The following is a 288,358-nucleotide window of genomic DNA, read 5'->3' as shown; positions in this document are numbered from 1 at the left end:
GTAGGATCATATGCCGCACTTCCCCTTTTCGCGCCTGCGCCTCTTTCGCCTACCCATCTAGTGGCTGAAATAAATTTATCAGAACGAAAAAACACTTCACGTACTACAAATGACAGCCCACCTCCTCCGGGGATATAATGAATGAATAAAAACAAGAGAGTAAAGTGGACCCAATAGAGCTGACTCTTCTAGTTTCGCAACTTCAAAAGTTCACTAAAAGGAAACTGATATGTTTCAAATGTTATTCAATAGTGTTTCAAAACTCATACTGTTGTATTTGAATTAAAGTAAATTTGTGATTGACGTTTGAGCGAGCGGCCAGACAATTGCAGCTTTTTCTGGTGCGCTTCGTGCTGTGTTGCCTGTTTTGGTGATACATGCAGAGCCAAATCAAATCCAAGCATGGCCGGCTGCACTGCCGCCCCCCCCCCCCTCCCTCCCCTCTCACTGCAATTTGTCAGTCACTATCGGAGAGTCGCAGTTTGTTTGAAATTCAGCCAGCAGGCCGAGAATAGTGTTTATAAAATGACTCCGTAAGTTTCAAACTATAAAGGCAAATTTTCGAGATTTAGTAGCCGCTTGCCATCAGGATATTGTCACTAAGCGGACATTTAGCGTTGCATACTCTTGAGATAATGTGCGATGATACACCTATTTTGGCCCCACATTGAATTGTTAGTTTCCTAGAGTTAAATGTTTCGGAAATCAAAGTAGGGCAATATAATCATTACCAGTTAAAGCTGTGTGGTGCGTTAACACACTTTAGTTTTAATTACTCTTTTACTTTTCTCCTATCCATGCTTGTGGTGTTAAGTGACTTTAGCTACAGCTGCTGTCAAGTCTACACGCACTGCTCCAAAACAACATACCGAACGAGGAACTTGGGCTGGACTCTCATTCGGGACAAACGCGGTTCAGATCCCCCCTATGCAATCCGCATTTAGTTCTTTCGGGATTTCCCTAAATCTCTGCAGGAGAATGCAGGGGTGTTCCCATTGCCTACAGCAAGGCTACAACGCCAGAAGACAGTAACGAAATGGTCAACGTGAGAGTAATCGAAGAAATTAAGAGTTCGTATTAATGGCGACCGTCAGTCATTCTTCCCACGCATCTGTCACGAAAGGAATTCTGAAAGGAGGTGGGCGGAAGTAAGATAATATCAGATGTAGCCTCCGGCAGACAACCCAAGTTGACGTATGGAGCACTGACGTAAATGAGAATGCCGAGGAACATTTCTTTTTCTGTCCTGGCCTAATCTGAACTTATGCTCCGACTCTAATACGCAGTCGTCGACGAGACCATAACCTTACTTCCTCCAAAAACCACGGATGTGATTAGAAGTGAATAGTGGGAGACAGGCATGGTACAGGAAACAGGCCAGTAGCTGAACAACGAAGCGTGTACACTGTCACATACTCCGGGTTTGAGATGAAGTGTGCTCTTACTCGCAGATTGGTACAACTGGGGGCAATAGAGCTGTTTACGCCGCGTCATCTCGACATAACCACCACTTCTACCAGCATCACAAGCTCCGGTCAGCGGCGCTGATACCCCGACCTTCCCCGCTGTAAGACAGCGCCTACCCGCACGTTGCCTCTGTCTTTCCGCGCCGTGCAGTAGTTAGTTTAGTATTATTCTTGGCCATCAGTAAGAGCACTTGCTTAATATTAATAATAATAAGAATAATAATAAAGAATGAAGTTTCGCTGAAATGAAATGGAGTTAATGCGTGTGAAACTAAAGAAAAAAACAGGACGAAAGATTTTGTTTTAATGTCCTATCAACGGAAAATTCATTAGACACGGCGTACTAACTTGGATTGGAAAAATATGGAGTAGGAAATCGTCAGTGTCTTTTTCAAAGGAACCATCCCTGTATTTGTCGTAGGACAGGAAGAAAAACCGCGTAAACATGAATGGCCGCCCTCTCGAATGCGGGCCCAATGTCTTACCGAAATAGATGAACACAATATTACGAAATTTCTGAACTACTCATGTTCTTCACAGTAGAATCCAACAGCTCTGATCGTTACTTCACCGGTATCATTTTACGTCGCTGCATCTTTATACGCACTTTTCACATGACAGTACGAGTAATTCACTGTTCTCTGAGAATACTCAACTGTGTAACCTATACCATACATGGTGCATTAGGAATTGAAAAGTCTGTGTATTGGTTGGAAGTTACACAACACGGCTCGAGTATTTTTGACAAGGCTTCAATCAAATTAACCATTTACGCTGAAAATTTGAAATGATTCCCGTTTTATCAAACAGTTAATTACAGGTGATTTGCCAGAGTTCATTATTTATCATTGAATATTGAACACTCTGAATAGTAGTTTCGAGATTTACACCGAAATCCATTTCTTAAGTACTGAAGGTGTACTGTCAGTTTACCATAATTGTACACCAGTGGCTCCGTTCAAAGTGGAAATATTGCTAAAGTTTCTCGATAGCATCGTTATGTATCTCTCGATAACTATACGCGACCGCGCACATGTCATTCCAGGCGACAGCATTCGTCAAATATTATAGAATACGACAGCCTTCTGTAAAAATGCTACCATGCAGTTACTCATTGTATTCAAATTATGTAGCAACTAGACTTACAGGGTGTTTCAGAAAGAATCACCCGACTGCCCACTGAAAGCAGCAGACGGCTTTAGCTATATTTTAGCAAAATAACTGACGATTGCTGAATTGGGGATGATATAAAATGCGGACGGACTTTAGCTAGTAAAACGTTTCCTAGAAAAATGATAAATTTGTTAACATTGAACATAAATGTGGTAGGAAGTCCTTTCTTACGATATTTGTCTCGTGTGTAGCCTTACAGGGAAGTGAAACTTGAACGATAAGTTGTACAGAGAAAGAAAGAACACAAGCTTTTAAAACGTCGTGCTGCAGAAGAATGCTGAGAGTTATCGGGTAGAGTGGATAACAAGTGAAAAGGTAATGTATCGAATTGGGGAGGAAAGAAATTTGTGTCACAACTTGATAAAGATGAGATTGGGTGACAGAAGACATCTAGGAATAGTCAGTTTGGTAATGTAGCGTAATTGCTGGGAGGAAGAGGAGGGGGGGGGGGGGGGAGAGGAGAAATTGAGGGAGACCTCCTCTTGAAAGCAGTAAACAGTTTCAAATGAGTGTAGTTAGCATTAATTACGCTGAGATGAAGAGGCCTGCACAAGACTATAGTCTGTCTGATTAAAAGTACTTGATAGTTGACACTTCACACAATGGAGCTGGTTTCCTCCATCAGAGCTCTCAACTCACGTCCGAACCGTTCGCCATTGCCAACCTGCACAACAATTGGTCGGGTCACTACCACTTCCTTTTCCAGGTTTCTTCCTCGAGTGTTCGGATCCTGGATCATGGATCTGGCTGGCACTTTTATTTCGTACTTCATCCTATGTAATAAATGCACCACAAACAACACACACACAGATTACGATGCTAATGAAGTAAACACGTTTCATACACAAAACTAACTTAACACTAATGGATACTTCCAAGCAAGACGCGATACAGCATCACATATCGGCTATCGTAATCATACATATCGGGTTACATTAGATAAGCTCCGCACGACATTCCGTGAAACTTAATTTTTTCCATCCTGCAGTTCATCATTGCTTCGCAGTCAAAAATGTAAATGCTGTGTCCTGTGTACTACTTTAACGCAATGGTTAGTGTGTCAACCTGCCATGGTGGAAGTTCTAAGTTCGAAACCCGTGATAATCTAATCAAGAGAGTTTGAATATTATTTTATTCAATTAATTGGTCTAAATGTATTTTTTTTATTTTCAATTTTTTATCACTTCATTTCAATCACCGTACTGGCTTTATTGTTTGCTCTATTTTTCTACCTGCCATTCTTTTGTCGTCTGAAACCTGCCTGTGTCGTCTATAATTTGCAACCAGGTATCAACGAGAGCTGCTCATCTGCTGGTAACACGGCGGTTCGAGTAGACAGAGAGAAGATGGTTTCTGGCGCTTATACTAGAATACACGGTAGGGTCACGCTCAGGCGGGATGTGAGCTGTGACGTCACCGTAAAGCCTCCCGCCACATAGCACTGCTTTGAAGCTTTTTAGGCAAACGGCACAAGCATGTTTAACTCGTATGGAGGTATGAACGTATTCGAGATTTTCAGGGTTTTAGTGTATTATTACCGTTATTAGCATTATTGTTGTTATTAAGCTTTATATTAGTTGGGCTATTTTTTTCTAAGGTCGGTGAAACGCTTGCCTAAAGCTTCCGAACTACGTCTGTTTCAAATTTTGTTTGTAACTTGATTGAATTTTCAAAATACTAATTCTTAAATCAATGAAACCTGGTGGATAGCTAAATTACCTGAGTCTTATTTTTAATAGTGACTTCGCAGGAAGAGCATATTTCAGTGCATCTCTTACCAAAGATAACGCTTTGTCACGTACGCAACGTAAAGTCGCAGCCTTTGCAACATGTTCAAATGACCAGTTAGTACACCGCCCTTTCATAACCACTTGCTGTTACTAGAAAAGGAGCCCTGAATCACTTTTTGAACATTTTTAATTTCAGTAACTCACCGCTACGAAAGAGACGATGCTGTAAATTTGCATTATTTTGGCAAAGGTCTTTTATTTCTGTTCCCATAATACCTAATTGGTGGCGTATGCACGCATTGTTGGATTTACAGTTGTTAGTGTTTACGGTTAATGATTTTTCTAGTAGTCATTTCTTCGTTATCTGGTAATGTATTTACCTTTTAAATATCTTGTAATTCTTTACTGTAACTTCGTTTTTGTTCAAGAATATTTCTCTCATTATTAAGCTCATGACTACGACCGAAATCAGCACCAGACGAAGGTAGATTTACACTCGGAACAGCATAAGTTTATAGCTTGCTTTTCTAAGTAATATTGGATAGTTAACTCTTTAAATCCCTTTCTTAATGGGGATCAGTAAAATTTATTGACCAGAAACGAGCATTTTCAGCTGAAAAGGAATCTGCACGTTTACGAGCATTTATTTTCCTTTCATCTCATTGTTTTCAGGAAATACGTGAGACTCGTTTCCTAACGTACTTCGTAGCCTGCTGTGATTAGGACAACTGGCAATCACGCAGCAAACCAGTAAAAACTTAATGTGAAAATACTTCAATTCGCTGATAATTACGGCGTAACTCTGAACGCAATCGCCAGTCACTAGTAAAACTTCGCACTGCCGTAAACGACGTTGTTTTCGCCCGTAGAGGCAGTTACGGCACAATACGTTATGGTAGTTGCGGCTGAGCACTGGTTCGGTTCACTCTGACGTCAACTGCGTCTACATCTACATCCATACTCCGCAAGCCACCTGACGGTGTGTGGCGGAGGGTACCTTGAGTACCTCTATCGGTTCTCCCTTCTATTCCAGTCTCGTATTGTTCGTGGAAAGAAGGATTGTCGTTATGCCTCTGTGTGGGCTCTAATCTCTCTGATTTTATCCTCATGGTCTCTTCGCGAGATATATGTAGGAGGGAGTAATATATTGCTTGACTCCTCGCTGAAGGTATGTTCTCGAAACTTCGACAAAAGCCCGTACCGAGCTACTGAGCGTCTCTCCTGCAGAGTCTTCCACTGGAGTTTATCATCTCCGTAACGCTTTCGTGATTACTAAATGATCCTGTAATGAAGCGCGCTGCTCTCCGTTGGATCTTCTCTATCTCTTCTATCAACTCTATCTGGTACGGATTCCACACTGCTGAGCAGTATTCAAGCAGTGGGCGAACAAGCGTACTGTAACGTACTTCCATTTTTTTTTTTTCCGGATTGCCATTTCCTTAAGATTCTTCCAATGAATCTCAGTCTGGCATCTGCTTTACCGACGATCAACTTTATATGATCATTCCATTTTAAATCACTCCTAATGCCTACTCCCAGATAGTTTATGGAATTAACTGCTTCCAGTTGCTGACCTGCTATATTGTATCTAAATGATAAGGGATCTTTCTTTCTATGTATTCGCAGCACATTACACTTGTCTACATTGAGAGTCAATTGCCATTCCCTGCACCATGCGTCAATTCGTTGCAGATCCTCCTGCTTTTTAGTACAATTTTCCATTGTTACAACCTCTCGATATACCACAGCATCATCCGCAAAAAGCCTCAGTGAACTTCCGATGTCATCCACAAGGTCATTTATGTATATTATGAATAGCAACGGTCCTACGACACTCCCCTGCGGCACACCTGAAATCACTCTTACTTCAGAAGACTACTCTCCATTGAGAATGACATGCTGCGTTCTGTCACCGACATCGCTTGCTACCGCGCATACACCGCGTGATCCTTACCGTGTATTCTAGCATCCGTAGTCTCAGGTAATCAATGATAGCAAGAAATAAGTTTCCTTTTAGCGCTGAAACTGAAATTATCCTGTCTTGAGTTTCCTCGTAGAGGTTTGCTTTAATCGCCACGAACAAAGCGATTGTTATTTTAGTACTGATACAGATTGTTGACCTCAGCTTTCTCGGATTCATTGCACATGACTAGGTTAGGTTAGGATAGGATACGAGTTTGAATTCAGGGTTACAAAACGCGTCGTCTGCCGCAGTTCAGTCATTATCAACACACAACAAAGATTTGCATCGCCTCGGTTCCGAGAGTTCCCTAACCTGTACAGAAAATTGGAAAAGGGATCAACATAAACATCATTTCCACCCTTTTCACTGCTCATGTAAACCACACAGTGCATGCTGTACCACCATACAGCGAGACCTTCAGAGGTGGTGGTCCAGATTGCTGTACACACCGGTACTTCTGTTACCCGGTATCACGTCCTCTTGCATTGATGCATGCCTGTATTCGTCGTGGCATACTATCCAAAAGTTCATCAAGGCACTGTTGGTCCAGATTGTCTCACTCCTCAACGGCGATACGGCGTAGATTATTCAAGGTGGTTGGTGGGTCACGTCGTCCATGAACAGCTCTTTTCAATCTATCCCAGGCATGTTCGATAGGGCTCATGTCTGGAGAACATGCTGGCCACTCTAGCCGCGCGATGCCGTTATCCTGAAGGAAGTCATTCACAATTTGTGCACGATGGGGGCGCGAATTGTCTTCCATGAAGACGAATGCCTCGCCAATATGCTGCCGATATGGTTGCAGTGTTCCATGATCACTAGTGGCGTACGTCGGCCCTACATAATGCCACCCCAGAACAGCATGGAATCTCCACCTTGGAGTGCTTGCTGAACAGTGTGTCTAAAGCGTTCAGCCTGACCGGGTTGCCTCCAAACACGTCTCCGACGATTGTCTGGTCGATGGCATATGCGACACTTATCGGAGAAGAGAACGTGATGCCAATCCTGAGCGATCCATTTGGGATGTTGTTGGGCCCATCTGTACCGCGCTGCATGGTGTCGTGGTTTGCAAAGATGGACGTAGCCTGGGACGTCTGAAGTGAAGTTGCGCATCATGCTGCCTTTTGCGACAGTTTGAGTCGTAACACAACGTCCTGTGGCTGACCGAAAAGCAGTATTGAACATGGTGGCGATGCTGTGAGGGTTCCTCTGAACCATAATCCGTAGGTAGCGGTCATCCACTGCAGTAGCAGTCATCCACTGCAGAAGGAGCGCTTGGACGGCCTGAGCGAGGCATGGCATCGACAGTTCCTGTCTCTCTGTATCTCCTCCATGTCTGAACATCATCGCTTTGGTTCACTCCGATACGCCTGGACACTTCTCTTGTTGAGAGCCCTTCCTGGCACAAAATAACAATGCGGACGCCATCGAATCGCGGTATTGACCGTCTAGGCGTGGTTGAAAACCAGACAACACGAGCCGTGTACTTCATTCCTGGTGGAATGACTATAACTGATCGGCTGTCGGACCCGCTCCGTCTAATAGGTGCTGCTCATGCATGGTTGTTTATATCTTTGGGCGGGTTTAGTGACATCTCTGAACAGTCAAAGGGACTGTGTCTGTGATACAATATCCACAGTCGACGTCTATCTTCAGGAGTTCGGGGAACCGGGATGATGCAGAACTTTTATTGAGATGTGTATTAACCGAGCGGTAGCTGGCGGCCGCTATGGCAGTTGACAGATGTCAACTATCAAGTAATTTTAAACGGACTATAATGCAGAAAGCTCCATCAAACCAGAGTAACGCGGTGGTAACTCCAGGAGTAACGATAGCTTTGGTGCAGCATTTGATTCATTCACGACATCAGGTTTTTAACAAGTATTTTTAGGAACATCAATGTAAGCTTTTGCTACAATATGTGCATCATTTTATAACTTAAAGGGGACTTAGGTTCTTCAGCTTACTGTTACGAACGCGTAGGAAGCATCGGGATCAATGATGAGTTGGAGATAAAGTGGGGGTGGACGCACAGTAGTTACGATAGACGGTCAGGGTCAGCAGCCTAGCATATCCAAAGACAACCAAACTTTACAACAATAAGCAAACTATGTGGCATATAGACAGTTCGGACAGCGCATAAACAATGTAGCATGTAACAGAACAGTCGACAGCAAACACAGCAAAATCAATTTTACATTGCTGGAATATGTAAACCGACGGACCTCTTTTTGCCCAGCGCAGTGCAGCAACTCGACATGGCATGGACTCAACAAGTCCTGTGCAGAAATATTGAGCTCTACCGACCCTATAGTCTATCATAATTGCGAAAGTGTTGATGGTACAGGATTTTATGTACGAACTGGCGTCTCGATTATGTCCCATAAATGTTCAATGGGATTCGTGTCGTATGATCTGGGTGTTCAGACCATTGGCGCGAATTGTCATCCATAAAAATTCCATTGTTAACATGAAGTTGATGAATCGCTGCTACTGGTTTTCAAGTAGCCGAACGTAACCACTTCCAGTGGAGGATTGGTTCAGTTTGACCAGAGGACTCGGCCCATTCCATTTAAACACAGGCGACACCGTTATGGAGCCACCACCAGCGTGCACTGTACGTTGTTGACAATTTGGGTTCACGGCTCCGTGGCGTCTAGGCCACACTCGAACCTTGCCATCGGGTCTTACCGACCGAAATCGGGACCCATGTGATCAGGCCACAGCTTTCCAGTCGTCAAAAGTCCAACCGGTGTAGTCACGAGGCCAGGAGAGAGAATGCAGGGAATGTCGTGCTGCGCTTAGCAAAGGCACTCGCGTCGGACGTCTGCTGTCCTCGCCCATTAATGCCAAATTTCGCCGCACTGTCCTAACGGATACATTCGTTATATGTCCGTCAATGATTTCTGCGGTCATTTCAGGCAGTGTTGCTTGTCTGATAGTACTGACAACTCTACACAAACGCCGCTGCTAATTCTCTAACGATTTTCGAAATGGAATTTAACTCCAATTTTCATTCCGCGTTCAGAGTCTGTTAATTCCCTTTGTGCAGCCACAGTGGCACCGGAAACATTTTCACATGAATCACCTGAGTTCAAATGACAGCTCTGCCAATAGATTACACATTTATATCTTGTGTAAGCGATATGTGCATATCGCTATCCTATGGCTTTTATCACCTCAGTGTATAATGACGCATTGTAAAAGGAAAGTAACTTTCCTCAGAATGATAGTGCACAAGAGGATAAAGCTAGTTCTTCTTCTTCTTCTTCTTCTCTCTCTCTCTCTCTCTCTCTCTCTCTCTCTCTCTCTCTCTCTCTCTCTCTCTCTCTCTCTCTTTCAGGGGTGGTATTTAGTTGTACGATCACAGTCTGTGGCTGACAATGTCTATCAGCGATGAATTGTCACAGTTTTTCTTACTTCTCAGTAATCTGATTATAAGCGATTGTACAATCTGCTTATTCCATAAAAAAATTATCTACATCTACATGATTACTCCGCAATTCACATTTAGGTGCTTGGCAGAGGGTTCATCGAACCACAATCATACTATCTCTCTACCATTCCACTCCCGAACAGCGCGCGGGAAAAACGAACACCTAAACCTTTCTGTTCGAGCTCTGATTTCTCTTATTTTATTTTGATGATCATTCCTACCTATGTAGGTTGGGCTCAACAAAATATTTTCGCATTCGCAAGAGAAAGTTGGTGACTGAAATTTCGTAAATAGATCTCGCCGCGACGAAAAACGTATTTGCTTTAATGACTTCCATCCCAACTCGCGTATCATATCTGCCACAATCTCTCCCCTATTACGTGATAATACAAAACGAGCTGCCATTTTTTGCACCCTTTCGATGTCCTCCGTCAATCCCACCTGGTAAGGATCCCACACCGCGCAGCAATATTCTAACAGAGGACGAACGAGTGTAGTGTAAGCTGTCTCTTTAGTGGACTTGTTGCATCTTCTAAGTGTCCTGCCAATGAAACGCAACCTTTGGCTCGCCTTCCCCACAATATTATCTATGCGGTCTTTCCAACTGAAGTTGTTCGTAATTTTAACACCCAGTTACTTAGTTGAATTGACAGCCTTGAGAATTGTACTATTTATCGAGTAATCGAATTCCAACGGATTTCTTTTGGAACTCATGTGGATCACCTCACATTTTTCGTTATTTAGCTTCAACTGCCACCTGCCACACCATACAGCAATCTTTTCTAAATCGCTTTGCAACTGATACTGGTCTTCGGATGACCTTACTAGACGGTAAATTACAGCATCATCTGCGAACAACCTAAGAGAACTGCTCAGATTGTCACCCAGGTCCTTTATATAGGTCAGGAACAGCAGAGGGTATCACTTCAGTTTTACTCGATGATTTGCCGTCTATTACTACGAACTGCGACCTTCCTGACAGGAAATCACGAATCCAGTCGCACACCTGAGACGATACCCCATTGGCCCGCAACTTGATTAGAAGTCGCTTGTGAGGAACGGTGTCAAAAGTTTTCCGGAAAATACGGAATCAACTTGAGATCACCTGTCGATAGCGGCCATTACTTCGTGCGAATAGAGAGCTAGCTGCGTTGCACAAGAACGATGTTTTTTGAAACCATGCTGATTACGTATCAATAGATGGTTCCCTTCGAGGTGATTCATAATGTTTGAATACAATATATGCTCCAAAACCCTACTGCAAACCGACGTCAATAATATAGGTCTGTAGTTCGATGGATTACTCCTACTACCCTTCTTAAACACTGGTGCGACCTGCGCAATTTTCCAATCTGTAGGTACAGAGGGAGTGTTACTGTGAACAGTTCAGTGACCGGGTTGTTCTAATCAGAATCGACAGCAGACCAACACCGACAACGATCGTTCAGGTATACATGCCGACGTCGCAAGCTGAAGATGAACAGATAGAGAAAGTGTATGAGGATATTGAAAGGGTAATGCAGTATGTAAAGGGGGACGAAAATCTAATAGTCATGGGCGACTGGAATGCAGTGGTAGGGGAAGGAGTAGAATAAAGGTTACAGGAGAATATGGGCTTGGGACGAGGAGAAAGACTAATTGAGTTCTGTAACAAGTTTCAGCTAGTAAGAGCGAATACCCTGTTCAAGAATCACAAGAGGAGGAGGTATACTTGGAGAAGGCCGGGAAGATGTCAATTAGATTACATCATGGTCAGACAGAAATTCTGAAATCAGATACTGGATTGTAAGGCGTACCCAGGAGTAGATATAGACTCAGATCACAATATAGTAGTGATGAAGAGTAGGCTGAAGTTCAAGACATTAGTCAGGAAGAATCAATACGCAAAGAAGTGGGATACGGAAGTACTAAGGAATGACGAGGTACAGCAATAAGGAATAGCGCAGCAGGCAGTACAGTTGAAGAGGAATGGACATCTCTAAAAAGGGCCATCACAGAAGTTGGGAAGGAAAACATAGGTACAAAGAAGGTAGCTGCGAAGAAACCATGGGTAACAGAAGAAATACTTCAGTTGATTGATGAAAGGAGAAAGTACAAACATGTTCCGGGAAAATCAGGAATACAGAAATACAAGTCGCTGAGGAATGAAATAAATAGGAAGTGCAGGGAAGCTAAGACGAAATGGCTGCAGGAAAAATGTGAAGACATGGAAAAAGATATGATTGTCGGAAGGACAGACTCAGCATACAGGAAAGTCAAAACAACCTTTGCTGACATTAAAATCAACGGTGGTAACATTAAGAGTGCAACGGGAATTCCACTGTTAAACGCAGAGGAGAGAGCAGATAGGTGGAAAGAATACATTGAAAGCCTCCATGAGGGTGAAGATTTGTCGGATGTGATAGAAGAAGAAACAGGAGTCGATTTAGAAGAGATAGGGGATCCAGTATTAGAATCGGAATTTAAAAGAGCTTTGGAGGACTTACTATCAAATAAGGCAGAAGGGATAGATAACATTCCATCAGAATTTCTAAAATCATTGGGGGAAGTGGCAACAAAACGACTATTCACGTTGGTGTGTAGAATATATGAGTCTGGCGATATACAATCTGACTTTCGGAAAAGCATCATCCACACAATTCCGAAGACGGCAAGAGCTGACAAGTGCGAGAATTATCGCACAATCAGCTTAACAGCTCATGCATCGAAGCTGCTTACACGAATAAGGTATACAGAAGAATGGAAAAGAAAATTGAGAATGCGCTAGGTGACGATCAGTTTGGCTTTAGGAAAAGTAAAGGGACGAGAGAGGCAATTCTGACGTTACGGCTAGTAATGGAAGCAAGGTTAAATAAAAATCAAGACACTTTCATAGGATTCGTCGACCTGTAAGAAGCGTTCGACAATATAAAATGGTGCAAGCTGTTCGAGATTCTGAAAAAAGTAGGGGTAAGCTATAGGGAGAGACGGGTCATATACAATACGTACAACAACCAAGAGGGAATAATAAGAGTGGACGGTCAAGAACGAAGTGCTCATATTAAGAAGGGTGTAAGACAAGGCTGTAACCTTTCGCCCCTACTCTTCAATCTGTACATCGAGGAAGCAATGATGGAAATAAAAGAAAGGTTCAAGAGTGGAATTAAAATACAAGGTGAAAGGATATCAATGATACGATTCGCTGATGACATTGCTATCCTGAGTGAAAGTGAAGAAGAATTAAATGATCTGCTGAACGGAATGAACAGTCTAATGAGTACACAGTATGGTTTGAGAGTAAATCGGAGAAAGACGAAGGTAATGAGAAGTAGTAGAAATGAGAACAGCGAGAAACTTAACATCAGGATTGATGGTCACGAAGTCAATGAAGTTAAGGGATTCTGCTACCTAGGCAGTAAAATAACCAATGACGGACGGAGCAAGGAGGACATCAAAAGCAGACTCGCTATGGCAAAAAAGGCATTTCTGGCCAAGAGAAATCTACTATATCAAATACCGACCTTAATTTGAGGAAGAAATTTCTGAGGATGTACGTCTGGAGTACAGCATTGTATGGTAGTGAAACATGGACTGTGGGAAAACCGGAACAGAAGAGAATCGAAGCATTTGAGATGTGGTGCTATAGACGAATGTTGAAAATTAGGTGGACTGATATGGTAAGGAATGAGGAGGTTCTACGCAGAATCGGAGAGGAAAGGAATATGTGGAAAACACTGATAAGGAGAAAGGGACAGGATGATAGGACATCTGCTAAGACATGAGGGAATGACTTCCATGGTACTAGAGGGAGCTGTAGAGGGCAAAAACTGTAGAGGAAGACAGAGATTGGAATACGTCAAGCAAATAATTGAGGACGTAGGTTGCAAGTGCTACTCTGAGATGAAGAGGTTAGCACAGGAAAGGAATTCGTGGCGCGCCGCATCAAACCAGTCAGTAGTCTGATGATAAAAAAAAAAAATGTACAGATCTATCGGTGAGCGAGCGTTTGTGTATGATTGTTAAGTAGGGAGCTATTGTATCAGCGTAATCTGAAAGGAACCTAATCGGTATACGATCTGGACCTGAAGACTTGCCCGTATCAAGCGATTTGAGTTGCTTTGCAACCCCTAAGGTATCTACTTCTAAGAAACTCGTGCTAGCAGCTGTTCGTGTTGCAAATTCTGGAATATTCCATTCGTCTTCCGTGGTGAAGGACTTTCGGAAAACTGCGTTTAATAACTCCGCTTTAGCGGCACAGTCGTCGGTAACAGTACCATCGGCACTGCGCAGCGAAGGTATTGACTGCGTCATGCCGCTTGTGTACTTCACATACGACCAGAATTTCTTCGGATTTTCTACCAAATTTCGAGACAATGTTTCGTTGTGGAACCTATTAAAGGCATCTCGCATTGAAGTCCGTGCCAAATTTCGCGCGTCTATAAATTTTAGCCAATCTTCGGGATTTCGCATTCTTCTGAACTTCGCATGCTTTTTCTGTTGCCTCTGCAACAGCGTTCGGACCTGTTTTGTGTACCACGGGGGATCAGTTCCATCTCTTACCAATTTATGAGGTATGAATATCTCAATTGCTGTTGCTACTATATCTTTGAATTTGAGCCACATCTCGTCTACATTTGCATAGTCAGTTCGGAAGGAATGGAGATTGTCTCTTAGGAAGGCTTCTAGTGACACATTATCGGCTTTTTTAAATAAAATTATTTTGCGTTTGTTTCTGGTGGATTTGGAAGAAACGGTATTGAGCCTACCTACAACGACCTTGTGATCACTAATCCCTGTATCAGTCATGATGCTCTCTATCAGCTCTGGATTGTTTGTGGCTAAGAGGTCAAGTGTGTTTTCGCAACCATTTACAATTCGCGTGGGTTCGTGGACTAACTGCTCGAAATAATTTTCGGAGAAAGCATTTAGGACAATCTCGGAAGATGTTTTCTGCCTACCACCGGTTTTGAACAAGTATTTTTGCCAACATATCGAGGGAAGGTTGAAGTCCCGACCAATTATAACCGTATGAGTGGGGTATTTATTTGTTACGAGACTCAAATTTTCTCTGAACTGTTCAGCAACTATATCATCGGAGTCTAGGGGTCGGTAGAAGGAGCCAATTATTAACTTAGTCCGGCTGTTAAGTATAACCTACACCCATACTAATTCGCACGGAGTATCTACTTCGACTTCACTACAAGATAAACCACTACTGACAGACACAAACACTCCACCACCAATTCTGCCTAATCTATCTTTCAAGACGAAGTACAGCGTACCTTCCTTTAGGAAGTTTCTTGAGTGACCTTACCAAGTTCGTTAGATTTTCTTTGCACGACGAAGCTGGGTTAAGGCATTTTTTATAGTTGGTGGCATGCATAAAATGGAAAGATCAAAAAAGGAGGATTCTGTGCCTCTCATCAAGATCGCGAACAGTCCCGCAAATGACGTCACGGAATATATATGCCCACAGGCTGCATTCGGTTGGCAACGTAGTGGGCAGGATGAGAGGCACGCCCTCAGAAGTTCCTCTGATGACGCGTAAATGCGTGGCCGAATGAACGCAAAGTGAAGGCCGCGCTGAAGAAGCGGACGTGCCAGCCTCTCATTACACGGGACGGCGTCCCCTGCTTTCACATTCGCACGCTGCCTGCGCCGTCTCACGAGGCAGTGAGCGTGTGCAGTCTGTGCACAAGCTCTCACCAAGACAGCGCCTGCGGCTAAATGTGGATCTGCAAGCAACCTTAAAGCCATTTCTCTCCGATATGCTTCCTTCCAGAAGTGTCAGACCACGAATTTATTCAGGAGAGTCACTGTGAAGTTCGGAAAGTAGGAGAGGAGTGGCAAGACTGATGTTTTGGGGACAGGTCACGAGTCGAGCCTACATATGAGCACTGCCTGCGAAATACAGGGTTCTGGGTTCAACTCCCAGTGTAGCACACAGTTCAAATCTGTCAATTGTCTCTCTGTTCAGTGAAAGGTTGATTCATACCAAGTGCAGTGCTGGCGATAAGTTACACGCCGGCCCCGGTAGCCGAGCGGTTCTAGGTGCTTCAGTCCGGAACCACGCGGCTGCTACGGTCGCTGGATCGAATGCATGGGTGTGTGTGATGTCCTTAGGTTAGTTAGGTTTAAGTAGTTCTAAGTCTAGGGGACTGATGACCTCCAATGTTAAGTCCCATAGTGCTTAGAGCCATTTGAACCGTCAGTTCCACGTCTGTTGCAATTTGTCACCTTCAGGATTTCGTGACCGTCTTGTAAAGACTTCGAGCCTTCATAGTAAAGCATCGTGCATTCTATCCAAGTCACTGTTTCTAGTGTGCTCGAAAGTACCTCGGGCGTAACGTCGGATGTTGGTACAGAAGAAACGATCAACTTCGATATCCAGAATTACGACCCAGAACACTGTGAGCAGATGTTAAGTAGTAAACGCCTTAAACAGAGTAGTTCTGTTATCGGGTACCGTCCACCTGCTCTCTGTTACCCCAATTTGTGTTTTTAGAAAGTCCGTTTGAGTTGTCCAGCTCTGACGACTTTACACCACACATATAAATGGTTGTCAGATATCAGACACAGTGGCGAAGGAAGGGAGGATTGCAGGATCTTTTTCTAGTTTTCAGTCAAGCACCTGGTCTGGATTCCACTTGTGTGCATGTTCTGTGTGACGTCAAGCGTTTACGTTGCGAAGGGTGAAAGTGGTCTGTTACAGTACTGGGCTATGAAATCTTTCGTCATGGTGGTAGTTCAAAAATGCTCTACCTAAACTTCATTGTCTTCAATATTGCTGTCTCAGGATATGTGTAAGAGGAATGCGATATACATCAATAAATACATTGTTGGGTGAAGCAGTGGTAAAACCTCGTTCATAGAGAACATTTCATGCTGTGGCCGCCCACTTCATACATTGTAGCATCTGCAGTATGGGCATCCCACTTCACATCCAACCAACATCCTGCACCACAGGGCGTATATTCACAAGGAAAACTTACGTCGTATGTATTGTCGACACAAATATTTACGAGCGGGCACAACACAACACCAGGTCTCCACCAACGGCCGCCAGGTACCGCTACCTATTCAGAGCCTGCAGAACAGTTTCACCAGAGGTCGCAGTTAGCCCAACACCACGGGGCCCCAGCCTCTGCAGTATTTTTTCCCTTCGGTGCTGCATGTCTATCCTCTACCTGTTCTTTTCCCTCTCCCTCTCGGAACATATCTGGGCTGTTATTGGAATGTTCTGCATTGTCTGTCACTGTCACCATTGTTTTTTTCGCTCCTTTCTTTGTTTCCCTTCTCCTCTCGTTCCTCCTCTGGCGTTTGAGGTTCCTCTGGTGTGAACAATCACCTAAGGTGGGTGCACCCCTCGTGAAAGGGGCCCCCCAGTTGGAAAGAGCGCGACATTAGAGATGCTGGCAGTCATGAGGGATTTTCTCGCAATGAGTCAATCATCTTCCCAATCAACGTCTACGAAACGTAAATGTAATGAAGCTAATGATTCCAAAACACTTCCCGCTGCACCACTGTTCCTCCTGGTCTCACATACTGAAGGCGCTCAGTCCTTCGCCACAGTAAATCCTTTTATTATTCAGAAAGGTGTTGGATGCAATTGCTGGCCCTGTGAAATGCCATTTTGCTTTTGGAGACTAGATACTCAAGCACAAAAACTGCTAGCTGCCTCGCTGCTTCGTTGCTACCCTATTCGTGTCGAGGCCCATAGAACTTTGAATTTTTCTTGTGGTGTCATTTACACCAGGCTGCTCGACGGTCTAACCGTGGGCGAAATCTAATCTTACCTCTCTGACCAGGGTGTCATTGCCGTCGATCATATAATGAAAAAGGTAGATTCCTCCTTAGTGCCCACCCTAACTCTCTCTCTCTCTCTCTCTCTCTCTCTCTCTCTCACACACCTGTGTTAGTGATGCTTCCTTTCAAGATCCAAGTAGGGTATGAAATTATCACAGTCCGGCCATACATTCTGACCCTATGTGCTGCTACCAGTGTCATCGTTTCAACCACACTAGAACGTCTAGTCGACACCTAGCCAAATGTATAACCTGTGTTAGGCAGGCGCCCGAGGGCGATTGTCCGCCTCCTCCTCTCCGCTGTGCCAACTGCAGTGGCAGCCATACCGCTTCCTCACGGGATTGTTCCATGTATCTTGATGTGTGGGCTGTCCAAGAGACCTGGATAAAGGAAAAAGTGCCTTACCCAGTTGCTCTTAAGTTACCGGCTAGTCGCAGTCCTTGAGTTCTCCCGTCTGGCACCTAAAGTCCTGTTCTTGTTGCCCCTCGCTCCATGAAGGACATGGCCACACAGACATGCGACCTCCAATTCAGCTCTGAGGTAGTGAAATCGCCCAGTCTCAAGGTAGTATCGCCAACACCCCGTCCAGTTGTGCAACAAGCCATCAAACTCTTGTGTCAAGGGGCGCAGCCATCGGCTAAAGAACCGGTAGGTCAGAAAGTACAGAAAGAGTACTCCTGTGAAGACTTCCTTTGTCCCTCCAGCCAAACAACACCCAAGTCTTCCTCTAACTGAAAAGGCTCAGAGAAGTCCCCTTCTCCATCTCGAAGATCATCTTCGATGGTGTCGCCACTGGATACCTTAGCCAACATGGCAACCATTTCAGCGGTGCGCACCACCAACTGTTTTTCACCACAGACCGACTGCACAAGCCAGCTGATGCTTCTGTGAACCCCATGGAGCATGATCCTCCTCCTTCTGTGCCCTGTAGCAGTGACTCTTCACAGGCTGTCACTTGCAGCTGACAAGGTGACACTCCTACATCTCTTCCTCACCATGGCTCTCCTCCAATGGAACATTCACAGTCTTCGGTCCCACAAAGAGGATTTACGGTTGCTTTTAGCATCGCAGCGTCCCCTTGTATTCTGCCTGCAGGAAATGAAATTGCTCCCTCACAACCACTTTGAGCTTTCACATTTCTTACCGATTCGGTTTGACCTTCCCCCTGAGGTCGGCATTCCATCTCACAGGGGTGTCATGCTGCTCATATGGGGTGACATTCATAGTCAACCCATATTCCTGACTACCCATCTTCAAGGTGTTGCAGTTCGCCATTCCCTTCTGCATCTGACTTTTTCCCCTGTGTACTCTTTATGTCCCTCCATCATTCGATGTAACCACGGCAGACTTCCTTCAGTTTATTGGGCAGCTACCTCTCCCATTTTTGCTACTCGGTGACTTTAATGGGCATCATCCCCTTTGTGGTTCTCCCAGGACCTGTCGGAGAGGTGCTCTCTTGGCTGACCTTCTTATCGAACTTAATCTCTTCTGCCTTAACACTGGGGCATCCACTTTCGACTCTTCGCACACATGTTCCCGTTGGGACCTATCCTTTTTCACTGCCCAGCCTGCCCATCATCTTGAGTGGTCCGTTGTTTCTGACACCTACTCATGTGACAATTTCCTGTGTGCTATCCGTTTGCGGTCTCCTACCCCATCTGTGGGCACACGCAAATGGCAGCTTACTAGGGGTGACTGCCAGCTTCACTCCTCCCTGGCGATCTTCGAAGAACAATATTTCCCCAGTCCTGATGACCAGGTAGAATATCTCACAAACGTTAACCTTACTGCTGCAGAACATTCCTTTCCTCTTTAACACATAATGTCCCAATCCCTTGGTGGACTGCGGCATGCCGCGAGCAATTCGCGCACTGAGATGTGCTCTCCGCGTTTTTTACCATCACCCTGCGATGGCAAACTGCGTTCATTATTAACAGATGCGTGCACAGTGTCGTCGCGTTCTTCGGGATAGCTAAAGAGCTAGCTGGATTTATTCACTAGTCCTTTTAACAGTTCCACCCCGTCCTCTGCCGTTTGAGCCAACCTCCGACGGCTCTCTGGGACTAAGATCCATTCCCCAATTTCCGGCCTGGCGGTAGCATACGATGTCATCATGGACCCTGTTGCTATCTCCAACACCTTGGGCCCCTATTTTGCGGAAGTTTCGAGTTCTTCCATCACCCAGCCAGCGGAGAAGACACGGGCGATACCCTTCTTGTCTCAGTCATGAGTGCTACAATTGCACCTTTCCTATGATGCAGCTAGATCATGCTCTCAGTTCATCCGGATCCTCCGCCCCAGGGCCAGACGCCATCCACATTGAGATGTTGCAGCACCTTTCTCTTGCTGGCCAACACTCTGTGCTGAACACGTCCAACCACATCTGGGCAGAGGCCACATTTCCTGGACGCTGGCGTGAAGCCACCGTCATACACATACCTAAGCCCGGTAAGGACAAGAACTTTCCTTCCAGCTACCGCCCCATCTCTCTTACCAGCTGTTTTTCCAAGGTTGTGGAATGTATGACCCATGTCTGGCTGGTATGGTGGCTCGAGTCTCGCAATTTACTAACGAATGCACATTGCGGATTTCGAGCCCGGAGTTCTGCAGTTGACCATCTCGTTACTTTGTCCACCCATGTCATGATTGGTTTTCTGCGGAAATCCCAGACTGTGGCCGTGTTTTTCGATCGGGAGAAGGCCTACGACACCTGCTAGAGAACTGATATCCTCCGTATTCTTCACACCTTGGGCTTCCGTGCCCACCTGCCCTGTTTCCTTCCGGCATTTTTAAACGGCCGAAGTTCCAAGTAACATTTGGGTTCTGCCTTGTCGGACACCTTTATCCAGGAAAACGGTGAGCCAGAGGTCTCTGTCCTGAGCGTCGTCCTCTTTGCTATCGCCATTAACCCTATAATGGCCTGTCTCCCGCCGGACATCTCCAGCTCCCTTTTTGTTGACGATTTTTCTATCTATTGCAGTTCTCGCCCGACCTGTCTCACTGAGCGGCGACTCCGGCGATGTCTTGATCGTCTTTTCTCATGGAGCATCGACTATAGCTTTCGCCTTTCCACTGACAAAACCGTCTATATGAATATCTGTCTACGCAATTTGTTTCTCCCATCATCTTTACGTTTGGGCCTGTTCCCCCTCCGTTCGCTGGAACAACGAAATTCCTGGGACTCATGCTCGATAGGAAACACTCTTGGTCATCCCACGTGTCTTACCTGGCAGCCCGCTGTACGTGGTTCCTCAATGTCCTACATATCCTCAATGGTACTTCCTGAGGGTGCCGATCGAATCATCCTCCTCCGTTTGTACCGGTCCCTTGTCCGTTCGAAACTCGACTATGGGCGCTTTGTTTATGCATCTAAACGTCCAACTCTCTTACGCCGTCTTAACGCTGTCCACCATCGTGGTATCCGTTAGGCCATGGTTGCCTTTTACACTAGCCAGTTCAGAGCCTGTATGCTGAAGCTACTGAACTACCATTGTCCTAGCGCTGTGACTTTCTCCTCAGCAGCTATGCATTGTTTTTGCCTGCCATGCGTGGCCACCCATCCTATGCCAGTATGGGGCACGTGCCTCCTGGAGTCCGCTTTTGGCTCTTGTTATGGCGCCTTAACATCACATTACCTGTGTGAACCCTTCACCACCTTGGCTTGGTGAAGCGGCCCAAGTTAACCTTGGCCTTCATTCGCTTCCTAAGAACACTACTCCAACCTCGGTCTATCGCCTTCCGTTTCACGACCTTCGCATGGAACTTCGCGATAGGACCTTTGTATACATTGATGGCTCTCGAACTGACCGTGGGTTCGGGTGTGCCATCGTCATTGGCACCCGAGTCTTTAGATATCGGCTTCCGGCACACTCCTCAGTATTTAGAGCCTTGTATCAGGTCACGGAGTTCATCCGGCGACACAGCCTTTTCAATTGTGTCCTCTGCTCAGATTCACTCAGCGCCCTTCAAAGTCTATGTGCACTCTACACCGCCCATCCCTTAGTGCAGTAGGACCAGGAAACCTGTCACTTGCTCACTTTTGGTGAAGCCACTGTGATGTTTCTGTGGGTTCCTGGTTGTCAGTCTGCCAGGAAACGAGGCTGCTGACGCTGCTGCCAAGGCTGCAGTCCTCGTACCTCATCCCGCGAGTCCCTATATTCTCTCCGATGATCTCTGTGTTGCCGTGTGTCAGGAGGTGATGTCCCTTTGGCATCGCCAATGGTCCTCCCTTCTCGGGAATAAGTTCCGGCTTACCTCTCCCAGCGGCTTGGACGACCTCCTGTCGGCCCTACCGCCGGGAGGAGGTAATTTTGACTAGGTTGCTTATTGGGCATTGCCTTCTTAGCCATCGTCATTTGATAAGTGGCGCTACCCCACCTCTTTGTACACAGTGTGTGCCCAAGTTTTAACTGTCCGCCACTTCCTGGCGGAATCCCCATTTCTTAACCGTTTACGTTCCTGCTCGGGTTTGCTATCTGAGTTACGGCCGTTTTAGCAAATGACGCGCGGGCTGTCGACTGCGTTTTACTTTTTATCCGCCTAAGCAATACGGCGAAGGCCATTTGATTTTCAGCTGTGGACCTCCGTTTCAGTGTGGTATCTTTTTTAGCCTTTTTCCACGTGCCTGTTTTTAGCTGTCTTCTATTATGTCAATTGGGACTGACGTATAGTCGTTTTTTAACTCCTCTCTCTCTTCGTGTTCTGTAGTTTTGACTTGGGCGCGTATGACCCCAGTTGTTTTTTGTGCCCTAAACAAGGCTCGATCCTAATTGCGGATCGACACAAATATAAAATAACAAATAATAATACACTCCTGGAAATTGAAATAAGAACACCGTGAATTCATTGTCCCAGGAAGGGGAAACTTTATTGACACATTCCTGGGGTCAGATACATCACATGATCACACTGACAGAACCACAGGCACATAGACACAGGCAACAGAGCATGCACAATGTCGGCACTAGTACAGTGTATATCCATCTTTCGCAGCAATGCAGGCTGCTATTCTCCCATGGAGACGATCGTAGAGATGCTGGATGTAGTCCTGTGGAACGGCTTGCCATGCCATTTCCACCTGGCGCCTCAGTTGGACCAGCGTTCGTGCTGGACGTGCAGACCGCGTGAGACGCCGCTTCATCCAGTCCCAAACATGCTCAATGGGGGACAGATCCGGCGATCTTGCTGGCCAGGGTAGTTGACTTACACCTTCTAGAGCACGTTGGGTGGCACGGGATACATGCGGACGTGCCTTGTCCTGTTGGAACAGCAAGTTCCCTTGCCGGTCTAGGAATGGTAGAACGATGGGTTCGATGACAGTTTGGATGTACCGTGCACTATTCAGTGTCCCCTCGACGATCACCAGTGGTGTACGGCCAGTGTAGGAGATCGCTCCCCACACCATGATGCCGGGTGTTGGCCCTGTGTGCCTCGGTCGTATGCAGTCCTGATTGTGGACGACCATCATTGGCACCAAGGCAGAAGCGACTCTCATCGCTGAAGACGACACGTCTCCATTCGTCCCTCCATTCACGCTTGTCGCGACACCACTGGAGGCGGGCTGCACGATGTTGGGGCGTGAGCGGAAGACGGCCTAACGGTGTGCGGGACCGTAGCCCAGCTTCATGGAGACGGTTGCGAATGGTCCTCGCCGATACCCCAGGAGCAACAGTGTCCCTAATTTGCTGGGAAGTGGCGGTGCGGTCCCCTACGGCACTGCGTAGGATCCTACGGTCTTGGCGTGCATCCGTGCGTCGCTGCGGTCCGGTCCCAGGTCGACGGGCACGTGCACCTTCCGCCGACCACTGGCGACAACATCGATGTACTGTGGAGACCTCACGCCCCACGTGTTGAGCAATTCGGCGGTACGTCCACCCGGCCTCCCGCATGCCCACTATACGCCCTCGCTCAAAGTCCGTCAACTGCACATACGGTTCACGTCCACGCTGTCGCGGCATGCTACCAGTGTTAAAGACTGCGATGGAGCTCCGTATGCCACGGCAAACTGGCTGACACTGACGGCGGCGGTGCACAAATGCTGCGCAGCTAGCGCCATTCGACGGCCAACACCGCGGTTCCTGGTGTGTCCGCTGTGCCGTGCGTGTGATCATTGCTTGTACAGCCCTCTCGCAGTGTCCGGAGCAAGTATGGTGGGTCTGACACACCGGTGTCAATGTGTTCTTTTTTCCATTTCCAGGAGTGTAGAAAAGACTCGACTCTTCACGGGGAGCGATCACAATAAACAATTCTACGATGTCAACATGTTCGTCGACTATAAAAAGTCCATCTGCAAGAGATCGGCCAGCTAGAAGAGGCGTCCGGCCGTGACTGCCGGAATGGCAGCTCTGTATACGTTCAAGCGGTGCGTCTAACTGCCTTTTGCCGGCAGTGCGCCGCCCTATAAAGCCCGTTTGGCGGATGTATCTGCCGGAACTATTTGCGATCACGTGCCTGGCTTATCAAAGTAGTTCCTGGGCCAGCTGTGACCTCTGGTGAAACTGTTCTGCAGGCTCTGTGAATAGATAGCGGTCCCTGGCGGCCGTTGGTGGAGACCTGGTGTTGTGTTGTGGCCGCCGGTAAATATATGTGTTGTCAGTACAGACGACGTAGGTTTTCCTGGTGAATATACGCCCTGTGATGCAAGCATCCCGTGTTGGTCGGACGTGAAGTGGGATGTCAGTGCAGTAGGTACTACGATGTATGAAGTGGGCGGCCACAGGAGGCAACCCCCCCCCCCCCACACACACACACACACAAGGGTGTTGTTACCTGACCTAACATGGTGTACCAGGGGACGTTAACAACATCGGATGTTAAGTGATCACCGTGAAGGACACGACGATGGCGCGTACCGGGTGAGACAGCGTTATCAGCACTTGACAGAATTTTAATAGGGCCTCATTGTGAGTCCCTATTTGGATGATTAGTTGAAATCCAGATTTTGTAGGGCATTCAGGTGTTGCAGTGGCCCATTGTTCGACTGTATGCGAACGTAAAAGCAGGGATAGCCGTCAAGGTTGCGGCCGACCACCACAAGAAAGAACCGCTATATTGTGCAATAGGCACATCGTAACCGCTTCACGTTTGCGCCTACGATTCGAGAATAAGCAGTGGACTCCTTGCAACATTCTGTCGTCCAGTACCATTGGTCCGAGACTAACAGGAGTCGGACTAAGGATTTACTGTCGTGAGCAGGTTGCTGTTAACACCTCAACACAAACTGCGGTCGTGACCGAGAACCATGGTGTGTTAATGAATGGCGTCTCACTGTGTTCAGGAAAGAATCCCAGCTCTTACTGCCTGGACTGACCACAGTAGGCGAGTATGGCGGCGACCTAGGGAGAGCTTTCGCTTCTTCCGATGTCGTAATGCTGTGGGCAGCCGTCGGGCATGACTTCAGTTCACGGCTGGTAGCGATTGATGAATCTCTGATGGCACAACGGTACGTCGCGGACATACTACCGTGTTTCAACAGGGCAATGTTCGTCCACACATGGGACGTGTCTCTATGAACTGTCTGCGTGATGCTGAGGCACTGCCGTGGTCAGCAAGATCCCCGCATCTGTCCCCGATGGATCATGTGTGGGACCAGCTCAGACGTCAATTCCGTCGAGTAAACAGATTATCAAGGTCCAGCTTACCTCTGGAGAGGATACAATAGTCTTAACGGCATCATTCCCAAGCGATAACTGTATGCATCCAGACCAGATGGGTTGCAACGTCATACTGGTAAGTTGGATCGTACTGCCTAGTTCTTTGTAAATTTGATTGACTGCTGTAAGCACTGAAATAACATTAACCTCTCAAGTATCATGTCGTTTCTTTCTTCCCTTCTGGGCGCTTCCCTTTTTTGTCGGTATTTTAATAATCTATAACGGGAATTGCAATCGTAGGCGTAGAAATGAGACGACGCAAGGAAGTTAGCTTTATTTTCGAGGATCTTGATGTTCTGGCTAGCGAAGACTATATCTCGATATCCGTTTAACTCATTACATTAGGGTCACTGAGAAACAAACGAACCGGAGGCTGTAAAATGAAAACCGCGGAAGGGATCTTGATTATTGCCTACGGAACAAGGCTGTAACAGCGGTGAGGCCCCAAAGTCGCCGATAGAGGTACATAGACGCACACCCACGTGACGACAGAGCGAGCACGCCCACGCGTCGATCATCCACTGCACTCAGTCATACTGAAAACAGAGAAATGGAGATTTCAAAAGAAGAACAAAGCCGTGTGGTGCGTTTTCTGACAGCGGAGGAAGGAGCTCGGGGAACGGAAGTTCATCGAAGAATGGCACAAGTGTACTGTAATTCGGACGCTCAGTCTGACGTCTGCGGCAGTGGCTGCCACCGTAACGCACCGGTCCTCCACCATCCATCTGCCAGACAGTGGTATCGATAATGCGGTGTGGCGTTCCATATCGTGCGTCACCCGCCTATCCCTCGAATCGCGTGTGCCACGCCTTGACCCTTGCAACGGACATGCAGCGCTCTTCATACACTTGTACAATTTTCTTTCGCTTTTCATTTCTCTTCGTTCAGCACGACTAAGTGCAGTCGACGGGTGTTCGTGCTCGCCCTGTCGTCACGTGGTTCTGCGTCCAGGTGTCTGTAGCGGGAGTTTGGGGCCTCTGCACTCTTACAGGGACCACACCTTCTTCCATAGGTAATGGTATGACGATCCCGTCAGCGGTTTACAGTTTACAGCCTCCGGCTGCTTTCATTTTGAGTGACCCCAATACAAATAATTTGAAAGGGCTCGTTCCCTAATGTTTGTGCGGGCTCAGTGAACGTGCTAGTTTTAAACGTATCCAGGAGTCGCGACCTATCCACATTCATTTGTGAGCCCCATTTCTCACTTCTGACTGAACATAGGAGGGCATGAGACATGGTCATGATGTGCTTAACCGACCGGCGACGTAGAATCATGTTTCAGTTACTATCTTTCCCTGAAATTTAAAGAAAGCACTTAACTTCATGGCCTGTAGAAGTAGAAGAAGACGAAATAAGTAGCGTGCAGATTAAGAAAGCTTCAGCGCTTCATTTAAGGGGACCACACCCTGCCTATCTAACTCATGTTAATTTAGGCAAGTCTTTGACCCATATCTGAAAACACTATTTGATGCAGGACCTTAATATTTTTACTGTATGTTACATGATGCTAATAGTCAACTGTACTAAAATCTGCTTTATCCATTATATAGTTTTTAAGAAATACTTTTTTAAATTTATTAACAAAAATATTACGATTTTCTACAGAAAATATTTTTTGTGAACTTCCTAATGGGGAAATATTAATGAATGTAGTACCAGAGGTGGCTTTTTATGTTACGCAGAGTCTCTGAAAATTTCATTTATCTATGATGGGGCATATGTACTGAAAATTTAAGTTTGCAGGAAATTGACTTTAAAGAAAAATCTTTAGAAATTTGTTACTTACAGTTAATTAAAACTGTCCTGCTGCATATGATGGCCCGTCTTTGGCCTCTAGCAGGTCTTCCAGCTTCTTATTCACCTTCCTGGATGTTTGTCTTGCTTTCTTGGTCATATTAGATGCAGACCCTTCTGCATCGGCTGTCCTCATTTTATCGCAATGTTGCAGCCCAGTGATCATATTTTCGCCAGGATTAATTCCCAGCGTTTTCAGTACCCAACGCTTCCCAATATTACCACAACTGAATGTAATAACAGCATCATGAACTCCTTGTTTCACTGCAAACGTAAGTATAACAACTACTCGCAATCACACACACTTGAGCAAAACTAACTGCGTGTTTGAAAGCGTGTTGTTTACAAACAGCAGAAACAAAAAAATACCGACCCTTGCATTCCAAGGATAGCCAACACACTCGGCAGTAAAAAAAAATCCCTAACGTGCAATGTAGGGGATATAAAGATCTAAAATATATGCAGAAAAGTGGGTGACAGAAAAGTGGGCGTGGCACATAAACACACGTGGTAGGAAAATGCTCTTTAAATACTCGGAAAAAAATTTTTACAGCAAAATCCTTTTCAGAGTACTTAAATAAAACCTTAATCTATAGAAATATGATGAAAACCGAAAATCGACTGTTTTGACCTGAAGCAAGGTGTGGTCCCCTTAAGATCTACACTCCGTAACGTTATTTAGAAATTTATTGAAATACTTAAATGATTGACAGAACTGGGAGTGGATACAAAAGTGGAATTGTGTGCTTACTCTGTGTTATTGTTAGCAAAACTTTATACGAACTGATTGGGCAATGTAACTCCCAACACCAAAAAATAAATACAGTCACTGCAAAGTACATTCAGCCCCTTAGGTACTGAATCTTCTGGCCCCGTTCAAAGCCGATAACTTCGGTACCTGTGCACATAAATAAAAAATAAAATTGATTTACATGTAAAGCAGCAACGGTGGACCGCGTTATATTCTGCTCTCTCATGGAGACACGAAGAAGACAGGCTCAGCGGTGTAATACTTTGAAATAAACATGAAATTCCTTCATGTCATAAATGGAAACATTTAAGAAAAACTGAATGTCTTTAAAAGAACAATATGATCTGGACAGGGAGGCGTCCGTGATTTGGGTAAATTACTAACACTGACTTTCTCAATAGTGAAATTGTATTCGAAGTTAAGTTTGGCTTTTCAAAACATTTGACAATTGAAATTACTTTACTCATAAGAATTACATCCTTTTTACTAAACGCAAACCTATCTTTGCTGACACAGCCACAGACAATGACGTTCGTACAGCAAATATTATCTAACAGTAAAAAGCATGAAGACAAATTATCAAATTACTTATACCTGTGTTAACAAATCTTAGAAACATTACAAAAGGAAAATATCTAACTAGTCTATACATCAAAACTGTTTACGTACATTGTAGGGTTACTCTACTTAGAACTCACTGTTACCAATTATCAACCAACTCATATACACTAACGCGCTGGCAAAAGGAAAGTAATAAAAAATTAATTTCTTGACCTTAACTGCGAGAAGACTTCTGCTTCCACATTTATATTTCCAAAAATACATTCCAGTAATACATTTATATTTCCAATAATATATCCACTCGTAAAGCTTCTTTGTAATATCAATCCAGTAACCCTTTCTTGCCACAATTAAATTTAACTTTCAACATTTAACTTATCACGTATAATTTTTAACTACCTGTGTATTTTAACATTGGTATGAGAAAATTCGTATATTGTAATCTAACACTTGGTGGCTTTACAGAGCACACCACAAAAACTGCCTACTGCATCTCTTTCGCTCACAGACTGTTACACACTGACTGCTGTTCGCCAAGCGCTCTCTTACTGCAACATTACAATCTCAGGCCAGAAGCAGTAACTTGGGTCTGCGGTCGTGCAAAGTCAGTGATCCGCCTTATAGAGCCTATTTGAGACATACATCGTGTACATTATAATAGTTCCATTTTAGTTTACAATAGTATCATTACAATATTCGTGTGACAGACACAAATGTACCCCAGTAGACTTCTTTCAACTCGATAAGCGGAGGATACTTCTGGTACCACTGTAACACGCGTCCCCCACTATCCGCTTCCACCTCTCCATATTTTTTTGGTTGGTCCATTTGCGAATTGGTGAGAAAGCTCGGAAAACCTCTATATTACCTCGAATTTCTCTGGTCTGGTCATTTTGTGAGATATTAAAGCGAGCAAATAATATTTAGCCCGACGCTTCTTAGAACGTGCTATATCCGAACTTTGGCAGTGAACCTCTCGTGATGGACAGTGCCTCTCTTGTAACGTCTGCCGCCGGAGGCGATTTAGCATCCCTGTATCGCTTGCACTTACTAAACGAAACAGTGAAGAAAAGTGTCGCTCCTTTTTGAATCCTTGAATCCACTGAGGGCAAAATAGTTGAGCAATGGCCAAGAATCGTTTGGCGAGAGTTTTTTAAAGCCACTTCTTTTATGAATGAATTACATTTCCTCAGGTTTTTTTCAGCTACTCTAAGTCTAGCACCAGCTTTTTGTATTGCAATAGCGTACAGAACTGCGCATTTTGACGGCATTGTTTGATCGGCATAGACGTGAAAGTAAGAACAGTGTAGCTGTGCAGACAGTTCAGGATAGGAGTGACGTCCAGTTTTTATGCGTACAAGTTGGTGATAAGGCACAGTTGCGTATGGAGTGCGACAAGCGCCCTGGACATGGTCGCTGTGATTTCCGCAAGAGAAGATCCGGTGTTGCGCACCAGTGGCGGACGGAACGCCGCGCGTGCGTCACAGCACCGGCCGTAGAGGGCACGCTACGCCACCGTTACCTTTAGTTCTAATCTAGCACTAAAAGTATTAGCTCGAATATGTTGGCTTCTAGTGCAAGCGAGGAACAACGTTCAGTTTCAGTCAGTACGACTTAAGGCAGTCATTTCATGCGACTGCTGCACTGATTTTCCTTCAGCAATTATTTCTCCCTATGAGATTGGTACAAACGAAAATAGTCGTCAACCATTCGATACATTGCTTCTGGAAGGCAATCGAAACTTGGAAAAGAATCTTCAGTGGCGTAGTGGCACCCGTGTCCCAGACTTGTTGGTCATCACACCTTAATAAAGAAAAACCACAGTATCTACTAGCTGAGAAACCCAGCATTGCCTGGATATTCACTTTGCCATTTTTCTATTAGACATGAAAACAAAAAGATGAACTGTGTTTATAGTGTAATATCGCAAAAATTTCATTTCCATGAATTCGTGGAAACAACTATGAAATTGTGAAACCATTTCTGTACGTTGGGCACAGCTGCTTCGAGCATCTACAAAGCGATTTTGTAAATGTCTCTACAGGTGTTTGCGATTCGCAGTTCAAAGCTGTTATAAGCGCTACCAGGTGTCATTATTTCCTTAAATTTATAAGACTGTAGAAGTGTCTTAGTAGTAAAGAATAAATGTATTGGAAATTAATGCTTGAGGCGACATTTTTCTACGCGTTTCAGTGTTTGTAACGTCTTACATCTTGAACCTACTTGTCGTAAAGTGATACATTTGTATAGGTTCATTCAGGTTCTTAGAATTATAATTCTCTTGATTTATATATGATGCCTACGTAACAACGTTATGATTATCTATAGGTCATTATTTTATGTGCCTCTTCTATTCGCCTGAATAAGACAAGTACTATCATCTTTTTGTGTCCAAAAATGTGTAAGATGTTAAGTTACGTATCTCACGGAATATAATAAAGTCTGATAGCATGATTAATATATCGCAACTCAAACGTGTTAGTTTCCTCCCTCCTCTACTCCGCTCCCTCTACTCCGCTCCCTCCCCCTCCCCTCCATCCCCCTCCCCTCCCTCCCCCTCCCCTGCCACCCCCTCCCCCTTTCTCTCCCCCCTTCCCTCCCCCTCCCTTCTTCCTCCCCCCCCCCATGTCGTAGACGTATTTGTCAGATTAGAATGGCGAAAAACATTACTCTTTCCAGTTCCCGCTTTTCTGTGCGACTTCGATCCGTTTATAATCATATTTTCCCATTATGAAAGACCGACCTGGCTTGTCCTTCTGAACCTTATGAAATTTTTGAGCGTTACGCCGACGAATGATACGGAAATACAGTCAGAGGAAAGCGGCATTTGTGTGACATATACAATTCTTAAGCAGCTTTGTAATATTGTTTAGCATGCGGTAGATTTGAGGGGCACTGGAGATGATGGATGTTTTACTCGCTTCGTTCATGTAGCGAAGCGCAGTAATGCAGGGACAGCTAGTGTGTATTCCTGTGTAAGTGTTTGGCGCGTAAGATTGTGGCAGCCTCGATCCCACTTTGGCGGCCGTTGCTGACGTCACCTCGCCACCGGCCCTATTGCCGCGTCTTGGCCAGACAAGAGTCGCAGTTGCTTCAGTCTGTCGTGCCGATTCTTTGATAGATAATTCTTCACAGAACTGAAATTCATCCTATCTTTTAAACACACCATGAACGCCCTCTCGAATCAGTCCGGAAGGATACTTTCAGATGATCAACTATGTACACTACTGGCCATTAAAATTGCTAGACCACGAAGATGACATGCTACAGACGCGTAATTTATCCGACAGCAAGAAGATGCTGTGATATGCAAATGATTCGCTTTTCAGAGCATTCACACAAGGTTGGCGCCAGTGACAACACCTACAACGTGCTGACATGAGGAAAATTTCCAACCGAATCTCATACACAAACAGCAGTTGACCGGCGTTGCCTGGTGAAACGTTGTTGTGATGCCTCGTGTAAGGAGGATAAATAAGCACCACCCCGTTTCCGACTTTGATAATGGTCGGATTGTAGCCTATCGCGATTGCGGTTTATCGTATCGTGACATTGCTGCTCGCGTTGGTCGAGGTCCAATGACTGTTAGCAGAATATGGAATCGGTGGGTTCAGGAGGATAATACGGAACGCCGTGCTGGACCCCAACGGCCTCGTATCACTAGCAATCGAGATGACAGTCATCTTATCCGCATGGCTGTAACAGATCGTGCAGGCACGTCCCGATCCTTGAGTCAACAGATGGGGACGTTTGCAAGACAACAACCATCTGCACGAACAGTTCGACGACGTTTGCAGCAGCTCGGAGACGATGGCTGCGATTACCCTTGACGCTGCATCACAGACAGGAGCGCCTTCGATGGTCTACTCAACTACGAACCTGGGTGCACGTATGGCAAAACGTCAGTTTTTCGGATGAATCCAGGTTCTGTTTAGAGCACCATGATGATCGCATCCGTGTTTGGCGACATCGTGGTGAACGCACATTGGAAGCGTGTATTCGTCATCGCCATACTGGTGTATCACCCGGCATGATGGTATGGGGTGCCATTGGTTGCACGTCTCGGTCACCTCTTGTTCCCATTGACGGCACTTTGAACAGTGGACGTTACATTTCAGTTGTGTTACGACCCGTGGCTCTACCCTTCATTCGATCCCTGCGAAACGCTACATTTCAGTAGGATAATGCACGACCGCATGTTGCATGTCCTGTACGGGCCTTTCTGAATACAGAAAATGTTCGACTGTTGCCCTGGCCAGTACATTCTCCAGATCTCTCACCAATTGAAAACGTCTGGTCAATGGTGGCCGAACAACTGGCTCATCACAATACGCCAGTCACTACTCTCGATGAACTGTGGTATCGTGTTGTAGCTGCATGGGCAGCTGTACCTGTAGACGCCATTCAAGCTCTGTTTGACTCAATGCCCAGGCATATCAAGACCGTTATTACGGCCAGAGGTGGTTGTTGTGGGTACTGATTTCTCAGGATCTATGCACCCAAATTGCGTGAAAATGTAATTACATGTCAGTTCTAGTATAATATATTTGTCCAATGAATACGCGTTTATCATCTGCATTTCTTGTTAGTGCAGCAATTTTAATGGCCAGTAATGCAGTTAATTTCCTGTCATCGGTGGCTGATAGTCACGTCAAACAAAGTCTAATCTGTTTGTGTATTTACGTACATGTACTAAAGCACATTTATTTAGATGTCAGCTGCCATTCTATGGGCCAAATACTAAGTGTTTTCAAGCTTTCTTGCATTTCTTTACAATTCTCTGACATGACATCGCAACAGCGTCATCCGCCAACACCGTTAGAGAGTGAAAAATGCCAACTGACGTTAACTGCCGGGTAGTTTGTATGTATCATGTGCACTGCCATATCACATTGCCGCGAGGCTCACGAGGCGCTACTTTCGCTTCGGACAAAGTCTCCCCATTAAGAGCGACGTAGCGTTTTCATTTACAGAGGAAAAAGTATGTGGAGGGCGAGGGGAAGGGGGGAATAAGAAGATCAATGACAGAGATGATCAGCAAATTACAGTGGGAAACGCAATAAGAAAGATAGTCTGTATTGGAGAGAGACGAAATTGGAAGTTTCATTTCGAGTCAAGAAACGTAATACTTACTCCAGCTTATATCGCGAGTAATGACCCCGACTACAAAAATCAGCCATACGTAGTGCGGTGACTTGGAGAGTAGAAATGTACACAGGGCCAGTTTAAGCCCCGGACGACATAAGCCGCCTCTTGGGGTACCAAGCTGAGAGGGATTCAAGTGGCGCCCAAGTGCAAGTTTTGTATACAGTGCGTATCGCAATCTGACACTGGTGGAAGTGTAAGAGGGAAAAGGGGTGGGGAGAGGGAAGGGGGGGGGGGGGTGCCAAATGACGACTCGGTTATGTAAAAAAATGTTCTTGAATCGGCTCTGAATGTAGATACAGAACTTGCAGTACACTAGTTTTTGAGTTCAACCGCCGTGGAAATTAGTAGGTTGCTTCCATAAATATCTTCTGCTCGTCACGACATAAGAGAATTGTATAATATGCTCTTGCCAACAGAATTATTCTTGGATCTGGGAACAGTTTCTAGTGTGCGTGGCGTGCAAAACAACACGTGGCGCTGCATTCAAGTTGCTAATAGAAAGAGTGTGACGTGCACGAAACCATTTACATTTAGGAATTTGGTACGCAGTTACCAGCTGGCTAGGGCGCTGCTTAATGCCAGAGTTCACCCGTCGCTATCTCGGCGGCGGCATTCATTCCGTAAATATTTTCCATCGCGTCGACGCGTCAGACCAGAAAGGTTGCTGCGCTGTACCGCCAAGGGACGCTGCACCGCTGTGATGTAAATCTCTCCCAGCTGAACTCCGTCATCCCCGAGAATTGTACTGCGGCGTACGCGAGACTCTGCTCTTCAGAATGCAACGGTTACGTTACAGCAAACATCATAGCAAAATTGCCATGAAATTTGTCACGGACGGCGCGAATAATGGTGTGAGGGTGTTCTGTTGTGTTATCATTATCGTTATAAAACAATGGATCCTCGCCGGAAACAAGGGAACGACACCATTTGTGAAACGTGACTTCCACTGCTTGGAAAACAGATATAAATTATTTTAGTGTGCGAGGTTTTATTTGTGGGTCTTCTGTCGCAACAATGGACAAGCAAATTGAGGGGATTCTCCCTCATTTCGAATACCAACCCCCCACCCCCACCCCTTTCTCTCACTTTATAGCCGGACGCGGTGGTCTCGCGGTTCTAGGCGCTCAGTCCGGAGCCGCGCGACCGCTACGGTCGCAGGTTCGAATCCTGCCTCGGGCATGGATGTGTGTGATGTCCTTAGGTTAGTTAGGTTTAAGTAGTTCTAAGTTCTAGGGGACTGATGACCAAAGATGTTAAGTCCCATAGTGCTCAGAGCCAGCCCACTTTATATCGTGGAGCGGCACAAAGGTCACAACTCCTCCTCCCCCATTAACGCCCAAGTTGCGTTCATTATAAAAGTGGCTCCCCTCTACTTCGCGCTGTGAACTTTTATGCTGCTACTACTCGGACGGCAGCCGCCACACAAGCTCCAACAACACACTGGACACCTTGTAGCTTGTGTTCTCAGCCGCTGCGGTTACTATTATGTTGGCGACAAACACACACAAGCGTCATCGCCCGTTGCTTGACATAGACCACGGGAACATACTTTAATCGGTCAAGTGACAGACGGTTCATCGTTATCCTAGCACAGATTGGACAGACATCATTGATGATGGTTTGCCCAGTTGACGGAGGCTGAGAACTGAGCCACGCCAACTGTTGCTCTACGTCATACTGTAACTGCTCCTTATACTATATGACATAGCATTATATGCACCAGAAGATGCAACTTAAAAGCTGCGAAACCGGTTGTGTGTGTAATTGACTTCGATAAATACTGCTGTTGCGGACTGTTGGGCTTCTCATTCATTTTCAGTTTTTATTTCAGTTCTCCATTTTTAGAAGTTTTAACACCAGTATGTAAACTCTTGTGATACTGTATGATTGGTCGATCAATTATGCCTTCCAACACGTTTTACCCTCTACTTTGTGCTCCTCCACATAGAACAAAAGATAGGCTAAGCCTGCAATAAATCTGTTTCTTCAACTAGCGTTTATCACAGCGAAGATTATTTTTTTCTCTATAAATTTAGCGCCTGTTCCGAATTATCATCGTGAGCAACTCAAATTGTCAGTGTCTGAATGTGGTATACTGTTCCACAGAAACAGTTTACTTTCCCCTTTGGGTCCGAACATCACTTTTCGCGACTTAGACTTGTAGGTTTGAATCTATTGCTGCGACAACACGCAGTATTGTTGGTCCTGTACTGCAAAGTAATCCTCCAATGAGCATGAATTTAAACATCATTCTCCCTTCCACTGATTTAAAGCACAATGCCTTGCAGGTTCGTGGCACGGAGAGAAAATTTATGGAAAAGTACTAATTTATGAAATACAGCAAAATCGTAAAAAAATTGTATCTGGCTGCACTCTAAACTGTTCTTTATAATTCTGTAGCCGGAGAGGTTTCTCTCACGGAAGTGTTCATAATTCTGAAGACAAGTGCTGAAAAATTATTATAATCTCACATATACTATTTAATAATCCTTGCGTACACATAGTTTTGGTCACAGTCAAATCATCTTTGACTCCCGTATACTTAATTTCATATTTCTCGTGTCAAAAAATTTATTTCACTTACTTCGAAACATTCTCAAGCCTGGGATTCGAAACATTCTCAAGCCTGGGATACTTGACTTGCGTCCTAAACCTTGTTTCGTACTTCAAGGCAAATTTTGTTCAAGTTTTCTGTTTTATTTACCTTTTTTCCTTGACGTTCTGCAATCGACTTCGACCAATCAGATCAATCAATTTATATTCAACCCCTTAAAACTTCAAATTGGGGATTTGCGCTCGTGAAAACGGTGTATACTTTCCAATTCAGATGTAATACGGTGTTGTAAGATATTTCGACAATATATAATTTTAGCTTCAGTCATATACATTAACACTCGGTATCAGAGACTTAGGCGATTTCTCAGCACAAGTGCTTTACAAAACTATTCCGTATAAGCTGTTGTTAGGAATGGACGATATTAATTTTATTTTTAGTACAAACACGTAATCAAGGAATAAATACTGTATTTGGTTTATGGTACTGCGATCGACATGCGGTGCACAGTTCGGCGACGTTTCCTCGGTGCTGGCACCGGATGGACTACTCCCCTCCTCAACTTCGGACGATTCGCGCAGCTGATTGCTAATCGGTTGGCTCACCTATGTTCCGCCACTTCATGTAATTATTTCGCTTTGCAGGGATAATATTGTATAGTACCACTGCCGTATATCTACAGTCACCGTTGCTGTTATTTTCTATGTTTATCCTGCAAAATAACAGAGGCACGAATCGCCTCCTATGTGCTGTCTTCTTCTGCTTTCCAGAGTATAAGCATCTCATGCTATTTGTTCGTAGTATATTTCAAATAATAACTGGAAACTATAATTTAGTATATGCTTTATTTATCAAAAAATTATACTACCACCTTACACTGATGACACACAGATTTTGTTATGCTTCAGTGCGGGACAATCCATTTCAAATCACCCAGACAATGTTGCTAAACATTTCTTTATTTCTCTGATTTTTATCATATGTTCCCTATAGGTAGATAGTCACAAATTGTAAGCCATAGTTTGTTTTAGCAGTCATTTTTAACATGGCGGCAGGGAGAATTTTAATCGAAAACGTGGTTTGCGGAATGGTTAATTGCCAAGTCATTGTAAAAGATATCAGAACAGTTTGAAAACCAGTGTGTTCTGTACAAAATTAACTTCAGGCACGGATTTCTTTTTTTAGTTTTTCTATCAAGCAAGAGAGTCAGTCAGACTTTTTCTGTAAAGATTCGGAAAAAATTATCAATCGTTACTTTTTGAGACCATAAATTTTTATGAGGGAAGAGAGACTTCATAATAACAAGTTATTTCTGTGTTGAGAACTTACATACCCATCTGCTGTATAAGTTTTAGCCCTCAGAATGCACTCCTGTTCTTTCTAGAGCTTTTCAAAAATGGTCGAAGATCTTATAACTTTTTTCGCAGGTCATTATCTAAAAAGGGACTGAACGAAAACAAGTGAAAATTTTACAGATTGTTCTTTATGTGTGTACTCAACACAGAAATAACATTATTAGTGATTATCTCTTCCTTAAAAAAATTTATGGCCTTAAAAAGTAACGGTTGGTAAAGTTTTTCCGTATCTTTATAGAAAGTGTTTGAGTGACTCCTTTGCCTGAAAAGAAAATTTAAAAAATGTATGCCTGAAGTTCATCTCATACTGAACACACGGGTTTTTTAATTATTCTGATGTCTTTTAAAAGAACTTAGCAATTAAACTTTCCGCAAATCAGGTTTTCCATTAAAAATTGCCCAACCACCATTTTTAACTACATAACACATGAAATTATGACTTTATTATTTCAGCAAGAAAAATCTTTAAACTGAATATTCTGAATCTTCTCGCAGTAATAGGGCTTTAACTATACTTTCAAGAAAATCGCCTGGAACACTTCAAAAGTTACGCTCACTAAACACTGTACTTTGCAAATCCACAAAAGATTTCAGTTCAGTTAAGTTCAGATTTCAGTCAGGTAAAATAGGATACTCTGAAATATCGTACACTTCGGATAGGATCCTGTCTAGATAAGCAACTGACAATAAAATGCGCTCGGGCATGGATGTGTGTGATGTCCTTAGGTTAGTTAGGTTTAAGTAGTTCTAAGTTCTAGGGGACTGATGACCTTAGAAGTTAAGTCCCATAGTGCTCAGAGCCATTTGAACCAAATAAAATGCGGGGCTCAACACAAAGTTCACAGAACACAAACTTATTATTGACAGTTATGCTCTACTCAACAGATAATTTGAGATGAAGATGGTGGCAGTGTAGATCTCCTGTGGCTGTTAAAAAAATGGCGAAAGTATCCATGGCTTTTGCTGTGTAGCAAGCTCTGAAATGTGTCCTCTCAGTGTCGGATTTTCGTAGTACAGAGCCAACCAAAGTATGCAATGAATAATAACCAAATTACTTCCGCGTTCGAAGATACAAGTTCTACCATTTTCATTCTTTTACAGTATATTACTTTTGAAATTACATCCATAGGTCAATTATAATTACATGAATAATGAATCAAATATCTTCAGCGCAATTATAAGAAGAAGAAGAAGAAGAAGAAGAAGAAGAAGAAGAAGAAGAAGAGGAAGAACAAGAAAGGCACCAAAAATGGAACACAAACATAATAAGTAGAAAATAATCCACGCAACCTGCAAGTAGAATTTAAAATATTAGCACCTCATAACAAAACCAGCCACCAGAACAGTTTATAACCTATAGGTACATTGCCCCCAAATGTAAACTAGATAGTACACTACTGGCCATTAAAATTACTATACCAAGAAGAAATGTAGATGATTAACGGGTATTCATTGGACAAATATATTATACTAGAACGGACGTGTGTGATTACATTTTCACGCAATTTGGGTGCATAGATCCTGAGAAATCAGTACCCAGAACAACAACCTCTGGTCGTAATAACGGCCTTGATACGCCTGGGCATTGAGTCAAACAGAGCTTGGATGGCGAGTACAGGTACAGCTGCCCATGCAGCTTCAACACGATACCACAGTTCATCAATAGTAGAGACTGGCGTGTTGTGGCGAGCCAGTTGCTCGGCCACCATTGACCAGACGCTTTCAGTTGGTGAGAGATCTGGAGAATGTGCTGGCCAGGGCAGCAGTCGAACATGTTCTTTATCCAGAAAGGCCCGTATAGGACCTGCAACATGGGGTCGTTCATTATCCTGCTGAAATGTAGGGTTTTGCAGAGATCGAATGAAGGGTAAAGCCACTGGTCGTAACACATCTGAAATGTAACGTCCACTGTTCAGAGTGCTGTCAGCGCGAACAAGAGGTGACGGAGACGTGTAACCAATGGCACCTCATACCATCACGCCCGGTGATATGTCAGTATGGCGATGACGAATACACTCTTCCAACGTGCGTTGACCGCGATGTCGCCAAACACGGATGCGACCATCATGATACTGTAAACAGAATATGGATTAATCCGAAAAATGACGTTTTGCCATTCGTGCACCGAGGTTCGTCGTTGAGTACGGCATCGCAGGGGCTCCTATCTGTGATGCATCGTCAAGAGTACCTGCAGCCATGGTCTCCGAACCGCTAGACCATGCTGCTGCATACGTCGTCGAACTTTTGGTGCAGATGGTTGTTGTCTTGCAAACGTCCCCATCTGTTGACTCAGGGATCGAGACGTGGCTGCACGATCTGTTACAACCATGCGGATAAGATGCCTGTCATCTCGACTGCTAGTGATACGAGGCCGTTGGGATCGAGCATGGCGTTCCGTATTATCCTACTGAACCCACCGATTCTATATTCTGCTAACAGTCATTGGATCTCGACCAACGCGAGCAGCAATGTCGCGATACGATAAACTGCAATCGCGATAGGCTACAATCCGACCTTTATCAAAGTCGGAAACGTGATGGTACGCATTTCTCCTCCTCACACGAGGCATCACAACAACGTTTCACCACGCAACGCCGGTCAACTGCTGTTTGTGTATGAGAAATCGGTTGGAAATTTTGCTCATGTCAGCACGTTGTAGGCCTCGCCACCGGCGCCAACCTTGTGTGAATGCTCTGAAAAGCTAATCATTTGCATATCACAGCATCTTCTTCCTGTCGGTTAAATTTCGCGTCTGTAGCGCGTCATCTTCGTGGTGTAGCAATTTTAATGGTCAGTAGTGTAAAAATATATACATATTGCAGGCTACTGAAGATGTGGTGCAGAGAATAAAGGCGAAACGCGTATGGCACCACGAAAACTGTTTCATTCAGTTGTAGTCAGACGGCCCAAAAAGTAAAAATTACCAATATACCGTAATGAATAAAACATTTACACAGATACTACTTCAAGGAGCTTGGTGGTATAGAAATCACGTTAAGCAGAAACAGACAAATAAGTTAGATAAGACAGTTATAGGTAATATCGATAATAGTGTTACAGTAAGATAACGTAAAATGAACGGTACCTGAAGTCGCGAACACGGGAAAGGATCGTAGTGTAATGGGTGTGTTGATAAGTATCCCACATGCGGTACCGAATGGCGTGTGTGTGGCGCAAGGCGAGGACGGGTTACAATGTGGGAAAAGTGGTGGTTGCGGAAGCAGCAGCAGCCGCCGCCGCCACGCTGCGATGCCAGTCGACCGCAAGCAGGAAGCATCGCAGGGAGACGTGGGCGGCCTAGCGCTCCCCCCCTGTCCAGGCGGGCGCGGACACCGCCTCAGCGGCCGTATCGACTGCCGCACGTTTCAGACCTCACTGCGTGACCTCCTCAATGGGGAGGCAAGACGCATCCTCATAAGCGGAGGTAGCGTTTGGTGCAACTCAAGGTAGCTGTTGGCGACATCCGGCATGGACCCGCGCTTCATGGGCTGTTCAAGAATGTTGTCTGTGTGTATTGGTATAAGGTTTCAATGGTATTAGGCGGCTCATTGCAGAGTAATTGCATTTCGTTTGATTTATTAACTCCATTTATATCTTTGTACCTGTACTGCATTGAAAATATCGAGCCAAGTGGCACAATGGCTATCAACTTGGACTCGCATTCGGGAAGGGTGACTGTTCAAGTCAGCGTCCGACCACCCTGATATACGTTTTCCGTGCTTTACCTAAATGGCTCCATGAAAATGCCAGGATAGTTCCTTAGAAAGGGTACAACCGATTTACTTCCCCATCCCTTAATGATTATCAGCTTATGCTCCATCTGAAATGGCTTCAATGTTGACGGTTCAGTAAAACCTAATTCTTCCTATCTTGCACTGAAAATATCGTAGACGTTGTGGACTGAGTGTCCTGCTTGGCAACATATTTGAGAGGAATGGCGAACAGCTTTATACTTTCAGTTTCCCGGACGGCCGCTTTGACCGAGGGTTCTAGGCGCTTCAGTACGTAACCGCGCTGCTGCTACGGTCGCAGGTTCGAATCCTGTCTCGGGCATGGATGTGTGTGATGTCCTTAGGTTAGTTAGGTTTAAGTAGTTCTAAGTTCTAGGGGACTGATGACCTCAGATGTTAAGGCCCATAGGGCTCAGAGCCATTTGAACCATATTAGATGGTACATACTCCGCAAGCCAGTATACAGTGCGTAGCGGTGCAAACTTTGTACTGCTTGCACTCTTTGCTCATGGAGCGACGAAGAAACAACCGATACGCCATGGTATGTGGCTTGAGCCCTCTTATTCTTCCCGCGCGAGATTTACAATGGACGAAGCAGACACTCCGTCGCAAATGATCCACAAATACCTATTCTCTGTTTTCCCCATTCATTATTCCCAAGAACAATTTCGGCTTTCATCATCATGATCATCATCGCCGTGTGACTTTCTTGCGTTCCGATCTACTTCCTTGCATATTCCAAGAGTTTGCTGGTCGACCAGTGTTCTTTTCGTATCACGAATCGATGGATTGATTGTTTGCGCAGTTTAAATATCGCTTCTATGGCAGTTTTTCTCTACTTCTATAACAGTGGTATTCTGCCTAAAAAAACTTCAGAATATTGGGCCATTGTTCTTCGTTTTAAATGCAGCAGGAGAAAACGCCAGCTATTTTCACAGTACATATTAACAGCGCGACAATGACTGCACAACTGTCGGTTAACCGGCCACTGTGGCCGAACGGTTCTACGCACTTCAGTCCGGAACCGCACTGCTGCCACGGTCGCAGGTTCGAATCCTACCTCGGGCATGGATGTGTGTGAGGTCCTTACGTTAGTTAGGTTCAAGTAGTTCTAAGTCTAGGGGACTGATGACCTCAGATGTTAAGTCCCATACTGCTTCGAGCCTCTTTTTTTCCGCTTTTCTGTGTGGTATGATCCACGGGTCGTGTTAAGAATCACCGACCTAGCTTGTCCCTCTAAATTACACTTGAGTTTTTGGGCGTTTCGCTGACGAATGAGCTGCAGATACAGTCTAACTCCAAGTTTCTGTTTTCCTTTCGTCGATTGGGCTTAACGTGTAGTTGTTTCTTACCCCTTTTTCGTCTTCGTGTTCTACGATTCTGATATGGGCCGTACAACCCTAGTTGTGTTTGCGTCCTAAAACAAAACAAAGCAAAGATACAGTCTCAGAAAAGTGACGTTTCTGCTACGACATAGTTCTTACGGAGTGTCTTAACATTATTTAGATGGCGTAGAGGCGGTAGTGGAGAGATTTCGTGCGACAATGCTGAGGATGCCTCTTTTAGTCGTGTCGTTTTTGTAGCGAAGCACAAAAATGTGGGGTCAGTCAGTGGATACACAGCAATATGGATAGGCTTACTGGCGAAAGTTGGCCTCGTTTATGGATTCACCGAATGAATGCGATGGAAGAAAGGCACGACAACGCTGTGCTGTGCTGTGCTGTGCTGTGCTGTTCCCTCAGCGAAAATAACATCTGTGGGTTGTTGCATTACTCAGCGTTTTTATTTTTTATTTTGGTATGATTCATCTTCACCAGTGGAACCTTAGAGGCTGTGCTTCGTCAATATACTGGTTGCTCACAGAGCGACGCATTTGTGAGCAGAGAATTGACTTCCTTAGAAACTTGTCACGAAATGCAGTCACACATGCAGACAGTAAATGTTTAGTGTCAAATATTGACAGCTGTCCCTCAGCATAAATAAATATTATGTAATGAAGGTAAATACAAGGAAATATCATGAGCAAGTGTAATTAATGCGCGAAATAGGTGTACTCCAAGATCGTCGTCATGAATAATTGTACAAAATATCAACGTCTGTAATCTTTTCGCGTCTGTACTGTCCCTCTTGTAACCACATTGCGGACTGCGATGTACGATGCTGGCAGATCATCAGTGCTGATTTTGATTTTATCATTGACGTCGAAACGTAGACGGCCGACATTAAGCAGTTACAAAACACCGACGTTTTTAACTTCTATGATAAATGATGAATTTTTTAGACTGGAGAAAAAGCGGTACCCTATTACATCTAATATATTTATAAATATATATACACAGCTTTACTAACATTAGTTATCCTATAACTTTCTGCCTTCAGCCTGTAAAAATAACATTTCTGGGAGAAGTTTCTGCTGCCGTTTAATGCGTGGTTGACAATGTATCCTGATTTTTGAGAACAGTATTCCAGAAGCTGATGATGTGGGTGTACAGCTCAAAAACTGTAGTGCAGTTTTCTGCAGATTTGGATAGGTAGTACAGATGATGTGACTCCTTACTTCTAATATATGTTGTTTAAGATCTAGAAGGCAGTGTATCATATAATAATTTGTCACGGTAAGTCCGTTTCTGTTCCAATTAATAAATAACGCTGTTCTTGTCTTATTTTGTAATTTTCATGCTGTAAATCACATATGGCTCTTCTATTTTTCTGCTTGTCCATCCTCAATGACAAGCAAATTCTTGATGGTGAAAGTGGTGTTGCAAGTGTAGTTCTTGGATCGATGTGACTAATATAGTAACATGTTATGTTGCTTGTAACCAATTTTTGATCTGTGTTATGATGTTACTCATTAGACTCTCTCCAATAATCTGTATTGGTTGTGTGCCAGATATTTCGATATTCAACATAGTAGTTACTGAGCTTACTTCACTGCTTGCAAAGTAATTTTCTATATAGATTTCTCAAATAGCCGCTTCTGTAGGCTGCACAGTATCACAACCATCTGCCAGATCTAAAATTTCTGCAGCTATCAGCATCAGTGGCGTTGTGACTGTTGAAGAGAAGAAACAAAAAGCTCAGTTGTTCAGTCAAGTCTGAAGAAATAGGTATTTAATCACGGATAGTGTCAGTGATAAGCTTTCTAGTTGACTTAGTCGAAGTCCAACTGGAAGTTCACTGTCCGGTAGTAGCAGAGCCCAATGAGGCAGTGGTCAATGCAAGTACCGTGGATGGCGATGCTAGCGCCACGATTTGCGCGGAGTCTTCCGCAGGCCAGTTGGTACCAGAGGTGTACACTAGTCTGTTTTATTATTTACTGGTGGTTGACTCCTGCTGCTGCGGCAACCCATCAGCCTTTGGTGTGCTGTAGTGCAGCCGAAGTCCTAGGATATTGCAGGTGGTGCATTATAAAATGGTACTATTAATCACTGGATGCAGGTTCAACTTTTTTCAAATCAGATAGAATGTTGAATTCCATCTAATGGACATATCTCGAGTTGGTTTGACGTCTGATTGTTTTCTTAGCTGATCACATGCTCTACTCTTTATTTAGACCACGTTATAGTCATTTTCCCGACAATAAATAATTCAGTCCGCTTGTCAGTCTTCACAATAAATTTTTTTGCCAAACGCAAAGGATTGAAAATGCATTTAAAATGGGGATTTTTATGTTGTTGTTGCGGCAGGTTGAGTGGTGCACTGTCCGGAAGTTTATGCCACACTTAACGGAAGTACGCGTCGTTGAGATAAGAGATGGTTTGTTAGTTGCGTATCACTCTTCAGACATTTGGATGACGTACGCTATCCAGGCAGATCAAGTTTTTTGAGACCTATACTGGAATTCTTTCACAGTTTGCTCTCCACGCTGTTATTGCCCACTGACATTACCGTGCCCGAAATGATTAAAATTATTGCCGTGTGACTATTCATACAGTCATACGTGCAAAGAGTGATATTTGTTTATATGCAGAATACGCACAACACTTTTTCGACTTCTGTGCCAATTTCTACCTGCATTACTGCACAGCAGTTGCTTTGTTAGTTGAACGCCTGCTTCGAATATCATCGTTTCGCGGAGCTTTTTGACTGTATTGACGCAAATGGGATAAGTAGGAAAGAGTCTACGTGGAAATCGTTCTAATTTCACCACTGATATTCTTAATGCGTTTTTGACGACATTCTCGATGAGATAATATGGCGTCTAACAGTAGTCTGAAAAAATCCCTGTACACACAAAGATATTTTACGAATTAATAACAACTCGACAGTATAAATGTTACTAGAATTAGTCTTCGTCTCTGCAGCGAAGTGCCGGCGGGAGTGGCCGAGCGGTTCTAGGCGCTGATGACCTCAGAAGTAAAGTCCCATAGTGCTCAGAGCCATTTGAACCATTTTTTTGCAGCGAAGTTTTCACTGGTTTGGAACATCTTGGCTCATTAAAACAATGAGCCGTACCGGCACTCGAGCCTCCCCTACGTCGTTAATGCTCTTACCGTCTGAGCTATACAGGAAATGGGTTCTGATAGTGTTACAACTGTGAGTGCAAGTCGTGAACAGTAGCAGTCTGTAATAGTACGAGTAGGCCATGTCCTGGGATCGAAGGTGGTCCAGCACAGAGTCTTAACGTCGTAGGACATTTTAATCTAAATGTATTATGAAGAACGTGTTGTAAATGAGATGCAGCAAACTTTATTCCACTGCAGTTCATTCAAATCCTCTGGAAGGCTAAGCACAAACTGCCTGGTATCTTACTTCGGCGGCTAACATCTTCGTTTTGAGTGGCATAGATTTCCCTGTGTTACTTCACTGACTCCCCTTCACTCCTTTGTTAGTGGTATGGGTTTATCTCCTTTAATTCAATGTGCTCCCTGCCGCCGATGGATAAGCAGCTGCAGCAGTAAGTCGTATACCCCTAGCTTACTTATTTGTTACATAGTTTAGTTCTTAATTTCTTTGGGTGTTTTTGGGTACTTGCATTGTTTAATTCATAAATTTCAGGCGTATTATAGTATTCGAGAGTTGTAGCATCGCGCTTTAGTGTTTACTTCGTAGATTCTTAGTTAAATTGCGTGTGAGTTTCGTATAGGAGGTGTAACTTCGAGTTTTAGTTACTGTAATCGTAAATTCAGGCAGATTGTAGCGCAGTCGTTAGGCATTTGTACAGGTTAGTTAATACATTCTTTGCATGTTTCCCTTGCGTTATCTAGGCACGGACTCGTGTTTCAGTAACTGTTGTTCAACATCGATTAGAATGGACAGGGACTGTGATTGCTGTGTTCGGATGAGGGCTGAGTTGGCATCCCTTCGCTCACAGCTGCAAGCGGCGCTGACTTCGGTCGCGCAGATTGAAGCTGTTGCCAATGGGCACCACTGTGGGGAGCCGGACTTGGGTATCACGGGGATGTCAACCTCGTCCCGTTTGTCCCCAGATCGGTCTGCCGCTGTGGTTGCCCCGGTTGCTGCCCGCAGTGGGGCTGAGCCCTCGCCTGTGGTTGATTGGGAGGTCGTTCCAAGGCGTGGCAGGCAGCGAAAGACGTCCCCAGAGGCTGATCAGTAAGCCTCCCCGGTGCGTCTGACAAACAGGTTTCAGGTACTGTCTCTGGCTGAGCCAGATGCAGCTGTCTGCCCTGTTTCAGAGGATCATTCTCAGCCTTCAAGGTCCGGGCAATCACAGAGGGTGGGCTTATTGGTAGTTGGGAGCTCCAATGTTAGGCGCGTAATGGGGCCCCTTAGGGATATGGCGGCTGAGGAGGGGAAGAAATCCAGTGTGCACTCCGTGTGCATTCCGGGTGGAGTCATTCCTGATGTGGAAAGGGTCCTTCCGAATGCCAGCTGCAGGTGGTGGCACATGTCGGCACTAATGACGTGTGTCGCTTTGGATCTGAGGAAATTCTCTCTGGATTCCAGCGGCTATCTGATTTGGTGAAGGCTGCCGGTCTTGCTTAAGAGATGAAGGCAGAGCTCACCATCTGCAGCATCGTTGACAGAACCGACTGCGGACCTTTGGTGCAGAGCCGGGTGGAGGGTCTGAATCAGAGGCTCAGACGGTTTTGCGACCGTGTTGGCTGCAGATTCCTTGACTTGCGCCATAGGGTGATGGGGTTTCGGGTTCCGCAGAATAGGTCAGGAGTTCACTACACTCAGCTGGCGGCTACACGGGTAGCGGAGGCTGTGTGGCGCGGACTGGGCGTTTTTTTTTAGGTTAGAAGGCCTCGGGAAAGTACGGGGTGGGCTGCAATCTCAAAGGGTGCATGGCAAATACAGGACGTGCTTGGATCAAGGAACAGTCGGAACTTTTGTTGTAAATTGTTGTAGTTGTGCTGGGAAAGTCCCTGAGCTTCAAGCGCTAATAGAAAGCACAGAAGCTGAAATCGTTATAGGTACAGAAAGCTGGCTAAAGCCTGAAATAAGTTCTGCAGAAATTTTTACGAAGTCTCAGACGGTGTTCAGGAAAGATAGATTAGGCAGGATTGGTGGTGGAGTGTTTGTGTCTGTCAGTAGTGGTTTATCTTGTAGCGAAGTCGAAGTAGATACTCCGTGCGAATTGGTATGGGTGGAGGTTATACTTAACAGCCGAACTAAGTTAATAATTGGCTCCTTCTACCGACCCCCAGACTCCGATGATATAGTTGCGGAACAGTTCAGAGAAAATTTGAGTCTCGTAACAAATAAATACCCCACTCATACGGTTATAATTGGTGGGGACTTCAACCTTCCCTCGATATGTTGGCAAAAATACTTGTTCAAAACCGGTGGTAGGCAGAAAACATCTTCCGAGATTGTCCTAAATGCTTTCTCCGAAAATTATTTCGAGCAGTTAGTCCACGAACCCACGCGAATTGTAAATGGTTGCGAAAACACACTTGACCTCTTAGCCACAAACAATCCAGAGCTGATAGAGAGCATCATGACTGATACAGGGATTAGTGATCACAAGGTCGTTGTAGGTAGGCTCAATACCGTTTCTTCCAAATCCACCAGAAACAAACGCAAAATAATTTTATTTAAAAAAGCCGATAATGTGTCACTAGAAGCCTTCCTAAGAGACAATCTCCATTCCTTCCGAACTGACTATGCAAATGTAGACGAGATGTGGCTCAAATTCAAAGATATAGTAGCAACAGCAATTGAGATATTCATACCTCATAAATTGGTAAGAGATGGAACTGATCCCCCGTGGTACACAAAACAGGTCCGAACGCTGTTGCAGAGGCAACAGAAAAAGCATGCGAAGTTCAGAAGAATGCGAAATCCCGAAGATTGGCTAAAATTTATAGACGCGCGAAATTTGGCACGGACTTCAATGCGAGATGCCTTTAATAGGTTCCACAACGAAACATTGTCTCGAAATTTGGTAGAAAATCCGAAGAAATTCTGGTCGTATGTGAAGTACACAAGCGGCATGACGCAGTCAATACCTTCGCTGCGCAGTGCCGATGGTACTGTTACCGACGACTGTGCCGCTAAAGCGGAGTTATTAAACGCAGTTTTCCGAAAGTCCTTCACCAGGGAAGACGAATGGAATATTCCAGAATTTGCAACACGAACAGCTGCTAGCATGAGTTTCTTAGAAGTAGATACCTTAGGGGTTGCGAAGCAACTCAAATCGCTTGATACGGGCAAGTCTTCAGGTCCAGATTGTATACCGATTAGGTTCCTTTCAGATTACGCTGATACAATAGCTCCCTACTTAGCACTCATATACAACTGCTCGCTCACCGATAGATCTGTACCTGCAGATTGGAAAATTTGCGCAGGTCGCACCAGTGTTTAAGAAGGGTAGTAGGAGTAATCCATCTAACTACAGACCTATATCACTGACGTCGGTTTGCAGTAGGGTTTTGGAGCATATACTGTATTCAAACATTATGAATCACCTCGAAGGGAACGATCTGTTGATACGCAATCAGCATGGTTTCAGAAAACATCGTTCTTGTGCAACGCAACTAGCTCTTTATTCGCACGAAGTAATGGCGACTATCGACAGGGGATCTCAAGTTGATTCCGTATTTCTAGATTTCCGGAAAGCTTTTGACACCGTTCCTCACAAGCGACTTCTAATCAAGCTGCGGGCCAATGGGGTATCGTCTCAGTTGTGCGACTGGATTCGTGATTTCCTGTCAGGAAGCGCGCAGTTCGTAGTAATAGACGGCAAATCATCGAGTAAAACTGAAGTGATACCAGGAAGCGTCCTGGGACCTCTGCTGTTCCTCATCTATAAAAATGACCTGGGTGACAATCTGAGCAGTTCTCTTAGGTTGTTCGCAGATGATGCTGTAATTTACCGTCTAGTAAGGTCATCCGAAGACCAGTATCAGTTGCAAAGCGATTTAGAAAAGATTGCTGCATGGTGTGGCAGGTGGCAGTTGACGCTAAATAACGAAAACTGTGCGGTGATCTACATGAGTTCCAAAAGAAATCCGTTGGAATTCGATTACTCGATAAATAGTACAATTCTCAAGGCTGTCAATTCAACTAAGTACCTAGGTGTTAAAATTACGAACAACTTCAGTTGGAAAGACCACATAGATAATATTGTGGGGAAGGCGAGCCAAAGGTTGCGTTTCATTGGCAGGACACTTAGAAGATGCAACAAGTCCACTAAAGAGACAGCTTACACTACACTCGTTCGTCCTCTGTTAGAATATTGCTGCGCGGTGTGGGATCCTTACCAGGTGGGATTGACGGAGGACATCGAAAGGGTGCAAAAAATGGCAGCTCGTTTTGTATTATCACGTAATAGGGGAGAGATTGTGGCAGATATGATACGCGAGTTGGGATGGAAGTCTTTAAAGCAAATACGTTTTTCGTCGCGGCGAGATCTATTTACGAAATTTCAGTCACCAACTTTCTCTTGCGAATGCGAAAATATTTTGTTGAGCCCAACCTACATAGGTAGGAATGATCATCAAAATAAAATAAGAGAAATCAGAGCTCGAACAGAAAGGTTTAGGTGTTCGTTTTTCCCGCGCGCTGTTCGGGAGTGGAATGGTAGAGAGATAGTATGATTGTGGTTCGATGAACCTTCTGCCATGCACTTAAATGCGAATTGCAGAGTAGTCATGTAGATGTAGATTACTATTGATGATTCTCTGATGTTAATTTGCAATTTTATAGGATTAATTTTCAGATTATTATAGTATCTTTCATTAAGAGGATAAAGTTATGACACTCAGTTGGACGATCTGCACTAATCGTCTCACTAATCTTCTCTGAATTAATCAAAATAGTGGAGCACTTGATTCACTGAATAAAATTCACTTTCAAGCAACATAACAAATTTTGCAACCACTCTTCTTACGGCTTTTTACCAGCGTTAGTGATGGCATAGATACTGCGTGCGTGTGTTATCTGAGGTATTAATAACGATAAAATTTATTCAATCTGTATATTGAGCAAGCAGTAAAGGAAACAAAAGAAAAATTCGGAGTAGGTATTAAAATCCACGGAGAAGAAATAAAAACGTTGAGGTTCGCCGATGACATTGTAATTCTGTCAGAGACAGCAAAGGACTTCGAAGAGCAGTTGAACCGAATGGACAGTGTCTTGAAAGGAGGATATAAGATGAATATCAACAAAAGCAAAACGAGGATAATGGAATGTAGTCGAATTAAGTCGGGTGATGCCGAGGGAATTAGATTAGGAAATGAGACACTTAAAGTAGTAAAGGAGTTTTGTTATTTGGGGAGCAAAAAAACTGACGATGGTCGAAGTAGAGAGGATATAAAATGTAGACGGGCGATGGCAAGGAAAGCGTTTCTGAAGAAGAGAAATTTGTTAACATCGAGTATAGTTTTAAGTGTCAGGAAGTCGTTTCTGAAAGTATTTGTACGGAAGTGAAACGTGGACGATAAATAGTTTGGACAAGAAGAGAATAGGAGCTTTCGAAATGTGGTGCTACAGAAGAATGCGTAAGATTAGATGGGTAGATCACATAACTAATGAGGAGGTATTGAATAGAATTGGGGAGAAGAAAAGTTTGTGGCACAACTTGACTAGAAGAAGGGACCGGTTGGTAGGACATGTTCTGAGGCATCAAGGAATCACAAATTTAGCATTGGAGGGTAAAAGTCGTAGAGACCGAGGTGAATACACTAAGCAGATTCAGAAGGATGTAGGTTGCAGTAAGTACTGGGAGGTGAAGCAGCTTGCCCAGGATAGAGTAGCATGGAGAGCCGCGTCAAACCAATCTCAGGACTGAAGACCACAACAACAAAATTTATTTACGTAAGTAGTTCCAATTTTGCTTTTAATCAATTAGCCGGACAACATTACTACCAAATAAAATCAGGTTTGACTTGAATTAGAACACTTTTAATAATAGAGCTGCAATAACACTTGATCGTTTGGCCATCAGAAAATACACGTTACAATTCTGAAAAATTGTCTCGTAGATCTCTAGACAAAAGAAAAACATTTACATCATACGATGTGATCAATTGTTTCTACAAATAACATCAGTTCGATAGTTAACCGAGACGCTTACGGTGTAGCGTATTTATTTTATAGGAATTGCAATCGGCGCAGCAAAAACTCATATGAATTCCGATTAGTTAAAAATAATAAAAGGAAAAGGGGAAATGCAGCGCGTTCTTCGCTTATACCGGGTGTTCGAAAAAACGTGTTCAACACTTTGAGAGGTGGTAATACTGATCGAAACAAGAAAAATAAGTCCAATAAACATGGGCCCGGAACGCGTACTTTGCGAGATAAACACGTATTCATAGGAAGGGCTGCGCAACGCTTGGTTGCGGATATTAGGACAGTCGCTGCATTGGCGCTCCGTCAATTGCGCCTGGAGGTATTTTGATGTCTTACTCATAGTACTCAACCTATCATCCTGACCGGCAGACTTTTCCAGCATCCGAGGGACATAGGTACCCTTGCACCTCGGAAGACTGCCAGTAGAAGGTCCGTATAGTCCGCACCCCAGACGTGGAGGAGCCTGTGCTACGTTCGGTGGAAAAAACTCCTGGGACTAGTGTGCAACGATTAGTGTGTCACTCTCTTATCTGGGGGGCGGGGGGGGCGGGGGGTACTTCCTGAACAATAGCTGTACCCACATCACTTATAGCGCGTTCAGGCCCTAAGGCGACAGGATCATCACGGCAGACGATGATTCTGTCAATGGCTGTTGCAGAAGTGTGCCGCAGATCCACTGTTCACATCCTTTCTTTCAGGAGTGCTAGTTCTGTAAAGTTCGCAAGAGAGCTTCTGTTAAGTTTGGAAGGTAGGAGACGAGGTACTGGCAGAAATGAAGCTGTGAGGACGGGGTGTGAGTCGTGCTTGGGTAGCTCAGTTGGTAGAGCACTTGCCTGCGAATGGCAAAGGTCCCGAGTTCGAGTCTCGGTCCAGCATACAGTTTTAATCTGCCAGGAAGTTTCATGTCAGCGCACACTCCGCTGCAGAGTGAAAATCTAATTCTGGATCCTAGATTTTATTCTCTGATGAGACAGATTTCACAACAGATTATATTGTGAATTTTCATAACCGGCAAGTATGGGCAGATATAAATCCCCGAGCAGGAAAGAGAGCATCAACTCCGATTCTCAACCAACCTATGGGCAGGCGTACGTGGCGATAGATTACTAGGGCCATACGTGCTGTCACAAAAATTAACTGGGGCGCATTATCTGGACTTTCTCGTTAATGTGTTTCCTACCTTGCTGGAGGCTGTGCCATTGCAGCAACGAATACAATTGTGGTTCATGTATGATAGCGCAGAATGTGCCCAAACATCTGACGCAGACATTTTAGGACCTCTGATTTGGTCGAAGGGGTGGGGGGTGGATGTGGGGGGAGGGCACACCTTGGTCTGCTCGTTCCCCAGACCTCAATCCCCAATACTTTTGGTTATGGGGACCCTTGAAGGAATTGGTATGCGCCACGCCAATCAACGATGTGCGCCCACTACAGGGGGGGCGTCTTCAACGCGTGCCAACAGTTACAACAATAAGCGGGTATATATCAAACGGTGCGTCATTCCTTGCGCCGGATGGCAGAGGGGTGCATTGTTATGAATGTATGCCCCTGTAAACACTTGTTTATCGCAGAAAGTATGCATTTATGGACTCTTGTTTATTGCACTTATTTTTCTTGTTTCGATGAGTACTACCACCTCTCAAAATATTCGAAACTTTTCTTCGAACATTTCGCATAACAAAATCATCGATACAAATGTTTTATGTAATATAGGTAAAATGTTGATTTTTCAAACATATATTACACTATATTGCAAATCTATTATTCCAACCACAGGAATAAGACTTCAGTCCCAAAGCATATTTGTACAGTAATTTCTTGAAGCAATTACGAAATTTAATTTTAGGAAGCTGATTCAGAGACGAAAAGCAGAGGAGATCAATACAAAAAAAGGAAAAAGAAAAAAGGTGATGTACTCACATCGGTGGTTAAGTGATACGGGAAGATGTAGAATATTATTTCGCGAAACTCTTGTCACTATTTGTTTGTGTAAGGACATATCACATACATCTTGAGAATGGTAAAATATATTTAAAATGGAAAAAGTCAAGCAGAACAACGTGTGTAGCCCGATCAACCATATTATGATGTGCCTAGCGAAAAGTACTGAAGAACTGCGTCATATGTGCCTAGCAGTAAACAGATGGTAATACTAGCCCACTCTGAGCAAATGGGACACTGTGTGACATTTTTAGTATTATCTTCCTATATACTAAAAACAATAAAAAATAATGTTGCCAGAGTCCCTGCGCTTGAAGTAGTTCCACAATGCACCGTTAACGTTCCGGTCATAAACTTTGCTTGATAGAGGTATGTACTGATAAATCTTTTCCTGCATGTACGTTATATTTGGTTCCTTGTTAAATATGTAATTTTTCTCCTGGCTCATGTTCCATGAGATAAGATGTTAGAGTATCACTTAACAGGGGCGGATTGTAGCGGATATCGGAATGTGCGAAATTTTCGTTTTTATTCCTCGCTTGATGGCATGTGCTGCGTCGAATGATTGCCAAATCACTGTCGCATTGTCCTTGGTAGCCTGACGCGTAAAGCCTCCAGTCAGCGCGTTTCATTTTTCATTTCTGAAAGGCATACGCCGAGGCAAGCGAGAACAGAGAAAGTCTGCGAGCGAGGCAGTCAGCAGCACTAGCAGAACTCAACATGTTCCTGTGTCACATCGCGAGGGCTGGCAGTGATACCAACCAAGTGTCAGCAAGCTGGCGTCTATCGTGCGAAGCCTTTCCCTGTAACATCTGCATTACTAAACTCCATACAGGAACCCGGAGCACGGTACCTAGACCCATTTGCAGGTTGCCTATCTAACGGCTTCGAGCGGCAAGAAAAATTTGATCTCCAAAATTTCGCGTAATTATTGACCTTTCAAAAATTTAAAATTCTGTCATAATTACTCAGGAAGAGGTACCATCTTAATCCGGTAATATACGACACACTTATCGTATACAAGTCTGCACGAACGCCCCAAGCTTACAAGTCTGGAACTGCAAACGTTTTCGTTAGCCTTATTACCCGATACACGTAATGCGTAAATCTGCACCAGCACCCCAAGGGTACATATTCGGAATTTCAGAATTTTTTACGTCGTTGAGCGTGGTAGGTGATATTTTTCGTAAAGCTGCTATTAATTCAAATCGAAACTTCTGAGAGGTCTCTAGGTTCGTATTTATAAGCAATTATTGTTATCTTGTGCAACTAGAATGAAGTAATGTTACGATTATACTGAATAATGGACTAAGTATTTACTTTGTCATGCTGGTACGAGCAAATGATTATGTTTACGTTTCACAGCATTTTAGACGTGAAGGACGCAGTTACCCATATTCAGCGTTTGCTGTGACACTGTCCATCTCAGTCGTTAGGAGAAGGATAGAACGACGACGTAAGGCCAGTGGTAAGAATAGAGTTGCGCCCTGGCTTGGGAAGATGGGGTGAAAGCAGGGACATACAGTATATTCCATGTTAATAAAGAAGTTGAGGCTCGAAGATCCGCTTCAATTTAGGAACTTCGTCAGAATGGATGTGCCTTGTTTTGACATGCTGCAGTCGATAGAACATGACGGGATTCGCACAAGTGACAGGGTAATGAGGGAAACTGTATCTCAATAGTGCGACCGCAAACATGCTAAAACGGCTTTGGCAGTCATCACTGGTCGCGACCGGCACAATTGTTCTGTGACTCTTGTTGGTATTATCCTGGCAAGCTGAAATAATACAAAGTAAGCAATAAAATCAAACACGTGCGTTACTTTCACCAGTTACACAGCGAAAGTAAAATTACATGCATCTGCGCGTGATACATTTAAATTCAAAATTAAACGTTCCTAGACGTTTATTTTTATGGTACATTGTATTCAGAGGACCACACAGACACGTTTCGTTGCCGTATCCCTCAGTAAGCACGGTTATATTTTGTGTCATCCATCTCTACAATAAGAGGCAATCATTAGATAGACAGCTTTTCTTAACAGGAATGCAGTGACCAAAAGTTTCATTTGTTTTATTACTGTAGTTATAAAAAAAGAAAAATTTGTAGAATATTTTGCAGATAGCCAAAAAGAGTCCTCAAGAGCTCCCGTATTTCTCGCCTGTTGACCAAAAATGAAAATAATGAGCAGAAACGCTGTGTTGTGCGCATGCGCGCATACACCTCTTACTTTGCGCATGCGCGGACCCACAGCAGAATAGAACGATTTCTAGTTCTCTCCGGCCGATAAACAGTCTGCCGCTAGGCGGCAGCCCGTCAACAACTGATTAGTACGTGTTACTTGTGTCGTCTAATTCCACCTTAATGTTAAACGTTTAACACTGTAGGACAAGTATTACTTAAAAACTGTGTATCGTGGCAGCATAACTGACAGCGCGCAAATGCCCGCACATTATTCATCCAATATTTGAGAGTGAGGGCACTTTGCGACTTCTATATACAATTTCAGATCTTTTCGAAACTTATTCTTGCTAACACCCACTACAGAATGACGAAAGGAAATGAAATCAATCACTTACTATCTTTCCGCTGTTCATGTAATAAAATGGCAGCATCGGGCATGGCGTTTTAATTTATTGCTTCTTTGCTACTAATTTCATTCGCAACTCACTTCGGAGAAAGTGTCCACGTACACCACTGACTGTACCTGCAAAGTTACATTTTATGGTTCACAGTTCAGGAGACATGTCATAAACACTGAGATACCTGAAAAATCCAGCTTTTGCGTAGAATGCAACGGAAACTATCCCGTTTATATTCATCCAGTGTTTCATAATGGGAGCACATAGCGACATCCAACGAACTATAGGCGTAATGTCAAATCTTTCCTACATGTTTAAATGTCGTCATCTTGCTTTCAGCTGTTAGAATTTTATTTCGGCGTTAAGCCTTTTTCAAAGATCTGCAAAACATATTACAACGTAACGAGAACAACGTAAAGTAGGATTAACAGTAGGTACAACCAGTTTTCGTATAGAGGGTGTACATAAAGTCCGGGAACACTTTCAATTATTTATTGCACAAGAACAAAATATTGTACATATGTCATTTTGAAGAGAAACCCTAAAAGTTTTTTTTTTTTTTTTTTTTTTTTTTTTTTTTTTTCGTGTATACCGCTACAGTGTAGTTTGGTAATTTGCCGATAGTGAGCGCCAATCGCAAACATGGCGAGCTTTCTGTGTGTTGGAGCTCGACAGAAACAAGTGTGCTACAGCTGTTAAATGGATGTTTAGAACGAAGTACGGTAAGAAGCCACCAACAAGGAAGGCCATTTACCACTGGCCCAATAAATTCGCTACAATGGGCTGCTTGTGCCCGGCAAAGAGAAGCGGTCGTCCCAGGGTGAGTGAAGTAAATGTGGAGCGCGTACGATAGACATTCATAAGGAGTCTAAAGAAATCTGTGCGTCGTGCATCCCGTGAACTCGAAATGCCTTCAGTGACAGTGTGGAAATCCTGCGACAGAAGCTGTCTATGAAACCATTCAAATTGGAGCTAGTGCAGAAGCTCAATGACGCTGGGGATGGTATTGTTGATCGCTTACTTTTTAGCGACGAAGCCACTTTTCAGACTAATGGGAAAGTGAACAGGTATAATTGTCGAATCAGGGGTTCAAAGCATCCACACGAATGCATTGAATTCGAGCGTGATTACCCAACGGTAAATGTTTTTTTGTTCCTTATCACGTCGAAAACTGTACAGGCCATTCTCCTTCCCCGAGAGCACTGTCACTGGATACTCCTACTTGGACATGTTGCAGCAATGGGTGATGCCTCAAATGCAATCCGACTCTCCGTTCATCGTTTAGTAGGATGGAACTCCACCCCATTTTCATCGTGACGTACGTGGATACCTGAACATGGAGCAGCCGCATCGATGGATTGGCCGTGCTAATGAAGGGGACAGCTGCTTCAGGGGCAGATACCAACCACACAGCGCATAATCCAATGCAGCCTCTAAATGTGGTGCGGCCGAGTTGTAACGTCGCCTGTGTCACGGAACGAGAAGCTTCCTCGATGCGCTGTTAGACTGACGACTGCCGCCGCACAGGGCCGTACACCCGACAGTCCGAGACACACAAACGAATGGGGCTCAATATACCACAGTTACTGGCGTCGGATGAAGCTGGCATACACGAACAACGAGTACGTTGACATGTTGCTGATGCTCGGCGAGTGCCGGCACGATGCCACTGAAGCAGCCGTGGCGTACACCGTGAGATATCCTAGGGAGCCATTACGTTCTTACGTGTTGAACAACAGGCAGCTTGGTAATGCGCCGCTGTAACAGACGAAGAACTGCAAGAAGTTAGTGTTTTAGCTGCAGTACACCACGATCCTCATGTCAGCTTACGAGCTGTTGCTGCAGTCGCTGGTGTCAGTCTCACATCTGTGTGGCGTATAGTACACGGCCACAGGTTTCACCCGTAACGCCTGTCGCCGAACCAGGAGCTGCATGGGAACGATCTCCTTGCGAGAGTTACATTCTGTGAAAGGGCCATACGTAATTTCACGCTGGAGTCTTTACAAGGTGTTATGTTCTGTGATGATTCCACATTCACAACTTATGGTGCAGCGAATCACCATAACGTGCACTACTGGGCCGCAGACAATCCTCGATGGGTACGACCTATCGACCGTCAACGTAGGTCTGTTAATGTATGGTATGGAATCCTTGGGTGATGAAATCATCGGTGCACACTACATCCCAGGTACACTAACAGGAGTGTTATATCGCGCTTTTATAGTCGACAGTTTGGGTGGTCTCCTTGAACATCTGTGTCTACACACGAGAGTCCATATGTTGATGCAGCACGATGGTCGCCCAACCCATTGTGCGCGTGCTGTTGTGGAAGAACTAAAAAACTTGTTCGCTGGAAGGTAGCTGGGGCGCCATGGTCCTCATTCTTGCCTTCCAAGATCGCCCGATTTAACACCATTAGATTTCTTTTTGTGGGGATATCTAAATGATGGTGTTTATGTAACTGAGCCCACATCCCCAGATGATCCTAAACGGCGCATCGAAGACGCATGTTGCTCCGTGACACCAGCGATATTACATGTCGTCCGCAGATCCTTTAGAAGGCACATCGCATTGTGCATTCAGGAACATGGACACACATTTGAACATCTCATTTAAATCAACTTCTCGCCGCCAGAACACCCATCACCCACCACACAGCCATGTATTATGTACAGCATGTGGTATCTGCCCCCGCAACTTTGAAGGGTTGTAGCTCCCAAACTGAAAGTGATAAGAATGTAATTTAAATTGATGTTTGCACAGCTGGCGTCACTGATTCCAGTGCATGATAGAAACAACTATTGTTCCATTTAAAAAATTGTATCTTTTTGCTGTAGATCTTTGGATAATAACACAAACTATGTTCATAGCTCCGCAGACAGTTCAAATTGGCTCTGAGCACTATGGGACTTAACTTCTGAGGTCAGCAGTCCCCTAGAACTTACAACTACTTAAACCTAACCAACCTAAGGACATCACACACATCCATGCCCGAGGCAGGATTCGAACCTGCGACCGTAGCCGCAGACAGCGTAAAGTTTCTTATGGTGCCCTACGGCAAGAAATATTTCCGTCGCCTATTGCTTCGTAACTTACAGAGGCAAACACATTTAGTGAAACACCCTTTTAGATCTCGCGAAAAGACCATGAAGACAAAATTAGGGAGATTTGAATCCATCCGAAGATTTAGCAGCAATCGTTCTTCCCGCAAACTATTCGCGACTGGGACAGTGAAGCGGGGAAGCGACACTAATACTCGAAGCACTTTCTGCCGCACTCGGTAAGGTAGCTCGCGGAGTGTAGATGTAGGTTGTGGAAAACTTAAGGTGTGTCCTTTAACATGGTTACCGCGACTAAAGTACGGAAATAATGTCAAGGAATGCTGTCTGTGCATGAAGTGATTGGGATCGTCATGGCTTATGTAGACATATTTTCCCGTTCCAGGACCTCCACCATAAAATGTGTGCTAATTTTTCTCTCTCGCCGTGAATACTGAAGTTGGGTTCGACGGCAGTTCGAGTGACGTGCAGTGAGAACTGAGCTGGAGGCGTGTGCTCCCTGTCCCTGGGCTCGATCGGCAGCCGTGAGCTACAGGGCAGGCGCCAAGGTGCAGCCTAGCCGACTGCAGCCGCCACGTCGCCGTATTGATCTGAAGACGGCGTCGGCACGCCGCACCCAGTTCCGCGACCCGTTATCGCGTTGTCACGAGCTGCTCTCCGGTAACCCCCCCCCCCCCCCCCCCCCCCCTCAGTGCGTGCAGAATGTATGCCGGCACTGCGACCAGTATCCTCACGAGCTAGTTGCAGACACAAAAAAAGTGCCGTAATTGAGCAGAACATGACCTTACAGTGGAAATGTCGTGTGGCTAGGGCCTCCCGTCGGGTAGACCGTTCGCCTGGTGCAGGTCTTTCGATTTGACGCCACTTCGGCGACCTGCGCGTCGATGGGGATGAAATGATGATGATTAGGACAACACAACACCCAGTCCCTGAGCGGAGAAAATCTCCGACCCAGCCGGGAATCGAACCCGGGCCCGTAGGATTGACAGTGATACTGGTAGTTGTACTTAATTCTGAAATCATTTTGACAGTATGTTTACTATCCTAGGACTAGCTTGTTCCTGCAAGCTCTTCGTTTTTCACATTTTAAGAGGTGACAGTATCGATCAGTACAAGAAAAGTCTGGTAAACTTGCGTTCTAAAGTGCATGTCTTAAGAGCCATGAGCAGTAGCTCATCTTTGCTGCTATGGAACACATGTCTTCCACTGAACAAGTGATCATAGTCCCTGAGGCATGCACTGTAGAACCCATGTTTACTATGCTTCTTTGCTTCGAATGACCGCCCTGTCATAGCCCTGAATATTGATCATTGCTCCTGAGAGACCCTGTATACCAGACTTACAGTACACTATTGAAAACTACTCGCCACCTTTAGTCGCCAAAAAACTTTTTATTTTTATATTCGTAATATGGATACTGTCTATGCGACTGCTCTATTCAATTGCTGCATCTCGAACAACTGCCGCGTGAGATAGCGCAGTGGTTAGCACCCGCGACTGGCATTCGGGAGGATGACGGTTCAAACTTGCGTCAGACCATTCTGATGTAGGTTTTCCATTGTTTCCCTATTAAGGCAAATGTCGCGGTAGTGCCTTTGAAACGGAAACGCAGATTTTCTTATCCATCCTTCCCTAAGCTGAGCTTTTGTTCTGTCTCTGATGACCTTGTTGTCGACGGAAAGTTAAACACTAATATCATCCTCCTCCTCCTCCTCCTCCTCCTCTCCAGCAACAGAATGAAGTTAAATCATAAGTTTGCTCTTAACATACTTCTATACTTTTAAATTGCAACACCATGAAGGCGGCATGCAACAAACGTCAAATAGGCATGGAATGTATTGTATAGTGGGGATATGGAAATCATTAGCATTTCAGCGCAACAGCACAATGTCGCTCGAAGTAACACTTACGTCCCTAGAGTCCTACAAAGCCGTGGTTTACGAGGATACCGATCAACGATTTCAACCATCTTCGATTTTACTTCAACCGCTCCTGTTTTCTTCTCCATCTGCATCGAATCAGCATTTACAGTTCACCTGCATGTGAGAGTGACTGAGTCGGAGCCTGATGTAAACCACATCTTGTTTTCGTGTCCCAGATTTAACCATGGAAGTTTGGACTTTCCAGAAACATTTCTCATTGTGGGGTACCCTTTATATCATTCTTTTTGTAAAAGAATGATGTTTTCTCCCCCTTAAGGTCATACCAAACCAATTTTTGGCTAATGCTGAGAAAACATGTAAAGTTTTTCAAAATCATGAGAGACAGCCTTGAAGGAACGCACGAGCGTACGCACGCAACATTTCCAGCCTCGTTAGCGGTTGTGCTAATTCCATACATAAGGTGTGCGGTCCTTCCGCCGCAGTGTTCTGAGACAACAGTTGTACGCAGTCCATTTGGGAGTCCCATGTACAAAAAAAGCTGTGTAAATAGTTTATTTACGATTCACGGTTTTAAAATTTCCAGTCAGTGGTTCCACAACAAATTTTTTTGTCCGTCTGGATTGCGTATATGTCTTAAGTTATGAAAAGTTCGATTCCAACGAAGCATCTTCAAATCTAAGTATGTCATCTACAAGAGTAACTCTTCAAATTCTATAAACAGTATGCTTGCTGTGTCGTTGGAATCGGACGTGACTTTAGAATATGTGCAACCTAGGCGGACAATGAAATTTCTTGTTTGTTGTTGTCCTATAGCGCCGTAAAGAGGGGGAAATGGGAGTGTCACCAAGCGTCGAGTAAATTATACGTTCTGCCAGCTTTTCGTTCATCATACCGAGAGAGGTGGTGCAGCGGTTAGCTCACTGGATGTGCATTTTGGAGGAACGGGATTCAAATGCACCACTGACCATCCAGACTTAGGTTCCTCGTGGAATAGACGTTACGTATGTGCCAGGTGTCCTGTTTTTGTTCGAGTGCGAATGGCACAGCGAGGCATGGCAAAGCATTTTAAGTGTTCGATGTTTCTATTCGTTATTGCACTACATGTTTAACGTATATAGTTGTGTCACATAGTGTAAGTGTTCAGGGTTAATTCAAAGAACTGATACGAATGAGATGATCACGTAAAATCCGCACTGGGGAAGGTGAACGGAAGACCTAGATTGGTTGGAAGCGTTGTGTGGAAAGAGCAGTGCATCTGTAAAAGGAATCTTAGCTATACGAGGCGCTATTGTGAACAATTTTATAGTATTGTTCCCGTATTACCAAGCAGGCATCACAACACACAGAGTACCAGTTCAGACACACACTGTTAGGATCGTGAAACGACGGTATAGCCCATACGAAAATACACGGCCCAGTCACATTAATGTGGCAACCTGTCAAAAGCCTGACCAACAACCCTTTGCGGTGCGGCCTCGCGGGAAGTGTGTCACTTAGGTTCTGGAAAGTACCGTCAGGGATATGAAGTCAAGCCGACTCCAGTACCGTGAGCAGCTGCGCTACGTTTCACGATTGAGGACCCGTGGCGCGGACAGCCCGGTCGAGGTGGTCCCACTCACTCTCGTTTCGGTTTAAATCCCGGGGGTTAAGTGGCCAGGGAAGTGTGGTAAACTCACCCTGGTTGTTTTCGGACCACGCACGTACACTGAGAGGTGTGTGGCACGTTGCATTGTCCTGTTGATAGGTGCCATCGTGCCGAGGAAAAACAAACTGCATGTAGAGGTGGATATTGTCACCAAGGATAGATGCATGCTTATGTTTATCCATTGAGCCTTCCAGAATGACGAGGTCACCCAGGGAATGCCACGAAAACATGGCCCAGACTATAACGCTCCGTACTCCGGCCTGGACTCTTACGACGATTGTTGCTTTTAGACGTTTCACGGCGATAGAGCATAAAATAACATTCAGATGAAAAGCCTACATATCGCCACTCAGTGGACGTCCAGTTGCTGATTCCAGCCTTCGTCAGCAGTCAATGTTGGTCCAAGAATCAGGCGCCTGCTGCGGAGGCCTAAACGTAGCAATGTTTGCTCAACGGTCGTTGACGAGACACTATTCGTAGCCCCCTTGGTTTATGTGGGCGGTCAGTTGCTCAACAGTTGCACGTCTATTCGCCCGCAGTTGCCTCCGCGCCGGTTTTGGATAGCGCCATTTCGCCATGCGCGGTATATATTAACTACGGCGGCATGCGAACAGTTTACAAACTTTGCCGTTCCGGAAATGCTTCCAGGCTTCGCTCGAAAACCAATGAGAATGCCGATTTGGACGTGAGATAAATCACTCCGTTTCCGCGTTTCGACACCGACTGCACTCTTTTCCTGTGTCCCCCGACAGGCTTTGTATATCCTCCAGTGCTAGTGCTGCCACCTTCCGTCTTTGAGTGGTTGTTGCACGTTGACGTCGAACATAAGCGGTGTTCACACGAATGTGAGTGTACCGTGTGTAGCAGAAAAGCGTGGGAGCTTACAATCTTTGGAATAAAAACGACATTGTTCTAACAAAACCCTGTTGAGTTAATCGACAGAACCTCTATTAGAATAAGAGCGTGCGGCTGTTATGTTGTTACCACGTTATACCTCACGTAGGGATCGTGAGAATAAGGTAAGAGAGATTGGGGCGGCGTATAGACTCATTCCTGTCGTGCTCGGTGCATAAATGGAACAGGGAAAACATCGATATGTACACTACTGGCCATTAAAATTGTTACACCAGGAAGAATTACAGATGATAAACGGGTAATCTTTGGACAAATATATTATACTAGAACTGACATGTGATTGCATTTTCACTCAGTTTTGGTGCATAGATCCTGACAAATCAGTACCCAGAACAACCACCTCTGGTCGTAATAACGGCCTTGATACGTCTGGGCATTGAGTCAAACAGAGCTTGGATGGCGTGTACAGGTACAGCTGCCCATGCAGCTTCCATACGATGCCACAGTTCATCAAGAGTAGTGACTGGCGTATTGTGACGAGCCAGTTTCTCGACCACCATTGACCAGACGTTTTCAATCGGTGAGCGATCTGGAGCATGTGCTGGCCAGGGCAGCACTCGAACATTTTGTGTATCGAGAAAGGCCCGTACAGGACCTGCAACATGCGGTCGTGCATTATCCTGCTGAAATGTAGGGTTTCGCAGGGATCGAATGAAGGGTAGAGCCACGGGTCGTAACACATCTGAAATGTAACGTCCACTGTTCAAAGTGCCGCCAATGCGAACAAGAGGTAACCGAGACTTGTAACCAATGGCACCCCATTCCACCACGCCGGGCGATACGCCAGTATGGCGATGACGAGTACACGCTTCCATTGTGTGTTCACCGCGATGTCGCCAAACACGGTTGCGACCATCATGATGCTGTAAACAGAACCTGGATTGATCCGAAAAAAATGATGTTTTGCCATTCGTGCATCCAGGTTCGTCGTTGAGTACACCACTGCAGGGGCTCCTGTCTGTGATGCATCGTCAAGAGTAACCGCAGCCATTGTCTCCGAGCTGATAGTCCTTGCTGCTGCAAACATTGTCTAACTGCTCGTGCAGATGGTTGTTGTCTTGCAAACGTCCCCATCTGTTGACTCAGGGATCGAGACGTGGCTGCACGATCTGTTACAGCCATGCGGATAAGATGCCTGTCATCTCGACTACTAGTGATACGAGGCGGTTGGGATCCGGCATGGCGTTCCGTATTACCCTCCTGAACCCACCGATTCCATATTCTAACAGTCATTGGATCTCGACCAACGCGAGCAGCAATGTCGCGATACGATAAACCGCAATCGCGATAGGCTACAATCCGACCATTATCAAAGTCGGAAACGTGATGGTACACATTTCTTCTCCTTACACGAGGCATCCCAACAACGTTTCACCAGGCAACGCCGGTCAACTGCTGTTTGTGTATGAGAAATCGGTTGCAAACTTTTCTCATGTCAGCACGTTGTAGGTGTCGCCACCGGCGCCAACCTTGTGTGAATGCTCTGAAAAGCTAATCATTTGCATATCACAGCATCTTCTTCCTGTCAGTTAAATTTCTCGTCTGTAGCTCGTATCCCCGTGGTGTAGCAATTTTACTGGCCAGTAGTGTAGATACCCAAGCGCCCTACCTGTTCTACACACACACACACACACACACACACACACAGAGAGAGAGAGAGAGAGAGAGAGAGAGAGAGAGAGAGAGAGCTAAAATTTATTTCGGATTGCTTATTCAATGGAGAATGTACAGGGTGTTTCAAAAATGACCGGTATATTTGAAACGGCAATACAAACTAAACGAGCAACGATAGAAATACACCGTTTGTTGCAATATGCTTGGGACAACAGTACATTTTCAGGCAGACAAACTTTCGAAATTACAGTAGTTACAATTGTCAACAACAGATGGCGCTGCGGTCTGGGAAACTCTATAGTACGATATTTTCCACATATCCACCATGCGTAGCAATAATATGGCGTAGTCTCTGAATGAAATTACCCGAAACCTTTGACAACGTGTCTAGCGGAATGGCTTCACATGCAGATGAGATGTACTGCTTCAGCTGTTCAATTGTTTCTGGATTCTGGCGGTATACCTGGTCTTTCACGTGTCCCCACAGAAAGAAGTCACAGGGGTTCATGTCTGGCGAATAGGGAGGCCAATCCACGCCGCCTTCTGTATGTTTCGGATAGCCCAAAGCAATCACACGATCATCGAAATATTCATTCAGGAAATTAAAGACGTCGGCCGTGCGATGTGGCCGGGCACCATCTTGCATAAACCACGAGGTGTTCGCAGTGTCGTCTAAGGCAGTTTGTACCGCTACAAATTCACGAAGAATGTCCAGATAGCGAGATGCAGTAATCGTTTCGGATCTGAAAAATGGGCCAATGATTCCTTTGGAAGAAATGGCGGCCGAGACCAGTACTTTTTGAGGATGCAGGGACGATGGGACTGCAACATGGGGCTTTTCGGTTCCCCATATGCGCCAATTCTGTTTATTGACGAAGCCGTCCAGGTAAAAATAAGCTTCGTCAGTAAACCAAATGCTGCCCACGTGCATATCGCCGTCATCAATCCTGTGCACTATATCGTTAGCGAATGTCTCTCGTGCAGCAATGGTAGCGGCGCTGAGGGGTTGCCGCGTTTGAATTTTGTATGGATAGAGATGTAAACTCTGGCGCATGAGACGATACGTGGACGTTGGCGTCATTTGGACCGCAGCTGCAACACGGCGAACGGAAACCCGAGGCCGCTGTTGGATCACCTGCTGCACTAGCTGCGCGTTGCCCTCTGTGGTTGCCGTACGCGGTCGCCCTACCTTTCCAGCACGTTCATCCGTCACGTTCCCAGTCCGTTGAAATTTTTCAAACAGATCCTTTATTGTATCGCTTTTCGGTCCTTTGGTTACATTAAACCTCCGTTGAAAACTTCGTCTTGTTGCAACAACACTGTGTTCTAGGCGGTGGAATTCCAACACCAGAAAAATCCTCTGTTCTAAGGAATAAACCATGTTGTCCACAGCACACTTGCGCGTTGTGAACAGCACACGCTTACAGCAGAAAGACGACGTACAGAATGGCGCACCCACAGACTGCGTTGTCTTCTATATCTTTCACATCACTTGCAGCGCCATCTGTTGTTGAAAATTGTAACTACTGTAATTTCGAAAGTTTGTCCGCCTGAAAATGAAAATGTTCTGTTGTCCCAAGCATATTGCAACAAACGGTGTATTTCTATCGCTGCTCGTTTAGTTTTTATTGCCGTTTCAAATATACCGGTCATTTTTGAAACACCCTGTAAGTGAGCGCTTAAAACGCAGCCTTCTCCCGGTGGACTGGCTCACAATTTCCAGTAATAATCCTGGCTCACCCTTAACCCTCGCCGTCTGCATGTAAGTGTTGCCATCGCTCCTGCGCCGCGTTAGCGCGGGGCATTCAGCGGAGTTAAGCGCCGCCGCTATCAAGGCAGCTTGCGAGCACTGCGGTCCATTCGTTAAGCTTGCTTGTTTGGAGTTCTGTTTGCGTAAGTTATTACTGTGTACAGGCCGGAGGTTGAATGCCGTATAAAAATGCTGCAGATGGCGGGTAGAGAAGACGTTTTGAAAACTTGCTGCGTAAATAGATACCATTAAGAGCGGCGGCGTTTCCCGCTTCCTAGAGGTGTCAGAGTAAAGGAGGTTAGCCAACTGCAAAGGTTCTGTAATGTTTGGTAAACGGTGAAACTCAAACGTTTCCTTTTGGCTCGTGGGACAACGAGGCGAAAGCTTTTAACGTTCATAACAGCACACGTGTTCTGAAAAGACGAGTTACCAAGCTCTCCCGCAGTTGAATTCACGAATAAGTGCTCACACATTGAGTTTCGTAATTCTGTAATGATACGGATACACTAAGTGAAGAACCCGCGAATGTAGAAGAAACGAAAATTCACGGGTTGGAAAGTTCACGTGTTGAGAATGCGTTTGATGCCATTCCAGTGATTACAATATCAAGACACGTTTGCAAACCACATCGCAGTATGAGCCCACTTATCAGTATAATGTGCCCTGGATACATGCACTTATTCGGTTGGGAAGGGTTTCATAAAACCGTTGTTGCCTCTGCTGTGGCAAACTGCTGTAATTGGTCTTGTGATATCGTGCGTACTGGCACTGAGAGGTACTCGGCGTCCGAGCCGGTCCCACTCATGTTCTGTCGGGCACTGATGGGGATGTTGCTTGGCCTTGGGGATATCATTCAGAAAGTTGACAGAGGCACGTGCCATGTGTGGACGAACCTTGTCTTGTTAAAAATTGCACCACAATACTGTTTCATGGGAGGTAACTCAGGAAGTCCCTGATTTACTGTTGTGGCGGCAGTCAGAGCCATGCATCATCCACATTTACCCAGCAGAGTCCACCTGCGGCCGACCGCTCTGATCTGTTGCCCTGTAGTCGAGCTCAGGTGTACCGCGAGCCGCGATGCGCTGTTCGAGGCCCGCGGCATTTTCCGGTACCCGGCCGAGCCCGAATGCCAACAGGGCTCGGTGCAACAGGAAAACAGACAGCGCTGGGAACGGGGAAATGGAGCGCAAGACGCTGATCTTAAGCAGTTCGCAACTGCTTTGTTTTTTTTGGTAGCGCTTTTGGGGCGTCGTGCGTTGTTCTGAAATGCATATGGAACACTTAAGATCCTACCAAAGCCCAAGGATTAGAAAATTTGAGGAAGAGAAAAACGATATTTCCAGAACCTACACTAATCTGAAGAAATGGCATGGCAAAATTTTACACAAGTTTGTGGATAATGAAAAGAAATTTGTAGGTTATGCAGAGTCTACTGGCTGCCGTTATGTAATTAACCTTCCGTGATGGCAATACCAGAACCCCGTTGTAACACTGGAATGCCTACAAAACTTCCTCTAACAGTCATATCCTAATAGCAACCTTTCTGGCGTCAGCAAAACCATTGTCCCAGAGAAGCGTGTAAGAATGGGTGTAAGAAATATACGTCCGTTCTGTGCAGTTGCAGGAGAAGGCTTTCAAGATCTTGCGTACACACACTGTGAAAAATAGGAGCACGGCACCTCACTGCAAGAGCAAGAGACGTGCTTCCTCACCCATCAACAATTTTGAGAAGTATAAAAAAAAAGCGCACTAATACCGTGTCGGTATGGTCCCTCAAGTCTTGTAGCGTATGTAGGATGGTCCATGCGCATGTACAACGGACATATAGACAGACGCGTACACTAAAACGCTTTATTTGACTCTTAATATGCGTTCACGCTCGCGAGAGTTGCAGTAGAAAAATCGCGTCTTGTTTGTTATAGAGTTCCCGTCTGATATGGAGAAAAGTTCTGCAAGTATATGGAAGGAAACAAACTAACATGAGCAAATTCGGGATATTTGCAAAGCAACTGTCGAGGGTTACGTTCATTACTGATCAGGGGGCAAAAGTGAAAAAGACACTTGAGAACTATCGTCGTCTTCCGTGCAACGTTGCATTCCCTTAGCACTGCTCTGCGCCACTTCCTTCAGATAAACGGTTGCAGAATATTGTCGTAATGTTTACTCATCGTTGGAAGCAACGAAAATTGTAACTTATTTAAAAACGAGTGGCCATCTGAAACACCCGCGGTTGCAGTCTACGTTAAAGTAGCACGGAGATACCCTTTGGCGTACTTTGTGTATCATGCTTAAATCCGTGTTTATGCAGCATCGACAAATTGCCGAAGGTTTGCTTGACTTCGGGAAAATACACATGAAACAACCAGAACTGGATAAGAGATCTTACCTAAAACACAGTGTGCCTCAACACTCTCAATCATTTGCAGGAAGTAGCACTCCTGAAAGCACGCGCTCGGACTCTATTGAGCGTAAAACTGAGAATAAAGCCAATGCATTTGCTCGCACTATTTCTAGTACCACAGGCGCGTCATCTTAAGCAACTTTCAATAACTGAGAAAGAGGATGTTTATGCCTTAGCAAGTTCCAGATGTGTTGCATTTCAAGGTAAATGCGCTGTTATGTAGGTTCAGTAAGTTAATATTTTAATAAGAGAGACATTCTCAAATGTAGGGTAGCCGAGAGCGCCAATGCGCTGTTTCCTGGACTCGGGTAGGCGCTCCGGCCCCGGATCGAATCCACCCGGCGGATTACCGACGAGGGCCGGTAAGCCGGCCAGCCTGGACGTGGTTTTTAGGCGGTTTTCCGCATCCAACTATTTCATGGCTTACACTGGACGCAGACAGCTGGGGTACGCTACTTACGTCTCTGGGGATTCGGGGTGGCGGCAAGAAGGGCATCCGGCCACCCTCTGCAAGCATCACTACCATGTCCGTAGTAACAAGGCCCAAGGAAAGAAAGAGAGAGAGATTCTCAAATGTTGATTGTATAATAGCGAAAAGCCGTAAATTTATGTGAACAATTCACCAAATTTATTAGCAGCTACGCAACACAACATAGTTACCTTCCATGCAGCCATGATTTGTTATTTGCAGAACGTCGTGCAGAGTACGAAGCCTCGCATCGACGCCTTCAAAACTTGCAAATTGTGTCTTTGCATCTTGGGCAGAGGAGGAAACTGTCGATAAAGTTCCCATGCATCTGTTAATACGTTTTGCACCAAAAAGCTAATTTAGTGACTCTATCGGACAACTGTGATGTCATGTAGATATTTTTACAGATACCTAAGGACAGTGATTCCTAAACTTTTTCGACCTGTAACCTCCTTTCACAAAAAAATCTGATGTGTACGAATTCCCGCCTTATAAGAAAAAAAGTATGCATTGTAACATACAAGTAATTAAATTCCAAGAAAAAGATTTAGTGTCCCTAATGCTTTTATAAGGTTTACATTTCAGTTCCATCACATCAAAAGAGCTGATATAAAGGCTTTTGCACAATGAACGGGTTCATTACGGAATATTAAAGTATTTTACAATCTTCTGTTAACCTACAGATTTTAATTATGGAAGTAATTGGTTAAACATTTTCTTGGAATTCGTTGAGAAGGATCTGTCTGCTTTGCATGGTACATAAGTTGAAATCAGAAATCACTGAAGTTAAAGAGAGTCTCAGGTTATTTTCGCCAGATGTTTGTAGTATTTATTTTTTATATGCGTGTAAGAAGCAAAAGCTTTCTTGCGCAAAAATGTGAGCGATACAGGTAATAAAGCAGATACCGCTTTATTTGATACCGAGCGAGGCGGCGCAGTAGTTAGCACACTGGACTCGCATTCGGGAGGATGACGGTTCAAACCCGCGTCCATCCTGATTTAGATTTACCGTGATTTCCCAAAATCGCTTCAGGCAAATGCCGAGATGATTCCTTTGAAAAGACAAGGTCGTCTTCTGACCCATCCATCCTTAATCCGATGGGACCAATGACCTCGCTGTTTGGTCCCGTCCCCCAAATCAACCGACGAACCTACCTTCATTGATAGCATTGGGAATTCCGCTCTTAAGCTTAACAAGAAACTTATCCAAGACAAATATTTATAACTGAAAGTCACAGGAAGTTCCCAGAAACTGCTCGCTTTAATTTACAATTAATGTGGATTCCAAAGTTATTGTCTGTTCCGAGAGATTGCGAATCTGTTGCTTTTACTAGACGGAGCAAGGAAATAGCCTTTGAAAGTTTTTCCAAGTTCCTTCAAATGTTCTTTAATTATGTCCTTGGCAGTTTTGTGGAAAGAATTTCTACTCGGAAATCGTGAAGGGTATCGAAGCATCCAGTTTGATTCAAATATAGCCGGGCGGGGTAGCCGCGTGGTCTCAGGCATGTTTTCACAGCCCGCGCGGCTTCTCCCGTCGGAGGTTCGAGTCATCCCTCGGGCGTGTGTGTGTGTGTGTGTGTGTGTGTGTGTGTGTGTAGTCCATAGCGTAAGCTAGTTTTAGATTAAGTAGTGTGTAAGCTTAGGGACTGATGACGTAAGCAGTTTGGCCCAATAAGATCTTACCACAATTTTTTTTCAAATGTAACAAATTTTCCAAGTCGTAAACATTTTAATGAACTATTCGATACGGTCTGGCACAGTACGAAGGTTTGTATTCTCTGAAGTAATAAATTTAAACAGTTGATTCTTAAGAAAATGTGTGACAAGTAAGACACAGGTATTGTCTTGGGAAAGGTACAGCTGGTGGGAAAAGGTAAACTTCATACAAAATGAGCTGCCGCGAGGTAACCGTCCAACTTCCGTGTACAGTACATCAATAAAAACTTTTAAATAGTTGCCATTTCTTCATACAGTAAAAAAATTGATAATTAGTGGGACGACCTTCAATAAAATTAACTATTTTGACTGCATCTTAAGGTACAGGGTTTCTTATATGCACGTTACAATAAGTTGATTTAACAATTACTTGCAACGGTGGAGATTTAAGTAACCATCTTGTTCCAGATGTTACAGCCATCGGTTATTTTAATGTAATACAGGAGGTGAAGTACAGTGTCGGTAAATACAGTGCGACGTAAAACGCTGTTTGTAGTTGGGCACGGAGATTTCATAAGGCAGCCGCAACAGTATAGTCAGTCCTTTTTTTCTAAAAAAAAGTTTGAGGGTACTCCGACATTGGATATAATGCAGCGAAAATTACTTACAACTGAAGCATGGCACGAATTATTATTTGGGCAGCAGTTTGATGAGCAGAACTTCCTTTGTGTTTAAATATTTTTTTTACGCAAAGAAACCATTTCTTATTTTCTGGGACCACCTGAATATGACACAGCTACTGCCCAAGGCTATGCAATGTTCATGCCTTGTTTATTTATTTCTATGCCTAAGCTTACTACTTCTTTGCAAATTCTGCAGCCAAGTTTTTTGTTTGAAACGATCAACTAGTCATTTTTCTCACAAAAGGCGATTTCTTGTTCCAAAGTCCAACAATTTGGACGATCATTTAATTTTCTATCATGCACACGTTCGCTCACTGCATTTTCACACGTAGGTTCAGTGCTCAGGTTTACAGTTTCACTTTCGTCACCCACTGATGTTGATCTTCCTGTCTTTTCACTCGCACACGAATTATTGATAGTTTTTGGTTTTTTAGAGGCAGGAGAGCAAGTAAAATAAGTTTGTTAGTTTTCTAGTCTTCTCTCAGCTCCAACTTAAAAGTTGCAACGAAAGACGGGACACACTGTAAAACTTCGCACAAACGACAAGAACGGAACAGCAAACGAATGAAGAACAAAAAAACAAAGATGGCAATGAATCGCTAAGGTTCATGGTAGCGAGATCGTAAGAGACATCCATCGGTAGCTCGGCGTTTGAGCGTACGCATATCCGTTTAGCACTACCATCGGCCACTATTGGCGGGCGAGGGCACTACTTGCTTGTGGAACTGGCTGCCAACGATTCAGTTGCAGCTTCGAAATGCTTGAAACAGTCAATGACATCGCTTTTCCCACCAAAAACTGCACTGGTATCGTTCGTATTGCGATTACCAACACGAAAAAATGAAATAAAAAATTGACGTCCGTGAAATAAATCTTTGGCACTCTTCCAAGTTCTCAACATGGTAAAAAGAATTACTTTGTAGATGAAAAAGTTTAGGGTACGCATCCCCCAGCGTTCCCCCAGGAAAACAGCACTGAGTATAGTGCGTGGTGGGCGCCACTAGACGAGCAGCCGAGCCACACGGGCTTCCGGGCGAACTCGGGCTCTGGCGTGGCAGTACGGCCCGGCGGACCTCGGCCGCTTCTCGATCGGCTGACCGGGCAGCGCGAGTCGAGGCCCGCCCGTCAGTCACGGAACGGTCTCGTGCGGGACGTGCAGCCGCGATGCACGTCTCTAGCGCCAGAGTCGCCGTGACCTAAAGCCGTACTCGGTGGTTCCCCAGAACATGTCGCCAGGAGTAACGCCGCTGTGTCTCTCCGAAACATGGCAAAAATGGGACCTCTTACCAGATCGCCCGCATACTCGGTGAGGATGGTCACCTGGAGTAGTGCAAAACTGCAATTCATTGCTGAACAAAACGCGACGCTATTCCAGCAGTCAGTGCTTCTTGGTCACACCAGCATTGCAAATGCAGCCGTTATTCTTACGTTGCTGACGACGTACTATGCACGGGTCGGTAATTCCCTAGTCCAGCTGCTCTTAGTCTCCGACTAATGGCGCGGGATGTCATAAAATGTTGTACGGAGTCTATTACTTTGTAATGGATGGCAGGCGAAGATATGAATTGTTAGGGTACGCTTGGAGGACAATACGGCCATTCTCCCTTGGGGTGGTCAGACGTGCTCGATCGTTACCTTGACGACGAGTATGCCTTCCCTCACTTTCTCATGCAGCCCAACATCGGGCCATTGTCACATCCGAATTCCCCATAAATCTGCAGCCCCTATCAAACACTTGTCACACTGACATCTCCATGACCCTCACAGTAATCATTCGACGTCTGACGCTGTCCACTCGTCTTACATGCACTACTAGGCGTTGCAACAACATTAAACGCGAACAGCACTGATGCAGCTCGAAAGAGTTCTATGTGTGACACAGAATGGCACCTCTAACCATCTACGTACTCGCCGATGCTGTGTGGTCCTATGCATAATCGTTAAGGTGGTCTAAGGCTCCCATTCAGTCCCTTGTTGACCAGTCTGGTGTGGCAGTTGTAGGTAGCGAAACGAAAGACAAAGTTTTAAATTTCACGTTCAATAAATACACTCCTGGAAATGGAAAAAAGAACACATTGACACCGGTGTGTCAGACCCACCATACTTGCTCCGGACACTGCGAGAGGGCTGTACAAGCAATGATCACACGCACGGCACAGCGGACACACCAGGAACCGCGGTGTTGGCCGTCGAATGGCGCTAGCTGCGCAGCATTTGTGCACCGCCGCCCTCATTGTCAGCCAGTTTGCCGTGGCATTCGGAGCTCCATCGCAGTCTTTAACACTGGCAGCATGCCGCGACAGCGTGGACGTGAACCGTATGTGCAGTTGACGGACTTTGAGCGAGGGCGTATAGTGGGCATGCGGGAGGCCGGGTGGACGTACCACCGAATTGCTCAACACGTGGGGCGTGGGGTCTCCACAGTACATCGATGTTGTCGCCAGTGGTCGGCGGAAGGTGCACGTGCCCGTCAACCTGGGACCGGACCGCAGCGACGCACGGATGCACGCCAAGACCGTAGGATCCTACGCAGTGCCGTAGGGCACCGCACCGCCACTTCCCAGCAAATTAGGGACACTGTTGCTCCTGGGGTATCGGCGAGGACCATTCGCAACCGTCTCCATGAAGCTGGGCTACGGTCCCGCACACCATTAGGCCGTCTTCCGCTCACGCCCCAACATCGTGCAGCCCGCCTCCAGTGGTGTCGCGACAGGCGTGAATGGAGGGACGAATGGAGACGTGTCGTCTTCAGCGATGAGAGTCGCTTCTGCCTTGGTGCCAATGATGGTCGTATGCGTGTTTGGCGCCGTGCAGGTGAGCGCCACAATCAGGACTGCATACGACCGAGGCACACAGGGCCAACACCCGGCATCATGGTGTGGGGAGCGATCTCCTACACTGGCCGTACACCACTGGTGATCGTCGAGGGGACACTGAATAGTGCACGGTACATCCAAACCGTCATTGAACCCATCATTCTACCATTCCTAGACCAGCAAGGGAACTTGCTGTTCCAACAGGACAATGCACGTCCGCATGTATCCCGTGCCACCCAACGTGCTCTAGAAGGTGTAAGTCAACTACCCTGGCCAGCAAGATCTCCGGATCTGTCCGCCATTGAGCATGTTTGGGACTGGATGAAGCGTCGTCTCACGCGGTCTGCACGTCCAGCACGAACGCTGGTCCAACTGAGGCGCCAGGTGGAAATGGCATGGCAAGCCGTTCCACAGGACTACATCCAGCATCTCTGCGATCGTCTCCATGGGAGAATAGCAGCCTGCATTGCTGCGAAAGGTGGATATACACTGTACTAGTGCCGACATTGTGCATGCTCTGTTACCTGTGTCTATGTGCCTGTGGTTCTGTCAGTGTGATCATGTGATGTATCTGACCCCAGGAATGTGTCAATAAAGTTTCCCCTTCCTGGGACAATGAATTCACGGTGTTCTTATTTCAATTTCCAGGAGTGTAGTTCACACAGAAAAATCGTACAAACATACCGTCATCTGACCATCCGAAGACTCCCGTATGGACGACATGGTAATAAACATTCCTGCCGTAGAGAAACAATTGAAAGCAAATAAATAACATCATGTATCGCAATACGGCCTCGCATCGAGTTTGTTAGGCTTCTGGTGTTGGCCTGAGGCAGACTGGCCCACAAATCCCACCTCCATATCATGTACAGAGGAACACAGCGGCATCTGTCGTTTCGGCTAGTCCCACACATACCTCTTAGGTGACAAGTCCGGAGAGCAGGCCGGACATGGAAGAGTGGGAACTTGATATAGGAAGTCCTGAGCAACTCGTGCTGTATGGTTACGAGCATTACCGTGTTGCAAAAGTGCTCCCGGTAGACTGTGTAGGAAAGATCCCACATGGATTTGAAGAACGTCGTCAACATAACGCTTTCCCGTTATGATTCCACTATCACAATTAGAGCTAACCGGCTCTGTTAGGCTATGCCCCCTATCTTTACGGCTGTGCGGGCGGTGTGGCGCGCGGCAGCTTTTGTTGAACGACCGAGGAACGAATTCTAAGGAACGGTCTTTCATAGTTCACTTCGGTTGCGGCTTTCTACTTATAGTTCCCGGGAACGGGGAACGGTCGGTCTCGTTCCTCCAACGGCCCGTCGGCCGGTCTCGTTCCAGCCTCGGTCCCGTTCCCGTCTGTCTCTGTCTCGCTCGGCCGGACTCGTCCTTCTTCGCATGGCCACTCGTCGCAGTTCCACTGCCGACTGCTCATAGTTCAGTATCGAGTTGTTGCTCGTTTGTTCGCTGCGCGCGCCCATTCTAGATCTGTTTCAAACCTTCTTTGAACTCTGAACTTCTTTTCGTATTCTAGTCAGCGTCCATGACAGGTAATTAAAATGTATTTTATAATTACGTAAATTACGTGGTATGTAATTCATACATCTTCTCAGGTAACAAAACGGCATATCAGATTACTTCACTTTTCGATAAACTGCAGAAGAAATACTTGTAAAACGGCAAGATTTTTTTTTTTTCATTACACATGCAAAGGAAGTCGGCACGGAACACACGAGTGGCCATTTTCCGTCTTTTTTTGATCCAAGGTAAAAGAGCATGTTCATTGTTTTGGAAGGCAGACCGACTGAACAACCGAACGAAGCCCGCGCTCCATACTAGAGTGTCTGGTGTTACATTTTGTAAAGAGAATGCGATAACTTCTACAATATCATTTCAGTGGTACAGGGTGGTGCACGAAAAATCGGCCCCGAGTACTAGACTGCTCACTGTCGCCCACAAATTGTCATCTATTGTTTAGAAGTTGTTGTTTGCATTAACTTATTTCTTATTTCTTCACTGCCTAGTTATTACATGTTTATCTATTCTGCTCGTAGCGGTCAACAAATCGTTTGTAATTGGCGAACAGTTCGTACTCTGGGCCGGTTTTTCGTGCGCCACCTTATATTATGTGACGGCGATCAGCCACATAACGGTAGAGTTGGCTAAACGAGAAGTTTTGCAGAATCACGAAAATTACGAGTGTGTGAGAATTCTGTTATGAATAAAAACTCTGTACTCCAGGTGGGAGGCAAGTGCCCCATCTTGGCGCCTTCCCTCTTCAGTCACCTATACTACTAATTTTCAATTTTTCATAATAACCATATGCCAAGCACAAATGAACGAGTAAAAATGAACGGTTCCCAAAAAAGAGCGATCGCTAGTGAACTAGTTCCTAAGGATGAACGAGATTGCCTATTTCTTGTGGGCATGTGCATTGGCACCAAACATGAATCATGTGCACTTTGAATCTCACTATAGTTACCTGCAAGTTTCTTATTTGCAACTTTCTTCTCTCTGCGTGTGCTAGTTGCAGTGTTCCTGAGTGTACGTACAAGATGACCCAGGAGGAATGGTCAGTATTCAGGGATATTTCGGGGATATGACAGCAACGACCATTCGAAACAAAAAAAAGTGTAGTAAATATGGGCATTAAAATGCATACCTTAACAGCTATGAGCAGTTGTTCAGTAGAACAGATATGTTTTACAGTAGCGAAGATGAACAAAAGCTCATAGCTTTTAAGCTACGCATTTTAGAGAGCATGTTTACCAAACTTTTTTGCTCGGAATTAACTGTATATTGTGTGTACTCGTGACAAAAGACTAATGGGAAGCTGCAGAGAGCAGTCTTGCATATTACTGGCATAAATTTGGATATGTTATTAGCCATTCACATATCGCATGTAAAGACACTGGCCTATTTAGTCGCATGCTAAACTTGTATGGCCCCCTGGAACAATCAACAGTGTATTTTGAATTTGAAAGCGAAGCGGTATGATGGGAGACGGCTCCCTAAGAATATCTTCTGTGTCTCTTTGTTTCATTGCCACGACGTAAGGAGGCTACCGGTTAAACCTGCACGACGTTCACATGTTGAGAGAGTATTGCAGGTACGTTCTGCTTCCCTAGCGGGAGTAGAAAACATTCAATACACGGTAGAACTCGATCCGCCTGCACCTGCGTTAGAACTGGGGGGAGGTTATGTGCCGTGGAGCTTAAGATGATTTCCAGAAAGAAAATACAAGTCGTTCCAGGGCGATCTACTAGTTGGTGCACAGTGGTGGCGGTCGAATGGTGTGCTCTGCTGTTCTAGTTACACTTTCCGACTTCATGTTTAACACTCACAGCCAAAAGCAACACTACATTGCGGAATTAGGCACTGTAATCCAGTACAGGGTGTTACAGGAGGAACGATAAGCATTCAGGGAGATGACAGGAACGTACATGCGAAGAAAAAAAGTTTAGTTAACGGGCCTCTAAAATGCATACCTTTAGAGCTATGGTGCTTGTTCATCTTTGATACTGACAATAAAAAATCTCTTCTACTGCATGCTCTTTAATTTACATATTTTGAGAGGTGGTAGTATGTACACAACAGGAAAAAGTGTCCAGCAAACGTGGACTCTTAAAGTGCATTACTTAAGAGCTATGAGTACTTGCTCATATTCACTACTGTGAAACACGTCTCTTCTGCTAAACACGTGTTCATATCTCGTAGGGCGTATATTTTAGAGCCCGTGTTTAGTAGACTTACTGCTTCAAAAGATCGTTCGTGCCATGTCTCTGAATACAGATCATTTCTCCTGGGACACACTGTGCATAGAATTGACGAGACATACGACGCACGTGGGGGCCATGCAAACCACGTGCCCTGCAGCTTTGACAGTACAGCGACGCGGTGTCCCAGTCTGTGATGACTGTGAACTGAAAAGCGGATACGCAAAACTTTCTGCAGGCCTTTTTCCACAAAACGCGTTTGTTGTGTGATTGTGTTCTCGGCATTGTGTTGCATGTCCATGTCCCTAGACCTGAAGAAAAAAAAAAACGGAAGGAAGGTGAGATTTTAACCCCTTGTCACACGAAAGCCATTAGATTAGAGACGGAGCACAAGCTGGGAATGTTTCAAAGATGGGGAACGAAACCGGCCGTGCCCTTTCAAGGAACAATCCCGGCATTCGCCTGGAACGATTGAGGGAAATGGAAAACCTAAATCTCGATGTTGGGACACGGACAGGAAGCGTCGTCTCGGGCGAGTGCATTGTGCTAACCCCTGCGCCACCTCGCTCGGCCCTAGACTTGACCCAGGTTCCAAAGCATGGACAAAGTTTCAGAAATGTGGTGGTAGGTAGTGCAGGATCATTGGACCCAGCTGTGCGTTCCTTTGGAGTTCCAAAATTTGAAAGGTGTGAGAAGTGGTTTCTGTTGACTACAGTTCCACCAGTTAAAAACCTAATGCTGTATTTCTCCATTTTCACTATCACAAATAAAACTTAGTGCATCAGTATTAATGGCACTTGGAACAGAATCTTTCTTGTTGCTATGTCGTCGAAAACTGACGTTTTTAAACCGTAATGTGTGCAAAATTGAAGCGTACTCTTGCAGAGAAGAAAATAGCAACTAGCCAATGTTAATAATGTTATTTATTGACACAAATAGCGCCGTTACCTGTTTCGAAACGACAGGTTCATCTCCAGACGGCTGTTCACGCTTGTATCACAATTGTTGTTGTCTACATTAGTTGCTGAAAAAACAGCTAATAATTAATGTGAACAACAATAAATGTAATGAAAATTAACCTGTCGGTTGGAAACAGCTAACGGCGGTATTTAAGTAAGTAAATAACGTTATTAACCGCGGCTAGTCGCTGTTTTGCTACTTTTCATCAATCAACGTGCAAAATTTTTGTTATTGGCACTCGGAACCAATCACTGTTACGGCTCTTAGAACGTTCTTAATAAAGTATGTATGGTATAGTTTGCCCCATTATTTTCATGCAGTGTTGCGATGAGCAGCATAATTCTTTAGCATGAAATACCTTGTCAATTGTTTGGATACAAACCAGCTATATACAAAGAGAGAGAATTTTTTTTTCCATTCTCCTAACAAATGTAAGATGTGGCACTTAGAACGTTTCCTGTTCCATTCTTTATTTGACTTAAATACACTCTCCTTCTTTTGAACTGAGATTTCTTAATCCTACTGCGAAAGCCCATATGTGCATTATTATAGCATATTTAGATCATGCGCCAAGTTCGTAATCGAGAACATATGCAAGGGAAACTGTGTGCGCCAGCCTCTGTGGCCGAGCGGTTCTAGGCGCTTCCGTCCGGAACCGCGCTGCTGCTACGGTCGCAGGTTCGAATCCTGCCTTGGGCATGGATGTGTGTGATGTCCTTAGCTTAGTTAGGTTTAAGTAGTTCTAAGTCTAGGAGACTGATGACCTCAGATGTTAAGTCCCATAGTGCTTACAAGGGAACCTCCCCATCGCACCCCCCTCAGATTTAGTTATAAGTTGGCACAGTGGATAGGCCTTGACAAACTGAACACAGATCAATCGAGAAAACAGGAAGAAGTTGTGTGGAACTATGAAAAAATAAGCAAAATATACAAACTGAGTAGTCTGTGGGTAATATAGGCAACATCAAGGAGGTTGTAAGCTCAGTAGCGCCGCGGTCCCGTGGTTAGCGTGAGCAGCTGTGGAACGGGAGGTCCTTGGTTCAAGTCTTCCCTCGAGTGAGAATTTTAATTTTTTATTTTCAGACAATTATCAGAGTTCAGGCACACACACATAATCAACATCGCTCTCCAAAATTCCAGGACATGTTCAGATTTGCTTGGACGTATGCAGGATTTGACGGTCTACACACGGAAAAATTTGAAAACGTTAAAAACATATGTTTTGACAGAGCACAGAGAAAACTGTGCGACTGTGAAACTGTTGCATTCATTTGTTGCAGTTTATGTGACACACTCTTATGTTTTCATCACTTTTTTGGAAGTGATTATCACATCCACAAGAAAACCTAAATCAGGCAAGGCAGAAGGATCTTTTTACCCAATCGCCAAGTGTGCAAGTTAGGTGCGTCGACAACATATTCCTGTCATGTGACGCTCATGCCGTCACCAGTGTCGTATAGAATATATCAGACGTGTTTTCCTGTGGAGGAATCGGTTGACCTATGACCTTCCAATCAAATGTTTTAGGTTCCCATGGGAGAGGCACGTCCTTTCGTCTACTAATCACACGGTTTTGCGGTGCGGTCGCAACACACAGACACTAAACTTATTACAGTGAACAGAGACGTCAATGAACGAATGGACAGATCATTACTTTGCAAAAATAGTAATTAAACTTGTAGCTCGAGTGCAGGCTTGAACCAAGGACCTTTCGCTCAGCAGCTGCTCACGCTAACCACAAGACCACGGCACTCTTATGCTCACTTACTCCTTGATATTGCCTATATTGCCCATGGACTACTCAGTTTGTATATTTTGCTTATTTTTTCGTAGTTCCACACAACTTCTTCCTGTTTTCTCGATTCATCTGTGTTCAGTTTTACAAGGCCTATCCACTGTGCCAAATTATAACTAAATCTGAGGGGGGGTGCGATGGGGAGGTTCCCTTGTTAGAGCCATTTGAACCATATGAAACTGTGCGCATATCGGAAGACAGTCATTCCAGCTTGTGTAACATTTACACCCAACCACTACCACTGATTCAAAAAGTCGCTCATTCGAGGGTATAAAACACCAACTAAGGGAAGATACACACGTATCAAAAATAGCTGTATTTAGTGCTACGTGAACACAATACAGAAAGAATGCAACAAATATATGAATAACTGGCGAATACTAGGAAATTCTGCGAGAGGAAATGAATGAAAAAAAGTTACGCAGGAGAACGCCTGAATTGGGAAAGAAGGAAGTTTGTACAGTGCCTCTCTACCCCGCCAACCCCCCTCCTCGCAAAGGTTCTATGGGGCAGCGAACAAATTTTACATATTCCCATGACTTTTCCAACCGCCGTATAGGATACAAAGTTCATCTACAGGACAAAACCATGACGCAGCGAACCGCCAAGTAGCAATCAAAGTGGCGTCACCCAGACCATAGAGCGCCTACGCCTCTAAACAGACTGCTCTTTGACATTACGGAAAATCCAGTGTCGTGGGGGCGTCAATAGGTCACACTCGACGCTGCTTTTGTTGCTGTTCGCCGTCGAAGCACGCGTGATCGTCGTTTTTGAATCTAGCGGTTTGGAGCACGAACACTGCGGAACTGTGATTTTCGTTTTGAAATGACTGTCGTTACTCTTAAAAGGGTTACTTACATTGCCAATTGACCCGAACTCCTTCGATTCGGATTCTGGCAGGTTTTTGCAATTTCAAACGAAGTCAGTTCCTTTCACATTTTGATACAGATGGAATTTGTGGAAGCGCTCTGATGCGCAATGGAATATTCGGTACCTACAAATATTGGCTTTCTCTGAGAAATGTAAAACTGATGTATGTAATCTGCTTGACGCAGTGTTACGAATGACATAGAACAAAATAAAACTTACTTGGATTGTATAGAGTAGGTATTTCTGGATAAACTATCTTGCCGTGTGCCGAATTTGCTTAAGGACAGCTGGGTGGTGACTCGAACCCATTTCTTCCACGTCGGTATGTTTATTCGGATTCGTAAAGTCAGTTCTGAGAATAAGACGTCCGGATAGTTGCGTAGTGTCAGTTCAGAACGTTAGATATTTTCATTCATTACCCCAAATATTCACGATTCTATTTCATGTTGGTTAGGATTATATTCTGTACTTAGCAACCCATTCATTTCTTCCTATTGGTCTTCCTAGTAAAGGCAGGTACGAACAGTAGTGCGTAGATTGACAGTAGAATCCATTCAACAATAAACGGAGCGACATATTAATCTGAATGTGCAAATAATATAGAAAGGAAAAGAAAAAATGCATAATGTGGATGCTGGATTAGTCCTCAGTGCATACTGTCTGAAATCAGGATTTTTTTTGTTTGTTTTTGTTTTAGCTAAATGCAATGAGCAATGGATGTGGACTAGGATAACACAAAAACTTTGGCATGAAAACTGTGACCTGTTTGTGAGGTAGCTTACGTCATGGAGCACAGAAATCATATCTTAAACTAACGAGAAGGCGCCTTTTTCAGTCGCAGAAAGAAATAACATCTATATATCTGACGTGATTACGGCGCTAAAACCCTGACGTGGTTCCGTGCTGCTCGGAGGATGCTTGTGTGCTTCCCCGAATATGAAACCGAATTTCCCTGTGGGAATATTGGATAAAAAGTATATCACATTCTGAAGGCAAATTTACTTTCGTATGAAACGGGGAAATATAATTACCTTTCCCAGTAGCGTAATAATGGTAATCACATAGTGTTAAAATGTAAGCATCGCTGCCATGCATGGCAGCGTTAAGGCACATCCACAGAAATGCTGGTTCAAAACAAGCTCCGAATTTCGGGAATATCTTTAAGCCTCCACCATATACCACCAAAATTCTGGGTGATAAGGCCAGAGAACACATTCCACAGAAAAATAAAGGAAGTGGCTCAAATGGAAACAGTAAGCCTCATCTAATCAGTCATAAAATGTCTAAAATTAAGTATTACAGTTAAGTATCGTCGCACGGATTTTTAAAAATTGTTGCACATATCACGTTTGCATCCAGTAAAATAGTTATATCGTGGATTCGATATCTTCTTAGACATCATAAAGATATTTCTGTTTATTGCTGCACTTCATCCACCGTTATAAAGAACTGTCCTTTTCAGTTTTCGTTCTTTAAATTTAGAAATTAACTCCGCACCGTGTGAAGGACTCCACCTACTCTCTAGAGTAAATAGTATAAATTATTCCCATACCATGGTGAAGAAAAATGCCTGAATATCAGAAAAAGCAAGATCAAAAAATTACTTGACGCTAGATGTAATTATTTATTTATGTTTTCCACGTAGGGCATAAACATCTCAATGTGCCACATTCCCATTTTTTGTATTAGTTAACTGTTTCACTTGCGGTCAACATACAAAATGCAAGTATGTATATTGTGGTTTTCCTGAATCACTTACGGGGAATGCCGTGATGATTCCTCTGAAACGGGGATGGTTGAATTCCTGCTCCTATCCTTCTCCAAACACGAACGTCATAAAAAAGCGAATTTCGTCAGATCGTCGTCGTTGACGCCATGATGATCTAGGTCAGCTGAACCAGGTACGCGCACAGCGGGGACCGACTGACCTGTGCGGTCCCGTGTAGCTGGCTTAACCGATGGTTTCGCAGTGGAGACAAATAAAAGGTATTCTTATGATGATGCGGGCCGTAAATTGAAAGTAATAGCACATGCACAAGAACGTGGAAACTGAGCATCTGACCGGCATTTCGGCCTTCCACAAACAGAACAAACCATTCGCTATTGACAGGCTAAAAAAGATCTGAAAAAATTAAGACTAAATGTGCAAATAGAGCACCGAATGCAAAGTGGCCAAAACTGGAAGATGACGTATTGAAATGGCATTGGAACTAATACAAAATAATTCAATTACACGACCGTAAGCTAGCCCTACAGTGGAACTTCATAGACTTTAAGGGTGGAGTTGGTGGTGCACAGCTTTATAAAGCGTCATCGACTTAGCATGTGAACCAAAACCAAAAAACCTCAGAAAATGCCACAAGAGTATGAAGAGAAAATATTATCTTTCCATCGCTTTATTATTTAACATCGAAAGAAAACCAATGTGGATCTCAGCCGAATAGCGAATATGGATGAAACTCATCTGACATTTGATGTGCCGAGTAACAGAACTGTTGCCATGACAGGTGCTAAAACTTACTATAAAAACAAGTGGACATGAAAAAAATGTACTACACTGCTATCCTTTCTTGTTGTGCTGACGGTACTGAACTTATTCCAATGATCATTTTCAAGGGTAAAACAATGCCAGAATCTTCCGAAATACCGCCAGTTTTTTTGTTATGACAAGGGTTGGATGGAGGAGACCGGTATGAAATTATGTATTAACAGAGTGTGGGAGAGAAGGTACCGTGCTTCATTGAAGAAGAGTTCCGTCCTTGGGCTGGATCATTTTAGCAGTCATTCGAAAAGTTCTGTGAAAGGGAAATTGAGACAGGGAAATACAGAGCTACCTGTCATTCTGGGAGTACTTACTTCCCCATTGTACTCTCTTGATGTCTGGTAAATAAACCGTTTAAGGGGCTCCGGAAAGCCCTATCTTTCCAATATTAAAATAGCGCTTATAAATTACATGTTTTCTCAGAAAGGACTTCAGGTAGGAAGTTGAAATACTTACTGGGTATTTATTGGAGTTTCGGCTACAACTTAACACAGGTATTTTTAAAAATTTGAATTCAGTTGTTAGAGATTAATTTTTTCTATTTTAATGATAATTCACTACTTTTTGTGCCATTTTTGTTCATAAATTCAACAATACACAGGTTTTTGGAAAAAGGCTGTCAATTTACGCCGAAGGAACTGTTTAACATTTCAGGTGCTGATAAGTGTCTGAAAATAGGCTTTATCACCTCCATTATCGCATCAGACTGACTATGTTTATGAGTGTACACTTCACCAATGAGCAATACCTTGTTGTACTTACACCAACTGTTTTCTCCTTTGTGACCAAGTAATAATGGTCACTTTCGCGATTGAAAAAGTATGAAAAAAAGAACCCAGACAGCCTTCTTCATTTCATCAACACTGTGTTGTGCTTAATAGCCATTCCATAACAGTTCCGTATTTTGCCAATTACGCTGTCGGTTAACCTTCCCTTCTCATCCAACACTTTACCATCGCTGAGTTTTTATTTTTTGTACGAAGCTTTCGGTCGCCGAAGTCTTGATCCCATTCGTTTCTGTACGTGTTCAGTAAACTCAAATTTCTGCACTACATAATCATCACCATAGGGCTTTAGTTGTCGAACATGTTTGAAACTTTTAGAATCACCGTTAACAAAATAATTCACATATCGCACGTTATCACACGGAACATAGCAACACCAGCTGCTTCCACTCCTCCACTACTGCCACTATAGTGAGCCGTGCAATTATTTTCATGTGTATCTTTTTTTGTGGACACGTACGATATTTAGATATTACTGCTACGTCTAAAACTTTCCCTGTATACATACTGGTGGCAGATACTACACCATGAAGAGATCTGTGTCCCCTTTTATGCCAGGTACCATCGAATGCTGCAGTCAAGTCGCTGCTACCACTGTTTTCTATTACTGTGTCTTCCGCAGCTTTCTTCGTAGATTCTATACTGACATCTTCTACTTTAGACCCTGTAAACGTATTATAGTTCGTAAACTTGGTTGGGGGATTTGGAAGATTCATCATGCCACTGAAAACGGCACCTGCAGTAACACCCTTACCAACTCTACACAAGTCATAAACAAGTTTAACGTTGTGTTCGTAGATTTTGCTGCCAGTTTCTTCATTTGGAGTTGCGGCAACGCTGTTCCAAAAGGTGATCATGTATGAACAATTACAACACTTCAGTTCCATTTCACTGGCAGGTCCTACGTGGTTTTTTATTTTTTATTCTTTTTTAAATTTTTTGTAGAGAGTTCGAGACCGACTTCACAACAATGAATATATTTTACACAGTTAGCAAAAATTCCGTTGAGAACTGACATAACAAATATTTCATTCACATCTGATTCGCTCACAAAATATTCATATTTTTCACTAACCGAATCCGGCCCCTACCGGCGTAGGTTCAATTCCTCCCTCGGTCAAGGGTGTGTGTTGTTCGTAGCATAAGTTAAAGTTACTTTAAGGAGTGTGTAAGTCCAGGGACTGATGACCTAAGCAGTCTGGTCTCTTAAGTATTCACACACATTTGAACTAACCGAACCAAGTTTCCTCTGCGAAGTACTTTCTTTCACACTTTCGTTGCAATGGGCAAGTTAACCAGCAAGGTCTTCATTGTTTACGGTAATAACACGTACCTTTGGTTTGCCAATGTTTCTGCCTTTCTTAAAAGCCTTCAGAGACCATTTCTAGTCGCTTTATGTCTATCCATGATTATCCTTCAATAAAACAGAGACTTCAGTGAACGGAATTCACTGCGAATATTTCCAGCATTGAAAAAGAGTAAACATGAAACCCATGACAATCTAGCGAGCGATACATATCGAACTATTACAGGTTAGCCACAAAATTTGTCTTGTGGCACTTGTCTTGTGGCACTTGTCTTGTGGCACTTGTCTTGTGGCACTTGTCTTGTGGCACTTGTCTTGTGGCACTTGTCTTGTGGCACATCACTAAAAAGTACATGATGGCCATGTAGATTCATGAGTAAAACATTTGATAGAAGTTTAACAGCGCCACAGTGGATCACGCCCATGCAGAACATAGTTCAAAAATATTTTAAAAGTAGTAGTTGTCTTCTGAACTGTATACATTATATATCTTGTTTTCTATGCTTGCTGCAGAAAATGGCCACGCAAACAATCTTGTTAAATTAAATATCAGTTGAAAGGGGAAAAGTCTCTAGATATTTAAAAAGGAAAAATTGAACATTTCATGATTTTGAACCTTTCCAGCGCCCCTTAAAGTTGAGAGAGGAATGGAACAAATGGATGTTGAATGGAACCCAGTATGAATTCATGTCGAAGGGAGCTGTTAAAACGACCTACAATCGAACAGGTCTGTCAGTGGATAAAATAGTCGTGGTCTAGTGTGAGGGAAGACATTATTGTTAAATATTTCAATAATGTCGTCATTAGTAAAGGTCTCGATGGCAGTGAAGACCATCTTATATATGAAGAGGGCAACGATGACGATCAAGAAGAAGAAAGTTTATATGACGATTTTGAGGGGTTTTAAAGGTAATTTCGGTTTTATACACTAAAAAAGTTTTTTAGGTCTGGCTTTGCAATCAAATAATAAAAGTGGCAAACTGTTATTTTTTAAAAATTGCTTAAAAATTAAGGTGCGTGTATAGCACGTAAAATACAATAATTACATTCTGACGATTAAAAGAAACAATGCTCCGTAGCCCTGTCAGGGCATGGGACGACATCACAATTTCGGATTATCAGTTGGAGAATGAAGTCATTCATCGCAGCCTTTAGACTCGCTTGTGAAGGTTCCGTAGCCGCCATGTTGCATAGCCGATCGCAGCCACGAGGTACAATGGGCAAGAGTCGGCAACAGACATTGTTCGCCATGAGCCCGCGAATGCACACTGCGCTCCACAGACTGGGCAGCCCAGTGCCTTTAGTGGCAGTACTACGACGACCAAGGGTATCCTCCCTACGAATGTTAGCAGACAGGACGTGCGTTCTATTAGACAGACCCAGAATAAGCCGGAATAGTTGCAGCTGAGGTAATTTCCAACTACTAGCTGTTAAACTAGGAATTTGCGTCAGTTCATGTTGGATGAACGAGGTGCCCAAAACAATGTCATCGAATTTTCCTGTAATTTCCGTGTTTGCTCGTACAACTTTTGCAAAGAAGAGTGCTTCAGTTTCATTTTCGAACCTTTTTTAATTTATGGACAGTGTTGGATTAAAATTATAAAAAGTGATTTATTTCTTTCGCTCGTCGCTCAATTTATCTCGGTTCCACATAAAGCTAAAAAGCTCACTCACGGACGAAGGTTCATGACTATCACCAAATGTCGCAGATTAAAAAACTTGAAACGGAAAATAATTTTTGGTAACGGAATTGCATAGTGTGTTCTTTCGATTTCATCTAACAATTTGGTGGATATTTTTTATTTACTGAAGAAAATGTCCGCGAAGTTTCAACTTTGGCCATTGTGAAAATAATGATCATAATGGTTTCCGATTTGCATAATTTCCTGCCCTCTAGTTTCGAAAAAAATGTCTTCTTTGTTTTAAAGAAGTAAGAGAAAAAGATAGGAGCTGTATTCGGCAGAACAAATGGTTATTACTGCCTTTTCTAATTCCGGATAGTGGCTGAAAGGGGTACTTCTGGTCCCTTGGATTCTGTTCAGTGCCAGAGGGACGAAGTGTTACTCGTAAGCAACACAAGGACCATGAGCGTGAAACGGCAAAAATTCACACATTCGACATTCACAGCAGGTCGAAGAAAGCAATAAAGACAAAATCAGTGCGAAGTTCGTGCCAAATTATGCGTTGAATGTACAACCCTTCAAATTGTCAGTTGAGAAAGGTTTACTAGTCTTCCAGAAGAACTAATCGGCATTGGTCCCAAGTACGCCACAGTGAGTGAGCAAGATATTTTGCTTTCTATAAGAACTTTGTCTCGACATAGACAAGATACAGCGAATAAAGTGAGAAGTGACATCTTGCCGAAAACAAAGGAAGCCTTTACCGTAACGAGTGTGCTATGATGTGAAATTTTTGGACTGACAGTTACCGCAAAACGCATTATCGTACTGTCACATCCAGTATTATTTTAGATTCAGAGGACAGTTGTGAACTATGAAACAATGTGATCATCACAACAAAGTTTTCAGATATTAAAAAAATGAAATTATTCTTACGGAGTTACACGAAAAACTGTACGCGACAGATATATCTCCTATGGAACTAAGGAAAATACATTTTTAAGGACCAAGGACTGAGAATAAAGACAGCTCTTCGTCACCACAGACGTCTCCCATGTGCAGTGCACTGCGTAAACACAGCGTAAAAGCTCACATTGGATGAAAAGGTCCTTAATGAAGAATTGCGTAACGTTTATAAATCCATCCAGACGAGACGTAGAGCTGTCGGATGTGTGAAACTATCTGGTCTGGTATGATTAGAGGGAGAGAGAGAGAGAGAGAGAGAATGTCAAGACCATAAAATTAGATGGAATAGCATCTACACGATGCTGTCATTGCAAATTTGCTGTTACAGAAAAACAAGCAGGATATCATGTCTTCGTGTCAGCCTGATGTAATGGATGATATAATTACATTACTGGAATCTGGTAAAGAAGCCACAAATGAACTGGAGGATGAAAGAGAACCAACCCTGCATTTAATGTAGTAGATTCTCGCCAAAGTGAAAATTACAATGGAATACTGAAATAGGTGAAACGGGCACAGACAAACTTTCGTAAAAAAAAGTAGGTAACAAACTACAGGATACTGAGTACATGGCTACATTTTTTCATTCAGTGTTTCGAGGAATTCTTGATCTAGAGCTAGGAAGGAAGAAAAAATATGTATAAAACTTTACGTCAGAAGTGAAATGGTCTTGTTGCAGGAGAAATTCCGTAGCTGACGTTCATCAGCTTTTAAACGTAAATTCAAGCAAGAAAGCGGAGTGGTTAGCACACTGGACTCGCATTCGGGAGGACAAAGGTTCAGACCCGCATCAGGCCATCCTGATTAAGGTTTTCCGTGATTTCATGAAAATAGCGTAAGATAACTGCCGGAATGTTTACTTCGAAAAGGCACGGCCGCTTTCGTTCTCCATGCTTCCCTTGGTCGAGCTTGTGGTCAGTCTTTAATAATCCCGTTGTCGACTGGACTTTAAACACTAATCTCCTCCTCCCCCCTCCTCTAAACGTTAAGATGAACCAGAGAGATATTTGGACACGGATGGCCAAAGTGATGTCTCTAACAACGTTTTATCGTAGTGGAAGGCCAATACTTGTGCCTTCCTCAAAGTCTCCAAAGTGACGAAAGAAATCCTATGCGTTTCCGCCAGTAACTCTGCTTAGTTGTCTCGGAGAAGCGCCGCTATATTAATCCAAATTGTGTCAACGACGTTTTGTTAGTTCAGAACAACAAGAGCGACAAGTAAATTATTTTATGAAGGCAATCATATTTTAAAAGATGAAACCCAAAGGATCTGTGTAAATAGTCTCTAATACACGGTTTTGTTTTCTGAAGTTACTGTTACACGTAGATGTTTGCATTCTAGAGACATGACTGTCATGCATTGTGATACGTTTTATGACTCATGTATCGCGCATTTTTCATTTCAGTTTCATAAGGAATACTATTTCTTCTGTTGAAATGTCGTGAAATGATTTCATAAACTGGGTATGATTATAGCAGATTAAAGTTTTATTTCTGGGCACATGCTCAACGAACGAATCGTATGACCAAGAAAATTCAGAGATCAAACTTTTTATTATGATGAAATAATTTATGTATTGAACATGTACTTCGCCGTTTTCCCTTCCGCTACGTGTATGACCGAATCGTCCCGCTAGTGCTCGGGTTACGAGTTAGTCAGTGCCCCACTCCCGAGCAGCTGCCAAGTTCACGAGTACGAGTGAACGATCTTGATGCCTATACTAACCCCTTGCAGTGGATAGCCTGTCGTCCTCAAGAATTAAAAGGAACAAGAGGAAAACAGAGAAATAAATATTCGTCCAGCCCACAGACAGTCTTAACTAGTGAAAACTTCGGAAACCATCTTAAAAACATACAAGCGGTGCACTCGTTACCATGGGAGATGAAATACACGAATACAAAGGGCACTAAGAGCGATAAATTTTACCCTTCATCATCAATGGATGGCGTGCAGGCTGCTCGCAAAGCTATGTGCGAGAGCACATAGTTGCAGCGGTCGAAGTAAGCACGTGCATAATCTCGCGGTGCAAGCAAATATCTACCAATGTGATTTTGCACACGACTGACTCGAAGATAATGGAAGCCACTTCTGCACTAACGGTTTAACAACACCGTCGCGAACCTGCGTGTGAATGGTCTCCCTCTAAAATCTGCGACCGTATGGAATCAGAGAGCAGGCATTGTGGTTTCGTGGCCACGCAGGAAACGCGTTGGAGTGCCTACTCCAGAAAAAAAAGGTTCTTGTAGCCAAACTTACCAGGGGGCGGCATTGACCTTCCAGAGCTTTTCACCGGAGAGGCGCGGGAAGACTCCCTCGCACTTGATCATTCTGAGGTGGCGCCAGGAGGGCTACTTCCACGATAAAACCGTCTTCTTGTGTGATAGCTTGTCTGTGTCCTAATCACTGGTTTGAATGCAACGGCTCTGTTCTTTACTGATTTAAGCCATCTTACGGCTTTCTCAATCTATCTCTTCAGCTGGCATTAGGACTGATCCCCCTTACCATGCAATGGTCCTGCATCTAGGTAACACATAGGTGAGTATAGTGGATCGAGAAAAATTGATATTATAACTGAAATATGCCTTTTTAGTTTTCAGAGTTGTCAAATATTCATGCTATGACACCATGGTTACTGTCACTGGATTTTGCCTTCAGTATGAATCCATATAGTCAGTCACATACACTACTGGCCATTAAAATTGCTACACCACGAAGATGAGACGCGAAATTTAACCGACAGGAAGAAGATGCTGTGATACGCAAATGATTAGCTTTTCAGATCATTCACACAAGGTTGGCGCCGGTGGCGACGCCTGCAACGCGCTGAGATGAGGAAAGTATCCAACCGATTTCTCATACACAAACAGCAGTTGACCGGCGTTGCCTGGTGAAACGTTGTTGTGATGCCTCGTGTAAGGAGGAGAAATGCGTACCATCACGTTTCCGACTTTGATAAAGGCCGGATTGTAGCCAATCGCGATTGCGGTTTATCGTATCGCGACATTGCTGCTCGCATTGGTCGAGATCCAATGACTGTTAGCAGAATATGGAATCTGTGGGTTCAGGAGGGTAATACGGAACGCCGTGCTGGATCCCAACGGCATCGTATCGCTAGCAATAGAGATGACAGGCATCTTATCCGCATGGCTGTAACGGATCGTGCAGCCACGTCTCGATCCCTGAGTCAACAGACGGGGACGTTTGCAAGACAACAACCATCTGCACGAACAGTTCGACGACGTTTGCAGCACCATGGACTAGCAGTTCGCAGACCACCGTGGCTGCGGGTACCCTTGACGCTGCATCACAGACAGGAGCGCCTGCGATGGTGTACTCAACGACGAACCTGGGTCATTTTTTCAGATGAATCCAGGTTCTGTTTATAGCGTCATGATGGTCGCATCCGTGTTTGGCGACATCGCGGTGAACGCACATTGTAAGCGTGAATTCGACATCGCCATACTGGCGTATCACCCGGCGTGATGGTATGGGGTGCCATTGGTTACACGTTTCGGTCACCCCTTGTTCGCATTGACGGCACTTTGAACAGTGGACGTTACATTTCAGATGTGTTACGACCCGTGGCTCTACCCTTCATTCGATCCCTGCGAAACCCTACATTTCAGCAGGATAATGCACGACGGCATGTTGCAGGTCCTGTACGGGCCTTTCTGGATACAGAAAATGTTCGACTGCTGCCCTGGCCAGCACATTCTCCAGATCGCTCATCAAATGAAAACGTCTGGTCAATGGTGACCGAGCAAATGGCTCGTCACAATACGGCAGTCACTACTCTTGATGAACTGTGGTATTGTGTTGTTATGGCCGGAGGTGGTTGTTCTGGGTACTGATTTCTCAGGATCTATGCACCCAAATTGCATGAAAATGTAATCACATGTCAGTTCTAGTATAATATATTTGTCCAATGAATACCCGTTTATCATGTGCATTTCTTCTTAGTGAAGCAATTTAATGACCAGTAGTGTAATTAAGTACTCTTCCTTTCAAAGCGACAACGTAACACAGCCACTGAGGCCTCTCCACCTGTGTATGATACATCGTGGTATAGTCTCAGGTTTACAGATTGTGAAAAATGTCAACACAAAGAAATAATGAGACGAGTAAATCTGAACGCGAGGATCCCCTGATGCGTGACTGAGATCACAGGGAGACGGCATATAATTTGAACCAGCAGCACTGTGCGTTGGCTTAACGTAAATGTCAGTGGTCCTCCAATCTCATTTAATGGAGAGTCGTCTGTGAAAGGAAACATGAAAGCAATGTGCGTCCTCAGCGTTAGAAGCACCGTATTAGCAAGAGATCTAATTCAAATGGGTAAAAAAGATGAGTCACAAGAAATTGATTTATCCTCTTGGGATCATTTGGTTCGTATACGACAAGCTGCAACGCCTCCGATGCAGGTGTTGGAGCTATTGGATAGAAGCACGAGCGTGTGATAGAACGCGCAAACGAAGCCAGTTGTCGGTATTGGTGCCCTTTTCTCCTGGCCGTAACGGACTGTACAATTTCATGCAAAGTGTTGTCTCGATTTCGGCGTTTGAGCAGTGCAACAGTTTTTGGGTCGGCCATTCAGCATCGTCCTGTGGTCTTAATGTGAACTGGATGCTGAGCTGCACTTGTTTGAGTGTGCTAACCAATGTTTTTCGTACATCCTGTAGTAAGGCAAGAAAGCTCGTTACACTAACATGCAATGGAAACTATTTACTGAGGTATCAGGGGGCCGGGATTCAACTGGGTAATGACTTGCTAAATCACGGCAGAGTTTAAACTCCCTTGCCGTATAAAGTGCGAACGCGAAGTCTACGGACAAAAGTTTCAGAAGTTTGTCATGCGTGTTTTCCGAGTGTTTTGGTATCGGAACGTGCGGTGTCCAGTGGCTTGTTACTCAATAGTAGTGTATTTATAATTTACTCGGTTTGTTACCGCAATTACATATCTGTTCGTGAAAATACTTTAACATAGGAAAGGGAGGTAAGAAGAAAATGACAAGTATTTTGGACAGGTCAGGAAAACTGCTGGTGAATCCTGTTGATGCCTTGGGCAGATGGAGGGAATATTTTGAAGAGTTGCTCAATGTAGGTGAAAATACGATCAGTAATGTTTCATATTTCGATGTACAATGGGATAGGAATGATGATGGAAATAGGATCACATTTGAGGAAGTGGAGAAAATGGTCAATAGACTGCAGTGCAATAAAGCGGCTGAGGTGGATGAAATTAAGTCGGAACTCATCAAATACAGTGGAATCTCAGGTCTTAAATGGCTACAGAGGATAACTGAAATGGCGTGGGAGTCGGGACAGGTTCCATCAGACTGGACGAAAGCAGTTATCACACCAATCTTTAAACATGGAAACACAAAAGATTGTAACAACTACAGAGGTATCTCTTTAATCAGCGTTGTGGGTAAAATCTTCTCAGGTATTGTTGAAAGGAAAGTGCGAGTATTAGTTGAGGACCAATTGGATGAAAATCAGTGTGGGTTTAGGCCTCTTAGAGGTGGTCAGGACCAGATCTTTAGCTTACGGCAAATAATGGAGAAGTGTTATGAGTGCGACAGGGAATTGTATCTATGCTTTATAGATCTAGAAAAGGCATATGACCGGGTTCTTAGGAGGAAGTTATTGTCTGTTCTACGAGATTATGGAATAGGAGGCAAACTTTTGCAAGCAATTAAAGGTCTTTACATGGATAGTCAGGCAGCAGTTAGAGTTGACGGTAAATTGAGTTCATGGTTCAGAGTAGTTTCAGGGGTAAGACAAGGCTGCAACCTGTCTCCACTGTTGTTCATATTATTTATGGATCATATGTTGAAAACAATAGACTGGCTGGGTGAGATTAAGATATGTGAACACAAAATAAGCAGTCTTCCATATGCGGATGACTTAGTTGTGATGGCAGATTCGATTGAAAGTTAGCAAAGTAATATTTCAGAGCTAGATCAGAAATGTAAGGACTATGGTATGAAGATTAGCATCTCCAAAACGAAAGAAATGTCAGTGGGAAAGAAATATAAACCTGTCGAGTGTCAAATAGGAGGAACAAAGTTAGAACAGGTGGACGGTTTCAAGTACTTAGGATGCATATTCTCACAGGATGGCAACATAGTGAAAGAACTGGAAGCGAGGTGTAGCAAAGCTAATGCAGTGAGCGCTCAGCTCCGATCTACTCTCTTCTGCAACAAGGAAGTCGGTACCAAGACTAAGTTATCTGTGCACCGTTCAATATTTCGACCAACTTTGTTGTATGGGAGCGAAAGCTGGGTGGATTCAGGTTACCTTATCAACAAGGTTGAGGTTACGGATATGAAACTAGCTAGGATGATTGCAGGTACTAGTAGATGGGAACAATGGCAGGAGGGTGTCCACAATGAGGAAATCAAAGAAAAACTGGGAATGAACTCTATAGATGTAGCAGTCAGGGCGAACAGGCTTAGATGGTGGGGTCATGTTACACGCATGGGAGAAGCAAGGTTACCCAAGAGACTCATGGTTTCAGCAGTAGAGGGTAGGAGGAGTCGGGGCAGACCAAGGAGAAGGTACCTGTATTCGGTTAAGAATGATTTTGAAGTAATAGGCTTAACATCAGAAGATGCAGCAATGTTAGCACTGAATAGGGGGTCATGGAGGAATTTTATAAGGGGGACTATGCTCCAGACTGAACGCTGAAAGGCATAATAAGTCTTAAATAATGATGATGATGATGATGATGATGATGATGATGATGATGATGATGATGATGATGATAACCATGTAAAATGCAGTCACCAAAACATACAACATAAAACACAGAATAATGTAACAACCGTTAAACAGAACACGTACACTGTCCTGTGGATGCCATCGCTGTGGTAACTGCTCAGCATAGCTTCGTTATGCTGCCCTTCCTTTGCATTCAGCGAACCAGGATACAAAGTACAGTACATACTGACCAACGTTTCATCAGTAAACTCCGTAGAGCGCTACTGTGTATCACTGTTAACGCACAACTAACCCTGTTGGAAAAACAAACACGATACGAAACCGACCAGTACTTTATGCCAGCTTCAGGACAAGGAGTAAAGTGAACATTGTTGTCAGCAGCAAATACCGTGAGTGAATGAAACAAATTCGTTTCCAAACAAGACACACAACGCATACCGCCCAGTTTGCACCTTTGTGGGGATATTTACATTGCAATACGGATACAAAGATAAATGTGGGTATAATCTCAAACGAAATGCAGTTAATCTACATACATACTCCAAAGGAGGGGGGTACCACTAAAAGTAATTCCTTTTCCTGTTCCAATCGCAAATAGAGCGACGGAAAAACGACTGTCTGTGTGTCTCCGTATGAGCACTAATTTCTCGTATCATATCTTCGTGATCCTTACGCGAAATGTATGTTGGCGGCAGTAGAATCGTTCTGCAGTCAGCTTCAGATGCTGATTATCTAATTTTTCACAACAGTGTTCCTCGAAAAGAATGTCGTCTTCCCTCCAGTTTCACATTTGAGATCCCGAAGCATCTCCAAAGTGCTGTACGAACCCACCGCTAACAAATGTAACAGTCCGCCTCTGAAACTCTTCGATGTCGTTCTTCGATTCGACCTGGTAGGCATCCCAAATATTCGAACAGTACTCAAGAAAGGATCGCACTAGTGTCTTACATATGGCCTCCTTTACAGGCCAATCACTTTTTCCCAGAATTCTCCTAATAAATTGAAGTCGACCACTCTTCTATATTTTGTAGCCCTACGTTCTCATTCCAATACATTTTGCTCTGCGACTTTACACACAGATATTTAAACGACGTGACTGTGCCAAGCAGCAGACTACTAATACTTTACCCGAACATTACGAGTTTTTTGCTGCTCATCCGCACTAATTTACATTTTTGTACTTCTAGAGCCAGCTGCCAGACATCACACCAGTCATCTTGACCTATAGCCGCAGACCGCTGTTCACCCTGTCCGCCACATCATTATTTGTGTGTACAGGGCATAATAGCGGTCCTGATGATACCCTTGTGACTGATGAACACTCGCCGTCGAGGACGACGTATTGGTTTCTATTGCTTAAGTTTTCGAGTCAATCACATATCTGAAAACTTATTCCATATGCTCGTACTTTCTTCATAGTCTGCATTAGGGCACACTATCAAACGCTTTTCGGAAATCTAGAAATATGGAATCTCCCCGTTGCTCTCCACCTATAGTTTGCAGTATTATCATGTGAGAAAAGGGCAGTCTGCTTTCTGAAACCGTGCAGTCCTGTGGACAGAAGCTTTTCGGTCTCAAGGAAACTTTGTTACATTTGAACGCGGAATATGTTCAAGAATTCAGCAACAACCCGAGGTTAATTATATTGGTCTGTAATCTTGAGGCGGGGCCCGTTCTTTCGCCTTTCTTATATATAGGAGTCACCAGCGCGTTTCCCCAGTGACTTGGGACTCTGTAGTGGGCGAGAGATTCCTGATATATGCAAGCTAAGTAAGGGGCCAATGCCGTAGACTTCGTAAAGAATCATCGGAGACCACGGGACCCTTGTACCAAAATATTCATAAAATATCGTTGAATAACTCCGATATACACTCCTGGAAATGGAAAAAAGAACACATTGACACCGGTGTGTCAGACCCACCATACTTGCTCCGGACACTGCGAGAGGGCTGTACAAGCAATGATCACACGCACGGCACAGCGGACACACCAGGAACCGCGGTGTTGGCCGTCGAATGGCGCTAGCTGCGCAGCATTTGTGCACCGCCGCCGTCAGTGTCAGCCAGTTTGCCGTGGCATACGGAGCTCCATCGCAGTCTTTAACACTGGTAGCATGCCGCGACAGCGTGGACGTGAACCGTATGTGCAGTTGACGGACTTTGAGCGAGGGCGTATAGTGGGCATGCGGGAGGCCGGGTGGACGTACCGCCGAATTGCTCAACACGTGGGGCGTGAGGTCTCCACAGTACATCGATGTTGTCGCCAGTGGTCGGCGGAAGGTGCATGTGCCCGTCGACCTGGGACCGGACCGCAGCGACGCACGGATGCACGCCAAGACCGTAGGATCCTACGCAGTGCCGTAGGGGACCGCACCGCCACTTCCCAGCAAATTAGGGACACTGTTGCTCCTGGGGTATCGGCGAGGACCATTCGCAACCGTCTCCATGAAGCTGGGCTACGGTCCCGCACACCGTTAGGCCGTCTTCCGCTCACGCCCCAACATCGTGCAGCCCGCCTCCAGTGGTGTCGCGACAGGCGTGAATGGAGGGACGAATGGAGACGTGTCGTCTTCAGCGATGAGAGTCGCTTCTGCCTTGGTGCCAATGACGGTCGTATGCGTGTTTGGCGCCGTGCAGGTGAGCGCCACAATCAGGACTGCATACGACCGAGGCACACAGGGCCAACACCCGGCATCATGGTGTGGGGAGCGATCTCCTACACTGGCCGTACACCACTGGTGATCGTCGAGGGGACACTGAATAGTGCACGGTACATCCAAACCGTCATCGAACCCATCGTTCTACCATTCCTAGACCGGCAAGGGAACTTGCTGTTCCAACAGGACAATGCACGTCCGCATGTATCCCGTGCCTCCCAACGTGCTCTAGAAGGTGTAAGTCAACTACCCTGGCCAGCAAGATCTCCGGATCTGTCCCCCATTGAGCATGTTTGGGACTGGATGAAGCGTCGTCTCACGCGGTCTGCACGTCCAGCACGAACGCTGGTCCAACTGAGGCGCCAGGTGGAAATGGCATGGCAAGCCGTTCCACAGGACTACATCCAGCATCTCTACGATCGTCTCCATGGGAGAATAGCAGCCTGCATTGCTGCGAAAGGTGGATATACACTGTACTAGTGCCGACATTGTGCATGCTCTGTTGCCTGTGTCTATGTGCCTGTGGTTCTGTCAGAGTGATCATGTGATGTATCTGACCCCAGGAATGTGTCAATAAAGTTTCCCCTTCCTGGGACAATGAATTCACGGTGTTCTTATTTCTGTTTCCAGGAGTGTATGTCAGTGGAGTTAGGGTTCACACAGTACACTACATTTTGTAAACTTGCTGGAACAGGACAGCGTGGCACGTTTTACAGTAATGGTGATACGCGCGGTTTTCAGCTCCCGTGCCGCCTAACGCAGGAGGCGAGGCGAGCAGTGAGTGCCGGCCGCTGCGGCAGCAGGGAGCGGGCCGCGCTGGAAGAATAGGAGCGGCGACGGTGTCGGCTGCTGGTCCAAATAAACGGCGAGGCGAGCAGCATAAACAGCGGCGTGCTCTCAATGGAGGCCGCCAGATATAGCGCCGCAGCGCAGAAGCGGTAAATATCCTAACGAGAGCGGCCGGCACGTGCCGGCCACCGAGCCACGCACTGGCCGGAAGTTCACGGCTCGTATCGGTCACATTTTAGATTCACTGTGCTCGTCTCCGTAGATTGGCCATTGATCAGGATAAATGTCGTATTAGAAATTAAAATGTGCACACAGGACAAAAAAGAAAGGAAAAAAATCGGTCATCTGCACTAGATACGAGGGTTGGAACTTTAATAGTGGCAACTATTCATTTACAGCTCGTACAAAATAGATACGTGTTTCAAAGTTTTACTGACCTTCAGAGTAGTCACCAGCATTGTGTGTAACCCGTTGCCAGCGATGTGGAAGTCATAGGATACTACTCTTAGCAGTGCCAGTTGTGTAGACAGTTTGAGCGGCGCGGTCTACTGCACGACGAATTTATAGCAGTTGTGAAGCGAATGCCGTGAAGTGTTTCCTTCAGTTTAGAAATCGAGCTGCACTTTTGAGGGCTTAAGTAAGGGGAGTGCAGTAGGTGGTATAGCACTTAGAAGCCCCATCAGTCAAAGAAATCAGTAACAGCTTTCACTGCACGTGCTTGAGCATTGTCCTGCTAAATTATGGTCGGGTTCTGCAGAAAGTGTCATCACTTTTCTCTCTAAGCTGGTCGTAGGTTGTGTTCCAAAAATGAACAGCATAGAGACAGAAGTGATGACACTTTCTGCAGGACCTGGCCATCATTTTGCAGGACGATGCTCAAGCACGTACAGTGCAAGCTGCTACTGATTTGTTTGGCTGATGGGGCTGCTGAGTGCTATACCACCTACTGCACTCCCCTGACTTACGCCCTCGTGAGCTCAGCTGGATTTCTAAACTGAAGGAAACACTTCAAGGCATTCGCTTCACAACTGCTACACATTCGTCGCGCAATAGACCGCGCCGCTCGAACTGTCAACACAACTGGCACTGCTAAGGCTAACCTACGACTTCCACCTCGCTGGCAACGGGTTATACACAATGCTGGTGACTACTCTGAAGGCCAGTAAAACTTTGAAACACGTATCTATTTTGTACGAGCTGTGAATAAATAGTTGTCACTATTAAAGTTCCAACCCTCGTATAACGTTAATATCGAGTTAGCCTCTAGTGTTAATAATGACCACAATTTGGCGAGGAAGTCTATACGTTTCTTTAGGTATCCAACTGGAGCAACTCTGACGGCTTCGATTCCGTACAGGTACTAAATTGCCTGATTTGATTGCTACATTTCAGCGGATGTTTCATATAGACCGACATTTCTGTGGGATTAAGATTAGTGTGGTAAATTCCGTTATTGACACCACGGTGTGCAGTTTACGTCTAGAGCCGGCCGGTATGGCCAAGCGGTTCTAGGCGCTTCAGTCTGGAACCGCGCGACCGCTACGGTCGCAAGTTCGAATCCTGCCTCGGGCATGGATGTGTGTGGTGTCCTTAGGTTAGTTAGGTTTAAGTAGTTCTAAGTTCTAGGGGTCTGATGACCTCAGAAGTTAAGTCCCATAGTACTCAGAACCATTTGAACCATTTTACGTCTAGAAATTGACAGTAAACCATGCGACGGCACTGCCAATCTGTGGCCGACCCCGAGACACACCTTTCTTTGCTCGCCCGGCCAGCGCCACCACCGCACCCACTTACGGTACACTGCACAGCTATAGGCTAGGCTTTGGTTATTAGGTGAGTTCTAACTGTGTACTTGGTTGACAATAGGGTTTTTGAGCGGACCGATAGCGGTACGATTGAGTGATTCAATATTCGTCAAAGAACGGGCGTATGCGTGAACCCCTTAGGATACGGTTATTGTTCTGGAGACTGGGTGTGTCCACAGCATTCTCATCGTGATGTAAAAGAAAAGCCAACACTTGATCACCGAGAACACTGAAGTGAACATATTAGGTCATAGCCACGAGAACCTGATTGAGTGGTCCAAGTCATGATTCAGAACACACCCTCCAAACATTGCAGAATAATCTACGGCATGAATTACATCCTCCATACAATGAGGACTGAACGCCTCATTCGGCTGTCGGTGCTCTCGGCGCGTTCTATCATTTGAAAAGAGGCAAACCGCAACTCATCGGATCACAATACGCGTCTTCATTCAGCACCAGTCCAGTTTCTATGACGTTGGCCCATTCACGACGTTCAGCTTTATCTGTCCTTTTACGAGATACTCGACACTAAATGTCATTTCATTTGATGCACTTCCCTTCTAAATGTTCCCTCGGAAATCTGCGTTTTCTTAGAGCAGTAGCTTTTGTCCTTTTGAAAAGGAGGCACGTTCGCCTACGCTCCCTGTCGGAACACTATTCCTTGTTGATACGTAGGGCAGTTGTCATTGATAGGCCAAGAAATTGGACATCTTCATTCACATTATCATCATCGCTACGTCAAGACTAGGGAACTTCGGCGACATCTACACGTCGGTCCATCTTACAGGGCTGATTCAGTACAGCAGACTGGCACATACCAGTTCATTGCCATGACTTGTCAGCTGTGGAGGATCACATTATTTCTTTCACACTATATTGCTCTCGACTAGGGTGCGATTAATAATTTGTCAGTTCAGTTTAGTTTGAGTTTATGGTTAGAGGAATGAGTTTTTAGCCCAGCGTGGGGCGGGGGAGGAGGGGGAGGGGCAGTAGGGAGAAGGTATCTTACGTCGTGGCCTGGATTACATGTAGAATTTGTTTACTGTATGAAACAAAATATTGCTGAATTTATGAAGTTTCTACGGAGCAAACGTCCATATTTTGCAAACCATCTTACTGTACGTGGCGGAGGGTACGTCTGGTAACAATGCCATTTCCTCTCTAAACATTCCATTCGCAAAAGGTCACGCGGGGACAGAGATTATCCACAAACCTGTATTTGGTCTCTAATTTCTCTCGTTTTGTGGTCATGGTCAGTTCGCGAAATGTATGTGGCGGAAAGTAACATGTTAAAACTTCCTGGCAGATTAAATTTGTTTGCCGGACTGGATCTCGAACCTGAGACTTTTGCCTTTCGCGTACCGGTCCGACACACATATTTGGTATGCCAGGAAGTTTCAAAGCAGAGAGAAAAGGGAAAATAACATATTCCTTGACTCTTCATGGAACGTAACTATCGGAATTATAACAATAACCTATCGCGTAATGCACAACTTAATTATAGTGTTTATCACTGGAGTTTAATGGCCACATCCTTTAAGCTCTCGCATTTAATAAACCATCCCATGATAACGTGTGCTGCTCTTAGTCGGATTTTCTCTCTGTCTCGTACTGTTCTTACCTGGTAGAGCCCCATACCAACGAACAGTAAACAGTATTAAAAACTCGATCAAAGTAAACAGTATTAAAAACTCGATCGAACGAATTTTGCGCAACCTACCTCACTAGTAACGCATTTCCTTAGGAAGCTGTCCGTGTAAATACTCACCAACTCATTACCAGGCTGCAATTGCTTTATAACCGTTTATTCTAATAGGATGATGGGCATGATAAAACAGTTTTTAAAAAGCTCGGTGATTTTTCTTTTCTTCGAACCGAATCACCCTGTCACATGAACACTGTTTCACTGGGGTTGTCAGCGACGTTCCTGGCGACTTCAGTTTCGTGTTGGCGAGTTTTAAGAACATGCGAACTGGAAACAACAATATTCCTCTCGAGGGGTTATTTCATTATGGGAGCTACTGTATATACCGTAACAAAGTTGTCCTCGCCTCAGCTTTGGTTAGTAAGACCACAGTGCTTTATTAGATGTGCCCCAATTAGAGGTATTATGCTTTTACCTTCCTACGATCATTCTTGAAAGAAGCTATGTCTCACAAAAAGAAATCGCCAGAACCGCATCTGTCTCGTAACCTGGACCTTTGGATCTGTAATCCAGAACGTACTCATTGCGTCACGGAACCACGCGGCGTTGGTATAGTGGTAGGATGATTTGGTGGGTTCTTTGCTGGAATAAAGGAAACGGTCGTGCTTTCGTAGCGAACGTTGCGTGGGAGATAATGAGGCAGATCCGTTTCTGGGAAGGATTAAGCTGCATCACCGTGAGAAGATATTTGCAGTCGGAAGACGACGATCAGAACAGAGAAGCCGTCAAAAGAAAACGCTGACTCGCTTCATTCAGTGACGTAGCAGCTAAAGTTGTTGCTCAGCTTCGCCATAAGCAGTGCCGTGTCTTTTCTAGGAACAACGCCAGTTGTTGTTCTTCATTGAGCTGCGCACATGTCAGTGCCTTGAATGCAAAGTAACTGAAGGTAGCTTCAGCCGCGTGTAACGCAATTCTTTTTACCGATTCTTCTAGGATCTAGCACTCTGCGCAGGCACATTACTTGCTACAGAAGTCAGAATTTACTGTCGAGGTAAGGTATTTTCCAAGCAATTTGCTTTTTTGCGAAATTTTTCTTGTAAAACACTTCCTCGAACGACTGCAGAAAATTAACTGTAAACTTAACTTCCCTACCCGTGTGGTAATTATTCGGAAGCCTGCGGTAATATCTCGGCGCCTTAACATAGGCATTACGAAATGAGGCATAATACGGTCAGTGTCTCTGAGCAAACAGCTGAATCACATGACTAATTTAGTTTCGCGCAAACTGACCTGTGCAAGGTGAGCAGAAGATAAAACGTTCTCAGTAACTTGTTCCTAATAGGAGAAATAGTATTGCATTCGGACATTGCGACCTAGGCTTTTCAATGCCAGGAATGCCAATTTCGTTACTACTATTCGCCTTAAGCGATTTAGGGAAACCTTGGAAAACCTGAATCTGGATAACTGGACGGGATTTGAACCGTATACCTCTCAAATGCGAGTCCAGTGCCTTAAACAATGCGCGACTTTGCTTGGTTCTGCTCGTCGCGGAATTTCAACGCAACCACCAGTATGGAAGCTAGAGAACATTTCGTCAGCGATCTGGAATTACTTTACGTATCCGTAATGCTTTATGACTCGCTTGATAGTGTGTCAACAGGGTAAAACAACATAGCCAGTTAAAGCCCTGACTGGAGCACGGATATTTTTCTGTCACTTAAAGCTATGCTTCCCTTGTAGAGCAGCATTGCTTAAAAAGAATATCGACAGCACCTAAATAACTCGCTGTGGGAAGCGGTTCTCTGCCATGTGGTGAGACACATCACATCATTTGCGAGAGTTGATGGGCGACTTTGTTTAACTGTAAACAGATTTTTAAGTAGAAACAACTTTGAGAGTCCCATGCAAGTTGATCGTACTTACAGTCGAGTTCTTTCTAAAACATTTTCTTGCTGTTTTTTTACTGTGCCATAAAACAATGGTAATATAGAGCTCGAAAGGGTTTTTATTTTTATATTTATTCCTTAGCACAGGATCAGTTGGCCTTGGAGGCATTCTGCAAACGCTCTGCAGCTGTTTCACGTGCTGAAATTCAGGCGAGCAGCTAAGCAGATTATTTCGAGGGCGGCTTTGTTGTTAACCAGCGGGCGTGGACCACGGAGCGCGGCTCGCAGTACCACAAGGCTACTTATGCACCGACAGCTGTCTTTCAGCACTCGTCCTTTTGGAATCAGAGTTTCGTCTGCGTATCGCAAACCTTCCGTGTATAAACTTAAACGGTGATATCACTTTTCAGGTCATAGAATTTATACAGGGTGTTACAAAAAGGTACGGCCAAACTTTCAGGAAACATTCCTCACACACAAAGAAAATATGGTATGTGGACGTGTGTCCGGAAACGCTTACTTTCCATGTTAGAGCTCATTTTATTACTTCTCTTCAAATCACATTAATCATGGAATGGAAACACACAGCAACAGAACTTACCAGCGTGACTTCAAACACTTTGTTACAGGGAATGTTCAAAATGTCCTCCGTTAGCGAGGATACGTGCATCCACCCTCCGTCGCATGGAATCCCTGATGCGCTGTTGCAGCCCTGGAGAATGGCGTATTGTATCACAGCCGTCCACAGTACGAGCACGAAGAGTCTCTACATTTGGTACCGGGGTTGCATAGACAAGAGCTTTCAAATACCCCCATAAATGAAAGTCAAGAGGGTTGAGGTCAGGAGAGCGCGGAGGCCATGGAATTGGTCCGCCTCTACCAATCCATCGGTCACCGAATCTGTTGTTGAGAAGTGTACGAACACCTCGACTGAAATGTGCAGGAGCTCCATCGTGCATGAACCACATGTTGTGTCGTACTTGTAAAGGCAAATGTTCTAGCAGCACAGGTAGAGTATCCCGTATGAAATCATGATAACGTGCTCCATTGAGGGTAGGTGGAAGAACATGGGGCCCAATCAAGACATCACCAACAATGCCAGCCCAAACGTTCACAGAAAATCTGTGTTGATGACCTGATTGCACAATTTCGTGCCGATTCTCGTCAGCCCACACATGTTGATTGTGAAAATTTACGATTTGATCACGTTGGAATGAAGCCTCACCCGTAAACAGAAAATTTGCACTGAAATGAGGATTGACACATTGTTGGATGAACCATTCGCACAAGTGTACCCGTGCAGGCCAATCAGCTGCTGATAGTGCCTGCACACGCTGTACATGGTACGGAAACAACTGGTTCTCCCGTAGCACTCTCCATACAGTGACGTGGTCAACGTTACCTTGTACTGCAGCAACTTCTCTGACGCTGACATTAGGGTTATCGTCAACTGCACGAAGAATAGCCTCGTCCATTGCAGGTGTCCTCGTCGTTCTAGGTCTTCCCCAGTCGCGAGTCATAGGCTGGAATGTTCCGTGCTCCCTAAAACGCCGATCAATTGCTTCGAACATCTTCCTGTCGGGACACCTTCGTTCTGGAAATCTGTCTCGATAGAAACGTACCGCGCCACGGCTATTGGCCCGTGCTAATCCATACATCAAATGGGCATCTGCCAACTCCGCTTTTGTAAACATTGCACTGACTGCAAAACCACGTTCGTGATGAACACTAACCTGTTGATGCTACGTACTGATGAGCAATGAGTCGCATGTCAACACAAGCACCGAAGTCAACATTACCTTCCTTCAATTGAGCCAGCTGGCGGTGAATCGAGGAAGTACAGTACATACTGACGAAACTGAAACGAGCTCTGACATGGAAATTAAGCGTCTCCGGACACATGTCCACATAACATCTTTTCTTTATTTGTGTGTGAGGTACGTTTCCTGAAAGTTTGGCCGTACCTTTTTGTAACACCCTGTATAGCTAATATATACACCGAGGGAAAAATTAATGTATAGTGATGAAATTTCGGAAATACATTTGCCTAGGTAACATATTTAAGTGATTTACATTACAACGTCACAGCTTAATGTAAATGTGAGATAAGTTATTGCTAATGTGAAATTTTTGTTCATTGATAATCGGTGTACCCGCCAGACTGTTGAATGCAAGCATGTAAGCGTTCAGGCATTGTATTGTACAGGTGCCGGATGTCAGTTTGTGGGATGGAGTTGCATGCTTGTTGCACTTGGCCAGTCGATACAGGGACGGTTAAAGCTGTTGATGATGTCCCGTATGTGCTCGATTGGAGGCAGATCTGGTGATCGAGCAGGCCAAGGCTACATGTCGACACTCTGTAGAGCATGTTGGGTTACAAAAGCGTTACGTGGGCGAGCGTTATCCTGTTGGAAATGGCACCCTGGTATCAACCGATTGACGTACAGATTTGCAGTCAGGGTGCGTGGAATAACCACGAGAGTGCTCCGGGTGTCGTAGGAAACCGAACCCAAGACCATGTCTCCAGTGGTCAAGCAATCAAACAGGGTGGTTCCAGGCCGTCAACTGGCTCATCGTAACGAACACACGGCACCGAGGCAGAATCAGCTTTCATCAGAAAACGCAACTCCTACAGTGGTGGTTTTGGGTCAGACGTCTGGCTCGGAGCTGTCCTTGAAGTAATTGATTTGTAATAGTAGGATGTGTCACTGTGGTGCCAACCGCTGCTCAAATTGCTGCTACAAATGCAGCTCTATGCGCTAGAACCACACCCCGAACACGATGCTCTTCTCTCTCAGTAGCGCCACATGTCCGTCCGGAGTCCGGTCGTCTTGCGAACGGATACACTCCGGCGACCACAGCTGCCAGCAGTGATGTACAGTGGTTACATTCCTGCCAAGTCTTGGTTCAAATGGCTCTGAGCACTATGCGACTTAACAGCTGTGGTCATCAGTCCCCTAGAACTTAGAACTACTTAAACCTAACTAACCTAAGGACATCACACACATCCATGCTCGAGGCAGGATTCGAACCTGCGACCGTAGTGCCAAGTCTTGCTGCAGTATCGTAGAAGGTACATCCAGCTTCTCGTAGCCGTATTACACTCTCATTCAACTCAATGAGGTGCTGATAATGACGTCTTTGTCGCCTTAAATACACTCTTGACTAACATCAACTCCTCAAAGTCATCCAGTGCTCAGGACAGCTGCAGAATGTATTTAACGCAAACCTGATTTTCATCCTCGTAGCGCTATTAGCGCCTGTCTTTTGCGACTGGCGCGAAATTTTGACATCGCCTTTCAGATGTAGAAACACATCTACCAACTTTACTTGTCGCACAATTCCTTCTTGGTCTTGCGAGTTTTTGGCACATTTTTCAGTATAGCAGTGCACCAGAGCATCGTGTATGATTATTATAATGACTGGACGACGTGAACTACAGACGTTACCATCAGTTAATGGAGAAGGTTCCTGTAAAAGATCTTCACACTCATTGGATATTATATTTAAGGTGTGATAGAGATTTGTTTTGGTTTAGTTTACTGAAAATCCAGCTTCATTAAAAAAACTGCTTACCGATTTATTTATATTTTATTGCTTCCTGTAGACATACTTTCTGTTTTAGGTAACAGGTCGTGGCTAAAAGAGACACGCACTAGATGCGTTCCGTAACGGAATAAAACGTAAATGCTCCCACTGACTACTGCTAAAAATAGTATGTATTAAGAGGCAATAATAAGAAACGAAAGGGGAAATTTAATAACATTTAAATAAATTATAATTTTAAAATTATATTTTTAAAGTAATGTACATGGTATTCACTAAACTCCCTAAGGAAGGGAGTAGAAGGGAAGATGAGACCGTTACGTTGATTGAATGTGCATTCATTTGTCCGCATGATGGCATCAGAGCATGCTCTCATTGCATCTCTATGATGCTCCCACTAACTTCAGGGCACTAGTAAACAGTGATGGAGTGACATCATGTGTGGACGCAGGTTTTCTTTTTTGGTCGATGTCCTTACCACATCTTTGTCGTAACGTCTTTGGCATCCGGGTAGGCACTGCAACATTTCACGGGTCTTGCCTCGCAGGAAGACCCAGAAGCGCTCTCGTCGAATTACTGCAACATGCGAGATTTCCGACGAGCTGGATGTTCTATACGAAACATATTTAGTACTTTAATCCTGATCAGAATAGTTTTAACGCTTTAACAGTTCATTTTGCATTGTTAATCTCGAGCAATATCAAAATTCCACACTGTTCCCTGCAACACGTTTTAAATTTCTCCCTTGGGTGGATAACGGTACTTCAGAGCAACGATTAAGCTCTCGTGTACGGCGATATTCTGTTGTCCCTGGTCTAAAATTTCTGAATAGTATGCATCTTTAGCAAGGTTATTATCAGCCTCAGTTACCGGTGTAGCAGTTTCATTCGATTTTGTGGCGCTATTTTTTATTGTGCAACGAAACCTGCTTGTAAAGGGCAAGAGAGTCTCAGAGGTGGGTTATCATACAAATGTGTTAGCGAATTTTTGCGTGGTACATCGCAAAAGGACTTAACTTTCTTGCGAAGAGTAAGCCTGGCTTTGAGTATTGGATGGAGAGCATGTCAAGAAGAAGAAGAAGAAGAAGAAGAAGAAGAAGAAGAAAACAGCAGCTTCTGTGCCAGTGACTGGTGGACGTTTTGACAGTTTTACTCACTGGTTTCCATGCGGACGTACATGGAGGTGTGTCACCATATTCGGCCTAGAAATAGTGACGGAGGTTAGACCAGAGGTATGTTAACCCTTTACCTGGAAAATGCAGAGATACTGTGAAGAAAAAATTTTAAATTGCTTTAAACAGATGTATATGGCCATTAAACAATTTTACATACATTGTTTCAAAGTGGAGTGTGTTACCAGTAAGTATCATTGGACACAAATGAGAAACGCAATGGAAATAAATGAAAGGTGCAGAAAAGCAGGGCAGTTCTACAAATGCATTAGGGGGCTTATTTGGAGCAAGGAGGTGCCACAGAAATCCAAGGGAATTATATACCGAACCTACTTTGTCCCCATATTGGCATACGGAAGTGAGACGTGGGTAATGCACAAAAGCGACAAAAGTAGAATACAGGCTAGTGAAATGAAGTGCCAGAGGAGCAGGTTGAGTGTAACAAGACGAGACAGATTGCGAAATGTGTATGTGAGGGAAAGACTAAAGGAGGAACCAGTACAGGACAGGATAGAAAAATCAAGACTGCAGTGGTATGGACACATGAAGAGAATGGATGAGGGAAGAATTCCAAAGAGGAGGTTTGATCTGCAACTGGAGGGGAAGAGGCCCAGAGGAAGACCAAGAGATAGATGGGTGAAGGGAGTGAAGGAATGTGTGACGAAAAGAGGAGAGTACTGGACGAAGGTGGAAGAGGGGGGGAATGGTGGAAAGACAGAACACGATAGAGAGGCTTGTGTTCCCGACAGACCCAGCCAGTGGCTGGAAACTGTCCAAGATGATGATGATGGTGATGACTCACTGGTCAGAGTCCCCCCGGGACTTTAAAATGCAGATAATGTGGAGTTGTTCTTTGCTTTGTAGCAAAAAGAAATTTTTAAGGCATTTCATGTGCAGTAGTGCAAAATGCAACCACTTTTTTCAGCCCTCTCATTTGTGTCCAATGATACTTACTGGTAACACACTCCACTTTGAAACAATGTATGTGAAATTGTTTAATGGCCATATACATCTGTTTAAAGCAATTTAAAATTTTTTCTTCACAGTATCTCTGCATTTTCCAGGTAAAGGGTTAACATACCTCTGGTCTAACCTCCGTCACTATTTCGAGGCCGAATATGGTGACACACCTCCATGTACGTCCGCATTTATCCTTAAATACAGAGTTTGGGCCATTCTTCGTCCATCACAGTACTGTGCCGCAGGCATGTCTGTGGCGTATATAGTTCGTGTACTTCTACTAGGTAGTGTAGTGTCTTTGGAGATGATGAAGTAGAAATGAAAGGAGGAGAGATTGAGAAGTTCATTGCCCTCATTGGCAGTAATCTTATTACCTCGAAATAGATCTACAGTTAAAATCATACACCTCAGACCACTGTCAAGGGGATCTACATCTACATTTATACTCCGCAAGCTACCCAACGGTGTGTGGCGGAGGGCACATTACGTGCCATTGTCTTTACCTCCCTTTCCTGTTCCAGTCGCGTATGGTTTGCGGGAAGAACGACTGCCGGGAAGCCTCCGTGCGCGCTCGAATCTCTCTAATTTTACATTCGTGATCTCCTCGGGAGGCATAAGTAGGGGGAAGCAATATATTCGATACCTCATCCAGAAACGCACCCTCTCGAAACCTGGACAGCAAGCTACACCGCGATGCAGAGCGCTTCTCTTGCAGAGCCTGCCACTTGAGTTTGCTACACATCTCCGTAACGCCATCACGCTTACCAAATAACCCTGTGATGAAACGCGCCGCTCTTCTTTGGATCTTCTCTATCTCCTCTGTCAACCCTACCTGGTACGGATCGCACACTGGTCAGCAATACTCAAGTACAGGTCTAACGAGTGTTTTGTAAGCCACCTCCTTTGTTGATGGACTGCATTTTCTAAGGACTCTCCCAGTGAATCTCAACCTGGTACCCGCCTCACCAACAATTAATTTTATATGATCATTCCACTTCAAATCGTTCCGCACGCATACTCCCAGATATTTTACAGAAGTAACTGCTACCAGTGTTTGTTCCGCTATCATATAATCATACAATAAAGGATCCTTCCTTCTATGTATTCGCAATACATTACATTTGTCTATGTTAAGGGTCAGTTGCCACTCCCTGCACCAAGTGCCTATCCGCTGCAGATCTTCCTGCATTTCGCTGCAATTATCTAATGCTGCAGCTTCTCTGTATACTACGGCATCATCCGCGAAAAGCCGCAGGGAACTCCCGACACTATCTACTAGGTCACTTATATATATTGTGAAAAGCAATGGTCCCATAACACTCCCCGTAGTGTGCACTGCTCATTTCAAAGTTTATCTTCCCGTTCCAGTCACGTATCGAGCACGAGAAGAATGACAGTGCAAATAACTGCGTGCAGCATGCAGATAGTCTAATCTTGTCTTCGCGCTCCTCAGGGGAGGGAGAAAAAGAGGCTACAGCACATTCCAAAATTCACTTAATGCTGTTCTTGAAACTGTGTAAGTAGGCATTCACGAGGTAGTCTGCGTTTGCCTTAAAGTGATAGTTCGTGTTTCTCAATGTTTCCACGAGTCAAGAAACCCTGCGACGATTCGTGCTCTCCTTATCTGCTCAATGTCGAATGGTTCAAATGGCTCTGAGCACTATGTGACTTAACATCTGAGGTCATCAGTCCCGTAGACTTAGAACTACTTAAACCTAACTAGCCTAAGGACATCACACACATCCATGCTCGAGGCAGGCTTCGAACCTGCCACCGTAGCAGCAGAGCGGTTCCGGACTGAAGCACCTAGAACCGCTTGGCCACAGCGGCCGGCGGAAAAACCTAAGAAAACCACTAATAGTAAAAGTGACCAGCACAATTTATTTTTCGACTCTAATCTGTCCGAAATGGCTGATTAAACGGCGTTAGAAATGGTGGGAATAATAAAAATTGTTGGCGAGTATCGCGATAATTATACAACCGCACAAAGATTGTATGCCAAAAGGTACCCTGATGGCTATCATCCCACGAAGGTTACAATTAGGTCTCTGGTAAGACGAGCTGGAAGACGAACTTTTAAAAGGCAGAGATGGAAGACTGGCTCGGGAGAGGCGATTGCGCTGTGAGTTCGTGCCATTGTCGCTGAAGATCCACACCTTTCGACTCGTCAGATTCAGCGAATGCATGGCATGCCTCGATCAACGGTATCTCGTGTGTTAAGATACTTTAAATTCCACCCATATCGCTTACATATCACCCAAGCAACTGAGCCTGAGGGTCCTGAGAAACGCCTGGCATTTTTCGATGGACCGATAAGCAAATACGTCGTGATCCCTTTTTTCTTCACACACACACACACACACACACACATACACACACACACACACACACACACACTTTACAGGCGAGGCAAACTTCGACAACATGGGAGGAGTCAGTGTGTAAAACGCACAGTACTGGGCAGAAGCAAATCCTCGCTGGCAACGAGATCATCGAACACAGAGACGGTGGTCAATCAATGTCTGGGGTGGGGGGCGGCATAGTTGATAGTTGGGGATTACGCGATAGATCTTGTTTTTTTATGGCGAAATGTTGAACGGCTTGCGCTATCTTCATATTCTCCAGAATCTGGTGCTTCCTTTACTAGAAAATATCCCCCTAGATATACGAGCATGTATGTAGTTTCAACATGACGGCGCCCCTGCACATCAGTGCTTACCTGTTAGAAGGTATCTTAATGCAACTCACCAGAATTGATGGATTGGTACCGGCAGTGCGTTGGTGAATTCCCGCCTAAATTGGCAGACTTAATACCATTGGACTACTTCTTATGGGGAGATGTGAAGCAGATGATTCAGTCCACTCTCCCGATGACGTCAGAAGATACGAGAGAAAGGATTGTGGTGGCTTTCTAGGTAGTCACCCATCACACATTGAATAATGTCGAGACCAGTTTCTGGCAGTGGATGCAAATGTACATTAGGAAAAATAGGCAATTGATCGAGCATCTGAGATCCTAAATTTCCAGTGAGAACCATGTTAATCAGTTCTTTTCAGGGCTAACGATGTGTGAAGTCCGCTGGGCAACCTCTATGTGGTACACATTGGGTTCCGCTAATGCCGACGGTGTTTCAGATTAACACCTACTGAAGCATTTCAAGGCCATTTCAAGTTCATTAAAATTTTCACGTAAAATATAGGTAAGGAATAAAAAATAGGGGTTACCATTTGCAAAAATGAACTTGACCTTGGTTCGATCTCGAAAACAGGGTTCAAGGTCATTTAGAGGTAATCATTCCACCTTCAAACCTTACAACTTTTACTACAGACGTTTTTTTGCAGAACTGTGCCGCTCCAGTGATATTGGCCGGTGTAGATTAAATTGGGACACGCTGTACAATAATTGCATTACATAATAATTACAGATGTGTTGATATAGGCCGCGCGGGATTAGCCGAGCGGTCTCAGGCGCTGCAGTCATGGACTGTGCGGCTGGTCCCGGTGGAGGTTCGAGTGCTCCCTCGGGCATGGGTGTGTGTGTTTGTCCTTAGGATAATTTAGGTTAAGCAGTGTGTAAGTTTAGGGACTGATTACCTTAGCAGTTAAGTCCCATTTAAGATTTCACACACATTTGAACATATGTTGATATACCAGTTTTTTGCAGCACAAGTTTCGAGAGATTAAATGACTGATTGGTTCTACTTACGATTTGTTATCTTACTAATCAGTATGTGCCGTCCTGGAGTTGTACGTAGGTTGTCTACGTACATTATAATGTCCGATTTTCGCGTTTTTCGAACACATTTCAACTAAACGCCTCACGTTCACTGTTCAGTGTGTGTTTATTGTATTTGGTGTTGCCAACCGTAGCTGTGTCTTTTTTATTCGTTTCTGTTATGTTGTGTCTGTACGTAGAGTTACAAACGAAGATCAAGCTATGTACAGGTATAACACAACCAGAAGGCAAACAAAAGCACGCAACAGATACAGTAAACATTCATAACTAAGGCTCAAAAAATTGGATGTCCTGGTATACGCAAACCATGTACAGCTCCAGGACGGCACATGCACAGATGGTTTGTAGAACAAAATAGTAATTTACAGAACAAATATGTTCTATAGGTACACTGTGTCGGAATAATACCCACGTAATTTTGTCTAAAACGTATTCCTGGCTGCGGACACTACTTTATGCTCTGAGTGCATGAGGTAATATGGTAACAGCGATCATCAGGCACTTCATGTGTTGGTTGACAACTAAACTGGGAAGGCATCGATACTTCATTAACTGAATCGGAAGACAATGCTTAAGACATGCGTGCGTGTATGAGGCAGCAAACGTAACGTTGTACGCTGACGAATCGTAGGCCGAACGTCTCGCAATGTTGTTTGTTATTCAGTGATCGCAACTGACGGTCACGATCGCCAGTGGAGTATTTGTAGGTAGCTGCATTGTAGAAAGGCCTCGTCTCCTCTGAATGCGCGGGGTTGAATGTTTCAGACATGTTTCCATCCGCAGTTTATTTTTCTCCTGGAACTCTCCAAAACCTCCAGTGTTTCTCGGTATACAGGCGAAAAGTAAACTGCGTCAGTGTACAATGTCACGTTTTCTACTGAATGGTTGGGATAACCCAAGGAGCCGGTGCCTATAACTTCGACGCTCTGTCGCGTTGTTGGATGACTTGCCGGACATGGGTTCCTGTCCTCAATTTGTTCCTCAGGACACCTTCTACAACCCCTCGAAGTTAGTTGCAACATTTCTGGGAAATCCTGTGTATCTGCCCTGCTCATAGAATCGATATTACCCCGTTTCAACACAATACAAAATTGTAATTGTTTGTAATATGTACAAGCAGCTATGCATAAGACCGCATCTGAAATGCTTGTTTACATCATCATTACCAGGTAAATAACAGTTGCTATGGCTTCATGTAATGAAAATTTAATACTGTGGTTGTTAATGTGTAAGCAATGTAATTGCGGTAGTTTCTCCATAGATTATGAATTCATGTCGATAATGTATGAATAATGTCAATCACTCAATCCAAGGAGCTAATTTAACACCACTTCAGTGACATAATGTTGGTCGACACCGTGTTATATCTGTTTCCTATCAATAAAAAATGTATGTCTTGCTTTCTTTTCTTATTTTCCACAGTGTGTGTACTCTGAAGTATTTCTACAAACTCAAGCACCTTTTTAATTCCTCAAATCCTACCAAAATAATGTCACGCTGGACGTATTACTAATAAACTGCATATATGAACTTGGGTTTTGGTTTCGTTCAAGTAAATAACAGCAAACTAATAATATCTTCCCATCTGTACCTTTTCTTCTCCGAACTTTATAAGGTATCATTGTTGTACTTTAATTTCATTCTCTCTTATCTTTATGGACTCAAAACTATTTTGGGAATAATTGCACTTTTCTTCAAATAATTAATATTCGGGAATTTTTTCTTCTTTTAACATACTGAAGCTTTGCTTTTTTATGTTTACAACAGAAATCGACGACGGTGGACGATTGCCAAAAGTTCTATGTCGCCCAGTACAAAGATTTAAAAAAACAAACAAAAAAAGACAGTACAAACAAAAAACTTAGTGCACCACCACTTTCGGCCCTGAAGCTAAACAATTCAAAGGAAATTAAGCTTCTTGAGGTGGTGGAAAATAATGGTGACGTGCTTGGATGAATGGTTCCAACGCGCTACTGCTTATTATTACTGGAAAGATTTTGAGAGTTTACGGCCAATCCACACTGTACAAACGAAGTGTAGTTCCGTTCCGAAATTATCTAGCACCTGTCAATGAAGTGTTCTGCAAACTGAATCAATACCGCTTAAGTCCAAACCACCACTCAATCCTCTACACAGCCACTGCACCACACTGTCATCTTAGCGTGTGCCAATCCTCCAAATAAACAAAGCAAACAATCCTTTCAGAATGTGCTACTGCCACGAAAAAAAGCAACCACTCAGTTACCTCACAGTTTGCTAAACAGGAGCACTAGTCAGAATAAACGGAACAATTTCAATCAACAACTGACCGACATTAGTCAGGAAGAATCAATCCGCAAAGAAATGGGATGCGGAAGTACAAGGAATGACGAGATAGGTTGAAGTTATCTAAGACTATAGATAAGGCAATAAGGAATAGCTCAGTAGGCAGTACAGTTGAAGAGGAATGGACATCTCTAAAAAGAGCCATCACAGAAGTTGGAAAGAAAAACATAGGTACAAAATTGTGAAGAAACCATGGGTAAGAGAAGAAATAGTTCATATGATCGATGAAAGGAGGAAGTAGAAAAATGTTCTGGGAAACTCAGGAATGCAGAAGTACAAGTCGCTGAGGGAATGAAATAAATAGGGAATGTAGGGAAGCTAAGACGAAATGGCTGCAGGAGAAATGTGAAGAAATAGAAAAAGAAATAATTGTCTGAACGACAGACACATCATACAGAAAAGTCAAAACAACCTTCGGTGAAATTAAAAGCAAGGATGGTAACATTAAGAGTACAACGGGAACTCCACTGTGAAATGCAGAGGAGAGAGTGGATAGGTGGAAAGAATACATTGAAAGCCTCTATGAGAGAGAAGATTTGTCTGATTTGATAGAAGAAGAAACAGGAGTCGATTTAGAAGAGACAGGAGATCCAGTATTAGAATCGGAATTTAATAGAGCTATGGAGGACTTAAGATCAAATAAGGCAGGAGGGATACATAACATTCCATCAGAATTTCTGAAATTAACGGGGGAAGTGGCAACAAAACGACTATTCACGTTGGTGTGTAGAATATATGAGTCTGGCGACATACCATCTGACTTTCGGAAAAGCATCATCCACACAATTCCGAAGACGGCAAGAGCTGACAAGTGCGAGAATTATCGCACAATCAGCTTAACAGCTCATGCATCGAAGCTGCTGACAAGAATAATATACAGAAGAATGTAAAAGAAAATTGAGGACCTGGAAAAAGCGCTCGATTATATAAAATGGTGCACGATGTTCGAAATTCTGAAAAAAGTAGGGGTGCGCTATAGCGAGAGACGGGTCGTATACAATATGTACAACAGCCAAGAGGGAATAATAAGAGTGCACAACCAAGACCGAAGTGCTCGTATTAAAAAGGGCGTAAGAAAAGGATGTTGCCTTTCCCCCTTACTGTTCAATGTGTACGTCGAGGAAGCAATCATGGAAATAAAAGAAAGTTTCAGTAGTGGAATTAAAACTCAAAGTGAAAGGATATCAATGGTAAGATTCGCTGATGACATTGCTATCCTGAGGGAAAGTTAAGAAGAATTACATGATCTGCTGAACGGAATGAACAGTCTACTGAGTACACAGTATGGACTGAGAGTAAATCGGAGAAAGGCGAGGGTAATGAATGAAATGAGAACAGCGAGAAACTTAACATCGGGATTGATGGTCACGAAGTAGATGACGTTAAGGAATTCTGCTACCTGAGCAGTAAAATAACCAATGACGGACGCAAAAGGAGATAATCAAAAACAGCCTAGCAGTGGCAAAAAAGGCATTTCTGGCCAAGAGAAGTCTACTAATATCAAATACCGGCCTTAATTTGAGGAAGACTTTTCTGAGCATGTACGTCTGGAGTACAGCATTGTATGGTAGTGAAGCATGAACTGTGGGAAAACCGGAACAGAAGAGAATCGAAGCATTTGAGATATGGTGCTACAGATGAATGTTAAGACCTGAGGGAGTGACTTCCATGGTGCTAGAGGGAGCTGTAGAGGGCAAAAACTGTAGAGGAAGACAGAGATTTCAATACATCCAGTAGATAATTGAGGACGTAGGTTGCAAGTGCTACTCTGAGATGAAGAGGTTAGCGCAGGAGAGGAATTCGAGGCGGGCCGCATCAAACCACAGAAAACTGACGAAAAAAAAAACTGACACTAACTCTACCCACGTACCAGCAATAAATACTTGGTCTCAATTATCTCAATGATTATTATAATCACCCGCCACATACATCATTATTTAGCCAAATCTCACTCTGTAGCAAATCAGTTATTAATATAGGGAACCAAGTAGACAGTAATTCATCGGGCAGAAACTCACTGAGTTAAACAAATCGAATGGTCGTCACTCTTTCTTGCCGACTTACCAGACCGAGAAATACACTTCAGACTATATCAGATGAGTAATCACTCCGATCTGATAAGTACCCCACACTATATTACTACTGCAAGTTCCACCACTCCTCTGCGACCAGCTGCCCAACGGGTGACTGTGATTGTCAACACGACACCTCCATTGAGAAGTTGACCGGGAGACCAATGTTAAATCCTTTTAGAAACACTTACCCAAACAAACGTGCAGCGCTACCATTATTTTTAATAATTAAATCATTATTTCAGATGGCCGTCACATTCTTCTTGTGGCCAGTTTCCACGTGCTGTAGCATCTACGCCGCTCGAACTGCTATTGTTGTCAGCTACCGAGGCTAGCATCAGCTTTGTCACTCAATTCTATATTGCTGTTGGTCGTCACTTCTGCAATCGTACTCTATAATACATTGTAAACAGTCATATTTAAGTAAATACTGATAACAACAGGTGATGAACACTCAACACATGTAATCTTAAGTCTAGCTGCTGCGTCAGTTAGTTAAGACAGCAAAACAACAGTGACGACAGCTAAAACATACTAAATCTTTCTTCGACTCTTGACACAGCCAATGAAAGTGTTTCACAGATAAAAACAAGCGAAACGCATTTGGCACAAAAGAAGCAGCCTCTCAAAGAGCTGCATAGACAGACCACATATTCAAAAATATAGAAGCGAGTAAGGAAAGACGGAAGACAAAAAAAAAATGCCGCTAGCACACATTGTTACTTCGCAGTATGATTAGGGAAAGTGATTGCGAAAAAGACTTGGAAGGAAGGCGCAGAAACATGCTTTCAGTGTCAGTAATTTTAATGACAGTGAGAACGAGAAGGTGTGTTAATGCCGACAGATAAGGCGACGAAATGTTCAAGTAAATGCTGACAAGCGAAAGTTAAGTCAGTCATCGATGTGCAAATTACGGAAGGAGGGACAAGATAGCGAGAGGAACAGGATTGAAGTATCGGCCCCATAGCAGAGTAACCAATACCCACACAATAAATACTTCATTGATAACGTAGATATATTAGACAGCAATTTTTGCCATGTTGCTAACAATGTAAGGTAATATCATCTGTGCGTAAACTCCACATTTTATGGTACAGAACAGGACTTCGATGTTAGGAGAGGAACTCTCGGAAAACCTCTTCCGTCTATGGGATTTGTTTTTAAAAGACACCAGAATGAACGAGTCATTATGTGCAGACTTCCAATAACGAGCATCAGAATTAAAGCGCCGAGTACAATCTCAAGAGCGCGCGCGCACACACACACACACACACACACACACACACACACACACACACACACACACTCACTCTGTACATAATTTTTCCAAAGCGACAATGAATGAAGAGTATTGTCATACACCAGTGCCAGGTGACATTCAATTGTTGTGACTGCAGAGTTTCGTTCCGTGTTCACTTCTTTCTATGACTATAAAAGGAAAACTTCAGACTATCATGCAGAAATGGACAGAAAAATTTAGAAATGCATAAAGGCAACGAAAGCCGAACTTAGGGCATGAATTAAGGAACACCAGTCTTCTCTCTATTCCATTTGAGCAAATTTGGCCAGAAAATAGTCTCTCTCCCACTACTGGAATGCCATCTGGATGTAAATCCTATAGAGCTGGTCCGGAATCTTGCGAGGAATAAGATTCATAGTTATATTAGTGAGTGGGGAGAGCGGTAGTGGTGGGGACTGCGGACACTTGGCTGTAGGGATGAATGTCGAGCCCTGGAGGTAAACTGCTGTTCTAAACTGAAAACTTTTTTTTAGTACTAAGCAGGGGCCCTTCACGCCCAGACGTGCATGCTGACCATTCAAAAAGATCTGCCACCTCTGCTTTGGTTGGTATCTGAATTCCGCCGAAAATGCAGCGATTTATTTTTGCCTGGCTTGTTAACCATTTTTAACTTTCAGGGACGTGTCATGGCCTGCAAATTTTGAGTAAAACCTACTACGCATTTCTGTTGTCCTCATGTTAAAGGTTGCTTCTTTTGACAAAACTCAGCGGAATTTACAGTCTCACCTCACAAACATGCTGTGCAGACGCAATTGCAAGAGAATTCTGAAACAGTGGTTTATTAAGTGAGGAACTGAGTAAAAGGAAGGAAAGTCAGCACCTTATGAAAAAGCAAATCCTTGGTACAAAATAAAAGTGTAATGTCTTCACTTAGGTTGTTTCAAAACCCATAACATTCTTATTTCGGTATATCAAATGTTTATGAAATATAAGGAGTGTTGTGGATGCTTCACTCCGGCTTTATCTCTGCTTGTTGCGATCGCAAATGAATGCGCTACATCAAATCAAATTTTTGGAGATGGCTGGCGGATAGACACCTCCACCCAAGTCTGAAGAAAAATTCAATATGTAGCTAAATTTCATACGCATTGAACTATTATGTAATATGCACCAAACGCAAAATCATAGCGACCCCTATTTTCCGTTACAAACATTTTCGAATTTCGCGCAGTGTCTTACTGCCACGTGAATCTCTCAGTATCTATGACCATAACAAAATGAGGGCACATCATAATGAAACTGTCTGCCCCTGGTAGCTGAGTGGCCGGGGCGACAGAATGCCAATCCTAGGGGCCCAGGTTCGATTCCCGGCTGGGTCGGGGATTTTTCTCCGCGCAGGGACTGGGTGTTGTATTGTCCTAATCATCATTTCAGCCCCATCGACGCACAAGTCGCCGAAGTGGCGTCAAATCGAAGGACTTGCACCCGGCGAACGGTCTACCCGATGGAAGGCCCTAGTCACACGACATTTACATTTTTGCATAATGAACCTGACAAATAAAGCTACAAATAAAGCAAAAGTGAATTTTTTACCGAATAGTTTTTGTAAAATCGTTTGAGAAAGATTGCAGGGCGTGAACTCGATTCTATCACTGTCGACCGGCCGAAAGGCGGAAACAGTATCGGCCTCCCCTTCCGAACAAATGAGTGAACTCGCCCAGCGTTGAGCGAAAACTGGTCACTGCGCCTCGTCCACCGTATCCTGCGCGTACTTTTTTTTTTTTCTTTCTCTGCGTATAGTATCTGGTTGTCTGATCTGAAAAAATTATGGCTGATGCTCTTACTGTTCTAGCCTGGTGCATGCGTTTCAACATAACGCTTACCTCGGCGCCTTTATTGTCAAACAGCTTTTCAGTCGGTCTCTCTGGATTGAGTTGACTTCCTTTCCCAACAGGGGAAAATTTGAACGATTCACGGCGACTCCAGTGTTACTAAATGGTTCAAATGGCTCTGAGCACTATGCGACTTAACATCTGAGGTCATCAGTCCCCTAGAACTGAGAACTACTTAAACCTAACTAACCTAAGGCCATCACACACATCCATGCCCGAGGCAGGATTCGAACCTGCGACCGTAGCGGTCGCGTGGTTCCAGACTGTAGCGCCTAGAACCGCTCGGCCACCTCGGCCGGCCAGTGTTATTAGCCAATAAACGCTAACCACTAGAGCACACGGCCAGTGTGCTGTAGCTGAGACATCAGCGTGTAGTTTATAGTCATGACAGTAGGTGAAAGGCCTTGTATCACGTCACGTCAAAAAAGGGGGTGTGAAAACTACTGGAAAAGAGTTATTTAGACGGGCGAAGAAACTGAAAATTTAATGAAAACAGTCGGTAGACATTCGAAGGATGAGGCGGCTTATGCGGTAGTGAAACAGCAGGCAGACGATGAAATAAGACACAGCTGTGGAAAATAGTAATACCGCAGGGGAACGTACAGTTGTTTTATCGAGGCAACAACGCTTGCTGTTGGTGGAAGCCAGTGACGTCAGGTGACTGTGCCGCAAATACGACGCACCACAGACGCTGTAGCGTGTTACTCGTTCATTTTACTTGCTGTTTGGTTCAATACACAGTTGAACAAATCAAAACGAGTGACACGGCAGATTTATTACACATTAGGACTAAATAAATTATGATTAAGCTGAAAAATAACAGCCGTTTGATGAACAAACAGACGTTAACATAGCCCGTCCCAGATTTCTATTGGCTTTACCAGATCAAGATGCAGTCCATTGCTGCTTCCTCTTTGTGGCACATTTCTCCAAGGTTTACAACTTTGTTTATTTATTCGGCTACCTAACCTTGTAGAGGTTCTTGTTCGTACATAAAAAGCAATAACTGTCGTGAACCTCAGGAAAGAGAGCACAGTTACTTTAGGAGATTTTGTTTGCACACTATTTCCATGAAAATCACAAAATGATTCTTCTAATTGTAACTCTGTTTGTCCATTAAAGAGTAAAGACCACCACAAGATGTTATTGTTATACGGTCTGCATTAAGCTCTCCTACTTTCCTTTTTGCTTTTGGAAAACCTAATGATTTATCAATGTTTGGCCGGCACATCGGCCTCGACATTAATACGCCAGCCTGCGGATGGTTTTTCATGCGGTTTTCCATCTACCTTGGCGAATGCGGGCTGGTTCCCCTTATTACGCTTCAGTTACACTATGTCGGCGTTTGCTGCGCAACCACTCTAGGGGGGAGGGGGGGGGGGCGGTGTCTACTGGGGGCCGAAGGCCGAACCGCTCAGTAACTCTGGGTTCTGTGAGATGAGTGGACTGCTGTGGACTGTTGTGGGGTTGTGAATCACTGAGGGCTACGGCGGGAAGAAGCCTCTCCGTCATTTCTAGGTCTCCGATTTAATATTCAATCATCATTCATTTCGTTAAATGTCAAAACTGTTAGTCTGTCTTGGGTAGTAAAAGTGTTTGACCTAGTCCTCCATAAACACAGGAGACCTACGAGAATATCCTTCTGCATTTCAACTCTTTCGTCCGTTCCTGAAGTGCTACCATGCACAGCAAAGGTATTTTTCGCTTTCGCAAATGAGAATGGGCAATGTTCTCTGAATTACACTTTACTCTTTTCGTTCAACAGACGTCGTATTTCCACCGGTATAAATCATTTTGATAACGCATTTCTTACACTTTTGTGTAATTTGTTTTTTTTTCTTTCTTTCGCGTCGGATGGCCTTTTTACCCACTTTAACGAAAGAACACAGTGAAAAGCATTTGTCTTGCTTCGTAAGGCTACATCACATTTTTAGTGTTGCTTGTTTCTGTGCATTTAATTTTTTAAAACTTCAACCTCAGCACTCATGCCTTAATTTTTAAATTCTTGCTCACTGTTTCACTGAGCTCATGAAGTGGGTCTGTAGCTGTGGTCTGCGCAGATCTCTAAGGGATGAGTCTACATTTATTATTTGCGCAATTATTTAATAAGTACTATATTACTATACTAATTTCTAATTTTAAATCAGATAAATAATAGACAAAAGCGATAAAATATCAATTACATAATTCGCTACAATAATATACTTCGATAAAATTTAAAAATAAAACACATGCAGGCGGTAGGATTAGAACACCCAACCTTCACCATGCCAGGCAAAGATTTTATCCACTGCGTTATACAGCCACTTTGAATAACAACCTTATTGCTAAGACTCAAATGTCCCACATGAAATGTTCACGTATGAGAATTCAGTGGAAAGTTGTACTGTATTCTTACATTGAAATACTTAATACAGCTTGAAAACACGAAGAAAATACTGTTTCCACGAGAAATTGAGCTATAATATGCAGAAGGAAAATCTAATAAAGCTAAGCAACACAGTTGATTTCCTACACATTGTATAGCGTCATTCACTGCCGTTCAGTAATCCAGTACCGCCATCAAAAAAGCATTAAATTTATGTGAATGAATTTATTTTAAGGTAATTTTTGAGTTATTATTTTGAGTGTTACTTATGTACTGACTTCTCATCTTTTCACTTGCATGCCTGCTCTCTGTAATTTCTTCTCCAGGTCGGTTGGAATATTTACGCCGAGCAGAGCTGTGGGTAGTTGCTACTTTATCAAAGGTAAACCAAATGATTGAAATGGCTCTGAGCACTATGGGACTTAACTGCTGTGGTCATCAGTCCCCTAGAACTTAGAACTACTTAAGCCTAACTAACCTAAGGACACCACACACATCCATGCCCGATGCAGGATTCGAACCTGCGACCGTAGCCGTCGCAAAGGTAAACCAATAAGTTCGTTTCTCACGTCACGTTCATAATCTTCAGGCCGAAAATTAACTGAACACGTCGTGCATTTCTCACATTCACTTTGTGTCGTATTTCGAGCAACATTATTGCATTGTACCACAGCATAATTACAATGACCCTTATTCATGAATGGCACGAAACGGTTATTTTCTTTGGGTGCACAGCACGGCTTCTGTGTTATGCTGAACGCACATCCGCGAATGTTTTGCCCGTCAGGGGCCGGAATGGCCTATCTCATTTTTCTACATACCTCGGTTTTATCGGTACTGGCATCGAACCGTCGCCAGCAGCCGAGGTGGGACATAGTGCCTCACCTGCCTGCTTCTTGGGTGTAAACACGACGGTGCTTCCACCCTAGGCAGCTAACCAGTTCGCCCTTCCGAGCAAGACCAGTAATTTTAAAAAGGCTTTTCTTGGGTCGGCAGTGTCTTCGATGCAATAGAACTAAATCCCGGTCTGTTAGCCTCGCAGTGTGAGGAACTGTACCTAGGACCGCGGCTGCGCTGGTTGTCCGTGCCGTGCCGTGGGCCGCCCTGCGTTAGCAGAGACGGCTCTGACGTCAGTGGGTGTGCTCTACGTGACAGCGCATAGTTCTGCGGAACGCTGCTCGTCTGCCAGGCGACGCCAGTTTTCGTTAGGAAGCCTGCTAAGCCCACACGTACCGAGCCCGGTATTCCAACGTAAATACGCCGATAAGCCTGACTCACAGCGGAAAAGCAGCGGTCCCCTACTCCCAACTCCGTATCTCGCTCCCACGCGCACCTACACACTCCTGCACCGGTGCTGCCGTTGATGCCTTTTTTTATGGCGTGTGTGTGTGTGTGGGGGGGGGGGGGGGGGCGCGCCGAGCAGAGCTGTGGGTAGTTGCTACTTTATCAAAGGTAAACCAAATGATTGAAATGGCTCTGAGCACTATGGGACTTAACGTCTGAGGTCATCAGTCCCCTAGAACTTAGAACTACTTCAACCTAACTAACCTAAGGACACCACACACGTCCATCCCCGAGGCAGGATTCGAATCTGCGAGCGTAGCCGTCGCAAAGGTAAACCAAGAAGTTCGTTTCTCACGTCACGTTCATAATCTTCAGGCAGGGAAGGTAAGAAATGGCGACAGATATCGAGCTTACGAATAGCGAGATGGTAAACCATCTTTAACGCGTCCATCCGAAAATGCAGAAATTGTTATTCTCGTTAGTGTATCTCTGTTTGTACGCCGAATTTGCCTGCCGCCTGTGTTTCATTGTACTGCGCTCTTACAGTGCGCAAACGTTACGCTCTTATTAATTTCTTATCTGTCTCCTCAGAATTACGTTTTCATTTTGTTCTCTGTTTCCGAAAACACTCCAGGTAAAGCTAAGCTCATATTTCTCCGAACTTAGCTCTGTGATAAGATACGCTTACCGATCGCCCTTAGCGCATTGAATCGCCCCATTTTGTTGACTCCATCCTATCTTGCCGTTTCCCTTCTCATTATTATAGTTCTGACCTGCTTATCAAGCGTCGTGTGGAACACGAGAAGATATGAAAAATTCTACCGTTTCTAAGCAGGTATCAGTATTCTTCCAGTAAAAATAGCGTATCTGTCGTTGCATTTTAGAAACACACGCACATTAAACTTCAGAATTCTTTCTCTTGATTTTCGTGGTAGAAAGCGCTTAACGTTGAGACTTTCCCAAAATAATGAAACAAAAAATTTGTATTTCAAATGGAAAGTGCTTAGTGGATATTAAAATAATTTGAAAATCGAACTAATCCGTTATTCTACGTTCTCACACTGAGCAAGAATTGACCACAGTTACGTCTTGCAGACTGTACTTGTCCCTTGTTTGAGTAATTTGTTTCCCTTCAGAAAACAAAATGAACTGAACAGTTAAATCTTTGTAAAGATTACCCGATTTTTTGTTACAACGAAGAGCTTTCTACTGCGATTCTACGTTCTCAGCAGCGTGGTTATGTTACCAGAAGCTCGGTTTGTACAGCAGAATTAGTTTCTCAGCAGTAGTCTCTCCACGATCTTCTACTAAAGGCACCGAGCGAGGTGGCACAATAGTTAGCACACTGGATTCACATTCGGGAGGACGACGGTTCAAATCCCCGTCCGGCCATCCAGATTTAGGTATTCCGTGCTAAATTGGCGCAGGTAAATGCCGGGATGCTTCCCTTGAAAAAGGTACGGTCGATTTCCTCCCCCAACGATCGTGAAACATTAGTCTTGCCGCTGTCTTGCGTTCAAGGCCAAACACCCGCGTGGGTAACGTATGTGTTGACGCGACACCGAGAAAACAAGACCAACCAACTGTTTTGCTACGTCACTGTGACGTCACGCCAAATGGCCCACAGCTAGAAAGTATATTGGCAAAATGGCGACAGCATTTTACTGTGAGTGCATTGCTGTCGAGCCATTAGCTGCTGAATGTGTTGTTATTGCTATAGGGGCTAAATGACGTTCTTACCAAAACTATGAGCGCTCGTTTGTACAACTCACTTACCTTGAATAACAATGCACTGGCAGCGCGTTATGAGTTAAATAACGGTGTTGTGTTCCCGCCGATTGGCTTACCATTCTTCAATTCCTTTATATTTATACTGAATTACTGATCACCTTCGGAAGTTTCAGTGAGCGTGTATATCACGGATTTCGACAGTACGAGCCGCAGGTAATCAGAACAACGTGAGATATATTCGGCTCTGAAATAAATTATTTTGTATGCTGTTGATTTCTTTTTTGCTTCCTTCTTTTTGTTGAATTTGTATGCTGGTGATTTATCTTTTGCTTTCTTCCTTCTGTTGAATTCGCTTATTCATTTCGTGTTCTCGATGAATATTAAAGAAAACTTTCCAGAATGATTAAGTCTCTGACATTCGAGAAACGTTTCATAAGCAGTCAGTTAAAACAATTGCCCCAAGTTTCTACGGCTTACGCTCTCTGTGTATTATCAACTCTCAGAATTTCAAATCACTATTTTTTAATTTTATTTTTTTTGCGTCGTCACATTTGGTATTATAATTCCGATTTTGTCAAAAGAATTATTGCACAAAAATAAAAATAACTTAGTAGTGATTTTTGTTTTGTGGAAATTAGGCCGGGGTCCAAGGCATAGTTCTCTGTGTACAATTTCGGCTTCTAACTGTGGAAACATAGTCAGAGGCCATAACAACTTTGAAAGCTGTTACAGGCTCACACAAGCTCTGTAAGCGAAACTGTTTATAAACTATCCAAGCAGACAGACCAAAGAAATTCAAACGCACAAATACAAGTTTAGCAGAAAAGAGAAACGATTGAAATTAGACAATTTATGAGCCTTAGTGCTAAATACAACAAACAGCGTCAACTCTTTCCACATCAAAATTTCCGTAATATGCCTCGACGCGACTCCGCGATTTTAAGCAGCGGTCTAATGACGTGGTGAACCGACCGTTGGGTCGATACTTATACACAGTTCGGCTTGCTGAGTTTGTTTGAGACTGCTTTCCCAGCGCTGGAGGACTATACGCTGGGCAGAGAATTATGCCTTGGACCACGGCCGTAGGTCTGAAAAAAAAAAGTATCAACAATATCGCAAATATGGTCATGAAAGCCTGCATTCTATGATAACACCTTGTTTTAAAATCTTCTACTTTGTACATTGTGTTTAAGCTAATTTTCATTACAGAAGCTTCCACCAGCTTTAATACGATAAAATGACAGATCTGTACCAAATACCCTTTTTATATCTCATTACAGATTTAATTTTTACTGAACAGATAATATTTCATTTTTATTTTTTACAATAAAGAATATATGATTTAGAATACAGCTCCGTCTTCTCGCAGTGTCTGACCAATGCTTAAAGATCGCCTTGTCTTGCACAGCAGAGTTGCGCAAGTGGAAAAATCGATCCCACGTTGTCACGATTCCCGTTTAACTCGATATGAAACGAAGAAGAAAACATTTCAATGAATATATTCAAATGTAACTACAGTGAATACATTAAAATATTAAAAGTTATTTACCTGCTTTTGCTGAGGCGCAACAGTGTAACCAGCTGTAATTTGTAACACTACAGTATGTACTCGATTTAAATAACCAACAGCTTCAGCATGTTAGAAAATGAAGATGCTAAACGAAACCGACAATTTTTTGACTGAGGTACGTAGGTAAACAGCTAAAGTTGTTGAAGGCATTGAGAAGGTAAATGAAACGGAAACTTCAAATTGATCTAGGCATTTCTTAGAGTAGGTCAGGGTTCCAGTCAGACGATCGTACGACAAACTATGCTGGATTAAATAAAACTTTTTTGGAGGTACCTGAGAGGAAACAATGAAAACTTGATAATAGAAACGACTGTATATTGTGAGAGTACTGAGGAAACAAGAAGGAAGCTGGTAGAGGAAATAAACCGTCTGGCTTCCTATGGTATGCGGAGCTACTAGCTCAAAGATAGGCCGGGCGGGAGAGAAACACCACTTTATATATATTCGACTCAACCTGCAAACTTCAATACAAGAGGGGCACCAAAGGTCAGCTAGAGCTTGGCATGTCTAGCGTTCACGTAGAAGGTGAGTACATCGGCGAAGCTCAGTATTGTGTGGAGCACACGAACGGCTTTCGCCTCGAGACAGCCAAATCTTCTCTGGCAGAACACAGCACCAATGATGGACTCATTTTCGATTTTGAACAGGTAAATATGGTGTTTTGCCAGTGGGTTTTATAACTCTTGTCATTGGAGAGATGGTGGAAATATGAGTGTATGACGATTTTTTCAATCGGAGAGCGGTTCTGAACTAGTTTCGATTCGGACACGGCTTTGGCTCAAGTTCATGAAGAACGCTCTCGTGTGATGGACGAAGGAGCAGGTAGCGGACAGAATGGACAGGCAGTACCAGGAGCCCGCCACCACAGGCCGAAACACACACATCCAGAGGCTGGACACCAGATCTTCCGGTACTCTCTTGGCAGGGTAGGTCACCTCCTACAGAAACCGATGCTTCAATTGAAGGTCAAGAATAGCAAACGTGAAATGTTGCTTAAGACTGCGCTGCTACTCAGTTGAACTCCCGAGAAATTTCGTCAGTAACCTACGCCGAGGAATCGTTAAAGAATCACAGTGTTTGGGTTTCCACCCTGTACCGCGATCCATATACAGACCTGTGACGATTTGCCGTCTTTGTGTAAACTGAGCGAGGTGGCGTAGGCGTCGTTTGCAAACATCGGACTCGCCTCGCTCACTCGTGTTACAATAATGGATTTTGTGTCTTCTCAATATTTACTCTCTGGACGGTATTCAGCCGAAATATTAGAAAAGTCCAATTTATGCAAAATCATTATAAAAATCTGCCTCGATTGCACAAAGTACCTGGTGTTTACCTAGGTTTCAGCGTGGGTAACCACGCCTTCTTCAGAACAATTTTATAAAACAGCTTGCCTGAATGGGCACAGTCGAAGGCTAAAATAAACACCTACAGGGGCAAGACCCCATAAATTTTTTTTTACAAATACAGGGTACATTAAAACAATGGCATTACCCTCATCAGCTGGAAGAACCACCGTCTCGGTTTCCTGGCGAAGTTTACGCAGTGCAGCCCTCTCGGCCACAGATATGTTGCTCCTTTGTGGGCGAGCCTTCGTACCTGCTCGACAAGTTTCGCGTCTTATTTCTTCTGCTCATTCTGTAGAAAGAGGACGAACAGCTTCTTCACCGGCACTGATGAAAGCTGGTATTGATAAAACCTTCGGCGTGGGTGCAAAGTTCAATCCTTTACTTAAAACCATCATCATAGCGTCGTCCAAATCTTTATCCGTCATATTAATGACGGAGCGCCGAATAACAGTTTCTTGCTGCGAAGACGTCTCAAGCCGGCTAAACTTTGCCATCTGTCTCGATGTGGTTACCTCACGAACCCCGTCTGACTTGGCCCACGTTATACCATCGATTCAGTTCCATGAATTGTAAGGTAACTCCACAGCTCGTCGCTGTCCACCGCCAGGTGCAGAAGCTGCGGGAAGAGGTGAGAGCCGCCAAGTAGGAGACGACCGTCCCCGCCACTCCCTCCCCAATAAGGCGGAAGGTGGCGCAGATGATCATCTCCCGGCCCCTTCAGAAGTGCGGGAGGCCGACGTGTTGCCCATGGAATTGGAAACGCGTGCTCACCCTCCCGAAGAGGAGGTCGACCAGCAGCAGATGCAAGAACAACACGAAGAGACGATTACCGCGGCAGCCCAACAGGAAGAGGCTGTGACAACGGAGAATGGTTGCTCGCCACTCCCAGACGGGTAACGTGCAGATGGTCCTCAAGAAGGTCGCCGAGTCGCTTCGCGACAGCAGCTATCCCCACCTTGATCATTCCCATCCCTTCACCCCTCTTGACTTTCCGAAACCTTCACATCCTCATAAAACATTCGACTCCGGCAGTTACCCACGTGTGTTTACCTAATGGGTAGAGGGTATCGAACATGAATTTCGTTACTGTGGCAATTAATAGACACCTGAAAGACTTTGAAGATAAAGAACGTAGTAAACGCATACAAATGAAATAACAAACGGCCGCCAGTTTAATTAGGCACAATCATTTGGGACATTAATCTCAAAGAATTTAAATATAATTTAGCGAAAGGGGATTTCATTCTTCCTCGCTTTGTAAAGTGCAATGAGCACACACAAATACCAGACGAACTGAGCAGTGGTAAGCAGTAGTTATAATTTGCATAAATTGGCAATCACAGAAAGACAAATGGCCCTATACATCTATTAATAATAATCATCATCTCAACTATTAACCGATTCAGTACCAAATGTTACCAAAGGTATCACAAGACCAAATTTGAGCATGAACAGAGTCCTGATTTAACCAACACCCAAACACCACAAACGCAATTAAATGACACTGTACATACACTTTTTGTATCCACTTTACTGTGGAAATGTTTCATGTTTCATAAGCAAAACTACTATTTAGATTAACTTTCTCATACCAGAAAAAGATTAAAGTGGGGCCCCATAAACAGTCACTTCCTTTAGAAGCAAACTATGCACACATTTTACAAACAATTTGCATCACCCTAATACTGATTTTCAACACCTCTTGAGATTATTTATCTTTCAATGCTTTATAGCAATTTACACTAACAATATTCTTAATTAACTTCAGAAATAAGTTCAAGGTAACATTATGTTTCAAGTAGGTTGAAAATTGCGTGCCTCTTTCATTACTTGTGAAGCAAGTGATTTTAACTAACAGCATTTATACCCTTTAGCACTGAAACTTTGGCACATTCAAAGTAGAAACAATTCAGAGCAAAATAAAGTTTTTTTGTAAGTTCCAAATTATGTGCCCCTCTCTTTACCTGTGAAATAACTAATTCAACTAGCAACATTTATATGCTTTAATACTGAAACTTAGGCACATTCAGATAGAAACAAGTTAGTGGTTCTTCATAAACAGGATACTCGGTCTTTAGCACGTTTAGGATAGGACCCTGCTTGGTTTCATGAACAGGACAGTTTCAGAGTTCAAACACGAATTTCTATCATTGAAATTATTATTGAAAAACACTCACACACCAGCATACTGGTTCATACTGGTATACATATCTGATTTTCAAAGTTGGTGAAGCAGTGGGGCAATAGTGCTGGCAAGCACGTGGCGGCTATTTGGTCTCACCTCTGGCGGTTTAATGCTCTATTCATATCTTCTTGGCGACGTATTAATCATTTTAGAGCCATTACAAAATGCGACAGCACCATTTTGCAGCCTAAACCACATCCGAGGCCATTCCATCATAAATCGGTTTCTGAATACCTCACTTGTCACCCGCAGTGTTGACTGTACAACTGCTGTCCACTGACTGCGTAAAGTGCTCCTTCTCTTGCCGCCCAGATTGACCACCAGCCGCGGTGGCAGAGTGGTTCTAGGCGCTTCAGTCCGGAACCGCGCTGTTGCTACGGTCGCAGGTTCGAATCCTGCCTCGGGCATGGATGTGTGGGATGTCCTTAGGTTAGTTAGTTTTAAGTGTTCTAAGTTCTGGGGGACTGATGACCTCAGATGCTAAGTCCCATAGTGCTCAGAGACTTCCCTAAGTATGAACCAGTTTTCTACATTCAAATTCTCTTTTATAAACACGCATATTGTATAAAGTTTCATTATTGAAACACACTTAAGTTTTTTTAAATATCCATCAGAAAGTTCCACTTCCCTCCGACAAAGACATGAATCAGTAAAGACCAAACATTTCGTAGTTCAAAAAAATGGTTCAAAACTCCGAGCACTATGGGACTTAACATCTGAGGTGATCAATCCGCTAGACTTGCAACTACTTAAACCTAACTAGCCTATGGACATCACACACATCCATGCCCGAGGCAGGATTCGAACCTGCGACCGTAGCAGCAGCGCGCTTCCGGACTGAAACGCGTAGAACCGTTCGGCCACAGCGGCCGGCACATTTCATAGTTACATACATAAAATTACACAGTATAAATTATTTATAATCGATCTTGGTGTTACAAGAGGAAGAGATACAGACATAGCTAGCTTGCTACCAAACATGGTTTTTCTCTGTTTTAGTTCAATGGCAGGTACCATCTACGTCATGCCCACATGAACAGGAGAATTTGCAGTTATCTGCAAAACCTCGTACCCAGTCCGTCATTAACTACAACGGCCTGTACGACCACGCAAATCTCACTCGCTTGGGCATAAACCGCGAGGTCGTAGTCTGTGCAGGCTCTCTGCGCGCCCTTTAACCACTGTCAGCACTGCAGTTAGAGCTGTATTGTGGCGCAGCTAACCGCCAGGTTTGTTTAGCCGCGTGGCAGGGCTCCGTGGCCGTGTCGTGTGGCACTGGGCGAGTGCTCGGCCATGCTGGCTAGTTCCAGCCAAACTGCCACGTGACAACTGAGAGGCGATCTCCTAAGGAATGACGGAAATCCGTTACGTCGTCCGCTGGACGATAAGGATCTCGGTTTGTACAGGAACATCTCACTTTTGCACTACCCGCGCTGGCACTGTGTGCAAAAATTCGGCGGGCTCCTACAGTAGGCACGTCTAGCGAGCTGTACAGGGCCGGAGGTTATTGCGCGGTGCAGTGTCGCCTGTGGGCTGTCGCGCAGCGGCGCGTTTGAGCCTTCAGCGGCGGGCGTGGCCGCTAATTGAGCGTTTGTGCTGCGCCGGCCAATTAAAACGGCCTGTCAGCAGCGGCGGCAGGGTTTTCCGGCGCGCCCCAAATTAAACTAAGCGACAGCGGCAAGCCGGCACACCGCAGGGCCGCTGCTGTGATTTCATCACGACTCACGGTACAGTTGACCAGCGCGCGGGACAGAAGTCGTCAGAAAAATTACGACCCACCTGACGACAAGTAGACGACTGAAGGTTCGCAGCAACACACATTCATTAAGGAATTTTTGCACTGCGGGAGATACGCCACGATGTTCCTCGAGACTGTTTCGCGACTCAGCTGTCTTGTTTGTTCTTTTACTCAGAGAGGAACGTTGGTCACTGAAGGGATGATCCGGTAGTTTGTAGCCCAGGAGAATTAGTCCGGAAAAAGTCCGCGCTGGCGGATAAATATGCGCCGTTCTAAATGTAAGCTTTTAAGTTAGTGTAGTCAAAAGACATGGTCATTTGTCACGTATTTTGATGCTCCAAACTCACTGATTAACACCCATAGGGTACTTCCCGTTGACCAAGAATCATGAAATTTGGTAAGAAATAAGGTTTCACGTTACAATTAAAGGGAAAAAATATGAAAATTGTTAATTTGTAGGTATATAACACACAAAAATGTTTTTATCACTTGTTATCCGACTTCAAGTTTAAAATTAAAACATTCTCGAAAGTGTTACACTTCCGAGGACCTATATCTTGCCTCTGTCATTGTCGATAACAGGAAACAATCGTCGGTATTCTTGGTTCCCCGGATGGATGAACTGTCTATACATATAATAAAGTCCGTATGGAACCCTCAGACCGCGAGTCGTACTCGCACCTGACCAACTTTTTTAGTTTTCAGATGGGTGACATTCCCAGGAACCTGCAGTCTAACAATGCTGCCAGTAGCTGAGCAGCCACAAATGAATTCAAAAAGCCATTTGAATGAGGATAAGTCTCAGTTCACAAATATCAGGACCGTCAATAAACTGGGAAAATCACTTACTTTTATCTTAGAACAAATGCACAAGTTATGGGGGACAGTACTGTTGCGGCACTTGTAGGTGTAGATGTAAGAATGTGCAAGGAGAGAAAAACTAGATACCAGCTAATTGCAGACAATGTTTTACGGGATTGAGACTAAGATGTCCTGTTCCACTACTACCAATAGAGGTAAGGCAATAAAGTATGCTTAATTTGCTTGAATTTGTGAACCGCGTTTAGAACAACAGTTCAAAATGTCGGGCAAAAGGCTTTGTGTGAGCAGTGCAAAGTGTTCGTTTGTTTCACTGCCGACAAGATTTGTTTAAACATACGCCGGCCGGAGTGGCCGTGCCGTTCTAGGCGCTACAGTCTGCAGCCGAGCAACCGCTACGGTCGCAGGTTCGAATCCTGCCTCGGGCATGGATGTGTGTGATGTCCTTCGGTTAGTTAGGTTTAATTAGTTCTAAGTTCTAGGCGACTGATGACCTCAGAAGTCGCATAGTGCTCAGAGCCGTTTTAAACACACTCCACAAAAAATAAAATTGATGTAGGACAGGTAATTTTAACATAGCCTTGATACGTAGGGTAGTATCAGAGAAAGCAGCATTACTTTGAAAAATTTTTCTATGGTATTTTTATTTAAATACTTCGAATTGTTTACTTTCAGCTGTTGAAAGATATGGTACCAAGTTTGTGGTCCGACATATCTTCAAATCTACACGAAACATGAATAATATGTGTAATGTTTTGACAGTTTCTTTGTAATGAAGCAACTTAAATCTGCATAGTTGTGTGTATAATTGTCCTGTGTACAATACCATCTCTAAAAAAATCACCACGGATTCAGAATCTTTTTTGGAGACTCATTCGCTGCTAACTTGCATTAACACAAAGCAATTAACACTTGCACTTCAGTACGCGCTCAGGAGTGAAGAGGCTACACAGCAGAGTCGGGCCGGCCAGTGTCCGCAGTGGCAGCGGAGTGCGACACCGGCGGTGCTGCCGGCAGCCGGCAGCCGGCTGGAGCGGCCTTGCGGAGTCGGCGCCGTCAGCTCAGGTCGCCCGACAGCATCAAGCTAGCTGGCGCTAGCAGGCCTGCGGCTGCGTCTGTACTGCGTTCATCGCAAGAGTGAACCTGATATGAACATCACACAACAAATTCTTCCGCGCTTGCTGGAATCTCGTTGCATTTCGTTTCGCGTGGGGCGGAGCCAAAATGTCTGACTACAGTGAAGTATGATAAAGTGAGTACGTATAATGCTGTGCGTTACGCGCGCATCGACTACGTGATAATACGGGGTAATAGCTTTATCGCTGCATTTAACTTGGACAGCACTTGCCAAGCCAACTGGTCAAACTGACCTGCATATACGGCATAAGTTAAGATATAAAAAGATACGAGCAGAGAAACAATATAGCTTTTTAATATACAGGGTTTTACAAAAAGGTACGGCCAAACTTTCAGGAAACATTCCTCACACACAAAGAAAGAAAATATGTTATGTGGACATGTGTCCGGAAACGCTTACTTTCCATGTTAGAGCTCATTTTATTACTTCTCTTCAAATCACATTAATCATGGAATGGAAACACACAGCAACAGAACGTACCAGCGTGACTTCAAACACTTTGTTACAGGAAATGTTCAAAATGTCCTACGTTAGCGAGGATACATGCATCCACCCTCCGTCGCATGGAATCCCTGATGCGCTGATGCAGCCCTGGAGAATGGCGTATTGTAACACAGCCGTCCGCAATACGAGGACGAAGAGTCTCCACATTTGGTACCGGTGTTGCGTAGACAAGAGCTTTCAAATGCTCCCATAAATGAAAGTCAAGAGGGTTGAGGTCAGGAGAGCGCGGAGGCCATGGAATTGGTCCGCCTCTACCAATCCATCGGTCACCGAATCTGTTGTTGAGAAGTGTACGAACACCTCGACTGAAATGTCCAGGAGCTCCATCGTGCATGAACCACATGTTGTGTCGTTCTTGTAAAGGCACATGTTCTAGCAGCACAGGTAGGGTATCCCGTATGAAATCATGATAACGTGCTCCATTGAGCGTAGGTGGAAGAACATACTGACGAAACTAAAATCAGCTCTAACGTGGAAATTAAGCGTTTCCGGACACATGTCCACATAACATCTTTATTTGTGTGTGAGGAATGTTTCCTGAAAGTTTGGCCGTACCTTTTGTAACACCCTGTATAGATGTATCGTATACAGGACAAAAGGAATAATATACGACAAAATCCCAGCAATACGCTTCTTAGGGTGTCAGACGGAAAACATAGTATTCACCCATTCTTAGCTAACGTAGTATTGTAATTAAAAACAAGAGTGATGAAAATTTCTAATTTAAGTTTTTCTGTGTGAGCTATATGTGCCGTTAAAGCGCATTAATCTGTGAACTCCATATTCGAATTCGGGAAATACATTTCAGTAGTAGAACTGTCATCTGCTACGCTGATAGCGGACAATTAACAACAGAATTCACGAGGCTATCCAAGCGTCACAATGTCTCATCTTCTGTAACGTGCTGTTCTGTATCTCGCCATCGTTCGGCAGTGTCGTACGACGAAGCTTCGTGTGCTAGTTTCAGCACGTGTGGCAGCTCAAATGTCGTTTTTCGCGACAAACCCGTTTACGTGGCTCCAGATCATTTCTGTTGGATTCAGACAGCAGTAGAACGGTGGCAGCTGTAAAAATATAGCGTTTGCAAGGCGTGTTCAATGCCGTGAAAATTGTTTCCCATGTTTCTACGACACTTATCACTCTGGCTCGTGTTAGACCATATCTGTGATTTAAACAATGGATATAGTTGAAATAAAGAGTATTTGATTTTTAATTTTTGTCGCAAAAAATTAATTTGTAATGCTATGTTAATTTAAACAATCTTTATTGATAATATTTTATAAAATACAGATAATTTAGAATTTATATTTGCAATGAAAACTGGAATTTTTTTCAATATGTAATTAGAAACTAGAAGACGTGCATTTTTCATGAAAAATGGTTAGATATGGATAATTAGGATATATTTGATAAATTTTATATTTAAATGATATAGGTATTCGAAATAACGAAAACAAAGGATCGAAAAACGAGGTTCGAACCAGCAGTCCACAGAATACACTATCATAACTCTCCAACACTATCGGTTCAGCCACGCATGCCGTTAACAGAAACGACTTTAGTAAGTAGTGTTCCTGGGAAAACTGCGAATGCGATTTTCTCTGTAAACGTCTGAAACACATTTTAATAAAAACCTGTTTCTCACCCCTTGGTCTGTGTTCTGCGCGCGCGTTTCACTACGCAGCAGGAAGAAAAGTCAGCTATTTTCACAGTACATATCAACAGCGCGACAATGACTGCACAACTGTCGGTTAAGAGACTGCGACTGTACACAATTTTGGACGTAAAAGGTACGTAGCTAAAGAATGATCGCGAATAGCGTTGATGGCTGTTAATACATTAGAATATCTTATCGTGTCAGTTATAGTAACACGGTAATAAGGTATCTGATACACAAGTGGGACCTACTTTCAAGAGCATAAGAACACGAGCGTACGTGTGCTACGGCAGCTGACCAGTGATCAATTTTGTGTTTGAATACATTAGGTTTATTTTTATGATGAAAGAAGTATACTAGCATGTGTACGCGAAGAAGAGATTAACTTGCTCCTCGGGCTGCGTCAGTGCTGACGCTCAAGTCGAAGTCCAGGACTGAAGTGGAGGGGCACCTCGGCTCCGCCAGTGGTCGTCTCAGTAGCGGGGACTGGCGTCACGTGACGAGAGACCAGTGTTCAGTGCAAGTGATCTTCGGCTGGGCTCGGAGTCCAGACATACTCATCCTGGCGGCGATGTTGTGACAGGTAATCCGTAGTCCACCTGAAAAGCGCTGCCCCAGGTGTGTGTGGAGCAGCCAGTGGAGTGCAGAGCGCTGAAGTAGCGGTGCTCCAGTGCTGCTACATAAAAAAGACACACTCCAATCAGTACGTGAGATTCCGTTGGGAACACTTCGAGAAGCGTGAAACTAGGAATATTTCTCATCCCTGTACCTGTCAATCCCGAAGAGATCGTGCAGATAGCATCAGCCAAATAACAGGCCGCACATGACGTGCAAGCAGTGTGTCTTCCCGCGCCCCTTTGGCCAGTAGAATGATAGTAACGGTACAAGAAAAAAGTATTCTTTGCTGTGCATTTCACAGCCATTCGCAGGCCATAGATGTAGATCTACAAACTGCACTCTTTAGGCGTCTTCCCTAGTATGCATGTTGTTATTACTATCGCTTTCTCAAGTAATGGAAGGAGCAAAAAAAAAAAAAAAAAAATGTATTCTTATATTTCCAGATCTGTCCCGACCTACAGGTGCAGTTCTTAATTGATGATTCGTTTAGTCTGTTCCCTAATTGTAGCCAACAGACATTACGGCAGGGACGATTAAGGCCTGTATGCGATCCTAGGGTATGTGAAGGAAGTCTGATAATCCTGCGATCACATGGCCCTATAACGAAATGAATGGAAGGGAGCTGGTCATAAGCGTACGCAAGAAGACCGAGAAGAGCCGGTGAAATACAAGTGAAACGCTCTGATCCGTCGCCATGCTGCGTGGAGGCAGCAAAATATTGCTGGGACCGACGGGGGCCGATTTGGTACAGAACGTAGAAAAGAGGTACATTTAGATAGTACTAAATTGTGTGTCCATCTCAGACAGCAATAAAGCCAATTAGTGATCATTTATTATCGCAATAGAAACGGGGAGTACTACTAATAGTAGTATAATTTTCAGTATGCGTAGCATTTGACGAAAAATAAATAAATAAACAAACATCTAGGTGGTGGTGGTGGTGGTGGTGGTGGTGGTGGTTGCATTAGCGACCTTTTTTAAAAAATTGTAATAGTTATATTATTTGTTTGTTTAGAAGCAGTATTTGTGTTCTGATAGTAGTAATAGCAGCTTTAGATGGGCTGAAATACCCCTGATGGATTTGTTACTCAGGTGATATCCAATGCCTAGTCGCTGAATTCTCGTGACCGGCCCACATGCCGTAATTGCTTCTCGACTGACAACGCCTCCTCTTATCCTGGCGAGTCGGCCTATCGTAACATCTGGTGCTGAATTTCGCATTACATAGAGGTGTCTGGATGCTTTATATTAGGTGGTGTATACGCTGCAAGCCAGTATACAGTGCATAGCGGTGTACACTTTGTACAACTTGCACTATTCTCTTTGCTAATGGAGCGACGGAAAAACAACCGATACCCTATGGTAAGTGGTTTGAGCTCTCTTATCCTTCCCGTGCGAGATTTACAATGGAGGCAGCAGACAGTCCGTCGCACATATTCCACAAATACCTATTCTCTCAGTTTTCCCCATTCACTATTCCCAAGAACAATTTCGTCTTTCATCATCATCGCCGTGTGACTTTCTTGCGTTCCGATCAGCGTCCTTGCATATACCAAGAGTTTGCTGGTCGACCATTGTTCTTTTCGTATCACGAATCGATGGGTTCATTGTGGAATTCTGCAGTTACCACATACCCTTTGTTATGTGAACGGCTTCCGCAGTTAAAATATCGCCTCTGAGGCATTTTTTCTGTATTTCTATAACAGTGCTATTCTGCCTAAAAAAACTTCAGAATATTCGCCGATTGGTCTTCATTCTAAATGCAGCTGTATGTGATATTTTAATCAGAATTCAAATTCATTTTCTTTTTATGTGGATGTAAAACAGTATTCGTCTCTCTCTCTCTCTCTCTCTCTCTCTCTCTCTCTCTCTCTCTCTCTGTGTGTGTGTGTGTGTGTGTGTGTGTGTGTGTGTGTGTGTGTGTGTGTGTGTGTGACACAGAAGCTAAAGAATTACTTTTTTTTATGCAGGTAAGCAGATCAACGTAGAACGAGGCACTAGTGACATGGAGCAGTGGACAGGTTGTAAGTGCAATTGCATTGCAAGACTGACAAGGTTGCCTAGCGGGTGAGTACGCTCCTGTAATATATCGAGCTTCGTGCAGTTACTGTATTGTTGTAATTTCGTGTAGGTGGTGCTTCAGAGCTTCTAAACCTTTAAAGAACTTCATGATCACCAGTACTATTGACTATCCTTTTCAGTCACACAGACTACATCAAGTCCCTGTATAGTAACGAAAACGCATGAGCAATACTTGGCTTTACTACGAAAAATAAGCGATCAAATCTAAGTGCTTAGCATAAATAATATTATGACGTCAGTAATAAAACGTTATCTTTGTGGTACATTTACGATCATATCTACTGATGAAAAGCAAGAAGTTCAAGGTGTTAGGAAATAAAGGCACTATCTTTTATGATGCTGGTCACAAAGAATTAAGTCGATCGTAAAAAGCTCAAATTCCTGTAAACAGGCTGGACATACATACGAAAACACAACCTAAATCAGTGTGCCAATTTTCATACATCAGTGCAGAGAAAATAACACCGTACAAGCAGATAATGCAAGAACCTGAAATCTAAAAATAAGTAAATTTTACTAATACTGATTTCACTGGCGTAAGGATAACAGGTCCGCCCCGGTAGCTGAGTGGTCACCGCGGCTGTCTGTCACACCAAGGGGCCCGGGATCGATTCCCGGCTGGGTCGGAGATTTTATCCGCTCAGGGACTGGTGTTGTTTTCATTATCATTTCATCATCACCAGTGGAAGGCAACGGGAAACCACCACTGGAATCACTTCCCTAGACGCTCATGCGGTGGACCTCCCTGACGAGGCTTCCCCCATGACAAGAACAGCCGTAAGGCAGAACACAAAGTTAAGGATAACATGCAGCATATGTTTTTGTTACAAACCACGTAAACCGTAAATGGGACACGTGAAAGGCTGCTGCTACCCATGTAACTGACTGTGTATGGAATGCACACAAGAGTTTTTTTTAGATTAGGCGACTCTGCATCTAATCCAAATAACGACAGGTTAGGAGCCCTGGAGTGACAGTATCAGATACAATTACGTGTCTCCTACAGGCGAAAGTGTTAATATCCACGCTAGTGAGCTGTAGTGCGGATGCAGGTTACTTTCATCCCCACTACACAGATGGTTGTACTTAGCGATTTCTTGAGGTCGTAACGGTAACGCTTAAGTTTTGACAAGTTGTTTAATAACTTCCGTCATCATAGCTGGTTACATCGTACATAACTTTTTTGGGGTTCAATTTTTGTACTGTTACTATCTTATCAGTTGGGCTTACAAATTCTGTACACTCTGTCGCATTTAATACCAGAATAGCACAAAGACGTTGGAGGTGTCTTCGACGGGCGTCCTTTGATGGAAGAGAGGTAAGTGACGGGCCAGTGGTCTGAGGTCACTTCTATGAATCTATTCTCGTCGGTTATGACACACGTTGAGGTATTTTCGTATTCCTCCAACAGCCGCTAGCCCGCTTTGAAGCGTTAAATGAGCTCCGTACCAGGGAGCGGTCAACAAATACTCCGTCACTCGTGTGGTCAGTGCCAAGGTTTTGCGTACTTCGAGACGAATCGAGAGTAATTGGGTGGCCGCCATAAAAGAAGCGAGTCGCTCTTAGCTCATACTGGCGCCCTTCTATTGCCTTTGTCTCTGGGTGCAGCGCGAGCCTTGATCTTCTGTGCTCGCTGGCTTCTCTTGATGGTCTCCAGGGATACATCAGAGCACAAAGCGCACCAGAAAATGCGCCCGCCTCTACCGCCGGAGGACAAAGGAAACTGAAAAAGTAAGTTACTGTAGAGTGTTTGTTAATGGCGAGTAATCGTGCGCAGTATTTCGCCCCCAATAGCATTATTTACGAGGAGTTGTTATACATTTTCAGCGACCATTTCGAAAAAAAGAAAAAAAGTTACATAACTACGAGGGAAGATCGAAAAGTAAAGCACAATAAAGTTTATTACCAAAACTTTTAGTAGGTAACGAAACAAAAAAAAAAATATCGCAAATGAACTTACATATTTTATCAGCTTTTCGACGTAGTCACAACCATTCTCAACAAATTTCTCCCAGTTGGTACCAGTTTCAATGTACCCTGTTCGTAGAGGTCCGTTTGGTTGGAGTATAGCCACCTGCGGACTGCTGATTTCACTTCCGCATCTGTCGCAAAGCGTTGGCCGGCCAGGAAATTCTTCATGGGACTAACCAGGTGGAAGTCCGACGGTGCAAAGTCTGGACTGTGCTGGAGCACCTCCCACCCAAGTCTGTATAATACCGTCACCATTGGTGTTATAGCGCTTGTCACAAAGGGCACGACGCAACTTAATCGAAGTTTTAATGTATGCTAGCATTCACAGTGATCCCGTGTTCAGCAAAGTTCACCAGTAACACTCCATCTACATCTACATCTACATCAACGTGATCCCTCTGCCAGGGACTTTATTGTGAATAGCAGAGTATTCAATGAACCACCTTCATGCTGTCTCTCTACCGTTCCACTCTCGAACTGCACGCGGGACGAGCACTTAAATTTTTCTGTGCGAGCCCTGATTTCTCTTATTTTGTCGTGATGATCATTTCTCCCTATACAGGTGGGTGCCAACAGAATGTTTTCGCAATCGGAGGAGAAAACTGGGGATTGAAATTTCATTAGAAGATCCCGTCGCAACGAAAAGCGCCTTTGCTTTAATGATTGCCACTCCACGTATCATGTCTCTGACACTATCTCCCCTATTTCGCGATCATACAAAACGAGCTGCCCTTCTTTGTACTTTTTCGATTTCATCCGTCAGTCCCACCTGATGCGCATCCCACACCGCTCAGCAGTACTCCAGAATAGGGTGGACAAGGGTGGTGCAAGCAGTCTCTTCGGTAGACCTGTTGCACCTTCTAAGTGCTCTGCCAATGAATCGCAGTCTTTGCTCTACCCACAATATTATCTGTGTGATCGTTCCAATTTAGGTTATTTGTAATTGTAATCCCTAAGTATTTAGTTGAATTTACAGCCCTGAGATGTGTGTGACTCATCGCGTAATCGAAATTTAGCTCATTCCTTTTAGTACTCATGTGAATAACTTCACACTTCTCTCTATTCAGGATCAATTGCCACTTTTCGCACCATACGGATATCTTATCTAAATCATTTTGCAAGTCGTTTTGTTAATCTGATGACTTTACAAGACGGTAAAGGACAGCATCATCTGCAAACAATGTAAGACGGCTACTGAGATTGTCTCCTATGTCGTTAATATAGATCAGGAACAATAGAGGGCCTATAGCACTTCCTTGGGGAACGTCGGATATTACTTCTGTTTTACTCTGTTTCCATCGATATCTCGGAACACTATCAGATCCTAGCAGATTGAGTCACGTTGAGCGTTTTCGTACGCCATAGAGTCTGCTTGGTAACGGGCGTGCAGTGATTCGCTCATAATTCGTGATGAGGTACGATTCCTCTCAGAAAGTCGTGCCCTTCTCCAGCATAATGCGGTTAAGGGATCCAAGCTTATCATCATTCGCTGGGCCTTCTGGGAGGTTCGTAGGCACAAAGCGAGCACTAACTTTAGGAAATTTCAACATGCCATGAACAATATCGTACACCGCACCATAGGAAATGCTAAACTGTTGTGATAAAGCTTACAGCTGCACACGTCGGTCGTTCAAAATTGCTGCTCAGTGCCTCCGACATTCTGCGGGTTTGCAACTGTACCCACCGCCAGGAGTGCGGCGAATCACTAAGTTTCAGGCGGCCCTCTTGGAAGAATGCACACCACTTTGACAAATTACAGTCCTCACAGTCGTGCTCGTACACGGGACACATGTTCCTGTGGTTTGCACTCGGTTTATGCCCTTTGGCCCATGAACATCGAACTACATTTCGCGCCATTTTTGTTTCGTAATTCAGGCTTTTCTTGCTAAAGCTGCACATGAAAACAAAATTCCCGCTGTAGTGCCGGCCGTTGTGGCCGAGCGGTTCTAGGCGCTTCAGTCTGGAACCGGGCGACCGCTACGGTCGCAGGTTCGAATCCTGCCTCGGGCATGGATGTGTGTGATGTCCTTAGGTTTAAGTAGTTTTAAGTCTAGGGGACTGATGACCTCAGCAGTTAAGTCCCATAGTGCTCAGAGCCATTTTTGAACCCGCTGTAGCGCAAACTACAAACAACACCTTCGTGAAATTTCAACGTTCCAGCTGCAATACCAGGGGACAAAAATTAGTGTTCGTTACTTTGCTCGTTACTTTGCGATCCTTCCTTGTAATTAATTTTTTGATGTAGGAACTAAGCAGTTATTAAACATGGTCGTTTCCGCTTATACACTCCTGGAAATTGAAATAAGAACACCGTGAATTCATTGTCCCAGGAAGGGGAAACTTTATTGACACATTCCTGGGGTCAGATACATCACATGATCACACTGACAGAACCACAGGCACATAGACACAGGCAACAGAGCATGCACAAAGTTGGCACTAGTACAGTGTATATCCACCTTTCGCAGCAATGCAGGCTGCTATTCTCCCATGGAGACGATCGTAGAGATGCTGGATGTAGTCCTTTGGAACGGCTTGCCATGCCATTTCCACCTGGCGCCTCAGTTGGACCAGCGTTCGTGCTGGACGTGCAGACCGCGTGAGACGACGCTTCATCCAGTCCCAAACATGCTCAATGGGGGACAGATCCGGAGATCTTGCTGGCCAGGGTAGTTGACTTACACTTTCTAGAGCACGTTGGGTGGCACGGGATACATGCGGACGTGCATTGTCCTGTTGGAACAGCAAGTTCCCTTGCCGGTCTAGGAATGGTAGAACGATGGGTTCGATGACGGTTTGGATGTACCGTGCACAATTCAGTGTCCCCTCGACGATCACCAGTGGTGTACGGCCAGTGTAGGAGATCGCTCCCCACACCATGATGCCGGGTGTTGGCCCTGTGTGCCTCGGTCGTATGCAGTCCTGATTGTGGCGCTCACCTGCACGGCGCCAAACACGCATACGACCATCATTGGCACCAAGGCAGAAGCGACTCTCATCGCTGAAGACGACACGTCTCCATTCGTCCCTCCATTCACGCCTGTCGCGACACCACTGGAGGCGGGCTGCACGATGTTGGGGCGTGAGCGGAAGACGGCCTAATGGTGTGCGGGACCGTAGCCCAGCTTCATGGAGACGGTTGCGAATGGTCCTCGCTGATACCCCAGGAGCAACAGTGTCCCTAATTTGCTGGGAAGTGGCGGTGCGGTCCCCTACGGCACTGCGTAGGATCCTACGGTCTTGGCGTGCATCCGTGCGTCGCTGCGATCCGGTCCCAGGTCGACGGGCACGTGCATCTTCCGCCGACCACTGGCGACAACATCGATGTACTGTGGAGACCTCACGCCCCACGTGTTGAGCAATTCGGCGGTACGTCAACCCGGCCTCCCGCATGCCCACTATACGCCCTCGCTCAAAGTCCGTCAACTGCACATACGGTTCACGTCCACGCTGTCGCGGCATGCTACCAGTGTTAAAGACTGCGATGGAGCTCCGTATGCCACGGCAAACTGGCTGACACTGACGGCGGCGGTGCACAAATGCTGCGCAGCTAGCGCCATTCGACGGCCAACACCGTGGTTCCTGGTGTGTCCGCTGTGCCGTGCGTGTGATCATTGCTTGTACAGCCCTCTCGCAGTGTCCGGAGCAAGTATGGTGGGTCTGGCACACCGGTGTCAATGTGTTCTTTTTTCCATTTCCAGGAGTGTATTAGTCAAATATGATTTTTATATCTGACAGCCATAAGTAGGAACGACAACGTTTATTTTTTGTTAGTTTGCACTGCATGTTTGCAGACGCAGTACACATTGACATCTTTGTGCCACGATGCCGTAACGTGCCACTAGAGGAGCCGAAAGAATATGGTACACCTCTGTGATACAGCGGAGCATCGTGCTCTAATTGGATTTCGGTAGCAGCGGAAATGTTGCAGCTGTGTCAGGCCAATCCACACGTGTAAAGAAGGCATGCAGATTGACGTGACAGCTGCGTCATTTCCTCTCCTACCGAAATCCAATTACTTCACGATACTCCGATGTGTCAAAGGGCTGTTCCATATTCTTTTGGCTCCTCTAGGTGTACGCCAGGGTAGTTCGGCATACAGACGTCAATGTGTACAGTGTCCGCAGACAAGTACCTACCTATAAACTAACAGTTACTTAGGTAAATTTATTTCTTCTAGGTGATTAAACCGCTGACTGTAGCACGTGTCTTCCAGGGAGTGCTGAAAAGTAATGCCTCAGAATTTTTGATTCTGTTCTCAAGACCGGTTCAGGTATCACATCTGATGCATATTACTCACAAGGGGAGGCCGCCAATTGTGAAATTGAGATTTGATTCATACTGCGCATAATAAAAGCTCATGGCCAGAGGTGTAATGTGGCAAAGCACCAAGATGCACTTCTCAGCCGTTGTCGAGAAAATCGACAGTTAAAAGAAACCGTTGCAATGAAATACTCTCTACGATAAATAATTTTCAGCGGTAAGCGCTCGGGTTTGTAATCCGAAGGTCGCCGGTTCGAATCTCGCGCCATGCAAATTTTTTTTTTAGTTTTGCTTTTTGTAATATATATATATATATATATATATATATATATATATATATATATATATATATATAATTCCCGGCAATCAGTTGCAACAATTATGCATATAATAAGTCGTTTGTCGTGGAAAAACTGGCGACTTTGAACATCATTATGTTTTCCGCAAACAAAGTTGTAATTCACAAATGTTATTAATTGTCTTCATAATGTTAACCACGTATAGTTAACGGAAGACGTAGAAACGATATTCCGAAACGAATACGTATAGCGTAAGTCAAACGTTCGAATTAGAATAGAAACCCAACGAACACAAATTTGCTGTGGCAGGTATGAAATATAAACTCCGTTACTCGCTCGTTACACTTGAAGGACAGATGTTGAATGGGCCGAAACGAGCCGCCGCATAACAGCGTAGTTGCCTGCTAACTTCGAAAGAAGGTAGATGCGGTCCCTAGCGCAACTTATAACATCGTCGAAAATCAGTGCGGACGGGAGAGCTTTGGTACACCCTGTTAAACAAACGGAAAAAAAGTTGCATGGCGCGGGATTCGATCCGGCGACCTTCGGATTACGAACCCGAGCGCTTACCGCTGCGCCAGCACGCTGTACAAAATTATTAATCGTAGAGAGTATTTCACCTCAACGGTTTCTTTTCACTGTCGATTTTCTCGACAACGGCTGAGAAGTGCATCTTGGTGCTTTGCCACGTTACACCTCTGGCCATGAGCTTTTATTATGCGCCGTATGAATCGAATCTGAATTTCACAATTGGCGGCCTCCCCTTGTCAGTCAACTTCCCCGCCTCGCTGACGCAAGTTGCAACTCCCTGCCGCTAGAGGGCTCCGAAATGTAGCGTGTAACGTGACTACGTCGGTGCGCGAGAAGCATCGGGCTTTAATCGAGTTACGAATTCGAAGATTTCTCCACGCATGGAGAACACTCTCCTTGAGCATGACAGTGCCAGGCCACACACGAGCCCTGCGACACCTGCAACAATCCAGCGCTTTGGGTCCACTTTGATCAATCATCCTCCACACAGTCCCGAGTTGGCTCCATCCATTTTTCATCTATTATCAAAACTTGAAGAACATCTTCGAGGCCTTCGCGTTGATAGTGATGAACCGGTGCTAGCGGAGGTGAGGTTGTTGCTCCATTAACAAAGTCAGACGCTTTACAGTGACGTTATCAACAAACTGGTCTCTCATTGGGAGAAATGTGTCCGTCGTCACTGTTACTATATTGAGAAATAGAGACATGAAGAATAAAGAGGTAGAATGTTAATAGATTTAAAAATCTTAGAGTGTTTTCACACATTAAACAGCAAGCTGCAGAAAGCAACCGGGACTGTGTACGTCGCGCGTTTGTGTAGGTGGCTCGTAGCACGATTCGTCGCTTGTACTGAATAGTCATTTAAAGAGTAGTTTATTGATCCTAATTGTCGTCTATTAGCTGAGTGTACTTTCACCAAAGAGATTTTTACTTCGTTAAGTGCCCCAAAATTAAGAAATAGAATTTGTTGAACTCTACCGAATATTACAGGCCATTTAGTAATGAAGAATGTTCCGGAATAGTGGTTGTCAATCAGCGGCCCACGGGCCGCTTGCGGCCTGAATCGAGTATTATTGCAGCCCGCGACTCTCAGCCGTATTTGATAATAATACGCATCTAGCAACTAACACCCGAATCCAGAAACGTCAGCTAAAGTAAAGAGCTTCCTAAAAGGGCAATTTTCCTGCTAAGTAAGTAACAAAGTACCTACGAAGACATAAATGCTTTAAAATGGGCTTAATTTTATTTGACATTGGTGAATACGACCGTGAGCAAAGAAATTTGGCCAGTTACTTCCAAGACCGGATGGGTGACTAGGACGGCCACTGCGGGGTTAGAGGAAGTGAGAAGAAGAAAGTTTCATTGTTTGTCTTCCAGCAGGGACAACTCACGTACGTGCGCGAGTCGCACCGATGAGATGGTATGGTATAAATTTTGCCACAGAAGCAACATGGATTCGTGAACGCGCATTACAAATATGGTCATCTTCAAATGCGTTACATATTTGTAGCACAGAATATAAAGTTAAAATATTATACAACGCAACGAGTAAAAGAAAAATGGCTTTCAAAACATTTAGTAAGGGTTTGTGATTGTGCCCTACATTGCATAATGCATTTGCTGTATGTGTAGTTACTGTTATTAGTCGATTAATCATACGCTCACACAGAAAATACGACAACACTTGGTCAGTGTCACAAGTTTGGAGTCGTTCAGAAGGGGCAGCATTCTGAATTTTTAATGACGAATGTTTTGGGGTCGGCGGCTTAACTATCGCCTCCTTACTGTAGCTAATCAGTCTATTTATTTACGTACGTTATGAATTAATAATGATATCGCTACATATGCGGCCCGAGGTGCTGTCCCACAGTGTCAGTATTAGCCCTTCTGTAAAAGAAGTTCCGCGTTCACTGTTCGAGAGAACAAAATATTTTGCTTTGTAGCAAATATGAATCTTTGAGTCTTCAGTTGTCAGCTTTCTTAGCTGAAAGATTTATTATGTACGCCGCATAAAGAGTAAGGCGTCGATCTACGGTACCGACAAGGTTAGAGGACTGTAACGGATCGACGTTGCAGTTCCAGGATAACTAAATGGCTACGTGAAGGGAAAACGGGTCCTTATTTGGAAAGCCCATATCAACCAATCCAGACAGCAGTGTGTCAGTCAGATGCACCGCCACACAGCAGTCCAAGTGAGACTCCAGAATACCCGATAAATTTTTGTATAGGTCTGACGCGGAGCAAGCGACCCTTGTTAACCCTGTGGTGCATGAATTTCTCTGCAGTGGACAACTTTTAATGGTGAATTCTCTGGCGTTTTCAATTATTCATGAGGCTGCAAGTGCATGCAGGACACAACACCAGTAGGGAGTGTCCACTGCAGTGAACTGTGTGCATTTGCAGCCTCAGGACCGATTGGAAATGCCAATGAAGCGACGATTAACAGCTGTCCACTGTAGTGGACGCTATGTGCCACAGGGTTAATGAATAGGAGAAGAGCTATGCTAATGCGATTTGAGGACACCTGACCCTTCAACCTCTCCCGCGTCATATTTGGCTGCCCGTTGTACCCGTTCTCTAAATGTCCTCCGTGTTCTCAGTGGTATGTCGTGGGGAGCGGATCGAACCGTCCTGCTTCGTCTATATCGGTCGATCGTCCGCTCCAAGCTGGATTATGGGAGCTTCGTATACTCCTCTGCACGGCCATCCATCTTACGCCGCCTCAACTCCACACAACATCGGGGTTTACGACTTGCGATCGGAGCGTTTTATACTAGTCCCGTCGAGAGTCTTCATGCTGACGCTGGTGAGTTGCCACTAACCTACCGGCGCGATATACTGCTTTGTCGGTATGTCTGTCGGCTACTGGCAATGCCCGACCACCCGTCTTATCGTTCCTTTTTTGATGACTCTCTCGACAGTCAATACGGGTTGTATGTCTCTGCCCTGCTACCCCCTGGAGTTCGCTTTCGTCGCCTCCTTCAACACCTTAATTTTTCACTCCCTGCAACCTTTCGAGTGGGCGAGAGCCACACGCCACCTTGGCTCCAGGCTCAGGTTCGCGTCCACCTTGACCTCTGCTCGCTCCCGAAGGAGGTTACCCCCGGTTCAGTCTACCACACCCGTTTTATCGAACTTCGTTCGAAGTTCATTAATATGACCTTCATTTATACAGATGGCTCAAAGACCAATGACGGGGTTGGGTGTTCCTTTATTGTCGGGGCACAAAGTTTCAAATACCGGCTCCATGGCCTTTGTTTGGTCTTCACAGCTGAGCTCTTTGCCCTCTACCAGGCTGTCCTTTACATCTGCCGCCACCAACATTCTGCATATGTCATCTGCTCCGATTCCCTGAGCGCTATCCAGAGCCTCAGTGATCCGTACCCGGTTCACCCTTTGGTGCACCGGATCCAACGCTCTCTTCAGCAGCTGGTGGACGTCGGTTCTCCGGTTAGCTTTATGTGGGTTCCTGGCCACGTCGGTATCCCTGGGAACGAAGCTGCAGATGCCGCGGCCAAGGCTGCGGTCCTCCAGCCTCGGACAGCATCTTGTTGTGTCCCTTCGTCAGATTGTAGCAGGGTAATTTGTCGGCGCATTTTATCGCAGTGGCATGCCGATTGGGCTGCACTTACAGACAACAAACTTCGGGCCCTGAAACCTCTTCCCGTGGCTTGGACGTCCTCCTCACGCCCTTCTCGGCGGGAGGAGGTCGTTTTGGCCCGGTTACGAATTGGCCACTGCCGGTTCAGCCATCGCCATCTGCTGACGGCTGCGCCGGCGCCGTTCTGCCCCTGTGGGCAATTGCTGACGGTCTGCCATGTTTTAACGGTCTGTCCGGATTTTAACACCCTGCGTCTTGATCTTGGCCTGCCATGTACTGTCGAAGCCATTTTAGCGGATGACCCACGAGCAGCTGCTCGCGTTCTTCATTTTATCAATTTGACAACCCTCTCAAAGGATATTTGATTCTGCTGTTTTCCTTTTTTAATCCTATGCCTGTCAGTCTGTCTTTTATCGTGTTTTCCGTTTCGTTGCTGTTTTAAACTTGTGACTCGCGGTGCATTCCTCACGTAGTCTGGGCGCTAATGACCGTTGAAGTTGTGCGCCCTAAAACCACAAAAAAAAAACCTCTCCCGTACTTAGGTATTATACTGAGAGAGGTTAGGAGATCTTGGAAGGCAGAAGTTCATGCGACCTTTGCTGTCTTATCACCAAATACGTCATGTACGGGGTGTGATTCAGCTCCATCTAAGGGAGTTTATCCACAAAAGTTGTAAGCATAAAGTTTTGTTTCTCTGCAGGCACATATCTACAGTCCTGCTACACATTGAACTGGTTACAATATCGTAGAAAATCGCTAGAGCAACCAAAACAAAACGACGAAGGGCCTTGATAAAGTAGTGTCACGCGATAATTAATTTTGGCTCCTCTACCGGTTTGCTACCGGACTGCAGCGTGCGGATTTCGTTGTATACCACGACTGCAGACCTATAAACAAACAAAAAACCCAAGATGAATCTTTATTCTGCAGCAGAGTGTGCGCCAAAAAAACGTGTTTCGAAGCGGGACTCTAACTTGGGACCTTCGGTCTACCGACTGAACATCAAAGCACGACTTACCTCCCGTCGTCATAGCAGGTACTGGAAGGAGTGAAGCTTTGAGGGTGGATCGTGAGTTGTGCTTGGATAGCTCAGTTGATGGAGCACTCGCTAGCGAAAGACAAAGGTCCCAGTTTCGAGTCCCGGTCCGGCACAGAGAGTTAATCTGCTAGGAAGTTCCATATAAAAAAAAATAATTTCGTAAGTTTATTTTATAGAGGTGATAATTAAAATTTAGGGCAGTTATTCTGTTCCGTTTTCTAATCAACACATTTCATGACAGACTTACCTAAATAATCAAGAGATACATACTTTTCAGCTCAGTACTAGTTTGCTCATCTTGCTCAGTCAAATGTTCCAATTTTTTAGCATGTAGAAAGTTCGTCGCTCAGATTGACGTCCACCTTCTGTCACGGAAGAAAATAGACGCTGCAGTCACATTAATATGATCACCGCCTATGTTCGGCGTCAACGTGCAATAACCGATGACAGATGACAGATGGCAATACCAGCACTGGAGCGTATATAAAGCGTGTCAGGGACGCGAAAGACAGTGCAGGTGTTGTAATGCGGAAACGGAGATATTTATCTGACTTTCGTTTTGTGTGGCATTGTAATGTAAAAACATAATAATAATTTTTATAAATAAAGTAATGTAATAAATATATATTTTATTACGAATACCACACAAAACGAAAAATGAGCAAAGAAAACCTCTGCCTCCACAAAACTCTTGGGAGACAACAACAGCCACACTCTTTGGTTTGTTTATATTTTGTAAACTATGTGGGAGTCGCCATCGGTGGAAAAGTCCTTGTTTCACTTGATATTTAACGATACTGGTAAGCATACATAATGTTTTCCAGAGCAGTGCCTGCCACAAGAATGAAAACTGTAATACCATCAAATTAATCTTACAATCGTAATACTCTTTCCACATACAGTGCTCACTTTTTCGTCTCTGTGTTTGCCACAGATGCACGACCCCCACAATACTCCAAACTGAATTGCATCATCTGATGAATCGCCAGGCAATTCGAAACCCGTTATGAATAAATAAAATTTGAAGAAAAAATGGCGATTGGTTGCAGTAATTCCAGAAACCTTTAACTTTACCTAACTGACGCTAAGGACAACACACACAACCATGCCCGAGGGAGGACTCGAACCTCTGGCGGGAGAGGCTGCACGATTCGCGACATGGCGCCTCTAACCGCGCGGCGAAACGGCTACTGCTGAGCAACTGAACGCCCAGATAAACCAAGGGACTAGCAACAGTGTCTCCTCAACGAACGTTCAGTGATAGTTGGTGCGTATGCACATCTACATAGGCGTCTTCTTCTTGCACCCATGCTAACTGCTGTCGATCGGTGACAAAGTCTGGAATCTACACGCCAGCACTGCAACTGGACGTCCACTGAGTGTGCTTTTCAGATGGATCATGTTTTTGGTCCATCGGACGGATGGCCGTCGGTGTGTACAGCGTAAAACATCTGAAAGCGAACACCCTGCAACAATGGTTGGATGGGCCCAGGCCGGAGGAGGGAACGTTATCGTCCGTGGAATGTTTTTGTGGCGTTCCCTGGGTGATCTCGTCATTCTGGGGTGTACAGTGGATCAATACAAGTGTGCACCTACCCTCGGGGACAGTGTCCACCCCTACATGCAGTTTGTTTTTCCGCGTCGCAATGGTATTTACCACCAGGACAGTGCAACGTGTCACACAGCTCACATTGTACGTACGTGATTCGAAGAGTCCTGGGATGAATTTATTGTACTGCCACGGCTACCAATATGTGGAACCATCTCGATCGGGCTGCTCACGCCTTGGATCCTCAGCCGAGAAACCTAGCGCAGTTTGCCACGGCGCTGAAGTCGGCGCGGCTCCACGTCCCTGTCGATACCTTCCAGAATCTTGTTGACTCTCTTCCTGCATGTTTGGCAGCGGTTCGAGCTGCAAAAGATAGTTATTCAAGCTTTTGACTGATGGTCACATTAATGTGACGGGGCAGTGTAGTACTGCAGTGCGGGAGCTTACGGGAAGGAAGAAGTATTTCATACCACCCGACGGAGGAAATTATTCTGTACTTCTGCATTCTGAGTTCTGACCGTTCTGCAAGATCACGTGAAAGTGAGTAGGGGGAACCACACGACTCGGCAGAGTAAGAAGTTCTTCCTCGTCTGTCGTCTCACAGCTTTCGTATTTTCGTGCGATGTGCCACTCGTGGCCACTGCCAGTCCGCGCACACTATCGCTCCCTAGCCTTTCTGCGAAACGCGCAGGACCTCGCCAAGCCTGCCTCGTCATTATCAAACGTTACTTCCAACTAGCTAATGTCTCCACAATCTAACATAAGATTCCCACATCTGTCGCTCCCTCACGAAAAAAAGGAAAAACGGTATTGAACACTGAGGAACACCCACTCCCTACTCTGCTTACTAAAGACTTCAAATGGTGAGGCACCTTTAAGCTCAAATTAATTTGACTCACTGAAGAGTGGTAAAATACCGAATATTACATCTCTCCTAGACAATATGAATTTGGGCCAGAAAACCGTAACTTTTTAAAAAAATGTGTGTGAACATTTCTTAAGTGGCAAATGCCAAGTAGCGTTATAAGACTTTTCGTTTCACGTTGCAGATCGGTTTCTGCGAGCAGCAATCGAACAGTTGCTGGTTATTATCGTGAAAATTCTCAGTGCCCGGATGTGTATTAGTTTACGTCTGTTTCCGACTGCTTCTTGCTACGGGAATTCAGTTAACGGCTTTTACTTGCTACACAAAAAAATAATGTTGCATTGAAAATCGTAGTCAAACGGGAAAAAAATTGTGTCATGCATATTTTATATAGGGGTCGAACAAGAAGTTTCTTTCAGAGGGCGTTGCTGCGGCGAATGTAAAACGTAGCGCGACTCCGCTGCTGGTATATAAGCACCGACATAAGGAAAGGGATTAATGTGGCATTCGTGTCTTTCCAACGGCCGTGCGTCAAATGTGGAAACGAGAACTACGGCGAGGCCAATACCAAATGCGTTCAAACGGAACCAACGTGTTGTTATTTCTTTCTTGGCTGCCGAAGGACAAACCCCGATAGACGTCCATCAGAAAATGAAGAATGTGTATGGGACAGTATGTCTATCGCAAACCACAGTTGTGAGTTGCGAAATGGTGCACAAAGTTCGCTGCTGGTCACGATTCCACGATTCGACAAAAGATGCTCCCACGTCACAGATGTAACGCAGAAGTTACGCCAACTCAAGTGGGAGGCACTTTGTACCCGGGTTATAATCCTTACCTCTCCCTAAGCGATTACCACGCCTTCGGTGACTTAAAAAAGTCATTGAAGAGTCGACGATTCCTGTCGGAGGAGGATGTGCAGCAGGCATTTGAGGACTTCTTTGCGCAACAGGACACATTTTACAAAAACGCGTATCTTCAATCTGCTGCGTCGATGGGATGATTGCCCAATACTCACAGCGATTTTGCCTGATTGGCATACCCACCTTGGACTGTATGGCCCTCGAACAGAAACTATTTCATCCTCCCTTATTTTTGCATTACCATTACTTTCAAATGTCAGTTGAAAATTATGTACTATTGTGGGATGTTATGACCAATAATAATAATAATAATAATAATAATTAGATGAAAAGAAACAGAAATTACAAGCATTGGCCAAACGACTTAGAAGATACAAAAAAAGTGAAAATAGAAGGAAACAAAACCAAACATTCAACACAAACCAAAAGAAATTTTACCAGACAATAGATAACACACACATTAAAATAGACAATCCACCAAACATAACAGACATGGAACACTTCTGGACCAACATATGGTCAAACTCGGTACAACAAAACAGGCATGCACGGTGGATACAAGCAGAAACAGACACATACAAGATGATACCACAAATGCCTGAAGTGATAATTTTGCAAAATGAAGTCACCCAAGCAATTAATTCTACTCACAATTGGAAAGCCCCTGGAAAAGATAAAATAGCAAATTTCTGGCTAAAGAAGTTCACCTCAACACATTCACATCTAACTAAATTATTTAACAGTTACATTGCAGACCCGTACACATTCTCTGATACACTTACACATGGAATAACTTATCTGAAACCTAAAGATCAAGCAGACACAGCAAACCCAGCAAAATATCGCCCCATAACATGCCTACCAACAATATACAAAATATTAACTTCAGTCATTACACAGAAATTAATGACACATACAACACAGAACAAAATTATAAATGAAGAACAAAAAGGCTGTTGCAAAGGAGCACGAAGATGTAAAGAGCAACTGATAATAGATGCAGAGGTGACATATCAAGCTAAAACTAAACAAAAGTCACTACACTACGCATACATTGATTACCAAAAAGCTTTTGATAGTGTACCCCACTCATGGTTACTACAAATATTGGAAATATACAAAGTAGATCCTAAATTGATACAGTTCCTAAACATAGTAATGAAAAATTGGAAAACCCTACTTAATATCCAAACAAATTCAAATAATATCACATCACAACCAATACAGATTAAGCGTGGAATATACCAAGGAGACTCATTAAGTCCTTTCTGGTTCTGCCTTGCCCTGAACCCACTATCCAACATGCTAAATAATACAAATTATGGATACAATATTACTGGAACATACCCACACAAAATCACACATTTGCTATACATGGATGATCTAAAACTACTGGCAGCAACAAATCAACAACTCAACCAATTGCTAAAGATAACAGAAGTATTCAGCAATGATATAAATATGGCTTTTGGAACAGACAAATGTAAGAAAAATAGCATAGTCAAGGGAAAACACACTAAACAAGAAGATTACGTATTGGATAACCACAGCGACTGCATAGAAGCGATGGAAAAAACAGATGCCTATAAATATCTAGGATACAGACAAAATTGGGAATAGATAATACAAATATTAAAGAAGAACTAAAAGAAAAATATAGACAAAGACTAACAAAAATACTGAAAACAGAATTGACAGCAAGAAACAAGACAAAAGCTATAAATACTTATGCTATACCAATATTGACCTACTCATTTGGAGTAGTGAAATGGAGTAACACAGACCTAGAAGCACTCAATACACTTACACGATCACAATGCCACAAATATAGAATACATCACATACATTCAGCAACAGAAAGATTCACATTAAGCAGAAAGGAAGGAGGAAGGGGATTTATCGACATAAAAAACCTACATTATGGACAGGTAGACAATTTAAGAAAATTCTTTATAGAACGAGCAGAAACCAGCAAAATACACAAAGCAATCACTCATATAAATACATCGGCTACACCACTGCAACTTCATAACCACTTCTACAACCCTTTAGATCACATAACATCAACAGACACGAAGAAAATAAATTGGAAAAAGAAAACACTACATGGCAAGCACCCGTATCATCTAACACAGCCACACATCGATCAAGATGCATCCAACACATGGCTAAGAAAAGGCAATATATACAGTGAGACGGAAGGATTCATGATTGCAATACAGGATCAAACAATAAACACCAGATATTACAGCAAGCATATTATTAAAGATCCCCAATACCACAACAGATAAATGCAGACTTTGCAAACAACAAATAGAAACAGTAGATCACATCACAAGCGGATGTACAATACTAGCAAGTACAGAATACCCCAGAAGACATGACAATGTAGCAAAAATAATACATCAACAGCTTGCCTTACAACATAAACTTATAAAACAACATGTTCCCACATACAAGTATGCGCCACAAAGTGTACTGGAGAATGATGAACTCAAATTATACTGGAACAGAACCATTATAACAGATAAAACACAACCACATAACAAACCTGACATCATACTCACCAATAGAAAGAAGAAATTAACACAACTAATCGAAATATCCATACCCAATACAACAAATATACAGAAGAAAACAGGAGAAAAAATTGAAAAACACATCCAACTGGCTGAGGAAGTCAAGGACATGTGGCATCAGGATAAAGTTGACATTATACCAATTATACTATCAACTACAGGAGTCATACCACACAATATCCACCAGTACATCAATGCAATACAGCTACATCCAAACTTATATATACAACTACAGAAATCTGTAATTATTGATACATGTTCAGTTACCCGAAAGTTCCTAAATGCAATATAACACATACCATACAGTTAAAAGGAAGTGACGCTTGATCAAGGTCCGCGTCACTTATCATTTTTAACCAGACTTACCGTCTGAGAAAGTAAAGTAATAATAATAATAATAATAATAATAATAATAAAGGGTATCGTCTTTGATTTATAATCAAAACAGGTGGAGGGAGTGGACAGAGATTCAGGGCACATCCTAGGGGTGGGAAACTGCCCCTAAAGGCGGAATAATCAGCAATGATCAACGGCGTGAGGATGCAGAAGGCAATGGAAACCACTGCATTAAAGACACGTAACGTGCATCTACAGGACATGTGATCCTGTAATTGAAGAAGTGTCTATTGGCAAAAGATTCCGGAATAGTCCCCATTCGGATCTCCGGGAAGGGACTGTCAAGGGGGAGGTTACGATGAGAAAAAGTTTGAATAATCAACGGAAGGATAACGTTCTAGGAGTCGGGTCGTGAAATGTCAGTAGCTTGAATGTGGTAAGGAAACTAGAAAATTTGAAAAGGGAAATGCAAAGGCGCAATCTAGATAAAGTAGGGGCAGTAAAGTGAAGTGGAAAGAAGACAAGGATTTATGGTCAGATGAGTATCGAGTAATATCAAGAGCAGCAGAAAATGGTATAACGGGAGTAGAATTCGTTATGAATAAGAAAGTAGGGCAGAGAGTGTGTTACTGTGAATGAAAAGTTCAGCGATAGAGTTGTTCTTATCAGAATCGACAGCAAACCAACACCGACAACGATAGTTCAGGTATATATGCCGACGTCGCAAGCTGATGATGAAGAGATAGAGAAAGTGTATGAGGATATTGAAAGGGTAATACAATATGGAAAGGAATATGAAAAACTAATAGTCATGGGAGACTATAATGCAGTTGTAGGGGAAGGAGTAGAAAAGGTTACAGGAGAATAGGGGCTTGGGACAACGAATGAGAGAGGAGAAACACTAATTAAGTTCTGTAACAAGTTTCAGCTAGTAATAGCGAATACTCTGTTCAAGAATCACAAGAGGACGTGGTATACTTGGAAAAGGCCGGGTGATACGGGAAGATTTCAATTAGATTACATCATGGTCTGACAGAGATTCCGAAATCAAGTACTAGATTGTAAGGCGTACCCAGGAGCAGACATAGACTCAAATCACAATAAAGTGGTGATGAAGAGTAGGCTGAAGTTTAAGACATTAGTAAGGAAGAATCAATACGCAAAGAAGTGAGATACAGAAGTAGTAAGGAATGACGAGATAAGATTGAAGTTCTCTAACGCTATAGATACAGCAATAAGGAATAGCTCAGTGGCCATTACAATTGTAGAGGAATGGACATCTCTAAAAAGAGCCATCACAGACGTTGGAATCGAAAACGTACGTACAAAGAAGGTAACTGTGAAGAACCATGGGCAACAGAAGAAATACTTCATTTGATATATGAAAGGAGGAAGTACAAAAATGTTCTGGGAAAATCAGGAATACAGAAATACAAGTCGCTGAAGAATGAAATAAATAGGAAATGCAGGGAAGCTAAGACGAAATGGCTGCAGGAAAAACGTGAAGAAATAGAAAAAGAAATGAATGTCGGAAGGACAGGCTCAGCATACAGGAAAGTCAAAACAACCTTTGGTGACATTAAAAACAACGGTGGTAACATTAAGAGTGCAACGGGAATTCCACTGTTAAATGCAGAGGAGAGAGCAGATAGGTGGAAAGAATTCATTGAAAGCCTCTATGAGGAGGAAGATTCGTCTCATGTGATAGAAGAAGAAACAGGAATCTGTTTAGTACAGATATGGCATCCAGTATTATAATCAGAATTTAAAAGGGCTTTGAAGGACTTAAAATCAAATAAGGCAGAAGGGATAAATAACATTCCATCAGAATTTCTAAAATCATTGAGGGAAGTGGCAACAAAACGACGTTGGTGTGTAGAATGTATGAATCTGACCTTCGGAAAAGCATCATCCACACAATTCCGAAAACGGGAAACCTCAAGCATCCAAGTTGCTGACAAGAACAATATACAGAAAAATGGAAAAGCAAATTGAGGATGCACTAGATAACGATCGGTTTGGGTTTGGAAAAGGTAAAGGCACGAGTGAAGCAATTCTTACGTTGCGGTTAATAATGGAAGCAAGACTAAAGAAAAATCAAGACACGTTCATACGATTTGTCGACCTGGAAAAGCGTTCGAAATTGTAAAATGGTGCAAGATCTTCGAAATTCTGAGAAAAGTAGGGGTAAGCTATAGGGCGAGACGGGTCATCTACAATATGTACAACAGCCAAGAGGGAATAATAAGAGTGGACGACCAAGAACGAAGTGCTACCGTATTAATAAGTATGTAAGACAAGGATGTAGCCTTTCGCTCCAATTGTTCAATCTGTACGTCGAGGAAGCAATGATGGAAATAAAAGAAAGGTTCCGGAATGGAATTAAAATACAAGGTGAAAGGATATCAATGATACGATTCGCTGATGACATTGCTATCCTGAGTGAAAGTGAAGAATAATTAAATGATCTGCTGAAAGGAATGAACAATCTAATGAGTACAAAATATGGATTGAGAGTAAATCGAAGAAAGACAAAGGTAATGAGAAGTAGTAGAAATGAAAACAGCGAGAAACTTAACATCAGGATTGATGGTCACGAAGTCAATGAAGTTAAGGGATTCTGCTACCTAGGCAGTAAAATAACCAATGACGGACGGAGCAAGGAGGACATCAAAAGCAGACTCGATATGGCAAAAAAGGCATTTCTGGCCAAGAGAAATCTACTAATATCAAATACCAGCCTTAATTTGAGGAAGAAATTTCTGAGGATGTACGTCTGGAGTACAGCATTGTATGGTAGTAAAACATGGACTGTGGGAAAACCGGAACAGAAGAGAATCGAAGCACTTGAGATGTGGTGCTATAGACAAATGTTGAAAATTAGGTCGACTGATAAGGTAAGAAATGAGGAGGTTCTACGCAGAACCGGAGAGGAAAGGAATATGTGGAAAACACTGATAAGGAGAAGGGACAGGATGATAGGACTTCTGCTAAGACATGAGGGAATGACTTCCATGGTACTAGAGGGAGCTGTAGAGGGCAAAAACTGTAGAGGAAGACAGAGATTGGAATACATCCATCAAATAATTCTGGAAACATCCTCCAGGCTGTGGCTAAGCCATGTCTCCGCAATATCCTTTCTTTCAGGAGTGCTAGTGCTGCAAGGTTCGCAGGAGAGCTTCTGTAAAGTTTGGAAAGTAGGAGACGAGGTACTGGCAGAAGTAAAGCTGTGAGGACGGGGCGTGAGTCATGCTTGGGTAGCTCAGATGGTAGAGCACTTGCCCGCGAAAGGCAAAGGTCCCGAGTTCGAGTCTCGGCCCGGCACACAGTTTTAATCTGCCAGGAAGTTTCATATCAGCGCACATTCCGCTGCAGAGTGAAGATCTCATTCTGGAATTCAGGACGTAGGTTGCAAGTGCTACTCTGAGATGAAGAGGTTAGCTTAGGGGAGGAATTCGTGGCGGGCCGCATCAAGACAGTCAGAAAATTGATGACCAAAAACAAAAGCCTATAATAATTCACAATGAAGTGATGCATTAATTCTGAATAATGGTTAGAAGCAGAAGAGGATAAAGCACTTTGAAAACAAGTATTGACGAATCACGCACATGCACGCGTGCTGGGAAACAGAGAAAGAAACGAAAACTGAAACTCGAGAATAAAAGCAACTGCGTCGCTGAAACGTACGATGTCCCTAGGAGCTAGCTGTATTCGTAAATTTTTTCGGTTCTAGCATATGTAATTGATCCCTTGTGGCTCTAGACATCATATTTGTCAGTTATTTTCACTTCCCGATTCTGCCCTCCTAGATCTTTAGAGAGCAATGGTTTTGATAATTCTGCGGGAATATAGGTTATTGCTACCGAACGTAAACAAGACAGTGTTTCCAATCTGACCGCAATTTCCCTCTGACGGGCAGTAATAAGCACGGAGTCGCGCGGCATGTCAAGGCTACGGGCGAGGCAGCGACCGCTTTCTGATTGGCTGCAGCGACGGTGATTTTTGGGGCGTTGGCCAACCGCAGAGCGGCCGGCGAGAGGAGCGCACTCTCACTGGCCACTAATGCGGCGGCGCGCCAGAAATAGAACGCCGCACTAAATTGGCGTTTATCTCGCGGGTGGCAGTCAAAGGTTCCTTGTGCAGCTGTGCACTGCCCGTTTATGTCACTGTTCGCTACGGGCCCTGCCGACCAATAGGGAGACCTGGAGACGCATCTACTTCGGAAGCTGCTTGAGATGTGTGGCAGAGGTACTACGCGTACCGTCGCACCTTCTCCGCCCCCTCTCCCCCCCTCCCCCCCCCCTCCCCTTTCGTGTTCGATTTGCTCATTACGTACTAGCTCTGATTTTCCCGAGACTTACTTGACAGTTTATTTATTTATTTTATTTAGCGTATGGCATCTACAGAGTAAAATTGCACACATACTATTAATTAATATAATAAACGAATTACAAATATTTGTTAAATGATTGATTGCAAACAACAATATGCGAAAGATTATGGAGACAGCCACTGCAGCTATTACAACTCCACATCTAAGCAGGTCACCCACTGAACAGCACGTGGAGTAGCATTCATGATATCCCTCCATTCTCCTTCATCGCAGGACATTCGAAGACCAGGTGAGGGATTGTTTGTTCTTCTGCACCACAGTCGCATCGTGGGTCATCAGTGAGTTTCCATTTGTGGAGAATGGCCTTACACCTGCCGTGGTTAGTCCTCACACGATTAAGTCTGCACGAAGTTCTTCTGGGTATCTGCATTCCTTCCACTGGTATCGAAGGATCAAAATCAGAGATTAGACGATGGTGATTATTTAGCGACCAGTATTGCCTCCATTCCCTTGCTATGTCGTACCTTTCTGGGAATTTGAGGACTCCGCGAAGGCAACAAAATGGGGCATAAAATATCGTCGACGTACCGCTGTGCTGTAAGGGCGCCACGGATGACCCCCAAAGGGACGCTGCTATGAAAAGAAATGGCACCGCAGACTGTCGGGTTGGTATCCCATCACTGTCCGGACGCGTCTCAAGACACGTCTTCCCAGGTCATCGGGACTCAGTTCGAAGAGGGAATCATCAGTGAAGACAATTCGACTCCAGTCAGTGAAATTCTAGGCCGGAGATGTATCTGGAGACGCGCTATACAGAGGTGAGACAGCAGCCTGACTATCGCGTAATACGCCCCGACAACTAGGAGTGATGATCTAGAGTGCCATTTCTTTTCATAACAGGATCTATTTGGCTGTCATCCGCGGAGCCCTTACAGCCCAGCGGTAGATCGACGATATTCTACGCCCCATTCCGTTCCACTTCATGGTAAGCCATCCTGGGCTTTCATTTCAGCACATGGCAAGAGTTTCTGCTTTTTGTCTTTTACTTGCCAAATCCTACCTTGGCCAGCGAAGTCGCCGGATCTCTCCCCAGTTGAGGACGTTTGTAGCATTATGGACAGGAGCCTCCAGCCAGGTCGAGATATTGACGATCTAACGCGCCAGTTGAACAGAAGTCGGCACGGAACTGACCCTTATTAATGAAAAGGAAAACTATAGTTAAAATCTTCTGGCTTGTTAGGCCGCGTTATATTTCCTCTAAAACAATCGACGCTTCGACTCATTTGCTGGGACGTTCTTCAGGATCTGTCCATTACTGCTAGAACACTGTCAGAGACTAGTGTCGCGTTCTCTTTCGCGTTTGTGCCGGAGAAGTGGGAGCATTGGTTAAAATTCTTCTGGCTAACATTGGTGGGCGATCGTCATAGGCAAATATTCCTGCACTTATGAAGGAGAGGGGGAGTTATTGGCTAAACTCTGATGGGTGCTATTTGTGGCTCATCGTCATTGGATAGAAAGGCACTATTCCACACTTACGCTGGAGAAGGGTTATTGGTTGCAATTCCTCCTACTGCTATTGATTGGCCGTCATCATTGGCTATGTGCGGAACGGACAGAGCTGGAGAGGGGAAATGTTTACCCAAAATATTTTTGTCCGCGGAGGTGACTTGCAGCGCGTTGTTTATGTCGCTGGCACGTCGCAGCCACATATTCACTTGCTTGAAGGCGGGGAGCCACGATGCCGGAAGCCTCTAGCCCTCCTCGCTATTGAAATGATATGCATTCTTGGAAATTTCAGCTGCTTCTCGAACCTTTCTTCTATAAATGCTTGTTTCCTTGGCCAGTACACGTACGTTATCAAAATAGATGTCAGAGCCACAGTTCTCATGATGTTCCGCTACTGTCGATTTTACACTTTGTTTTAGCCGTGTGTGCCTTTCGTTTTCCTTAATGCGTTCTTTAACAGTTCTTTCCGTTTCGCCTATGAACACTTTACCGCAGCCACATGTCACTCGATAGACGCCTGCTTTGTGGAGGCAATCAGGTGCATCCGTTTTCCGTCGGAAAAAATCTTTTATTCTGTTATGACTAAAGAAAGATTGTGAAACGTACCCTTAGAAAAATTATTGAATTACTGTGCTGGTAAACCCCTAACGTTATTTGATTTTCAAACAGCTGAGCAGAACTGAACGTACTCAGACATTTCGCTCTTTACTTATTCTGATCAACACTAAACTGACACACTATTTTTTAGCGCAACGTAATCTGACTTTCAATAATCCCTACAAAAAAATGGCCCTGACTAACATTAAACTATACCTTTCACAAATCACTTACCTCACAAAAATCTTCTTTACTCGAACTACTGCAATACAGCGAGCGCCAGTACTGCCAGCCAAATAAAAGATTCAAACTACTGAAGGCACTAACTACTGATAGGCATAGTTAGCAAATGAAAGATTTTGATAGTGAACAAACAGTGTATTTACCTTAATAGTGTTCAAAAGCCATAATATATATATATAGCAGTTCATGACATCCAGTCTTACAAATTTACTGTCTCTGATGGACACACGTCCACATCATCCGCTCTCAAAACTCCGCGATTTCTCTCCCCACATCCACCACTGCTGGCGGCTCACCTCCAACTGCGCAACGCTACGCGCTGTTAACAGCCAACTGCCCAACACTACAATAGCAAATTCCAACAATGTAAACCAGCCACAGACTGCACACAGCACATTGAGTGATTTTCATATGGAGCGCTACATGGCATTACCAACATAAAAACCTAAACAGCCTACTTACAAGGTGTCTGGATACCATTTTTCTTTAGAATTCTGCTCATGCGGTCAGTAACCTCAGAAACGAACGCTAACCTAACGGTGTGAGAAGGCGGTTCCACGTCATTCTTATTAGCGTGATTAGTATTCCACCTAAAAGCACTGTAGATTGAACAACTATCATAGCCATTTGCCTACAGTATCCTATTTAAAAACTTCAATTCCAAGTTGTCGTCATATACGGAAGCCCAGTGTAGTGCAGCAACTCGACGTGAAATGGAATCAATGAGTCGTTGGAAGTCCGCTGAAGAAATATTGGGCCGTGCTGTCTCTACAGCCGTCCTTAATTGCAAAAGTGTTGCCGGTGCAAGATTTTGTGCAGGAACTGGCCTCTCGATTATGTCCCATAAATGTTCGATGGGATTCATATCGGTCGATCTAGGTGACCAAACTATTGTCTCAAACTGTCCAGCATGTTCTTCAAATCAGTCGCGAACAATTGTGGCCCGGTGACATGGCGTATTATAAGGTATAAAAGTTCCATCGTCGTGTGGGAACAAAAAGTCCGCGAATGGCTGAAAATATTCTCCAAGCAGCCGAAAATTGTCGTTTCCAGTCAATGATCGGTTTAGTTGGACCAGAGGACGCAGGTAAACAGCCCACACCATCACGGAGTCACCACCAGCTTGCACAGTGCCTTGTGGACAATCTGAGTCCATGGCTTAGTGGGATCTGCGTCCCATTCGAACCCTATCATCAGCTCTTACCACCTGAAATCCGGACTAATCGAACAGGCCACGGTTTTCCAGTCGTCAACGGTTCAACGGATATTGTCACGAGCACAGGAGAGGCGCTGCAGGCGCTGTCGTGTTGCTAGGAAAGGCACTCGCTTGGGCGACTATTGCCATACTCCTGATACGCCACATTTCGGCGCACTGTGCTAACGGAAACGTTCGGTCTATGTCCCACATTGATTTCTGCTGTTATTTCACACAGCGTTGCTTCTATGTTAGCACAGACAACTCTACGCGGACGGCGTTGCTCGCGGTCGTTAAGTGAAGACCGTGGGCCACTGCATTCTTTGTGGTGAGAGGTAATACTCGAATTGCATTATTCTCTGCACTCTTTTGACACTGTGGATCTCGGAATTTCGAATTCCCTTGCGATTTCCGAAATGGAATGTCCCATGCGTCTAACTGCAACTACCATTCCGCGTTCAAAGTCTGTTCATTCCCATCGTGCGGTCGTAATCATGTAGGAAACCTTTTCACATGAGTTAGCTGAGTACAAATGAGAGCTCCGCCTCTGCACTGCCCTTTCATATCTTTTGTACGCGATACTACCGCTACCTGTACACGTGCATATCGCTATCCCATGACTTTCGTCAACTCGGTGTATGTATCGGCCATGATCCTGCTGAGCACGCTTGGCGAACTCTTGGAAAACGAGTTAGCAGAGGAGAGCCGTGGCGGTGCACGTACCTTGAGCACCAGTCCCGCAAACAAGTGCAAGCCGAAGAGAGACGTTCCATTATGTGTTGAACACGTACTGGCGTAAATCCGGAAGGACCGTTCCACAATCATAACACTGGAAAGAGCCCAAATCTCATTGTACAATAGAAATCCAACAACGTTGAAGTTATGTTGCGAGTGGGATAAGGCCAAGCTCGTATGAATAAGCCCTGTGGGAAGTGGAAGTGACGCACTTTTCCTCACTTATAATGGAAAATTACAACTGTTGATCTTTTATTATTTTTATTATTATTATTGTTGTTGTTGTTGTTATAGCTGCAAGTGTCACTAAAATTAATTCCTGCTAAGTTAATTCCAATGGCTATTGTTTTAATATTAAGTCAGGTAAAAGCGTTACTAAGTTCGAAAATTTTATTGTCTTTTGTTTGTGTTTTACGGCTGAGTGCTACTTTTTCATTGTTCCCGAAGAACTGGAAGGCAATACAATAGCTCGGTAGAAAGCTTTTTTGCTTTTGGATGAATTGTCAAAATTACGTGTAAAACTTTTTACTCTCTTATCAGACGTGTTAACCGCTTTTATCCGTCTCGTCTGGTTATTACACAAAATACTCCTATACGTTTTTATAACTGTTACTTGATACAGTACAGCTAATAGAACAATATTCAGACAAGAAGCAGCGTTTGTTAGTAAAGGCCGTCATTTTGTTGAGTCAGAATCTTAATCATTCATAGACTTGTGATTCTTAAGTAAATCGTAGGTTTCTATACGGATTCTCAATACAAATTAACAAAATTTCTGTACTAATGTCCACGAGTAGGTTATATGCATCTCGTTCAACTCCTGAAGTTTCTCTCTCACTATCTTGCCTGTTTATGATTTGATTATTAACTGTCTGATAGTAATGTATCTTATTCTTCAGCTTTAGTCATTCACATTGACTTTTGTAGAAACTAAAACAAACTTCATCTAAATAGATTTTCGGATGGAGTGAAACTATACGTTTAAGTGATTGAAACTTGTATACGTACTGGCGTGAATATGGAAGGACCGTGTCATATTCATAACACTGGAAAGAGGCCATATCTCATAGCACAGTAGAAATTCGTCAACGTCGACGTTACGTTGCAAGTGGGATAAGGCCAGGGATAGGACATGTGACATCTGCATTGGCCAGTGAAATGTAACTTCTGTGGTAGTTCTCTGAAATATTGGCTTTCTCTTCTTTCCCAGAGGTTCTAAATACGGAGAAAAATTTGAAAAAAAAAAAAAACTGGTGGCCCGTAACTTATGCTTAGATATTAAGGTTTTTACAAAAAGGTAACACGGATTTTGTAATTTAGTGTGTTGTTTTAATCCGGCTGGCGCGGGTTTTTCGTTGTTCTATTGGCAAACATGGCTGACAAGTTTCTGTACAGACATTTAAGCTGTTGTCAGCTGTCAAAAAGGTTACATGTGTTGTATCGGCGATTATTTATTTTGTGTGAATAGGATCAAAGACTCTGTATTAGTTTGAGACCCAGATTTTGTGCCTGTCGTGATAATGAGGAAAGGTCTTCATTCATACCTGATACGGCGACAGTAGCGTTCGTAGGGCAAGCGCTTCGATATAAATGATGTATTCAGCGTGTGGTGGTATTTGCATGAATTTACTACAAATTACACTGGACTCGCATTCGGGAGGACGACGGTTCAATCCCACGTCCGGCCATCCTGATTTAGGTTTTCCGTGGTTTCCCTAAATCACTCCTGGCAAATGCCGGGATGGTTCCTCTGAAAGGGCACGGCCGACTTCCTTCCCCATCCTTCCCTAATCCGATGAGACCGATGACCTCGCTGTATGGTCTCCTTCCCCAAACAAACCAAAAAACTACAAATTAAATAGTAATAACAGCGAGAAAAGCGATCGAGCAGGGACTGAAACATGAGAGATTCCTGAAGTATGTTTTTCCTCCTGAGTTCTTCGTCCCATGAACGTCCCATTAGGAACTGTTTTAGGTAGCTTTCGAGCCACACTTTGAGAGCTTCACTTGTTTTATGTCCGTAAGTAATATATCGAAATCATCAGTATCAAAGGCGTTGATGAAAACAGTTTTAAAATCGTGGTTCCACGTCTGTCCATGGCATGTATGATGTTGCCAATGACTGACTAATGCAGTCGCTGTGCGGTGACGTATTCAGAGGCCTGACATATTTATCACGGATACCAAGATTTTTTTCCCACTGGGTGGGAATGCGCGTGGTATGAGGCGTTCTGAGCGCCACGTTATAAAGGCCGACGCTGCGTGTTTGTGGAGTTTATTTGCGGCGCCGTGTCGTGTCGTGTCCGCTGTAGGGCGCATGCGCGTCGCGTGGACGCTGTCGCCGCGCCAGCACTGTGCGACGCGTCGCAGAGGCCTGCCTACTACGCTCTACGTTGTTTGCAGTCATTTCAGCCGTCATGTGAACAGAGGCCCCCTCGGCGACTGGTTGCCGGGTACAGTGCACCTACACCATATGACACCATTGAAAATAGATCCAGTTTGTGTATCCGTAATTTCAAAATGTGCGTGCGTGCGTGCGTGTGCGTGTGTGTGTGTGTGAGAGAGAGAGAGAGAGAGAGAGAGAGAGAGAGAGAGAGAGAGAGAATATTCCTAAGGGACCAAACTGCTGAGGTCATCCGTCCCTATACTTACACACTACTTAAACTAACTTATGCTAAGAACACACACACACACACACACACACACACACACACACACACACACACACACACACCCACACCCATGCCCATGCCCGAGGGAGGAATCGAACCTCCGGCGAGAGGCGCCCCTAACCGCGCGGCTCAGTAATTTGGTTGTTATTCTAGAGTGAATGACACAGTGGGACCCGCTAAATTATGGAAAATCATTACCTTTTTTTTTTTTTTTACTAATAACCTCAGACCTCATTGGAAAGTCGCTTCCTGTGACCCGCCCCGGCAGTCGTCATGTTGTAGTTAATTGTTGTTGTGGTCTTCAGTCCAGAGACTGGTTTGATGCAGCTCTCCATGCTACTCTATCCTGTGCAAGCTTCTTCATCTCCAAGTACCTACTGCAGCCTACATCCTTCTGAATCTGCTTGGTGTATTCATCTCTTGCTGTCCCTCTACGATTTTTACCCTCCACGCTGCCCTCCAATGCTAAATTGGTGATCCCTCGATGTGTCAGAACATGTCGTACCAGCCGGTCCCTTCTTCTGGTCAAGTTGTGCCACACACTCCTCTTCTCCCCAATTCTATTCAATACCTCCTCGTTAGTTATGTGATCTACCCATCTAATTTTCAGCATCCTTCTATAGCACCACATTTCGAAAGCTTCTTTTGTCTAAACTATTTATCGTCCACGTTTCACTTCCATACATGGCTACACTCCATACAAATACTTTCAGAAAAGACTTCCTGACACCTAAATCTATACTCGATGTTAACAAATTTCTCTTCTTCAGAAACGTCTTCTTGCCATTGCCAGTCTACATTTTATATCCTCTCTACTTTGACCATCATCAGTTATTTTGCTCCCCAAATAGCAAAACTCCTTTACTACTTTAAGCGTCTCATTTCCTAATCTAATACCCTCAGCATCACCCGATTTAATTCGACTACATTCCATTATCCTCGTTTTGCTTTTGTTGATGTTCATCTTATATCCTTCTAGTTCATATGAGCTATGAAAATGTATGAAGTTACTACGCATTGTGTAGTGAAACAGGCGCGGAAAACTGTTAAAAACCGAGATAAATAAATTTTGCTTTGTTTTCGAAAAGTTTGTCGAGAAAAATCCGTCTCTACCGATACGGCATATTCAACAAATAACATCTGAGTTAACGGGAGTTTCTGTGTCGGGTAAATTTGTGTGCGCGGAAAGCAGAACAGGACACAAGTAAACTGTTTACGCCTAGCAAGATCAACAAGGCGCCAGTGGGAACATACCGCGTTAATATGCAGTATAGGGAAATATTGTGTACAAATGCGGCCATACATTCCATCGCAACCCTGGTTCCCTCACAATTAAGGCGAATAAATGTTTGAGTTTTGTACTTCGCAAGAGATTTAATGATGGATTATTCCCCAGTCATCTTCACCGAATACACGTTCGAGAGAATGCTTATCGTGAATGTTATGGAGTAGCAGTAGGTTATATCAGTCAAATTGTCTAAAATTCCTAAAGCACTGAGAGATAGCAGCATGGCCTTCAGGAAGAAAAAGTGACGGCGGGAATAAGAGTATGCTCGAGAATGTGACGATTTTGGACAAGTGCTGTGCAGTCGAAGAACTGAATGGCTACATGGATGTTGTCGCTGAATGGCTCCTCATAAATTCAGCGGATGAAAACTCCAGTTGCAGATTGGATTCCTCGAATTCTGTAAAATCTTCAGTGACTTCAGTATTTGGCTACACAGTAAAATCTCGACAGTGCGCTTTTACACAAACCTTGGCGCAGATAAAATGTCCTCTCGGGTAACTTTCACTTTCCGCCTAGTATCTTGTGAAGCGCATTACGAAATTTTACCGTATTTTTTTCTTTGTTCTCGTAAATTCTGCTAATGAAATTTGAAGTTACACTGTTTGCATTCTGTTCGTTGTTCAACGAATAATATATACATTTTGTTGTTGGGCTTTTAGATCTTTAATGGTGCAGTTGTAAGCTAACCCTCGTCTGGCACGAGTGCTAGCGGCGGGAGGGACGTACAGCTTCAGGTTAAATGCACCAGCGGGTAAGGCGGCATGGACGAAACTATCCCATCTGGCATGCCAAGACAGGAGGCAGGCGCGTTACTCTCAGGCATAAAGAAGAATGTAATCATCACAATTGCAACGACGGCAGTTCATGACAAGTGTCTTTATCTTCAGTCGGCCGCTGTGGCCGAGCGGTTCTAGGCGCTTCAGTGCGGATCCGCAGACGGTTTCTGTTTGTATTTTATGTTAGTGTAGTGTATATAACGACCTATTGTGTTCGTTTAGCTGGAGCATCTTGTAAGTAGCATTGTTACTGTACCCTCAAAGAAGCATCAACAGAGAAAACAGTAAATGTGTTTGTTTGTTTTTGAGCAAATTAGCTAACTTCAATTTTTGACGTAGCTAGCTCATCAAGTTTTTCGCAAACAAAAATATCCCACCTCCTGTCAACCTAGAATATCAAGAGAAAATAATAAACAGTGTAGAAAGTTCTAATTTCTAAAGCGTACATATTGATGAAAACTTAAACTGGAAAAATCGTGTGGTAGCCTTACTAAAACGTTTGAGTTCGACTACTAGAAGTCAGGTGGTACCAATTTGGCCTTTCTCTCATTCACTGATGCCTTGTGAGACAGTATTTTGGGGTAACTGCTCACTAACGCAAAAGGTATTTATTGTACAAAACAAAATTATTAGAATTACGTGTGGGGTTCATAGCTGCACAACCTACAAAAAAATGGTTGAAATGGCTCTGAGCACTATGGGGATTAACATCTTGAGGGCATCAGTCCCCTAGAACTTAGAACTACTTAAAGCTAACCAACCTAAGGACATCACACACATCCATGCCTGAGGCAGGATTCGAAACCGCGACCGTAGCGGTCGCGCTGTTCCAGACTGAAGCGCCTAGAACCGCTTACAGTCATCTGTTCAAGCATTTGGGACTATTAACTGCAGTCTCGCAGTTTAGTGAATCACGTGGTAGAGGCGGTACATACACCAGATCTTTAACGTGTCCCCACAGAAAAATGTCACACGGATTGAAATCTGGTGATCGGGGAGGCCATTTCATGACACAGCTGCCCCCCTCTGTAGCACGGCCGATCCGTCGATGCGCCTGCCACAGTGGACAATACCATGCTGGGACGGGTATGGCAAGAATTCGATTACCGTATTGACGTCTGCCGGGTCACTCATGGTTCGCATATCGAATGTTTGTAAAAAAAAAAACTTTTAGATTTTCTCTTCAAAATCGAATATGTATGACATCTCTAGAATGTTCAGTTCTTGTGGAATAAATAATTGCAAGTGTTGGCAGACTTTATGTACATGCTGTGTATTCCATGTTTGTCCCATTGACAAGTTTCACATAAGAGCGTTCATGATGAACATGATCTATGGACAAGTAAGCAACAAATGCTGTATTTTGTTAGTGGCATTATGATATGAAGTAACAAACAATATGAAGGCCATATATAATATTTTTTTCAAGGTTGGATCGGTCGCGAACTGGAGACCATAGTGAAAATCAAAAATGTTTTATCCCTGACATTTGAATATAGCTTCCAGCTACTAGTCGCCACTTCTACTTGGTCTTAACGTAATGTCAACTTCCCAAATACCCTCGCCATAAAAGACAGCAGCCTGTGCTTTTCACCAATTCTGTACGCTGGTCTGTAACTGTGTGCCAAAATGCTGCCTGCCCTCAAAGCTTGCGGTTCATATGAGCAAAGAGATGAAAATCAGAGGGAACCAAGTTTGGGCCGCGTGATAGATAATCAATCAATTCCCATCGGAAACATCGCAGGTGCGTCGTTGTTGTGGCTGTAGAGTGTGGCCGAGCGTTGTGAAAGAGGACAATACCTGATGACATTACTCTTCGCTTGTTCTGAAATGCCTTTCGTAGACGATTTTCTTGAATCGCCTGATACTCTTGCTGAACAAGGTCATCGGTTGTGACTCGCTTCCTTCCCTGACCGCCTGTGTGTGTGTTGCTTCAAACTTACTACACCACTGCCACAATTCGTTGTCATGTATGACTGTTACGTTCCGCGGGCTGCATCAAATCGTGCAGAACGCCTCAGCATCAATAAATTGAAGGACACCACGCACTGGGTATTATTCTAGGTGTGTTTACGTGCTAACTTGTGGTGTCACGTATCGATACCTTCCCACGAGCGTCAAAGTTGGCAGTGGAATTGCAAGTTTCCGTCAGATGGCAGTAACGGTGGCGCGGCGTCCGGCGGACCCTGCGGTGCACGGCTGGTGAGCCGCGCGTCCAGCCGCTTCGTACCAGCCGCCCCCTGTGTCACCGGCGTCGGCCACGCCCCCATTCGCGCTCCGACCTGTGCTGCTCACACGCCGCATAGTCGCGGCTCGGACGCCATCATTCCTGCTTTAAGCCTCATGCTTGTTGCTGTTGAGTCAGCTGGACTCTGACTCTTGCTGCGTTATTTGTAATGAGTCTTTGTACCCTCGTCGAAATACAGCAGCTTGCGCACTCAGAACTGAAAGTGCGATGTGACACGATCGACGGGCATACTAGAGGCATTGTGCAACACATCTGCGCGAAGGTTTATCGAATTTTTACTGCTATTTTAATTTTGCAACCGATCAGACCTTAAAAAAATAAATGAGAGAGAGAGAGAGAGAGAGCCGTCGTAGTTACTTTGTAGCTACACTACTGGCCATTAAAATTGCTACACCAAGAAGAGATGCAGATGATAAACGGGTATTCATTGGGCAAATATATTATACTAGGACTGACATGTGATTACAATTTCACGCAATTTGGGTGCATAGACCCTGAGAAATTAGTACCCAGAACAACCACCTCTGGCCGTAATAACGGCCTTGATACGCCTGGGAACTGAGTCAAACGGAGCTTGGATGGCGTGTACAGGTACAGCTGCCCATGCAGCTTCAACACGATACCACAGTTCATCAAGAGTAGTGACTGGCGTATTGTGACGAGTCAGTTGCTCGGCCACCATTGACCAGACGTTTTCAATTGGTGAGAGATCTGGAGAGTGTGCTGGCCAGGGCAGCAATCGAAAATTTTCTGTATCCAGAAAGGCCCGTACACGAACTGCAACATGCGGTCGTGCATTTTCCTGCTGAAATGTAGAGTTACGAAGGGATCGAATGAAGGGTAGAGCCACGGGTCTTAAGAAATCTGAAATGTAACGTCCACTGTTCAAAGTGCCGTCAATGCGAACAAGAGGTGACAGAGACGTGTAACCAATGGCACCCCATACCATCACGCCGGGTGATACGCCAGTATGGCGATGACGAGTACACGCTTCCAACGTGCGTTCACCGCGATGTCGCCAAACACGGATGCGACCATCACGATGCAGTAAACAGAACCTGGATTTATCCGAAAAAATGTTTTGCCATTCGTGCACCCAGGTTCGTCGTTGAGTACACCATCGCAGGCGGTCCTGTCTGTGATGCAGCGTCAAGGGTAACCGCAGCCACTGTCTCCGAGCTGATAGTCCATGTTGCTGCAAACGTCATCGAACTGTTCGTGTAGATGGTTGTCTTGCAAACGTCCCCATCTGTTGACACATGGATCGAGACGTGGCTGCACGATCCGTTGCAGCCATGCGGATAACATGACTTGTCATCTCGACTGCTGGTGATACGAGACCGTTGGGATCCAGCACGGCATTCCGTATTACCCCCCTGAACCCACCGATTCCGTATTCTGCTAACAGTCATTGGATCTCGACCAACGCGAGCAGCTATGTCGCGATATGATAAACAGCAATCGCGATAGGCTCCAATCCGACCTTTATCAAAGTCGGAAACGTGATGGTACACATTTCTCCTCATTACGCGAGGCATCACAGCGACGTTTCACCAGGCAACGCCGGTCAACTGCTGTTTGTGTATGAGAAATCGGTTCGAAACTTTCCTCGTGTCAGCTCGTTGTAGGTGTCGCCACCGGCGCCAACCTTGTGTGAATCCTCTGAAAAGCCAATCATTTGCATATAACAGCATCTTCTTCCTGTCGGTTAAATTTCGGGTCTGTAGCACGTCATCTTCGTGGTGTAGCTAACTATGCCGGTGAAAAGAAACGCTCGTGTGACCGACTGATTCATATGAAGTTACGGGAGGAGGCCGCCGAACCACGCCGTGGAAGACAACAAAATTTGCCTCGTGTACCTCGCGCGCCAGTCAGCCGTGTGCGTTCGCGAGGTGTCGGAAGCGTCGGCTCGGCGAGGGAGCATTACTGAGGAAATGCGAGCGCGTGGCGGGACGTTGATTTTTGCGCGCGGTGCATTGTGCGGCGCCGGCAGCGCGTGCGGAACGCGATTTCACGCGGCGGCTGGCAGGGCGCGGTCGCTCGGAACGGCCGGCGGCCGGCGCCGCGGCGACAGCGGCCTGGCCTGGCCTGGCCGGGCCGGCCCGGCCCTGGCAGCCGCCGCGCTAATAAACGGGGCTCCCCGTAATGAGGCGGCGGAGCACGCGCTCGTCAGCGCCTCGCTGTGTGGCCTTCACTGTTGGACCGCGACCAGGGCAACTGAACTGTGGCCACACGGAAATGAAATCACATCTTTAGTCAGCTCCATCACGGATAGCTTTGTTGTAAATTGATCAAGAAAATACGTCGCGCCACCCTCTTTATAATGCAGTAACTGTCTCAGCGAGGGCAGGGAAGGGATCCAGCCGTGCCAAATGGACAGCCAAATCATTCTAGTATCTGTTTGTACAAAGCCTGAACATGTAACTGTTATTTACTAGCAAGCAAATGTATCGGTTTCACTTGTCGTAAAATTTCAGAGTCCCGCCGCCTGTAGCTGAGACTGTAATGAGTACCCTCTTGCTCTCGTCAAGTGTATATATCGTATTCCTCGCCCACCACAAGAACTCGAAACGTTCAGCCACTTATTTAAAGTAAACAAGCCTTCTCACTATAGCTCAGAAGGCAACGCGGCTTCGTGTCTCCAATCGCGATAGCAACAGTGCGGCTCCAGTAAAACTTGCGTCCCATTTCATTATTGGCAATACTTGAAAGGGTTATGTACAGTAGACTTTACAAACACCTAATACAGAAAAATATTCTCATTCGCAATTAGTTTGGATTTCGAAAGGATTGTCAACTGATCAAGCTATATTCACTTTTACAGATGATATATTAGAATCAATAAATCAAAAGTTGTCACCACTTGGAATATTCTGTGATCTGGCTAAAGCTTGGTATCCTTATACAAAAGTTAAAATATTTTGGAATAATAGGAGTAACAGGCTCATAGTTCTCATCCTATCTTTTTAATAGAAAACCGTGTGTGTCTTTATCAGGCTTACCACATAAAAATAGTCATTTAAAATATGAAACTATCAGACAAGGGGTGCCTCAGGACTCTATTTTAGGTCCCTTGTTGTTCCTATTATATATTAATGACCTTCCATGTGCAGCGTCACAAAATGCAAATTTTGTCTTATTTGCAGATGATTACAAGTATTGGTATAAAAAAACAGCACCAGTGATTTCACTGAACAATCAGCTACTGAAATATTTGTAAGTATCAATGGGTGGTTCACAGCAAATGGATTGTCACTGAATTTTGACAACACCCAGTACATACAGTTTAGTACCTCACAAAGAATACATGACCCTGTAAGTTCAGTGTATTCAAACAATGCAATTAAAGCTGTAGACAATGTGAAATTTTTAGTGCTCCAAATTGACCGCAACCTAAATTGGAAAACTCACACTCTAGACTTAATGAAACGAATTAGTTCAGCTACATTTGCAGTACCCATCATAGCAGAAATAGATTATTTAAAAATTCATTATGGAATCATCTTTTGGGGAAACTCCTCTCACAAAGACAACATTTTCAAAATTCAGAAACGGGTCATTAGAATTATACCAGGTGTCAGTCCTAGATCATCATGCAGAGACGTCTTTAAGAAACTTGGTATTCTAACTACCGCTTCTCAGTACATATACCTTTGACTCTTTCCACATCCCAGAGACTCCTCTCCAAGGGATCCATGGGAAACGATAAATGTAATGTAATGTAAAACTTCTCGCTTGTCAACATGTCCCCAAGAATTGTTTCAAGCTTAGAGCGCTCGCGAATTGTCGCTTTACGCCACGGGATTCGTGCTCGCCATATTCGTGTACATCACAGAGACGGCATTCGATCATTCACCTGCAAAGCGATATGAAATGAAACGAGAATGTAAGAATGTTAGTAGAGAAGGCAAATGTCGACTTCGGTCGAGAATTTTACGAAGGTGACTTTCATCCGTAAAGGAGACCACGTATAGTACCCAAGTAGTGCGACCCATTCTTGAGTACGGCTCGAGTGTTTGGAATCCCCACCAGATCAGATTAAAGGAAGACAGTGAAGCAAGTCAAAGGTGGGTGCCTAGGTTTGTTAAAGGTACGTAGATTGGAATACATCGAGCAAATAATTGAGGACTTAGTTTGCAAGTGCTATTCTGAGATGAAGAGGTTGGCTCAGGAGAGGAATTCGTGGCGGGCCGCATCAAACCAGCGAGAAGACTGATGACTGAAAAACGGTTCGACTAGCACGCGGGTGTTACGGAGATGGTTGCTGAATTCAAATTGGAATCTCTGTAGGGAAGGCGACATTCTTTTCACAGAACACTACTGAGAAAATTTACAGACCCAGCATTTGAAGGTGACTCCAGAAGGATTCTACTTGCCGCCAGTATACATTTCGCGTTGAAGACCAAGACAAGAGAAATTAGAGCTCGAACAGAGGCATATAGACAGTTGTTTTTCCCTCACTCTTTTTCAGAGTGGTGCAGGAAAGGAGATGACTAGTGGTACAAGGTACAGTCCGCCAGCACACCATACGGTGGCTTGCAGAGTATGTCTGTGGACGTAGCGTAGATCGTGATCTTCAGAATATTGAGGATCTGGCTCGTAATGGTCTCCCGCAGTCCAGCTGATAAACCCATCTGCGAAGACAAAACCTTAATGGAAGTAAAAGGAAAGAAGAAAGAATAACTCATTACACTGCCATAAATGGGAAATATTTCTCAAAAAAATAAGTAACACATATCGTAATACTGACGTTAAAGTTAGCTTCTGCACAGAGAAAAACATTAGGAATAAAGATAACTCACAGAAAACACATCTGAAAACTGCGTTCAATCAGAAAAACATAACATTAAATGTAGCGACTGTGACATGTTCAACGTCGGACAAACAGAACACAAACTAAAACAAGAACAACCTCTCCACATTTAGTACGCATCTTCGGGAGAATTGACTCTCTTCTGTAGTCATAGCATTAGTCTTTCCTTCTTCATAGAGCTGAACATTTTAGAGGAAACAGAAATTTGCATACATTTGGCAAAAAACTATAATTTAAATGAACGAATCGTACGTAGAAATAAAAAAATACATTGAGAGCTTCAACTTAATTCTTTTAGGTCAGATAATTCAGAACAAAAGACAGTCATAACTTTCAAGTTCAAAGATGTGAACTTGACAACCAAACCTTATCTCCACAGAGAGAAAAATTTTACCTCAATGCTTATCTAAATCTACGTTGTAACAACCACCTTATACAAATACGACAGAACAAGAGATCATCATATTGGAAGACTAACATCTAAGATCTTATAACGGAAGTAAAAACTCTAATGCAACCAAAAATTGTACGTTCTTGTGTATTAAAATTGATATATATGTTGATAATAACATGATTATATTTTGGCACCGCTTGAAAATGGACCGTCGTTTGCAACCGGTTGCAGCAAATAAAACATAAAATTGCTGTTCTGGTTTATTTATACAACGATATGCGTTTCATCGAACTCTAAATTGCTGCCCTGTCTCCGAATAATGATACAGTGTGAGTCCTTGTGATTCTTAACACAATGTGAGCATTGCCTTTCCTACATGTCCTACATGTTTCATTATTATTATTATTATTATTATTTACAATTATTTTCCCGTCTCCGATCTATGACTACCTTGTGCTCTCTCTCTCTCTCTCTCTCTCTCTCTCTCTCTCTCTCGCGCGCGCGCCCACACACACACACACACACACACACACACACACACACACACACACACACACACACACACACACACGCGCGCGCGCGCGCGCGCGCGCGCGCGCGCGCGCGCGCGCGCGCGCGCGCGCGCGCGCGCGTGTACACACACATGTGAGTCACACGCATCATTCCATTCACAAACCAGCATGTCGATTTTGCCATGGCGTATTTCAACATCATTGACCAGGTTTATGATTCGTTGTGTACAAATGTAACATACGAAATATAGTAACATATGTTATTATTATAATTATACGGTACATAAAAAGTAGCTTAAGTCTTTTTTTTCTTTTTTGTCTGCTGTCGAGGAGCTAGGCGCTTCTAAATCTTTATACGAGGGGCGTTCAGAAAGTAAGCTCCGATCGGTCGCGAAATGGAAACGACTATGAAAATCCGATAAAGCTTTGCACAGATGTGTTGGGTAGTGTCTCTAGTATAACCCCAGTTAGCATCACGTCGCTCTTCTCATTTCTGAGCTCGCAGTGAGTGCGTAAAGATGTCTAGAAAATAGTGTCTGCCGCCAAGTACGAGGGCCTGGTGAGACATTTCGCCTGAAGCTATGCAGCTAACATTACATAACTGTCGTGCTGTTTCGTCTTCACGACAATTCTCAGCCGCATTATGCAGGGGCAATGAAGATGCTCCTGCATCGTTTTCAAATGGAAATGTTAGATTACCCACAATACAGTCCGCAATTGTCTCCCCCTGAGTTTCATCTCTGGTCACATGAACCGCTGTCTTTGAAGACAACATTTTGACACAGACAACGAGGTGTAGGCCAGCGTGGAGAATTGGCGGAAAGCACTGGCGGCTGCCTTCTATGATGAGGCTATTGAAAAGTTGGTACAACGCTATGACAAAAGTCTAAGTCAGAACGGCGACTACGTAGAGAAGTAGCTGAAAGGTGTAGCTAATTGTTACAAGTAAAACATTTCTGATGTTCACTGTGGTTTCAATTTGGCAATCAATCGGAGCTTACTTTCTGAACAGGCCTCGTACATACTCCGTAATCCACCGTACGGTGCGTGGCAGTACCACTACTTTCCATTTCACCTCCTGTTCCATTCGCAAATAGAGCTAGGGAAAAACTACTTTCTATATGCCTCCGTATGACCCCTAAATTCTCGTATGTTCTTCGTGGTCCTTAAGCGCGATATATGTTGGCGACAGTGTAATCGTTGGGCGGTCAGCTTCAAATGCTGGTTCTCTAAATTTTCTCAGTAGTGTTTCCCGAAAAGAAAGTCTCCTTCCATCCAGGGATTGCCCGAAAACAACGTCGCCTTCCCTCCAGGGATTCCTAATTGAGCTCCCGCAGCATCTCCATACCAACTTACGTGTTCTTGGAAACTACCGGTAGCCGCCCACCTCTGAGTTGCTCCGACGTCTTCCTTCACCCGACTTCATACGGATACCAAACACTGGAGCAGTCCTCAAGAACAGGTCGCACCAGCGTCCTATATGCCGTCTCCTTTACAAGTGAACCATGTTGTTGTTGTTGTTGTGGTCTTCAGTCCTGAGACTGGTTTGATGCAGCTCTCCATGCTACTCTATCCTGTGCAAGCTTCATCTCCCAGTACCTACTGCAATCTACATCCTTCTGAATCTGTTTAGTGCATTCAACTCTTGGTCTCCCTCTACGATTTTTACCCTCCACGCTGCCCTCCAGTACTAAATTGGTGATCCCTTGATGCCTCAGAACATGTCCTACCAATCGATCCCTTCTTCTAGTCAAGTTGTGCCACATAATCCTCTTCTCCCCAATTCTATTCAATACTTCATCATTAGTTATGTGATCTACCCATCTAATCTTCAGTATTCTTCTGTAGCACCACATTTCGAAAGCTTCTATTCTCTTCTTGTCCCAACTATTTATCGTCCATGTTTCACTTCCATACATGGCTACGCTCCATACAAATACTTTCAGAAACGACTTCCTGACACTTGAATCTATACTCGATGTTAATAAATTTCTCTTCTTCAGAAACACTTTCCTTGCCATTCCCAGTCTACATTTTATATCCTCTCTACTTCGACCATCATCAGTTATTTTGCTCCCCAAATAGCAAAACTCCTTTACTACTTTAAGTGTCTCATTTCCTAATCTAATTCCCTCAGCGTCACCCGACTTAATTCGACTACTTTCCATTATCCTCGTGAACCATTCTTTCCTAAAATTCTCTCAATAAACTGAAGTCAGCCATTTGCCTTTCCTACCACAATTTCCATATGCTCGTTCCCACATATCGCTTCGCAACGTTACGTCCAGGTACCAAAACCACTTAACTGTGTCAAGCAGGACATTAGTAATACTGTATCCGAACATTAGAGGTTTGTTCTTTCTACTCATTCGCATTAACTTACGTTTTTCCACATTTAGGGCTAGCTGCAATTCATCACACCAACTGGAAATTTTGTCTTAGTCGTGTTATATCTTCCTACAGTTACTTAACTTCCACATCTTACCGTACACCACGGCATCATCAGCAAACAACCGCAGATTGTTGTCCACCCTGTCCACCAAATCATTTTTGTATATTGAGAACAACAGCGGCCCTATCACACTTCCCTGGGGCATACCTGACGATATGCCTGTTTGTAGCGAAAAGGTCTAAGATATTTCCATTGCGTGTGGGCTGGCGAGTTAGCCAGTAAAGACAAATTTCAGAAAACGTGTTCAAAAGCATGTAGCATGTCTGTCTGTCTGTACCACCCACAATGAATCCATAGAATTCCCAGTCCATACTCGGCAGGTTAGTCACCTCCAGCTACTATTATATAATTTGGATATTTACGTGTTATTGACCGCAGACTTTCTTTGAATGACCCTAGAACTGTCAAAGCGGAACAGTGGCCAGTAAAAACATTGGCTTCACTGCCACACTCAACTTCTATCTCAATAAAGACAATATTTCCGACATACATTCCACGAATCGCTAAATATATCTGAGCTTTCCACTTCGGGTTTAAGCCAGCTGTCGGTCCCATGAATAATATGAGCTCGACAACTTTTCCTGGAGGGCAGTAAATTTCATTACGAATACTTCGACTGTCTACTGATCAAATTGTGACAGTCGAAGCGTCTTTACGCTGAACGCCGTTTGACTTCCCTTTCTGAGAACCGATTGGCGATTGTTCACTAGAGCACCTCACACTAACGCCTAGCAAAAAAAAAACCTCATGTGCTCTCAACACGTACTCTGTTATCCAAGTAGTTGCTTCCTTTGTGTGGTGCACTCCTATCAAGGGGAGTCTTACAAATTCCCATACGATAACGCAGGTCTAGAAATCTGCAGCCAAGACCGTCACAGATTTCTCAGTATTTCATGTGAGAAAAGAACGTGCTGAGTTTCGCACGGGCAATGCTTTCTAAAACGATTCTGATTCGTGGACATAAGATTTTGGTTGAGATCCTCCATTCGGCTTCGGCTGCAAACCAAAGGACCCCGATCAACTCTGGGGAGCGAGCTCTGCTTGTACCTCGTGCGCGATGGCAGCAGTCGTCACCACCTCCGCCAGCCATTTGTAGGAAATGAGGTTCCCCTCAGAATCCAAGCGACAAGCGTCATTGGTGCCCACGTGAGCCTCAAGTTGCAGATGACTGCATCCTGCACGCTCGACAGCCACAGACAAGGTCGCCTCCACATCTCGGATGAGGCCCCCGGAAGACAAACCGAGGCACATGGGCTTTCTTTCCAGCCCTAAACGCTTTCTGCCTAAGGGGCTCCATAACACGCCTAACATTCGAGCTCCCAATAATGAGTGAAATCCCAACGCAGTGTGCCTGCTGGGCCCCTGCTGAAGGAACGGCCATCTGTCCACTCAAAGGGTTAATGGGCGAGGCCAGGCGAGCAGTCTCCTCACTGGCTAACCATCTCGAGCGACGCGAACACGTTACCATCCGCCACTCACCCTGCTGTGAGGGCGGATCCATCGCGTCGGGTGCACTAGGAGGTGCCTCGGAAGCAAAGCCCGTGGACAAACCAAGTGATACCTGAGGTGTTCCACGCAACGCGCCAGATTCTCCGCCACCGCTAACCCCGAGGCAGTAGCCGGGAGATGACTGACCGTAGCCGACAGCACGTTTAGTTGTTCGCGAATTGCGGCCAGCTCCTCTTGCGTCCGCACACACCATGCGCACACCCTATCCATCCTAGCAAGACTAACTGAAGCAGTAAACTATAAAAGCAGACAATCCTAAGATATGCGACTTGCTACTCTCCTGACATGTCACCGACGGACTCCGATGCGTCAAAGAGCTATGTAGCTGGCTGTTCTGTGAGCAACTATTGAGCTAAGGACAGAATGAATTTACACCTACAAAAACGCGAGATTAACCCTCTTAAACAGAGAAACACTCACGAAATTTAATAAATATACTACGTGAAAAACACAGAAAAGGGTAAACACTTAACTTGACGCTCTCCTTTCACAGCCTAGAGCTTGAGCCTGACTGTCGAGAGTTCGACTGCCACAAGCAAACTCGACAATAAATTTGAAAATCTTGAGAAGCTCTTCTCGCGCTGAGTGGTCTGCTCTGTCCCATGTTCATTAACTGCAGAATTAGGGCGTCCGTCACTTTTCCTTGACATTCATAGTAGTAGCAGTAACAGCAGTCTGTTATTGCTAGTCATTGGTGGTTAAATTTCAGGCGTGTCACCGACAAGACAAATGGAATCTTTGGTTCATTGTCAGCGAGAGAGTGCGAGTATTTACACTCGATTCTCCGACGCGTGTTAGAAATTAAGTTGGTATGCTTCATCTCCAGCCATTACTGTCCGTTTGGAGACCTCATTCTATTGTAGGGTATCAACTGGACGTACCTTGATAAGTAGACGCTATAGACCCTTTGTGTGAGTGTCGATGAGCTGCTTCAAAAATGTGCCTCCCAGTCGCTGACATGACTGGATAAATTTTTGAGACAATGGCACACATTTGGAAAGGGTACTGTTCAAACCCCTACCTGTCCCTCTCAGTAAAATCTTGTACATTTTCTGGTATGAATTCACGGTTTCGTAAAATTAAAAGAAAGTTGTAAAACTATAACCGAATTTCCCTGTGCTTGCTCGTATAGTCCACGCATGTACTGTTCGAGAAAGAAATACGCCGGGAGAAACTGAAGAATCACGTCCCTGTCCTTGTCCAGCCGCGCTGCCCCACATATCGTGAACAACTGCACTGTTGTCCGGCGCAATACGAACAGATGGATAGCTTGTCTAGCTTTTGCAGATGACATACGATTAATTACTGACTCACTGGATGGTGCCATAGAGCAAATCACGGAACTACAGAAACAAGGAGACAAAATAGATCTAAAATTATCATATAAAAATACATTATATGACAAATATCAGTTATACTCCTCCAAAACTTAAAAGTCATAATACAAACCTAAAACAAACTGTTTTAAATACCAAGGAGAATGGGCAACAAGCAGCCCAAAAGAAAAGATAGCCATACAAAATAAAGTACGTAAAATGAAAATGACATTCCAAATGATTAAAAACATTTACAACAAAAAAGCCTTGTCCTGGAACACAAAATTAAGACACTATCAAACAGTGGCAGGACTTGAAACACTGTGCGCAGCAGAAACACTTAAACTAACAAATGTTGGGAATCTTGATAAACTGGTAAAAGTTGGAAGGAAAATACTGGGACGTACAATTAATAGTAATGTTGAGTACAAATTAAGATAGAGCAGAGGGTTCTGTTTGCAAATAGGAATGCTAACTGGTGTAATAAGGGAAAAAACTACAGTTTTGTGGCCACATATACCGAATGGGTAATGACAGCCGGCCGCGGTGGCCAAGCGGTTCTAAGCGCGACTGCTACGGTCGCAGGTTCGAATCCTGCCTCGGGCATGGATGTGTGTGATGTCCTTAGGTTAGTTAGGTTTAAGTAGTTCAAAGTTCTAGGGGACTGATGACCTCAGATGTTAAGTCCCATAGTGCTTAGAGCCATTTGGACCCATTTTTTTGGTAATGACAGATTAAATAGATTTTGATGGCGACAGACAACAATCTCTAACCTTCCTCCACCTCTTTCGACGGTATTAACGAAAATGTTGACAGGTATGGATAAGACTATTTGGAAAAGTTAAAAAAATAAAAATCGTTGCCTGTCACTCGCGTCTTCTCAAGTCTGATTTGTCTTGTGGATTTCCTTACTAATGTCGTTCGTAGCGGTAGACTTTTTCGTAGCAGTAAACGCGCTTTTAAATGCTCGGTCTATTCGGACTCTTTACTTCGCCGTAAAACGTTATACGGCATGGACAGCGTACAGCACATTATTGTCACAGTTGCAGTTGTACCTTCCGAGCTCAAAAGCCGGAACACACTTTGTGTGTGTGTGTGTGTGTGTGTGTGTGTGTGTGTGTTGTAAACGGGAAGGGGCGCGGTCCTGTTTGCCAGTGCATCAACTGGCAACGAACAGAGGGACGGAGCTCAAACAATCGGTGGCGACATTCTAGGAACACAGGGCATCCAGCCGCTACCTCCTGTATAGGTTCACTAAATGCGGTGGAAAAGCAGCACCGTATTGAGCTGCTGCCACGACGACGGCAACTACAGCACGGTACTTCTGCATCTGCAACTCTTTCTGAGTAAACCTACGAGGTGCATTCAAGTTCTAAGGCCTCCGATCTTTTTTCTAATTAACTACTCACCCGAAATCGATGAAACTGGCGTTACTTCTCGACGTAATCGCCCTGCAGACGTACACATTTTTCACAACGTTGACGCCATGATTCCATGGCAGCGGCGAAGGCTTCTTTAGGAGTCTGTTTTGACCACTGGAAAATCGCTGAGGCAATAGCAGCACGGCTGGTGAATGTGCGGCCACGGAGAGTGTCTTTCATTGTTGGACAAAGCCAAAAGTCACTAGGAGCCAGGTCAGGTGAGTAGGGAGCATGAGGAATCACTTCAAAGTTGTTATCACGAAGAAACTGTTGCGTAACGTTAGCTCGATGTGCGGGTGCGTTGTCTTGGTGAAACAGCACATGCGCAGCCCTTCCCGGACGTTTTTGTTGCGGTACAGGAAGGAATTTGTTCTTCAAAACATTTTCGTAGGATGCACCTGTTACCGTAGTGCCCTTTGGAACGCAATGGTTAAGGATTACGCCCTCGCTGTCCCAGAACATGGACACCATCATTTTTTCAGCACTGGCGGTTACCCGAAATTTTTTTGGTGGCGGTGAATCTGTGTGCTTCCATTGAGCTGACTGTCGCTTTGTTTCTGGATTGAAAAATGGCATCCACGTCTCATCCATTGTCACAACCGACGAAAAAAGTCCCATTCGTGCTGTCGTTGCGCGTCAACATTGCTTGGCACTATGCCACACGGGCAGCCGTGTGGTCGTCCGTCAGCGTTCGTGGCATCCACCTGGATGACACTTTTCACATTTTCAGGTCGTCATGCAATATTGTGTGCACAGAACCCACAGAAATGCTAATTCTGGAGGCGATCTGTTCAACAGTCATTCAGCGATCCCCCAAAACAATTCTCTCCACTTTCTCGATCATGTCGTCAGACCGGCTTGTGTGAGCCCGAGGTTGTTTCGGTTTGTTGTCACACGATGTTCTGCCTTCATTAAACTGTCGCACTCACGAACGCACTTTCGACACATCCATAACTCCATCACCACATGTCTCCTTCAACTGTCGATGAATTTCAATTGGTTTCACACCACGCAAATTCAGAAAACGAATGATTGCACGCTGTTCAAGTAAGGAAAACGTCGCCATTTTAAGTATTTAAAACTGTTCTCATTCTCGCCGCTGGCGGTAAACTTCCATCTGCCGTACGGTGCTGCCATCTCTGGGACGTATTGACAATGAACGTGGCCTCATTTTAAAACAATGCGCATGTTCCTCTTTCCAGTCCGGAGAAAAAAAATCGGAGGCCTTAGAACTTGAATGCACCTCGTATTAATACTATCGTGTTACTGTTAACGCAGCCCTAACTCTACCAAAAAAAAAAAATAAACAGCGAGACATAAGGGACTGGTACTGAATGCAAGCTTGAAGACCAATACTTAACAGGGCATTACTGTTGGCAATATAAGTCACGGGGGGTGAGTGGAAAAGTTTTGTTTCCAAACAAGACACAGCACATACCGTGAACAGCTGCACTGTTGTCCAGTGCAGTATAAACAGAAAGATAGATGCTGCTTTTGCAGATGACATACCATTAATTTCTGACTCGCTGAGTAGTGAGTCTGTTTGAAAATGGAAAGGCTAAGTGGTGTAATGAGGGTGGAAAAAGCTACAGTTTTGTGGCCACATATAGCGAATGGGTAATGACAGACTAACCAAGCAGATCTTTAACTTACTAAACAGCTACAAATCCAAACTCGTATGGTTCACAAATCGACAGAGATATGAAACACTCAGGAATTAGAATGGACATAACATACGGTGCACCACATGAAGCCGGTATGCCTCACATTAGTCGAATTGCTTGTCAAGTGGCAACACTTCCTCGAAACTTGACTACACTGCATCTCATGTAAACAGGTAACTACGCGTTATTTAACGTTGCTATTATCTATTCTTTTTAGTTGGTTTATTGGTATTTGAATCTTCGGCATCAGACGTATCAGTTTTGTGTGGGTGACTCTGTAGATAACAAAAATACTTTCTAGAGAAGCAACACAAAAGACAGGATTTCAGGAAAGACAGATCTCTGCAAAAGGAAGAAAAGTGGACCGACGAAGCGAAGGAACGACACTTTCGAAAAATGAAGTAAGTCTGGGAGCAACGAAAATTGAACATAAGGAAGCAAAACCAAACTTCATTTGTCGTTCCCTCCGAAAGGGTTATTCTAATGAATAAATTATGGTGAGAAATAAAAAGAAGTTCAATTACTCTGTAGCGAACCACCGGAGACCACGGTTCCATTACACCAGTACACTCATAAAATATCCCTGAACAGCCTACGAAATTTCGTCGATGGAGTTTGAGTTCATTGTGTATAGCAAGAAAGCCTTCTCTGTTATCCACATGATACAAGTACACGATTAAAGCTATGAAAATACCACAGTAATTATTGTAAACTTGGCCCATCAAGACTGAACCGTCAATTACAGCGGTTCACAAATAACTCAGGTACACATGTTATTCCCAAAACGTTATCGTGGAAGTGGGGGCCAGGAGGTGCTGGTGAAATAACACACACTGCTAAGGTTATCTTTTTATTTTAAAAGGCTTTCTCAATAATAAATTTTTAAGTCTGGCATTTAAAAAAATTTCAAAAACAATTTTGAATAGCTGACAAATTTTCTTTATGAAAAGAAGATTGCCAGGTATGACGTTAACAACTCCCCAACAGTAAGATTTTAACCACACACACACACACACACACACACACACACACACATATATATATATATATATATATATATATATATATATATATATATGACAACAATTAAAAACCTCTTAAATAGCTGGCAAATTTTCTCTATGTAAAGGATATCGCAAGATATGACGTTAACAATTGCCCAATAGTAAGATTTTAAACTTGTTATATCTATAAGAGAACAATTCCTTAAAAAAAAAAAACTTTTAACTAGCTAGTTTGTATTGAAGCTAAAATAGTTGTCTCTCGCCAGTTAAATAACTTAATATTACACCGGTCAGTTGTTACAAGATAAATGTGAATAAGCCAGCACACAAACCTTCACATTAAAGGCAGTTCCCAAAAAAAAAAATTTCCTTAGCTAGTTGAGTGAGTGACACGTGTAAAGGGGCCCAAATCACAATAGTTATTGGTGGTTCTACAGAGCCACAGCAGATCAGCCTGAAAACTTCCATTACAAGCCACCACTTTCCCGGGTTACCCAAAACCAGAAGATGTAGCAAGGGTGGTGCCTGCTCAGACTCCGAACCACAGAGACACGTGACACCTACCCTAAATCACCCAATCGAGGTGTGAATGAAACGGCCCGACCAAGAAGCAATTACCACATTCCCGCGGACAGGCAAACGAAAACCGCGGTGGGAAGACCCCAACAAAACCACTGGTGAAGAAACTCACACTTCACTAGAACTTGAAAACCTTCTCTTTGTTACATAAAAACAGTACTCAACTTCTCACACTCCACCACAGCGCCGGGAACACGTCGCACTTCCAAATGCTGGTCAGAGCCAACCGCTGCCAGTGGTTTCAACGGCCGATGATAAGACTTACGTTCCCACGCGCTGATCTCCTGCACCACGGCTTCTAAGCTTCATAAGCCACGCGCATGCGGGTAAGGCAGACTTAGCCCCAGACAGCCAAGAGGTCGGGCAAAGCGTGTGGCGATCAGTTGACGACCCCCAACAGCAGGGCCCCGCTCGCGCCACCACCTCTCTGGTCACCGCCCAGTACGTACTCCTCGATCGTCACGCGACCTACACTTGCTCCACCTCCCGCCAGAGGGCGGTAGCGATCCAAACAGCGCACCAAACCGTAAGCGCCACCGCAAACAATAGACGCGAAGCGAAAGCAGTCCGCCTGACGCGCTTTTCGAAGAGCTGAACACAACTACGGCTCAAAGACGTTACCCGAGTCAGTAATGAGGGACTTAGGCGCTGGCAGCGAGAACGCTCGCTCGTCTCACGCCAGCGGCAAGGAAATGAGGTAACACTGTCGTCGCAAACAGAACAGCAAGAATACGACTTTTTTCGTTGGCTCTGGAAAGATAGATACTGTCAAACAACTTGTAGCCCAATAAGAGGAGCGCGACGACACCGGTCGACGTTCTGCGAGCCTCGAGAGCATCGTCCAGGACGCTGTGTTGTGTTTACCTTCCTCGATAGTCAGCGTCAAGAATGTGTGTGTGTGTATATATATATTTTAAAAAAAGAGAGAGGAGGTAGCGACGGCCGTAAACAAAAGGCGGTGGCGGCGCTGCGGCACGTCCCGGAAGCCCTCGAGGGCAGAAGCCGGCAGCCGGCGGCCGCGCGCGCACAATGCGGGCCGTCACTTTTGTTTCCCGGTCCAGCCTGCTAGGCCACCATTGTTTCCTTCACGCTATTTCTAAAACACTGAGCAAACCTCCCCTATGTTTTAGTCTGTAGGGATGAGTGAATACTCACGGCTTGCGGGAATGTTCTGCTTCCCTACTGCCACAATCTCGGCGAACGACAGGCGGTGAACGAAAGTTACCGTACTGAAAGGCCGCATTGTTTCTTCAGAAAAAAGTGATTCTGTATTATAATTTTTATAAACAAACCACGTTTTCTTTGCGACAGGTGTCGCCATACGCGCTTCAGCTGATGCTAGTAATAGCAACGTACCCTTCATGTTTCAGATCTAAAGATCGCTTGAAGGGTTGTTCACACCAGACATCGACGGGACGGGACGGAGCGGAATATGAGGAATGTTGAAGTCAAACGGAGGTGAAACTTCCTGGCAGATTAAAATTGTGTGCCGGGCCCAGACTCGAACTCGGGACCTTTGCCTTTCGCGGGCAAGTGCTCTACCATCTGAGCTACCCAAGCACGACTCACGCCCCGTCCTCACAGCTCTACTTCTGCCAGTACCTCGTCTCCTACCTTCCAAACTTTTCAGAAACTCTCCTGCGAACCTTGCAGAACTAGCACTCCTGAAAGAAAGGATATGCGGAGACATGGCTTAGCCACAGCCTGGGGGATGTTTCCAGAATGAGATTTTCTCTCTGCAGCGGAGCGTGCGCTGATATGAAACTTCCTGGCAGATTAAAACTGTGTGCCGGACCGAGACTCGAACTCGGAACCGTTGCCTTTCGCGGGCAAGTGCTCTACCAACATACCAGCGCACACTCCGCGGCAGAGTGAAAACCTCATTCTGGAAACATCCCCCAGGCTGTGGCTAAGCCATGTCTCCGCATATCCTTTCTTTCAGGAGTGCTAGTTCTGCAAGGTTCGCAGGAGAGCTTCTGTGAAGTTTGGAAGGTAGGAGACGAGGTACTGGCAGAAGTAGAGCTGTGAGGACGGGGCGTGAGTCGTGCTTGGGTAGCTCAGATGGTAGAGCACTTGCCCGCGAAAGGCAAAGGTCCCGAGTTCGAGTCTCGGTCCGGAACGCAGTTTTAATCTGCCAGGAAGCTTCATATCAGCGCATACTCCGCTGCAGATTGAAAAATCTCATTCTGTCAAACGGAGGTTTCTACTGGCTAGACGGAGCGGCAACGCAGTATCACTAGGATGAACTGCCTAGCAGAATTTATTAATATTATATAATTAATAGTATTTATTAATAGTAATCACAAAAGTTCTAATGTATATTCCTGACAGTGATTGTACGGTAAATCTATCACATTGATGAGAAGTGAAAGCATATCAGAATTGTTGTTCAAACGTTTCCAAACATGGACATGTATTTCTTCGAGAAAATACTAACATATTAAACAGAAATTCTTCGAATCCATATCCATATGTCGCATGCAGCAAACCAGTGCTTAACAGTATTGGTTAAAAAGTTTTGGTTGGAATTTTAGCTTTTTATTTTTCAACCACGCGCTTCTCCTTATTTAGGCATCTTCAGGTTATCTTAATTTGGTATTTCTTAGAAGCAATCTTCAGACAGTATAGCCAAAGGGCATCGTCGAATATATCAGGCAAACATCGCCTTCGTTAAATTCAGTAGCCTAAAAACTTTTCTAGATCGCGTCCATCTAAAAACGTTTTTACTGGGTTTTTAACTAATACTAACAAAACAAACAATATTTAAGACGAAATACATAGAGCCTTTTTTGCCTTGTCAATTGTGCTTCCGTTTCCTTTGCAAACAGTAACAATGTCAAAGTAACTGCAATTTTTCCTTCAACAGAGCTGTCATAATAAGTTAGAAAACCCTTTTCTTAATAAAAACTGTTTCATTAATTGAAGTCTTGAAATAAGTGACTCTAAGTGGCATAATAATTAATTTTGAGGATTTTTGTGAAACGGAATCTGTATGCCAAGCCCAATAACGTATAAAAGGCTCAAACTGCCACGAATGTAAATGCAGTCAACAGAAGGTATGCAGTTTAACAACCACTGCTATTAACATACGAAACATTATGTGCCGCGCGCTTACTCCTTACTGTCAGATAAAATCGGGGAGGCAGCAGATGATTGTAACACTTTGAGTGGAAAGAAACGACAAATTAAAGGAAGAAGGTACTGTGGCAGCAATGAGGAAAAAGATGAAAAATGTATTGCTGCAAAAGCTCGTACAGCACAGGAAGTTAGCCTCGTTGCTGATCGCCAACCTACACCATAACTGGACAGAATGTTTATTCTTCAGTTACCAATAAATTGTTCCAGAAAGTGTAAAGGACATGGTGCAGCAGTGAAGACAAATAAAGCCAGTTATCATAGCATGAATGAATGCAGCTGACTTAGAACTCAAAGCTGCAAATATAAACACATCAAATCCAAACATATCCAAAGTACAGCGGCTATTGTTGGACAGATGTAAGCCTCATGTAGTTAAGACCAGGAGAAGCTTACATGAAATTGAGGCCAGGCAAGTTATCCCTATTTTGAGAAAAGCTGTACAAGTATAGGACGTCAAGAAGACGCAGCTACCTTCCTTGGTTGCTACGAGCCACATCTCTGAAGAAAGCAAGAAATATTTGACTGAAATGATGCGGTACATGACAAATTATGATCACATACAATTTTTAAAAAGTAGAATGAAATTTTACAACCTTTTTGCTGGCTATAGAACTATGGCACGTAGAGCTTTTCATTGATTTTCCACTTTCAGTAAGTTTTGCATATTATTGCAATATAATGTTTGTAAATGCTTTGTGAACTACAACATCATTGCTATGCTTAACTTTCAAATAAATATTGCACTTATGACCTTTAGTTACCTACTATATTTACAACTCATTTTCTTCAAAATCATGATTTTGACACTTGAAGCCTTTCTTTATTTCAATCTTCAATTTATGTTCTTATTTATAGTTAGTTTAGTCTTTGTTTCTTTTTCCACGTATCGCAAAACCTAGGTCATATTTTGCTCTCAAATATTTGGCCACTTTTGTGCTACCGTGACAGACGTTTGGGGAAGGTGGGGCGGGGGAGGAAGGGGGTGAGGCGAGGCGGGAGCCTTTGGAAGGTGCGGGAGAGGGAGCGAGTGGAAAACGGGGGGGGGGGGGGCAGAACGAGTGGGGGTGGGGGTCCCATGGTCTGCCAGTAGGTGGCGCTTTCAACTCGTATATAGGTACCGTGGCACTTCCGACCAACCAGTTTTGCAGCATGATATTTGCTACTAGAGGCCCCCCTCCTGGCTTCCGTTGCAGCTTCTCTTGGCGCGGAAACAGAAATGTGTACCGTCATAGTTGCATGTTTCACTCGCTATGCTCTTAGATTCTTGCCTAACCACACCCTCGGAATTCGCGACACACTCACTCGCAGCAATTTAGTGTTTTTTTTATTTATTACAATAGCAAAAGAGTTAGAGGGGAAAAATAAAATGGATGAGTGGGAAGACGCAAACAGACGGGAAGGAATGTAGAAGTCAACATCCGGGTCCATGTAAAAACTTTGTATCTATTAGTATGTATAAGGAGTTTTTTGTGCATGACATGACGCGCTTCTTTCGTTACAGAAAACTAGCGTTGCTTACGTGTATTTGTGCAAATGAATTTGTGAGCCAAGCTGACGAGGCTGATTTAATTTTGTACAGCGTAAGACGCTCTGAAAGTTTGAAGTAATAACATCAAGAACACCACGCGTCATTAGTAGTCGGTATGGCTAGTTTCCTGAGCGTGGATCCTATTTTTATATCAGGTTCCGAAATAGAATTTGAAGTTCACCTGTAATGTCTCGGATGAGGAAGCGCAACAGCTGTATATTGCAGTTCCGCCAATAAAAGTCTTCTAAGGCAAAACTGCTTTCGATGCCATCCTCCAGGAATAAAACGTGCACGACAGCCCCTGCCGGCGGAGCTTATTGGCAGTTGGAGAGCGTAGAACGATACAGCCGCCGTCCCGTTGGCAGTCGATGCTCGCGCGCAGAGAACACGTATTAGCATAGCCCAGTGGTCCGCGCCGAGCGCAGATCGAACGGCTGGCCGCTTCTGCTACGACGTGACGTGAGGCGCATTACCATGGGTGGCGTCGGGCTGGCAGATGTGTGACTGCGACTGCGGGCGCGACCTTCACTCTCGCTGCTAGACGGGCGGGAGGGGGAATGGCCGCCTCGCTGCACGCTCCGTGTCGCCGTCTGCCGCCGGCGACCCCGCGCTCACAAGGCCGCGCGCAGAGGGCGCATCGCTGCGCCTGCCCTCTGCCCCGTCGTCGTACCTACACTACTGGCCATTAAAATTGCTACATCACGAAGATGACGTGCTACAGACGCGAAATTTAACCGACGGGAAGAAGATGCTGTGATATGCAAATGATTAGCTTTTCAGAGCATTCACACAAGGTTGGCGCCGGCGGCGACACCTACAACGTGCTGACATGAGGAAAGTTTCCAACCGAATTCTCGTACACAAACAGCAGTTGACCGGCGTTGCGTGGTGAAACGTTGTTGTGATGCCTCGTATGAGGAGGAGAAATGCGTACCATCACGTTTCCGACTTTGATAAAGGTCGGATTGTAGCCTATCGCGATTGCAGTTTATCGTATCGCGACATTGCTGCTCGCGTTGGTCGAGATCCAATGACTGTTAACAGAATATGGAATCGGTGGGTTCAGGAAGGTAATACGGAACGCCGTGCTGGATCCCAACGGCCTCGTATCGCTAGCAGTTGAGATGGCAGGCATCTTATCAGCATGGCCGTAACGGCTCGTGCAGCCACGTCTCGATCCCTGAGCCAACAGATGGGGACGTTTGCAAGACAACAACCATCTGCACGAACAATTCGACGACCTTTGCAGCAGCATGGACTATCAGCTCGGAGACCATGGCTGCAGTTACCCTTGGCGCTGCATCACAGACAGGAGCGCCTGCGATGGTGTGCTCGACGACGAACCTGGGCGCACGAATGGCAAAATGTCATTTTTTCGGATGATCCAGGTTCTGTGTGCAGCATCATGATGATCGCATCCGTGTTTGGCGACATCGCGGTGAACGCACATTGGAAGCGTGTATTCGTCATCGCCTTACTGGCTTATCACCCGGCGTGATTGTATGGCGTGCCATTGGTTACACGTCTCCGTCACCTCTTGTTCGCATTTCCGGCACTTTGAACAGTAGACGTTACATTTCAGATGTGTTACGACCCGTGGCTCTACCCTTCGTTCGATTCCTTCGGAACCCCACATTTCAGCAGGATAATGCACGACTGCATGTTGCAGGTCCTGCACGGGCCTTTCTGGATACAGAAAATGTTCGACTGCTGCCCTGGTCAGCACATTCTCCAGATCTCTCACCAACTGAAAACGTCTGGTCAACGGTGGCCGAGCAACTGGCAAGGTAGCGCGCTGCAGATCAGCTAATGTAATGGATATGTCTCGAGAACGAGTGAGTCAGGGCTGCAGGACTGCTCAGATGAGCAGGAAATCCCGTTTCGAGTTCTGAACGGGCACATATTTTCAATTGCAACTACATTTATGCGGCCATATAGTCCGTAGGCTTCTGTCGTTGCAACTACAAGAAAATTTATGTTTTTTTCACCGCCAGGTGCGTTTCTCTTTATGGAGGTAAAGCATCATCAGTGGTATGTAGACACTGCTACTGGTAGTCCAATTTTTACTTGTTCTGCAGAACTATGCATTTCTTTCGTTTTACGCAGCACACTTTCTCGCGCAGCACTGTTTTCTGTTTATTTTTATACTTGTAAGTATGTATTGTGGTTTATGTTTTGTAGTGTTGCCAACATAACATTGGTACTAGTTTGCCATTGACCTATACTCTTTTTTTATTTTAGTTAATTATATTTGTGTACTTCTATTTAATTATGTTGCTATGTATTTATACACAGAGTAAGAGTAGTGCTTTTTTATGGGGCAACTCCTCACTCCCCCACAAAAATAATAATCACTACTCCGTCACTTAGAAGTATAGAAATAAACAGAAAGCAGAGGTGCATGGGAGAGTGGGCTGTGCAAAACGTGAGAAACGCGTAAGTCTGCAGAACGAGTAAAAAGTAGACTACAAGTATCAGTGTCTAACGAAGAAACACTCCACATTGGGAGCAGATTGATCTTGTCGGCCGCAGAAGTAAAACGTCACGCAGACAGTTCGTAGCCACACGTGTCATGTGTGTACGACGATGTAAGACTTAAGAACGCAGGATATCCGTGACGTAGCATTGCGCCGTCAGAGTTTCTTCACTACCAGCCCGAGGAATCGCCACATGTCGCTGAACACAGTGGGATGCCATTAACAAGCAGTCCGCATTTCCCGGTCACAGTACCACTCCAAACTAAGCTGTTTGTGTTGTGGTGGTAACGGCAGCCTACGCATGAGACAGTGATTCCTACTTTCGCCATTACTAGCCTCCTGCCTGTTGTAAGAGATGACAAAGGATGTTGCAGGGAGTCCATTGCTTATTCTCGGATGGAAGGCGCAAGTGTGAAGGGGTTATGGTGTGCCTGGTGCACAGTGTAACGATCCTTTCTTGTGGCGGGCAGACGTGGTTGACTAAGAGCATGCCTTAAAATTCTGCCAACTGCTCATAATGCTGTCTCACAGGAGTAGGTTGCTTCTCCTCGTACTCCAGTGGTCGCGGCCTTTTATCGCGGTAACAACTCTAAATACGACCAACAATAATGCACTCTGGTGGCCGTTCTACCTGACACAGAGCATTGTAACCGTTATCAATCTACATACCTGCCGATTGTGTGTAAGTTTACGCAGTTACTTTGACACCCGACAACATCTTCTGGATGCTTCACTTTTTTGTCAGGCTGTGTAACTTTGTGACTGATGTCTCAGCTAGTCGAAAAGTAGGGAACAGGCGTGAGTTACCAGCGACTGTTTCTGCGTTGCCTGTTTTTGTAGACATGTGCAGAGAGCCCTGTCAAGCGAGGCAGTTCCACTCTAGCAGCAGGGGGATATAGCCAGCAACGACGGCCCTTCATCCCCTGCTGACGTCTGCCAATCAAAGGTACTCTGTTTCAGCCATGCTCACAGTTACAAACCAACAGTCCAGCGTCTAAATCTTTCCTCATGATGGTCATTCAACGAATTTTCAGGAAGCGGAAAATATCAGCTAAAGAAGAGTGGTAACAACAGTTGTCACGTGAATCAAGAAATCCTCTTGAAGCCATCGATTCACACGTAAAATAAATGGATAACTGCAAACAGTACAAAAATATGAAAAAAATATTACCTTATAATATAAATAAACTAAGCTAATTTTATACGTCTATGTAACATAGATCTAGCTAGAAACGAACTCGATTATAGACAACAAAGAGGCAATTTAAGTAATGCAAGATCGCGTGAGCACAAGTAAGTTCTACCATGCTCCCGTTGTTGTGAAGAATTATTATTATTGCCAGCAATAAAAAAGTAGTAGACGTCAGTGAAGCATTTTTATCTCCGTATAAAACGTTTCGTGGACGGTTCGATCATTAAAGGCGAACAAAGCTCACGGACTGGTCAGGATTGTACGAAGCAATCTGTAGGCCATTGGCGTGTGGTGATTTGCGGAACAAAATGAAACCTAATTTGCTGCTCTAAATCTGCATTCGGAGAGACAAAGAGTACAACGGAAGTACTGCTACGAACAGACAGCGCGGTGCTCAGCGTGGGCCCGCGCCTCAGATTAATACGAATGCAATCATCCACAACAGCGGACGCTAATCTCCTGGCTGCTGGAATGAAAGATTTTAGTATTACGCCGGTCGCTGTGTAGCAGACAATATCCTGTGACGGCTACACGACGGACAAGAACTCTGGCCTAGCGGTGGAACGGGGAAAAAATGGCAATGTTACCACACCAATCGATGGAGAGGGAGGGTGATAATAGAATACTGATGATCCAGTTTTGATGTACGTACTGCCGATTGCAACTACTCCACTCGTACATGGATGTGAAAGTACGGTACATGTTAAGCATATAAACATGAGCATTTGGAAAGCGGAACTTCGTTAGTAATTTTGGAACTGTATCTTGTCGATGTAATTGCTTGATGGAGAGCTGCATGCTTTTAGTTGCGGAAAAGGGGATTTGAAGAGGTGAGGCAAGTTTTTACGACCACATTACGAATCAAGATGAATTAAAATCTTGGAGAAACGGCACGTCGGAAAGAAAGAAACAATAAGAACACTAGCAGTCATGTTTACGAATTGTTGCTAGATATTTGTGAAAGAATGAAACTGCACTATATTAAGTAAAGGCATGATAAGTTTTCTAACGAGACGTGGGTCGTCTCCTCCTCTCATAATCATCATTTTCGCCATCGTGTACAGTTTCCCCGCCACTGGCAGGGTCTGCTTGCGACACAAGCCTCTCCATCTTCTCCGGTCTCCTCTCTGTCGTTACTCTTTCCCACTCGTCCCCTCCCGTCCGAATGCTTTCTCCCTCTCCTTTAGCCAATTATACCATTGTCTTCCCCTCGCCATCTTCATCTCTTGCATCTTCATAGACGTCTTCTCATCCCTTCTGTTCACATGCCTTACTATTTTATTTTTTCGCTCCATCTACTCTTGTAGTGACGCCTCGTGTATTGTACCCCTAACGCATTCATTTGTCATCTTATCCATTTTTCTTAATCTATGCGACTTCTCGAAAGCTTCATCCCTCCATTTCGCACTTTTCCCGTCTTCTTTATGTCCCAGGTTTCGGCAGCGTACAACAAAACAGCATTTTCTTACTTTGATGCAGACTTCTTTGTTTCATGTCACTCCCGTCAGGGTACTTGTAGAGCTGTCAGCTTACCTTGTGATTTCACTTATCGCACGGTCATTTCTTCACTCTTTCTGTTTACACTCTCAAAGTGCTTTGAAACTTTCTACCGTTTTCAGCTACCCATCTCCCAGTCTCATGGTCGGTCGGTTGACTTGGGGGAGGGGACCAAACAGCGAGGTTATCGCCCCCATAGGGTTAGGGAAGCGTGAGAAAGGATGTCGGTCATGCCCTGTCAGAGGAACCATCCCAGCATTTGTCTGAAGCTATTTAGGGAAATCATGGAAAACCTAAATCAGGGTGGCCGGACGCGGGTTTGAATCGTTGTCCTTCCGAATGCGAGTCCAGTGTGCTAACCAATGCGCCACCTCGCTCGGTATAGTGTCACGTTTACTGTTCTTGTTGTGATCAGCAGCTCAAATTTCTCTACACTGAATGGTAGTTCAACTTACAGCCATGCATGTAATTACCTTCGTACTTTCTCCTAGTTATTCCCGCATCAAATCCAACTTTAGCATGTAATAGGAAGAAGACAGGCAGATGCGAATGTAGAGATGTAGATATGCCGCTGTTGCATCAAAGTATCCTCTAAGTAACGATACTGGAGGCAACAAGCTTTTATCTGTAGATCTTCACTTGCTGTCAAGAAATCTTGGGTCATATGTATGAACATGGATCATAGATACGTGCCGTTGGTTTCTTTCAGTAACTACATCTTAAAGAAGGAAAAAAGTTTTTATAAACCTAAAGTTTTCTTGCTTAATAGTTAAACGAGAAATGTCAAAAGTAAAGAGGCAAGCAAACATAGAATGGATAAAGAACGATATCAGGTTCAAGTGGCTCTGAGCACTATGGGACTTAACATCTGAGGTCATCAGTCCACTAGAACTGAGAACTACTTAAACCTAACTAACCTAAGGACATTACACACATCCATACCCGAGGCAGGATTCGAACCTGCGACCGTAGCGATCGCACGGTTCCAGACTGAAGCGCCTAGAAACGGTCGGCCACACCGGCCGGCAGAAAAGGTAGGAATAGTCCGTGACACGTGTTGGTACAAAGAGATTTGATGAGATACCATGTGTTGATAAGGTTTTAAATGTTTCTGATGGCATAGACCGAAACGCGTCAAGTTTTATCGTGCTTGAAATGGAAGAAGACCAACAAGACGCAACATTTTATGAAATTAACATGTCTGCTGGCTCTGTGGACAGTGCAACATGTTACTCCATTTATGTTATCACTAGGCTAGTTAAGCTTACACGTTAGTAATATACACTATGTGGTCAAAAGTATCCGGACACCTGGCTGGAAATGACTTGTAAGTTCGAGGCGTCCTCCATCGGCAATGCTGAAATTCAATATGGTGTTGGTCCACCCTGATGACAGCTTCCACTCTCGCAGGCATACGTTCGATCAGGTGCTGGAAGGTTTCTTGGGGAATGGCAGCCCATTCTTTACGGAGTGCTGCACTGAGGAGAGATATCGATGTCGGTCGGTGAGGCCTGGCACGAAGTCGGCGTTCCATAAAATCCCAAACGTGTTCTATAGGATTTAGGGGTCAGGACTCTGTGCAGGGCAGCCCACTACAGGGATGTTATTGTCATGTAGCCATTCTGTCACAGGCCGTACATTATGAACAGGTGCTCGATCGTGTTGAAAGATGGATGAGTGGGAAGACGCAAACAGACGGGAAGGAATGTAGAAGTCAACATCCGTGTCCATGTAAAAACTTTGTATCTATTAGTATGTATAAGGAGTTTTTTGTGCATGACATGACGCGCTTCTTTCGTTACGGAAAACTAGCATTGCTTACGTGTATTTGTGCAAATGAATTTGTGAGCCAAGCTGACGAGGCTGATTTAATTTTGTACAGCGTAAGACGCTCTGAAAGTTTGAAGTAATAACATCAAGAACACCACGCGTCATTAGTAGTCGGTATTGCTCTTCAACAGTGAGAAGCAAGAAGGTGCTTAAAACATCAATGTAGGCCTGTGCTGTGATAGTGCCACGCAGAGCAACAAGGGGTGCAAGCCTCCTCCATCAAAAACACGACCACACCATATCACAACCGCCCCCGAATTTTACTGTTGGCACTACACACGCTGGCATATGACGTTCACCGGGCATTCGCCATACACACACCCTGTCATCGGATCGCCACATTGTGTACCGTGATTCGTCACTCCACATGACGTTTTTCCAAAGTTCAATCTTCCAATTTTTACCCTCCTTATACCAAGCGAGGCATAATTTGGTATGTGATGTGTGGTATGAGCAGCCGCCCGACCATGAAATCCAAGTTTTCTCACCCCCTGCCTAACTCTCATAGTACTTGCAGTGGATCCTGATACAGTTTGGAATACCTGTGCGATGGTCTGGATAGATGCCTGCCTATTACACATTACGACCCTCTTCAACTGTCAGTCAACAGACGAGATCGGCCTGTACGCTTTTGTGCTGTACGTGTCCCTTTGCGTTTCCACTTCACTATCACACGGAGAAACATTGGACCTAGTGATGTTTAGGAGTGTGGAAAACTCGCGTACATCCATATGACACAATTGACACCCAGTCACCTGACCACGTTCGAAGTCCGGGAGTTCCGCGAAGCGCCCCATTCTGCTCTCCCACGATGTCTAATGACTACTGAGATCGCTGATATGGAGCACCTGGCAGTAGGTGGCAGCACAATACACTTAATGTGAAAAACGTATGGTTTTGGGGGTGTCCGGATACTTTTGATCACGTAGTGTACATGTATCTAATACTGTGTTTGTCGGAGTTGCTGAAGAAAATACGCGTAAGCATCCGCTTGAAAACGGGGCTCCACGATGACGAAGCGGCAACTGCCTTATGTGGGAACATTCGCAACTAGATCAATGGCATTTCCCGGCTGCCGTATTGGAGGAGGAAAAGTCATTTCCTGGCGTGTCGCGACATCCGAACTCCGTCCTCTAGCTTATTTCCTACGGGGATATCTAATCCCACTTGTTTATAGAAGCCTTGAGTTGCTAGCAGGCGGTATTAATCGCTAGGCTTATAGCCGCCTTAAGGAAGACGCAAGGGGGATTTGAATCAGCGAGATACAATCTCGAAAATGCACCATGCGGTAGCTAGCCGCCAGTTCCAGCAGCCGAGATGTGAAATGGTGCATTGCTGCTTCGGAAACGTGTTTTAGGTGAGGTGATTAATATACATGTGTGACACAGTGTACTGCAACTACGCCTATAGAAATGTTAGCTGTACTAGTGTACTTCTAGACGCTACAGTCTGGAACCGCGCGACCGCTACGGTCGCAGGTTCGAATCCTGCCTCGGGCATGGATGTGCGTGATGTCCTTAGATTAGTTAGGTTTAAGTAGTTCTAAATTCTAGGGGACTGATGACCTCAGAAGTTAAGTCCCATAGTGCTCAGAGTCATTTTTTGAGTACTAGTGTACTCAAGAAGAAGTAGAAGAAGAATGGGTAGCTTTGAGGGATGAAGTAGTGAAGGCAGCAGAGGATCAAGTAGGTAAAAAGACGAGGGCTAGTAGAAATCCTTGGGTAACAGAAGAAATATTGAATTTAATTGATGAAAGGAGAAAATATAAAAATGCAGTAAGTGAAACAGGCAAAAAGGAATACAAACGTCTCAAAAATGATATCGACAGGAAGTGCAAAATGGCTAAGCAGGGATGGCTAGAGGACAAATGTAAGGATGTAGAGGCCTATCTCACTAGGGGTAAGATAGATACCGCCTACAGGAAAATTAAAGAGACATTTGGAGATAAGAGAACGACTTGTATGAATATCAAGAGCTCAGATGGAAACCCAGTTCTAAGCAAAGAAGGGAAAGCAGAAAGGTGGAAGGAGTATATAGAGGGTCTATACAAGGGCGATGTACTTGAGGACAATATTATGGAAATGGAAGAGGATGTAGATGAAGATGAAATGGGAGATATGGTACTGCGTGAAGAGTTTGACAGAGCACTGAAAGACCTGAGTCGAAACAAGGCCCCCGGAGTAGACAATATTCCATTGGAACTTCTGACGGCCGTGGGAAAGCCAGTCCTGACAAAACTCTACCATCTGGTGAGCAAGATGTATGAAATAGGCGAAATACCCTCAGACTTCAAGAAGAATATAATAATTCCAATCCCAAAGAAAGCAGGTGTTGACAGATGTGAAAATTACCGAACTATCAGCTTAATAAGTCACAGCTGCAAAATACTAACACGAATTCTTTACAGGCGAATGGAAAAACTAGTAGAAGCCAACCTCGGGGAAGATCAGTTTGGATTCCGTAGAAACACTGGAACACGTGAGGCAATACTGACCTTACGACTTATCTTAGAAGAAAGATTAAGGAAAGGCAAACCTACGTTTCTAGCATTTGTAGACTTAGAGAAAGCTTTTGACAATGTTGACTGGAATACTCTCTTTCAAATTCTAAAGGTGGCAGGGGTAAAATACAGGGAGCGAAAGGCTATTTACAATTTGTACAGAAACCAGATGGCAGTTATAAGAGTCGAGGGACATGAAAGGGAAGCAGTGGTTGGGAAGGGAGTAAGACAGGGTTGTAGCCTGTCCCCGATGTTGTTCAATCTGTATATTGAGCAAGCAGTAAAGGAAACAAAAGAAAAATTCGGAGTGGGTATTAAAATTCATGGAGAAGAAATAAAAACTTTGAGGTTCGCCGATGACATTGTAATTCTGTCAGAGACAGCAAAGGACTTGGAAGAGCAGTTGAATGGAATGAACAGTGTCTTGAAAGGAGGATATAAGATGAACATCAACAAAAGCAAAACAAGGATAATGGAATGTAGTCTAATTAAGTCGGGTGATGCTGAGGGAATTAGATTAGGAAATGAGGCACTTAAAGTAGTAAAGTAGTTTTGCTATTTGGGGAGCAAAATAACTGATGATGGTCGAAGTAGAGAGGATATAAAATGTAGGCTGGCAATGGCGAGGAAAGCGTTTCTGAAGAAGAGAAATTTGTTAACATCCAGTATTGATTTAAGTGTCAGGAAGTCATTTCTGAAAGTATTCGTATGGAGTGTAGCCATGTATGGAAGTGAAACATGGACGATAAATAGTTTGGACAAGAAGAGAATAGAAGCTTTCGAAATGTGGTGCTACAGAAGAATGCTGAAAATCAGATGGGTAGATCACATAACTAATGAGGAAGTATTGAATAGGATTGGGGAGAAGAGAAGTTTGTGGCACAACTTGACCAGGAGAAGGGATCGGTTGGTAGGACATGTTCTGAGGCATCAAGGGATCACCAATTTAGTATTGGAGGGCAGCGTGGAGGGTAAAAATCGTAGGGGGAGACCAAGAGATGAATACACTAAGCAGATGCAGAAGGATGTAGGTTGCAGTAAGTACTGGGAGATGAAAAAGCTTGCACAGGATAGAGTAGCATGGAGAGCTGCATCAAACCAGTCTCAGGACTGAAGACCACAACAAAAACAAAAGTGTACAATTTAGACTCGTACTTCCATAAGCATTTCGAAGAACATGTATACGGGCTAGTCCATAGGCGCGGAACCACTCTTTGGAAACAAAAACAGGTAGCTAAATAGAAACTTAAATTCAAGTAGTAGGAGATAGGGAGGGGGAAAACCAATGAAGCTGTTTTATCAGCCTAGCTGCCGTTTTATAAGCCGCCATGTTGGATGTAACTTCTAATTTACATATGTAAAGGAGTCGTGTGATACCAGCAGGTAAAGAATTGCAGGAGAAAAATGTGGTGCCTTTCATTAGAAGGTGGCTTGATTGACTCTGGAGTTATGTCGCGTTACTGTGGCCAAAAATACTCATAATTGGTGGTGTATGACTGATCAGTTTCCTGAGAAATTCGCCGGATACTGCGTTCGGTACTCTTACTTAACGGTGCCGTGGGTGATGATATTTCGTCAGTAGCCGTTTTCGATAGCCCATCTTTCGGTTTGCTTGAGACAGAGCCACTTTCATGGAATTTCGCGAGTAGTTTCACAACCGCACGGTGGATAATGGGTGGGCTTTCTGGGTGGCGTTGTTTGAAATGCGTTGCGATAACACGGATACTCCTGTCTCTTACTTTCAGGATGATGGCAATGTGTTCGGCTTCTGTTCCTGATATCAGATTTCACGTTATCTATAGGGAAGAAATGTAACTTGAGGATGAGTGAAGCTATGCTCAAATGAAAGGCACCATTATTTTTCTCTATCTGTTTGAAATGGCATACTGAGCACCTTTTCATTTAAAATCACAAGTTGCAGTCAATATGGCGGCTTTAAAAATGGTTTGTAATATCGTCTCACAGGTCCCCCCACCCCCTCCCCCTCCCTCATCCCATACTACTTTCAATTTCGGTTTGTCTCCTTGTTTTAGTTTTAGAAGCGTGGTTCCACGCTGTAGAAACCTTCAGTAAAGCGTTCCTCCTGTACCTCTTCTTTTTTGCGTTTCTTTCGGAATCGCCTGTTTGGCTGTGTAGTACGGTGCTATTGGCGCAATATGACCAAGTCTTAAAATTCCACTGATACAACAAATAACAGAAGATTAGGTCTTAAGTGAGTTCATACGTCTTCGAAAACGGACTGATCATTTATTGGCAGTATTACGCGAGGCACGTTTCATACTCAAAGAAACTGAGGAAAACAGCTGAGATGACACACAGTAAGAGGAAAAATCAGCATTTGATGGGTCAATACGTTCTGCTGGATGATAAAACGAGAATGAACGCCATGTTCCATCGGGCACATCCAAAGATCAGTATACTCTCGTAATGGGCAGAATCGAGAACTTAGACTTTGAGAAGCGAAAGTAATCGGACACTCGTGCAAAAGTTGCGCGTAGCTGCGATGGGTGCCGTACGCTTCAGTCACATAACCAACTGAATTCGCAACGTAACTTATCTGCTGCGTCTCTAAATAAAATAGTTCTATCGAAATGAAACAAAGCTACCGTCGCTAATTTTCAAATAGCATTTCCCTTGTTACGTGAAACTAAATGAACTTTCTGGAATAGCGTGCTTTCTTTGCTATACGTTTTCGTCACGTGATTTTGAGGAAACTATTCCGCTAAAAGATTAAAGTTACGTTGTGCAAGACGCGACAGTTGGCTGCGACTGCGACGCTGCCCCCTCCTCTTTCCCCACCCTGGCAGACGGCGACACGGCCGCAACACGACTGGAGTCGTCGCCGTTTCCCAAGCCCCGGTCAGCGGCGGCGGATTCAAATACATAAGAAAATAAGAATTCCGATTTTCTTGCTGTAAAAAATACTGTATGTTAATGCAACAAAGTTACATCGGCTCCCAGAGTTAGTTTTTCGATACAGATTCTCCTTTTACTTTAAAAAATTGAAAAGTATCTCTTCCGGTTTTGCGTGTTTTTTTCGCTGTATATTACTTCTCTATCAATTGTGAGGAAAGTAAAAGGCACAAAAAATTGATGTTTGCGTATCTTACAGTTTCACATCACAGCTTGATAATGAGGTGTCTATTTTTCCGATATTCGTCACAGTTATCCCGATACTTAATTTACAAGTAACCTACTGCATAAAATTTGAATTGTGTACAGTGAAAAATGTGGTCGCTGGCTACTTTACGTATGGTTCACGTTAGGTCATACATCGTTGCCGATGAAAAGAAGCTAACATATCGAAATTATTTTTTAAGTTGAGATCAGATTGATATCGATCTCCGTTTCCGAGATTTGGGCTCATATATCTCCGGGAGCGTCGCGACTAGCCGCCAGTTCTGTCGACGCGCAACGAGAATCGTGTGGTCATCACACGACAGAGAATGCATTTGTTTTGTTTCGCTGACACATTTGGACCTAATGAAACCATTTTATGTCATATTCCTCCGGTATGAGTTACTAATATTTCTCCATATGCTCTTGACAATTTCATTTAAAATGCCACGAAACGTAGGTTTCTTAAAGCCAAGTGATCAAGCAGAACCCATTTTCTTGGTTTTGCTGAGGCATCTGAACCTGTTCCAAGTTTTCTTTCTCGTTTATTTCTCTGATACGAGTCCCGAATATTCCTCCATCTGTTTTTGCACATTTCACCTAAAATTCCAATGAAAGGTAAGTTTATTAACAATAAGCGCACGCTAGCTTCATTGCATTGTTTCAAGTTCTTGACAACAAGATAGGGTTACACCTTAAACATCTCTAGAATTTTGATTCTGAACGTCTACAGTATACACTGGCAGAAATGTGGAAGAAATAATGTCCGTGCTTGTTCACAAAATTTCCCCAAATTATACTTGTCAGTTTCTCCCATGCAGAAACTTTTGGAACAAGCTAAGGCAACTTTCATAGCCGACTGAATCTTTATTCCCATCGAAATGAACTTCCATATTCTTGTATTCTGACAGCATACATCGTTATGGATGACATCAACATTTAATCTTGCCAAGCTGCACTCAAAAGATGACTCCAGGATTTACAAAAGACGAATTTCAATTGTGAACTGTCAGACCAGAAGGGCCTTGTAAAACAGTAGTGCACTTTTGGCACAAGTTTTTTGAGCACCATCTTCTACCAATGAATTGAAGTGAATGTGACAAATTACTTATTGCAGCATACTGTTTGCGCAATCTGTCGAGAAACGCCTTCCTCAAAAACGAACATCTATTGATTACAGAAAGCTGTACAACAATCTGGTGGTGGTTTTTCACAACTAGAAGGTATCATCAAGACACCAATCTACCGTTTACTTTCAAAGTGAAGGTATTGTAAAATGTAACTTTCTCGTTGTACTTTAGATTGTTCATTTTATAATGTATTTGCCGTTTTCAATTTTTATCGTCACAAAAAAGAGTAATGCGAAAATTGACCTTCAAGTTCATTTTCATCATTCTTATTCTACATCTGCATGGATTATACTGATTTTCATAACAGGCCTGAAAAATTTGCATTAATGGGAAAATATTATATATTTCACTCACCTGCCAGTTTCAACTGTGCACCAATTTCTTCCCAAATTCTGTCTCTGAACATAGTGTCTCTATATTTAGGGTTCTTCAAATCGTAAAGGCAAGGCTGTTGCGAAACCAGCTCACAGAGCATCACATCCTGTGAGTGGCTCATTTCAGTTTTCCTTGACTGGCTCGACATCTTTCTCGCAGCCGTACGTCTTTGTGTCGTGCGACTTCCGTCGCAACACTGCTCACTGGTGCAGTGCTGCGACAGCTGCCGCAACAGTCGCGCGTCGCATCCCAAACTCGAACTGCGCATGCGCCAGCGGACAACTTCTGACGTCACGTAGCGACCCGTCGCAGTCGCTAGTGTGCGTCGCGTCTTGGACAACGTACCTTAAAGTTAATGTTAATTTTAAATTCATAATTTTTATTCAAGTTTATTTGTAGGGAAAATAACACTCTGATCTTTTTATGTTGACACAGAGGTTAAAGAAAGAATTTTGGAATTAAACTGAAAATGAAACAACTTTACCATTTCCATCACAACTTGTTTCCGAAATAAGTTAATCAGTTTTTAAATTAAAGGAACAATTCACCCAACGATTCCCCGATTGCGCTGTTGTCCGCATTATTGTTCTACATACTTAGCTATAACAAATGCTACTGCTGTTCTATGCACTTGTCAAGCGTTCGCTAGAAATTGAGTTTGCGTTTTACGAGCCCCCAAATACCGTGCTAGAGCTGCAGCCCTCAAGCACCGGCGTTAGCCGAATCGGCTGAAGGGGCGGGAATACATGTCCGTCCGTGCTGCGGTCATCTGTTGTGGTTATTTTTTCCTAGTCTCCAACAAATACTTGTCTATTTAACAATGAATCCAGTTTTGTGTGATGAAATCTTTAAAGATGAAAACGCACGATCAACGTGCACGCTAAAGATTAAAACACCAAATGTTCATTGTTGTCTCACTCGCAGAGTCAAAAATCTCGTGGAAAGATTGCAGAAGACTTTTTTTTCTCATAGTTCCATAGCCAGAGAGAAGTATCAACCCGTGACGATTGTCATACTCTTCACTCCCTCGTGCTGCCGGAATTAACAGCACCGGCATTTGTGCCTGTACTGAAATACGCATGGCTTACAGAAAAAAAACAGATTTTTACGAATAAGTTCTATGCTTAGAACTATTTGAACCATTTTACGAATTGCCATTCTCTTTCAGCGTTAAAGAGGTGTTTTGCGTTACCGTTAGTTACAAAAAAAATCATCTTGGGGTTGAAGCTCTTTTTTCCGTGTTTGCTTTCACAATACGTATGTTTTTGGATAGGTTCCGCCTTTTTGCAAAACACAATTTTGTTTTTTAACCCAAACATGTTTCACTGCAATTGCAGCATCTTCAGTGGGCTTTTATTTTATGTCTGTTAAAGAATGCTCTTTACTGTTTGTATACATGTAACTGTTAGTTTTTAAATAGTAATTACAGACATTTGAAAAAACACACAAAATTGAGTCCGCCGTAATCTTCTGTTTGAGTTTAGTAGAGTCGCGCGGTTCCGGACTGAATCTCCTAGAACCGATCGGCCACAGCGGCAGGCCATGAAAGGAATGATCGAGCCCAAACAAAGAAGCGACTCCCCGTAGTGTATCCGCAAAAGATAATGCTATGCGTCTCGTGGAACAGCGGCGGCGTGGTGTACTACGAATTGCTTCACCGAGGTGTAACCATCACTGCTGACATTTATTGCCAACAACTGAGACGTCTTGCAGGCGCAATCCAAGAACAACGACCAGAAAAACTGCGTGAAGTGATGCCACATCACGATAATGCCCGCCTTCATTCTGCTAGACTGAAAAAAAAAAAACACACTATACAGAAGATGGGTTGGGATGTCATTCCCCATCTATCTTTTTCACCTGATCTTGCGCTCTCAGATTCAAACCTTTTCCGCTCTCCGCCGCACAACCGTCAAGTAACTTCCTTTGCGAATGACAATGCTCTCCGAACATGGCTCGACGAGTTCTTCGCCTCAAAACCACGTAATTTCTCCAGTCGCGGAATTGGAAGTTACGCCAGCGTTGGCAGACTGTTGTAAGTGGTGAAGGAGAATACAGGGTGATTCACTAACTATTGCCACCTAGAATAACTCCGAAAGTATGATACTAGCTGAAAAGTTTGAGGGACAATTTTGCGTGAGACAACGGGGGCCATAATATGACGTTGGTTTTTTATTGCTGGGTGGGGTCGCGTCAGAGATATGAAGGTCAACCTTTTTTTTTTTTTTAAATGGGATGTTATAGTTTGGCACTTATTTTCTGTCAGCGCCTATCGAGACGAATCCAGTGATGTGTAACAGTAAGTTCTTTGAAGGTCAACGAAGGTCAAAAATGTGGCATAAACGTCCATTTACATAAGATGTTCGAAGTGATGACCATTGGTATCAGTGCAGTGTTGCAATCTTCTTATCATGGAGCGTATGGTATTCTTTATCACTTCGGCACTTATCGAAGGACGTGCTCTGACATTTCTCCCTCGTATATAGTGCAAATAGTAAATATTCGCCGAATACGGCGTATCCATCTAATGTGTCATTGACATGTAAACATCATTCGAAGGTTTCGGAATACAACACTAATAGGAACGGTAAGACTAGTATCGTCGAATCAAGCGAATGTGAATGATGTATTCCTTCGAAGAACAAGTCGATATGCTTCTCATTTACGGAGAATGCTAACGAAATTCAGTGAGAGCAAGAGACTTACATGCTGAAAGATATCCTCAGCGTACTCACCCAACACGTCGTACATTTAAATATGTGTACGATAAATTGAGAACAACTGGATCTTTAACGCGTCGAAAACATATTCGGCAAAGGAAAGTTACTAACAGGGAAACGGAAATTGATACTCTTGCCGCTGTGGTTCGAGATCCTTGTGTTGGTTCGCGTCAAATCGCAAGGGAATCTGGCATGAGCCAGAGTAGTAGTGTTCTTGTTCTGCATCGATATAAATATCATCCTTACTGTATCACTCTCCACCAAGAATTAACTGGTACGGATTGTATGCGTCGCATCGAACTCTGCCGATGGGATCAACTTCATATTGAGAGGGATGGCACATTTATTAATTTGATTTTATTTACTGACGAGGCTACATTCACGAACCGTGGAAATGTTAGTCTGCATAACATGCATTATTGGGCAACTCAAAATCCATGTTGGCTGTGGCAAGTTGCACACCAAAAACCGTGGTCGGTGAGTATATGGTGTGGGATTCTGGAGGACAGAATTATAGGACCCTATTCCATCGAAGGAAATCTTAATGGTAGGAAGTACACCACATTCCTGCAAGAAGCATTAGGTCTGGTACTGGAAGAAACACCTTTAGGAACAAGGAACAGAATGTGGTATCAGCATGATGGGTGTCCGGCACATGTTTCGCTGATGGCTAGAAATGAGTTACAGAGACAATTCCCAAATCGTTGGATTGGGTGTGGAGGAGATGTGCCGTAGCCGGCTCTTTCGCCAGACTTGACGCCTCTGGATTTTTTCTTGTGCGGATTCGCCGGCCGGAGTGGCAGAGCGGTTCTAGGCGCTACAGTCTGGAACCGCGCGACCGCTACGGTCGCAGGTTCGAGTCCTGCCTCGGGCATGGTTGTTCGTGATGTCCTTAGGTTAGTTAGGTTTAAGTAGTTCTAAGTTCTAGGGGACTGATGACCTCAGAAGTTAAGTCCCATAGTGCTCAGAGCCATTTGAACCATTTGTGCGGATTCGTAAAAGAAATTGTTTATAAAGATGTTGCAACTATTCCTGAAGATATGCGAGAGAGAATTGTCAGAGCATGTGCTTCGATAAGTGCCGATGTGATAAGGAATACCAGTGAATCCATGATAAGAAGATTGCAGCACTGCATTGATACCAATGGTCATCACTTCGAACACCTTTAAATGGACGTTCATGTCACCTTTGTGACCTTCATTGACCTTCAAAGACCTTACTGTTACACATCTTGGATTCGTCTCGATATCCACTGTCAGAAAATAAGTGCCAAACTATAGCATCTCATTTTAAAAAACAAAGTTTACCTTCATATTTCTGAAGCGACCCCACCTAGCAACAAAAATTCAACGTCATATTATGGCCCCCATTGTCCCATGCAACATTTGTCCCTCAAACTTTTCAGTTCCTATAATACTTTCGGAGTTAATCTTGGTGGCAATAGTTAGTGACTCAACCTGTATATTATTGGTGACTGAAGTCTGTTATGTGGACTTGTTAAACTTGTGGAAAAACGCTACGAACGCAAGCATCAGCACAATATTGTATATATTCCAAATTATGTCGGCGTGCCAATGATGGCGAATAGGTATAAGTTTAACAGTTTCACTGCGAAAATTTTTTAGTATGCGTATAAATATATCGATAAAGTAATCTTCAATGCATCACGAATTTATATTATTATTATTGTTGTTACTGATAATTTCCGAGGAAACATAAATCTTCGTAGCGGTAGAAGTATGTGGCAAGAGACTCGAACGCAGTCCGAAGTTCGCCTTAGATGGCCGCGCAAACGCTGCCGTTAGACGGCTGTGCCGTTGTGTTGTATTCAGCAGGCTTGTAAAACTTTGAAACTTTAGTTTTCGCAGACGCTTTACAAGTGCATCGTACAAAAGCAGCATTTGTTACTAGAACCGTGCGAAAGATAAACACAATCGGTGGCCCATTGGGTGTGCGCTTCGCCTGTTAGCGAAATTCGATAGGATATGTTAATTCAAATATCCTTAAATACAAATTTGAAACCAACATTCTTTTTTGTGTAAAAAGTGAGCAACTGTGCTTATTATGATCCTCAAAGCTGTTGACACAAGCCGATCCTCAATGTAAAACAGCAGACCCTGTTCCTAGGATATGGTACTCCAATACGTCAGTTCTCGAGAACACGTTGGAATCAACTTCGCAGCGACTCTGGGATTGCCCAGCTCTAGCGTTCTCCGAGTGTAAGTTACGGGGAAACAAACTTGGTAAACGAGTTCCTTCCGGCCGCGTCGTAGTTTCCCTTGGCACGCAAATGGACCTGCCAGTCGGCGGGAGCAGCGGGTGTGCACCGCAGCCCGTCTCGCTTGCCCGTAGCGCGGTGACGTGCAGATACCGCGAACGTGACTCCCCGGCGCGGCGTGCCGACGCATGCCTGGCGTTACCGCCACTTCGTTATCCACGCAGGCAGGCAGGCAGAGCTCCCCCTCCCTTCAGCCTGGAGTGAACGGATGCGGGAGAGACTGGGCGTCGTCGCCATCTCTGCGTGCAAAACAGCCAATAAGCACGTGGTCTAGTACACTGTGCAGCTTATCGGCAAGTGTACACGCCACGTCTGCGACGCAGTAACCGACACCGTAGTTCGATTAAAATTACTTGATAGGTGACACTTCACGCGTTCGAGCAGCGTTCTTGCAGTGAAGAGCGTCAACATACTGCACGAACCGTTCGCCGTTGCCAAACTGCCACCAGAGTCAGTTAACTGACAATTCCTTGTCTGGCTTTCTTTCTTGTTGTGATTGTATCCCGAATACTGGGTGTGGGCCCTTTATTTTGTATTTCATCAAACATGATCACCGCACCAAAAACTAATCACCACCACCTTCCGCCGCCACCCCCCCCCCCCCCCCCCCCACACACACACGTTTCATAGGCAACACTAAGCAAACAATCCTGGATTCTTCCGCACAATACGCAGTTAAGCGTCCCATGTACAGTTATTATAATCAGAGAGATCGGCTTACACTAGATAAGCTTCGCCTGACGTTGCGTGAAGACTACAATTATTTGTCCCTACTGGGTCATAAAAATCATCGATATTTTAGCAACGTAAGGGCGTGGCACAGTGGGTAACGAACTAACCTGGCGTGTGGAAGGTTGTATGTTCGAATCTCGCCAGCTCAAGACAGTTTTTTGTTTTTCTAAATGTAACCAAAAGACGCTGATTATTATTTTTATTTAGTTAATTGGCTTAAATGTTTGTTTTTAATTTTCAATACTTGCCTGCACAATTTTTATCACCGTATTGACTTTTTTACTTGCTATTTTTTTTCTTCCTCGCACTCATTTTTCGTTTTAAATTTGCCAATAATCCGCAGCCAAGTGCCAACTACAGCTGCTCATCGGCTGGTAACGTGGCAGCTCGTGTAACCAGCATGAGGGTAATTTCAGGTAACCAGTCGCAGCGAGAAACTACAGTTTGCTTTTACCCCTGAAACTGAAATTTTTCTGCCTTGAGTTTGTTCGTAGATGTTAGCCTTAAAAGTCGTGAACAAAGCTATCGTGGTTTCATTTGCGCCTCACATTGTTGATCGCCGTTTTCTCGGATACATTGCACATCACGATGTGGTTAAATTACGGCGTGAGTTTAAATTCAGGACTACAAAACCCGACGTCTGTCGCAATTCAGTCAATGGTCACTTAAAATCAGCTGTCGACAGAGCATCTCCTGTTTCTGTCACGCCTCGCGGCGGCCACTTCCAACATTGATCCGCTTTACATGTTAACTGCATTCGTTAAGTGACGCGCTGTATGTGTGTGTCGGCTGCAACCGAGCGGTAGCCGGCAGCCGATGTGGCAACACTGTAGAGGCAAGTGACGGACGTCAACGCGAAGTCATTTTAATCGGATTATAGTCGCTTCTTCTCTCGTTCTCCCCTCGCGTATTTTCGAGCTTCGCCGTGCAACCCGAAGCAGAGCAATGAGTGTCATTCTGGCATCGCAGGTAAGGCAGACGCCACACAAATACTTTGAAAGAATCCGCAGGAAAAGCAGTCCATCCGCGGAAGAATATTGCTCGTGAATCTGCGATCCATACCGCATAGGATTACGAGCGGAAACACGTTGTTTTAGTGCATGTGAAAGCGTCACGGAGTTGCTAATTTAAGTCCAGTAGCAGACGCAACAGGAGAGGCGACGTGGATTATGGCGTCGTGTACATTTAAAATTCTGAGAGCGAATTTTCCTTGAAGAGTCAACAAATATGACGCCCCTCATAAGTAGGCAAGAGACCAAGAAGGTAGAGAGATTCGAGCTCACACTGTGGCTAACCAACAATCATCCTTCCCGCAGAAAGTCCGTCACGGAACAGGAAAGGAAGGAAGTGACAGTGCTCCATACCATAAAGCGGCTTTCAGAGAACAGATGTGGCTGCAGAACAGTTTGCACAGTCATCGAATCTGCATGTCGGTTCCGCTACTGCACACCATGTAACTGGTCGTGTGTTAAGGATTAAGGAACAGCTCACCCCCTCCTCTTCCAGGGTCACGCCTCAAGAGATGTGAGAAATGTCCGTCTTTCTCTATATTTTTCAGCTAGAGATTATCAAATGTGTGGACAGTCTGCCATCGTTCACTTCGGTGAGAAAGGTGGTGAGCCCAACTACAATTGATCCGTCGGAACCCAACCGAGGGACAGCCACGGACCGACCGACAAACGACTTGTTTGCCACCAATCGGTACATGAGCATTCAAACACAAAATGTTATGGGCATGATTATCCACAATAAAATGTGTATATGTATTAAGCTGTCAGAACTACACACCGACAACAGGTGAGCAAAGGACGCTAACGGCCACAAGGCAGAAAATTCCGCTGGTGCACTTGAATTGTAGTCAACCAATATAGTTAATTCCAACGCATGGCGCCTAAATTTCAGCAATACAAACACTCGGTGTTGCTCACAGGAAAACCTACCCAACAGTGAACCACCGAAACGAACCACACAACGTGAATGAACGTGGCTTGGGTACTTGAAACCACTACTCAACTTTTACGTCCTGGGTCGGTGAACCACGAAGCTCTTAGCGATCGGACAGCTCCACACACACTCCGACATTGCGCAGGGACCGCCAGGTGACCCAGCCGACTGCACCGCGCGGAGATACCCTCCCTGGTCCGCAGCAACCGACCGACTCCCCTCAGAATGCCGACAACATCTAAAATAGTCGTCAGTGGACATAACGCCAGCTACACACACAACCTGACAAAAACTGCACGAAGACCTGAACGATACCCAACAGTCACTAAACACACACGAAGACAAACCGGGAGTCGATGTACACACACACAGCCGACTCAAGATCGATCAGCGAGCCAAAACGCGTCGTCCGGTAGGACGACCGACCGACGATCCACCAAGACCGTGGCCCGTCTCAAGTGATGCGTGGCGGCAATGGTCGGGCGAGCCATGTCGACGCAGACCTCACTGCTGCTCCAACCCGACTGCACTAGTACCGCATTGCAATTCTCCGACTGGGAGGTCCACACTGCACTCCAGACGCGTTCCAACTGACTGGCAGCCCGAACTCGCGACCCGAACTCACCTATGACAGACAACGACCGGGAAGTAATAGCAGTCGAGCAAAGATACTACGAGAGGGGATATATCGATACGCGCTGCTAGCACAGGTCACGGTCAGGCAAAGCAGCAGCTCAGTGACAGTAGTAATTTAAATTAGCGTAGTGAGGTGGAAGTGGGTTAAAAACAGGGTGTAAAATACATAATGGTGGGAACATGAGCCACGCACGGCTCACTTCTTCTCGTGATGTTTTTTTGTTGTGTTACCGGCCAGTTTAAAGAACTACAAAAAAGTGGATATAGAAAGTGCATGCATTTGAATATTATTTGCCTGACAGCGAAATAATAACTGAAAACATCATGAACACTACACATACCCGGTTAAACAAGTGGAGGCACATTGTATCTACCATATAGTTGCATTGCTAAGTTTGTCGATTAATAAACAGTCTTCAGTAGTCTGAGATTTATTTTGGTAGAAAGTGTGCTTCGTTTCCGCTACAATTACTTTTCCACGAAACTGGATTGCGTCCCCAATCCCAGTCTCAAATACTGGGTACGCTCTTGGTAATTGGGCCTCTTAATGATTATTACAGAGATTGTGCCATTGACATGAACGTTTCCTGTGAGCGTACCACCAGTAGAAGCCACTAAGTCGTGGCACTCGGTTCACATACCTGTCCTTCAGCGCCCTCATCTGCAGCGCAGACAGTTCGGTGTGACGCAACAGTTCTAGTCTGGGTGTCAAATCAGACATCTTCCAGCCGCCTAGTTTCGAAACTTACTTTATTTGGCTACAAGTTTCGGCGGTTTACAACGCCATCTTCAGACCCCTGAACCGCGAATAGGAAAATTTCACTTCGGTTGTGGTCAAAACAGAGGCCAGCATTCAAATACTGTTACCTGTAGATTTTTGCTATAGCGACCACATCAACCATCATTTGCTGACCAGATGTCAGATGATCACTGCTGGACACTGTTTTGACCACAACCGAGGTGGAATCTCCATACTCATCCGTCACGGGTCTGAAGATAGCGTAGTAAACCGTCGAAACTGGTACCCAAACCATCTTTGAAAAAATGGACATACAGAGACTGTAACGTTTCTTGTTGGCGTTGTTTTTAATTGATGAACCTGAAACTTCTGTTGACGATACGCGACTACTATGTCAAAAGTCGTATTGTACGTACGTACTCTATGGTATGTATCGGTGGTTTGCATTTTATTACTCTTGATATCGTTTTATTGCAATGGCCATAATAAGGCTCTTCTACCATCTGCCATATGTATAAACAAATTATGTTCATTCATCTCGTCATCACATGACGGGATAATTCCGAAACCCGTCATTACAAGAAACGAGAAAGAAATTCACAAGAAACCAGTGAATCTTTTTAAACAGCCTTACAGCATTTATAAACTCCGTTTCATAAACTTACGCGAAGTTGCATGTCTACCGTTCGTATTTAATGGCAAGGTTAGCTATGCACTGAACATTATTCTTGGGTTTCAAAATGCTGACTTGCACGTTACTTGAATTATAAAATGGAAAGAAACGTGACCGTCGAGTGAGTCATGAGAATTAGCTGCGTTCCAGCGACACAAAATACAAATATTCCTGGTCCACGCTCTCTACAGTCCGTAGAGACAAAACTGAACGTTTCCACCACAAACTTTCTGATCTAAAGTAGTTTATTTTGATTTATCTGCCAAAGATTGTAACTGTACTTTCCCGTAGCCAGTCAAGTCAGGATATTATTTTGTCAGATAGTGCTCCTCATCGTGGACGTAAGGTATCCGCAACTGCTGTTATCAGTTCGATTACTTAGCAGTTGCAAAAAAATGCATTTATTGTGCCACTTGGTTACGGCCTTACGGCATGTTCAAGTGATGAGTTAGTTATCACAACATGAGATATGTTGTGTGGGCAGATGTACACCGACAGTTAAGAGAACTAATACGTTTTTATCAGACCGTAGCTGCTATTTAATAAAATTAAGTCACAGTGTTCCTACTCGTGTTACCGGCTCTGTCATATTTATTGCCCTGTTGTGTGCGGGACTGGCTGCGACTGCTCGAGCTCTAAGCCGACGCAGTCGTAACAGGCCGGATTGATTACGATCGACCGCGCGACCTCGGCTCGGAGCCAAGCACCGCCAGCTGCTCATCGGAATCCGATGCAGACTGGTTGCCTCTGCGCATGCGCCAACTATGTACACCTATTGGCAGCAGTACGCAGCTGTTAAGACCGCGAACAGGCTGCACGGTATTTGGCAGCGCACAAGAATCACTTTCTCCCACTTCCTCGCCCCACGGTGTCGTTACGCTGCCTAGACCGAGCGAGGAACAACACTGGTTAAAACACGACTTGACGGGCAGGACCGGTTGCTGGCCTAGGCAGGACCGGTTGCTGGCCTCTGACGCCTTCACGTGGCGGACATTAGTATTTCGAAGGTTGCCGCTATTTCGTGACAGAAACAATGTCTCTTATTACGTCGTGAGCAGCCTTGTGTTAGGGCCGTCCGTGTAGGTTAGCAGGGTTCGCGTTCGGAAACTCGCAGCAATCACGTTGGTTGTTACCGCGCCATTATACCGTTTGTATCGCGAGCACGCTGAATCGCGACCTCACAAAATATAATGAGGTAAGCGTTTTCTTATCGTTCTAACCGAGCGAGGTGGCGCAGTGGCTAGCACACTGGACTCCCATTCGGCGGGACGACTGTTCAATCCCGCGTCCGGCCACCCTGATTTAGGACCGTAGCAGCAGCGCGGTTACGGACTGAAGCGCCTAGAACCGGTCGGTCACTCCGGCCGGCACAGGCCAGACAATCTACACTATTGTCGACGAAACGTTAATCTTTAAATTTAACTTAAACTGCATATTTCTTTTAAGTTCCCTTTACTGTATTCTCTATGTACGGATTGATAACTGCCTTCTCAGCTACTGCGCACGTTTAATCTCTTTCGCCTCTTCTAGTACATGAATCTTTTGCTATCGAACCAACTGACGCAGCGAGTAACATTTCCACGCCGTTTCTCCGGCGAGCACGTTAAAATGAAATCGTTAGAGTCCAGCATGTGGCGACACAAGGAAGTGATCGATGCAGGAGGGCCGGAAATTGCCTTATATGAATGGGGGCCGCGAGGTGCCGGCTCGGCCGGCTGCTATCTCGGCAGACGGTCAGTGGCGTCACAGGCGCCAGATAGACGCTGCGCCGTAAAAGGCTGCCACGCTGGGTCTCTAAAAAAAAATGCTCCAAACTCACTTTCTCAAGAGGATACCCACAGGAAATATACTAGCGACTGAACAAATACCTTACTGCTAATGTCGATTTGCGGACTGATATAACCTCTTGATGCTCTGTGTTTATTGAGAAGAAAATTCCCACGTACGTTGACGGTCGCATATTCCACCAGACTTCCCAACAGGGGAACTGTTAGAGTTTCAGTGCGATCGTCTGCACTGTCGCAGCTACCACCATCGTTTCTTCTCCCACGGTGGCCATTTCGCGAGGTGTATTTGGTGGAAGTACGTTAGGCCTACACGACACTTGCTGGAATGAATTTGCACGAGATTTCAGTAGTAAATTTTTCTCTTATGCAACACTATTTTTGTGTAATTAGTAATATGTTGCTGATAAGTATGCTCGCGACAAAAATGGGGCTGCTAGTCGGGTGTTATTTGTGACGTAATATAGACTGGAAGTGTACGGCCCGTTCTGGAAACAGTATCGTTAATGTAATTGCATCAACATTGTAAGTCTCACTTGTCTAAATGCAAACAATGTAAATGTGTGAAATCACCATACTCTTTCGGGGTACTGACACTTCTGGAATAAAGTCGGTCAGATTTCTTAATTTGTGAGAGTACAGTTTCAGTAGCGGCTGGATAAATTTTGAGTGAGAACAGTGAAATACGACTCAACAAGGCTGACAATGGAGTCTACTGGTGGGAAACACTGTTCCGACGATCAGTACCACTGTCCCTGAGCAGACGCGTGACGAAGAAAACGAGGCGAAAGGCCTGTTTCCGCACCGTGCTTCGCACCGTCTTAGCCGCCTACGGTAGTGCCTGCCACAATTCGCACTTCCTGAACGAATCCGTGACGAAATTCACCGGTAGTCATTTGATCTTTCTTGTACTCAGTCTGGAATTGGTTCTAGAGTGACCATCAGTTCTCCAGAATCAGTCGAACGCGCTAATCGGTAAGCCGCTTTTTTCGTGGATGTTTTCAGTAGTTCCCTCGCGTGATAAGCTCACAAGCTTCAAAAAATTAATACAAACACCGCGCAATTTCGTCCCCAGAAACACCTATTGCAACATCAGTGACTTTCCACTAAAGTTGTATTGAAAACACAAATGGTCGGCAAGTACGCGGAAGCAACATATACACGCATCGTCAAAATTAGTACGCCGAAGCTACTTTGTTGTATGAAGTTTCGGAATTTGGGGCCAATTCTCGACAGAGAAGAGCGGCAGTGAAAGAAGAGAGTGGAGGTAGAATTGACGCTCATACTTCTTTAGTGGAGATGTAAATGGTACAGCCGAGATCTAGCTATACCGAGCAGAGGTACTGGCATCCTTCACACGAGAAGATTCAAGTTTGTGAAGCATCTAGGAAGACATTAAAACAAACTCAAAATTTATGCAGTGGAACATTTCCGCAGCGTCTTCTCGGTACTCGTTCCGCAACGTTTCCCATGCTGTGGCCAGAATATTATTTGCGTAGTGATTCCGTCAAGCCAGGCTGTGGAGTATACTTGAATCGGGGCTAGAAAGAATGTTGCATCACGTGGTGTCATGATTCAGATGTTGCCTGAGGTTGAGTGAAACAATTCACAGCAAATAAGAATCCATATGCTCCTGTGGACTAGGATACGCAAGTGCAAATACCTTTACGCGTCATAGAATGTAGTAACTAATCTACGTTTGAGTGGATTGTTCTAAATTATCACCACAGCACGCACTTGTTGCAGCCTCATACGCGAGTGAAAGTAACACGAGTAAAATGTTTTCTATTTCTCCCCGTACTATTGCTTCACACAGGGTTCTGTGATTATGAAGAATTTAATATTGTCGAAGCTTTTATCTCGAAAAATGTCTGCAGATATAAAGTGGACGTTCTCAAGTTATCGGTAGATTATCTATGTTTTCTAACAACCGGAGGAATTATTCTCCGGCGTTCAGTACAACAGCTTTCAGCGGTTGCCAGCAGAGAGAAAGATGTCACTTGAGCTCCTGTATACACTTGACAGTTTGCTTTGAGATAAGCCAGTATTATTTATTACCATACGGGCTATATGAAAAATTTCCATGCAACTTTTCAAGTCGATTATTAGAGCTGAAAAAAGCAGTTAGTAAAGAAATCGAATGCGTTAACACTGAGCGAGTGATTTCCGCATTATATTGATAGGATGTAAAGAAATTACGATACATCTCAATAAGAATGCGCAGTGCGCATATTATATCGCAGTTCTCGAGTAGGAGGTCACTGTTTAACCATTGCGTCACATCACTTCTTCAGAGATACTATACTGCGAATTACGGTCGTCGGTTGCGGTGGACATAGCTCTGTTTTGTAGTAGATGAGTTATCCCAGAAACAGCATTAATTTTTCGAGAGAATGCACAGTATGTGAGTCGAAAAAACGGATCTGGTGTCTTATGGGCGGCTAGTTTATACGAAACGAGGAATGATGCAGTTGTGGACAATGACGTATGTTTCGCCGAGTCCTGTAAAGGTTTTGCGTATTATGCTGTTGCGACACTTCCTTGTGTATTTTTGACGTTGATACAGCAGTCGCTTTAATCGGAGACTTGTTGATCTTATGAAGATGGCATCTGTTCTTTCGGACATGTCCGACAGAACAGACGCCATCTTCATATCGTTTAAGGCTGACCGGCTGATGACCTCCTTCAGTGGGGATGCACACGATTTGTCTGAACTCTTACGGGACTCGGTGGGTTGTCTGCCGCGAGTAATGGATATAGTGGCAGGGACGCTACGAATGTAGTGTGTGGACTATGAGTTGAGAATGTGGGTCTCGGGGGAGTGAGTGTGCCGGCGATAAATCCCTGCAGTCGCACTATCCTCTGTGCCCTCGGTGGCTCAGATGGATAGAGCGTCTGCCATGTAAGCAGGAGATCCCCGGGTTCCGGTCAGGGCACACATTTTCAACTGTCCCCGTTGATGTATATCAACGCCCATCAACAGCTAATGGTATTGATTTCATTGTAATTTCGTATTGATTTAACGCTTTCGTTCGTGTCTCCGTACATACGAGAGGGCCAGCGAAGACCAAAGTATCGCAGTGGTTATGGTTATAACGTGGTGTAACGCTGAGACAAAGACCATATTAAAAATTTGTTCTAAATCATAGGTGACACTAACATTTTCGTAGATAATCTGTATGAAAATCGAAGTAAATTCTCAGCCTTACTAGTGATACAGGCCACAGTCTCAGAAGTAGCGCGGATTTAATTAGACAGTGTCGGAGTGTAGGCTGTGGAGCGGTGAAAGTGCGGCCGAGGCGGTATGAATGAGAATTCCATTAGGGCGGACGGCTGCCAGCACCTGCGGCCGTGGCTGCGGCTGAAACTGCCGGCCCGCAAATAGCCCAGTCGCTGTGTCGCCGCCGCTGCCCGCGTGACGTCACCTTACGCATACATACGCGGCGCCCACGAGGAATACGGGCCTCGCGACGAATTCGTGACGTCACGCTAGTCTTCTTATCCGCCACACTTCGCGAACGCTCGGCTTCGTGCAGGGTTCATAGGAAGTCAGTATGTAATTGAAAAAGTACCCACTAAACTTCTCAACTTGTCGTGTGCTACTGAGAGCTTACATGCACAGTCAAGAACTATTAAAGTCGTTTGACATAGTTACTCTCTCCCCGCCTCAGACAGTTGCTGGCACTCGTAAGACCTGTAGTGTCACGTGCTGTGACGTACACGCCACGACCTGTCTTTCTCGTGGGTGTCGACACATACGCATACACTGCTGGCTGATGTCTGTTGTTATTTTTTGAATCAGTTGTAAAGCCTGACATCTAATATCTAAATCGGGTTGTGATGGTACTTGTGTTTGGATTGCTGCGTTTTACACGATACTGCAACTTTACAGGGAACAGTCATAAAGTTTTAATTTTCAGCTCGAAACTAATAAAGTTACGTAATTTTTGCAGCTAACATGTCTACAGACCTGAGCCGTCCGTTGTGGCCGAGCGGTTCTAGGCGCTTCAGTCTGGAACCGCGCGATCGCTACGGTCGCAGGTTCGAATCCTGCCTCGGGCATGGATGTGTGTGATGTCCTTAGGTTAGTTAGGTTTAAGTAGTTCTAAGTTATAGGGGACTGATGACCTTAGATGTTAAGTCACATAGTGCTCAGAGCCATTTGAACCATTTGAAATCACGCCATGTATCCATCTAAGGTTCCACTCTACCGCCCGTCACGCGTGCACGGCGCGAGAAGTTCGTTCAGATTTGAACGAGCGTTATAGTTATACACGAAAAACAACAGGTCGTGGTTGTTGTTGCGTTCCAGTCAAGTAAACGAAAATATGGCCCGAATAACAGAGGAAAATTAGTGTAAGAGATGAATGGAGCTTGGCGTTTGGGGATGCTGCCGGCTCAGTAAGAGGCGATATCTACACCAGTACTGCGCAAGCCACCTTGCGACGGTCACCGAAGATTACATCTGGTACTACTACTGTGTCCACACTTTGCTGTTCATTTCGTAAATGGGGTGCAGGAAGAACGACGGTAAGAGCTCTTAATTCCTTGTATTTTCTCGTCGTGGTCATTCTGCGAGATATGTGTGAAAGGAGGTAATACGTTGCCTACACCTTCTAGAAACGTGTACTCTCGGAATTTTAACTGTAAACTTTGCGTGATGCATCACGCCTCTCTGGTAGCGCCTCCAACTGGAGTTGGATGAACATCTTCGGAACGCTCTCTTGCTTATTAAACTCACCAGTGGCGAAACGTACGGTTTTTTTTCGATTCTCTGTATCCTTTCTATTTATTCTATATCGTATGAATAGCAGTACTCAAAAATCAATCAAATAGGTGTTTTGTGTGGCACTTCTGTCGCAGGTCAATTAAACTTAAACTCATCTCTTCATGGCATCTTGTTTCCCTAAATGTGGTTTTATAATATCTTTTGCTTCGGATGAGTGCTCCGGGATATCTTAACGTTGTTAGAGTGTCGAGTGATGTATCGCCTACTCTTAAAGCGAAGAACGGCATGTCTGTACAGCTTTTATGCGCAATACTCTGTTTTTATTTACGTTGAGAGTTCACTGCCAGTTCGCGCACCAAGCGTCGATGCCCTGCAGATCTCCCTTCATTCTGCTATGTATTTATGATGTTTCAAGTATCCCATCTGTAACCCGATCATTTCCAAATAACCTCACGGAGCTCTCAACGATGCCTAGTAGATCATTTATAAATATTGTGGACAGCAACTTCCATATGTGCAAGAAACTTCTGAACCTACTCTCAAATTTAATCCAATCATCAGTAAGCTAATATTTAGTTTCCACATCCGCATCTGCATAACTACTCTGAAATTCACACTTACGTGCCTGGCAGAGGGTTTTTTTTAATCACTTTCACACAATTTCTCAACCGTTCCACTCTAGAACGGCGCGCGGGTAAAACAAACACTTAAATCTCTTCGTGCGAGCTCCGATTTCTCTTATTGTTTTTCGCTTATCATTTCTCCCTGTGTAGGTGGACGCCAACAAAATATTTTCGCATTCTGATGAGAAAATCGGTGGTTGAAATTTCGTGAAATGATCTCGCCGTATCGAATAACACCCTTGCTGTAACGATTGGCACCCTAACTCGCTCGTCATATCCGTGACACTCCGTCCCCTATTTCGCGGTAATACAAAACGAGCTGCCCTTTTTTGGTGTCTCCCTCAATCCTATCGGCTAAGGGTCCCTTACCGCACAGCAATATTGTAGCAGAAGACGGACGAGCGTAATGTAGGTACTCTCTTTAGTAGACCTGTTGCATGTTATAAGTCTTCTGCCAATAAGACGCAGTCTTTGGTTAGTCTTCCCCCAACAGCATGTAAAGTGATCGTTCTAGTTTAAGTTGTTCGTAATTGTTATCCCTAGATATTGAGTTAAATCGACAATCTATGGAATTAAGTGGTCTATAGTAGAACCAAAGTGGAACGGATTCCTTTGAAAACTCATGTGGATGACCTTACACTTTTAATAATTTAGAATCAATTGCCAGTTTTCGCACAATGCAGGTATCTTGTCTATATCATTTTGCAATTGTTTTTGATCTTTAGAAGTAGACATTGCCTTCCAGAACTCAATTCACACGGCATCAGCTTCGGCGCCATTGTCTACGGCCTTCTGTGTCGCACGTACATATAGAGGGATCTGTGTTTTGCGAGATTTGGTTTGCAGTATCCTTGTTGATTCCCAGAGAGGGAAATTTCCAAAAAAATCCTTACGTAACATATTACTCCTGGCTGCTTGACTGCGTCCGTTTTCTCATCCTGTTCGCTGTTGTAAGTGCCAAGGTCGGTTTCCCGTGTGAAGGGGTCAGGATATTTGATCCGGTCTAGGATCGATGCTCCTGTCTGTTTATAATCCTTCTAAATGGCTTCTGGTCGAGACCTACTGTGCTGGCTTAAGGGCTAACGACTCCCATTATGGCAGATGTTTTTCCAGCATACATTACTAATCAACTTTTGAATAATTCTGGCAGGAAACAAATCTTTTCTGAAAGCGCTGTTAGTCGGAGCAAGAAATGGCCAGTGAAAATACCTAAATTGTGTTCGTGAGGCAGATTGGCTCGTTGGAGATCGCGAAATAGATGGACGTTCCGGGTATAGGGGACGAGTTGTGGCTTCTTTTGGTCCTAGGCGACGTTGTTAGTGCTGAATGTGCCAAGTTGGGAGCGAGTGAGCCTCAGTCATCAATAAAGTTATTCTGATAGTGCTACAGCCGTGCGCGCCATGTGAATCTCCTTTATTTGACACTTTCAAGGCATGTTGAATTTTAGTGAGTGAGTGAGCTGAATTCGCAAGACAAAGGCCGCCTACTACTAGAACGTGGAGCCATTAGCCAGCATGACCTGTCCTTGAATGAACGAAACGGACTTGGTGAGATCTAACTGAACCAATATATTCCATATGTGTCAGTGAAAACTTGGAGAACATTTGTGTGATTTTTAACTGTATTCTAGCCCATATTTTTGGTGGAAATTATCGCCGGCCGAAGGTGGAGTATGAACTGTCAGTTGTGTACATTTTCCAGTCCTGTGGTCGTGTTATGCAATCATACTGACAGCAGTACATTACTACACGGTGTTTATTAGTAGCGCTCGAGTAGTGGCAGTTTTAAACATGTATCGCGCGCCATAGCGAGGCAGGCGACCCCTACTTGAGATGCTTTTATAACTGTAGCGGTGCTGAGAATTAATCAGGGTCCGCCAATAAACGTTTAAACCAGCCGAGAACGCCGCGTTATTAGACCCAGGCGTGGCGTACACCATCAGGAGTGGGTTGGATCATGGGGTCCTAGGTTCGATTCCCGGCCGGAGATTTTCTCTGTCTGGGGACAGGGTGTTCGTTTTGTCCTCCTCCTCCTCCTCCTCCTCCTCCTCCTCATCATCATCATCATCATCATCATCATCATCATCATCATCATCATCATCATCATCATCATCATCATTCTTGACGGTGGCTAGATTGGGCTGTGAATAAAATTGGACTGTGTAAAAGTTGGGACTTTGTACGGGCTCTGATGACCGCGCAGTTGAGCGCCCCACGAACCAAATATCACCATCAGGAGTGGGCGCTTTCTGTCAGCGGCCACTGGTGTGACATCAGACGACGCATCGGAAGCGCTGTAGACTCCAAAAAAACGAACGTTTCAGTTAGACAGGAACACAAAATGTGTTCCATGTTCCATAACTTCACAGCAGATTGACGTGAGTGATATAGACCTATAGTTTGAAAGTTGCTGCATATTACTGCTATGTTCATAGTCCTTTTTTGTGAGATTCTAGTTGGAATCGTTATAGGAAGGCTAGCCAAGATCAGGAAAATGTGTGCCAGACCAGGACTCGAACCCGGATTTACTGTTTCTCATGAGCGATTGCTTATGGCTTCGGCTATCAGGGCACAGTTCCTGACTCATCAAATTGGCTACTTATCGTATGCTGCTACTATGGACATGTCCAGCAGAACAGACCCCACTCACTTATGTATATTAACACAGTAATACTGACATTTCTTAAAATCCATATGTTCTCAACTACAACAACTAGCACCACTTCACACACACACACACACACACACACACACACACACACACATACACACACACACACACACACACACACGCGCGCGCGCGTAGCGTTTTCCCCGCGTCTTCACCCATGTATGCATTTGATACAAATATTGCACACATCTCATTCGCCATCCCCTTGTCCATCTCCTTCTCCCTCTCCCTCTGTCCACGTCCTCTCCCTCTCTGTCTCTTCGTCTTGCTAGGCGTCTCTCTTGTGAACGTCATCCTCCTGCATCTGTCTGTCCATATCGTCCTCTGTCCATTTCAACCTTTCCCCTGCAAAACAGGTCAATAAAGCCAGGTTGCTACTACTGCCACAATACACGTGTAATGAATGATAGCCTACATATCAGAGGCTTGAAAATCGTTTCTGCCCCTTATGTGTAGGTTGCCCTGCAATGTGTATGCTGCCCTGCAAAGCTGGTGGATAAGGCAAACCGAGACTATTCCAACACAAACCGCCCATCGTGCAGGCCTGTGTGTCGAGGGCTATAAAACCGTTTCTTGCCTATGACGTGTAGGCTGCCGTGTAAAGCAGGATGGTGAGGCAGTCCATCTGTCGTGCAGGGAAACATATGCGCCACAGCTGAAAAGAATACCACTTTTTTGTCCGTATCTCCGCTCCTGTTGGAGTTAGGAGGTTAACGACTCCGTAGTGCTGATGCTCGTGAGGCGTGCCATTTCTTTGAAAATTTGTTGAAATCGGTCCAGGGGTCTGGAAGGAGATCTTAGACATTTACACATACAGTCTGCTTTATATACACTATAAAACAGAAAAACGATGCACCACGAAGGCTGTTGTGGATTGGCAAGACAGCCAACCCACTATGAGAGGAAGCCGAAAGGCACGCGTTTTAGCTCACGCAGGCTGGCGTGAGGTCTGGAACAGGTCAAGGAAATGAGACTAACAAAAAACGTACGTAGCTGCTGGAATACTTAACTTTAATCCATAATTGGTGAACATCGCTCTTGACGGTACATGTTTTACAGCATCAATAGTAACTGGTAATGGCGCCTTGCTAGGTCGTAGCAAATGACGTAGCTGAAGGCTATGCTAACTATCGTCTCGGCAAATGAGAGCGTAATTTGTCAGTGAACCATCGCTAGCAAAGTCGGTTGTACAACTGGGGCGAGTGCTAGGAAGTCTCTCTAGACCTGCCGTGTGGCGGCGCTCGGTCTGCAATCACTGATAGTGGCGACACGCGGGTCCGACGTATACTAACGGACCGCGGGCGATTTATAGGCTACCACCTAGCAAGTGTGGTGTCTGGCGGTGACACCACACTCCTCCCCCGCAAATCGGCGTACGGTGGTGTTATAAGGCTTCCGCCCGCCGTGGGGAGGACCCCATGTTGACGTATGCGACGAGGTGGGGAGCCTAACAACAGGCGAGGCTGTGCCACCCGCACCCTGCCATTCGGTCCGAGGGGAGCTAGGAAACGCCTGAAAACCTGCTCCAGGATGCACGCCAACATGCGGTGTATGCGTCCGCAGAGAGACAGGAGGGGGCGAAGGGTCGACCTCCATCGGGCCGGGGCACCCGACTGGCGAAGACGTCATGTGGTCCGGAGCGGGCAAGAGGTCCATGTCGGAGGACAACTGGTCACGGGAAGCGATCGGCGGCGCGTGACCCAGGGAGGCGCTTGGCGGCTGCAGCGAAGCGTCGAATGCGGGCGGCGCCGGCGGGAGAACAGGCGGCGGCGGCGGCGCGTCGCCATGGGGCAAAATGGAAGGCAGCGTCGGTAACACCTGGGGCTGAGGAGAGCCAGTAGATGGGTCCCCCGGGCGCTGACCGGACGGCTCCGTCGCTGAAAGCAGACGGGGAGCGGCAGAACCCGTGCGACGACAGAGGCGCAGCTGATTGAGATGCCGGCGCACCTAACCAGAGGCCCCCAAAACCAGATACATAACGCGGCCGAGGCAGCGAAAAATGCGCCCTGCAAGCCAACGCCGTGAACCTCGATAGTGGCGGTAGTAGACAATGTCGCCAGGGGCAAAAGCAGGTGTCCGCCGCTGCACAGGAACCTGATGCGGCGGATGTAGCAAAGACATCAAGGTTCGATGAGGACGACCGTGGAGCAACTCAGCCGGCGAGCGACCATCTCGGGGCTGAGAGCGATAAGAGGACAAAAAGAGCAATAACGCGTCCTCCCGAGAATGCGACTCTTTTAACTTCAACATATGTGACTTGAAAGTCCGGACCAATCGTTCAGCGGCACCATTTGACTGTGGCGAAAACGGCGCGGACTTCAGATCTTGAATACCATTGGCCTTGCAGAATGACAAATTCTGCGGACATGAATTGTGGGCCATTATCGGAAACAATTGTCTGTGGAAGACCTTCAATGCAAAAAATAGCGGATAACGCTTGGATGGTGGCAGATGACGTTGTGGAAGACATCCGGACAACAAAAGGAAAATTACTGAATGAATCTACCACAACCAACCATCGAGAATTCCAGAATGGACCAGCAAAATCGATGTGTAAGCGTTGCCAAGGGGAAGTGGCTTTTGGCCATGCAAAGAATTTCCGCGGTGGTGCTGATTGTTGTTCGGCACACACCATGCAAGAAGAACACATATTCGTAATCGCAGCATCGATTCCGAACCAAGTACAGTGCTGACGAGCAAGTTTGTTTCGTTCTCACTATACCCCAATGTCCTCGGGGGAGAAGCTGTAAGACAGAGGACTGTAACGAACGTGGGACCACGACCCTGGACTGATCATTATCAGAACGCAACAGCAAAACACCACGTCGTACAAAAAGTCTCTCCTGGTGAGCAAAAAATCGGCGAACCAACGGATCCCCGATCCGTGACTTTGACAAGGGCCATTGCGTAGAACAAAACGCAGAACGGTAGCAAGGACAGGGTCGGCAGCTGTGGCTGTAGCTACACGACGAAAATCAATCGGAAACGATTCGACCACGTCATCGGTTTCCTCATCAATAAACATGCAAGAAAGTTCGGAGGAATCGAATGCTCTATCCTCAGCAACAGGCAAACGGGACAACGCATCGGCGTTTCCGTGCTTAGCAGTGGACCGATACAAGATGTAGCGGTACTGCGAGAGGAAAATAGACCAGCGAATGAATTTCTGCGCTGTACGTGGAGGTACAGGCTTGGTCGGATGAAAAAGCGATGTCAAAGGTTTGTGGTCTGTGATGATGGTAAAGTGACGACCATACAAGAAATCATGAAACTTTGTAATACCAAATACGAGAGCCAATGCTTCTTTTTCGATCTGTGAATAATTTCTTTGCGCAGACGAGAGCAATTTGGACGCAAAGGCAATAGGGCTATCGTGCGAACCATCTTTGTACGCAAGCACAACACCGATCCCGAAATCCGATGCATCCACAATCAACAAAAGGAGCTTCCGGGGATCGAATGGCGTAAGGCAAGTATTGGAAAGCAACGCCGATTTCAACTGGCGAAAGGCGCGTTCGCATTCCGTCGTCCAGACGAACGGAACAGCTTTACGGCGTAAGCGATGAAGCGGAGCTGAAATGGAAGAGGCATGTGGCACATATTTGTTATAGTAATTTATTTTTCCCAGCACACTCTGTAGCTGCTTCAAATTCTACGGCGAAGGCAAGTCTTGTATGGCACGGAGGTGCTCGGGACTAGGATGTATGCCTTGGGCATTGAGTACATGTCCCAGGGGGGGTAAGTCACGAGCAAAAAACACACGTGTCCTTCCGCAAGCGAAGACCATTTTGTCGCAAGACCTGAAATAATGTTCTGAGATTGGCTAAATGTTCTTCTTCCGTCTTTCCGGAGATCACAATATCGTCCAGATAGTTTGCTGCAGTAGGGACCGACGCACAAAACAGTTTGTAGATATTGCTGAAACAATGCAGGGGCGGATGCACACCCGAATGGCAGTCGTTTGAATCGATACAAACCAAGATGCGTGTTAACCACCCAAAACGCACTGGGAGTCTTCGTCCACCGGTATTTGCAAGTACGCATCTGCTAGGTCCAACTTCGAAAAATATTTACCCGGGCATAGTTTGTCAAAAAGATCTTCCGGGCGGGGTAAAGGAAAAGTTGCAGTCACTAGTTGTGGATTCACTGTTGCCTTGAAGTCCATGCAAAGTCTCAATTTTCCGGAAGGTTTTAGCAAAATTACTAATGGTGATGCCCAGAGAGAAGCCTGCACACGTTCAATTACACCTTGTGATTCAAAATCGTGTAATGTTTTTGTGACCTCATCACGCAATGCGTGGGGAACATTGCGCGCTCTGAAAAATTTCGGTGGCTGAGAGTTTGGCGGCAGTTGCGCGGCCGGTCGCGAGGACTGTTTACTGTTCCGTGCAGCTCGCCCGGCGGGCCGGTTAATGTGACACACGGCTGGTGAAGTTTCAAATGATTCTTGAGCAAAGTCAAGTGTGTTCTGTCGATCCAATATGTTCATCACTTGTTGAAGGGAGGGATTGACCAGTTTCAAAATCTGCTCCCTTATATGAACATCAGAAACGTTCTGTGCAATTGCATCACGTACCATAGTATCTGAATAAGGGAGTCCACATTGACACTCAAAAGCACAATCCCTAGTAAGGCCTTGCAAATTTGCAACCCACTCCCTATTAGTCTGACCTGCTGTACGTTTTGTACGAAAGAAGGTATACCGTTTGGCAACTACATTGACTGATTCTTTGAAATACGCATCTAATGCAGACAAAATTTCGTCGTAGGACAGAGTTGCTACGTCGCGTCGGGGAAATAATTTGACTAACACACAGTACGTTTGCACCCCGACGGATGCTAACAAAAAGGCTGCCGCTCGTTACCTTGAATTCTGTAGGCGGCGAGATGGAATCCAAATTGGTGTGACGACTCCGTCCAGCTTTCCAGTGCAGCATCAAAAGGTCGAAAAGTTGGTGCAACTGCGTGTTGTGGCTGCGTGAGCGGTGGAGCGGCGGCCGCCGCATCGTTTTGCATTGCACGTTGACCCTGGACGAGCTGTCCAAGGGCATCCAGCAAGGCCTGCGTCTGCTGGTTCTGTAAGCGATAAAATTCGGACAGTACATCTGGAGATTGTGGCGAAGCCATTACACCAGTAAATCAGGGCAGTATAGTTACGAATGCGAATTGGCCCCGTCGCCAAATGTTGTGGATTGGCAAGACAGCCAACCCACTATGAGAGGAAGTCGAAAGGCACGCGTTTTAGCTCACGCAGGCTGGCGTGAGGTCTGGAACAGGTCAAGGAAATGAGACTAACAAAAAACGTACGTAGCTGCTGGAATACTTAACGTTGTCCATAATTGGTGAACATCGCTCTTGACGGTACATGTTTTACAGCATCAATAGTAACTGGTAATGGCGCCTTGCTAGGTCGTAGCAAATGACGTATCTGAAGGCTATGCTAACTATCGTCTCGGCAAATGAGAGCGTAATTTGTCAGTGAACCATCGCTAGCAAAGTCGGCTGTACAACTGGGGCGAGTGCTAGGAAGTCTCTCTAGACCTGCCGTGTGGCGGCGCTCGGTCTGCAATCGCTGACAGTGGCGACACGCGGGTCCGACGTATACTAGCGGACCGCGGGCGATTTAAAGGCTACCACCTAGCAAGTGTGGTGTCTGGCGGTGACACCACAAAGGCATTTTCTAAAGGGCGTGAAAATCGGTAGTTGTAATGTAGTTGTACAGACGAACAAATGATTACAATTTCAGAAAAACTGGATGATTTATTGCAGAGAAAGAGCTTGACAAATTGAACAACACACTAATGAAACTTCCTGGCAGATTAAAACTGTGTGCCGGACCGACACTCGAACTCGGGACCTTTGCCTTTCGCGGGCAAGTGCTCTACCACTGCGCTATCCAAGCACTACTCACGCTCCGTCCTCACAGCTCTACTTCTACCAATACCTCGTCTCCTACCTTCCAAACTTTACAGAAGATCGCCTGCAGACCTTGCAGAACGTTTTCTTTTTTTCCATCAGTCTGCTGACTGGTTTAATGCGGCCCGCCACGAATTCCTTTCCTGTGCCAACCTCTTCATCTCAGAGTAGCACTTAAAACCTACGTCCTCAATTATTTGCGTGACGTATTCCAATCTCTGTCTTCCTCTACAGTTTTTGCCCTCTACAGCTCCCTCTAGTACCATGGAAGTCATTCCCTCATGTCTTAGCTGATGTCCTATCATCCTGTCCCTTCTCCTTATCAGTGTTTTCCACTTATTCCTTTCCTCTCCGATTCTGCATAGAACCTCCTCATTCCTTACCTTATCAGTCCACCTAATTTTCAACATTCGTCTATAGCACCACATCTCAAATGCTTCGATTCTCTTCTGTTCCGGTTTTCCCACAGTCCATGTTTCACTACCATACAATGCTGTACTCCAGACGTACATCCTCAGGAATTTCTTCCTCAAATTAAGACTAGTATTTGATATTAGTAGACTTCTCTTGGCCATAAAGGCCTTTTTTGCCATAGCGAGTCTGCTTTTGATGTCCTCCTTGCTCCGTCCGTCATTGGTTATTTTACTGCCTAGGTAGCAGAATTCCTTAACTTCATTGACTTCGTGACCATCAATCCTGATGTTAAGTTTCTCGCTGTTCTCATTTCTACTACTCCTCATTACCTTCGTCTTTCTCCGATTTACTCTCAAACCATACTGTGTACTCATTAGACTTCATTCCGTTCAGCAGATCATTTAATTCTTCTTCACTTTCACTCAGGATAGCAATGTCATCAGCGAATCGTATCATCGATATCCTTTCAGCTTGTATTTTAATTCCATTCCTGAACCTTTCTTTTATTTCCATCATTGCTTCCTCGATGTACAGATTGAAGAGTAGGGGCGAAAGGCTACAGCCTTGTCTTACACCCTTCTTAATACGAGCACTTCGTTCTTGATCGTCCACTCTTATTATTCCATCTTGGTTTTTGTACGTATTGTATATGACCCGTCTCTCCCTATAGCTTACCCCTACTTTTTTCAGAATCTCGAACAGCTTGCACCATTTTATATTGTCGAACGCTTTTTCCAGGTCGACAAATCCTGTGAACGTGTCCTGATTTTTCTTTAGTCTTGCTTCCATTATTAGCCGTAACGTCAGAATTGCCTCTCTCGTCCCTTTACTTTTCCTAAAGCCAAACTGCTCGTCACCTAGCGCATTCTCAATTTTCTTTTCCATTCTTATGTATATTATTCTTGTAAGCAGCTTCGATGCATGAGCTGTTAAGCTGATTGTGCGATAATTCTCGCAATTGTCAGCTCTTGCCGTCTTCGGAATTGTGTGGATGATGCTTTTCCGAAAGTCAGATGGTATGTCGCCAGACTCATATATTCTACACACCAACGTGAATAGTCGTTCTGTTGCCACTTCCCCCAATGATTTTAGAAATTCTGATGGACTGTTATCTATCCCTTCTGCCTTATTTGACCGTAAGTCCTCCAAAGCTCTTTCAAATTCCGATTCTAATACTGGATCCCCTGTCTCTTCTAAATCGACTCCTGTTTCTTCTTCTATCACGTCAGACAAATCTTCCCTCTCATAGAGTCTTTCAATGTATTCTTTCCACCTATCTGCTCTCTCCTCTGCAGTTAACGGTGGAATTTCCGTTGCACTCTTAATGTTACCACCGTTGCTTTTAATGTCACCAAAGGTTGTTTTGACTTTCCTGTATGCTGAGTCTGTCCTTCCGACAATCATATCTTTTTCGATGTCTTCACATTTTTCCTGCAGCCATTTCGTCTTAGCTTCCCTGCACTTCCTATTTATTTCATTCCTCAGCGACTTGTATTTCTGTATTCCTGATTTTCCCGGAACATGTTTGTACTTCCTCCTTTCATCAATCAACTGAAGTATTTCTTCTGTTACCCATGGTTTCTTCGCAGCTACCTTCTTTGTACCCATGGTTTCGTTCCCAACTTCTGTGATGGCTCTTTTTAGAGATGTCCATTCCTCTTCAACTGTACTGCCTACTGCGCTATTCCTTATTGCTGTATCTATAGCGTTAGAGAACTTCAAACGTATCTCGTCATTCCTTAGTACTTCCGTATCCCACTTCTTTGCGTATTGATTCTTCCTGACTAATGTCTTGAACTTCAGCCTACTCTTCATCACTACTATATTGTGATCTGAGTCTACATCTGCTCCTGGGTACGCCTTAAAATCCAGTATCTGATTTCGGAATCTCTGTCTGACCATGATGTAATCTAATTGAAATCTTACCGTATCTCCCGGCCTTTTCCAAGTATACCTCCTCCTCTTGTGATTCTTGAACAGGGTATTCGCTATTACTAGCTGAAACTTGTTACAAAACTCAATTAGTCTTTCTCCTCTTTCATTCCTCGTCCCAAGCCCATATTCTCCTGTAACCTTTTCTTCTACTCCTTCCCCTACAACTGCATTCCAGTCGCCCATGACTATCAGGTTTTCGTTCCCCTTTACATACTGCATTACCCTTTCAATATCCTCATACACTTTCTCTATCTGTTCATCTTCAGCTTGCGACGTCGGCATGTATACCTGAACTATCGTTGTCGGTGTTGGTCTGCTGTCGATTCTGATTAGGACAACCCGGTCACTGAACTGTTCACAGTAACACACCCTCTGCCCTACCTTCCTATTCATAACGAATCCTACACTTGTTATACTATTTCTGACCAGAAATCCTTGTCTTCCTTCCACTTCACTTCACTGACCCCTACTATATCTAGATTGAGCCTTTGCATTTCCCTTTTCAGATTTTCTAGTTTCCCTACCACGTTCAAGCTTCTGACATTCCACGCCCCGACTCGTAGAACGTTATCCTTTCGTTGATTATTCAATCTTTTTCTCATGGTAACCTCCCCCTTGGCAGTCCCCTCCCGGAGATCCGAATGGGGGACTATTCCGGAATCTTTTGCCAGTGGATAGATCATCATGACACTTCTTCAATTACAGGCCACATGTCCTGTGGATACACGTTACGTGTCTTTAATGCAGTGGTTTCCATTGCCTTCTGCATCCTCATGTCGTTGATCATTGCTGATTCTTCCACCTTTAGGGGCAATTTCCCACCCCTAGGACAAGAGAGTGCCCTGAACCTCTATCCGCTCCTCCGCCCTCTTTGGCAAGGCCGTTGGCAGAATAAGGCTGACTTCTTATGCCGGAAGTCTTCGGCCGCCAATGTTGATTATTTATCAAAATTTAGGCAGTGGTGGGGATCGAACCTGGGACCGAAGACGTTTTGATTATGAATCAAAGACGCTACCCCTAGACCACAGGCACCCATAGAACTAGAACTCATGAAAGAAAGGATATTGCGGAGACATAGTTTGCCCGCGAAAGGCAAAGGTCCCGAGTTCGAGTCTCGGTCCGGCACACAGTTTTAATCTGCCAGGAAGTTTCATATCAGCGCACACTCCGCTGCAGAGCGAAAATCTCATTGTCAACACGCTAATGCTTTGGTCCAAGTCTGCCCCGCGTGCAAGCAGTTATTCGTCTTGGTATTGATCGAGAAACTAATTGGATGTGCTCCCGAGGCTTATCGGACCAAATTCTATCCAATTGGAGCGTCATATCGTCTAAATTGTCAACTGGTTGGAGGGCCCTGCCAATAATGCTCCAGACGTTCTCAACTGGGGAGAGATCCGGCGACCTTGCTGACGAAGGTAGGCTTTGGCAAGCGCGAAGACAAGCAGTAGACACTGTCGCCGTGTGCGGGCTGTCATTATCTTGCTGAAATATACGCCCAGGATTGCTTGCCATGAAGGGCAACAAAATGGGATGTAGATTATTGCTGACGTGCCGTCCTGCTGTTGTAAGGGTGCAGCGAATGACATCCAAAGCGATGCTGCCATGAAAAGGAATGGCACCGCAGAACGTAAATCGTCGTTGCCGGAACATATGGCGGGCGACAGGCACGGTGGTAATCCAATGCTGTACGGGGCGTCTCCAGACACATGTTCGCTGGTCTTTGGGGCTCAGTTTGAAGGTGATCTTATCACTGGAGACAGTTCTGCTCCAGTCAATGAGATTGTAGACCGAAGAGGTGACTAGGGACGCCTAGAACACCGGTGGGATACAAAGCTGTCTGTCGCCGATGATATGAGCCAACAATCAGAAGTGACGGACGGTTGCCATTTCTTTTCATAGCAGAACCCCTTTGGTTGTCATCCGCGGCACCCTTACAGCACAGCGGTACGTCAACGACATTGTATGACCAATTTTTTTGCCTTTCGTGGAAAGCTGTCCTGGGCTTACATTTCAGCAAGGTAATGGTCGGTCACACACAGCAAGTGTTTCTTTTTGCTTGCCTAACTTATCCAACAAGTACGCCAGATTATTGGGAGGGCCCTCCAAGTAGCTCGGGATGTTTACGATCTAACGCGTCATTTGGACACAATTTGGCACGACATCACTGTGGGGGACATCCAGCAGCTCAGTCAGTCAATGCTGAACAACTGCTTGTATAAGGGACAGAGGTATACCTACGCGTTATTGATGTGCTCAGTTTGCGAAGCACTTTCTCGTGAATAGATTATCCAGTTTTTCTAAAACTGTAATCTTTTGTTTGTCTGTACATGTATATCAGATTCATCGATTGCTGTTGCATTGGGATAATTCCTTCGTCGTGCGTCTTAGAGTGCATATAAAAGATACATTATTGTGGAGAACTAAGGCCGTGGAGTTCAGAGTTCAGTCCATTCTCTGCAGGATTGCTCGAAGTCCACTCAGCCTGAAGTCAAATGAGCACGGTGGATCTTCGCTGGGGGTAAAAGGCAGTGCGATAGGCCTGATAGCCACCTCTTCGGCATAGTCAGGCCAACAGCAGAGTCATTTGCTTGCGCCAGAGGTTTCACCTTTCTATTATTGCATGTTCGTGTACTACTCAGATTGTAATGTCGTCTCACGAAGGATGCCTGGTTAAATTTATGCTAGGACAGAGCGTAATCTTAGCAGGTAATATAAATCCGTAAATAAATATACTACAAGCTTAGCAAAGATATCAATCCATCTCGCGACAGTCCATCGAAGTAGGCAAGGGACGTGTGTGTGTGCAGCAGATCGGCAAACAGTATTATGCTGCACGGCCATAGAAATTTATGGGAGGTAGTGGGGTATACAGCAACCTTTCAAGTTACGTGCATCAGTCCGATGCCGGAGGATAGTGGAAATAGGATTGTGGTGGGAAGGGAGGGGTCTACGCGTACTGGAGGGGAGGACGGTGGACAGAGGCAGAGCTGCCGGGCCGCGTGCCGCGCTGTGCCGCGCCGCGCCGGCGGCCTTATTGATCCCAGGCCTGCCGGCTGCCGCCTGGGAGTGGCGCCCGCACCGGCCCAGCCTCCGGGACAGCCTCCGGGACACCTCTGGCTCCTCCCGTCCTGCCCTGTGTTGACATCTGAGCATCCGGCGGCTTGTTGCCGTGCGGCCGTAGCGTGCCCACACGACAGTAAAGGCGCCCACCGTGACTGGGATCACTCGCACGCACGTGTTGAGGAAGAGGCATACGACCTACATCTGTGACTCATTTGCGTGTGGGGCAACCACAGTCATAGGGCGACTAGCCGCAAGGCGCATAGGTGTGAACGCACCTTTACGTCGTGTGTGTGGTACAGGCATGTTGAACCATACTCGGCACAGACTCATCCAGTGTGCGGAGAGCGATCTTGCCGGCACCAGTTGTGCAGTTTGTGAAGATAATTGTTGGGGCGCCATCTGAAGTGCCGGGCCACGCGCCGGAATCGCTAGTATCACAGCTCCCTCTTGGAACACTGTTAAGACCATTGACTGGCCGTATAATATTTACTCGCACAACTACAATGATCCAATCTACATGGACCCTACACTCTGCAAACCTCTGAAGTGCGAGGTGGAGGATACTTCCCATCGTAATGGCTGTCGATTGTAAGTTGTGGGCGAGTGATTCCCTGTTGGAGGTGCAGACGGTGTAGGCAGCCAACTTGTCACTGAAGCCCTTTATTAACAATCGTAACAGAATGTATCTGCATCAGGCGGCGGACGATGAGCCTCGGACGCGAGCGCGCTGCCACGGGCGCGCCGACGCAGGTGATCTTGGAGGACGGCGGCGTACAGGTTTCGCCATCTCGGCAACACGGCTGCTGGTGGTGGGCCGGCGGAACGGCGACTGGCGTCCAGGAATAGGCCGGCACGCCCAGCGTGATTGAACTAGGAGCCGGCAAGCTGAAGAGCGGCGGCGTCGAACTGGCAGGAACTCGCTGCGTGTCTCGCACCGAGACGGCAGCGACCAATGCGTCATGTCACTGATCGGATGTCATATTACTGCCGAGCTGTTCGATGATGAAGGGTTGGCCCTGTCGGGGCTTAAATGCCGCTGTCCGGTGCTGAATGAATGTTGCAAAAATAGTCGTGCTTCTTTCTCGCATCGAAACGTCCCGAATGGGGCCCGTGTTTTCGGTACGGGCGGTGTCATTCGGAAGGAAGTCGACAAGAAAGTGGCCTAGAAGGAAACGGTTGCTACGACGGCCGCGTTTGGTAGTGCCGATGGTTTCGGTTTCGACTGTGGCCGCGCTTCGTGCATTTGTACCATAATCGTACCAGTTGTTTGGGCTGCTTCTTGTTCCATTCGCTTATGGAGCACACGAAGATTGATTGCTTAAGCACCTTTGTGTGTTCTCTAATAAATCTGATCTTCTATTAGAGGTCGCTGCAGAAACGATACATTGGGCGAGCTAGAATATTCCCACACTCCTCACTCATTATTGGTTCTTGAACTGTGAAAGTAGTCTTCCCCAGAATAGTTAGTCTGTCTTCAAGCAACTAATGGGGTGTTCGTTTTAGTTGGCACTGATTCAGTTCATGAATATTTAATATTGTTTTTTCGTTACGTCACTGGACCTTAGCCTTGTATGACAGACTGCGTCTCCCCCTCCCATGCTTATCACTGTAACAAAATGTAATACTGCCAATCCAACGTTTATTGAATAATATACGGGCATCTTTCGTATGTATGATCCGTGTATTGTCACTAAAGATACACAACTACTGGTCAAATATTTATCAAATCATAACGTTCAATACGAAACCTGCACATACACATCTGTCTAAAGAACGAATGAACCTGAATGACATTGCATGAACATTTCATTTTGTTGACTATTGAGCCCACTATCAAACTAGGCCAGTGGTGTTAGGAGATTCTATGTCGGTGTCTGCGCAGGTACTTTGTCTCGCGAAGTGACTGCAATCGCCGTCCCGTCGTCCTCTGACATGGTTTCCACCAGTAAATGAAACAACAAATCCGAAAAATATTTGTGCTCTCCTCTACAATAGCTTGTTTTGTTGTTTTCATCCCCTAGCATTATTAATTAGTAAAAATACATGGGGATACACATCACTTCTCTGGAGTGGTATGCAACACCTCACTGACAGTTCACATGGTTCAGAATCTCTCAACGAATCTAGCATCATTTGTGCTGCCCTTCGTTGTATATATTCAGCACCCCTGTTAGTGATATTTGGTACGGACCCCACATACTTCAGCAATATCGATGTCTGTAATCATTCTACTTCATATCCCAACAAACTGTCGCACCCAGGTATTTTGTGTGAACTGATGGACACCAATTGTGACTCACAGCTGTTGTAGTATACTACGTTTTACGTTTTCCGAAGTGTACAGTTTTATATTTCTGAACATGTGTAGCAAGATCAAAACATTTGCACCAGTTCGAAATCTTATCGTGGTCTCACCGAATATTTGTGCAGATTTTTACAAACATTACTCTGTTATAGATAAACGCTGAATCTGCTATTGTCTGCCGTGTCGTTAATGTACAACAGTTTTCCTGTTTCTAATGTATCCGTGGCAGCGACGACCGAGAACTCGGGAGAGCTTTAATATAAAGTGGGCTGAAACCTGGTGAACACAGTGGAATCAGAGTTCTGCAGTGTGCAGGTCTAGCCATCTGTTTCCTACTGCGTACTGGTGGCTGCATTTGGACAAGGTGCACACTGTACCGATACGACGTAGCGACACAGTGTCACATCAACATTGATTCCTTGTAGACACTGGCCGTAGGTTAAGAGCATTCCTCCATATAGAGGGCCCTTTACCCTCCTCACGGGTAATTCCTGCTTGCACTGGTACCAATTAGCGATAACTATAGCCTGTATCAGATAGAAGCCACGGCTTACTTTTGTACCAGACGAAATAACGCTCGTCGATACAGTGATGGCGGGTCCTTAGCATTGCTCCTGGCCCAGATGATACTACAACATATAAAATATCAGAACACTTTCTTACAATCTGAACAAGATGAAATACTTAACTTTCGAACAGTCAGTGTTTACAGGAACGTCGTGAGTATTTATTACTGTCACTGAGAATTAATGTGTCACTTTATAGTGGAGAAGTGAAACTGGCGAGAAACATTTATGGACATTTCTGTGTAATACAGCTGTCGTACTGCTGGCTCAGAAGAGAGACGACGGTGTTCGCTGACTAGGCTGAGCGGCACGAGCGGCACTGTGCTCATACTGAAGTAATGGAGCTGATGCGGTGGCTCTTGGAACTGTTCTGGGTGTGTGTACGCGGCCGTCTCTCATTCGTCCCGGCTTCTGACGGGGACTACGTTTACTTGTGGTTCCGTCGCGATGTACCAACCGTGCCTCTGACGACACCACACTTACTACACAGAGAGTGAGGCATATTGTCTATCTAACTGTCAACTTATGAAGGTATGTCTGAGTACATTGTTGCAGAGCAAATGCCACAGTCAAGTAAGATCTAGAGTGCTAAACCGAGTCCGCCAGTCCTACTACCAGAAGCTAGCTGTGTATGTCCTACGCTTCCCCTCTACAGTAGTGGGGCGCGCAGCGGATTCCACCAAGGCAACATGGGGAGATACGTCGAGAAGACGCTGTACTTGTTACGTCTACTCCATGACTGCCCTTACGTTTTTGTATGTCCACCAGTAACTTTTTTTGTCATTACAAAGTACCTGTAGATTTTTGAAATATCTATTTGTTAGGCATCTCACGGCTCATCTTCGCGCGGTTGTAGAACCTAGTCAGATGTAAACGAATGCTGCTCTAGTGCGATGCACTGCTCAGAGTTTTGACAGTCTGTTGGATGCCATATGATGAAATGTTCGTTTATTTATCGATATGTTAGTGTACGTTTCGCATGGACGTCATACTGGGCTGTATCTGCTTTGAATAATGTAGACTGTAATTGAGATACGCAAATGAATATACCGGTAAACACATTTTAGTTTCATCACGATTCCTTATTGTTATAATGTACACAGTATATGCGCTTATTGGGCAGTTACAGTCATACCAGGCTATGCTTGCTTGAATAATATACACTGTATTTGCAATACACTCATGAATATACTGATAAATGAATATTTATTTCATCCTGATTTCTTTTTATAACTAAATTATACCTTGTCACGAATGTAGCACATGATTCGTTGTAGCGATACGAGTGTTTGGCGAAAGACTAGGAGAAAAAAATGACATGATTGGAACGCAATACGAACAGACTTCTGGTATCGCACCCTAGTCGGTTTTCTTAATACCGCCACTAGATGACTGGCGCTCGCATACGCTATTCAACAGGCTCTTAAAATTTTGAACCTCGATTTTTCGAAAGTTCTTGGGAAGCGCGTCGAACTAGTGCAGTATTTGTTACATCTAAGTATGTAGTAACATCGTGTCAAAGACAAGGAAGTTCGGTGACCTGTTGGATGTATGCTTTCCTCATCAGTAAACCTCACGTGGCGGGTAAAGAAGTGTTCAGGAATGGCGCGATTTATGGTTATGCGAGCAAAGCACACTGCGACCAAGTGGAGGCGGTGGATGTATCTGCGACGCAGGCGGCGCCACGGCCGGACACGGCGGCGGGCAGTCGTCGTCTCCCGGGCACGGGCGAGTGGCTGGCATCTCTTACCTCGTCGGCCCTGCCCCACCAATCCCAAAGCAGCATTCCTTTGTGATGGGCTGAGACACCTTGGAGAGACAGCAACGTCCCTTGACCAGCCGGCGTGTGTGGGCTGACAAAGTAGTTGCTGCTGTTAAATGTTTTGAATTTTGAAATTCAAAATTTGAACCTTCACCTTCTGGAAAACCTCTGTTCCAAAACTCTCGGAGGTGGAGGCAGAGTTGGAGATGCTACTGTATTCGGAAGTGCCGACATTTCAGAGTCGTACCTCCGTTACATCATTAATTCCGACACAAGTGGGCCCTAAAACGCGAAGTAAGAGGAGTGTGTTGGGAGAACGGAGGATCGGAAGGGAGGGGAGAGAAATGAATGAACGGAAGGCGTACTTGCGCCAGAGGTTGGAAGGTGTCCAGCAAGCGCCGGGGGGCAGAGCGCGCGTGCTAGTAATGCGGCCGGCCCTCTTAGGCCGCGTCCTATGTAAGCGACAGAAGCGACCGACAGCGCGCGACAGCTTCAGGCGACAAAACACAATCGCGGGTATAGATAGTTACGGAAATGTTCTACGTGAGCGACATCTGTGTCGCTGCCTGTCTCCCGTTGCAAATGGCGACGTATGAGTTCAAACGTGTTTGAATCTTGTCGCTGTAGCACGCGCGGCAAAGCAGTGGAGCGGACGCGACGGCACCTATGAAATATTTATCATCCGATTTTAAGAAGAGTATTCGTTGAAAAAATTTAATTCTTCCGCATCTTATAGCTTGATATCTTTGCTCGATAAAGGTCTGAATTTATTTTCGTTATTCGTCATAGTTAGTGTGCTCCACGAAATTGAGTACATGGCTACACCAAATTTTTAAGAATTTGGAGAGGTAAATTCACATTGCGTAGACTTTCTGTATAGTTCATTTAAGGCGATACATTATTGCGTACGAAATGTAACCAATATATCTAAATTGTATATAAAGTTGACACCGGAATGATATTTTCTTTCATTCTTGAGATATCGGTTGTTATATCCGCAGACAGGTCGCTTGCGGCGCGTCCGAACCTTTTCTGCGCTTCGGGAATCAAGTGGTCGTAAAAATCGTCATATCTCATAAACGGTTCAAGATATCGAAACGACGATTTTTGGAAATGACAGCACGCAGAAAGGACTATTTTATCGTGTGATTAACACTCGATACGTTTTTGTAAACGCGTGAGCAGAGAGAAAACAAGACTCCCTATAAATTACACCATGAGGTTTTGTCCGAATTTTCATAGCCAGACAGAAACAGGTAAGAAGTAGTAGTAGTAGTAGTAGTACGGAATTCTGCCTTACGGCAGGCCTTGTCATGGTTTAAGCCTCCTCCACTTTTGTCTGTCCATAGCCAGTCCTTTCATTTCTGATTATTTGTCTCCTTTGATATCTTCTTTTTCCTCTTCCCCTTTTCCCCTCCATTATTCCTTCTATTCCTTCCTTCAGTAAACAGTCCCTCATCAAACAATATCCAATCCAGTTCCGTTTTCTCTTTCTGATGACTTTCAGCACTTTCCTTTCTTCTCCAGCTCTTCTTCATACTTCTTCATTCCTTACTCGGTCTTCCCATTTCACTTTTTCCATTCTTCTCCATATCCAAATCTCGACTGCCTCCAATCTTCTTTCATCTTCCTTCCTCAATGTCCAGGTCTCCGCACCATACAGTGCAACACTTCAGATGTAACATTTGGCAAGTCTTTTCATCAGATCTTTGTTTGGTGGTCTGCAAAGTAATTTCTGTTTCCTCTTGAATCCTTCTTTAGCCATTGCAATTCTTTTCCTAATTCCTGTTGAGCAATACATATCATCTATTGTTACACTTCCCAAGTAATTGAAGTTATTCACTTGCTCCATTTCCTCTCCCCCTATTTTCATACGGCATTTTCTCCGCTTTCCTCCAATTACCATGCTTTTCGTTTTCTTCTTGTTAATCTTCATTCCATATTCCATATTCTTCTAGTTTTGTGTTTAAATCATCTAACAATTGTTCCATCTCTCTTGCACTCTGCCATCACAACCATGTCGTCTGCAAATCTTATGCACTCCACTCTCCGACCCCCTGTACAAACCTCTCTCTCTCCATCAAAACATTCATTAATAATCTTCCCCAGATAGATATTGAACAGTGTTGGTGATAAACAACCACCTTGTCGTACACCTCTTCCTAGTTCAATTTATTCACTCATCACCCCTCCTATTCTTACTCTTGCTCTCTGGTTCAAACATAAATTTCTGATTAGCCGTCTATCCCTCCAGTCAACTCCATCTTTCCGTAGGATTTTCCTCAGTTTGTCTCATCTGACACTGTCAAAAGCCTTCTCAAGATCAATGTACACAACATACACCTTCCGTTTCTTCTCCATGTACCTCTCCCCTATCACTCTCAGTAGCCCAATGGCATCTCTAGTTCCCACTCCTCGCCTGAAACCAAATTGTTCATCTCCTATTACGCAATTCAGCATTCCATATAGCCTTCTGTTGAGCGTCCTCAGCAAGACTTTCGCTGCATGCATATCAGGTTCAACGTTCTATGTTCCTCACACTTTTTGCTGTTCTTTTTCTTTTTATTAAGGTACTTTCTGTAAAGTCCTTTGGCCATTTTCCTGTCATGTATATTTGATTATACAATTCAGTCTACTTCCTTTTTCCCTCTTTTTCCAGTGACTTAAATAGTTCCGCAGTTAACAGTTCCCATTGCCTTTCCATTTTTCATCTCTTTCATAGTTGCTTCAATCTGACTAGTTAGTTTTGCATTTCCTTTGTCATCATCTGCAACTTTATCTTCTTCTTCTTCTTCTATCCCAAGCGCTACTTCACTTTCACTTGCTCGGCTGTCCTCAGCGTGTAGCTATTCTTTATATTCTTGCCATCTTCTCATTACTTCTTGGGGTTCAATCACCATTTTACCGTCTGCTGCCGCTACTTCCTTTAGTCCATTATTGTTTCTTTTTTCCCTGAATGTCAAATCCATTGCTTCTTTGTACATCAAATAATATTTTCCCTCTTTCTCTAATTTCTCTATCTTGTCACACTTTTCTGTCAGCCATTTCTCTTTTGCTTTTTCTGTCTCCCAGACCAGCGTGAGGTGTAGTTTTGCATGAAATATTTAACTGCTTGAAAGTAATCAGGGTAATGAACGAAAACGTAATTAATGACACGAGAAAAAATTGAAATATTTCACGAAAGTTGCTGCTAAGCTATGTAAATGAAATGTAAAAAATTTCATCTGTTCAAGGCATAGCTATTCTGCACATTTGCACATTTTCGAGAACAGAAGACGTTAAGAAGGCAAACGAGGAGTCGGTGAGATCATGCTTTCTGAATAAAACTTGAAAATAAAAAATGAAAGAAATCGGTCAAATATTTTATGAAATGATTTATGTAAAAGAAATAAATAGAAACGTTTTACGTGCCTTTGAATAATGCTCGAAATCATGAACAGAAAATGAGGTGCACCAAACTTTTCCCTAATATTTATTTCATACTTACAGACAAATAATTACACTAAACGTTTGACTTTCTTTTCAAAAATTTTTTATGCTTTACTTTTCCTGACTATTTACATTAATTGAAACTCTGGGCCTTCACACTGACTGCTGCTGAATTATGTTCGCAACATCAAATATCTGTAAAATTTCATGGTTCAAATTTATTAGGAATTAAATGTGTGTGTGATGTACTGGTATAGGGTGTACACACTTCAAGATCAAGTACTTTGGCAAGACCTTACAAATATACGTAGCGATGCAGTGTAAACAGTATACATAAAACTTCGTATACAGAATTGTAACTGAGTCAGTTGAAATATGGGAAGTACCTGTGATCGAACGCAGGACCTTTTCGAAGCCGTTAACACAATCAGTAACGCTACCGCTACACCACAGCTGGCTATCGATAATTGTTTTCCGCTGTATATTTACGTATATACTGTAGTCGGTCATTCTTCCGTATTTATTGGCTGTTAAAAGTTCTTGATCATATATAAACCATTGGTCTTCATTTTATTGATGAGATAGTCGAATGCTCTTCCGCTCATTCAAGTGTATTCTAAGAATTTGTTTGATAATCTTCGTAGTTGATTATACAGGGTGATCCATTGATCGTGACCGGGCCAAATATCTCTCGAAATAAGCGTCAAACGAAAAAACTACAAAGAACAAAACTTGTCTACCTTGAAGGGGGAACCAGATGGCGCTATGGTTGCCCCGCTAGATGGCGCTGCCATAGGTCGAACGGATATCAACTGCGTTTTTTTAAATAGGAACCCCTATTTTTTATTACATATTCGTGTAGTACATAAAGAAATATAAATGTTTTAGTTAGACCACTTTTTTCGCTTTGTGATAGATGGCGCTGTAATAGTCACAAACATATGGCTCACAATTTTAGACGAATAATTGGTAACAGGTAGGTTTTTTAAATTAAAATATAGAACGCAGGTACGTTTGAACATTTTATTTCGGTTGTTCCAATGTGATACGTGTACCTTTGTCAACTTATCATTTCTGAGAACGCATGCTGTTACAGCGTGATTACCTGTAAATACCACATTAATGCAATAAATGCTCAAAATGATGTCCGCCAACCTAAATGCATTTGGCAATACGTGTAACGACATTCCTCTCAACAGCGAGTAGTTCGCCGTCCGTAATGTTCACACATGCATTGACAATGAGCTGACGCATATTGTCAGGCGTTGTCGGTGGATCACGATAGCAAATATCCTTCAACTTACCCCACAGAAAGAAAGCCGGGGACGTCAGATCCGGTGAACGTGCGGGCCATGGTGTGGTGATTCGACGACCAATCCATCTGTCATGAAATATTCTATTCAGTACCGCTTCAACCGCACGCGAGCTATGTGCCGGACATCCATCATGTTGGAAGTATATCGCCATTCTGTCATGCAGCGAAACATCTTGTAGTAACATCGGTAGAACATTACATAGGAAATCAATATACATTGCACCATTTAGATTGCTATCGATAAAATGGGGGCCAATTAGCCTTACTCCCATAATGCCTTACCATACATTAACCCGCCAAGGTCGCTGATGTTCCACTTGTCACAGCCATTTTCCGCTGCCCAATAGTGCAAATTATACCGGTTTACGTTACCGCTGTTGGCGAATGACGCTTCGTCGCTAAATAGAACGCGTGCAAAAAATCTGTCATTGTCCCGTAATTTCTCTTGTGCCCAGTGGCAGACCTGTACACGATGATCAAAGTCGTCGCCATGCAATTCCTGGTGCATAGAAATATGGTACGGGTGCAATCGATGTTGATGTAGCATTCTCAACACCGACGTTTTTGAGATTCTCGATTCTCGCGCAATTTATCTGCTACTGATGTGCGGATTAGCCGCGACAGCAGCTAAAACACCTACTTGGGCATCCTCATTTGTTGCACGTCGTGGTTGACGTTTCACATGTGGTTGAACACTTCCACCGGCCAGGGTGGCCGAGCGGTTCTAAGCGCTACAGTCCGGAACCGCGCGACCGCTACGATCAAGGTTCGAATCCTGCCACGGGCATGGATGTGTGTGCTGTCCTTAGGTTAGTTAGGTTTAAGTAGTTGTAAGTTCCAGGGGACTGATGACCTCTGAAGTTAAGTCCCATAGTGCTCAGAGCCATTTGAACCATTTTTTGAACACTTCCTGTTTCAAATGGCTCTGAGCACTATGGGACTTAACTTCTGAGGTCATCAGTTCCCTGGAACTTACAACTACTTAAACCTAACTAACCTAAGGACATCACACACATCCATGCCCGAGGCAGGATTCGAACCTGTGACCGTAGCGGTCGCTTGGTCTCAGACTGTAGTGCCTAGAACCGCTCGGCCACTCCGCCTGGCACTTCCTGTTTCCTTAAATAACGTAAGTATCCGGCGAACGGTCCGGACACTTGGATGATGTCGTCCAGGATACCGAGCAGCATACATAGCACAAGCCCGTTGGGCATATTGATCACAATAGCCATACATCAACACGATATCGACCTTTACCGCACTTGGTAAACGGTTCATTTTAACACGGGTAATGTATCACTAAGAAAATACCGTCCGCACTGGCAGAATGTTACGCGATACTACGTACTTATACGTTTGTGACTATTACAGCGCCATCCATCACAAAGCGAAAAAAGTGGTCCAACTAAAACATTCATATTTCTTTACATACTACACGAATATGTAATAAAAAATGGGGGTTTCTATTAAAAAAACAAAACGGTTGATATCCCTTTGACCTATGGCAGCGCCATATAGCGGGCCAACCATAGCGCCATGTGGTTTCCCCCTTCAAGCTAGACGAGTTTCATTCTTTGTAGTTTTTTCGTTAGATGGTTGTTTAGTGAGATATTTGGGCCGGTCACTATCAATGGACCACCCTGTATAAATTGTGGAATTCTCCGTAAAGATTTCTCCGTTTGTAAATCTCATGCGCAGCATTCCTTTTCGCTTTAAACTTAATTCTGTAGCCTTACTCTGCAGCTACAGTATCCTACAATTTAGTGGCGCCATTTCATACAAACAGCTGATTGTCTCCAAGCAGCCGCCTTGTAGCGCGGCATGGTCGCTCGCACGCGGGTCTCCCGAGCTTTCCGCCCGATGCTGCTGCTTGTCGCTGGAGTGTCGCGTGTCCGGAAGTCGCTCGCTGTCGGTCGCTTCTGTCGCTCACGTAGCCTTAGCGGCCCATTGGCAGCCGAGCGCCCGCGCCCTGCTCCGTACGCACTGCCACCGGCCACGTGGGCGCGCACACGCGCAAACATTTCAGAAACACACACTACAATCTACATCGCTAATCCGCAACCTACACCCGTTATAAGCAAGTCACCATGTGATGTGTGGCGGAGGGTGCATTGTGCGACAACATTCCTCTCCCCCTCTCCCCTCTGCGATTTCATTTACGGTATATATTTTTTTATATTCTTGCTTTACGTATGTGGCCAATTGTTTTTTTTCTTTCATTAAACTACGTGATTCGCACCGGCTAAGCAATAGGGAAAGGAGCACTCTTTTGATTCCGTATGTTGGCTTCTAGTGGTAGGAGACAGAACACTGTGAGAGTAGGATCCGACGGATGACGGTACGCTAGCTCAGTGCAAATCAGCTAGTTACATACCACTACTAAAAAGAATGCACTGCGAGTCAAAGAATAGTGTTTTTAATGGATCTCATTCTGTGTAATTACGAAATTAAAGAAAACAAAAGGTATTAAAAGAATACAGGGCTACTATGAATGAATCATTTGTTTTAAAAATTCCATATTTCCCAGTGTATTACAAGAGTAAATATGATTAATAATCGTGAACTCACCTAGTTTGCGTTATGCCCATCAGATGGTGTTACGAGTGCAGTATCGTGACAAAGTGGCAACAAAGCAAGAAAAGATTTCTTGTGCGTTGGAATATGCTAGATGTTTATTCAACGGTGCAGTGTGCATTCTAAAGGCTTTTAAACAGAGAATTCGGCATTTATATCCACAGTTTAAGAACACTGGCTGCCTCTTAAAGCAGAAAAATACCGGTCGACCAAATGTGCTAGATGAAAGGGTCGAGAGGGTGAGGGAAAGTTTCTTACGCAGTCCAAAAAAGTCAACGGTCCGCGCAAGCCGCGAACTGGGAATACCGCAGCAAATTGTGTGGAAGATTTTGCGACGACGTTTCAGACAGTACCGTCTGCAGCTCTTCCAATAATTAAAACCGGAATATTATGAGCGGCGCCCTCAATTTAGCATCAGATTGCAGGAAGCACTTGAGTATGAACATTTAGCCTCCAAGCTGATATTCAGCGACAAAGCAACCCTCCATTTACCTGGGAAGGTTGATCGCTGCTATGTGAGCGTGCGGGTCACTGAAAGACGTCATGAAATTGTGGCATATGAACGAGGTCCACCGAAAGTCAATGTTTGCTGCGCAGATGAAACTGTACGGCCCGTTTTTCTTCTGTGAGAAGACTGTGACGGGTACCCTTACCTTGATATGTGGCATTTGGGATTGTTTCTACAATTGACTACTAATTCCGAGAACTTCGTCTTCCAACAAGATGAGTGGTACTCCCTCATTAGAGCATCGACGAACTTCCACTTCGATGGATTACGCGTAGTAGTGAACATGATGTGGCATTGTCGTTTGGTCCTCCAGGTCAAAATAGATTCACAATCTTTTATTGTGACTGACAGCGGAAGTTCAACAGCATCCACTATGGATAAAATTCACTTAACCCCTTGTGACTTTTTCCTTTGAGGGTACCTTAAGGCCCTTTTTTACGTACCCCTGCTGCCAAGAGCACTGGGACAGTTCAGAGAACACATCTATGCTGGTAGGATGACTATTGACAGGGTCTTGCTACGCAAGGCACGGCTCGAAATTGACTACCCCTTGGGTGTGTTTCATGTGGACAGGGGACCACTCCGACTGCGTTTGTATAGTGTAAAATGCAAACTTGGTGAGTGTACGGCTCTTTTAATGCACCAACCACATTTGTACGTGTTGTACTTTGGAAAAATAGAGCTTTGAAAACGAGTGAATCGTTTATAGTAGCTCTGTATATAGGTATCCTTGTTGATAACTTATAATAGATGGATGTATGGATGCGTTTTATCTTTATCTCTGGTTTAATGTTATAAAGCGGTACGTTTAAAAGAAAATATAAGCGAAAGAACTGAGTCGCGATGTTCAAATCATATAGCTTCCTTAAAACGTCTGTTATGTATTAGAGTCCACAGGATAGCAAGGGTTTGTTTAAAACGCGCTTCCGGAATTATCTCTGTCATGCTCATGCAGACATTATTTAAAAAATGAATAATTATGTCTATTAGGTACCGTGCAAAAAGACAGCCAAAGGTTCCCCTATAATGACCCTTAGACCTAAGTGTGCAGAACTCGATTAACAATCTTCTCATTCTGTTGCGGAACGCGAGCATTACACCAGTATGTTACCTGGCTCAAATATACATATTTTAGTCCAGAAAAACTGCTCCTGATATTTGTATTCGTAGTTTATGAAAATAGTAAAAGACCAAAGAACGAATTTAATTAGATATGCATGATGGTCTTTCGCTTATTCTATTGGTTTTCTTAGCATGCTATATCACGGTCTCGAATGCTTTAGCGCGCCCATTTTTAATTTTCATTTAGTGCATTTGGTCCAGTACGTTGCAGTTTAGTCTGTCATAGCTGGAACACGTAAATTATGTGTATCAATTGTAATTTTATTCAGTAACGTGCCGTGGAATCATTTTGTATTTTTCTGACCCAGTCGACTTCTCTTCGCAAAAGTTGGATGGAGAATGATATCCATGTAGAGACAGAAAGAGTAACAAGACACATTAGCTTGACATGCAAGAGGTATAGCACCTGTATCTTTATCCGGGATCTAAAATGAGGAAATGTATGCAATATCGTTCCAATTTATGTTCTTACCTTAATGACTTCCTGCAACGCGTGAGTTAGTGTGTTGCTTCATAAATATCGAGCGGATTTTTATGAAGTTGTTCTTGAGAACAGTAGACTGCAGTTGTAGATTTCAGTGGTTTAGTTAACTTCCTGCTTTTTGAACAAACTCAGATGGCTACACTTCTTTCATCGAGCCGTAATTGATTGTTGTTGTTGTTGTTGCTGTTATTCTGTCATCGCCGTCAATTCTGCCTTTGGCACAAGACCGTACTATTTGTTGGAAATTACAAACTTTAAAATGAAGATATGAACACACTTTATTATTTTTTCAGTGATGTACGGTCAGCTCTCCTCGCCAATTTTTAATAAAAGATTGTTGATGGAAAACATCCGCAAACAAAAACTTTACTGTATGTTCTGAGTCATTCTGAAATACTGGGAATCATGAGAGTGTGCGTTCAGAGGTTCCAGTGTACACTTCATCATCATATCATCCCCAGTTGTTTTTACAATGGCGTTCTGGCAGTTGGCAGTTTTTAAGGCTAGATGTTGCAAAACTATTGCGGTAGTTTCAGATGTTTCTCTTCTCGTTCTCATTCTAAGTTACAGATGTTGCTGCTCCTTGTCATTTCTCCAGGCTGTAAATGATCGGGCAATGACGAACTTTTATATTTCCAGGATTGTTTTCGTCTATTTTTGAAGTTTTTTTTTCATTTAGATAGTGTTGTATTCAACAAATGTACTTGGCGCTAGACGTATAAATGTGCTAGGAAAATAACCCCCTCCAATCGAAGTTGTTGTTGGTGCGAGTTTGCATGCCTGCACACAACTACTGTACATATTTGTCCCAGGGCCGAATAAGGTTAGGCAACAGTTGCCGCAAAAGCAGATCGCAACGCAGATTAGCACCTGTTTGCAATCTTTTATTAATAGAAACCTCTACAGTACTTCACTGGGGTGTTAAGATTATGCGTGGTAATAAAGATCAGTGTTCATGTCCACTGGTCTGTGTTTAAACCTGGCATAACCGTAGAAGCAGTGAACAATGACTATATCACTTTCACAGGTTGTTCAGAAACAGTCTGAAAAGCTTATAAATGTGTTGCAGGGTCTGTTGTGCTGAGAAATAATCGTTTAGAAAAAATTTGATTCATTGCGCCGTTTTCAAGTTAGTTAGTATTGAAGTTAGCCAATGGTGCAGTTGCGCCCGCAATTTCAAGCTGCCTGTCAGTTGTTATGTCATCAGTTACAGCGAACGAGACGGCGCAGCCTTGCTCGGGTTCGTTTCGTACTACCGTCCCATGCCCAATTTTTTTTTTTTTTATGTTTCCCGTTTTAGGAAACCAAGCGAAGAACACGTTTGGCGACACCGTGTCCGGCGGGCCGCTCGAATTAACGCAAGGAAAGGCCTGATTGGTAATTAACTTGGAAACGGTGCAAAGCATCGAATTTTTTTCTTAAAGGTTGTATAACCCCACAACTTACCCTACAACACCCTTACAAGATTTTCAGACTGTTTGTGACCACCCTGTATAACGTGTAGCTCAGTTCCTGGCGGCGACTGTACAGTAGTGCTAAGACATCGAAACATGATCGTGTTTTGAGGTACTCCCTGACTAACTGACGAGTGCAGCTTTGTGTCTGCTTATATCCACGTTTGCGAATGTTTGAGACGTGGGAACTGTTTGTGAGGAGTAACGTAATCCTTTAAGTGCACCCTCTCCGGAGTCTGACTATAACTGCGTTGTGCCTGAGTCATAGGCAACAGGGCGCTCTTCAAGGTAGGTTGGGTTACGTATTGTCTGAACCACACAGCACATAGCAAAAAAATGTACTGCATTACCACGTACTTATGTAATCATCAAAATAGCAATAAGAATCAGTTTCCAAAATATTGTTGCTTTTGTAACGGGGTAAGCTATTCACATCGTATCCTTTGTGAGGAAATTCTGCTTGCACATAGGCTTCTTTGTGTCTCACTGGCTTGAGTTGTTTTCCAAATTGGCCTACAGAATTTTTTGATTCGAGTGCACCGCATTAAAATTTGGAAATTTGTGATAAGGGCTTATGGGAGCGAACTGCTGAGGTCATCGGTCCCTAAACTTACACACTATTTAATCTAACTTACGCTAAGAACGTCACACACACACACACACACACACACACACACACACACACACACACACACACACACACGCACACACACACACACACACACACACACACCCATGCCCGAGGGAGGACTCGAACTTCCGACGGAGGGGAGCCGCGCGGACCGTGAGAAGACGCCCTAGACCGCGCGGCTACCCCGGGCGGCCCGCTTTAAAAATCGTGCAATACAAAACGTCCGACCTGTGAAGTAAGTGTGAGGGAAAATGACGATTTCCACGCTCAGAATTTCCGGTCCTCCGTGGACATCGCATAGCCACAGTTCCTCACACTCATCTGTTCACCTTACGAGCGCGCGTCATTACCATTTTGTCTCGTGATCTTCCTGTATTCCTAGTTCTTATGTCTACTAAACCGTTTGCATTTGTCGTGCACAGCATTTTAGTTAGCTAGAGTTATCTCATGGCAAAGTCGTATTCAGAATTACGTTCTGCACTCTGCTTAATAAGAAGTGTTTGTTAACTTCAAGGACGTGTTTGTGTGTGTGTGGGTGTGTAAGAGTGAGTGAGTGAAGTGAGTGAGTGAGTGAGTGAGAGAGAGAGAGAGAGAGAGAGAGAGAGAGAGAGAGAGAGAGATATGCTAACTTCCAATATCATTCAGTTTCCACATTAAGCTGTAGGTTCTAGGTTTTCCTGTACTTGGAGGCTGAGACTTTCGTCAAATCGAATGAAAGGACAATAACAGTGAAGAATAATCAAGTTCCGTCGTGTTCGCCCTAACTTTCGTGCTGACGACTGTTTTAATTTTATCAAATTGGAGGTACAAAGGAAATGTTCCATACCGTATCTCTGGAGATAGCCTCCACCTCCAACACTCGCAAGCGATGTTGCACAGACAGCGAATCGAGAACTGATACATTCCTACACAATGCGTAGCTGCTTTAGTGGAAAGTGCGAGATGAACGAACGGATTCGAGCCACTTTTGCCAATTCGTGACCAGAATCTCTTCGGAATTATCGGAGAACGTTACATCCACGTATATTTTATTCCACTATTCTGCAGCAAACGTGCTGCTGCCGGAGGAGCCGCGTGTACGTGCAGTGCGTTCAGATAGTGGCTTCACTACTTTGAAGACACTCGAGTATTTACTAAAGAAACTTAGATTATTAGAGCCAAGCACTGACGTTTCAGAACCAAGTTCTAGTAATGATGTCAATCACTTGAGATATTGTAGTAATAATGAATGTGCAGCCAGCATGCGGAAGTTTATAAATACATATAAGCAAACAAGCCCCTGTAAAAAGTATTTCCCGTTGAGAATCGAAAAAGTTTTGTGGATTTTTACTGTCCTATTCACACCGCGAGAGCTACCACCGCACGTTCCGACTGCTGTGATGTGCGAGACGTAGTCACATATGGAGGCACATTATCTTACACTGTATGACCTCAACCGTAGACACGGTTAGATGTAGACAGCGAGGCGACTATGGAGTTGGTCCGTCCCGACCAAACCACAAACGACCTTAGAAATCGCGAAATCTGGTCGCCTAAGCAGCAAGTAACTTTTTCCCGTATCCTGCTTGTTAGCGAAGAATTCTACGTTGGTCGTGGTTTATCTGTGAAATGAGGAAATTTTGGAGCATGCCCACAATCTTGCTGTCACCGCTAAGTAGTTAACGGCTAAGCGAAACGGCTGTTTTAATGCCGTCAATTCCCTCCTTCACAATGCTCGTGCATTTCTGCCACTCGAGATCATGTTGTTGCAGACGTTTACCTCGCAAGTAATATGGCATGTACTCCCGTAGGAAGTATTATGTGGCCCAGGAATATAACGCCGTCTGCAGCTAAGTCACATACAGGCTGGTAATGGTTAAACCTTCGCTACTTGAGCCAATGTAGACTGAAAATTATTCACCGTACGTTTATCCAACTAGATAGGAATGCAAAGAAGACCAAGCGTTGCAAGATTTGTATCGGTAATAGTATTAGTGTCATGACTTGCCTTCAGGCGCTGCTACTGATACGGCATCGTAGGAGGAACTCGGACTCCTAAAGACATGCAGCGCGAACGGCACGGCACACGTTATTGAGATCTGCTTTGCCCACATGTGATCCCTGCTCTACAGGAGAGAGGTGCTGTGCACTCGTCTCTTCTGATGTACGTAGGAGCTTCACCTCACATTGTTTGTGAGGTCACTCGGTTACTCCGTGACACATTTGGGGGAAAATGTCGTTCCAAAGTGCGTGGCCACCAAGAAGGCCAGATTTGCACCCATGTGATATCTGGTTGCGGTGTTACCTGAAGGACATAGTTAATTAACGTGGCCACTAGTACAAGTTGTAGGTTGAAGATGAGCATAGCGAGGAAGGTAACCAGCATACCACGTGAGATGTTTTGGACAGCAGTAGAGCAGAGCAATCTCTAGTGCCGTTCCAGACTGTCATGCATGCAGCTGGTCTTCACATTGAGCAAAGTTTGTAATTTGGAACGTAAAGATAGTACGCAAGTAACGAATGTTACCCTTTGATGTGGAAATTAAGGTGTGTGTCTTTCAATGGTTTATTTGTTTGTTTGTTTTTTTCTCTACGACATATCCTAAAAATGTTTTCGCAAAGTTTCATTGTCCTATGAGCACATGTTTTTCATGGTGGCTCTCTCAAGTAGAAAAGTTTAATTATAACCACCCTGTACTTTCACTAAGATGACGAGATATTTTTTGTGTAAAGATATCGAGGAGTGTCTTCCATGGAGATTTATAGGGCAAAAAATTTAAGGCGAAGACGAAGACGAAGATCTGAAGATATACCGACAAGTAATAGAAGAATTTGGGTTGTAAATGCTAGTCTGAGATGAAAAGATTGGCACAGGAGAGGAAGTTGTGGTGGTCTTATGCTGGAAAAAAAACCTCGTGGCTTACTAAATACACATCTTTGATTATTTTCTGTCTAGTTGCGTCCGCATTCCTCTTCGCAGGAGATCCAGTGATCTTTCCTGTAGCCCGGAGCAGCCAGCCTAAACAGACGTTAGGTTCTATAGACTGTGCAAATAAAATCCACGATACATGAATTAAGACTTCCTCCATAATACTGCCCGTCAGTTTCCTCATCTGACACGAAACCACATGACATACGCATCCCACACTAGCCTAATTATGTATAATATGAATGGTTTTTCAGTAGTCGTTTCAGTGGCAGACTTCATATTGGAACACACTGTATTATAACTTCCTGCTAGGTAAATTAAATACTGTGGTAAAATTGCATAACAGACACTGTCTATTACTAACCACGATTGTAGAAGTAGAACGAGATTGGGCCCAAAAGTGGAAGAAATTTTTAAAAAATCTCCAAACATTGCATGCTATAAAAGAGTACGTCAGCGCTCGAACAAAGGTATCTCACTCAGTTAATTAGGTGTGTAGTGGCAATGATAGTCACAATCAATTGTTATCGTTGTCTCACCCAGTGGACGCGAGAAGGTGGAACACAGTGCTCTACATATATGTTTGTTCTTAGAGCGTACAAACAGTTTCTTCTGAAGTCATCATTGTACCCAACGTTTTGTACATTACCTAGGAGTTCGTAAGGGTAATATAGGATCATGCTGTGTTATAGAGGTTCCTCGTCTTGCTGTTCAGTAGCATTTATATTAACAGTGTAGTATAGCATTAATTTATGCCACGCAAACTGCTGACTACTACTCTAGTTTTTAAGGAAGTAAGCACTTATTTATCTAGCCTGATGGGAATTCGTACAGAGGAGGAGTTAAGGCCATGGCCTTGCCGCAGTGGCTACAGCGCTCATCACAATATTGTGCGCTAAATATTAAATCAGTAACCATCTTGGATACTGCGGGCATGGATGTGTGTGATGTCCTTAGGTTAGTTAGGTTTAAGTAGTTCTAAGTTGTAGGGGACTGATGACCTCAGATGTCAAGTCCCATAGTGCTTAGAGCCATTTGAACCATTTTGTATTTTGGATACTGCAAATTTCCACCATAAATACTCATTGAGAAAGAACCAGAAACAAAATTATATCCGCAAGTGCCAGTCTGAAAGTAAAGCGATCTAGTGCCTGGCTGGGATGACAACAGCGTCGTGTTTACGCAACAGAAGCTGTGAAGGGAGGAAGTAACAGTACTCCAGCAACAACATTTCAGTATTCGTACAAGTGGAGACCTGTCACACGCCACACATCAGTTTCTTTGCTAGCCTGTAAGATCTTGTTTTCTTCGCATTGTTCATAATAAAGCGGAAATTACCCTAGTTACACATTCAACTATATCGTCACTGAAATATTTATTGTGTGCATTTTGCTGCTTCTGCTGTGGAACAGATTATCTGAATCAGCTCCGCGTCCGTCCTTCAGTAATCTGCACATTATTGAGTGACTTAACTTGTGCTTGTCAACATTTCGTTGCAATAATCGCCGATTTCTCTGTCAGCAGTATCGCACCTTTTTCGTTCTTAGTGTTAGTAAAAATTATTGACATTAGCAATACGTTCTTGCGGCTGCCCCCGAAGATGTTTTCCGTTCTCACTTTCCGTAGTTGCACTGCAAGGTAAAAACGCTCGCTACTTTGAGTGTGAACGTGCCTGTACTCAATCACGTGACCAAGTCAATTCCTGCTACGGCCGGGACTACAGTTCGTTGTAGAATATGCGTGCATCCTGTGCACAAGTTTGAGTGGCATAACTCGGACCATGGACGGTTGACGCGGCGAGTGTAACCAGCCAGTGCACGTCCCAACTACTGTGAAGTGCGAGACGCTATTCAGATATGGAGGCCCAATTTCATAGACTGCGACCCCAAACACCGTACTTTGCAGTAAATATGCTGCGAACGGATCTAACACAACCCTCCTGCAAAAAAAAAAAACCTGATTCACACCTGGCATTTCAAGACACTACTGCTGCGTTCATTGTCATAGGTTTCGCTCATATCGTAATTCTAACGTAGTTATAACATACTAACACACAAACTTACACTAAGGTGACAAAAGTCGTGGGGTAACTTTATGCACATATACAGTTGGCGGTAGTATCACATACACAAGGTATGAAAGGATGGTGCAATGGCGGAGCTGTCATTTGTACTCAGATGAAATGAAATGATCGTACGGCATTGTTGGCCGGGAGGCTCCATGCGGGGAACTTCGGCCGCCGTATTGCAAGTCCTTTTTAGTTGACTTGCGAGTCACTGATGATGAAGAGCACACAACACCCAGTCATCACGAGGCAGAGAAAATCCCTGACCCCGCCAAGAATCGAACCCGGGACTCCGTGAGCGCTAAGCGAGAAAGCTACCGCAAGACCACGAGCAGCGGACTGTACTCAGATGATTGACGTGATACGGTTTCCAAAGTGATCATGACCGCACTATGGGAATTAACACAATTCGAACGCGAAATGGGAGTTGGAGCTAGACGAATGGGTTATTCCATTTCGTAAATCGTTAGGGAATCCAAATTTCACGGTGCCGAGATTACCTCTCACCACGGACAACACAGTAGCTAAGGGCCTTCACTTAGAGACCGAGAGCAGCGGCGGTTGCGTGGAATTGTGAGTGCTAACAGACAAGCAATACGGCGTGAAATAACCGCAGAGATCAATGTGGGACATAAGACGAACGCTCCCGTTAGGAAGTGCGGCGAAATTTGGCGGTAATGGGTTATGGCAACAGACGACCGACGCGAATGCCTTTGCTAGCAGCAAAACATCGTCTGTAGCACCTCTCCTGGTCTCGTGACCTTATCGATTGGTCGCTAGACTACTGGAAAACCATAGCCTGCATCCCGATTCCAGTTGGTAAGAGCTGATGGTAGGGTTTGAGTGTGGCGCTGACACCACGAAACCATAGACCCAAGTTGTCAACAAGGGACTGTGCAAGCTCATGGTGGCTCTGTAATGGTGTGGACTGTGTTTACATGGCTTGAACCATCATTGACTGGAAATGTTTATGTTCGTCTACTTGTTGACTATTTGGAGCCATTCATGGACTCCGTTTTTCTAAACAACGATGTCATGTCGCTGGACCACAATTGTTCGCGTTTGGTTTGAAGAACGTTCTGGACAGTTCGAGCGACTGATTTGGGCACCCAGATAGCCCAACACGAATTCCGTCGGATATTTTTGGGACATGATCGAGTGGCCAGCTTGTGCACAAAATCCTGCACCGACAACACTTCCGCAATTATGGACCGCTATAGGGGCAGCATGGCACAGTGTTTGTGCTGGGGACTTCCAACGACTTGTGTCCATGTCACATCCACGTGCTGAACCACGCCGGTAAAACGAGGTCCGACACGACATTGGGAGCTATGTCATGACTTCTGTCATCTCAGTGCATAACAGTAAGATGTATGTTTATTTTACGTACACATTAGCTGGATGCTATCTATAGAATGCATGTAAGATCAGTTAAAAATTGTAATAAAAGAAGTAATACTATCTGCTATAGTACGTAGGCAACAAGTCAAAAGTCAGTGCGAGAATACATAAAAAAATCAAATTTAAGGGTTGATATTACAGAGTTGTAAGCTCTCCACTGTATTTGTTTCTGTATGAAATTTAGCCCGAATTTAGCTCCCACTCTATAAAAATCTACTTGTTGCCAAGACTATTTACCCACAGACAGATATCCAACTTAAACTCGTATGCTAACATTTGACTAAACAGAATCTAATTTGAATTGAACTGTAACTGGTCTGAATACAAGTTCTCTTTATATTAAATGCCCAACTGAAGTAAAACAATTGTCTGGCTCTAATCAAAATTTCCACTTACTTCGCGACTTGACATCATTGTTACAGATTTCTCGAAAACACGACTGCAATCAGCAAATAGGCAGTAGCTAATCTAGATTTCTATTCCTAAATAAAATGTACAAACTAAATTCAAGCTGTTGCGTACCACATGGTGCAATGTGGTGATACGTAATGGTAAAAGTGGGTCGGGGATGGTAACTATTCCTATGAAATGAAATCCCAAGACAACGATTTGAGAATGAAGTATGTAGTCAAAAAGACAGAGTAAAGCTTCGCGTGATCTTCTCACATTAACATTGGTTCAAATGTGTGTGAAATCTTATGGAACTTAACTGCTAAGGTCATCGGTCCCTAAGCTTACACACTACTTAATTTAAATTATCCTAAGGACACACACACACACACACACACACACACACACACACACACACACACACACACACACACACACACGGAAGGACTGGAACCTCCGCCGGGACCAGCCGCACAGTCCACGACTGCAGCGCCTCAGACCGCTCGGCTAATCCCGCGCAGCATTAACATTGGTCTGAACAATACTGTGATTAACAAAGTGAACGTTGAATTGAAAATGGTACTATATTAACAGAGAATTTCTATAAAAACCAGACAGCTTAATCAGCTGATTCGTTAATGCATCATTGAGGGAAGTGATGTGGTCTTTCTCTCATCTCTGAGACTGTGAACAAAGTTAACTAGCGGCCAGAAATCATTTCTACAAATTAGGTGCGGAGTGGTGCAGTCTTCCCTCGAAGTTCTCCTCTTAAAAAAATAGTCAGAATTTATATTCCTTTCGGTTTCCAATATATACATGATGTTCATCCTTGCTGTCCTTTACAATAAATCCTTCTTGATCTAACAGATACAATTACTTGTGAACACAGCACTACTGAATACGTCCGTCACCTACCACACTTCAACTAAGAATGTATCTGACTGCGCGGAGGCAAAGACTGTGCCACGACAAAACCAAAGATTGTTTGACAGTAACATAACTTACGCTCTCTCTCTGACATGAACAACGATAACTTACAAAAATCAAAATGACATGTCAGCGTTACACTGCTCATAAAGGATTCTAAACTGTGTACTAGAATATAGCGAACTAATAATTGGGAAATTAGTATTTGGTTATTTTTTAATGACATAAAAATCTTTTATCTTACAGCAACAATTTAAGCTCATGGCAACTGTTCGAAGTGACGTGTTCCAGACTTAATGTACGAATTACAACTGTAAGGTTATCATATCTTCGGAAACCTTCGATGCCACCGCATATTTTCTTTAACTGACAGATAATTAAAACTCTTATGTAGGTATAAATTAACATTTAAATTGACCGTGAACTCAGCCTCATTTTTATGTAACAGTTTGACAATAAAAGCACCGGCAAGAAAAGAGAATTGTTTTTGAAAAATATTGCAGTCATCGGAAAATCATGTGAAACAGTGTGGTGCAATCGGTGGAAAGCATAGCCTGCAAGATAGATACGCTAAACCGTTACGGGGGACGCCGAGAGCGGCGTAACACTCGGCAGTGGTGGACGCAAGATTGAGCGGCGACGAATGATGTGGGAAAGCTGTACAAATATTGAGATGATTAATGGTTTTTCGGGTGTGACTACTGAGCAAGAAAATTATGAAACAAATTTTATTTTTAGCAAAGTGTTGAACGTCGAGAAAAATGTAGAGCAATCAATGGTAATATTCAATGGTAATAGCCGGTATCGGAAAACAGTGTGTTTGTGATAAATTACGACCCAAAAGGATGAAGTGTAGTCTCTTACTTTACTTCATCATTTACTTACGAGTCAACGTCAAGAAAAGGTGGATGCACGCAAGCGGAGCTCACCAATATCGTGACAATAACACAGAACACTTTAAACGCCGGCCGTCCAAAAAATTGCGATATTTCTTTTATTACTAGGGTATAAGCGACATCAGCGCAGTAAATACGGTGGCAGCTTGAAGGAATAACTGGAAACAGCAGATGTGTACTCGACCAGTCAGTTGGGAGCAGCCGGTGTTAACTAGTCGACGTGCGGCTGTATTATGTCAACGATTTTGTATTACAATTCGCAGTGGAGCAACATCTCTAAATGAAGTGTTAAGTATATTCTCGAGAATCTTTTGAAGAAGAGAAGAATGTGTGCAAAGTTTGTCCCGCACACCTTGACTCCAGAACAAAAATATAACGTCTGTACGCTTGCTGCAACTTTATTGAAATTCAAAACGCGGGCAATCCTTTTCTAGAAGAAGAAAAAAAATCGTGACGCGTGAACAATACGATCCTACCACAAAACTACAAAGGGCTGCAATTCATATGAAGGGTGAACTGTTTGACAACATAACGGACATTCAAGCCGACGTGACGTACAAGTTCAAAAACATTCCGAAAGAGGACTTCTCTGGCAGTTTTGCGTCATTGTGTCAACGTTCTGTGCGTTATACTCAAGTGAGGGAAGACAGTATATGACGCTTTAAAAGACCATCTTAATATTTCTCTATTTTTTGTTAATCCACTCTCAACACTTTTTGGACTGATTGGGTACGCATGTGTAGCAGGATATTTTTTGAAAGGAAAAGATGTATCGGAACACTATTCAGGATAGAGACGCGGGAATTTTAAACTTTTCAAATTGCGGATTTTCTCACTAACATTTCATTGCAGTCGGATTACATCATATGAACAATTTCTTTAAAAAAATCGTTGCTCAAGTAAACAGTTAATAATTCACACATAAAAGTTCAAAAACAGTAAACGATACGTTACACACCATAATCCATTAAGTAAAAGTTAAGTATAGCACAGCTGGTTGGGAGACTCCTAGGTGTAGGTCGAGCCGCCTAATTGGGAAGCTTTTCTGTCTTTTTTTCTCGATTGGTATCTTCCCTGAGCACGATGCGTGATTGTTGTCTCTCAGGTGTGTCTTCTGGGTGTAAGAGACTGTGATGACTGTCTGTTGTGTTCAGTTATGTTCGTGTTGTCACGTGAAGGAGGGACGGTGCAACGTAGGCAAAGCAGCTAGCTCATTCCTCTTAAATTGTATGAAGGTGACTGCCAATCTTAAAGTCTGCATCGTACGTGTAGACAGCCGTCAGTGATATTAAATACCCTCACTCCTCGAGACACTGCAGAGACGTTTGGTATTTAGAGTAGGTCACTGGCGTTTAGTCTGGTGATGAGGAACTGTACACCACCAGTTGCTGCCGAAACAGGCACTATCCGAACCAGCTATTTCAGAGTCGAGAACCAGCGCACAGGCGTGCAGTAGCGATCTAGACTTCGGAGCATAATCCATTGACAGCTTGGAGTTCTGCGTCCAAAATCATTTGGTTGGTTGATAACACACATTGTTTATGAAAGAAATTTCTACCCACGGCTATACATTTCTTCCAGTTACATTGACGCCTGTTGCGAAATATTTCTATGTACATTCGTTGCACTGCATCTTACGTAAAACGCGAACGCGCAGCTATGAAAAAGTGAACGCACCGAAATCGGTATTAAAATTTTGTTAATCAGTTATGAATCATTTCGCCCCGTCATCCATTGACAGTTTTGGTTTTTACTACGGCGGCATTGTTCCCAGGGAAGCAACGCCGTCAAAATTTCTGCAGCCCTACACATCTGCAATGGATATTGTCGTCGAGAGCTCTTAGTGTGAGCTTTACACGTGCCTCATAATTTATTGGTCCTTGAGTGGTTACGTTGTGTTTATTGATTTAATGTTTAAAGGACCGTTTTCCTCACAGCACTGCTCATTCAAGACCTCATTCCACCTAAAATATCCATTACCCAACATCACTTTCTCGTTTCAAATCCCTTAGTTCATGACCTCCCACCGTCTGTATAATCTGTCCGTAGAGATTTGAAACTTACTGCATTGGTTGCAGTTACCAACATGACCGCACTTCCACTGTTTGCTGGCAGAGGGCGTGGGGAGCGAATCAGACTTTTCCATTAGAGAACTGCGAAGGACTAAGCTTGAAACGTTAACACGTGAGCGCGGAACCGATTTAACTGGAATTTCCGTTGACCGGCAGTACCGCGTCCCTGCGACCACGTGTATTCGAGTGAAGTGGAGAATGTGGCAGCCAGAAGAGGGGTTGATCGAAAACCAAGAATTATTACGTGGTATAATGACGTAATTTACAATTCTGATCAGCCGAGTGCATATAACAGTCCATTGAAAAAGACAGGAAAATAATATCGAAAGTTAACTTTGGAATCCTTTTTGATCCCCGATGTTTTCAGTGCGTTAGTGTATTCCAAGACGCTACGGGACGCAAAGTGTGAGTCATGATATTTCGAAAACAGTTGTGCAGATGCGCTCACACGCCATTCGCATGAAGCAACCCCAGTCACTATCGATACATGAAGAAGCAAACACCGGTTGGACAAATGAGGAAGGAAAGGTGCATAAAGCGCATAGATATTGTTTGAATGCTAAAACATTCTGGCGCAGTGCAGCTAGACAATTAACTAAACAGGTAGTTACCTTTTGTAATACGTGCGAATCTAAACCCCATCTCAGTTCTTAATGTTTTAATAAACTTCATTAAAGTTACGGCATTTGTTTTGCAACCTTGTTACTGCCGTTCCGATGAAATGATGTTGTCTAGACGAAAGGCACACTGTCAGTCCGCGCGGACTGATTTCGTTTAGATGAGTAAGGCCCAGGGGTAGACGCCGCCCAAACTAAAAGTGCTCTATCAGCCCCAGCACACTTAACGTGTTAATAGATTTGCCAATAACCCCTCGCCTTCAATGCTGTTGTGTATGTATACAGGTGGTGTTCTCTTGCCCCAGTCGACTGCCGGGACGTCTTTAAAAGAGCGAGGACAAAAAGCATCCGGTACGGGGTATCGTGTTAGCTGCGTAACGACCCGCGAAACGCAATTTTCACGGCGGCGCGCCCTGCCGGCCCAGCGCTTTCAGATATCACCGCCGTCCGCCTCGAACGTAATTGTTCCGCCTCGTTTTCCGCGCGACAGGCGACGTCAACGGGTCACAAGTATCGAAAGGCGCGCCGTCGCTGTTTTCCCAGCGCGACAGGCTGCGCATTCTCCAAGTGCATACCTCCTGCATTTGGACCCTCTGAGTGATCTGTTTTAGTGACATGACACTTATTGCAAGTTAAACAGCTAATTGTGCCGACAACCTTTTTCTCTTACAAGTTGAGGCCACTGATCGGGTTCATATGGTGGCTACATTTTCAACAACCTATACAGTGTCCTGAAGCACTGCCATCTCGAAAAAATCAAGTTACGACGATGAAACTTGCTGTTAGTACTGCTCTGTTTACTCACCCGCCAGTGCGACGGATTTTCGCCAACGATGAATAATTTAGTATTCTTGATTGAACAAGTCTGCACTTTTATGTTGCCGAATCGTTCTACCTTGAATACCATTTCGCGTTTCTGCTAATGCCTGAAAAGCAATGGTTTCTTCACCGGAGGAAAGAGAGAAAAGACTGTGAGTGGCATGTCAAGAGAAAACTGGAGGGAGGGGCGAAAATACGTGGGTTGATTGAACAGTAATGCCTCCACCTTCGTACTCTCCAACAGTTGGCGGCATTGGTATGCGGCAGGTAGCTTCTTCTCTACAGCTCCAGTTGGCGGGAAGCCTTAGCATCGAACGGTTTTGTTGTTACAGCGTAAAGTATGTAGCCCTGCGCAGACGGTCGGTCAATGCGATTTAAGCAACGCGCAGTCATTGAAATCTTGACAGCAGGTGTCACCCCTTAGGAGATTCATCAGAGAATGAAACCAGTTTATGGTGATTGTGTTGATGTGAGTACTGTACGTCATTGGGCGAGTAAGTTTTAAGATGTTGAGGCGGGAACATATGACCTGTGTGAAAAACAAAGAGTTGGAAGTCCTGTGACAACAACCACCGAGTTTCAGAAGCAAAATGTTGACAGATTGATTCAGAACGTTACATCACAACGCTGCGAACTCTAAAACGACGGGTAACAAGGGTCCGAAAGGAAAAGGGAAATGTTTTCCTGCTGCGTGACAATGTCAAACCATACACTTCACGTGCCACCACAGCAGAACTTCAGAGACTGAATCTCAGCACCGTACGGCGTCCTCCATACAGTCCAGATTTAGCACCGTCTGACTTCCATCTGTTCCCGATGGTGAAAGACGATCTGCCGAGATATCATTACGCTTCTGATGAAGACGTTGAGAGAACTGTGAGACTGTGGTTGCGGAAACAGTGTGTCGACTCTTTCGTGACGGCTTCATAAAACTTGTTACTCTTTGGCAGAAATGTATTGAATTGGCTGGTGATTATGTCGAAAAGTGAATATTGGTAATTGAAGATCACATTCTAAGGATTATTTCTGCTCTTGATTTATTAAAATATTCTCATCCAAACCCAAATAACAAAAGAGAGCATTGCTTTTCATTCAAACCTCGTTACTAAATGGCTAAATTGGTTCATGCTTCACGATATGCAGTCGCAATTTTAAGTTGCCTATCTGACAGCTTCAAAGGGCAACAAAAATTTGATTTTCAGTGTTCCATAAATTAAAGTGGTGTTGTCATCATACTCATTAAGAGGTATGATCTTACACTAAAGGCTTAAGACGTAAAGTTACAAACTGTGTACATCTGTCAGCATTTGTCCGACAAGGGGATGAGAGGTGGTGGCATAGAGTTCCTGACCACCAGACTGTGCGCCGTGTCCCGGTTTACATAGCAAACCTCTCCGCAGTGTCTCTTGAAGTGAGGGAACTGTGGCACTGCTGATGGTGACCCGTCTGTCGGCTGAGGATGTTGAGCTAGGCGGCCCCCATGGTACCATTCGCAAAGAGTAGCCTATGTGTCCATCGGATTTCACCCTCTTCCTTATATCATCATCATCACACACACACACACACACACACACACACACACACACACACACACACAAACTGACACTACATACATAAAGTGTTAATAATATTGTCATAGAGCATGTTGCCAATATATAAATAAACTGTGTATATGTCTTACGTCAGCGTAACTCATGATACGCAGATTAGTCAGACTATATTCACCCTATTGATAATGAGAGCTCTTAGCGACTTCCAACAAACTTTGTACATAATTTCAACCTTATTTCAAAACTACTTCTCGCTTCCATGTTTAACGTCAATCTTTAACACCTTAACTCATGTGTAAAGTAATCAGACATTTGAGACTTTTTAATGCACGGGAATTCGATTTTCAAACAATCAGAGGGTTACTTGTGATAGTCCAAAAAAGCAGAGTATTATGTAAGTTCCGAAAAATGAGTTGGAGCGTTGTCGTGAAGCAGAAATACCTGCTTATACAGCCACGCTGCATCTTGGCAAGCCCCCGCAAATTCTTCAGATAGCGTTATATCCTCTGTGAATCTGCCGCTAACGAACATTCTCTGTTAGCACTGCGCTGAAGTGTCAAAAGCGATAGCATACCGTTTAAGATCGGTCGCACTTCCTTTTGCCCGGCGTAGTGCAGATACTAGTCGTTGGAAGCCCCCCGCGCAAATATTAAGCGCTGCCTCTGCAGCCGTCCGCAATTGCAAAAGAGCTGCCGGCGGAGGATTTTGTGCACCAACTAACCTCTCGATTATGTCCCGGAAATATTCGATCAGATTCATGTCGGGCGATCTTGGTGGCCAAACTATTCGCTCAAATTATCCAGAATGTTCATCAAACCAATAACGACCAACTGTGGCCTGGTGACATGCTTGTCATCCATAAAAATTCCATCGCAGGCGGCAACAAATGGTCTCAAAGTAGCCGAATATAACCATTCCCAACCAATGATCGGTTGATTTGGGCCAGAGGACCCTGTACATTCCATGTAAACACAGCCCACAGCATTATGGAGACACCAACAGCTTGCACAGTGCCTTGATGGCAATCTGAGTCCCATGGCTTCGTGGGGTCTGCATGGCGCTCGAATCTTACCACCAATTCTTATAAACTGAAATCGGCACTCGTCTAACCACGCCACGGTTTTCCAGTCCTCTAGGGTCCAACCGATATCATCACGAGCCCAGAAGACGCCCTGCAGGCGATGCCGTGGGGCTAGAAAAGGCACTCTCGTCGGTCGTCCGCTGCCGTTAACGCCAACTTTTGCCGCACTGTCCTAACTGATGCGTTCGTCTTACGTCCCACATTGATTCCGCAGTTATTTCACGCAGTGTTGCTTGTCTGTTAGCACTGACAACTCTACGAAAACTCCGCTGCTCTCGGCCACTGCGTTGTATGTCTTAGGAGGTAATGTGTGAAATGTGGGATTCTCGGCACACTCTTGACACTGTGGATTTCGGAGTATTGATTTCCCGAATTATTTCTGAAATGAAATGTCCCATGCTTCTACCTCCGCGTTCAAAGTCTGTTAATTCCCGTTTTGTGCGTCCGTAATCACGTCGGAAACCATTTCACATGAACCACATAAGTACAAATGACAGTTCCGCCATTGCATTGCCCTTCTCTACCTTGTGTACGCGATATTACCGCCATCTGCAAATTTGCATATCGCAGTTCCATGACTTTCCTCACCTCAATAATTATACACAATGACAGCGCCAAAAACATCCACTGTTATTCTGCCAGTTCATAGTCGAACGATCGTCTTTTTCGGCGGTTGCCTTGCTCCTACGTCCAGTGGTCACATTCATACATGAAGCACTCGTCCGTGGTGATTAGCTGGTGCATGAAACGCGGCTTGGTCTGACTTGGGTTCAACGTTCTCGCTGTTACCTAACTTTGGCGGGCACTTTGAATGGCCGTGTGCAGTCGCGAAACACGAGCGGTGTTCCTTCTCGTGTTCGCATTGTCATATAAGATGTAAAAAAGTTTCCCATGATTGACTTTCGCTTTTTCCAGTGTCACCTCGACTGTGATAGGCAGGTCGTCAAGCACCAGAGTTTTAGTTAAACCTTCACCGAGGAATTGTCCTCTGTTCCAGGTACCTTGTTTCCACTTCGGTCTTTCAGTGCTCTGTCAGATTCTTAATCTCAGTTTCATACCTTCCATGTCATCTTCATCCTCTTCCTGCTTTCTTACTATAATATAATCTGTTGCTATTTATAGATGTTCTATATATTTTTCACCTTCCACCCTGCCTTCTTTTCTTACAAGGGTATGATAAAATGCGACATGACGAAACCTATCCTGAAATTTTTCACACAGGAAGAATGCACTGAAAGAAATGCAACGTCAAAATTTTATCTGCTAAGACGCTCTATAAGTATTGTTAAAAATGTTAAAAGTTACTGATTGTTGCCGCACGAAAAATCGCTTATAACAGGTGTTTGTACAATCTTTCCAGTCTAACGTGCTATCGGGCGTGTGTGAATGGACGCAGTCGTGACTAGATAACGTAGCGACGGGTAACGCGAAGTCCAAAGTGCATACTCGCGAATTTTAAGCGCTTAAACCATACCAAAAATGTGTCAAATGATTAATATTTCGCCGGCCGAAGTGGCCGTGCGGTTAAAGGCGCTGCAGTCTGGAACCGCAAGACCGCTACGGTCGCAGGTTCGAATCCTGCCTCGGGCATGGATGTTTGTGATGTCCTTAGGTTAGTTAGGTTTAACTAGTTCTAAGTTCTAGGGGACTAATGACCTCAGCAGTTGAGTCCCATAGTGCTCAGAGCCATTTGAACCATTAATATTTCGAATAACGTGCAGTTCATATCGACAGCTAAACTGTTGCGGATGTAATTGTTACACAAGTGACTAGTACAGGAAAGGTAATAAAGGTTGTGTATGCCATTACACCATAGACGGTTTCCGTTAATCAGGATTTTAATTTGTTGACATTAAATATTTTATAAAAATTCCTGCAGCACAGTTCTTACGATAGTTTCTCAATAATTTATATAGTACTAATGATGAAACAATTCCTTGTTTATTTCCTGTAGTCGTCACTACAGTGAGACTTGTCTATTTGATGACGAAAGCAAACTTTTCCTTTCACCATGCACACCTGATTGAAGAAAAATTAATTAATTCAGGCACTTCACAGTCATCACGTTTAAAAAGAACTGGGAGGGAGTAACAAATTGTTGTACCGTCGTTCTGCATATTGTGCTGCGAACCAGGCATACTTGATCAAATTCGTAAAATGTAATGTTTAATAATACTATTCCGCTGAAAAATCTGAAATGGCAAAGGACTTTCGCAAATTGTATTGTCCGTCACTTATCTGAAAAATCTTTACTGTGTTGAAAAATTATTTTATTGAGAATCTGACTTACATTATTTGTTCTAGATGGAATCTGAATTATATTTACAGTTTTTTCGTTGTATTCCCGAAGAGAGGGGTGTCTTTGTGTCTGGGCTAAGAGTCCAGCGAAAGTAGTGTATTATTTTCTGCAAACGGTAAAAACACATTTCGAATGTAGCATGCAAAATTATTTTATCCCTTTTCTGCACATTTTGCTACGTCGATTACAAGATTTTTGCAGGTAAACAGCGCTTTTTTAAATTTTTGGCCCGCATTTGCCTCGATTTTTCTGAAGACAGATATAAAGCTGAAGAAACAAGTATGCACTGATGCTAATCACTGACGTTGTTGTATACGAATGTGTCATACCGTTCATCGACTGCACAGTCGACTCTTTTTTTTTTTTTGAAAAGTGATAAAATGTGGTTTGCACGAAACCTCACTGATTGGCTTTATAAACAGCATTTTAGGTGATAACAAAAGCTTCGACTTCATGTCAGCTGGGAATTTCGCTACTGCGTTACCTCTTAATCGTATCTCCATTACACGTGTACTTGGAAATTCGTAATTTTGGTGACTTTCTTTTCCGTTTAATTTGCTAAAGCTGTTTAACCGGGTGGAAATCAGTATGTTCGTCTCATATTTAATCTTCGCAAGGCTGAAAACACTAATTGGATTCGACACTAATCGTGAAACTCTGGAACCTGCATAGAGGCAGCTGCTATTAACCAGCATTTACGAAGAAATCATAAAGAAAATTAATTCGGTGTTATCTGCATTGTTGATACTTTGCGATACCGCTGTGTTAATTGTTAATTATTATGGATATTAATTGAGTTGCAAAATTCCAGGGAATAGTAACTCTGAACATTTGTATGAGAGAAACTATCAACGAAAATTGAAATTGGCTTTACTAATTACGTTCGCTTTGTTGCCGTGTAAACGGTTTACCGATCTCCCGTCAACCATAGATTATTTTGCGCTCGCCGTGTTGTGCATGCGCTGTCTGCTGCAGCTACGGCAGGGGTGTACATTTCTCCAGCCACATCGCGAGCAGCGAATTTGGCAATTTTGAACATTAAAAGAAATACTTGCAGTGCGTCTTCATATTTAAAGCTTTGACACTGTGTTTCTTTCGGTGTATTCCTCCTGTATAAAAATGTTCATGGCAGTTTTCGACATGTGGGATTGGACCGTTCACTTGTTAGTACTGGCTTGCTTAATATTCGTGCAAAGCTCTCTCTTTTCTCTAAAGCTGTCTTCAATTTTCCTTTGAGGAGTTATAAGTAAAAAAGATGCATGTAGAGGAACTTGGATCAGGTCGGGTAGTATGGGGCAGCGGACTATATAGGGAAAGAGCGGTATGGGGGCACCTGCCGCGCCACTGCAGCGTCAACTGTGGAGGAACAAGGCAGTGCGCTGCTAACAAATTATCTGTACGTAGATACTTTTTCGGTGCAAGAACTTGATTTTGGAATGTCGTGTTTGTTCGCAAGTCAGTAATATTAAAATTTTGTTGTATCCAAAGATACAACTGATACCTTCCTATATATTGAAGGCTGTGACGATGTCTAGTGCAAGTAACAACAATGTTAAACTATAATAGCAGTAAGTTGCGGTGTTGCCGGATAAAGCAATTTTGGGGTGTGGATAAAACAGACATAATGAAAACGTAAATCTTCTACTGTTTTTCTGGGTTTAAAAGTCGTATAGGGGAAGTCACGACATAAACAGGAAGAAAATAACGTGCAGTAAACCATACACAAATCAGACTTCTTGAAATGATAACGAGGGAAACGGATAGAAAATATTCATTTCCAAGACGTACTTTAGGTGACAGAGCTAAAGCTGTACGGGAAAAGAAAGAGGCGGCCATTAAACCTGTTTTAGGAAATAACAAGTTAATTCTAGAACATTCAGTGACGAACCGCCAACAGTGTTGTACGAAATCTGCGAAGGGGACTGGATTCGCCGCCTTTTTTTGTGAGGGTTGGAACTATTACAATTGTGTCCATATAAAGCTGAACAGTTTTTACTGTACGTGTGACAGATGTTTAACTGAAGCTTAAAATAATGCACTGCCAGGAACAAAAAAATATAGTACGTTCTTTTGTGTGTTTCCAATTCAGTCAAGATTTATCGTTACTACAATGCATGTAGAGTACATGAAATGATTACATTTACGTTTCAATAGCGCAAGCGGTTCTGAGTTAGCAGCCATATTAGTACGTAGTGTAGCCTCCAGGGGCAAGAATGCAGGCGCTGAGTCTGGCGTTCAGTCGGTCGTACTGATAGCGAATACTGTCCTGGGACTTGGTGCCACGTCTGCTCGACCTGTTCACGTAGTTCTGTAAGAGTTATTGGCTGACGAGTTGCTTCTCGTCCCATCAGACCCTCCACTTGCTCGTTTGGAGCCAAGTCTGGAGATGAAGCTGGCCATGGAAGTTCCTGCACGTCTTGCAGAGTGAGTTCAGTTTCACAGGCGTTACCTTTTGGAACCTTCCCGTTGCAAGAAAGGGGCTAACAACATTGTACACGTACCGAGCGGCGGTTAGCAGCGTCCCCTTCAGAAACAACAAAGATGAACGAGAGTTGAAGCTTATCGCACCCCAGACCATAAGGCCTGGGATGCCAGTGTGTCTCGGACGAATGCCTCTACGAGACAGCGCTCACCAGGTCCAAGTTGTCCCTTGCAAACGACCATCTGCTTTCGTCGCTGGAGACCGTGGAGCGCCATTCGAAGTGATACTCTGACGGCACCACTCGAGCCGTGCACGTCGATGCTGTGGCGTTAATGGTACACAGGTTAGAGGTGTGCGTGCCCGTAGTCCCACTGGAAAGAAACGGCTCACAACAGTTCGTGTTGACACACCTGGCCTCACAAGCCATCTTACCTGTGCTGTGGTAGGTGTACGATCTGTCACTGCTGCCCTTACAGTACGAAGATCCGGGCGGGCGTCTGCGCTGCGTGGACGTTCAGAACCTCCTCTATGGGTGTGAGAATGTTCACGTGACCACCGATATAAGTATCCTTTCAGAACTGACTCGGCACGTCCATCTTGCGTATCAAGTCTCTGAAAGGGCCATCCCGCCACTCGATGGGCCACAATTTCACAACTTCCAAAGTCACCAAGTTGGCTGTAGGAAGCACGAGTGCTCTCCGTGGCATGGTTGCCTGCCTCATTCACACGTCTGCACCGCACTGAGCCTTCTGGCTGTGGGCACTCTCTACTAAAGGATACACACAGATGGCGCTCTGCTAGCTACGCCACTGCCCTATCTGCTGGCGGACGACGCTGAGAGCGTTATCGGTACGTCTACTATCACCCACGTGGCATATGCCATCGTCCGACCAAAAGCGACATAGTCTTTCCAGGTGTACTAATTTTTGTTCCAGCAGTTTATTTTGCTTTGGGCCTAATCTCTCCAACTTAACAAATTTATTATGAATTTTTCACGAGTGTGCGTGAACTTTCTCTCGACGTGCAGACTTCGTACTGTCACATGTATAATTTATACTTACTTTAATGTTTGTAACCATTTACTTTACAATTAAAACTATTTAGAGCAAAAATTAGTTCCCTGTCAGATACAACGTTCCAAAAACTTAAACAACGAGAATGCAGGGGCGAAAAATATATAGAAAGTCAAATGAAAAAGTGTTCTTATGACACTGAGTTTTCAATTGTGCTAAGTAACATACGAGAGCAATTTTAAAAATTATATTGTTGTTTCATTCGAAAATATATTTTCGCAAAAGCATGTATGTCTGATACTGCCACGACCTTCCTCTTGTTGTGGTTGTGCTCTTCAGTCCAGAGACTGGTTTGATGCAGCTCTCCATGCTACTCTGTCCTGTGCAAGCTTCTTCATCTCCCAGTACCTACTGCAACCTACATCCTTCTGAATCTGTTTAGTGTATTCATCTCTTGGTCTCCGTCTATGATTTTTACCCTCCATGCTGCTCTCCATTACTAAATTGGTGATCCCTTGATGCCTCAGAACATGTCCTACCAACCGATCCCTTCTTCTAGACAAGTTGACCCACAAACTCCTCCCCAATTATATTCAATATCTCCTCATTAGTTATGTGATCTACCCATCTAATCTTCAGCATTCTTTTGTAGCATCATATTTCGAAAGTTTCTATTCTGTTCTTGTCCAAACTATTTATCGTCCATGTTTCACTTCCATTCGTGGCTACACTCCATACAAATACTTTCAGAGACGACTTCCTGACATTTAAATCTATACTCGATGTTAACAAATTTCTCTTCTTCAGAAACGATTTCCTTCCCATTGCCAGTCTACATTTCATATCCTCCCTACTTCGGCCATCATCAGTTATTTTGATCCCCAAATAGCAAAACTCCTTTACTACCTTAAGTGTCTCATTTCCTAATCTAATTCCCTCAGCATCACCCGACTTAATTCGACTACATTACATTATCCTCGTTTTGCTTTTGTTGATGTTCATCTTGTATCCTCCTTTCAAGACACTGTCCATTCCGTTCAACTGCTCTTCCAAGTCTTTTGCTGTCTCTGACAGAATTACAATGTCATCGGCGAACCTCAAAGTTTTTATTTCTTCTCCATGGATTTTAATTCCTACTCCGAATTTTTCTTTTGTTTCCTTTACTGCTTGCTCAATATACAGATTGAATAACATCGGGGAGAGGCTACAACCCTGTCTCACTGCCTTCCCAACCACTGCTTCCCTTTCATGCCCATCGACTCTTATAACTGCCATCTGGTTTCTGTACAAATTGTAAATAGCCTTTCGCTCCCTGTATTTTACCCCTGCCACCTTTAGAATTTGAAAGAGAGTATTCCAGTCAACACTGTCAAAAGCTTTCTTAAAGTTTACAAATGCTAGAAATGTAGGTTGGCCTTTCCTTAATCTTTCTTCTATGATAAGTCTTAGGGTCAGTATTTCCTCACGTGTTCCAAAATTTCTACGGAATCCAAACTGATCTTCCCCGAGGTCGGCTTCTACCAGTATTTCCATTCGTCTGTAAAGAATTAGCGTTAGTATTTTGTAGCTCTCTATACGAAGAAATTACTGCAAGGCAGCGGGCCTGTGCGTGCTCTCAGTGCGGTGTTTACGTTTTGAAAGCCAGCGCCGGCGGCCGCGGCTGTCGGTAGCAGAGTCGCCGTGTTGGAAAGCTGTGTCCCGCGCGTATCGAGCGCCGCCCTCTCTCTGTTTATGTGCGGCCCGCGCCCCACCCTGCCTCGCCGTAAAAGTCCAGCCGCAGATTGCCGGCGCGCTCTGCGCCACTCTGATTTACGCGCCTTCCGCACACTCCGGCCGCTCTGGCTCCTTCCGTCGCTTCACCAACTGACAGCTGTCGTCCTACTCCAGAGAACGACAGGGGCTACCGGTCTCGGAGAGGTACCGCTCACCTGGGCGAATTTATTATCCATTTGTAGGGAACGCGCTACTGCATGTGGGATCCAGTGTCCACCAGTCCACTGAGTTGCGTACTGTACGTGGCGCGGAATCCACCTTACAGTGTTTAGGCGAGGCACGTCGTGCACGGCTCGCTACTCAGCTCAACTCGCGCAGAATAACGCGGCGCTGCTAGGAACGCTTTCTCGTCTTAAGCGCTGGGCGATTCCATCTCGTAGTTCCGAAGGGGCGACCGCTTCCCTTGACTCTTCGCTACTGACTATAACACTCTGACTTCTCGTTGCTGTCTCTTCACTGCATAGCATGGGGAAATGGTGCAGGGAAGATTGTTCCATAATCACGCCGCGGCATTAAATATTTGTCGGAAGAGGCAAACGAAATAAAAATCACACTACAAAGAGGTTGGAGGACCTCCGACTGAACGAGTAGCACAATAAAAAATAAATAGCCCAGCAAGTGAAGGAAAGTTAGGCGAAAAATTCGTATTTTCGCAAATTTTTGTACAGTGGTAGTAGTGAATGTCATGGCCATCATACTGAAAATCCTGACGTTTGGGGGAGGGGGCGAACGCAAAAACCGCAACGTCTGACAAAAATTAAACTACATTACACTTCCTACAAAAAATATCCTTTTTCTTTAGGAATAACAGTTTGTGCGTTGCAGAGGATAGGAAAACCGCAGATTATTAAAAAACAGTATTTTAATGGTATAATATTAATTTTGCAGTGAACACATAGTGTGTTGTGGGGTAATCTCTGTTGTGTAAATAATTCAAAAGCGAAGATCGCTTAAACACTGTATACTAGATGACCGGTTTCAACAGACTAAAGGTGCCATCATCGGATGTGTGAAGATACAACATGAGAGGCCGGCCGCGGTGGCCGTGCGGTTCTAGGCGCTCCAGTCCGGAGCCGCGCTGCTGCTACGGACGCAGGTTCGAATCCTGCCTCGGGCATGGGTGTGTGTGATGTCCTTAGGTTAGTTAGGTTTAAGTAGTTCTAAGTTCTAGGGGACTGATGACCACAGCAGTTGGGTCCCATACTGCTCAGAGCCATTTGAACCATTTTTGAACAACATGAGAGCTTACATGAGTTATGTAAGCCCTCCCTCAAACCTGTCATGTTATATTTTCACACATCCGATGATGGCACCTTTAGTGTGTTGAAACCGGTCATCTAGTAAACAGTGTTTAAGCTATCTTCGCTTTTGAATTATTTATATGATATTGTTTATTGTTAAATGTAGATGATTAAAAACATATTAAATGCATGTACCAAATGAAGCCGAACATATTAAGGGATAAATTCTGTTCAGGCAGTTTAACAGGATGGAAAGGGGAGGGGGTGAAGGTTAGAATTAGAAGCTAGAGGGGAGTTAGGTTGTCGGATTACCGCCGTGCACTTCCTCGTTCATAAGTATGCAAACTAAAGAGCGACCAGACGACTCCTCATTCTTTCTTCACCACTACATTACAAAAAGCAACTGCAAATTTATACGGACCCTTCCGCAACTCGCCATATGAACCACAGGCGACGCACCGTTCATACATGCCCCAGAGTGTTTATTTTCCACAATTGTACGTGGGATACAGAGAGGCGCATACGGACAGATTCTACGTAAGTCTCTGCACGCTATTCTACACAGTTAGAGAAGAAATCGATAATTAGTCATCGCGTACTGCAGCTGTAGTGTTCTTCCGGGAAAGGCAACTTGCCCCACCAAGAGCGTTGCTCGTTTCTCTGTTTACAGACGAACTGTGCCTCCTCAGCATTTCCTGCCCGTACGCGAGTAGACGAAAAGCTTCACTGAGCTCGCTTTTACTGGAGTTATTTCCAGTTTATCAAATTCGTACATATTTGCACATATTTCGTGAGCTTTCGTGTAAGATATGTTCGTATAAACAATTGCTGAGAAGTGGTTAATTTCGTATGTACGATATTATCAATGAGCTTTGTACTGTTTGTGGCAAAGGGCCTGGATTGGTAAATGTGGCACCCTGTTGCTGTTTGTCGTTGTACAGCATATTGCAACAGGCGTGTAATTGTGTTGTACACACTTGGTGGTGAATTAATGAAAATGGTCACCTTTTATTGTGTTACTGGTTGACTGTATAAATCTTTGCCATTCAGGAACTGCTGACACTTGTGGAGTGGGCTGCACAGAGTGGAGCCACTTACCAAACGTCCACTGTGTATCTTCGAAGTTGAGTGTGAATATGTCTGACTGAATGGCACTGATCGTGTTCAAGTGTAGGACAGTAACTTTCTGTAAAACATTACTTCACCTATGTTGAAATGTCTGAAGTTCTGTAACACTTAGGAGACGCACATCTGTTGCAGAGGGAGATAATTTAAGCCTATGGGTCCTTTCAGATGATGGGAGAGCTGAGGCTGCGGTGATGCATTTCATATTCCCCCCCCCCCCCCCCCCCACACACTGTGAAAAGTATTTCAGCCAGATACAGTGGAGACAATGAAATAGACATTGTCAGATGCATATTGACAGTATGTCACACTTGGAACAGGCTCTTCAGCGTGGTAGTTAGTTGACAGCTCCAGCTGTTGAACGTTATTACATAGCTCACTTCACTAATGCGAATAAGTACTTATTTAAAATAACTCCATTGTATAAACATGAACTCATTGAAGTTATTTTGTATCCTCGCATAAGAAAACTGCTCAGGAATTGCTGGGGATGTATAGTCTGTCTGCAAAATGAAAAGCGAGCAGCGTTTGTGGTGAGGTAACTTGCCTTAACAGGAAGAACGATATAGCTGCCTTACAAGCTGACTAGGAATCAGTTTTCCATATAGCACTCCTATAGCACAGTGTCCAGAGATTTACGTAGTTCTGTCCATATACGTTCCACGCTTTAGTAATTCATATCTGAATTCCAGGTAGTGCTAAGTGCACTTTGTGGAAAATAAACACGACCCAGTGCATTTCTAAACACTGCGTTGCCACTGAACCATAAAGCACGCTGCAGAGAATTGGTGTAACTTCGTGAAATACCCTGTAGTTTTTTCTTGCGACGTAGTGCGGTAGACAGAATGACGATCGCCTACCCCTCTCTTCAATTTATGGACCTATGAAAGAGGGAAGTGCATGACCACAACCTGGCGACCTACACTATGAGGTCAAACGTATCCGGACACAGGGCTGAAGATGACTTACAAGCTCGTGGCGCCTTCCATCGGTAATGTTGGAATTCAGTGTGGTGTTGGCCCACTCTTAGCCTCGATGACAGCTTCCACTCTCGCAGGCATAATCAGCTGCTGGAAGGTTTCTTGGGGAATGGCAGCCCATTCTTCACGGAGTGCTGCACTGAGGAGAGGTATCGATGTCGGTCGGTGAGGCATGGCAGGAAGTCGACGTTCCAAAACATCCCAGAGGTCTTCTGTAGGATTTAGGTCAGGACTAATTGCAGGCCAGTCCATTACAGGGGTGTTATTGTCGTTTATCACTCTCACCCCCCCCCACCCCCCCACACGCCGTGCGTTATGAACAAGTTCAAAATGTTCAAATGTGTGTGAAATCTTATGGGACTTAACTGCTAAGGTCATCAGTCCGTAAGCTTACACACTACTTAACCTAAATTATCCAAAGGACAAACACACCCACCCATGCCCGAGGGAGGACTCTAACCTCCGCCGGGACCAGCCGCACAGTCCACGACTGCAGCGCCCTAGACCGCTCGGCTAATCTCGTGCGGCTTTGAACAAGTGCTCGATCGTATTGAAAGATGCAATCACCATCCCCGAATTGCTTTCAACAGTGGGAAGCAAGAAGGTGATTAAAACATCAATGTAAAGCCTGTGCTGTGATAGTGCCACGCAGAGCAACAAGGGGTGCAAGCCTCCTCCATCAAAAACACGACCACACCATATCACAACCGCCTCCGAATTTTACTGTTGGCACTACACACGCTGGCAGATGGCGTTCACCGGGCATTCGCCATATCCACACCCTGCCATCGGATCGCCACATTGTGTACCGTGATTCGTCTCTCCACACAACGTTTTTTCACTGTCCTATTGTCCAGTCTAAACGACACCTCACTTGGCGTAAGGAGCATAAAAAGGCGTGATGTGTGGCTTATGAGCAGCCGCCCGACCATGATATCCTAGTTTTCTCACCTCCCACCTAACTGTCAAAGTACTTGCAGTAGATCCTGATGCAGTTTGGAATTCCTGTGTGATGGTCTGCGTAGATAGATGTCTGCCTATTACACATTACGACCTTCAACCGTCGGCGGTCTCTCTCGGTCAACAGACGAGGTCGACCTGTACGATTTTGTGCTGTACGTGTCCCTTCAAGTTTCGACTTCACTATCACATCGGAAACAGTGGACCTAGGGATGTTTAGGAGTGCGGTAATCTCGGATACAGACGTATGACACAAGTGACACCCAATCACCTGACCACGTTCGAAGTCCGTGTGTTCGGTGGAGCGCCCGATTCTGCTATCTCGCGATGTCTTTGTCTACTGAGGTCGCTGATAGGGAGTACCTGGCAGCACAATGCACCTAATATGAAAAACGTATGTTTTTGGGGGTGTCCGGATACTTTTGATGACATAGTGTACTTTCCATCGCGTTTTGGCTTCCAGCCACATCCCCTGCACCCTGTTACGGCCCCAGAATAAAATTTATCTCTTAATACGACTCTACTGCACTTAGTCGTGCTATACAATTTAAATATTTGTTCTTAACCCACTCCATTTAACGCTGAACGTTAATTGTATTCCTTGAAAAAACTGTTTTAAATAATCGGCGATTTCTCCATGCCCTGCAACGCGGAAACTATTAGCTCCAGAGAAAAAGTGAATAGCCCCGCATTTTTGTACGAAACTTACTGTAGGTCAACTGTGTACTGGGAAACATTTTCGGCTAGAAGCCGTAGTTTTCGAGTAATTCAAGAAAAACATAAAGAAGATACCTTTAAACGCTCTCCACACCCACAACCACGCTCACATCCCACCAGTGAGAATTTTTAGTATATTGTTGACCACACTCCCAGCTGCCACTACAAAGATTTGAGACAACACGGTTTTCACTATTCGACCTCTTTTGGTCTTCGTTTAAGGGTCCAAAACGGAATAAAGCATATCTGCAGGCATTTCGGAATGAAGGAGAAGAAAATTTTATTTTTAGGTTTACAGGTGGGGGAGATGAAGTTGAAGACAGCTGAGAACTTTAAATACTTGGGATCATATTTCAACTGAAGGAATAATGTCCGTATAGTTAACCAACGAATCGTTGATGGTTCGAGACCATATAAGAGCCTAAAAGTGATAATGAAAACAAGGGTAATCTCAACGAAATTGAACATGAGAGCATATAATACACTAAGTGCCTGAGTGTTGCTATAATGGGTGCCGCGAAGAGCGACTGAGAAAAATTGCTGGTGTTTGCGAGAAAGATGATGAGAAAGAGTTTTCGGCCAGGGAAGGAAGAGAAAGGCTGCAAACTCCCAACAGAGTAAGATATGGTGGAGGGAGTTTGTGATGTTAGCAAACGATCTTTTAGGTTCCTAATCGCCAGTTAAGTAAATAAGTAGGTGAGTAACTAAATGCTATTGCCGAATGGGTTGTCAGGAGACTGACACATGTTGTCCATTTTACATGGCCAGAATGGTACTAAACGACGTCGTCTGCTACACTGCAGTTTAACCGCTTTTTGTTTAATGAGATATCCTCCTGGCAGCACACGTCGATCTTGTTTAACTTTGCTTGATTCTTTGCTTACGCGATTATATCTTTTTCGGCACTCTGCTGAGAAACTGTTGACTTTGGACGTGTATATTTGTTGAATTAGTTGCTGTACTGACATAACCTGTTAATTCTGTTGTTTGCAGAATCGCTAGCTCTAGATTACAAGTTATGAGAGATGTATGCGTTTGTGTGTAGGCCGCAGTTGCCGAAATGCGCATCCGCGACACCGCACTGGCGGTTCACAGTGGAGCCCCACCACTGCTGCCCCTCTGCTCTCTGCTCTTCCCCCCCCCCCCCCCCCCCGCAAGTAGGGGCCAAATTACTTTTTTCGCACATCACTTGTGCTTTCGTTTGCAATTTTGCACTCGGAAATTTGACCGTGCATTTAAAAATAGGAATTCCACGTTGGAAAAACTAGAATGCGTACTTGCATAGTTTCCAATAGCTGTATCCTTTTTGCAAGATTATATCTTCTACATCAATAAATATAGAAACTTCAGATACATTTCAGCTTGGTCTACCAAGACTTTTGTATACAAGATATCCCTGAAATGTTACGACAGACTTCGAGGGAGTTGTAGAGGATGTCTTGAGAGAGAAATCGATGATAGGAACCAGTGTTTGGAAACATTACCCAAAGAAGCTACAGAGGATCGAAGTGACAAGCGCTGGCGCCTGTCACTAAGCCACCTCTTCGGCAGCAAACGCCCCGCAATGTTTTTTGTTACTCAGTGATCGCGACTAATTTCTACGATCTCTAGTAGAGAAGGTGGAACTAGCTTCTGGGTAGAAAGACCTTGTCTCCTATGAATACCATGCTCTGTTGCCTCTGTGGAAGACGATTTCGGACATGGTTTTCCATCTGCAGTTTATTTTTCTTCTGAAGTCCTGTAAAATATCCAGTGTTTTCTGCAGTTGGAAAACCCATGTCCAAAACAATCATCCACTTAGGCAACAGAGCAGTGCAGTCATAGGAGAGAAGGCCTGTCTACGCAGCAGCAGCTCAATTTTCTCCACTGCCCCTTGTGGTAATCAGTCACGATCACTGAATAACAGACAACATTACTAGACTTCCCGCCTACGGTACGTCAGCGTACAAAGTCATGTTCGTGCAGAAGGGGTGACCTAGTAGCAGGCAGTGGCACCTTTAGATTCGACGCTCTGTAGCATCGTTGGATGAGAGTTCCAGACTCGGGTTGCTATCCTTGATTTATACCACAACACACTCTCTACATTCCATTGAAGTTCGTCGCAATATTTATGGGACACCCTGTATGTATTACTTAGATTTTATAAAAGTTTGTCTTTTACAGACATGCACATACAACTTGGAGGTACTTTTTACAGTTAAGTTACCTTTCACAAATATTTAGTAGCCCCTCGCACAACAAACATACAGAGGATAGATACGTCTCGTTGTTCTACAAGCATTAAGTTCTTGCATAGGGCAGGAATGTGAAGCCTCTCACAGACACGCAAAAAAAAAAAAAAAAAAGCATGCCGCGAGATAAGGTGGTCTTCTAAGCCAAATGGTGCGTTGTGAGATACACACGTCCTTTGCGGCCAATGTATCACTGAGGCAAATGATTTTAACAAAATAAATTCACGACATAAAATTACAACTGAATTGCACCGATTGAAATGGAAAATGTGGTATTCTTCTGTGATATAGCTGTTTCGTCGCGAGGATCATTGGACAAGGAACGAGCGAGAGAGCGATCTAGCTGCATCATGCAACCACATGAACCAGCAACCTACAAGTGGCACCGGAATAAACTTTTGGTTTCCATGAGCAAGTTAAAATTTGCTCCAAGTTTGTACCTTCACTTATGTCGAAGGATACAGTCTTGCGAAATCGACTGCGCAATTTGAAACGCACTTTATATTAAGGGAAATGTACAAGTAGACGAATGAAGCACCTACGGGTTTGATTTTAGGGGCCTTACGACACTGCTAGTGAACAAACTGTTAGAGAGACGAAGTAGATCGAGTATTTCTTCATTCAGGCCGAAGTGCGATACGAGGATACGAGTCCCATGGTTTCCGTATTTCTTGCATCGCATTCTGAAAGTGTACATCAAAGCAGAATTTCTCATAGCATCGTTGTGTGTGCGCGATTTCATTTATAGAACGTTCGTACGTACTTATGAGCACCGAGCGAGGTGGCACAGTGGTTAGCACACTGGAGTCGCATTCGGGAGGACGACGGTTCAATCCCGCGTCCGGCCATCCTCATTTAGGTTTTCCGTGATTTCCCTAAATCGCTCCATGCAAATGCCGGGACGGTTCCTTTGAAAGGGCACGGCCGATTTCCTTCCCCATCCTTCCCTAATCCGAGCTTGTGCTCCGTCTCTAATGACCTCGTTGTCGACGGGACGTTAAACACTAATCTCCTCCTCCTCTTACTTATGAGTCTAACAAGAGTTGATCAATCTAAAAACTTGGCCTCATCTTGTAATAAAGTTGTAATAATATTTTCTTAAGTCATTTCGCCAAAAATGAATAGACTGAAATAGAAAATAAATGAAGTATTCAGAGGAACTCTCTTTTCTTCTGTCTTTGGATTCACGATAAATTAAAAAACATATATCATGAACCAAGTATACATTATAATTTATGTCTTAAAACTTCATCTTCAGCCAGATTGGAATGGAAGAAGACTGAATTTGCATGATCTACAAATGGGTCAGCAAAATTATTGTGCATCGAAGAAATCTGAGGTGAGGGCACAACAGTTGGAGAGAGATTCATATGTGAACCGCTTCCCTTCGCGTGGACGCATAAAGTAACGTTCTATTTTTACAGGTCCCTGCTGAAATTAAAGACTGAATCCAGTTCTGGAGAGTATACTGTTACTTACATTTCCACGCAATCAAGACCGATGTCCATGCGTTTTGTGCCAAGGCACGTCCTATTGTAAGTGTTCCATGTGCTGTCCTATCATTTTATTACCGCCTCACCAATCATTTCACTATCGCCTAAAGATATCGACTGAAACTAACCTCCACTATGAATGCTCCAAAATTAACATCCGAATAACTGCAGCAGATTGGTTCACCAAGCTCAATGTGTGGGTGGACATCATTGTACAGTAAACAGAAAAGTACGAAATCATTTACAGAATAACATCTCTTGATATATAGGGTTCACTGGATATGTAACACAGGGAGTAGGGCGGAAAGTTTCTGAAGGTACCTTCGTATCACACAGGTGAAATGACGTATGGGAATTTCGGAATACACGCGCCGGGATTGCTTCCTGTAATTTGAACCCCTTTTTCCAGAAAACGGGTCTAAGGCGTTTTAAGGAGAGAACAGACCCTGCGTGACATAGATTTCTAGCGAGTTCAGGTATCACTCGAAAACGCCTCATGTGAAAGTGTTTCCAATACTGTGATTCTGTTTTCGAAAAATCGACATCATATGCCCTGACGCAAAATCCATTATCGGCCATATAAAATCGTTGGTACTTTCCTTCGCCCGTAGTCTATTAGATTTCCAGAAAACTAAGAACTGGTGATTTCGATCATTCCAAAATGCTGTTTCTGCGCCACATAAAGTCGTAGCAGCTTGTAGGTATGTCGGCCGTCAGCGGCGCTACAGCTCTAGCTGCCAACATTGGCCCACTATAGACATTAATAATGAAACTGCTGATACTTGTCGCTAGGACTCAGCAACTCATTTGTTTCGCGGTGAATGACGAAATAGTTTTTAGATTTCACAAGAGGGTTTGGATTGGATACACTTGCTACTAGTAAATACCCGTTACACCTGGCTTTCTTCAAAGTGATCCTGAGTTCATGCATCTGTCGAGAAATGACTTTCCTGTGTAATGGACTCTTTGCATGTGAAGATAATTTTCGTATGTAGTTGTTTTAGGAAGAGCTGCCTGGATACAATAGTGTGGAGCGTTAAGTAGAGGTCTGCCGGGCTCTTTAGCGTCACCGGACATGGGATAAGTCGGCTGATCACCCTTTCGCGTGCTTCTTGTAATAGCGATAAAAGGAGCACTAACTCTTCCAAGTCCTTAGCGGTTCGGGATCTTCGTTTGGGGGAGAGTAGCCGGCAACAGGTGCCTCCTGAGTGCCTGAGTGCGCACGCGAGCCTCCTAGCGTGACAACAGCAGCGAGGCGAGCGCGCCGGCCAACTCTCTTCTGTGCACTTCGAGGGGTGTCACCTCGAAAAAATAAAGCCAAGTAATTGATTTCTTGTTTGTTTGGCAGGTACGCGTCTTCAGTCCAGGCACACACTGAAATCCGCACGCCACAGCAC

This window comes from Schistocerca serialis, chromosome 1, assembly GCF_023864345.2.
Source record: "Schistocerca serialis cubense isolate TAMUIC-IGC-003099 chromosome 1, iqSchSeri2.2, whole genome shotgun sequence".
Taxonomy (NCBI): Eukaryota; Metazoa; Arthropoda; class Insecta; order Orthoptera; family Acrididae; genus Schistocerca; species Schistocerca serialis.
Note: the sequence above shows the minus strand (reverse complement) of the source record.